Here is a 288,358-nt window from a genome sequence, read left to right as displayed (position 1 = left end):
ACACTGGTATAAAACAGCTTTACACCAGGCTAATATCTTCCATTCTGCCTTTTTAAATGGTTAAAGCAATCAACTTCTATGCACAGGCAAGGCTTGACTTTCTTTTTCATGCTTGGAAGGTTTTATTCACAGCTGTGAAGGCCAGACATTTTATCTTTTTTCCCCTCTTTGTTTAATGAAAGTCTGAGTCTCAGAGAAGAACCTCAGCTTCTATAGAACTGTTCTGTGCACAGGGACCTGAGAAATGGAAACATTTCATGTTATGGATCAGCTAGGAATTATATGAAAGGAATCTTTTCCTCATTAAAACTGTTTTTTCTTGTCCCCACAGCTCCCAGTGGCTGGCAGTTGACTGTGCATGGCATTTTTTTTATTCATGAGCTAATACCAGGAACTGCCTCTGAGCAAGATCTAACATTAGGCACCGCCTCAAGGCACATCTCAGAGTTCTTCCACCCATTCTGATTTTCCCAGTATCACCATCACTCACTCATCCAGATTTGCAGCCAGAACTAAGACAGACACAAATCTGGTTAGAATACATCCAGCTGCAGGCTAGACCTAGTGGAGAGAATGAGACTGGCCAGCTGCAGCTGATGAGGTTGTGGTATTTTTTGTCACTAACAATTGTTGTGCCCATCAGTTTGGATCAATTCCCTCCCCTTCCTTTTTGATTTTTGAGAATCTGCAGTGTCTACATTAGCTGTCACAGCTTTGCTCTGAAACCTCATCAGGCTGAAAGAATGAGGCAAGAAACAATATTTTTGACTGACTAAACTTCAACTACATTTCTGGTTTTTTGGGACAAGAAAAATGAGCCTTTCAGAGAGCTGGGCTGCCTGAAACCAGAGGGACATCTTGGATGAGGAGGGTTGGAAAGAGCACCACTGGAGCTGCCAGCACAGGTGAGCATGGCAGAGGGGACGTGGTCCCCTGTGGTAGAAGGTGGGTTAAAATCACTAAATCACAGAATCAGAGAATAACAGAAAGGAAAAGGTTGGAAGGGAGCACGGATGGATCATCTGGTCCAACTGCCCTGCTCAGGCAAGGTCATCCCAGGGCACATGGCACAGGATTGTGTCCAGATGGTCCTTGAATATTTCCAGTAAGGGTGACCCCACACCCCCTCTGTGCAGTCTGTGCCAGTGCTCAGACTAGTAAAGAAGTTCTTCCTCATATTCATGTGAAACTTCTTGTGCATTGATTTCTGCCCACTGCCTCTTGTTCTATCATTCCTAAAAGAGCCTGGCTCCACCCTTTTGGCATTCTCCCTTCAGATACTTACATATGAATGATGAAAGTGGGACAGCCAGCAGTGGAAAGGGAAAGCCAGAAGGAGCAGCAAGAAGGAAATGTCCAGCAGCCTTGGCTAGAGGAGTGACCCCTGAGTGGGTGGCTCTAGGAAAGGCCAGTGGCATTGGTGAGGCATCTCTGTCCCACCCTGGGATGGGTGGGGAAGCCTGGAAAGCCTCAGTTCTTTTGAGGTAACAAAGTCAATTCACTGCTCGTCCATTACAGTGAGGGGCTGCTGTGTTGGAGGCAAATCTTTGTTTATGTGAAGGAGCCAAAGGAGCAGGATTGGGGAACTTGGAGGCTGAAGGCAGCCCAGGTATTTCTGATCTGGTAACTTACAAAGGCACCATCCCTGTTGATTAGCTCCTAATTTGGTGAGAGGTTACACGTGAGCCCAGGATACTGTGATGTGTGAATGTGTTCACAAGTTTGTGCCTTTTAAATTATTATAGTTGCTTCCTAAAACAAAGTAGAATTAAGCGACAAATACAGAAGGTCAGCTATTTTAGACACTGTTAAAACTTGCTCTGTGTTTATGTGCAGTCAATGGAGTTGTTTATACTCAGAAAAGATTTGAAATTATCTACCAAGTCTAAACTGGCCAGTCTAAGTAGAAGTTCTGACAGCTCCTTAAGGAAATTTAACCACACAATGATACCACAAAACCATGGAAGTCCATTTGAAAGGGATGACTGCTGAAGACCAGCAGCAGAACACAGCACTTACAAAATGTGCTGTCACTCTCTCACAGAACTAACCAGCAAAACTTTATAAAAGCCTGCTAATGTATAAGATGAAAGGAGACACAGAAGAAAGTTCAGACTACAGTGGACATGCTAAATATAGAAGGGGAAAAAAAGAGATGTTCCTAGACCACACTAGGTAGCTAAGCAACTAAACTACAAAATGCCAAGCTCAATTCCCCCCAAAATTCCTCCAAGAACTGAAATGAACTCTAATAGCTGATACAAATCTGAGCCACTGAGCAAAATCTCTGATAAAAAGAAGAGATGGAAAGATAAAATAGCCATTAGCAAATTTTGCATAAGGAACTCAAACCCATACCCTATAATGAACCAGGGAAGGAGGAAAATCCATTCAAGGATACAGAGATGAACTTTAAAACAAATTGTGTCAAAGCCTAGGTGAATGAAGTTTCAATTCATATGATCATGCTCCAGAGAAGAAAGGAACAGAAGTATAAAAGCCCTTTTGGAAAAGCAGATCATTACCTCAGGAGATTACTTAAAACAGTCTGTTTGTTTTGTTGTAGAAAGAGAGAAAAACAGTCATGAGAAATAATTGCAAGTTTTCCTTATTTCTTCAGACTCTGAGGTATCATCTTCAAATGGCAGATTTTAGCACATTTTTAGCATGTTTTTCCCTGCCAGAGCTCCTCTTCCTCAGAGCAAGCACCGACTGCAGCTCACCGTTTCTCCTCATGTCCCAGCACACGCAGGCTGTGTGTGAATCCAGCTCTTTGCCCCGGGAACTGGGAAGAGCAGGACACAAGAGCAAGGCTGAGTCACCATTTTTAAGGCTCAAATTTGGCAGTCTTAGCTAGAGCACTGCCAGCATCTCCTGTGCTGACTAAATGTGATGCTGGCTGGAAATTTTTTCTTAAAAGATGCTGCTCTAGGCAGGTTTAAGCTACTACTTGCCATGCCATTGCACAGCTCTGCAGGAGGTTTTTGCAGGCAAACCAAGCTCATTTAAGGAGGTGTGTGCATTGCACTACAGAGCCAGAGGAAAATTCTTGCCTCAACTTGAAGCAAGTATTACATTCCTTGAGACCAGCAAATGTTCTGTTGCCTGCAAAGAGATACTTAAAATGTGGCATTTTACTCAAAAGTACAGACACAGTGAAGGTGAATTTTCAAAAGCAAAGCTCTGTAATTTCTCACGTATGTGATGACAACTTTGTGTTTATTTAACATTTTAGGAAGAAGCCAAATTCCAGATGTATGAACACTTTGGCCAAACCACAAAAGCACAAAGGAGGTCAAAGATACATCATTAACTGCATTAAATATTCCAGGCATAAGCCCCTGAATTTAATATTTCATGAACAGTTAGCAATCTATTTTATGAGGATCTGTAAAATACCTTCATTTCTATCCTGCTGCCAGTAGTGAATTTGTTAGCAAACTGTGTCTACTAACTTTGGTTAATATAAATAAGGATACAGATATGCTGGAAAAGTCAGATTTATAGCTGCTGCCAACTGGTATAGCTCTGATGGTTTGCTTCCACTGTTGACATTCAGCTCACAGAATGACACCCACATTTAGGCATTTATGGGTGTGCATCAAAGTCCCCATTTCAGCCTGTAGAGATGTAATTTCCCTCTCAGCTGACAGATGGTTGAAATGGTGCTTTGAACTCCACTCACCAATGGAGCAGAGTTCCACTAATGTACCCCTGGATGCCTAAATCAAGTTATCTTCACAGACCCCACCTGAGGGTCTGATCCACAGTGTGAGGAATACAAAAACAATCCTGGTGGGACAGATCTGTGCCTACTGCCCTTCATTGTCATGGCTAGTGCCTCACTTTGGAAAGAAATGGGCATAACTCCTCTAAGGACAGGAAGGTGTTGTCCCTCTCTCTGGATCACAAATTTCCATCTCCCATCCTGCTCCTTTTCTCCAGATACTCCTATCAATTATTTAAACAGCCTCTCCTGCCAACAGTCACAATATTCTGGGTTTAGCATTATTTTTAACTCTTCTTTGCAGAGTTTACTGGATGCTGAGTGCTTGGGAATGTGCTTTTCCTAAAAATGACTCAGTGAGCAAGGTAAATCAGACCTTTTGCTGGAGCTAGTAAAGTATTAAATAAAAACTCCCATGTGATTTGAAATCTTATGTTCACAATGATTACAATCAACTGGACATGGCAGTACCAAAGTGCTGCCAGAGTGTCTTTCTGCCTGTTTGTGGTAACCTGAAGAAAGATATTTTCTTCTTCCACAGAAATGCAGCACTTACTAAAGGTTTATACTGCTCTGAGTTCTTTTTTTTCTCACTTTGCTTATTTATCTTCTTGCCCTCAACTGGCCTGATGCTCCTTGAAAGTACCTGTTAGATTCATCCTTTTCTTTTACAGGTTTTTCCCCTTCTAAGTAATTTTTGAAGATGGCCTTTTCCTCTAAAGGAGTGGGGTTTGTGCCACATTTCTTTCTTTTTCTGGCACAACGACAGCTTTGCTCCCAGGTTCCTGGTCTGTTCTCACTCCCTGCATGCTCAGTGGCAGCAGTGAGCAGGATTACTGCTGCTTCTTATCACCATCAAAGCTGCTTTTCTAGGTGTGATGGGCATGAACTTGAGTAAGCAACAGAGGGGATAGGCAAGCAGAGGAAGTTACCAGTGGGGCTCCTGTTCTTTCAATTAAAGTCACCTTTCCTTCAGACTTCTGGGTTGGCTAGAGCAAAGAAGGAGAAGAATGCACTATGCACTGAAGCTCTATTTTTAATCTCATAGCACAGGGTAGTTCTACAACAAAATAAAAATAAAAGACATAAAGGAAAAAAAAAAAACCATAAAGAAAAAAAAGAAAATACGTAAGATCCACATATTTTTCCATTTCTAAATTTTTTCCATTTCTACCCTCATGGCTGTATACAGAAATAAGGTACAGGTCCCCAGATGACTTCTGTATCCTCTGGTACTGCTGATGCACAAACCCATGTCATCTGAGGAAGTATCCAGATACCTGCTCAGACTGTACAATTGCTGGAGAAACAGATTCTTCAAAACTTGTGTGAAATATCTGTCAGACTGGTGGCATTATTAAGATGAAATTATTTTCATTTTACCTAGGAATCTGCACAAGCTGGACCTGAGACCAAAATATTTTGAATCAAGCAGAAAACAATCCAAATATTAGGTGGCAGAAGTTGGTTTTGGAACACATTCATTTAAAAGGAAAAAATGGGAGGAACTACTAAACTAGTAGTACTAGTAAACAAGGAAGTCCCTGAATAAATCTTTTGAGGCATGGGGCTTTAGGCTGACAAAAGTTCAGCTGCAAACACAATATCTCATTTCCACTTAAGTATTCTGCATTTGAGACTTTTGGCTCATCCAAGGTCCACTGAAGCCAGCAAAAACAGTCCCATCTTTTTCCATGTGTTTTAGGTCAGGAACTTTCTGAGGAAGATGTGTAACAAATCCAGCACATCGAGAGCAACTGACAAGTTTTCCAGCTTTGCAGAAAATCTAGATAAGGAGGGAAAACAGGCAAGAAAGTCAACAGTTTTTGTGATTATTTTTGCAACAATATCTGACTGTGGATCAATTCTTTTTCCCACTTAATAGTACTGGTCCCTTGTTCCCTTACCCTGCCACTGTGTGTAATAGCCATTCGTTGTCTCTTGTCTCACTGTGAGCTCCTTTGGGTCAAGGACTGTCCTTCTATTCTGATTCTGTATGGCCCCTGGCCTAAGGGTTCCCGTCCAAGATGCTACAGCAACATAAAAAAAAACAATCAATAAATAATGACAATATCTCTTCTAAAGACAGTAAGCAAAAATGCCAGACTTTCACAGGTTTTGGCTGGGCTAAACAGTCCCCAGAGTCCTCTTCTGTGCCCTTCGGGGCTGCACAGTGCCAAAGGACTCCATGACTTTGTCCCAGCCCTTGCTAAAATGCTGGTGGGAAGTGCTGAGCCTTTTTGTCTACTCTTAATGACAAGGGTAGAGCCAAAGGCACTCAGCATCTTTCAAAAGATACTCAGTCCATTGCAGGATGTGCCCCTGATGCATTGCAACTGTATCATAATCAAGGAGGATGAAACCTGTTACCAAGGCATGGGTACTAAATCATCCCTGTAGAAAGAAAAATGGGAAATTATACATACCACGCCATGAAGCAGTTCATTTTGGGAGGGCTTATTCTGACAGCTTGCACTTCTCCTGAATGCTTTGCACAGATTTTGCGGACAGTGAAAACAACTGTCTTTCTGGCATGATCTGGAGCTAATTCATCAAAAAGTAACAAGTTTTGCATTACTGGCTCCCCGTCCTCTTTCTGTAGGCAATCTGCCATTCTAGTTAGGTATCCTGGCATCTTGTGCTGGAGCATCCAAGTCTCTCCCCAAGAGCTGTCCGCAGGCTCCCACTCCTTGCTCTCCAGCTCTCTGTTGCCTGGACAACACGTTACAGCCCTCTGTGCAGGCATCAACATCCACACACCCAGACAAATGAGACTGTGCCACCCGGATCACCTTCCGTGGCTGAACAGCCAAGGCCCCAAACTGCTAATTAAAAATAGATCAGAAGAGAGAGGAGCCAGCAGGCTTCGAGCCTCATCTGAAATGTACGAAGCGAAGACTTCGCATGACATCAGGAAGCGCTGACTAAGTGATCCGGTCCCCAGGACTCTCCCTAACACGACAGCCGCAGCCTAGAGATGAGACTGACTGCTAGGACTAATTAAGCTGACTCGCCGCAAAACGGCCAAGAGATCAGAAATTCCACGCAAGGTCGATAATTGAAGGCCGGCAAAGCCTTTGCGGGGGGATGCGGCCGGGGCTCCCCGAGCAGCGCGGGCGGTGCCGGGCACTGCCGGCAGGCGGCGCCGCTGCTCCCGGCCCCGCCGCCAGCGGATCCCGGCCCTGACCCATGGGAACAGCCGGACGCGTCACGAGGGCAGGCGCTTCATTCTAGCTTCTGGCTTCATTTAAAAAATGAAAAACAACGAGACAGGTCCGTTTCTGATTCTCGCTCATCTCACTTTCAACCCCACATCCCAGCAGCCGGGCGTTGATTTGGAAAGTGTTTCCCCACTTTACCGTTAGCTGTGGAAATCATTATTATCATATAATAATATGATTACATATATATATATATATATATACATTTATTTATTTATTTATTTATTTATTTATTTATTTATTTATTTATTTATTTATTTATTTATTTAATTGTAATATCATTATAATCAAATACTTTTCAATGCAGGCGATGCTGTCCTTTTGGAGGCAAGCAGCAGTGCTGAAACACTGAAAATGGTTTCCCTTTTCAAAGGTGGCAAAGAGGAGAGGGAAGCGACAAGCAAGGATTGCAGGCTGGCTGCACTAAGTACAAATTGTGTCAAAAGAGAAGTTTAAAATGGATATTGATGCATAAACTACAAGGTGTCCTTGAACCTCTGAGCTATAAGAGGCAGTGGAAAGAATAAAACCCCACTCAGAAGATGCTTGAATTTAATTATGTTTGTATTAGTGGTGTACTTACACTGGGAGCTTCAGAGACTCCATGCAACTTTCTCAGGGATGAGAAAGGAATGGGAACCCTCAGGTCTAGGGAAGAGGGATGCTCAGAGGAGAAAGTGCTGCTCTCACTCTTGCTCCATGCACAGAATATTTCTTTCATAAGTACAAGTAAAACACTCAGAACTCCAGCCACAGAAAAAAAAAAAATCAGACTTCTCAGTGACTTTGTGGATTTAAAGTCTGAGGTCTTTATGCTTTGATTTTCTAACTGCAAAAAGAGACAAACAATGCAATTTGCCTGCTGGAAGCAGAAAAATGTTGACAGATAACACAGGGTCAGGGGCCATACTTGCAAAGGAAGTCCACAAAGTAGGTTTATCACCAGGGGGTTGATTTATCTGTCATCAGTCAGATAAGTAAAAGTGTTCTCAGTCTGACAAAATCCATCTTGTTCAGCAGGTGGGTGCTAACACACAGGCAGCTCTTTAGTTTTCCTGGATGGCACCAAAACCTCATGTTTTCCTCACTGAAAAACTGAATTTCACTCTAGAAGTTGCTTGTCACCTGTGACCAGCTGTGTCCACCACAGCACTCTCAGCAGTGAAAATGACAAATACCCTGACACAAAGACAGAAATCTTTATCTCAAATATCTCTTTCTTCCCATAATCAGAGCAGCTATTTTTCTCAGAACAGTGGCAGCTGGATCAGGTCTCACCACCAAATTGCTATTACTTCTGCAAAACAGATAGAGAATACTTTGGATGGAGTTGTCAGCAGTAACCCTGGGAACAATCATGTTTACAAGTCAGGAGCAAATTTCCTATGTAAAAACCCTGTGGGCTCAAAGGATGCCAACCTCTGCCATGTGAGTGGGACAGCAAGTTTTATCCAGTATGAAACACTAGAAATACCTTTTTTCTCCCACACCACAGCTTCACTTGCTTGCTGCAGCTCACTCCTTCCTATATCCCAGCAAGCTGTAATATAAAAATCAAACCAACCCTGCTTAAATTTTGCACTGAAAATCATGTGAGGGGAAAGGCCCAAAGCATCAACTGAGAAGTTCAACATCATGAACTGCCTCAGTTTACCCCCGTACACACAAAGCAGGAGAGAAAGGAAAACCACCTCAGCTACATCCCACCACGAGAATGGAGAGTGTCAGTGGATGCAGGGATATAAAGAGGGGTTTGAGTACAAGCAACTGGCAGCACACACAAGTCAAGTTGTTTAAGGAAATAAAAAAGCGGGATGTGCTAAAAGCCAGCCATTGTTTCCTCCTGGAGAGTCGCCCACTCTGCAGGCACTTACTGCTTCTGTCAGCTTTTAGGCTGAATTTTGTATTTACACAACTCTGGAGATGACCCTATCTGGATTGTGTGACAAACAGCATGAATATAAAATCCTCCTTCTCCAGAGGCACCTGGTTGGAGCTCTATTTTATTTGCCAAAACATCATCTTCTGCCTAATCTGAAGGAACTTGGCCCACCAATGCAGCCTGATGTTCTTTGGAGCATCATCAGAGATTTCAAGACCTACATTAGCTGAGTATCCGGCAAGCTTCCAGTCCCCCTAAATATTTTCTAAGCACTCAGCTCCCTGAGGGAAGAGATTTAAGAAGAAATTGGCATGCAGTAAAGCTACTTGTATTTGTTCTGCCACTGTCAGAGAAATGGCTGTGGGCTTCTTTTGGAAAGCTGCAGGTTTCTACTAACATTTTGACATCTGTGCTGTTTTGTTTACAGCTGACAGGACCCAAAATGATGAAAAATCAATTCACCTGGTCTCCAGCTGGGTGCTGAAGAGGGTTAGCATCTCTGTACACTGCTATTTATCCTTTACTCATGGTAGTCTGTGCCCTTGGGAACTGAAATCCCTGCCCAATCCCTCCCTCCTTTTCTGCAGTGAATTCTGTAGTGCAGAGCTCATCCCCACTGCCATGAAAATGAGATCTTTTGGCATCTTCCCTTTTGGTATAATAGGCTGGGAATTTGCAGAAGATTCCTTAGCTGAACTTACAACACTGGTAAAACTGCCTGGTTCTGCAGCAGTTATCCAGGTGTGGTCATGGAGACTGCAGTGAAAATCCCATGGAGGGAAAAGATGGCCAGAAGGGCGAGCACCTCCAGGGTAAGCAGCCCCCAGACCCAGGAGAGGGAAGAGATTCTTGGTTCCATTTCCCTGCCATCTCTTTTGATCCATTCCCACCACAACTTCTGCCAAGGAGGATGAAGCACTGCTGGAGATGCTGTGGTTCAGAGTTCTGCCCTGCACATGGCACCTCCAGCTGAAAGACAGAAACTGCAGCTTCTCTTATGTTGGATCTGCAGTTATGGAGTTTTCCTACATTTATCGGAGCAGCTGAAGCTCAGCAATACCACAATGCAAACCCAGTGCAAACAGCCTGACCCAGACTTGTCCCTGTGTCAGCCAATTCCGCTCTCATGGATGCTCCTCCCGGTTTTGGCAGTGCTGTTGTAGAATGTAAATCCATAGGATTCACCACAACTGCCCCAGTCTCTCTGTAGGGAAGATTTTAGCCCAGTGGTTACAGGCAGAACACCCAGCCCCACAGAAGTGCAGGTGCACTTCAGACAATTCACCAGTGGAAAAAAAAAAAGTGGATTTAGATGGTGGCATCACTGGGAATTTGTGACACACATTGAGCAGGCAAACAGAAGTAAAATAAATACAGACTGAGGACGTGTGGGGCTGTCTTGAAAACAACTCCTATGACTCAACATGACACTCTATCAGGCCATGTTTGCTCTGAGGTTACCAGCACAAATCTAAAAACTTATGTTACTATGACTGGATGATAAAACAAAGAAGAGCTAAAAAAATCAGATTTTTTTTCATTTCCACCCAAGTTTTCTAGCATCTGTAGAGGGATTCCTGCTGGGGCAGATGCAAATGTCTCCTGCTGCACTGATGTAACACAGAGAAGAATTGGGTTTTCCAAGGCTGTGCAGTAGTGCTGCCCAAGTGCTGTGTTTAACAGCCCTTACAGGCTTGTACCTCACTATTAAATGTAGCAGCCTTGTCAAGTATCTTATCTTAGCATAGCCTCTTCCCATAGGATTTTGCTCTAAGCATTTAGATTGACTCTCTAACAACCAAAGAACAGAGTGACCCTCCTCTTCAGGCTGCAAAACAGTTCTGGGGCTATCTAAGTGACCAGGGCTGGGATTTAGTGTTGGGCAAATTCTTACAGATATTCCTCCATCAACCCCTTCCTGTACAGAGCATGACTAGAGAGAGGATATTCTAGTTTCTCATTGTGGGTTTTAGGTTTAACACTGAATTACAAGAAGGTAAAACTGCCAACAGCCCACACCTCTGTTTATTGACCAATAATAGAAACAAAGAGAAATACTATGAGCAAACCCTTTTCATGAAGTGCTCCTGTAACTTGTTTTGTAAAACTGTTTTCTATGTTTCTATGCATGTTCAAGATTTACACTGCCACAGTTTGGCTGTGTTAATCTTTAACTAGCCTACACAGCACATGGGCTGATCAGACAGGCAGCTCTCGGAGGGAAGAGGACAGAAAATACAGCCATAAGGAAGGAAAAATGCGTAGGAGTTCAGTTTACAAACCAGTGAAACCAGCCCCATGGGCTATAAATCAGGATGAAGTTAATGTGTCTTACTTCAAGAAGACCCCATGCATTGAAAAAAACAGAAGTCTGACTGAACTAATGAGACGGATTCAAACATAATGGAAAAGATATTTGGTGCTGGTGTGACAGCAGAGCATTGCCAAGAGCAGTCTTTGTTAGATGTGTTTTATTGCAGACATGCTGGTTTGATTCTTGGCATCACTGAGACAGGGATGCTCACACTAGGAAGCTGAACCCAAATCATCTTAAATTTCTGGAGCTGTCTAAAGCTGGATACTTGGAGCCACCTCTGAAGCAAAGCAGCTGTTTTTTGTTTTTACTTTGAATTATAGAAAGAAGAGAGAGTGTCTGTGCTGCACTGAGCACCATGCATGGGTGTACTAGCTTGGCAATTTTCAGCCATAAGGAGAAAGTGATCCCTAATATTGTGAGGGCATGGCAGCTCAGAGGGATCCTGGTGATCATAAGCTCCCTGTGGAATTCTGGTTGAGATTTTAGGCTTTCAGAGAGGATGGCATGAAAATACACATAACACTCAGACTGCTCAGAGATCACTCATTATTGTAGGAAGGATACTGCCATACCATCAGAAGATTGTCAAGATCCAGTGACTGCCAAATTCTGGCACTGTGTCCTGCCCTCTGGACACTATTTTGTCCTATAAAGAGATGTAAAGAGACAGAAAAGTAAGATCTGCTCTACATTCAAAAGAGAGCTTGTAATTCAAGCAACATATAGCAAGTCCTCAAACAGAATTTGTGAGTTGTACAGACAGATTTCCCAGACACTGCCAGGCTGGCTGTCAGTAATGATGTGCAGTTGCTGCTGAACAGCACACACAGTGTAGGGAAGTTCCAGAACTGGGAGGCAGGAGCTGTGAGCTGGGATGTTTTCAGAGGTCTTGGACCATTACAAGTGAGAATCATTTTAAGGCTCCACTGAACACGAAGGCTTGGCAGACATAAGGAGTTTGGCTTTGCTCTGGGTCATCAAATGGGAAATAGCAGGGTGAAATTTATTGAAACAGATACAGATACAGCATTTGGATGTTGCTGATTTTTTTCTAAATGTCCTCTTTTATTTTACATTATTATTAGGTACTGTCTCTGCCAATTTTATCTTACTGCAATCCTTTCTCCCTAAGGCAGATCAATTTTCATTCTATTGAACACCTGGAGCAAGGGGGAAAGGTTTTATACAATGTCCATTGTTCCTTTTGTTTTCTTTCTTAGTTTTATGGAATTTCTCCACATCAAAAAGATGGTGGTATTTTGTCTGTGATTGAAATTACACAATGTTAAGAACTGTGTATTCACTTAAGTTTTAATTTTCAAATAAGCAGTTTCTTAAAGTGACAGGAGTTTAGATGTAACTTTGTCCTTACTGTATATCTGATGTTCCAGTCCCCAAAATATGTTGAATTAATAGGCTTTGTTCCTTATATAATGAAAGCCAAAAGAAAATAAATACCTGTAAAGATGTTTACAATTTGATATTCTGAGCTTTCTGAAACTCTGAGTTTTTAAAATTCCCAGTGAATTCAATGGAATTGCAAATGTAAAAAACCAGATCATTAATGACTAGGGATGAGTTTATGGCTATTAAATAAATTTGCTTCAGGCTGATGATAAAATTAATAGGGTTTTGGATGTATTAATAAAGAGATGAAAAACTTGCTTAAAAAGATGATTTCTATTGCTTTGACATTCCATTTCTATCTTATTCCTAAAATGTCATTGGCACATGAGCACTACAGACAAGTAAATATTGTATAATTGTATTTACATTCCAGATTAATTTTAAAGGTCTGTGAGGATGAATGTGATGATGAAGACAGAAAGCTGGGACTATGATCACTTTCCAGGTCTCCTGTCAGCCACTTTTGATGAATCTCCTCACGTAAGTGCCAGCTCTCCCCCCACTGCCCGTGTTTGAGGAGGGGGATCAGCAGGTGGCTGGGGGAGCTGTGTGATGGGGGTGGCAAGGGCCACTCACTGAAAACCAGCAGCTGATCACCTTCATCTACCCCCAAGATGTTTTTTTTGTCCAAATGACACATGAGGGTGCGGGGGGGGTCACATTTCCTGCTTCTCAGGGGAGCACGGTTCCCCTTGCTTGTGCTGTCCCTGACCCGTGTGGGGACAGTCACTCATTCTGGTGACACTGCAGAGAAGGGACAGCCCTGCTAACCCTCACAGGCTGCAGGGGGGAGCTGCCTGGCTGGACACAACTCGCTCCAGGTCTCCCAGCTCCTCTGATCCACTGCACTTCTCCTGAGGGCTGAGGTCTGAGGAGCCGTGCAGAGAGTGGTAATGGATCAGTTTGGATGATAATGAACCATGGAGTGTGTCTGACACTGCAAGGTAGAGAGCAGTTAAAACCCTGAGGTAGTACAATTTTACTTGTCTCCCCTAATATCAGCACAACTGACATGAGCAAAGAGCAAAGCCACTGAGTAAGAAAATGCCATCCTAACATCCCTTTTTCAGGGTAAAACTGTCCTTTATCTCACCCAAACAAAAGCGTGTGTAGTGTTTTTCACAGTCCCCAAATGAGCATAATAGCTGCTGGCAGCGAATCTACTTTCATCATTATCAAGGGCCTTGTGATTACCTGTGTTATTGGTTCCCGTTGAGATTGTTACAGTGAAAACCATTTGTGGAAAATTAAAATGAATAAAACCTTAAAAATCTAGTGCCATGGTTCACTGTTGTCTTCTAAGGAGTGAAATTATACTACCTATGTAGGGGAGAAAGCCAAGAGCCCTTGTAAGCAGGAACATCTATTTGCATGGAGTGTTTACATCTAACAAATATGCTTTATCCTTGATAATTTACCCTGTTTGGGTCCAGGAGAGCTCAGACAATATTTAAGCATGGAGTGAGGAACAAACACTTCCACTGTGCTGGATTGAAGTGTGTGCACAGGTACAAGCCTGCCTGCAGAGTGTACTGACCTTTGGCAGGCTTTGACACAGATTTGAAAAGCGCCAGCTGAACTAGGAAAAAAAAATCATAGGTGTGACATTAGATGGGGATTAGTTGTCTGGACCAACTTTCCTGACTTTGGCTTTAACTAGTATGGAGATAAGTGAGATGAAGGACCAGCATCATGGAGCCTGGAGAAGATGCAATGCCACTGAAATTCCTGCCACTGCTAAAATTCCACAAGGGAGCCCTGAGATCAGGAAAGTCTTTACATTCACTTCTTGCACATGATAAATCAGAAGATGGCTTAAGAGATGACAGGATATTTAAAGAGGGTCTTTCCAGAAGGAAGAGGAAAGGAGGAGGCCACAAAGTTACAGAGACATTTATTCTCTCTCAATATTTATTTCTTCTAATCTTGACATCACTTGTCTCATGGAGGATAATGCCAGTTACATGTTCTTTTTTCCTTGAACCCTTGCATTACCACTTCTAGCAGTGCTAGAAGGTTCTCCTGTGCTAAGCACACACCTGTGATATTTTTGAGGAGCCCTTTCTCACAGTGCCCACAATTCTACCTCTCCATTTTCTCTGGCCTCCCTGGCTTGGCTCAGGACAGCAGAGCCTGATCAGAGAAGGCAAGGTGCCTGAGATGGCACTGGATAAGAGTGGAGTGGTGCTGACTGGCTAGGAAAAGCATCCAGAAGATGCATTTGGGGTGATTTTTAGCTCATATGCTTATAGTTCAAAGATTTCTTCAGACAAGTCTCAAGACAGAAGTTATCAGTAGATAAAAGAAGGCTTATCTGCAGATTTAATTGCAGATAACGAAGTACAGGGAAAAGTGAGTGTTTTGCTACACAAAACCCAGTTAATATCTAGGAGAGATATCTCCAGCAGGACATGGCAAAACAGTATGAAGAACTGTGAAACTTGTGCTTTACTGGAACTGTCAACAGTGGCCAAAGTGAAGAAAAAGTAAGAAAGGAAAAAAAGAAAGGCACAGCCAAGTAAGGTGACAGAGAGATGACTCTACAGAACTACAAATCAAAAAAGGCAGCACAAATATGTAACATCAACATCCATTTTCTAGAGTAGGCAGGATGATGCAGGGCCCTGCTGGTAGCTGTGAGAGCTGTGGTAGCTGTGAGCTGCTGCTACTCTGTTCTGCTGGGTGTGAGCTCTTCTCCTGGCATTTAGGCAGAGGAAACTGGTCTATACTGGGTTTTGCAGCAGAGTGATTTTTAGTGTTATTACTGAAAAACAGAAGTTATGGCTACCACCTGAAATCTGGTGCCCTTCTACGGGCCACTGCAAATCGATAGGGCAGCTATTAACCCAAATTGCTTCCAAGAGAAACTGGGCAGGCATTAGAAAAAGGGAATCTGAGTTTCAGTCAACTGATTGGGAAGTGGGGCACACAGGGATTACAGGTGTTGCCAAAACTGCTCTGGAGGCTGAGATGAGCCCAGAAGCTGTATCTGTGAGCCCTACATAAGTGAAGAACACCACATTGTGCTCCCCGGTGAACTATAATGGTGTTTTTAATGTAGAGAGAAAATTCCTCTTTCCTGACAATTGCTGCAGAAGAACAGGTATTTTCTGGCCTTTTTCTCTCTATTGCTTTTATGCAAGAACTAGCTTCAACTCTAATTTTTCCTCCAATAGATTTTGTGAGGCTGCAGGCTGACCCAAAAGTCCGCAGCAAGCAGAAGAAAAATGCTGGTGCCAACAGCTCTGCCGTAGCCTGCGGCAGCTCAGCAGTGCACTGAGCAGCCAGAGTATCAGAAGGGCAGTTTGGGAGCCCATTGCTGCTCATCTCCACTGCCTAATTGGCAGAAAACTCTGTAATTGCTAAAAGTCAACAACACCGAGAGTTCAACACAGAAATCAAACAGGGGGGCAAATTAAATGACTGTACATAGCAGGTACATGCTTCTAGGAGAGCCAAAGGCTGTTCATCTCACAGCAAGTGAGCTGCAAAGCAAGTCCCTAACAGCACAGGCACAGAACCTCCAGCAGGAAACAGACTGACCTCAGTGAAAGTGCTGATGAGCAGGGAGTTTGGCAGGGGTTGAACTCATGGCACAGAAAGCAAGCCTTACATAGTTGAGTTAAGAAGTGAGAAGCCTTTGCTTTCTTGTGTAAAGAATTTATAGACACACCTACCCCATGAGACCAGGCATAGCTCCTTCCTGCTTGAAGAGAAATGTATCTCTCCAACTCTGATGCATTTCCATGTGCAGGGACCAGATTTTTAACTAACCTCAGGTAAAACTTGAGAAATGGCACTCAGTGACATGCACAGGAAACATCCAGGGTTTATTCCTTTTGATCCATGTAACCTATCTAAATGGCCTTCTGCCCAGACTCTCACATGTCCCCCCTGCTGCATCATCTTGTCTCCCACTCCTCTGCAGGCTTATAGAAGAGCAGCCAAAACACGAGGGCAGAGTGATTTCAAAGAAGCAGTGCCAGCCTGCCCTATAAATAATACATACAGAACTTTTGTAGTGGTGAATTTTGCTTCTGAATCATCAACTGTGTTATCTTTCCCATTCCTGTCTTCTGCTGCAGCCTTCCTGTAACCCTCTTAGAATTAATGTAAACACAGACTTGAGGAGTGGTTTTTACTGTGGGTTCAGTAACCCATTGAATGGATCTTTCTACTGATCTTCTGCTTTCACTGACTTCACAGATGAGCAGGACTCCTTATCCAGGGAACAGGAAGGTGTGGAGCTGGTGCTCAAAGGCAGCAGTAGAGAAAAGGCCTTGAATTATAAACAGCATTGCAGCGCTCAGTAAGAAAGGACATTAAATACAGATTATGAGAAAGGACATTAAATACAGTTTTTGTAAAGCAAACAGGACTGTATCCATGACAATCCTGACCTTGACCATCCATTTTACCACTTCAGGGAGAAAAACTCTAAAGGTTTCAGATACTGGTGAGCCAGAAATTCAAAGACCTAATCAAACATTTGCCTGTAAGCCAAAATCTACTTACAAGTTATGGCTGACTTTGAGATAGCACACTATATCAGTACAGTGGGGTGTGAGCAATTGGCTGAGATACATGTTTGTGCAGTTTTCTTCCTTAAAACAAATGCAAAAGTTTGAGATTTGCAAATTGAAGAGCTATTGACCTAATAATTTGTTTGTTTTACTTGAAGAGACACAGATCCTGCTGAAAGTGTCATTCCAGCCAGGAAAATAAAAAAAGGGTGATCACTTCAGGAGCTCAGATGTGGGACTGAATATTGTACTTTCATGTCTGAAAGGTTGCCAGAGTGAAAGAAATAAACATCATAAGGGCTGAACTGTGGCTCAGTGCATTAAAAATTATACCAAGTGTGCCAATGGCTCTGAAGCAGAGACTAAGTGCATGACACAGCCCCCCATTTCTTCTGCAGGAAATCAAACAGATCCTAAAAGCAAAGGAGATAATACCATCAGAAATAATGCCCTGCAAGCCTCCACCAGATAAATTATATTTATATAAAGATGCTTGCAGGTCCAAAAGCTCAGATGTACTGACTGTCATTCCCTCCTATCCATCACTTTGGTCTTGTTGGCTTTCTGAGGCTAAGCACTGAGGACAAACAATGCACTTGGCTTCCCAAATGTCCACAGAGGTCACTGCTGGCACTTTTTTCTCTTCCTACCACTTATTCTTCTTTGAGAGGCTGAACCTGTTTGTTGAGCACACTTGCCTCAGAGGAACAGACACACCAAGATCTGAACTGAGCCTTGCAGTTGTGCCTAATGTGTCTGTAAGGCCCCATATTTTTGGATGCCAGTGTCATAAAATCAGTTCAATCCTCTCATGGCAATAGATGGAGTAGCTCCTAAAAGACATGCATTTTCTGCAATGGTAATAAGTAGTGGGGAAGCAATGTAACAAACCAACCCATCAGCACATAAAATACTGTCCCTCCCCACCATCAAGGGGGACAACTCCCCCTTCTAAAACTATAGAAGCTGGTCCCTTCCTTTTCTCAAGGTACTGCAAAGCTCAGGGACAGAGATGGACAGGATTGCTGAGCTCTTCCTTTTCCTTTCTTCAGCTTTTGTACAGTCAGTGTTGGCCATTCAGGGGACAGGATGGAGAGCCCAGAATGGCACTGACTGGCTGCTGTACCCTGGTGGAAGCCTGACAGGATTTGGGGTGTTCCCTTGCCTCCTCAACCTCCCAGCATAGGGAGCACTGGCAGCGTGGGGACAATGCACTGCTGATCTCTGTATCCTTTCTTTTCTACCTCCATGCCCCTGGATTTTAGTATGTTCCAGGCTGCCCCTCTTGTGTGGGTATCCCAGTTTAGCTGAAGCCTCTAAGACAGCACCATTCATACACAGTGCAGCTGATGAGTCATGCCCACTTAATGTCTTGAAGGACTGGGCTCCACTTGTCCCACTGCTGCTGTTCTGTTCCTCAGCAACAGCACAGGTTCTCAGGAATTTCTATCGTTTCCACTGCCTCCTGGTATTCTGTTCCCTGAACACTGAGTTCTCCCCATCTATTCCAGGAGCAGGTGGGCAGCTGGGTTACTTGGATGCAATTGCTTGCAGCACATTCCTCCACTGGCATTTCTGCTTCCCCTCAGCCACAATGGTTCATTAATGATCTGTAACTTGGATCATTAACTATTATTTATGCAGAAACTCAACAGAACATTGTCAACTTGAAAAATCACATTCCTCAATGAAAATGTAAGTTGTTGCTAAAGCTAAAAATATTGACCAAATTTTCTTTTTCAACTTATTGATGCCCTTGCCAGCAAGCTAAGCAAACCTATGCCATTTTCTTTTTGCACTTCCATTTGTTTTCCAGTTCAGTCCTCACTACCACTGTTAGGTTTTATTGGGTTTTGTTGTTTCTGCCCAAGAAGAGTCTAATTATTAGAACACTATTTAAGAGAAGCTTCCCTTTCTAAATACATAAACCTTCTTTATCTCATATAGCTGTGCTTTCCTCAGGCATTTTCTAGCAGTGACTCTTTCAGCACAAAAGAATAAAGCTCCAAAGCCCTGTGATTGAAAGCATGCCAACCTTTATTGACAAGGAAGCGCCAAGGCTTTGGAGAACTGTGAAATAGAAGCCTATGGAGAAAGAGATGCATTATGTATAAGAAGATATTCTAGAAAATACCCAAAGGGAAAAACGAGCCAGCCTTGAACAACTGTGACAGACTTCCAGCCTCAGCACTCACATTTCTGTTGAAATCTGGTGATGAGAGATGATCAAGAAGCTGAAATCAATGGAGAACAGAGATTCACAGGTTCCACACAGTGATGAGCCTCTGTATAAAGTCAGATGACTCAGAAAAGGAAAGACGGGTGAAAGATTTGGTCACCCATTTCCCATTAGAAAGTTGTAAGAATGGGGTTTTCAAACTCTCAAAGAGGCAAATTCTAACTTAAATGTCAGGAGGCAATGAGAAATTGCATCAAGCTAACAAATGCATGGAAACAAAATAATCATCAGCAACTGTTTCAGCCTGTTTGTCTACACAAACGTGGCAGCCAAAGTGCCAGCAGGCACAGGAAGGACTCAGAGGTCCAAATGTAGTCAAGACATTGACAAAACAAATCACTCTTAAAAAAAAAGAAACCAGACTATGACTGACAACCAGAATTATACATTGACAGCCTCCAGCCCCTCTCACACAGTTCAAATTCTTGAATGATCTTGCTTTATTGTGGGGCAGTCACAGGTCTTTGCCTGGAATTTCCTAATATTTCAGATATCTGGTTCCAATAAGGAGCTTATTCCTTTACAGTTATCTTATAAACATGGTGAAGGAACTGATTCATAGTACAGGTTAATCCATTCCAGAGCCACTCCAAGCACCCCAAAACAGAGCCTAAAATGGAAATAGCCTAGTTATGCCTTTCCAGACAAGAAAATAAATGGTTTATATTCTAGCTAAGATGTGCAAATGCCAGCATTTTAACTTACAATGATACAAGGAGCGCTTATTTTCCAAGAAAATGTATCAACACAGCTTAAATCCCACTGTGATCTGCCTAGACCCTTTTTGCCTTGTCCACAATATTTTCAGACCCTAGAAGAAGACCCTTTTAAGGACACCCTAAGGAATGCCCTCTCTGTCTACGAAATCTGGTGGCTGAGGAAGCTGCTGGTTTGTTCAACACCTATCCACAACTTTCCCAACCCTAGTTTCCAGCACTTCATGCCAGGTCTGACAGGAGTCAGCCTGAAGCCTTGCCTCTTCCCACTTCCTCAGAGATTCCTGATGGATAGACCTGGGCTGCTGAGCATAGCAGCACCTGCTTACCTCTTCATTCCTTAAAATGCACTTTTAAGTGTTTCACCCCCAAAGTTCTTCAAACCCTCAACTTGCTTTTCTAAATATCTTTTTGAAATAATTGTTGTCAAGGAATGGGATGGACAGAATAGGCTCCTTCAGCCTATACCAGCCAGAGTGTCACTTTTTCAGCAAGGCCTATTGTAAAGTCACAAACAATTGTTCTGCAAATTCCATTTCCAAAAATAGCATTTGGGTAGTTTGCACACTACATTTCCATCTGGAGATCTTTTCTCAGTGGCTCCAAACCCATGAATTCATAATGGAAAATACTGTCATAGTTTGAATAATGCCTGCATTGAGCAGAGAGCAAAACTCACTAAGCAATGAATCCCAAAGCATGCTGAGCCCTCCAGGTCCAATTTCTAAAGCTGTTAAGCATGGATGTATTTTGTTTTAAGCAAGCTGCTATTGTAGCACCTTGCAAGATTTACTGTTTGTACTGTGGTGGCACATATTGATTCCTGGGATGTGCAGAGCTGAAACAGTTGTTGCAGAAATAACCTCTAGAGCATTGGATCTGGAGTATTGTATCTTGGCTCACTGCTCCAGCCAGTTCACCCACTCAGTCTCTCCCCCTGCTCATCTCTAGGTATCCTTACACATCTCTCCTGCCTTGCTTTCCAAGCAAAACCTCACAGAACATCTCAGACTTGATTTGATTCTGACATCACGCCTAGGGCCCTTGAGCTCCACAGTCACATCCTCGGAAGTGTTTGAGATGCCATCTGTGTATGTGAGCCCAGTATCTAATTTGCTTAATGAGGCACATCAAACCCACCCAAAACTACATCAAAATGTAATGAATGGTGTGATGTAGGAGCAACCTTTGATTCACCAGAGTAAATTAATCAGTAGCTGAACTCTGAGGAAGTTGGTGGAGTTCTTTGACTACTGACTGCTGGGGTCTTTGCAGTAGGGCTCTTCATGTTTTATCTACTGAAACAATGAAAGCCAACTCATTAAAAACATCAGCTCTCTGGAGTTATCAGATTTCAGATTTAATACAATTTCTGCACTATTTCCTGCTGTAATCTCCAGCTAGCATGACTTGAAGCGTGAAAATTGGCACAAAATTAAGAGAACCAATTTGGATGTATTAATTTCATCTTATGCTTTCTGTGTAAATCCCATGATTTCTTCTTCTGGACTGCTGGATTTTTCGGCACAACCAACCTGGAAGATTCTGTGGCTTTCACACAGTGGTTCCCACCTAGTTTCACCACAGTGGTGGTATTGAGGTAGCACAGTAGCATTTTAGATCTGCTTCTTCCTTGCAAGCAAACAATAGACCAAGATTATGCTGGGATCATCCCAAATCCTGCAGTTTGGCTGTCTCAAGGTGAAGGGGTGGCTGTGAGCAATGAATATCAGACAGTACAAGGCTGGGGTTTTATTAAAGGCTGTTGGGAGCCAGTTCAGGGCAGGGGAACACCCTTCCCAAGTGGCCAAACCCAAATGTTTCAGGCAAAACTAAATTTGGGGTCTCCATTCCTACAGAATATGAACTTTTTTCCCCATTAACCTTTGGCTCACAGACCCAGCAGAAAGGCAGAGGTGTTTCTGTACCTTTCTATTTTGGAAAGATGGGCCCAAGAGCAGTTTTAGTCCCTAGAGAACATGCCAGGGAAGTGACAAGTCCAGGGAAATGGCTCATCCTCCCAGGCTCCATGTGCCAGAACACTTTTCCAGGAGGACTGTCCCCCACAGAGTCAGTCAGTGACCCGGGAGAAGGGCAGGCTCTCTCCAGGCTGTCAGTGACTGACAGGAGTATATGGGCATCCAAATGACCAACTCAGCCAGAAAACCTCACACTGGCCAAGTGCAGACTGAATTTGATGATAAAGTTCCTGTCCTGATGTACATGAGCCATCAGGTGACCTTAAATAAAAAAACTGTGAGCTTAAATGGCAACTGATTATAGCAGGTTGCTTTGGCTGTGTGGGGTTAAAACAGCTGGAAAATGGGCTTCTATAAAATCCCTCTTTTTAAGGGCATGGACTTCTAACAAACCTTTTCTAAGAGCATTTGTGAGATTCTCCCATGAAAGGGGATGTTGTATGTTGGTATGGGAGAGTAACATCCAGTCTCTATAATTATTTTACTGTCTTTAACATCATTGCTTCAATATTGCTTCAGAAAATAGTGCACTGTGAGAGCAACAATAGCTATCTATAATGTGCAGTAAATCATTCTGATTAGGGTCATTTATTCTAATGATTATCATTAGAATCATCAATAAAATAAATAATTAATCTTATTAATATATCTGGGTTGCCATCCTTAATTCCATGGAACAAAGTCATACAAAGATCCAATTGCATCTATAAAAGCCTTTGACTAAGTCTGGGACTAGGATTGGACCTAGCCACATCCATACTCCTCTCTGAGAAGGAGTTTAGAAGGACAGGGAGTTCTTTCTGCACCTTGTGACCCAGCAGGAGAGCTTCTCTAATAAACTTAGTCCAAAGCTTCTTTCTGCTCACAGCATTGATCTTGAGGAGGCAATACAAAAAACTTGCTCACATGCCATGTACAATTAAAGTTTCAAATGGACATGGTGTGAATCAGACCTCATGTCAAATGGAAAGTGATTAAATGAATTTTCTCAAGTTGATCATATTTGTCTTCCCAAACTTTTGCTATGATTTTGTTTGGGTTTGTTTTTTCCCTCAAGTGTTGCATCTTTGCATTTGCTATTAGAGAACTGACCAAGGTCCAACACTTATTAAATCCAATGAGGGAATTAATTTACATCCAGATCCAACTCAGACTACATCACAATGAAGTTGTTTGCTTCTGTTATATAACTGTATGTATGGGAAATAGTTGATTATTTGCAATGAAGAAGGTTTTAAATTTTGCCACTTTTACTTGGCTTTTGTTGCATGTTTTTTTGGCAGAACAATGAAGTATTCTGCAGTCCTTACAATTCATTCTTCAGAATTGCTTCAAAATTCAAAATCACAAATATTCAATGCTTTATTTAGCATGGACTACTTTTCTTTTGCAGGCAATGTATAGCAGTCTATTTAGAGAGAGAAGGTCGTGTTATGACGGGCCTTGCACATCACATCTTACCTCAAGTCTCTGAACAGAAATTTATAACCTTCTCCTTTGTCCTCCTTCATGAATGCTCAGAAAATAACCTTGGTATTTCCTTGCTGTTGCACATCGTGGTATTGAAAATTACTGATGTGATTGTTTGGGGGAAGGAAATATAAAAAGCACAGCTCAGGAAGAGACATTAGAAATATGGACCAGAGTGTGAAATAAAGTTTTTCATTAGTTTCCAAGTAGGAAAATCAGTGATTTGATAAATGGCTTAAATGTATAACACTTATCTCTTTATTGCCTGTATATATTACCCAAGTGTTAGGTAAACATCCAGTAGTTAGACAGACAATAATCTTCTGTATCTTTAATGCCAGAAGTCAGACAGAGTTATGATGTCTCCTGATTTCACCTTAAAACAATTGCAGCTTGAAGAATTTTCGATTTTCATACACAATAAAGTTTGCCTTTAATACATCCACAACTGACTTGCAACAGTGACTTGCATTCTTCTTATGGAAAGAATATTTCTCCTTTGATGAGTTTGGAGGCCAAAGATGGCAAAAAAAACATGGGCAGTACCTGAAAGCAGTCAAGTGGCAAAGTTGTATCACAGCTAAGAATTCCTGGCTTCCAAATTCCTCTTCAGGCTTGTACTAAACTGCTCCTGATGAGTTTTACATGCTTTACAGTCTGCTATACATTCAACTCCCACACACACCTTGAGCAGTGAGGTACAGGCACATTTTCTTATGCAATTAAAAAGAAAAGGAATTAAACATCAGGGAAGATGGACTCATTATTATTGTGTTTCTGTAGGGAAAAATAAATTGTAGGTCCATAGTTTTACCTCTCCTTTAAAATCTATTTATATAGAATGAAATCTGATCTGAAGAGGATCTGTCCCCTTGAGATGGGTCATTCTGTCCCCATCTATAATGTACAAACTGGTAAAAGCAGGTTGGTGTACCAACAGTAAGAAAAAACATAGTCAGTAATCCATGCTGCAGGCACCATCTATCTTTAGTATCTTAACGCTTTTAAGATGATGAAATACCTTCTGCACCACTATAAAAAGGCTGGGCTTCTGTTTGCTATTTCACATGGTCAGTACTTGAACTATGGATAATATTTAGCCTTGTGCTTGTGATCAGCTTGAGAAACACAATTTATAGGATCAAACTCCTTTAGCCCTCAGCCCCCTGTTCTGTATTTCTACGGATGGGGCACAGGAGCTTTGCTCTGTCCAGGAAAACCTTTGACAGCACTGTAAGGGAACTGTAGGAGATCCAAAAGGCAGCTGTTTTAGGCACACAGAGGAAACAAAGCACTGTGTTCTGTGAAACAGGCCTGGGTCACCTCATTGGTTTCCAGTGTGATCATGGAGACTCCCATGTGGGCATATAAGGGTAGACTTTGGGCCACAGTGTTGAGAAAACAGCTCTGATGATTTCAGCATGAACAGAACCATGATATGGAGTCCAAAAATGCACTGGGAGAAGCCAGGCTGAACAAATAGTCCATTGTTTACTGGAGACTTCTCTGAAAGGAGCCATTGCATGGGAAAGGTAATGGTGGATGCAGCGAACTGGGGATTTAATAATGGACATTTATGAATGTCATCAATGTGAATTCTTTTTTGTCTGCTAGGGACACAGACAGGGCAAGCAGATACCTCAGTGTATAAAACTCCATCATGGGTGGCTGCACTGTGCTGCCACTGGGCCTTTTGCTTTTCCTCTCCAACATCTTTGAGCTCAATGGCCAACTGGAGTGACATGATTCAAGGGTCCACTTGTCTCTCCTTTGCCACCCAGCTCAGGGTTGGAGGGAATGACACAGGTCTGAGGCAAGTGGACTCCTGCAAAGTCCACCATGTGCTTCAGTCTCCTCAAGAACCATGAGAATGATTAAGTGATATTTTTAAGAGCCTCCTGGTGTTTTTCATTCCTCCCCTCTGGAATTCAGCAAGTTAATAACTTCAGCTTGTTTCTAGCCACAAACACAGAAAACACAGCAAGGGCACAGAAGCTTGTCCACATTGGACCAAAGGCCTCTCTATTGTGGGATCCTTCTTCAGCAGTCAACAAATTATCATGAGCATATGGGGTAAAATTAATTCCTTCCTCTGCCTATGTGGAGGTGCATCTTCTGAACAGAACCCCAAGGCCAGTTCAAGGCAGAAAGAGAATCAGACATTGGAAAATCCTGGTGACTTTTCAGAAGTTTGGCAGACCCATCTGCTTCATCCACTGCAGCCAGGGATTATTTATTCAAGATGTTTAATACAGCAAGAGCGAGGCTAAATATTTTATATGTATTATACACACATATATTTGCAATTGATATTAGTTTTCCACCTCTTTTTAATGTTTGCTGCAAAGAACACTCTTTAAGTGAGTGTTGCCTTTCTCCTCAGATGGTAAAAGCACCTGCAAACTAATTTTCCCTTAATCTTTAAATCAGCAAGTACCAGTTTGAAAATGATGCTTCCATCTCTTTCATATCTTCTTTGGGAACAAGCACAGCACACAGCCTCTCTGAGACTTCCCATCTTCTGCACAGCTTCAGCTGAGGAACACAGGGGTTATTCACAACCACCCCTTCCATCTGCAATTCATTGCACAGCTCTCAAAAGCAGGTTCTGGGAAGTTTGGAAATTTCACTTTCCATGCTTGATGAGAGTGTAGAGAATGATCCCTTCTTTTGCACCAGTGCACACAACATCTCTGGGCTCCCCTTTTCAAATCCTGCCTCTGACACCGCTGTGACTCTTTGCAACATTGCCCTCAGCCAGAGCCATTGCAGCCCCTGCTTACCATGCTCAGCACATAAATCCCTGGGAGGCTGCAGCTCTGCTTTCTCCATCAGGGGCTCTCATTTGTCAGAAACTCAGCCAGGCTGCAGAGGGCAGGTGTCTTTTCCCCTCCACACTTGCTCCTCTCTGCTCTCACGCCCTGGGTCCTGGCCAGGGAAGGACTGAGCAGAGCACTGTTTTAGGTAAGGGTGTCTCTATCTGCAGGCCAAGGTGAGCACAGGCAAATTTCCTGCCTTTCTCCAGTTCCAAAGAGAAAACATCCTTTGTGCTTCTCTGCCTCACAAAAGGCTCAACAGCCTCAGAGCCTTTTTGCTTATAAATTACCTTTGAACTAAACTTTGAATGAGCTGGGATTCCTGTTAGCCTCCTTCAGCTCAGCAAGGGCTTTGTGTCATCAGGGGGAGATCTGTGTGTGAACCATGAGTCCCACTGCTCCAGGAGGAGCTCTTGTCTTTGGGTTCCAGCCTGGGGCAGGTGCAGAGGAGGGCACAGAAACCACAGGATCACTCTTAAAGGAACTGCTTCAACACTTTATTTCTCTGAAAATGAGGAATGTATATTGGATGCTCAAATCATCCAGGAGTTACCTGCAGATTAGTTCTGGGTACAGGTATAACTGTACCCACACGTAACTGGTTTCTAAATAAGAGATGTCCATCTGGAGAGGGCATTCCACAGGATTTTCAAAGTATTCCAGAGTCCATACACCAGCTAGGTTCAGCTAGCAATAATACTACTGAGGTCTGATGTTACCTAACAGGATTCTACATTACAAACAAAGTAAACTGTGTTTTCATTTCCAGAATGAAATCTAGACATGTCTTCAGACATGTTCTGTGACTCAGTTCAAAACTACTGACTTAGAATATACACAGAATTACACCCAAAGAAGGCACTGGCTCAGGTATGAGAAGCTCTGGGGATGTGGGGATCATTACCAGGATTTCTCTGTCAACTTGTCTGTCCACAAACAGCACCACACTAATGTGATTATACCATTTTTCTTCCAGGGAGGACTTGGCTGTGAATTTCATGGGCTACCACCTGCATTCCACCCTGTGTACAAACACCACGTGCCCAGGGCTATGAGCAGCAGCACTGCACCAAGACACAGCTTGGCTTCAAAAGGTCACGAGAACTGCCTTGGCTCTGCAGCAAAAAAAGTACTGAAAGTGTTGGGTGGGAGAAAAGAACTTTCTGCTTTAAGCACTCCTGCAATTAAGTCCTTCTGCAAAATACATGGTTTCTTCTAGCAAGTGGAGACTCAAGGGGTTCTGAATTTAAATTAACTTCCTGTGCAAAAAGACATTAAAACTATCTAGCTCCTATTTTTTTTCTTCATGCCATCCTGCAATTATAAGGAACTTTATCAAAACCACCAAGTATGGAGTAAGGAGGGCTTAAAGAAGCTCACAAAATCATTTCTGTACTATTATTTTAAATAAGAGTGAGTTGGATTTTATACTTCAGCAAATAAGAATATGTTAATACATTTAGCCCAAATACAAGGTATTTTTATTTTTGTATTAAAAATATAATTTTTTTCCTGTGTATTTTCCACCTAATTAAAGAACAGACATTAATTAATGCATAAGCACCATCAATTTCTTAAAGCAGAAACAAAGCACACCAAATACTATAATGCATCTTGCCCTTTTATTGTGTTGTATTATAGACAAAGTACAGAATAATCACTCATACAGCCATAAAGTTGCAGTGTCACTCTGATCCCTTTGGGAGTCAAACAACATCCACTTGTCATTCATTCCACCTTTCTATCGTAACAAGCTGCATATATCAAAACTCTGAGCAACCATTTTTCTAAATGAAAAAATGAATAAAAAACCCCAGTTCTTGTAACAGGACTTTGCAAGATTCTTTAGGCTACCAGCAGAATAAACATGCACAATAGCAATATCAAACCATAGACATGCTGCCCCCTGGAAAGGGGAGCTGTGCTGGAAAATTCACAGCTTCAGTGCTGGGACTCCATCTCCTGCAAAGAGCTGGCTCAAAAGCTGTGCATGACTTTGGTCCAAATAAAAGTGGGAGTAAAGAAGCCAAAGGCTGGCATTTTGCAAGGAAGCTGTGTTAATCCTGGTGTTTTCTTTGTCCAATAAAATGTGGTCTATGAGGAAAAGCTCCACTGCTCTAGTGATCGGTGCCACAGTGCAGAGTGATGCTACCAGAAGGGAGCTGTTGCTGTGTCATGCTGCTTGTCTTGCACACAAAACAGGTCCCAAGGACCTCTAAAGGGATTTGCTGGAATACTACAAAGGACAAAGCAGAATTCTTATTTGAAATGCAGGTGCAAGGAAGCTTTTCCTTGCTGAGAACCACACGCCTTTCAAACAACTTTGGCAAAATATATGGTAAGACACTCCTTTGTGTTACTGAGTATGACTGCACATGAAATAGAAAGTTGGCAGTGGGTCAAAGTTCCCTATTTCCTTGTGTTTGATGTTGTAGACAAAATGGGAGAGAAGCAGTTTGGAAACATACAGATAGCTTCCATTCTAATTCACTGAGCAGGCTGAGAGCAAAATATCAAAAATACCAGCCACTTATGGAAAGACAGACATACTGATAAGAATTAGTAAAATTACTTTGAAAACCACTTTTTTTTGTTGATCCTGCTCCAATATTCCAGTTTGCATAAAAGTTTCTAGCTTGTACAGCAATGCTTGAGCTGATACACAAACCTCTACTTTGGGGATGATGTTTTAAGCCAGATGAAAAATCTATTATTATCAACAGGAACTTTCCACTTCCACGAACAGGGCCGTTTTCTGTTTTCCTTCCCAAAATAAAAAATGCAAACAATGAGAAAGGATTTGCTATTCTCTTACGAAGAGTAACAAGGCACAATCTTGTTGTCTATTACTATTACACTGCTCAAATTGTTTTGTTCTCTCTTGTCTCACACTGCAGCAGGAATACGAATAGCATCAGCACTGTAACCCACCCTGAGTGCAGAGTCCATGCAAGAGCTAAGGACCATTCTGGTAGAATTTAAGTATTTCCCAAAATACAGTTTACAAGAGACTCCTGGGCAGGCAGGCATTGTGTGGGCTCTCTGCCAAAACTCTCTGTAGAGGCCAGTTTGAGTGGTTCAACCCAGCATGTGATTTGCTTAATGAAAGACACTTCTCCAGAAGATTTTGGCAGATGCAATCAGTTCAACTGCCAGGCAGTATTCATGTGATTACAAATGTTACTGATCACATTAGATACTTAATAAATCTCTCCAAAAAGATCACAGCTACTGTGTGACTCTGAAGAAATTGAAATTGTGAAACAGATTACTGTGTTTGCTGTGCACTGGACTATTGATACAATTGGGGAACAAATCTCTTCTTCGGACTGCCAAGCAGTCTGTGATAACTATTAATTTCTATATAATGCCAAGTCTTCCTGTTTGTAAATGTTTATCTATGCATCATGGCAAAGTAGCTTCCTTATCATGTTAGTCTTCTACAAATACATTAAAAATTTTGACTTCACTGACTTTCACAGATCTATGGCAATTCACATAATCCACATAATAGAGTCTAAGGACAATTTTTGGCTTGAAATACCAAAAAAGCAGGATGCCATCCTTGTATAAAACCCTTAAGCAAGACTTTGGCACTGTTTCTTCTCTTGACATATCAGCGGATGCAATATCACACAGAGTAATGATAAACCACAACAAAGCAAACATAATCGAACTGAGCTATACCTGTTTCTATAAAAATGCTTTTCCTTATGGTGGGGCACAACTTGCACTCTGTATCTTCCTGTAATTTACTGAACAGCATTTTAAAAATGAATAAATGTCCATTGGCCAAATCCCAGTGCTCATTTCAGTGTATTGCACGAAAGCAATCACACAGGCCTCTCTTTTCTGCTCTCAGGAGGAGGGTTTCTGTCTGGAAAAAAAAACCAACAAAACAAACAAAAAACCATGAAATCAAAGAACAGAATATATTGCTTTAAAAGAGTATATAATTGATTAGATCTAATCCCTCTGCACAGCTGTAGCCAAGGTGCTCTGCTGAGTGGAAAATCATAGTTATTAGTGCTGGTTTTCATCCAGAAAAAGTGATGAAATGAGTATATTCAGAACTGAGAGCGTTTTTATAGTTTGAATGTTTTCATTTTCATGGTTAACTTCTAGGGAGTAGAAATGTTATGTCAAAATTATTAAAGTGTCCTTTATAAGCGCTGCAACAAATTCCACTTTCAACTGCACTGCTCTGAACTCCTTGGAGGTGATTGATGGCTTCCTGTTGACGATGCCTTCAGTCCTGCATGGTTTAATTGCACCAGATAGCAAGTGCTGAAGAGCCAGTTGTGCTCTCAGTTACACTGCTGTGTCTCCAGAACAACTCTGAGTTGAATCCCGCTGTCAGTCTAACCCCATTGTCTGAAACTCATAACCTATCAGGGCAGATCTAGGTCTGAGTGTGTGGTTCCTATTTCAATCTGAGTTAAATTACTGACAGTTGTTTTATTATCAGTACTCGAGCAAAAGCTTAAAAACCATTCCCAATATATATAGTTTAAAATTACTTGCTGTTGTAGTTGGAGCTTCTTAGTGGAAAAACCTTTCCAAGCTTTTTTTCTCTGTATACAGGGGGGAAAATTAATGGTAGATATTTAAAGATATTCAAGTATAATTTATTTAATTGTGATCAGATAACTTAAATATTTTGTGTATTCTTGTCACCCTTTCAGAGAAACAAAGGCTAAATCTTTTACTTGCCACCATCACTTCAGACGCAAATTTCTTGTGAGATGCAAAATTATTGGTGCAAGGAATTCACATTAGCAAGTGCAATTGTGACTGAAGAGAAACTTGTTCCTGAGCAAATATCTTGTGGTTTTCACCCTGTGGTCTGTGGTCCCTCAAGCAGTTTGCAGATTGACTTTGAAAAGCTTCTTGAGGGGAGAAAAAAAGGAATTTAGCTGTCTTAAATTCAGTGTGGATAAGTTTCCCATTTGTGCTGCAAATGCAAACTGCAAAGAGGTCGAAACCCACTTGCTAAGAAATTATCTCAAAGCTCTGTGAAACAACAAGCTCTTCAGCCTGCAGTGTTCCTCTGACCTGATGCCTCCTGACACATCAGGAACAGCAAAGGGCTAATTAGCAAAAGCAGTTTCCAAGGGAGTATCTGGGCCCTCCTGGGTGGGTCCTGCTGCCCTCCTGCCTTGCTTGGGCAGCAGCACCTCTGTCCCCCAGCGGTGCCCACTCTCTGATACTCATTTCTTGTTCTCAGACTGCAAGCTTGTGCAGGACAGGCTGTTTCAGAACGGCTTTTCCTCCCCTCCCCAGCCCTGTATCCTCCTCAGCTCAAACCTCTGACATCCACCTTTGCATTAAGGAGGGCTTGTTCACATTCCTTGCCTGCTTTCGCTGATCAGCTTAGCGCAATGGCAGCGCTGTTCAACGCTGCTCCCCGCTTGCACAATGAAATCTTGGATGAGTGAATGCTCCCATTGTTGGGAGCCCAGGAGAAGTCATAGAATCATCTTAACATCAAACAGGCTTATTGGATTTCACAGTAATGCCAACAAGCTGTCACTGCCACCACAAACTCTGCCTGGGCGTCACTCAGGACTATTTACAGGCAGGAAGAGCAGCTCTGAGAACACTCAAATGCAAACTGAAAGACTGTGAAAGAGAGGTATCAATTACAAAAATTAATTGTGGCCTTGATGGCATTGGCTTAGAAAGTCCCTGATATGCAGGGGCAATTCTGCGTGGGGCTTGCCCTTGTAGCAACAAGGACTCTTGACTTTCTTCTGAGACTGAGGAGTTACTCAGTGAAGTTATTTGTGTGTCAGACTTGAGAAATTATAGCTGGTCAGCATGAGCCAAGCATTAGCAGTGGAGTAAGGATATGCAAGCTCCACCTCTCAGAGTTTAGAAGGCCATGGTGTGCCATTTGTAGGGCTTTGGGTGCTGTATTTCACTTTAGTATCTCTGCATCACTCAATAACTTGTGTTTAACCAAAGCATCTCTGATAGAAAGCTCTTTGGAGAATCAATCCAAAGGACAGTAATACAGCCTTTATTCCAAAGGACAGTAATACAGCCTTTATTTGATAATAGAATTAAGCTCAGTTGTCTAAGGGTGGGTGATCTTACAAACAACTGGTTCTATTCAGTGATATTCCTGTGCCCCTTGCTCTGTAACACTGGGAGCTGTCTCAGTCAATGCCTTGGCTTGTCAGGCCTGTCCAGGTCCTCACAGAAACAGAAATTCATCTTGTGGCACCCTGGGACAGCTTCTCCCTTTATATTCTGCCTCACCTCTTCCAAGGCAGCGCTGCTCTCTGGTGGGCTGCATCCTCAGTCCACTCTCCAGACAGAACAGACATCACAGACACATCTGAATATCTCTGTGGGTGGGATTAAGGAATTGTGCTGCCTCCACTGCGCTCAAAAAAAATCTTTAACTTCCAACATAAAGCCTGTTGACAGTATAAGAACCAGCACAGCTGCAATTGCACCTGGTCTTGACATGTCATGTGTAGGTACAAAACATTTCAGCTGACCCTAATCCAAACAGGTGGAGCTCTGCTATGCACCAGAAGAGCCCAGCACAGCTGCTGGAGGTACAGCCCCTCCACTGACACTTTACCACTTAAGAGTTATTTATTATTACTCCAGTGCATGGGAAACTTTGGGTATGTAACCCATACTCAGAACTTTGTCCTAATCAGTTTGCTACTGATAGCTCAAGAAAGCAGAAGTCACTCCAGCTCTATTGTGTCAGGTCTGACATAGCTGCCCAAGGTCACAAGAAACCAAAGGCAAAGCTGCATAATTGCCTTATGTTTTGAGACACATAATTGATTTATGTCCCTTTGGCTGGCTTTGCTGGGAATGACAATTTGAGTTGAGTGTGACTGTAAAGGAGCAAGGAGCCCTTCTCATGTGCCAAGAGAGATGGCCCTGCTCAAAGGGAGGAGAGGAAGGACAAGGCATGCATGGAGGAGCTTTATTAGAGGAGAGAGACCACTTCAGCCTCCTGCAAACTTCTGACAGCAGCAGAACCACTGTGGTAAATACTACCCCAGCCAGTTTGCACATATTTACAAACCCACACATGTATGAATTACTAAAATCGGGGCATTTAATACACCTTCATTTTGTTCACTGAGACCTTTAGAGACTGGCACGTGAAGTGACAGAATCCCCTGTATGCTGTGATAAATGCATGAAAAAATGTGCTTCTCCCTTTTTCACAAAGTTTCAATCCATGAGCAAAGGGGGGGTGTGTGTGCTTCCCTTTCTCTGCCAGCCCTGCCTGCCACCTTCTCGCTCTCCTGCTCATTTCTGCTCCTGCCCAGTGAATAGTCAGTCCACAGCTTGGAAGCAATGTTGTGAGGCAGAGAGAAAATAATCTGTCTTGTTCTCCTCTCCTTCGTACACCTTCTTTCCTTCTCCGTTTGGTGCAGGGAGTGTCTGAGCAATTCCTTAGGCTGTTATGCAAGAAGTCAGACTAGATGATCATTAATGAACCTCTGCAGACTGTGAAAAATAATCTGTGCTTGGCATAAACCTATTTGCTGGGATGGGAGTGAGTCAGCAGAGATGTCATGTCTGCTGTAGCCAGACAGGCAATCCTGGCCGCTGGGAGATAAAGGCAAAGGGGAATCATTCCTGCAGAAACACATACCCTCGTGTCCAGGTTATACGCCGTCTTCTTTAGATCCTGCAACGCCCTCTGCATGAACTCGAACGCGTGGCAGTCAACGCAGGGACGGCCTGCGGAGAGAGCACAAGGCATCACTGGCACAGCAGGAAACTCCGAGCTCAGCAGCACAGAGGAGGAATCCTCAGAGACCTTGCCAGGGGAAAGTCCATCTTACCGGGCACCCACACCTGCACGTGTGTAAAATTAGGGCTGCCGGTTATCCATCTTTGTGCAAATGTGAGAGGATCAGCAAAACCCACAAAGAGTACTTTGCTGTGTGTGCCTTTCTGAACATGGCCCAGACTTGACTCTGCCTGCTGCTTCTGCCCCCAGTCTCTCCCCTTAAAACTGAAATCCTTACCCCTTCTCAGACATAGGTTAGTTCTCAGTAGATACACTGAAAATAGCAGTTTGCAGTGGCTCAGGAACCAGACAGGCAGGTCTGCTTTTACAGGAGCTCTTACAGAGCAGCTTGGCAAGGGACAGTGCCAGATCTGTATTTGCTTCCTTTCACCTGCTGCTGTATTTTCTCTCTGCCAGGAATGCAAAGCATCCCACTGGCTCTGCAGCTGCTGCCAGTGTGTGCACAGAGGGGCAGGGCAGCGAAAACGCAGAGAGTGGAGGAGGAGGGGACTTAACAACTGAAATGGCTCACTTCTGAACCTGGCCACTTCTGCTCTGCCAGGATTCACCATCTCTGGCTGCTTGAAATTAATGATGTGTGCGTTTGCAGAAGAAGAAATTGCAGACACTGGAAGAGGTGAGGGGGGAATGGGGAAAGACAACATTTCACACTGATCACAGAGCCCCCATGTTGGGGGGAGTGCCAAAATCCTTGTCCACATGCAGCTGCCTGTGCTGCTCTAGCAAAGCAAAGAGGGTGCAAAGCTGCTGCTGAGATGGCTGAGGAGCTGCCTGGAGCCAGGGACCTGCTGAGCAGCACTGCAGCACCCATCTGTGCCTGGCACCCTGCTGCCAGCACTGCCTCTGAGCTGTACCTGAAGGGAGGGAGCAGCCAGAGTGTTTGTCACTCCTCATCAGGCCTTTCAGGGGTTTTGAGGGAGTTTCTCTCCCACCTGTCCTTCTCCATCTCCCCTCCATGCAAGTGACACCTCGGATCTGGGGATCAAGCTAGGGATTTAATTCCCAAGCTGTGAGGAGATGCAAATTCCCCACCTCGATCAGAACAGCATTCCTCACAAAGGCTCTGCCTCTCCAGGCACAGGAGTAGTGACAGGATGGTTTTGAGCACACTTTAAAGACACTCAACCCCCTTCTACTTTCAGTATTTCAGTAATTTAATTGTTTCTACTCCAGATCATGAAACAGAGCCCTTAGAAAAACCTCCATGCTCAGACCGCTGTCAGCAATCCATCATTTGCTCAGTGTCATGCCCTGCTCCTTCCCCTCACTCTGGTCTGCTCAGAAACACCCTGTCCTAGCTCCACCTCAGGGAGGTGCTGCATGCCCTCAAGTGCTGACAAGCACCAAAGTGTTCTCAAAATCAGAACCTGAAGGAGAAAAAAAATTTTAAAAAAAATTTAAAAAATAAATAAAATAAAAAAATCGAGCCGATAAATGAATGTCTCCTGCTTCTGCAGTGGGGAGAAAGCACTTTTGAGAAGAGCCATGTATTCCATAATCTGCCACTGCTTGTCACAGAGAAAGTCTTCCCAGACCTTGGTGAAAGCTGTGATGGGATGGTTGTGTGGGATCATTCACTGGTATTTATGACAGCCAAGTGTTCCTTTATGGACAGGTAGGTACTAGGGTATGGCACAAGCATGCCAAGTGGTAATTTCACTTCTTCCAGCCCTGGGAAAGCAGGTGCCCTGGTATCAAAGCATCTTCTGCAGGAGAAGGGGGGTGGCACAGAGCACACCTGCCTGTGCAGCTCTGGGTGTCCTGAATCAGCACCTGCAAAGCTCCTAACACAGCACTGCCCTCCAGAGTCAGAGTGCACATGCAGCCAGTTTCACCACATAACAGGATATTCACTCCTTAATGTCATTTCTTGGCCTGTGCTCTGAGCTGGAGGGTTCTTCTCCAGACACTGCTGTCTCTGGGTCAGGTCAGCATCCCTGCCAGCTGGGAGCCAGTAGCCAATGGCAGATACTTGAGGAAGATAGAAGAATAAGTGTCTAGCAATGTTCTTCTAGCCTGCCAGGGGGCTGGAGGATATCCTGTGTCTGGCTGGTGTTTCTACATCTGATAAACCCTCCATGATTTTTTCTCACATTATTTTACACTGTTGCTTCCTGAATCCATGTAAACTTTTGTCATCTGCAACATCCTGTGGCAATGAGTTCCACAGCTCAGCTATTCTCTGAGTGAACAAAATACCATTCCTGTCTCCTCTGAAGTTGACATCTGCTGCTTTCATTTCCTGCCTCTAATTTTTGCAATGGAAGAAATGGTTATTAAATAATGACCAACTTTGTCCCACTTATGACTCTGATGCTCTCCATCACTCTCTGCCTTGGTCTGCTTTCCAGAATGAAGAGCTGAGCTGCTAAGCTGGCCTGTCTAGGTGGATTTGATCTCTCTTCATGCCCACAATATTTTCAGCAAGGTGCCCATGGACATCTTCCCAACAGAAATATGTCTAAACATCTGTTTTGCCAAACAAATCTAAATATGTGCTGCTGCTGCAAATAGGAGCAATCCCACTGTGCTTTCTGACCTTGGCTATGGCATCTCACACTTCCACTTGCTCACAGCAGGAGTGACAAGGCAGCTCCTCCATCACTGGATCTGATGCAGCTGGATCACTGATTTTTTTCCCCCAGAGCAGATCCTGAATACCCAAATTCTGGGGCCAGGACAAGAAACAGTGCAAGGAGAGGAGGCCAGGTTGTGGAGAAAAGGGCAGAGGCAGCACAGGCTTATATCGGCTTAAAGCAGTCATGAAACCAAATCTTAAGTCACATCATAGCAAAGTGTAGCAGAGTGCTATTAATTCCTTGCTGACAGCTGGAAACAGACTATCATTCATAGGGAGACTTAACAGGTCTGTGGATTAACATAATGAGAATTATCAAGAGACAGCTATAACTCTTTAAATGAGTCCTGTCAGCAGAAAGACTGTATGTGTCCTTGTGAGTTTTGGGAGAAGTAGGGGAAGAGAAAAAATGTTTCTTGGCTTCTTCTTGGTAAAAAACTGGAACTGAAAGCACTGCGTAATTCTAATTTACTTTTCCTTGCATACACTTTGTGTTTTTCTTTGTATTTCATGCACCTTGGCTAATGAAAACAGACTGACCACTTCTGGTCTTCAGATTCCATATTTTAGTTTTCATAGTGGGTGATCTGGGCTATAAATGCAGTGGGAGGTTGGGGAAATAATTTTTTTTCTGGTGGATTGCAGAGGACTTTAAAGAAAATAATCTGTGAATATTAGTAGCACCACTTCAAACTTGAAGAGTCTTTTGCATATGCTAAGTGCTGTGAATAAAGTATAAGGACACAATTAATCACTGCTAATTGGAATTATGCATAAAAAGCTGTGCCTGGCTGTGTGACTGGCAGGGAGCAGGGGATGGTGCCCTGAGCCAGATCTCAGTGCCACACACAGGACAGGATCTCACTGCAGTGCTAAAGAGATCTGTGACTCACTCTCATGCTCCTCTCCTGTGACTCCTGCACCTCCCACACTTGTACGGAGCATTTCTGCCCCTGTCCTGCTGATGATGCTGCAGGAGGGACACATTCCTCCCACCAGGTGGGAGAGAGAGACGGTGTGGTCCTTGTGGGAATGTTCTTGCTAAGGGCGTGCTGCCAGCGCCGTGTCACACACCTGGGAACTGAGAAAAGCATTGAGCACCACACTGCTCTGCCCTGCAGGAGGACACTACATATGGTCCATGGCCATCCTATAGCCCTGTTAAGAAAATGCACTAGAGACCCCTTTCCCCTCTGGGTCATCCAGGGTCCCACAGCCAGCAGCTTGCCTGGGCTGACAGGAAGGACTTAAGTGCCAGCAATAGGGAAAGCGTGTGCTCGTGCTGCAGAGGCAGTGCCCCCTAAATGGGTCTGTGCCCCCTAAATGGGTCTGTGCCCCCTAAATGGGTCTGTGCCCCCTAAATGGGTCTGTGCCCTCTAAATGGGTCTGTGCCCCCTAAATGGGTCTGTGCCCCCTAAATGGGTCTGTGCCCCCTAAATGGGTCTGTGCCCATGGGGATCAGCTCCTTGATGAGACACAGCCAGTGCAGCATCAGGAAGGAAAAGATCCAGGAGTGTCTGTACTAGACCACATCAAAGTGAGTGCCCCCCCCAGTGTCCAGTCTCCCACGATCTACGTCTCTTGAGGAATACTGGAAGTCTGGGAGCATTCCCAAGCCTCAAGAGTATGGGATAGCTCCACTCTGGAACCAGATAGACAGCTGGCCTCCTATCATGGACAAAAGTGTTCCAGGGTCCATCCCAGCAGGTTACTGGTAGAGTCATGTCCCCATGCCAGGGTGCATCCCTGGGCACTGTTACTGATGAGGCCCTCATGGCCAGCAATGAAGAGCATCAGAACAGGGCAAGTCTGGAGGGATGCATTCCCAAAGGCCCTCCCAGGTCTCAGGAACATGCTAAGGCAGCTCCTGAGCCAGAAGAAATACTACTGTATCTAACAGCCCTTTCTAGGATTTTTTTTCCCTTTAATTTAACCAATCAGTTCTGCAATCTCAGGTGAACATTTAGCATTCACAAAGTCCCAAGGGAAGAGTTTCACAGGTTAACCATCAGGAAGAGCCCTAACAGGCAAAGGAGGTGTCTGGAGCATTTAGCTGCTATGCAGCACTTCTTGTTGTCCCAACAAGTGGCTGAGGAGCATCAGGAGTTCCTTGTGGCTTTAAAACTCTGTCCCTGCAGCAGCCCAAAACAATTTACAATTCAAAATCAGCTGACAGCCCTGGCTTCTTACTCCTGGCCTGGTCTCAGACAGAAATAGCATTATACTTTTGTAGCAGTGCTTACAGCCTCTGTTCCTTGGGATGGGGCAGTGTGTCTCTGCAGGAACACTGCCACAGAAACACTCTGACCTGCCCTTCATTCCACACTCCTACATTCAGGAGTAAGAAAAGACAAGGAATCTCCCTCAAAGGCTATTCAAGGGACTCCACAGCCTGGCTAGAGGATGGCAACAAGATGGTAAAAAGACTCCTTGTTACTGTAAGAAGGATGGGACAGACTGTTTTTGCAGGGCCTGTTGTGATAGGTCAAGGGGTAATGGTTTTGAAATAAAAGAGGATCAATTAAAATTAGTTAAGGAAGAAGTTTTTTACTGTGAGAGTGGTGAGGCACTGCATAGGTTGCCCAGGGAGGTGCTAGATGTCCCATCCCAGGAAATGTTCAAGGTCAGGTTGAACTTGACTCTGAGCAAGCTGATCAAATTGAAGATGTCCCTGCCCATGGCAGAGGGTTGGACGAGATGAGCTCTAAAGGGCCCTTCCCACCTTTCTAAGGTTTTATAATTCTGTGAGACTTGGGTCAGAAGCCCTGGCCAAGATTTTTGTTCTACAGTTCAAATGGGAGCTTTCACTACACAAGTAGAACAAGAGAGCACTGTATACATTTTCCCAAAGGTGTTGACTTGCCTCTGCTAACATAGACACACAAAGTGTACATCCAATTTATTTTCCAAGCCTGATTTTCTCTTTGAGGATATAAAATGGACTACTCATCACAAAATTTATGAGAATTAATGAATTCCTAGGAAACAGACACACAAAATAGCAATGAGGTCTGGTTTAGAACAGACCAAAATTTAGTCCTAATAAAAGAGAATGGAAAAAGAGGGAAACTCAATTAGTTCCATCTAATGGAATTAATTGAAAATAAAATGCAGTGAGAAAATCAGACCTTACATTAAATATTTTGATAGCTATATAAAAAGATAGCTGTGATACCAAGTAAGCATGACTAAGAACGAGATTTTTTTTTATGCAATTATCTTTCTTTGTTTTTTGGGTTTTTTTCCCCAGAGGATATTTTATGTTTCTAATGAATGGCTACTTCCCACTTGCTGTCACCAAAACACCCTGAGAACATTGGCTCCACCCCCTAATAACTTTGAACGATGGCCTCATTTTGGAGCTGAGAAAGTTTACTCAAACTGACAGAGGAAGCTCAGATACAGCTGTGATCCAAATTCAAGAGCTCCCAGCTCCATGGTGTGCTCAAACCAGTCTGTCATATTTATTTATTTAAGGTTTGCAGGATTTCAGAAATTTATATTTGCTTTACAAATGCACTGTTTGGGTAAACATCCCCTGTGCTGATTTGTAATAGCTATGAGAAAGTTGAACTTGACCTATTGTTCCAACCAAATACTAAAATAAGCAAGATGCAGTGCCCCAGCAGAAATAAACACAAATTTTCTTCTAACAATGCTCAAACTAGTAAGGACACCATATGTATTGTGGCAAATCTGTGTGTATCAATTAAAACTGCCTAGAGAAACCAAACTCTCAAGGAGAACATCAGAAAGACCTACAAGCAAAGAGCTCGAGCACAAGTTCAAATGAAAATTAAGAGTACGCAGCTAGCATTTTTTTTATTTTTTTTTTTCCCCCAAATAACTACTAATCCTTTGCTTGCTTGCTGTTCCTCTGACTGTTGTTTTCATGTGGTTCGCTGACACAAACTCATCCTTTCTCCCTGGTTAAGCAGGCACCACCCAGTTTCCCGGAGCGGCTGCAGCAGGTACCTACTTTGGGCAGGAATGGCATTCCCGGCGTCCTGGGCAGCCGCCACCAGCCCGGCGCTGAGCAGGCTGAGCACCGAGAGCAGCAGGATCCCCGCACGCACCTCACCCCAGGCGGACGGCATTGCTCCCATCAATATTCAAGCTGTGGTCCCTGCCTGGAACGAGGAGAAGCAGTGGAAAATCAGCGGGTGCTCCCTGCACGCTGCTGACAAAGAAGTGGATGGGATAAGGCAGAGCCCGCTCGCACACGGCGCTGCCGGACACGGCCTGGGCTCCAGGGGTGCCCCAAGGACCAGGCTGCCCAGTACCTGATCTTCCTCCTCCTCCTCCTGCCCTGCGGGCCGGGCCCCTGGAGCAGCAGTGGCGAGCAGGCGAGGCTCCAGCAGCCGCTCCGAGCATGCGTTCCTCCTGCATCCCCCCTTCCCTGATTGGGGTCATTGCCATGGAGACTCGCTATGGCAACACCGAAAAACTGGAGCTGCCAGGGGAGCAGGAGAATTAAAGGGACCACGATGCGAGGGATGGCCACTGCTGCTCTCCTCCTCTGCTCCCAAAGGCTGTACCCTCCCCTTGGCAGACACTGCTGCTGCCCCCCACCTGAGACGGTCTGGGGCAATTTTTGTGTTTGTTGCTGTTATTCCTGAAGGGACTGTGCTGAAATACACAGCTCCCATCCCTTGCTTTGCTGTAACACAGTTAGGGTGAGATTTCATTCTGCGAGGTATCAAATGAGAGGAAAATTCAGAAGTTTGCTTGGAGAAATGAAGTTGCAGGGCCTGCTGATGGTACCCTGTACTTTGGGGAAGAATCCATTATGGTCTTTATTTAACTACACTGAAAATGAGGCCCTGTGGACAACAGCACCCCTGGCAGCATGGAAACATATGAAACCATGAAAACAGATCCTGCACAGCATCACGTCAGGGTAACCATGATAAGAGCCCAGCCAAAACCTACACACTGCAAGAGTTTAAGGATGCTCTCTTCAAGCTCACCTTTTGATCTGGGATCAGCCCATCTGCTAACAGGTTGTGTCCTGACAAAGTTGAAGCAGGAAGCTTCCTGGACAGGGAATTCTGTGCAAGCACCTGGCTGAAACCAAGCATTCAGACAGGGGAGGTGATACCTTGTGGGAAAGACAAAGAGATGCTCTAACACCTGCCTGCTTTCCCCAGAGCACGATTAAAGGCTCATTTTGCAACACAACTTCTTGATCCACGGCTTTGCTGTTCTCTCACAGAAGGACATTCCATCTCCTTTCACCAAAGAGAGGCTCCAGCCTTCCTGGTCTGTACAGAATAGCCACCCTGCCAGGCTGTGGAGTATCAGTCTTCCCAGACATAGACATAGTTCATTCTTGGCTTTCTTCAGCCCTAGAGACTCCCACCAGCACTGCACCCTGCTGCTACTTCACTTGTTCCCATGGCTTCCTCAGAATTACCTCTTTCAGCCCTCCCTTCAATGCTTGTGCTTTTGGATCAGGTTAGTTTAAAAGTCCTCTCACAGGACTTCCTGGCACAGTGGACGTGCCTCTCTTGCAAGAGAGGATGTTGCAGGGGGCAGCCCAGAGTTATGGAAGCAATTCCTACAAGAATGACATACTGCCAAATTTTTAGCCCACAGTGCCACTGGAATTCAAATTCCCTTGTGTGGAAGGTCCAGCTGAAGGTCTCAGCCACTGGGATCTTCATGAGGTGAGCCTGGGCACACATATGCACCAAAATGTCTCCACTGGCTTTATGAGAAGCTGAGACTCCTAATCCAAGCTTTGATGCTGGATGCCTGAAGCGAGGCTGTGTGAGATGCACCAGTTTTACATTGTTTGTCTCATCCCAGGCCTCAGATAACAGGCTGCAGAGGAGCCAGGATATAAACAAACATTATATAGCTTGACTGTACACTCAGCTAGAGCTGGTCACACAGTCTAACCCTGATCTTCGGTTTTAAATAATAGCAAATGGAAATTCTGGTACAAAATCCAAAATCCTCACATTTCCATCTATCCTGGTATATGAGTTTCTTGCCCTTACCCTCATTATGGTCCCATAGCTATAACCTACTTTTTATACATAAGTTTCAAGAAAGGGACAGGAAGGAATTACCTACAGGTGTAATAACCTTTGATAAGATAGAAAGCACTGTTTGTTTTAATATTTTTTCAAGGTATCAATGTAGTTTTCCCTAAAATTCTAAGTATTGTGATATCTGCAGTAGGGCATTCTGTATCCACCACCTAAATGGGTACAAGGTGTTATTTTAGAGTCACTTATACTACTAAGCTTAAAATACTGTATTTTTTTCTTTTTTCTTTTTTTTTTTTTTTTCCTCAGTTCCAACATAAAACAACCAGACATCACACTTACAGGGTCTGGCCACTTTTTGTGTCAAATGCCAGGGTCCTTAAGAAACATGAAAAAATTTCCAACTCCTCCTGCTGACAGAACCATGTGGTCCAAGATGTGGTTCTCAATTCACAGAGAACAGGAGCCAGTCTGCATGGAAAAGTTCCAGAAATCTGTGCTATTTTCTCACCTCCAACAAAGCTGAAGAGGAGAGACACATGAAAACATTTGCATGACTTGCTTAGCTATTACATCCACTATGGGCTACCACCATAGCTAAGGGATACCAGCCCTAAATTAACTTTGGAAGATGAGAAAATTCCAAGAGATTCACAGAAGTTCATTTAGTGTCTGAAGAACATCATAGTGAATCCCAGAGAGCTGTCAGAAATATTTTTACTTAATTTCCTTTTTCTACAGAGAATACACACCTAATAATTGTTTGCTAAAAGAGAAACAGTTTCCTCCAAAGCAATCAGAGTGTTCAGGCATTTAAAGGGAAGATGATTAGTAAGGATAGATATCTGGTCACTTCCTTGGAAAATTTCATATTGATTCCTAAGTGTTACAGGTGTTGAAAGTTACATCATTGAAGTGGGGGAAGAAAATTTATATATCCAGTTAAAATGGTTTACATTAAAGGCCTGAATTGAATATGTGTGCATAAAAGGAAGATGCAAGCAAAGGTTCTGGTTATTATTACAGTCATGGGCACACATGGCAAACAGGGCAGTTAATCCCAGCCTAACATGAAGTTCTACATCGTTGCCTACTCACATGGCCATCTGCCCTTTGCTGGACTCAAACAGAAAAAAAACCACAGGCACAGAAGAATCTGCATCTGGTGACTTTTACAACAGAATGGCAGAAGAATAACACCAGGCACAACCCCAGAGAGGGCAAGACACAAAAACAGATACAAGCAGTATGAAACATGAATAACAGCAAGAAAGCACCCTTTAAACACAAGGGGAGTAAAATAAGGGAGACAAAACCTAAGGGAAGAGTTTATTCTCTGTTCAGCAGAAGGGGAAATTTAATCAAGTTGATGCCTTGAAAAGTGATACAGAACTAAGCATCTCTTTTATCTACCAGTGAAAATAAAGCGAGCTAGCGAGCGGAAGGCTCACACAACTAATACCAGTGAACATATTTTAGGTAAAAACATGTAGCAGAAATTTCCTCTGGTTACTAATGCTTGTAGGTTTGTGATAGGTCCCTTTTCTATGTTTTGATCTACCTGGAGCTCTCTTTTTACTCAGGGCTATCACCAGACCTACCACAGGAGAGTGAAAGAACATACGGCAGCCACCATCAGTAATTACTGCTGAGGGCTCAAGGAAGATGTGACTTATGCCAGTCTTGGAAAAGGGTAAGTGCAGTGGCTGTGTTTAAAATGAGGAAGAGAACTGGAAAACAAAACACAAGCCAATTTGCCATCCATGCCTGAGAATGTTTTGGAAGCAATAATCCACCAAAATTTTGTAAGAGTTTGAAAAACAAGAACTGGAATTGCAAACAAGAGCTATTTGTCAAGAATCAAGTCAAACTAGTTTGGTATCCTTCTGTGGCAGGGTAACAGGCTTTGCAGATAAGGAAAGACAAACTTAATTTCAGGGCAAGCTCTACTGCTGTGTAACACAGCATTGTCAGAAACAAAGTAAATAAACATCTCTGAGGCCAGCAAGACTGGCTGGGTCACTGCTGAGAGTCAGCAGTGGGTCACTGCCCCCAAGGGAAGATGTATCACATCAGGACTGCAATGATTCCGTTCAGGGGTTATCTAGCATTTCATTAGACAACTGGATAATGAGAAAGCAAAGTGGTTATTTCAGATGTAACTTCAGCCTAGAGCTTATAAACAATGCTGGGGGAGAGGACTAGAATTCTAAATGAGGCAGACAAGCTGGAATAAAGGGTCTAAAAACCAAAAGAAATTTTATAAAAATGAGAACAAGGTGTTGCCCTTCATCAGGATTAATCAACAGCTCATATTTGGAACAGGGAACAGCCTATTGAGTGCCACTTCTATGGTGAAGCTAGGGAGTCAGAAGCTGAAAAGGGTTTATAATATTCTGTCATTCTCCCCAAAAATGCAATTATACTGGGACATACAAAAAAGAAGTGCAAGAGCTTAAGCTGCCTTCAGCACAGGGCCTGAGCTGCCGTGCTGTGCCTGGTTTGGTCACTGCAGTTCTAGGAACTATCAGAGACACCACCAGCAGCAGAAACAACCACAGGTTTAAATGGCATCCAGAAGGCACAACCAAAGTCCCTAGAAAACTTCTTAATAATGAGGATGGCACTGGGGTGGATTTCCTCCAGTAGGAAGGGGAATATTTAAGCCTGCAGGTATAAATTAGACATTGTTTGGGAATGGCATTGGGATAGTGGCCCTGCATAAAGACAAGGGAATAACTGAGAGATTTCTTATTGATACCTTTCCCTTCCTGTCTCTCCTAATTTTGTGATTAAGAATAATTTTGTTCCCCAGGCAGTCATTCCAGCTCTCTGTGTTGTAGTTCCTGCACAAACACAGATACCCCTGGGAGAAATTCATTGCCCTTGTGCAGCATACGAAATTCAGACTAATTATTTCTTCTCCCTCAATTATCAGGGCAAAGGAAATGTTTTTTCTGGTTTAAACAAGTACGATTTCAGAATATTCCCATTCTGGGATGGGTCAGTGATAAGGCAATTCAGAGACATTTGGCTGTAGGGCAGTTGGTAGGGCCCACAGTTTCTTAACCTGCCTTTAAACAAGTAAACCACAACCTTGCCAATGAATTAAGAGGTGAGAGGCTGGTGCACTATTTGACATTTTAGCCCACAAACAGAATAAATTGTATTTATTTTTTCTGACAGCCATCTCAGGCCTGAGAAGGACTGAAAATAAAATCACCATATACTTACCTTGTCCCTCATGCTATGAGATAATGATTCATCTTTGCTTGATGGCTCAGGATTTTCTTCAAACACTAAGTCAGAGGTTTGGCGAGGGGAAAAATCTCCCTCGTGAAATGACCAATTTGTTCTTGGCATCATTGCTTGACAAGTTCCCTGTCTTAGAGCTTCCTGGAAAACCCTTCAAGAGTCTGACCACAAACTGAACCTTGGTCAGACTGCAAGGCTTTGAGATGCTGAAGCTGTCCCAACAAAGTCCATGTGGCATTGCAAAAGAGGGATGTGGCTGCAAATGAAGTACAGTAGAAATTTAGCATTAAGATCCTTTAGTGTAGGAACAAGTCAACTCCAAGAGGCCTCATTGACCACAGTCTAAGATGTAGGAAAGCACCCAGGCTTGATCAGTTCTCCAGAAATCAACTGAAGCCAAGTGTCACAAGCATCTTTAAACACTTTCAGAGGCTTAGAATGCTTTCAGCTATGCAGGAGGGGCTATGTCAAGCTGTTGTGAAATGAAGATCAGTTCAGACTTTTGGTTCCAAGAAAAAATATGAACCACTGGCAAAATACCAGTTTTCCTAGTTTATTTATGAGGTTTGCACTGGGCTGCTGGAAATCCAGCAATCATTGCTGCTCTGGACATGTGGTCAATTTACAGTGCAGGCAAGGGTTGTGTGCTGTTTGTGTGCTCTGAATGCCACTGGGGATGAAGCTGAGCTATTTGCCTCGTTACTGCCAAACTTACCCCTGTCTAGGAAGACATAGGCATGACATTTTCTTGCTTGTGTGTAAAAATCCTTTACTGAATTTTTGTGTTTGGGAAGAAACTGTTGGTTGATACTTTAAGTGCTGGCATTTGGGGAGGTTATTCCATGACTACCAAAACCAGAGTGACTAAAGACACAGGCAGCTCTCTGCACAGCCTGTCTGTGCTTACAGGAAGGGCAGCTGGGGAGATCTCGTTCTGGTTTAGTAAAGCTATTGACTTCCAGGAGGTGGTTCAACCTTCCATGTGTAAAATTGTATACAAAACGAATGTGCAGCATACCAGCTGTAAAAAGGCATTTAAACATTGTTCAGGTCCTGCTTCAGTGCAAGCCCAAATTGTGCGTTAGTTATATTTAGTGCTGTTGGCTGAAACCAGACACGGTTCACAGGCTGGATGCTGTGGTACAGTGTATATATAGTCCAGGATGAATGCAAGAGCTGCTTAGGCAAGAAGCCTTGTGTAACAAATTTAGTGCATGGATGAAGTTCTGCTCTTTAACCGAGGAAAAAAAATAGCCCATGATGCCCAGAACTTTAAGAGACAAGCACTGCAGGTGGCCTCCATGAAAGCCTGGACTTTAAGCAGACACAAACATTGGTAACTCTTTGTTACCAATGGGCTTTGTGCAGAAGTTTGTGTCCTCCCCAGACCCCACATTAAACTGAAAAGTTGCCAGGTGAAACTGCATGGTCAGCTTCATAGGTTGCAGTCAAAAGATCAAGATACAACCTCAAAAACCTATGGATTTTAAAGGCTGTTGGAATTTATGTAAAGGAAGTTTCATCTGGTTCAGTGCAGAAGCCACACAAAACAACAGATTTTGTCAGCATTGGTTGACTAAATTAACTTAACAAAACTTAGTGCAGATTTAGTATTAAAAGTATTTCTGTTAGCAGCTCTTTCCATTAATTTGGACAAGATGAAACTCTCTTATAAAGAAAAGCTCCTACGCTTTCTATTTTGTAGAAAACTCTCATAGATGAATATCCTTATACACATCAAAATGTCATGTTATAAACACTTTTAGCACTTAAAGCTAAATAGAAGCTGTGTTATTCTCTTTCTCTAACAACTCACATGGGTCTCTAACTGCACAAAAATCCCAGTGATGGGACTCCTTCACTTTTCTCTCTGTTGCCTACTTTTTCTGCCTGTGTTGCTTTTGCATAGCCAAATACTTTATGGACTTTAGGAATAAAATAAAAGTACTGGATAAAAATAAAGTTTTAAAAGAAAAGCATCAATTCTTAGAAAACATCTAAGAATTAGAAGTAGCTTGGGGCTGAGGCTACCATTTTGTTTGTCTGAGCATGAACATTAAGTGCAGCTGTTAATGCATACTCAGAGAATATTCACATCCAGACAAATAATTGAACATTGCTGTCCCTTGAAATCTGCATCCTACTTACTCTGTGGAAGGGTCTAACTTGCATCAGCAGTCAGAAGTCTTTCCAGCTGATCTGGACTCACAAAGAAAAGTGAAAATATGAGGAATAATGGGAGGGTTGCCAGTCCTGCCCCATTTTCAGACTGTCTCGACAAAGAGAACAATCTATAGTTTTGTCACTTGAATTACCAGAAAAGTGCAGTGTCACTTACTTTGATTTAAACAGCAAAAGGTGCTCAAGGCTAATGAAGACAAGCTGATGTGTTAGCAGGTTTTCAGAAAGTTCATGGTTCAGAGCAAGAATCAAATGATGACAGCCCTGATTGTGAGGAAGGAAAAGTGTAGGCAGATCAATGTAAAAATAGAATATCTGCAGATATTTGCATTTCCTTTTTCATGGCACCCATGCCTGGAACTCTTCTTCTTATGCTTTAAGTCACTTTTTAAGCTTCAGGTGTTTAGAGGTCTTGAAAATATAATCTCTGCCACTCCTCAGCTCTACAAAGTCACAGCTGGAGCAGCAAGATGGAGTTGGAAGGTTAAGGAATATCTACATGGACATTAACCTGCAAACCCATGTAAATTAATGGTATGCCTGAAACTGGAGGAACAGGCCAAAATATTTTAAACTGTGATTTTTATTTAAGAAGCTGACAATTACCTAAAGGTGTGATGGCCACCTGACAGTGCATTTGACATAACTTCTATGCCCCAAACAGCAAGAGGCACCACATAATGTAGAACAGGGAATAAAACAGGACAAGGTGGACAGCGAGAAGGATGAATGAGTGTTCTGATGACCCCATTATATTTGTGTGTAACAACAGTTTGGATTTAAGAGGAACCTTTGGATTTTGAGGAGAAAAAATGCACATCTTGTAGGGGGCACAGCTGGAGATTCCCAGCACCTGGAACACACTGTAGGTCAAGAGCATCATCCTCATGTTTGCTCTGACCCTGCACCCATTAGGTTTTGTTTAATGCATCCCACTGCTTGAAAGGGACAGCAAACAGCTGTTCTAGGGTCACTTATGGTTTCATAAACTTCTGTCATCCTCTTCAGCCATCTCTTGTCTAGACTGAAGGTTCCCAGCCTGTACATTGCTTCTGTTTCTCCTAGCCCCTTTGTCAGCACTTTATATGGTTCTGCTGTATTTTTGTTCTCTATGAAAATGGTCTTGAGTCTTGTCACTCTGTCACACTAAACCTGATTTTACATATTCAAATTCTTCAAAAATTTCTTTTCACTTGCCCAGAACAGATATTCTAGTTGCTGGGTGCAGTTCCTATACCTCCCTGCCAATCCTTTCTCAGAGCTGGTGGCATATTAGCTGTGCTCCTGTCATTTGGGAGGTTTTGAACAAGCGTTAACACAGAACAGTAATTGAATGAAAAGGGAATCGGTAAGGTGGACTTTAAAAGAGCAGCAAAAATCTGCTAGGAAAATCCTGGTCCTATTAGAGCTTCTGCAGGCTGAAAGGAATCTTATTTTTTTCAGATTCTGAAGATGAGAATGAGAAAGCTATTTCTTTCCCCATCTCTCCCCATCCTGGCTCCTTTCTCTTGGGGCAACAGCCCAGTTCTGTCCTGTTTCACTTCCCCAGTTCTGACAGGGTGGATCATAAAATAGCAGCAAAACAACTGAAGGAATTCCAAATGGTCAGATTTTCTCTTGTTCAAGCCAGTGTCTGTGCAATCACCAAGGGAAAAATTCATGAAGGTCTATAGGTGTTTCATTCTTGCAAACAAGGCTGGGTTCCTGTCCACACCTGTAACAAGCCAGTGAGCTTACACCAGCCTGGGGGACAGACCACAGAATAATTCAGCTTCAGGAGCAGAGCTTTCATCTGAAAATGAGCTGTTCTGGGACTTCCTCCAAGTCCTGCAATAAGAATGTTCATTTTTAGGTAAAAAGAGGTACTTCCACACAATGTCTTCCCCGAACAGGTGAATTCCTCTTCTCTGGGAATGAAATGCTGATGTTGATTAGCACTATAAGTCTCTCACTCCTTGGTAAATTGGAGTGCCACTCATTGCTCTGGCAGTGCTGCCATCTGGACTAAAGGGGCTGCTGACCTGAGGAGTATCAGCCCCACCACTGCACCCCTGCAGTGACTACAGGGTCACCAGGGGCCTGGTGGCAGTCACTGAGGGGCCTGGAGTGCACTGAGAAACCCCTGGGACTACAGGAGGGCAGTGCCAGAATGGGAGGGGGAATGGAGGTTGAAACGGAGAAAAGACAGGTTCAGAGCAAAGCAGGGGAACAAAGCCAAGCTAGAAACAGGATGGGGACAAGCCAAGTGCAGCAAAAGCCAAGGAGCTCTGAGAAGCCATTGTGCTGCAGCCAGAAACAGCTGAAGCCCTCCAAAGGAGGCTTTTCTCCCAGAAATCCTGAGAGTGTTCTGCCATGGATAAGGACTGCTGCCCCTTCCCACTGTCTGGGAATGGAGCTGCAGGCGAGGCTTGCACTGACTGACTTTGCCAAGCAGCCCGAAATGAGCAGTGCCAGTTCTCCCCTGCTGTGTGAATGGACTCTGTGAGAAACACACAGCACAGCTGCTCCTTAAGGGACTTTGGAAAAATAACATCAGAATCCTTTCTCCCATTCACACTGGGCTTCTGTGCTGGCCTGTGTCCTGGTCACACACAGCAGGGCATGCTGTGCTTCTCCATGTACAGGGATTGGTTTTACCAGCTTTGGACAGGTTTGGGAATCCACTCAGGCTCCCTAGAGTGTTCCCCTGCTCCCACAGCTGTTGTTAGCATACCTACAGCTGCAGTGGCAGAGGTTGTGTTTCTTCTCTTATCCACTTCCAGCAAAGTCACACCAATTTATTTTCAGAAGCAAGGCCACAGGCAGGAACTTTCTTCCAAATTCAGCTGAAGAGATGTTTACCTTGAGATGTCCCATCCACTTTACAAGCCAAGTCTCAACGTTGGAATTATTTGAGACAGCTCTAAATCACATCAGGCAAACTCCAAGCACCTACTCAGAGAGCTCAGCCCATTTCAGACTTGTGAGTGGACACAGTATCTTACAATAAACGGGGACAGGTGAGGATGAAACAATCTCAGCTTTCAGGTACAAAGGTCTTTCTTCATGCCTGAAACAGAGGGAACCAGTTTTCAAAGGCAGCTATGGGGGAAAACCAAAATATTTGGAGTTCAGTCCATCACAGGATGGACCAAACATGTGTGACCTAATCATTGTGTTTCACTTGAAGCAAAATAAGGCACAGTCTCGCAAAGAAACTTCTTGGCACTGCATGGAGATGCCCCTCAATGTGATGCTGAGCAGTTTCTGGTGGCAGCATTTGGTACAGCTGGGTCTGGCCAGGTTTCCTAATTGTAGCCTGATTCTCCTTTTTACTCTATCCATTTGACCTGCTAAAATAAAGCTACTCAGAAATTCACTGGGTTAAGAATGGGGTGTCCAGGTAAGGAGGGGAAGGAACCAAACATTTGAATTAAAGAAAACAATACTCTTCTGCAGGATAACAGAAGGCTCAGCACTGAGATATGAACTGATTTGGTCCAAAACCAGCAGACCTGTAATTCCTCATGACACACACCCCATTACAGCTGACAGAACTACAACATGCCTGAAGGTGGTCACAGCACAGACAACAAACAGAAAGGACTTCATCATTTTTAATACACAGGCAAAGCCTACAGAGACCACAATGTCATGTCTCAATGTAACTGGGTAAGTTGCCACAGACATACGTTCATATTAGAGACAAAAACCAGCTGCACATGTCTCTAGGGCACTGATCTCCAATATTATCTTGGGGGGTTACACTCGGCAAGTTCTGATTTAAAAATCAAAGCAGGTACATTTCCCCCCCCACCCTAATATCCAGTAACAGATTTTAGTGAATTGAGCCTTCACTGGCAATCCAGCAGATGGGAGAAGAGGGTACTTTTTAAAAAAGATACAGAACAGACAAATACATCAGAGACAGGGCCCCAATCTCACTGGTACATTGGGGCATACATGCTTGCAATGTGAGCTCCATAAAGCTGTATTTTATACAGCTGCATTTTAAAAACCGCTGGACCGCTGACTCTCCTCAGGTGTCTCCAGGATTCAGTTCAGTAGATTGGCAGATACACAGTCACACAGATTTCTCTTTTCCACCTGAAGAAGCAGAGTTTCTGTCTGTAAGAGGGAGGAACAACATCATCAAAAAACAAGTGTCAGCAACTAATTAGCTCCCAAAGAAAAGTTAATTTTCTTTTTATTCTACAATTTGGAACCAGTGGTATGAAGTGAATTTTGGGGTAAAAAATCAGACTTATTGTTTACTGCTCTGCAAAATCACTTCCCTTTTGTGAGATTAATTGGCATACCAACACAGAAAAATAACTTTGTCCATGTCCCAGGAAGTAGTGCTTTCTTACAATCTTATTTCAATAGCACAAACTGGAGCATAAGCTCAGAAGTTCATTTGAGGCTTAACTGCCCTCCCCACCCTTTCCAAATCATGGCAGAAATTTTATTTTACTTAAAAACAGACTCAGAATTTAAATTTAGACTATTACAGCCTCAACCCGCTCTCATTGAAGAAATTAACTTCTTCAACTTCTCCTGTTTCACTAATAGGAAGATTCAGTAGTTCCTGACAATATGTTTTGGAGCCTAAAACAGAGGAGAGGTGCCCAGCTGGCATGGAGCCATCACAGTTCCAACACATGATGGGATTCCTGGCTTCTTTAAGGAAAGGGGTCCCAAACTGGTGAAAGCAGAGGTCTCTGGGTTGAGCAGAGGTTCATCAACATCAGGAGATGTCTGTTGCCCACAGATCCCTGTTTCTGAAGCAATGAGGGTGGATTGGGAACTTACAAGAGCTGGAGCTGGGCATGATCAGAAAGGCCTGCATCCTCTTACAGCCTACCTGTGTGAGAAAGGGCTGAGGACCAGGGAGGGGGAACTGCAGGGCTACATAAGGAAATTGGGGAATCCTTCCTCTCTTGCACACACACAAATGCACATTTGGGTTTTCCTGCCTGTCTGGAACACTTGTTGCTTCAGTACATGCATGATGCAGCAGAGCTGTTTGACATCAACATCATATCTTCACCTCAGTTTGTCAGCTGAAGCTGTGCCTGAAAATCAGCCTGATCCAAGAGAGAAGTCCCCCCTTGCTGCAATAGCTGTGGGAAGAACACTCACCAAATTAATCCCTACTGGTGTAACCAGCTACACATAAAAAAAAAGGCATTATGAAGACTACCAGCTCCAAATGCCAACCAAACCCATCCTTAATCTGCCTGACTTGGATTTTTGTAAGAGATGGAGTTGCCATGTGATTAAAGGCTGTGTTTTAAAAGCTGTGTTATCCATTGACCCACATCTAAAGGCACTTAGAGCAGAGCTGGGCTGAAGCATCCTGCTCTCCACTTGCCTTCTTAGTGCAGGAAAAGACATCTGCTGCTCAGGCTTTTTTCCCTAGATGATAAATCTCAGGAAAAAACACAGCCCTGTGGCTTTATATTAAATCAGGTATAATTTTTGATTGTTTCAGCTGCCCTGCAAAACTGAAAAGATCTGATCAGACTTTGCTAATCATTGAAAAGACACTCAATCGCCACCTTCTCACCACCTCACTGACATCATTTACAATGGTTTGAATAAGGAAGCTTGACAGCATTCCAACATCTTTGGAGCTGAGCCCCAAGGCTGCATACCATCTTCTATATCTTTAATAACTTTTTCAAGCCTTTCTTTTTTATTTTCAGGAGCACATCTAGCTTACTGTGCTTTAAATTTTCTAAATAACCACTGGCAGTTTATAAAACAATAAAGAACAAAATGAATGTCAGTAAATACAGCTTTGCTGACTGTTCTGTGGGCATGATCACAAAACTATTTGCACACAGATTTGTTATTATTTCCTGGTAGGTTAAAACCTGTTTTTATAAAAAGAAAACCAAACCAAACCAGCAACACCCAACCAACCAAACCAGACCTAGGGGAAAAAAAACAACAAACCCAAGCAAAAACCAAAAAAAGAAATCAGACTTTTAACCTACAAAAAGAGATGTTAAGTTCCAGATAAAAATGCAGTTACTGATCTCTTTAAAGTTGTGATGCAGTGTGCACTGTTTAACTCTGAAAAATGGGTTGGAGTTCTGAAAACAAGTGAAGACGCAGAGTGAACTGTGTAGCCCATGGACTGGATTTCTTTTCCAGTTTGTTTTATAGCTGACTCCCTGCTGGGCTATGTCTTGAGGGGCTTTTAGATGCCACAGGGAGCTGGCTGTGAACTGGCTCAGTGGTTGTGGTGGGAGCAGCTCCCTCCCAGCAGCACAAGACCCCCCTCCCCTGCTCATGATCACATGCAGGATTTTGGCTGAGTGCTGAACCACAGAGATCTCCACAAAATATTGCCCAGAGTTAGTTCTCACTGCCAAAACAGCTACTCCAGCCTGCTCTGAGGGGCCAGCAGCAACAAAAAAATGTACAGAGAGGGATAAACATATCTGATAAGAGTAGAAATCAGCCTGTCAGAAGTGGTCTGTGACACTTCCCATGCAGCCAGCCTGACAACTCGTGAGGGATCATCACACCAGTGCAGGTCACAAACACAGCTAGAACTGGAAAAGGAAGGAGGAGATCCAGTCTATGGCCTTCATAAAAGGGTCTGTGACTTATCTTAGGGTCAGTTTGCTTTGAGACACCATATAGATCAACCCAGGGCCAAAGGAAGTGTGGGAGCTCTTGAGCAACATTCTTGTGCAATAAAATGATATACAGGCTTCCCCTGTACAGAAGTGCAGGGTGAGATGTGCAGGAGGAATTAAATGAGACTTTCCTCTCTAAGCTTTTGGGAATCCCTCCCCCTCCAACACAGTTAGGAGCTGCTTAGTCATCATCTAACAATCTTGCCTGCAAACAAAGGAGAGTTTTTCAAGGAAATTAATATCTCCACTGGGAATATTAACAAAGGGAATTGTATTTTCAGGGACAGGAATATTTGCCCCACAAAGCAGCAAAACAGACTAAAATAGTCAAATGTGAAATATATATGTGGCTGAAAGCAGTGATCCTAAAACCCTCCTTTTGCATTAAATTGTGCCACAGCTGAATAATAAAAGTAAGAATTAAAATTCCCTAGAAGTCAGTTCCAAGAAGTCCTCAACTATTAAATATTTCCATGTCTTTTGAGGGTGTAGGCAGAATTCCTAGCTTAATGACTGCAGTAGGCCTATTCTAGTCATGGAGAACTGAAGGATTTCAATATGAATTCAATTATTTACATTTTAAAGTGATAAGGAAGTGGTAGGTTTGTTTTCATGGGAATATATCACATTTTCAGGCTTGCTATCAAATCTACAAGTGTGAAAGCCAATAATAGGACATTCATCTCAACTGGATTTTTTTTCTATCCTCATTTTATCTCTTTGGCTGTCTTTTATTTTTATTTTTTTTTAAAGTATTGAAACACAGTTGCTATATTTGGGGTTCTTATTGCTACTTCTACTTTGGACATATGTGTATTATAAAGTTTTTCACTTGGTCTGCAAGCTGAAGGTTTCATAAAGGTCACTGCCATAGCCAGACACTCAGAGAAAACATTAAGAGATTTTGCATCAAAATGTAGAAATTCTGATGAAAAGTTCAAAGGTTTGTAGAAGGAAGAGGCGTGCTAGGACCACTTTATAGCACAATCTGAACATCTTGTTTGGGCTGTATAAAGTGCTTAGCAGATTCATTAGCAAGATTTCTTCATGAAGCCCAAAATATATTTGACCTGTAATTATTGAACAGATTTTGTTTGGCTGAAAATGTGCTACACACCAATCTGGTTCTGCTGGAATATTTGTTTATTTTTTTGTAGTATGTCAAAATTCAAGGCATCTCCGTTCATGCACTTGTCTTTTCACTTAAACATCAAGGACCCTGCTTGAAGTAACCTCAAACCATTCCTCAAAGACAATAGTTCACTCTGAGCTGTGAACAACCTTGACCACAGATTACAGAAGCAGAAAAGTTTCGATGCCTTCTGTTGAACAATCTGTGCAGGAGTGTATCTATAGCACTTCAGCTAAAGGGGACACAGGAGGTGGGGACAAAGCCACCCTCCTGGGACACCACCATCTGACAGCAGCTGGGACACAGGTAGGCACAGATTGCAGGCTGCAGCAGCAGGAGGCAGATTCAACATCCCCCACAGAAGGGAGGTTCCAAAGCTGGCAGATTCTGCACACTGACTGCAAGCCAAACAAGTCCCATTCCCTGTGCTCTTCTACTTTGTGGCATTTTTCATCATTATGAAATCAGAGAAATGTAAAAAGTCTCTACAGATGATGTTTCTTCCCTTGGCTTCTCCCCAGGGATAAAAGCATGTGCAGGGGAGTATTTAATTTCAGTAGGCTTTTTGTTTGAGCTGGCTCTTTCCTTTTGGGTAATAAATATAAATGTTACTCTCACCTCACTCCCCCTGACATAAAAACAAATGCGTGTGCTCAGCATTTGGAGTGAAAAGAGCAGTACTAATGGTTATAATTTGGCAAGGGAAAGATAATCAGTTCACACTTTCCTTGACTTCCTAGTGTCCCTGATACCCCAAAGCAGAAGAATTCCACAGATTACTGCATAGAGAGGTGAAATGTAATTAACCAGCCTCCCCTTAGAACACAGGACAGTACAGTTCACCAAGTGTGCAAAATCCATCCACCTTATCTACTTTTATCCACAGAATTTTCTTTTACATTAAAAAAAAAAAAAGAAAAATACATTTAATGTTTCCTTACCCTCGTGTCTAGATTATATGCTGTCTTCTTTAAATCCTGCAGAGCTCTCTGCATGAACTCAAAGGCATGGCAATCGACACAGGGGCGGCCTAGGAGAGCATTTAGTAGAGAATCATGACTACATGGCATGAAGAATTAATTAGAAGGATTAAGCAGTGATTTTAAGTATCAGAAAGAGCTAAAGAAAAGAGTCCAAGTGAGTACTGACATAAGTACTCCTGGGCAACCCCGGTTATTGTAATTGATTCACTATGATTGGCCACTCAGTCTCTCAATTATAAAGGAATTACTTCAAATTTACGTTAATATTTTCATTCCTGCTATATTGCTGTTCCACTTTACCTTCCACAGCTCATTGTACGGAAACAATAAACCTTTAACTTGAGCCTTTGATTTTGCTCCACTAACCCTGGGCACATTTTCAAACTTATTTTCAGATTTTTCAGAAATTATGTCTGAAAACAAGAACCTGTTCCCTAGAAAAATCTCATCTCCTAATCTAACAAATGTGAGCTCTAAATAGAAAACTAATGGAATAAAACTGACTACAGTATCATAAAGATGGACCATTTCAGCCTCAAACTTTGAATATAATACAGCTTTGCCCAAACAAATGCCCTGGGCATTGCTGATAAGCAGAAGTGCTGCAATCTGGATTTACTGGGGTGTTTAAGAGAGCGTTCCCAGATCAAGACACTCAGACTGAAGACCACAAGGTCTGTTTTGCCTTGATCACCATGTAATGCAGATCTGTGCCCTAAGAGACAGCAGTACTGAGACAGAGCAAACAGACAGGACAAAACATCTTTATCTCATCAGGCCCTGCATCTGCTCTCATTTGCCTCTCGGTGCCTGTGCCTGGCTGACAACTGCACCAGAAATACTGCACAAGTGAGAAATTCTGAACCAGGTTTCATTTGCTCTTTGGGGTCTGATATGAATGAAAGGTTGAAATCTAGACTAAGGTTGGAAAATCCTGCTGTGTCTGTGTCTTGTCTGTAAGCCCATTTTGCAAGCACTTGATGTTGGACTGTAGATGCCTCTGACATGCTGGAGAATGAGCTTCCAGCTCATGGTCTGAGTGCTAACCAGCAACCAGGAATTCTGCCTGCTGGAGAAAGGGAGCCTGCCAAATTCTTTTACTGGCTAAGAAAAAAAAAAAAAGAGATAAAACCCCCACATTAAACAGTATTAAAGACCTGCTCCATCATCTATCACCCAGCTTCAGTGTTACTATATTTACACTGAACAAAAGGAGAGGACAGCAGTTTTTCACATAACAACTTGATGCAAGGACCTGTCATGTTTATAAAGTAAAATAAACTAACACAGGTCAGCAAAGGAGAATTAGGTGGTTGAAGGCCCCAAGACCAGGTGTTGACAAAATCCTTTCTTGGCATCTTCATTGTGATTTTTTTAAATAAAAATTCATGACTTTAAAACAGCAATCATTCTCCAAACCAAAATATAATGAACAGTCAATGTCGTTTGAAAAAGAACAAGACTCAGTAATATCTCTGGAAAGCAAACATGGTGATTGCTGGCATAGAAAGGGCTAACACAATGGACAAAAGAAAAGGTGCAGAACAGTGACAGGTTTCAGCTACAAGGCAGGAGACAAGGATAAGAGAGCGAAGAGCTTTGGATGCAGGAGCAAAACAGCACCGGTAGGTTATCAGGTTGTGGTTTTAAAACAATGTAGGCAAGACATATCCAAAATAGTCTGAGTTATTTGGGCAACCTTCAGAGTCCTGTAACATGAGAACTGCAGTAGGGGCTGTAGGAAAGGGCTGCAGGGTGGTACCTACTTTCAGCTGGAATGGCTGTTCCTGCTTCTTGGTCAGCTCTAACAGGCTCCACCACCAGCAGGGCAACCACAAAAACTAAAGGAGCTGTAAGGACGGCTCTTCTCAGAAGGCAGGATGCCAGCATCTTGGGAATGGCTGCTTCCCTGCTTGTCAAGAGACATAAACAAGTTACTGAGGGGCTCTACAGGTACACAAGGGTTTTGTTACAAAGTAGTTAATGTTCCTGATGGCTAAAGCATTGTCAGTCTTCCTCTGAAAGAAAGCAAAATACCCGGAGGTCTAGAGCATGGAGAAAAGTTCTCTGTACCTTTCCAGAGCATACATAAAACTCAACTGGGAGAGAACATCCCTACACAAGAGAAGAAGTCACTAAAGTGTCCTTGCTTTCATTTCAAAGCCAGGATGCCAGCAGCTTTGCCTGGTCTGTGACTTTTTTCTAACTACGCAGTCACAGATTTGTGGAGAGCTGGATCACTGTTAGACTTTGAGATCAAAACTGCAGGGATTACAGAGCTGGATGAAACAGAAACTGGAAACAAGGTCTTTGGCCTCTGGCTTGCTTTACTGCATCATCTTTTCACAAGTATAATAATTAAAGATAGCCACTAGCATTAGACAGCACGCTAATTATAAAAACTCCTTTATGAAAGTATTTGAAGGAAAAGACTTCTGCTAAACCTCCACAAATTCATAGGTAGAATTTCTAATGGTAAATGCATCAAAACTCTTTGACCTTCTGTTTCCCCTCCTAATCTGGGTTTCAGGCCATTATTTGCAGCCATCCATTTGTTCCTGAACACCACAGCCAGGCCACACCATGCCCTGAGGTTGGTACAACCTGGTCCAGCAACAGTTTCCCTTCACACAGAGGCAAGTTTTTTTATAAATTTCAGATTAAGTATTTTCTTGACCCAACACAAACTGTTCAGAGCAAAAGGGACTGGCTCAAGTGTCAATTGCTTGTTAGAGATCTCAATCCAAGCCTCAAGGATTCTGACACACTGCTAGAGAGGTCCTTAACTCAGCCAAGTTTATCTTTCATTCCTGTACATCAAAATGGAAGAAAGAAATACTTAAATAAGGCTAAGTTATGGCACTACAATAAAATCCACATAAAAAAATCCATTCAGCTGTGGGAAAGCAGGACAATATTCTGCCTCTTTCTGTTTTTCAAGTTGGTGCTTACTGAGCAAAAGATGTTGCATAAGAGCATTAGATCTGCATGTACTGAATGCAAGAGTACAGCACTCCCCAGAACAGATTGTATTTCACATTTAGAAAGGCAGCAGAGGGAGGCAGGAGAGGGAAGGGTTTTCCCCATTGTGCCACAAACACAGAACAGAACAAAACTGCTCTTCAATATGTGCAGTCCACCTTTTCAGACACAGCCAAAGTGAAGCTGCAAATTCTGCACGAACACTTGCAGCATGTGCAAACCAGCAGTTCACCCAGGGAAGGAGCAGCATTGTACACAGCCCTTCCTGGGCACCTCCACCTAAACACAGGAGTAGGGAAGGGTTCAGAAGCAAAACACAAACATGTAGGAGCAGAGTCACAGACATACTTGAGCCCATGGCAACAAAAAGATAGGGTAATGTAATTTCTATACATTTCTATACCCTCGTTGTGTTTCCTACCTCACCCACTATTTAGATCTGACATGATCCTTTTTCTTATCTCTACAATCCTTAAAATAAAGGGACTAAAATCACTACAAGTGGATTGGGTTTTCTGTTTTAATTAATGGTGATCTGCAATCAAAATAAGCAGAATCAAAAATACGAGTCTTTGCAATAGGATGCAGCAGAGTGTCTCCAAGTAATAGTAAATCAGGACAACATCAGCCTCTTTTGGAAGTACCTGATGAAGAAGCCTCCTGGTCAGTAGGAGCAGAGGCTATTCTCATAGTTGACTATGAGTACTACAAAGGTTCAGCAAAACAAAACAGACATGCTGTTAAACTTTTTTGGGGTATCTTACCCATCACCCACCCCAGAGTCAGCTCAGCTTTGTATGTGAGCCCCACTGCAAAACAACTGCTTCTCTAGTGCAGCAATCATCTTTAATCACACATAACTCCTGCCTCTCAGTTATTGCATGGGAATTTGCAAGGAATAATCATGACAGGCTTCAAGGGTGGTCTCTCTCTGCAATGCAACTGGGAACAGAGACAGATCTGTGCATGGACTTCTATGAAAGAGAAAAGTCACCCCCTTTAACAAATGAAAAAATATCAGTACCTGGTCTTTCTCTTGTCTTTGTGATGGTTTCTTTGAAATGGCCGCTGCAAACTGCTAAGAGAACAAGTGCAGCATTTCTGAGCATGTGCACTGTCTCTTTTTAACCTTCTCTGAAAGAGGTTATTACTATGGGGAGATTTCTGCCATGGCAACAATGCAGAGCACTGCAGCACGCAGCGCAGATTTAAAGAGGCACAGGCTGTGTCTCCCAGGTCTGGGGAAGGATGTTTCTGCTCTGACAGGCAAGATCCAGCAGTGACTTACCTACTCTGGGTAAGGTTTTTACAGCCAGGCCATTTGATTAATCTCTCTTGAAGTCTGCTGAATGGTTTTCCTGAAGTCTGAGCAGCTGGATGCGGTACCTGGTTGAACTAACTTGCTTCCCTAGAGCCTGAGAATACCCATGACAAACTACAGCTGCTTTATGGGAAATGAGGACAGAGCAGGGATTGCACTCAGGAACTGTTCAGTGCACTGCCTGCCATTTGAATGGCTCTGAGTTATAGGGGTCATAAGTACTCCTGCCTGCTTTCCCAGGTGTTCCTGTAATTCCAGTCCCAGGGCTGCCAGGAGCAGCTGCAGCCACTAAAACTCTTGAGCCCAAACTCAGAACCCCTCTTTTCCAGCCTGCACTTCTATCCCCCTTTCAGTGCCCTGTGAGCTGCACTCCAGGACAACACTGACTGCACTGGTTCTGCACACAACATTACAGTGGAATGCAGATGATAAAAGTGATTTTATCAAATCAAAGCTAAGTTCAGGGATTACATCACCCCCCAAAATCACATTTCCATCACAAATTAGACACTAGCTGTGCTTGTTTCAGAGAGAATGAGCCCAGCTGAGGGCAGGCACAGCACAGAGGAGCGTGCACAGACCTTCAAAAGGGCTGTGCACGGTGTTTGCTTTAGCTGGTTCAGAGGAGACTCAATCTTCAATGATTTCATGGTGAAAGCTGGGGGCATTCTGTGCCCAGGAAGGTCAAGCACTTTTTTTTTTTTTTTTTTTTTTTTTTTTCCATGAGCAGAAACTCCTTCTCAGAATTATGACTGAATTGCTGGCTAACATTTTTCTTTTCAGCATGCTCTATAACCTGTCTCTCCTCTACAGCCCTAGAGGAATGGTTTGCTCCCATTAATTCAAGTAAGTAAGAAGCTAAAATTACAGTTTGTTCAGTGTGTAACTATGTTGCTGTATGAAGTTACAGCATCCATGAGCGGAGTCAAAAGGGGATTAATTATAATACTGCCATCCTTACAGATCACAAAAACAGAAAGCAGGGGAAATTATTTTTAAGAGACTGCTCTTTTGGGAAAACAAGATTTAGCATTGCAGAGATAACCATTTGGTCTGATTTAGTACCTGCCTATACATAAATTACAAATGCAAAACTTTATTCATGATCACTCTCACTCTCTAATCTCACACCTTGGCCTGTCTTCCTGATAAATAACATAGGCATTCATATAGACACACACACACTCCCCCCTCTCTCTATATATGCCTTTTGTTAGCCTGATCATTCCCAGTAAAGCTGTTCTCCTGAATTCTCTCCTTTCTCTATCACAACAGTAACACCAAGTCCTGGTACCTTGGGTGTTATCACTGATTCTTTCTTCTAGACCCATGCAGTCAGACTCCAATTCCACTAAATAAACTTTCAAAAATCTATTTCTGCTGTTCAGATGCTAAATTGCTTGCTCTAAGTATCCCATTCCAAGTATTGCAATGTCTCTTCTTTAGCCTTGTCTTAGATCTATTTATCTTTCAAGGAACAACTTCCATTTCAGTGTTTTAAACACATTTCCTCTTTATCCACTTCTCTCCACTCTGCACTCTGTTAAGTACCAGTTTTTCTCTTCACTGAAGCTAAGATTTTCTCACGTGGAATATATCAGTTCATCAAGAAAGGAGTCTTCTGTATAGGAGGTGGACATTCCATTTCAGGGTATTTTTCACAGAATCATAGAATGTCCTGAGTTGAAAGGGACCCACAATGATCATCAAAGATGAACTCCTGGGCCTGCACAGGACCATCCCCTAGAGCCACACCATGGGCCTGAAAGCATTGTCCAAACACTTCTGGAACTCGGTCAGGCTGGTGACCATTTCCACAGGGAGCCTGTTCCAGTGCCCAATCACCCTCTGGGTGAAAAACCTTTTTCTAATATCCAACCTAAACCTCTCCTGACTCAGCTTCAGGCCATTCCCTCAGATCCTGACACTCACCAAAGAACAGAGATCAGTGTCTGTCCCTCCTCTTCACAAAGAAGCTGTAACTTCAATGAGATCTCTCCTCAGTCTCCTTTGCTCCAGGATAAACAGTCCCAGTGCCCTCACCCATTCCCTGTATGCCCCCTCCAGACCTTCACCATCCTCGTGGCACCCTTTGGACACTCTCTAATTGTTTAATCTCTTATATTGTGGTGCCCAAAGCTGCCCCCAGCACTCGAGGTGAGGCTGCATCAGCCCAGAGCAGAGCAGGAAAATCCCTCACTCACCCAGCTGGTGATGCTGGGCCTGATGCCCGCAGGACAAGGTTGGCTTTCCTGGATGCCAGGGCACATTGACAAATTTTGAATTTTTGAAAGTATTGAAATTTTTATTAGGAAAATATTTTGAAAAGTATTATTTTGACAATTTTCATATTTTGATAATTTCTGGTTTTCTGATTCAGAATTGTTTGGTTTTTTAAAACAAAGCTTAACACAATAAAAACCCATTGCATAGTCTGTTCATGGAATTGCAGAGTGGGAACAGCTCTCATGTTAAAGACACTCAGGCACAACCCTAACAGAACATTTTAACCCAAACAAAAAATTTCCTTCTCTCATATCCCTGATGCACAAAGCACAGGTCACAGAGATGCTACCTCAAGGGCACCTGAAAATTGGAAGTACAGCCAAGGACTGGAACTATACAGCAGCTGCACAACAGCCTTAGTGGTGATTTCAGTGGTGTGCCCAAAGTTGCAGTGGTGCTCATTAGGTTCCATGGGCTGAGTGTGAAAAGTGACATTTGCATGAAAGCTGGAACAACTTGACTCCCCAGCTGCCCTTGGGGATCATTCATGAGGAAAGCAGAGAGAATTTATAGCTTCTTTTCTATAATGAAGTCAGACACAATGGATTTTTTTTTTCAAGATCCCCACCAGCTAAGAAACATCAAAGCACTGTTACTGAGATTTCATTTTTTCATCTTGATAGCACATGTCTTGACACTATAAATATTTCTGTGGGATTGGAAGAAAAGCTCAAGCCTTTACCTCGAAGCCTCTTCACTGCTTGGTCTCTCCTTGGCTCTTAAATCTAATATCTTGTCACTACAGAAAACTTTCTTCCCTCACTAAAGATAACAGATTCTGTCATTTCTCCTGGAGACACTTTTATGTTTTCTTATAGCCTACCCTCTAAATCATGGTAAAAACCTCCCCACAAGGTGCCATCTTGTCTTCTATCAACTATACTTTTATGCCTTACCTCTGCCACAAATGCCACAGAGCAGAGCCTGGGGATGAATCTGGCTGAGGCTGTGGATGCCATGCAAATGTGTTTGTCATACCAGTATGTCCCTGCCTCACAGCTCTGGCTGTCACCCCTGTCACCCCTGTAATCCTGGGCTGTGTTTGCTCTTGTTGGCACAGCACCACAAGGCTGCAGTGCTGATAGAGGGCTCCAGGCACATGTGAAGTACAATAAAGTCAGACTACATAAAGCTGGTCTCATTCTCCCACACTCTGATACAGGAGCTATTCATAGAGCAAGCCTCTTATTCTTTTCCTTCCAATGTAAAGCTCTTGGGATGTGTCAGAGTGACCGGATTAAGAAGCGAAGCCTGCTTTTGTTCCCTGAACAGGTCTCCCCAATCTTGGTAGCAGCAAATAATTGCAATTGTCCCTCCTTCCATTTTCCCCACCAGTAATTTTAGGAACAATTTCCTTGTCACTAGCTCTGAATCCCACAGTCGCTATTTGTCAGAATATGGATTGCCTGAAGTCATGCTAGGACCCAAAAAACTTGAGTTTCAGCACAAGGCTAAGGCTGGGCTCACATCCAAGTCTGACTTTTCCACACAGATCTTAGGGAGACCTGCACTGTCAGAACTACTTACTGCTTTTTGGATGAGATGCTAAATTGGGGTCATATCTTCCTGTATCTCTCTGGGAGCTGAGAAGCATCTAAAAATGCCATGGCAATATTCAGGAAGGGTTATCATTAACTGAGACATCTTTGGCTTGCACTCTCCCCATGCACCCTCCTGCACACACATCTCTGGGGAATAAAGCTGTGCCTGAGCTATTTCAGGGAACATAAGAGCTGCAACTTTAACTTGTTTGCGAATTCCACAGGGATGTCTAGTCTCTGCAGCAATTAAATATGTAGGCACTTGAATGGGCATTGAACTAGAGGGGAACAAACCTCTTAATTCCCAAGCTTCCCAGTCTGGAACCAGATTTCAGAGTCCAGGGGCCTCTTTTAACACTGAGATTTCTCAGCTGAAAAACATTTCACTGTTAGCCAGTTTCCTTGCAAAGGCTGCTTGGAGGAAAAGCAATTGAGGAAACTAAAGACAGTGAGACTACTAAAAATAGAAGTTTATTGGTGACCTTTATTTTCCTTTTAAAAAATGTTTATTATCCAAAGTCTGCATCAGGGCTCTCAAAGTACAGAAATCAGAAGAAGAGGGCTCCAGATCCATTCTCTGCTTTACAAACCAGCCCTTTCACAGCCAAGAAACTAATCCAGGACGATTTTTATGACACCAATACTTGGATCTCATTGAGAATCAATAATTCTGACATTATAATCTCTATGATTTAATAGCTTAAAGATGGATGTACATTCACATATTTGTGTTTGAAAACTGCATCTCTGACTTGATTTCATGTTTACAAGGTATTTTCAAGCTGATAAATGTAGTTTCTCTTTTATGCTTTTTTTTTTCTCCTTTCTACAATGACACTGCTACAAATTGCAAGCTGGATAGTGCAGTACTATCCTGATGCTGCACTAGCTGTGACTGCACAGTTTTCAGCTAAAAGCTTACTCATGTCTGCCTATAAAATACCTTGTAAATTAATTCATCATTTGTGATCCTGGGATGTTTTTAGACTGAAGCCAAGGCAAATAAGCAATTAAAATTTCATAAGTATCACTATAGTGGCCATAATGTTGGCTGAAATCCAGGAAAACAGACCAGAACCACCACTTTTAAAAGATTGGCTAGTTGGAGGCTAAGTAACTGAGTCAAGAATCAATGATCAGAGCTGGGACAAATTCCCATCCTTAGGAGGTCCAGAACTTGATCTAGGCAGGGATCAAGTTCTAACACACACCCAATAACAGATTAAAATCCCCAAATCCTCAAACTCATCTGGCTGTCATTCTAGGGGGATATACAGTGACCACCATGGGTTACTTGTTCCTTGGAGCAACTAGCTCCTAACTATAGGTCTACAATCCTTAAAACAACAGATTTTGTTCAGATTATAAAGAATGCTATGTCAGTCTTCTGATTTACTAAGCTGCAGTTTGTAGTAGCAGCTACTGTCGACCTGTATTAGCACTCCCAATGCTGTCCAAATGGCCTGGAGGGCATGTCCCACACAGCAGCTGAATGCTTTCCTGTGCTCTGACATCCAGTCTCAGTTTCTAAGCAATATGTCATTTCATTCCTATCACCCAGGGAATAGGGATTTCAGCTTTCTTCCACATTCATGCTCTCGGTTTTGTTATTATTGGTTTTCACTGCATGTGGCTGTAATCCACATGAGTGTATGCAGACAGAGTGACACTTAAATATCTCATGTCCCAGCAGTATCAAACTCATCTTATAGAACACAATCCTGCAGCTCTGAGATTATGCAGAATGTACTTTAAGAAAGCTAAGAACAAATCAATCTTGTTCAGGACATTTGTCTGCATGAGTAGCTTCAGAAGAAATACAGTGAACGCAGAGTCTGACCAGAATTAGAAAATGCTGCAAAATCTTCCTCTCAATAGAAGCCTTTCAATATTTGGCAACCTCCTGGGAGGTTGAAATGCTGAAATTTTCCACTAAAATGCTTCCTTTTCTCTTGAATTTCTCATCTTCACCTCTGCCCACTTAAAAAGCATAAGTCCCTCCCATGGAAAAAAAAGTGTATCGTAAGGAGTTGAGTATGTAGAAGGAAAACAAACAAATATGCCATGGTAAGAGGTGTGTTAAAAAACTCTAAAACAGATGGCATTTCAGAACATAAAGTGGCTTACAAGAAAGAGGAAGACAAACATTTTAGCAGGGCCTGTTGTGATAGGACAAGGGGTAATGGTTTAAAACTAAAAAAGGTAGATTTCACCTATATATAAAGTAGAAATTTTTCTATGTGGATAGTGAAACACTGGATAAAGTTATCCAGGGAAATGGTAGATGTCTCATCCCTGGAAACATTCAAGGTCAGGTTGGACAGAGCTCTGAGCAGACGGATCTAGTGGAAAATGTCCCTGCTCATTGCAGGGGGGTTGAGCTAGATGGCCTTTAAAGTACCTTTCAACCCTTTGATTCTATGATTCCATGAACTACAGAGTCTTGCTCACTTTGTCATGTCCCATTACCATTATTTTTGTGGATTACTTGTTTTAGAAATTTAGACCTTGGCAAATCAAGAAAAAGGTGATTTTCACTGTTGCAGTGGAACCCAGAGCTGTCAGGACACTGTGAGCAGGTCTGTCTGATAGGTGAATCTGCCTGCCCAAGCAGCCAAACACCTCTTCCAAAATTCAGCGCTGCCAGTGTGGGAGTTGGACAGGAGCTTATACAATTTTAATAGTTTGAAACGGTGCTTATGCTTAAAATCAGGAATGGGTTATTTACAGTGCAGCCAAGTTTTCAGGGAGAGGAGGAAGAGAAGTCACAGAAGATATTTTACCAGGTGCTTAGAGATGTGCACAAGACAGTGTGGCCTTTGAGAGAAAAGGAAAGAGGTGTCTCAGCTAAGCACTTCCTTTTCTTACTTAGCCTCTGCTCCCTTCATAAGCTGCTCTTGTCTCTTAGATAACTTCTGTGATTACTCATTCTCTCTACCTTTTAGTTCTTTGTCCGCATTTGATGTCTTTTGTCTCAGCCCCTGAGATTCTCCAGTGCTCAGCTGCAGTGTTTGAAAGCTGACCCTTGTTTGGAAACTCAGCTCTCTGAGTGCATTTCATCAACCCTCCAAAGAAATAGTTGCTTCTGCACATCTGCCCTGCCTTATCCCTCTGCCAAAATGCTACTGTTCTGTAGAGAGATGGCTGGGAGAAGCACACTGGCTCCTTATCCCCTTGCAGTTGATAGTCTGGCATAGCAGACCACAGAGTGCATTGTAAAGGGCACCATGGAGCGTCACTGAGTGACCCCTCCCTTGAACCAGCACCATCAGCTCGGCTGCCTCGCTGCTCCCAGCACAGCTACAGCCAAACAGGGACTGGTGCACACAGAGCAAAGACAGGCTCCTGCTCTTAAAAGTCACATAACCACCCTGAGAACTCCAAACACACCTGGGAACCTCTCTAGATACCGTGGAGCTAGTGTGTGGCACAGGTTCCCTGAGATCAGTCAGCAATTCAGTATGGGTGCTGGGCCTGTGCTGAGTCAGTGTGCATCAGCTATTTGGGTACAGCAAGATACAAACATGCATTTTTTTTAAAGAATAATGTTATAGGCAGGGGAGGGCTGAGAGAAAAAGCTGCTCAATCCATCTCCCCAAAAATAACAGCTGGCTCGAAGGTGAACAGGAGGCTGTACAAGTGCTGGAAAGGCCCTCTCTAGAGGTTCTCCATCTTTTTCACACTGATTCCCAGCTTGCCTTCTCTAGAACTTTCCACTTAATTTTAGGGATATAGGAAAGACCACCTGGCTATTTCTCTTCATTTCCTCTGGGTGAGGAGTCTGCAACAGGGAAGACCATCCTTTCCCCAGGAATGTGGGCAGTCCACAGTACCCTCCAACATTATTTTAGGTGCTATTTGAATTTGTGATAATGTACAAGCTACTTCTCATGCCCACATCCCAAAAATGGAAAGAACAAGGGAGAGCCCTTGGTTCCATAAATATTTTTATCCTTGAGAGCAGTGTTCTCTCCTCAGAAAACAGGTATCTTTAACTTCATTTCCCACTACATTCTGGAAATTGCAACAGGAGGAAGAAAAAGGGCATTAGGTGAGAGTTAAAAGAGTAAATTTTTCAAAGCATAAATTCCTGCAATGTCTGTGCTAACAGTGCACTTGTGATAGGCTGATGCTGCTAACATGAGCAGCCACCTCTCCAGAGTTACTGACCCTGAATCACTGTGGGGCAATGGGTTCACATCTAGGGAATGGGGCTGTCATACGAGGAGATTTTTTAATAAGCAATTTGAAATAAATAGTTTCTCAAGATTAAAAACGAAAAAGTTCTCATGGATTTGTATTATCTTTACAATGTAGCTGAGGCAAAGAAAGTTTTTCTGGTAACGTTAGATGACGTATCCTTTTGACAAAGAGGTACTAAGGTTTTTTAGGGTGTTTTAAAAAGCATGCACTATGCAGACAGACAAACGTGGCTGCAGCATCCTGGGCTGTTAAAACTGAATTACAACTTTCATTGGAATCTTCACTTAATTTCTCCAACTCCTTATTTTTTTCATACACTGTCCTGGAACAAAAATAAATCCAGAGAAAGCACTTGAAACAATTTATGTACTGGTGTGAGAACAAAACAAGCCTACCATCCCCTGTTGGTTCCAGTGGGTTTTTAGAGCCTGAAATGCTCCCACTTGGCTCAGCTGCTTTTGTATTTAAACTTGAATGGTTCTGAGTCAAAACCAAAGAACATCTGTTTGGCAGTTTTAAAGCTAGAAGCATTTAACATTTTTCCCTTGATGTGCACAATTTGATTCACTGCCCCGTTGCACTGAGGCTACAGGAGGGGTTTAATGCATGGTTTAGAAGACAGATTGGTGGTGTGGGACACCCGGGATGGCCCATGGCAGCCAACAGTGGCAGGGCCAGGAGCCACAGCCCCTTACAGAGACATTTGTGAGAGGCTGTAGCTGTCAGCTCCTGGCTCAAACTGAGTTCTGAGCTCAGCAAGAGCTGCTGCCTTCCAGAGAGGCAAAGTCTCCCATCAGCTAACCAGCTGCAGGACCTTGCTTCCTTGGGAGGCAGGATTGCCTGGTTCCAGACAGGTTTCCTTTCTGAGGAGAGAAAAACTAGTCACTTCCAGACCAGCAGTATAGCCCTCCTTATCCTGAACCTCAGGAGTGTGTCTCCTCATTATTCTCCTTATTCCCCTCACTTAGACCCGCCAAGCTGCTTTTCTGCTCCAGGTCTAATAAAAATAAAAATAGAAATAGAAATAAAAATAAAAATAGAAATAAAAATAAAAATAGCACTAGAAATAGAAATAAAAATAATTAAAGCCTGTGCATATTCTGGAATTTTAAAATTTGGGGAGAGAAGAAATTATTTAGCAATAAATAATTAGCAATTATTTAGCAATAAATTTAATAATAAATTTAGAATAAATTTATTTAGCAATAAATTTAATTAGCAATTATTTTTTTAGTTTGACTGTTTCTACTTAGTCAATTATTTTATTTATTGCAGAAAATGTCAGACGTATGTTTTTTTAAAGGCTGTAATTAAGCACAGTCAGGAGTTATTAGATTATTCAAAAAGCCTGCTGCTTCTCATTAACTAATAGCAACTACCAAAACAAAGTGGATTTTTATAGACCAGGTCTAGATATAGGTGTAAAAGTATATTGGAGAGCAGAGGCACACACTGTACTTAGACATCTCATCTTCATGCTATAGAATGCCCTATAATTGCCAATTGGCAATTAATTTCTGCCAAGATGGAGCTGAAAATTGCCACTTTCCAAACACTGAACTTACCAGAGGATTAAACTGTTACCTTTTCCACAAGAATGGCCTTTGAAGATTGATTATACCATGAGTCATTTCAAGTCATTTTGTATCTTGAGATCAGCTATTTAAATTTGATGCAGGTTGTGCTTTTTTTTGCTTGCATTTTCTATCTAGGCAAAAAAGAGGCTGGATATTGTGGTAGGGAATGTTTCTCAATTCATGAATTACGGCTCTTCTACACAGTGTTATATTGTAAATATTATTGGAGAAAAGGAGAAGGGTATAAAGGCAGCAGAAATAGTAACTTTCCAGAATAAAGAAAATACCATTTAAAGACCACGTTTTCTGAGACAGACAAATGTTAAAAAATACCTTTATTACACCAGCAAAAATAAAAGCCATTAGAAAATGTTTGGATGCTGTTCATGTCACACCATACTATGTTGACATTTCCATTTGACATGTAGACTTGTCAGTTTTGATCATAGCTGTGAACTACAGATGTTTTTTAAAATACAGGCCAGAGGAAAGTAGATTCCCATTCAAAACAGAACCAGTGCTGAATGTCTGTTCCAGGTCTAAAAAGGACTGAGATTTACAGTCATATGGACAATTTTCCAGCTGTGCTAATGAGGGAGTGAGAGAACATACTGAGGTGCTCTCTGTTCTTTGTCTTTCAAGCTGGTTTTGAAACCTCCAAACAGAAATAATTCCTCTGTTTCTATAGACCAGCTGTTCAACAAGAGGTGGAAAATGAAGGGAGCAAAGGACAAGCAGCTTTGAAATCTGCTCATATTGGCATGGCTGAATTATATTAACATATCACCTGGCTGACAGCATGAAAAATATAAGATAATTCACAGAGGATTTTCCCACCTGTCCATTTCTAAGTACATACAAGAATATTAATTATACTACCCTTTTTCTATCTCCCCGATGATAGACATAAAACCAAGTGTAGCTGGTGGGATGCATCCTTCATCTGAGTAAGAGACTTGCAGTGGCTGGGGCTCACCACAAAGTCACAGAATGGGTTGTGCTGGAAGGGACCTTAGAGATGATTTAGTTCCAATCTCCCTGTGTACTATATAACTCCATAGAAGCTTCTGGGCTCAGACTGAATGGCTGCTGAGGCTTGGATTTATGTGAGTTTTTTTATAGGCATCTACAGAGTTGGAGATTAAAAGTGAACCTGAAGTTTTCTGTAATTACCAGATATTTTCTTATCCTTCCTGCACACCTGTTCTCCAGCTGATCAGAACTTCTACATCCTCTCAAACTGAAGGGCTTTGTTGACCCTTGTGGTAAAAACTCCCCAGCGCCTCAGGAACAGCACTGTTAACTCCACCCAACACCCCAGAGAGTGTCCCTGACAGTGCTCAGGTCACAGAGCAGCAGGGAAAACCAGTGCAGAGAGCAGGAATGAGTTTGACATGCACATGGACATTTGAGTTGTTAAGGACACACACTGCAGTGCTCTGTAGCACTTGTGTTTCCTGAGGACTTGGGGCATTGTGCCAAGTACCCAACACCCCTGTAGATATGAGAGCAGCTTGTGTTTCAGAATGCTTTCCTCCACCTACAGATCTCTTTAACAGCCAAATGGGAAATGGGTGTCTCTGGGCATCTTTCCAGAAGCCTCTGAACTGGTGCCTTCATGCAGCAAAACTCAATGGGTACATTCACATACTTTTCACCTTGGTATCTGCACTACATGAGATATTTGCCTCACCTTTGCTGCTCCTTTGGATGCCCACTGGCCTTCTGTCTATTTACCAAAGCAGGATGTACTTGAGTAGGAACGAAACTGAGTTAAAGTCTGACACAGCATTAGTATCTGGCAGGTACCACCATTATTTGCCTCAGGCTTTTTAACAATCATTAATGTTAGCAAACGCATTAAGCTCTATAGGTAGATGTCCCTTCTGAAGTTTGGCCACTGAGCTGAAATTTAACCTTTCTTCACATTTCCAAAAGCCAGTTGGGCTGTGATTGAAACAATGGAGTAAAATCACCCGACCTGGATCTATTCATGTTTCTATTTAAAGGAGATAAGGAGTTGATTTTACATAAGATCTCATCAGTGCTCCTGAGTCAGCATGATTGTTCTGGACTTCCTGGCATTCTGACAAACTGAGCAAGTAAGGTTATTCAGGAGCTTATAGCTGGTATGGATAGAAAGGGAAAGGAGACAATATGCTGCCACCTTTTGGTTACAGAAATGAGAACAGATCTGAGCAGATCTCTCAGTTGGAAATTAAGACATCTATGCTTATCTTCTCTAATAAAACAGTCTGAAAGCCCACATGCTGCAAGATGCATCCCTTCATGTTCTAAATTGTTGCTATAAGCTTAGCTCACTTATTTCACATTTTTTTCAGTCTTACTTGAACTAATTAATAATTATCAAGCAATAATTAATAATTTATCTGATTTATAACATAAAGGCTTGAGTTCTCTCACCTAAAACTAACCCTTTGCATCACTAAACTGATTTGAGGAACACAGCTGCAAGAAATAGAAGGTAAAAGATCTCATGAATTAGTAGCTTGTAAAAGTAAGTGACTGCATGTCATGACTTCTGACACTTTCATTACTAGGTTTGTCATCAGTACTTATGTACAAATTATGTACAGTACAAATGCAGCCTTAACTGTCTGAATGAGATTTTTGGTACTGGCTGACTGCTGAGGACCTGAAGGGTATTTTGTTTGTCTTTTTATTAAAAGATTGGTTCAGCTGTTATGAGAATAAAAGATTGAAGAATGGCCATCTTTAATAAAAGGAATGCAAGGCTGCTCTGTTAAAATGTTTGTGCACCTCCTAGTTTGATGCAGAGCCTCAAACTTTAACAGGGAAACTCTCTGTATCAGGGATGCACTTCTCACTGCTCCTGTGAGTCATTGCACAAGTTTGGGCCAAGTGACGGGCCTGTGAAAGCCTCAGTTTAAAAATGCTCTGTAAAAACTAATGGGAGCTTGTGAGTTCAAGCCCATGAATGTTCTGTTACTTTCAGCTCCCGTGAGCCAGAGGCTCTTTACATTTACTGCACGTATAGATTCACCGAGCATGCCGCAGCCTCATGCACAAAAATCCATCAAACACTTGACTTCTTCCTCAGTGCTGGCACTGACTTCTCAATCTCTTCCCCTGACATAAGGGTAATGTAAAGGGAGATCCTGTCTGCCTGTACTGCAGAAGGAACAGGAATTCTCTAACCACTACCAAAGCTGTGTTGGCAGGCCTGCAATGCCCACCTGGAGCAGCCACAGCTGCTCAAGCAGAGCAGAGTTGTGCAGCAGACCCAAACCTGGCCCTGCTGTCACCTCAGGCCGTTGTTACACGTCACACAGGGGTGCTCAAGCGAGATGTCCCTGTCGCAGGAAAGGCCTGCAGACCTGTAATGCACTAACAGTGCCACCTTACCCTGTCTGCTGTACACCCCCCACTGTTCTGCTGCACCTTGACGAGCTCCAGGCTCGTCTTGAGGAGTTCTAGGCTCTCCTGCCATTTGGAAAAGTATCCAGAGGACTACAGACATGAGAAAAGCACCAGGAATTATCTTGTTTATGCACTCATCACTCACTGACAGTCCCAGCTAAAACACTCAACAGCTTCCAGACCCTGTTATATAGAGATCAAGAAGCTGAAGGAGACCTGTAAGAAGGCTGTTGGTAGAAATTTTAAGGCAAAAAAATCCCTTACCTATGTGTTATAACTTCTTCAAGCGGTTTAACTCTATTACCATCAGGAAAAGAACGAGAGAAACCAATTTCATCTTGCTCTTTTTAAGAAGGGAAGTGATACAAAGAATACAGTGCTTAATCTCTCAGGGTGAGGGGCATCCTGTTATCTTTCACAGGTCAGGATCACATTAACCTTCAAATTAACCATTAATTAACTGAGTGGTGGGAAACAGCAAGACACAAGCTTTTAGAGCTAAATGAGGCCTCCTTTTCCTACCAGCAAATTCCCCTAAGCCTCTTAGCAACCAGAATTCCTCCTCACCATCTCAACACTTGTCTTTCACACATCTTATGAGATATTTTTCACCCATCTTTCAAATAAAGGGTTTTTTATACATTTAACCTACATGCTCAACGCCAGCATGAACACACACTGAAGCCACATCAGGGTAGAGAGGCAGAGGAATACCAGGACCACTGGACCTGCTAGAAATATTTCAAGAAATTATCTGTTTTTCTGTTGGTTTGGGTTTTTATTTTCCACCACTTTTCCATCATTTTTAGGGAAGCATGTCTAGCTTGTTGGCACAGAGCTGTATATAGCAACTCAGTGAACAGAATGGACCATGGTATGGAGATGAGTCAGGACTGTGTGATGAATCAGATCTTGTCCAGAAAATCCTGGACTCATTTGTTGCAGACAGTGAACACAATGACTGCAGGAGGAAAAAAGTGGTTCCAGGCTAAGGCATTTGTATACAGCTCAGAAGGACTGGATTCTATTTTTGTCCTCACAGACTACTAAATTAGCCACTTTAAAACCCATTTTTCATGGCTGGCCATGAACTGGGTACAGGGTTTTACTGAAAGCCTAAATTCTAATCTTGTGCTTTTATGGATAAAAATGTTGATGCAATGTAATGTAATTAGCTGTAATGCTATTTTCTCCTAAATTTATGAGGATGTTATGAAAATACCCTGAATTCTGTTTGTGAAGCTCTCAGCTCCTATCCTATTGTATATCACTGACAAATGCATAACAAAACTGGTAACTGCCTTCACAGCAGAATTTGAACAGTAACTAGTAAGGCATGGAGTCTCCTATCAAGCACCAAAAAGAGAACAAAATATTGAAGAGTGGCTCATTAAGTGACTACTGTCCTCTCTGGCTACTAATGAGCTGCCGTCATTAATGACTGCTTTGCAATCAAATACAACAGAATGCAAATCAAAGTTTTAAAAACTTTGATTTCCACAAATCCTGGAATTTTTAACTGCAGAATGATTGACTTTGCATCCTTAAAAGCTTTTATATTATTTTTGTCACTGTATGACACTCTCAGTGCCAGTGAGTCTGCTGTATCTGATGATTAGATTGCTCCCTGTTTAGTGTCTCCCTACCATGCCTGACCTCTAATGATGGCCTCCTAGATAGGATTTTAAGCTACTTTAAGAAATAATATGAAAAATTGATATCATTACTTTTTCCAAAGCATTTACTGATTTTTTTTAAAAAATTACTAAGGATTTAATTTTTTCTCATTTTCTCTTTTCACTTTGGCTCTCCTCACTCCCCTCCTCCATAGTTTGAAAAGCTAAGTCCATGATGCTGCCTTTGAAAAGGGTGCTGAGAGCTGTAGATCAAAAACTCTTCTGTGTGTCAATTCAATCCATTCCAGAACATTTTCCTGCAAGCTGCTTCACATCACCCAACACTAAAAAATGGATTAACAGACTAAGCTGGATTTAAACATCCTCCTCATTAACGCAACAATAAATTGGGAAGAGTGCAACATTATTTTTGTCTCCAGCTTTCTCCTCCTTTGTTTACCCAGTTTATCTTTCCCTTTCAGAACAGTTAAATTCCAGGGAGTGACGAGGCACTGGGACAGGTTTTCCAGGGAATCTGGGGATGTCCTGTCCCTGGCAGTGTTCAAGGCCAGGCTGGATGGGGCTGTGAGCACCCTGGTCTAGTGGAAGGCTGCCCACAACAGGAGGTTAGAACAAGATGATCTGGAACGTCCCTTCCAACCCAAACCATTCTATCATTCTGTGATTCTACAAGGGGAAAAATATCCACTAAAAACCACCAATGAGATGCTGTAGAATTGAAGACCTGCCTCATCTAGTTTTCTTACCTGGCCCTAAGCATTTAATTTTGTCTATCCTAGTCTTTTACTGCCTCTTTGTTAAAAAGGGTAACACATGTACAAATCTCATAAAATGATAAAAATCTTTTTTAGCAGGGATTGAGTCAATACAATCCACTTGCAAGCAGAACCACACCAACAGATACCAATAGTACATGTAAACCAAATTTATGCCAGTTGAAGTTCCCTGTAAATGTGTTCATCAGGATATCACCTCAGTTACTAGAATACAACTAAAGTCTTGCTGAAAACATTATAATAACTTCTTTTAAAAACAAAGAAAATTCTCAGAACTTCATACTAATCTGAGTTAATTTACTGGTTCTGTAATGGATATGCAATATCAGTTTGTTCCGAGAGCAGAAATGTCTCAATAATTCATGAACAATCACATACAAATATTCTAAGTCTGCCTGCAAAAGCTGCAACTTCGTAATTTATTATTATAGTTCTGGAGGAAATCCAGCCATGCTGAGAAAATCTGTGCTGGAAAAGAGAGTTTGAAAGGAGGTAATATGTTTTACTAGATTAAATCAGACCAAATACAAAGACTGTAGGCCTGAAATACTGTTTATTTTTCAAATTATATCAGATAAAATATGATTATGTTTTACTGCAAGCCTAACCTTTCTGACAGATTACAGAAGTATTACTTTAAAAGTAAAGCATTTGCAAGAAACACTTGTACAATGAAACCAATAAAGCTCAAGATAATTTACAAGTGAGAAAAGATTAGAAGATTTATAATAATTTACATTGTTCTCTACATAGCTCTAAAGTTGTGGAGTCAGCTAGTAATCTTTCCCTGCTTATTTGGATTTTTCTCATAGCAACGAAAAGAGCAAAAATAAAACACTTTTAAGTGTTATTTCAAAACCAAAAATAGGTAGAGAGAATTCACTGGCATAAAAAACCTTGAAAGGCTTTCAGTTCATTTTATCTTTAAGGGATTATAGTTCAAGTTCATAGCATCCTTTAAACTATGAAAGATGTTTTGATTTCAGCCAGATTCCTCAAATATATTCACCTTGTCATGGTATTTAGATGTGTCTGCATGTTTTCCCCTACTGTAATCTGCGTTTTTCAAATTAGACTCCACTTCTCATAGCAGAATCTGAACTAACACAAGAGATCTTAACTGTCAGGCAATGACTGGTATTTATGGTTTATTCAGACAAGCTGGAAAGATTGGTGGATTTTTTTATAATTTTTTGATTAATGATTTGAATCAAATTTTGTGTGTGTGTGCACGTGTGTGAGAAGAGAGAGAGAAAGGGGGAGAATCCTTTGACTTTATGCTTGGAACTCAAGCAAATACTGCCTTAAGGAATCTTTATTTTAATTATAAGAGTAAAATATACATCAGCAGTAACTGTGTCAAGCTCACTGGGTCAGAAGCTACCACTAAAAGCAGGAAATTTTGTCTGTGACAGTTATCAGCTTCTAAATTTGAGTACTCCTATCTTGTGTTGCTACCACTGTTGACAAGGATTCAGAGCAGGCAGAGATGGGCTGGGAAATCCAAGTTCTCCACTGACTCATAGAGTTTCAGGCCCAGATACCTACATCTCCCAATTCACACCTGGAACATCCAGCTGTACCCCACATGGAGTACCTCAAACAGTGGAAAAGGGCATGTAACATGGAACAAGGGAAAATGTAATATGATGCTGTCTGGTTAGATACTGTAACTCCTACACAGATATTTTAATGCATCCTTTCTGTGCCCCCTGGGCTTTTTAACTCTCTACAAGTGTTCAGGGTGGGATCTATGACAAAAACAAAACAAAACAAAAAAAACCAGAAACAAACAAACAAACAAAAACCCCTCAAAAAGCCAACAAGAAAACAAAACCTGTTATCCTCTACCTTAATTTATATAGTGGCACCAAAAAATGGTCTTTTTTGAGAAAGCAAGGGCTGGGTGGCCAGTCTGCCTGATGGTTTGTTTGGCCAGGCTCAAGGAAGAGCTGACATGCAGCTAGTGGAGAACACAGTGTGTCAGAGGATGACACAGAATGCACCGTGAGCAAATTTATGAATGCCAAATTAAGGAGTGCTGGCATGAGGACTGGCATGAGGACTTAATCCAGAGAGATCTTGATAAATGTGAGGACTAGGCCAACAGACACCTGAGGCTTGATGGAAAACCCCAGGCATGAGGACAGGTGGGAAACTGGCTGAGCATCAGCCCCAGAGAAGGACCAAGGAATCATAACAATGTCAGGCTGAGCACAAGCCCTTTTAGGCCAAGAGTGCATTCTCACTGTAAATAATGCAAACTGCACCCTGGACTCCATTGAGTGGTGTGGCAAGGAAAGTATTACCCCACAGTCATTATAACAGAGAAATGAGGAACAAAAAATTGTTACAGAGACCGAAAAGTTCTACTTTCATTCAAAGTTCATCCGCTTTGCAAAGAAAGAAGAGAGGAAGTTGTTCATAAAAATGGGTGTAATCTAGCTGGGAAACTAGAAAGTAGCAATCCTTGCTAGAGCAGTGAGTTTCTGGAATACTCTTCTGCCTTCAGCAGCAGAATAAAACAGTCAAGCCAGTTGCAACATGGAGTTTAATAGCTTATAAAAGGACTGATGTAATAATGTGGCACATGACAGCAAGTGGTCATGTAGGACATCTCATCCAGTCCTACATTCCTGAATTCTATGTGCATAAAGAGTGATGAAAAATTAAATAGGATAAAGAATAATTTCTGAAACATAATAAAGAGGGAGAGAAAAAAGAAAAGAAATGTAAGGGTGTTGGCAAACAAAGTCCCAGGGGATAATGAAGGGAGAAGCATTCTTCCTTGAAAACTTTGTGACTTCCCTGTGGAAGATCTCAACATTGTCTCAACGTGCCCTGATGTCACAACCTTTAATACCTCTCATTTCACAGTGTAATTTCATTGTGACAGCTGCTGAAAGCATTATGCCTCCAGCAAAATAACAATAGGATGTTTTATACACTGTATGCCATGAGAAACCAAGTAACACATGATCCAATGCAAGGCCTTTCTACCATTTGGCCATAGCAACATAACACAGACAATTTGAAGCACAGTGCATTAGCAAACATAAGACTTTAAAACAAATTTATTTGTGTGCAACACAAATGTGTTTTAGGTCCTAGAGTGTTTTCAAAAATTCTAATGGTCTTTAATTTCACACATTGTTAGGTCTGATTAATGGTATTTGGATTGCTCATAGTAATGGTGTTCTTATTTATTAGAAGTAATTGAGAAGATAATTGAGCTCTGCACCATAGTTTCATGTTTTAAATAACAATTTTAATTCTTCCTTTTGTTATATTAGCATATTAAAAATCTTACTAAAATCAAGAGTAAATGAAAGACAATGGAAGAGGTGGCAAAGGCAACCAAAAAGATCTGCTTCCAAACAGATGGGTGTTACCTCAAGAACGGGACCTCTTAGGTAGGCGTGCTGCTCTACAGAGACCTCAACAAAATTGTTTCATCACTGCTGAACTTCAGTGTTCAGGCCTCACCAGCCACAGATCAGAGCCCAGAGTGGGCTCAAATTAAACTGCTTTAGAGCAAGACAGAAGGGAAATTACCATCTTGAGATCAACCTCTCCCTCTTCATGGGCCTTTTCCATTGTACATCTTAAGTTACTACACCATTTTGAAGTTTATTTGAGAGGGAAATGACAAAATTGTGCAGCTGAAGTTGCAAGAGGGTATGACAGCAATGTAAGCATAATCCTGGGCACAGGCAGCTGGATGGAGCACCATTGAAACCATTATTGCCCATCATGCCATGCCAATTCACAGGACAAGATGTACCAGGACATTTTTCATAGATTTAATCTTTATTTATATTTATTTCTGTCAGAGGCTTTTCCTGCCAGAGAAGGGAGCTGGCTGTGTCACAGCCACAGAACACAGGAGGTTCCCATGAGGAAGCTTTGCCTTAGACTTGAGGAAGTCAGATAATCTGGTTTTATTTGAGTAAATTCTCAGCCAGTGTTTCCTTTCAGATCACATTGCTACAGCAGTCTTTAAATGGGTCAAAAAAACTCCCACATAAAATGATGCACCCACACAATTGCATTAACCCATAATAAGCAACATTTTACAAACTAAATTACTATAAAAATGTGTAATGTATTTACAGGTCTTCAAACTGACATTAAATATCATTTTATAAAATCAACTACTGCTTAATAACAATGATCTGTGTACCTTAGATCCACCGACAAACCCCTGTTGTCAGTTACCATAAAGGATATTAGAGTTCCACTACTACCAGTTACTCCATTAGTGCCCCTGATAGCTCTAAACACCTCATCTCACAGTAAACTTATATGCCAGCCTGATATCAAAGGATAAAATTTATCTTCTTTTTCTACCTTGAAAACGTTTGACACTGTGCTTTAAAAGCATATTGTGAAGATGTGGTTTTTAGAACTCAAGATACAAACATAAAAGTTTGCAGAAAAGCTGTAACTCAGTCCTGATGGTGATGTTGGGGCAGCAGGAGGATAAATTATATAATACTCAATATACTGCTTTGTCTGCTTTCCTGGGCTGGCCCCTGTCAGCATGGAATGAATCACAGCCTAAAGCCTTATTGGCTGAGACACTGCCATTCTTACCATGCAGGATAAGATGCCAGTGGGAACTGCTCATATCAACACCGTGTTTATTGCACATGCCTCAGAGCTTCCTTAAAATCAGTAAAGCAGCTTCTTGTTCACTGAGAGATCAATGCCAACACCAAACTGAAACCTCTGCCTATGAATGGACCAGATGCTGTGCTGCTTTCCCTTGAACCCTGGTAACTCCAGGCTCTACCCCTGGAATGTCCTGCTGGGTACAATTACCTTGAATCTGACAGGAAACACAGCACTTTGCTCTGTGTAGTGCAGGACTAGATAGATAGATAGATAGATAGATAGATAGACAGACAGATAGATAATATTTCAACAGGTAACAAGCTAAAACTGCAGGTTGAGAAATTCACAGAGCACTGGTACTGTTTTTGGTGTGAGACAAAGTTGTACCTTTCTTAAAACAATTAATAATTAATTATTAATTAACAATAAAGCAGATTCGAAGAAATGAACCCTTGACTGTGTCTGGCTCTTATTTGAATACTATCATGACTGGGTGAGTGAATCCAGTGTGTCTCCCTCTAGTCAATTTTTTAGCACACTCCAACTCTTCTCAACAATTTCATATTCAATATCATCACCTTTGAAATAGGGACCTGCAACTTAGAGGAGAAAAACATCTGCAGACAGTTATCTGTGCAATGCAACATCTTGAGGGATATAAAGCATTCCAGAGAAATCAAATATGCCCTTCCCAGCTCCAGAAATCCCTGAGGAATGAGCCTTTTTATATCTGCCATACCACTCTGGAAATCATTACCCAAGCTAAACAAAATTTAGCTTAAAAAAATAATAATTAAAAAAAGCACTTTTTTCCAACAGAAATTTAAGATGCAGGTAACTGGCAGGACAAAAGCTCTTACAGCTGGCTGGCACTTTGTCTTAATCTCCAGAGTGTCTGATGCCTCTTCAGTTAAGAGGGACAAATTAGCAGGTGGTAGACTGGAGCCAAACTGACTATGCAAATCCTTACATTCCAGATATGTATCACAGAATAGGCTCCCTTCTCAAGTCACACTTCAGATAAAAGCACAGAAGTGATCACAGCAGCTCAGTGCTTTAACAGTAGCAGTGCCCAAAAGATAAATGTCTTGAGGAAAGCACAGAAACAGAGTGTGTGTAATAAGCCTTCCTTAGCTGCTGTCAGCCTGCATTTCTGCTCTCCCAAGAAAGCCAGCACCAAATCCCACAATAACTTTACTGAAACAGAGCTACCCTTTCAAAGGACAGCCAGTCCAGCCACCTGAGCTGGTGCTGTTTGTGCCATCTCACAGAACCGGGTTAACTCTGTTACAGCAACTGCTTGAAGACAACCAGCTTTGCAAACATGTTCTGATTTTCCTCCCCCAACACAACTTTAAAAGGAGTTGGGTACTTTTCTGCACAATTAGAAGGTGAGAACACCACTAGTTTTCCTTGCTTAATTAGATTTTTTTACACTATCTCACAGATTTTACCTGATAGATAAACATGTACCAGACTTACCAATTTTTTGCCCTCCATTAATTATATCCAGCTGTTAAAGGTTGGCACCAGTATTAGTTGGTTTGCCAGACTTACCAATACTTTAACAGCTGGATATAATTAATGGAGGGCAAAGGTTAATAGTAATAATTACATGACTAAAGTAAATCAATTCCTTTACAGCTATTTTTAAAACTTTTGCTTTTATTAATTTCCTATTCTGTTTCCAATATAATAATTTACCTCAGTGTCTTAGTTACAATTTTTTTTTTTCTGTACAAACTAACAGATACATAGTTACTCATGGAAAAGTAATTCCCCCCCAGATACATACTGAACTCGCATACCAAGATAGAGGTCAAGAGAAATGCTGGATATTTATGTGCTACACAAACTGCCTCAACTTTAATTTTGCTGTTCTAAAATATCAGCTCACTCACTGCATACAAAAGGTCTGTCTTAAATCAGATTTGAGTATACACTTTGATGGTGCCAACTAAATGCATGATTAGGTACAGAAAAAAAACCACTATCTACTAATATATCGTTTAGTCAGACAGAAACTCTTTGCCTCATATAGAAGTCATAGCACCCAAGAGCTGCAGACACTATTTTGGTTATTAGTAACATGAACAAAATAATAGACTCTACAATGCCATATTTGGATTTCATAATAATATAAACATTTTCACTGAAAAGGGTAGTTAAGCATTGGAATAGGCTGCCCAGGGAAGTAGTTGAATCACCATTCCTGGTAGTACTCAAAAGATGTGGAGATGTGGCATTTGGTGACATGGTTTAGCCGTGGCCTAGACGGTGCTGAGTTGATGTTTGGACTCGATGACCTTTGAGAACTTTTCCAGCCTGAAGGATTCTGTGATTCTATATTGAAGAACTAATAGAGCACCTCGACAACAATTGCTCTGCTCTCCCAGAGAAATCAGGTTATAAACAACGTCTTTTAAAGGCGGGATGTTGTAAAGAAAACGTTTTCATTCAAAAACTTAGGAGAAAGAGATCAGCAGAATCTGCTCCTCACTCCTACAACTCCTGTACTTCAATTTCAACCAGAGACGCGCTAAAATGAACCGTTTATGCTGCACTTGAAAGGCCCCCTGAATCTTCCGGGATTTAGGCAATTAATTTTTCGTATTTAAGTAACAACGAGCCGAATCGCTAGGGAGCAGGAATGTATACGCTGCGGGTTTCTGAGTGCCTACCCCCTGTGCCACGGCCACCGCGGTCACCTCCTACATGGCTGAAGCACCCAGCACGCCAATCTCCGGGGAAAAACATGGAGGAGATATCGGGCCCTGTCAGAGGAAGCACCTCGGCCGGCTTCCCCGCCTCGCCCGAGCTGCTCTGGGCTGGCAGCTCTCGAGGGAGCCGCGGCGCTGGGTTAAAGCATTTGAAGGGGGCATTAGCGGCAGGGAGCGGAGCTGGGTGGGAACAGGGGCCGGCCGCGGCCAGGGCAGGAGAGGCGCGGAGGGAACGGCTCGGGGGCTGCGCGGGGAGCAGACGTGCTGCTCCGGCAAGCGCAGCGCCGGGAGGCGCGGGGAACAACCCTCGTCAGGCAGGAAGCCCTGCCTCCCAGCCCTGCCGCGGCTCGGCGGCCCGCTCGAGGTTCTCCTCCCATTTCTGCCCAGGAGGAGTCAGGGCGGACTCTGAGGGACAATGAGTTGGGGCTGAGAGAGGAGCTTCGCTGCAGCGAAGCGGCGCCATCTTGCAATACGGACGAAAAGCTATGGCGGGCGCCATTTTGCATTTGGCCGAGAGATGAGAAGCGCCTTACTGCATTTCCCCTCCTGGGCGCCGCCATTTTACGTTACGGCAGAGCCTCCGCCTTCCAAGCGCAATCTCATTGGGCGCCGCCATTTTGGCTTACGAACAAGACAGCGACCCGCAGGGGTCCTCACCCCCTCCCTCCCTTTAGGTGCCTTCATAAAATGCCCGTCGAGAATCCCCTCTTTTTTCGCCCCGCTCCCAAGATGGCGTCGATGCGGGAGAGCGACACCGGCCTGTGGCTGCACAACAAACTGGGCTCCACGGACGAGCTGTGGGCACCGCCGAGCATCGCCTCGCTGCTCACGGCCTCGGTCATCGACAACATCCGCCTCTGTTTCCACGGCCTTTCCTCGGCCGTCAAGCTCAAGCTGCTCCTGGGGATGCTGCACCTGCCCCGCCGGGCGGTGGATGAGGTGAGAGCCGGGTGGGAGTCGCAGCGAAGCGGGGCGCGCGCGTGTGTGTGAGGGGGAGAGGTCGGAGATGGCGTGAGGGGAGAAGGGGGGGGCAGTGCCAGCACCACCTCCCCCGCCCTCCCTTTTTTTTTCCATACGGAGGCTGCGGGGAGGGGGGACCCCGGGCTGCCCGCTGCCCGGGCGAAGCCGAACGGACGCAGCCCCTTTGGGTAGGGGCATGTGGTAGGGCTGGTCCCCACAGCCATCCCCGCCTCTCCCTCGCAGCCTTCCTCCAGCAGGAATAAGTGAAGAAAAGTCTCCCAACTCGCTTCTCGGTGTAAGGAAAAGCGCCGAGATTTCCCGTGATAAGGGAGTGAGTGGAGTGGGAGCTTTGCTGCTGCTCCTCCTCTTCCTGCTCTTCGGGAATTCCCTGGTTGACACTAGCTTTTGGAAAGCAGTTTGGACTGAAACCCATTGTGTGGCCCACAGGGACTCTGTAGGGCTGTGTTTTGGGTGCCTTTCAAGGGAAGAGGGCTTTTCTGAGGCAGTGGTTGTGCCACGGCTAAGACAGAGGCAAGATCGTTTAGGAGCAGCCGTGTGTGTGTTCAGCTTCCTCCACTCCTTCCTTAGTACTGGCAGCTGTGTAGGTGTCACAAGTCGAGCATCTCGGCTTTAGGAAGGACAGCAGCAAGTGCTGAAACCTTGGGAGTGGAAGATCTGGGGTCTGCTGAGCAGTGCTTTTCCCCACCTGCCTGCAGTCAGGTCTTGATAGGGGAAAATGTCCATGCTTTTTTGTTTGCCTCTCTTTACCTTTCTGGGAACAGCTGGTGCTTTCCTCTGTCTTCCTGCCCCAGCTAATAAACTGGTTGGCTCGAGTCTGAGCTGGCTCTGCAGGCTTTTTCATTTGGCCCTGGACCATACCTCATCTGCCTGGCTTATTCTTACCAGTAGGCAGCTATAGATACTTGGGGCAATAGCTGGAGAATGTCTGGAAATCTTAAGTTTCTTCAGCCAGATTAGAGGAATTCCTTTCCTACTTCCATCATGTAAAGTAGTAGTTCCTGGTAACAATCATGGAAGTGGTATGTAGTTAGTTTTCACCTTCCTGTGTTGAGTATCCTCAGCTGTGCTTTCACCAGTCTTTTACTTGGCTAACACACAGCTGCTTCTTAAGCTTAATATACATATATACCAGGCTGGGTGTGATATATTACTTGGATTGTTGTATGCCCAGCTTTTGTTCACTTCTAGGCTGAAAATGGGAAAGCATTGCCTTTAAGCAATAATTTAGTGTATGTCAGTGTTTGTCTTGACACATGCATCTGTATGATTCTTCAGTGGTGTCACTTTAGAAAAAATAATTCTTGTTCAGCATGTTTATGCTAAATTTTAAAACATATTTGTGTTTAGTGCCTGTTCAGTGAACAAGCTGTCATCCTTGTGTGTGATAGATGGGGTCGTGTTCTGGACAAACAAAATAATCAAGGCCAGAAAGGGGGATGGGTGCTCATGTGAACTTGTGAGTTTGCAAAATTCTTGTGAACTTAATGTGAAAATCCAAGTAGCCTGGAAGAAATTAGTATTGCAGTGTTTAGAAAAATCAGTGCTATTTTTAGATTGAAAAGAGCTTCAAAAAGCTTAGGGACCTTCATGGCAACTCTTTGACGGAGCAGCATTCAAGCAAACTGAAATAATTTGTTGAAATGCTTCAAGAGTGTTCACTGGGTGAACATTTTAAACCAAACCCAAGGAAGGTGGCAGCCAGCAGCTTTCCTGAATCTGTGCTTGTGTTAGCTGTGGAGGTGAAGTGTATGTAGAGAAAAGCAAGTCAGTCAGTGTGCCTTTTACTGTGTACTTAAAGTGATCAGTTGTGTTCCAAATGTAAAGCTCTTGTTACTGCTGTAACAAAATATTGTGCAATTTTTCTGTTAAGTAGAGTTCATTAATTCAATCATAAGTTTAATCTTTCATTATAAACCGATGATGCTTGATTGAGCAACATCAGCTTACGATGAAATATTAAACTTTAGCATCTTTAATTGTGCCAGGAACATGTGTTTTTGTTGGTGGTTTTTTTTTTTCCTTAAGCTGGGAGAAGTGCCTTAAAAAAAGGTTAAAAATAGGAAAACTCGTGGGGCAGAAACCCTTAACATTGCTGGTAGGCCTGCTATTATCATTACAGGCTTCCTTCTATAAATAGTAAAAGTAGCTGATGTAACCAAACTGCTGACCGAAAGGACTGTTGTCTTACTGGATGCTCATCATTTGTAGTTAGTTTGCTAACATAGTTTTATTTGTGTAGATTTGTCACCTAACTTACTATCAAGAATTTTGATGTTTTAATTGGCATGTAGTACTTTGCACACAGTACCCAGAAAATAGATAAATATGTCTGTGTCCAGAATGGCTGTTCACATCTCTGCAGCAGCCTTTGCTTGTGTGGTGGGGAGTGCTGGAAGTGGTGCCTACCTGCCAGGACAGGGTAGCTATAGCTTTCTGAAAGTGAATTTGTCAATTTTCATGGGGAAATCACTCCCATGTCTGAAAGTTATTAAACTGTGAGAGTACTTAATTTTTCTCTTTGGAAAGTCACGTCTTTCCCATGCCATGTGCCAGTCTGTATTGATCATGTACGAGAGGCACCGAGCTGGCATTTGGAAGCTTAATTGTATTGGAAAATGTACTGCATCAGCTTTGTAAAGCTTTGGGAATCTCAATAGCAGTTATAGGATATGTTAAATGTTTAAAGATACTCCCTTCTCTAAATATCAGATTCAATTTCATTATTTTCTCTTCAATTTTTTTTTTCTGCTTTCTATATACTAGCATTTTCATGAAAGCTTAGAATAACATGGAAATCATTTGGGAGCAGACATTTGAGTAAAAAGCTATGTGGGAATCAAGGAGCCCAGTGGTATTTGGTTTAGAATGGATTTAATTGCTCCTGGTCCTTTCTAAATCTCTGTGAAAGCTTCAGTCTAGCCAAGTGAATCTTCAGTGAGCTCTCTTGAAAGATCAGTCCTTCACTTAAGTGGTTTTATCCTCATATGTAATATCTTTCAATTTTCATAATGTTTTCATTCAACACTCCAAATGCTATATAGATATAAATTACTTAATCCTCATAATACTCTTGTGGGACAGGTAATAAACCTAATTTTTTTTATCATGCTGTGAACCTCATTACTGCATGTTTGTTCCTGCTGACTAATAAGAATAATTTGCTTTCATTTTAAGTTGTGTTTTGTAGGCAGTTATCAAAAATTCCTTTCCCACTGTAAATCTCTGGGCAGAACTTGCAAACTCTTGAATCTTACGGCTTTTCATCTGCTATTTTTTTTCTAGATAATTGCACTTATTTGAAATGATTCCTAAAGCTCAGTGTAGTGCTGACTAGAGTTTCAGTTGTGAATTTGGCAGAACTGTTATTTCTGTTTATTTTGCATATTATGTTCTTGTTAATCTGATTCACAATGGCAAGTTCAAGCTTTCTTTTTATGCCAAGGTTTAATTTATTTGTTCAGGATTAGACTGTGGTGTTACAACCAAGTCTGGAACAAGGACTGTGCTTCTGTGCTCTCTGAATTATCTTGAGAGAAAGATCCCTATCCCAGCAGGGACCTGCCCATTTAGTACAGTAGGAATCAAAACTGTTTCTTTATACTGGCTTATGTGGACCAGGAGCCATCTGTGCAGGGAAATGGGAATTGTGGAGTATGGGTGCAAAGGAATAAGAGGGGACGTTGCATTTCTCTCTGTATTGAGAAAACACAGGCTGCCGTGCACCTTTCAGTCCTGCACTTAGCATTCATCATTATTCTGTAAAATGGTATATTTTAATCCAATATTTCTCTTGGCCACTTCAGCTCTTTTTCATGATTAAAATGCAAACCACATACTATAGTGGTGTTGACCCATCCTGGGTTTGTATTGTGTAAACATTAATACTGTGTTTTCAATATAATGCTTTTAGTTTAATGAAAATTCTCTATAATGATAATACAGCTACCTATTAAATACCATCTTTCCTATAGCCTCAGAAAGATTAAAGCTTCATTTGGTTTGCTAGCCAACTGTTGATGCAGTTGTCTAAAAGTATCATCATACACATTAATTTAGGCAGAATATAAAGTAAATAAATGAATTCTTTGCAAGTAGTCATCTTGGAGCTGTCACGTTGTGTGTTACTATTAACACTTCCTTTTTTATACCTTCCCAAGTCCTGTTTGTCCTTCCTGCACAGCCATTAATCTGCCTTTGTCTCTGTTCCCAGACACTTCCCATCCTGCCTGATCCCTACTTGCTAGATGTTTCTAGTCATGGCCTATGCTTTTTCTTGTGCTTGCAGGCTGAGAAAAATACTTAAGATACTTAGGTTTTAGATGAGAAACTGGAAAACGTTACATCAGATCTTGCCATTCATGCTTAATAAGATGCTGGTTGGAGCTGATGGGAGTCTTATTGACCCAGTGTTGCAATCATAGACATTTAAGAATTTGGGATTATGGCTGTGCCCTGTAAAGTAAAAGGAAAACTGCATGTAGGATTCCCTGTTGAGTTGCATTTCATGCATTCTCAAACCAGAAATGAAATGTTTCTTTTCAGCTGCCAGTTGAATGCTGAAGGGGGAACATGTATTTAAATTGCCATTTGAAGACAAACCTGACTCAAAACTTGGATCCAGGCTTGTTAAATGCAAAGCTATATTCAGGCAAGGTCCCTGGTTAGCTCACAGTACCTGTTATTTGCTTTGCTTCCCTGTGTGTGGTAGTGACTGTTCTTCCACCATGTTCTTTCTGTCATGAGGCCTTGTGATAACATTATTTGCCCACTGCTAGGCAAACAGATTGTTTCTGGGCTCCTTTCTTGAAGGAACCAAAAGCTTGTAAAGCAGTGGGTTTTGGCATAAATAGGCTGCCTGAACTTTAGCCATGAGAGCAGAGGGGATGCAACATGCCCAGACCAGAGCTCTACAGGAACTTTATGGGCGTGTAGCTCTGTGAATTTTTTATATAAATGTGAGCTCTGTGAAGTAGATATGAAGAGTAAATTGTGAGGATGCAAGAGAAATTTTTCCTCTAGCTATTGCCTGGCTTTGCTTTGATGAGGGAAATGACATTCTGTACATTTAGCTGCATTTGTGGTGTCCACAGAAAAGCTTGTAAAAGCTATGAATTCATCAGCTCTTCTGGGATGTTTTAGGTTTCCAGGTGTTTCATGTAAATCAGTACCTTGATTGCTTTAGGATAGATAAGAGAACAAAAGACTTTGCTTTGATAGTGTTCACAGTCATCCTCATCCACTGGTAGAAGTGACATTTGTTAAGGAGTTTAGGGTTAGAATAGAGAGGTGGACAAGTGTATGGAGGTTCTGGTGGGGTTACATTTACTGAGGAAGAAATGAGCAATAGAGAACAGCAAAGACTAGAGCCTCAGAAATTGATTTTTTCCACTGGGTAAGTGTTGGTTAAATTTGACAGCACATTAAACAGTGTTTGGTCCTGGTTATGTGCTCAGTTTAACCCAAAGCAAATCCATGTCACTGCTGAAGATGGGAACTGGCCTATGTAGTGTCTTCTTCCTTCTCCCCTCTTTGTGGTTCTGGTGTTCGTGTGACTGCAGTCAGTCACTTCAAGGAGCTGGTTGAGCTTAAACTACAGAGATGCTCATTTTGGGCAAGATGGACTGATGCAGTTTGTTTCACAAGCACATAATGTGTGAGCCCTCAAACACGCAGGGGGTAAAGGACAAAGTGGCTCTGTAGTGGATTTGTAAACTCTTCCAAAGTGAGAGGGCAATAACATTGTGTGGATGAAAGGACTTGAGAAATGTCAATGTTTGTTTTCCTCTGAGCTTTAAAAGTGGATGGGAGAGGAATAGGGAGCAGAAATTTAACTTCTATAACTTTTATTTAGAGTTGTATGCATAGAGTAAGCTTATTTTATTAAACCTTTTCAAATAAGAGTGCTTTAACTAAAGGGAAAGAAATACAGCCTAAAGGTTAAGATGAGTCTCTTGCTTGTCTTCCTGTGTTCAGAAACGTGATGACTGTAACTAAGCTGTATGTGCCACAATGGGTGGTGAAATATCAAAATTCATGTATTTGAATATCCTTGCTTGTACATTCTTCAGTGTTAATACCATGCAGATAGAGTTTGGTAAACTACTTTATGTAATTATACTGTTGTGTTTTGTGGCTTGTTATACACACAGAATATCTTGAACATCTTAGTTCTCTGAAGCTAATGTTGTCACGGTTATGTGTAAATCTACTTAGAAAAAAAAGAAAGTGTTCAGTCTTTGGGGGTTTATACTTACTTGTGAATGATGTAAACCTCTGACTGTAGTCACCTTGATTTTAATGTCATAGTGCCAATAGATATGTTGGTCAATAATTAAAAAAATACTGTTACAATGAGACTCAGAATTTACCTTATGTATTATGTTGCATTTTTCAAAACAGAAAAATAACTTTTTTCTGACTATGGAAAGTTTGGGTAGATGGAAAATGTTGTTACTTGTGGCATGTTAGAGGGCTGTGTTTACTTCCATAATACATAATTTTTTGTTAGATACAGTATTGATTAGCTTATTTTGGCCTACACTTAAGTAATATTTTGAAGACAATTATGATGCAGATATAATCTGTGTAATTATGCTGTAGGCTGGCAAGGGGCACATCTTCATTTAGACGCCTGTTCTAAATAACTTGTAATCTATTTGCATATTCCTATCACTGAATAGATGTGGGTCCACAGGGGGTGTGACTGTAAAACAGAAGTAATGTAAAAATTTGCCTGCTGCTTTTAGTAAAAATGCCCAGTGCTAAACAAAACTTTGAGCTGCCAAAAGCTCAAAACAAACTTGGGTTAGATTAGTTGAAAGCACTATAAAAATTACCTTGGTTCATTCTTTGCTTGGTTCTAGAGTTAATGTGTAACTGTGTGGAAACAGTCTCCCTCTTCCCTCCCCCAGTAGTGAAACATTTTGCATGTTTGTGTCTTTTAAAGTAAATCCAACTATAACCTGTTTAAAACTGTTTCCAATTGGTTGATTTTCTTTTTCTTTTTTTGTTAGATGAAAGGGGCACTGACTGAAATTATCCAGCTCGCTACCTTGGATTCAGACCCCTGGGTCTTAATGGTAGCTGATATTTTAAAATCCTTTCCAGATACTGGCTCCCTTAACCTTGATCTTGAAGAGCAGAATCCCAATGTTCAAGATATTTTAGGAGAACTTAGAGAAAAAGGTAAGACTTTTCTGTTGGTGAAAATTGCACGAATGTGGTGCCTTTTTTTAGGAATAACCTGTCATTTCACAGGCAGCCTTGCTGTCTTAACAGTAGAGGTATGAGAAGAAGCACTGTCTTGTCTCTGAACTACCACAGTTCATGACCTGGAATGGTACTGGACTGAGAATTGTGGCATTTGAGGAATGGTAGCTTCTTAAATTATATTTTCATTTATCATTAGAATTTAACGTCAGTTATTGCCAGGAGTGTGAAAGGCACACGAAAGTTTGTGTGGATTCATTAGTATCGCAGACAGGCTGTGCTGCAGCTTAGTCAGTAGAGGCTTTTTCTGTGTTGCTCTGTCTCCCATTTGTGGTACCAAGACAACAGCAGGTTTCTGTCTTGTGTGGCAGCACCAGCACTGTCCTGGGCAGGGGCTGCCTCTGCTGGAAGTGTCTGGACAGCAGGTGAGAAGTGCTGAAGGGAGACTGATCTTGTGAAGAGTTGTGCTGCTGAGGGCCAGGTAGCTACAGATTGCACAGCAGCTGAAAATACAGGGTCAGGCACTTGCACAGTTGCTGCTTCAGACAGTAAATGGTGACACAAAGCTACTCCTACTTCAGTGGGTTTTATTTAACACATTGTCTAGAGAAAGCCTTCAGGCATCCATGGATGGACACTATCTCAGGGCTGGAGATTGCAGCAAAACAATAATTAAATGACTCGGAGGTGGAAACGCTTTGTTTTCTTTCTGTAAACAAATGATCATTTGTCTGTCCACACTTGTATTTGGATTTTCATTCAGTAGTTTGGTTTACATGTGTGATTTTTAAGGAATCTGAGAATTTAATAACTTCTATCTTTTTTTGACAATAGTAGCTTATTTAAGATACCTATAATTTGACTAGGTATAATTAAAATGGAAGCTTTTATGAAGCTAATGGGAAAAACAAACATACTAATAACTGGTTATATATTGTGTAATAATTGGAACTAAAGTATTCTTGGTGTTTATACAAGTTATCTAAAATTTAAAACCACCTGTACAGTCTAGATGTAAACTGTTTTGCCATTAGCTGTCAGAGAGGTGCTAATACCCCTGTGTACTGTGTTGACTCTTTATGCAGTAAGTGAATGTGAAACTTCAGCTATGTTGCCGCTGGAATGCCAATACTTAAACAAAAATGCCTTGACAACACTAGCTGGGCCACTTACTCCCCCAGTGAAACATTTCCAGCTGAAAAGGAAACCTAAAAGTGCCACTCTCAGAGCTGAACTCTTGCAGAAGTGTAAGTAGTATTAAGATTGGGTACAAATTAAATGGTGAAAGGAAGATTTATATTTGGTATAGTCAGTCTTATTCTCCAGAATGGTGATACACATTAAAATTTTCTGTTATAAGTGCTTTCCTGGATGAGGATGGATTGATGTGTGGAAGAGCCAGGTGCAAGTCATTCCAGCCAGGATTGCATTAAAATGCTAATCTTGATTTAAATGCTGTTAAGATTTCAGGGCATACAAAGAGCTGTTACTCTATAGAGCACAGAGAGGTCCTCTCCTGGGTATATGTAACAGTCAGTTGGGAGGACTTCTGAGGGACAGCTTTGGTTAAAGCTTATCAAACAAAAGTAAAATGAGAACCCTTTTATTTTGCCATGTGCTTCTGGAGCAGGGAGCAAGAGCTGCTAATTAATGCTTTCTTTCACTCTGTATGGATGTACAGGCTGTAAAAACCAGGAGGGTTTTCCCTTAACAAAAGGCAGCATATGTGTACATGTATGGATTGGTAGCTGGTTGAACTAAGTGACCTTAAAATAGTTTACTGCAGCTGCTGTTCTGTTGCAGCAGCTTGCTGCTTTCCTGCATACCACTTGAGTTTGTCTGGTTAAATACAAAATTTGTAACTTTTCATAATGTGTCATATAACTTTTAAAAATTATTTAAATTTCTATTGAGTAAATACCCTATTCTGGTAATTTCTTTTAGCTTAGGCCATCTTGTCCATTGGTCATATTGATTTTTTCATTTTCTCCTAATACTATGCTTACTTCACATAAATGACCTGGGCTTTAATTAAAATATAATTCTTTCTTTGTTGCTATTCCTATCTCTTCATGTATCAGTTAATAACATTTTATGTAAGAAGCAATATATTGTATATTTTCAGCACAGGTTCTGTAATAACTAAAGCCATTTTTCTTTTTAGCAACAGAAACTGCTCAACAGCTCAAGAAGACTGCAGGAGTGCCTTTCCATGCCAAAGGCAGGGGACTGGTCAAGAAGATAGATACAACAAGTATGGCTCACTTTCATCAGTTCTCAGAAAGAAAACCTGATAAAGTGGCCTTGATGAAGAAGAAAATTACCATCTGGTTTTTTACAAAAGCTTAATTTTTTTTTTTAGCAAAAAGCATTTTTCGCTTTCTGCCTCCCTCTCTCCTGATTCTTAAATATTTCTGATATGTCTTGTTGGAAAGAACAACAGTGTGTGGGGTTTTTTAAATGGCAAGTATATCTGCCATGCTTCTAAACTGTATTCAGCTAGATCATGCCTGTAGACTTTGATAGGAATTTAATTTGCATCACTCCAGGAATAACTCCTGACTAAGCCATGTTGCTCCAAAAGGGAGAACAGTGGATCACAGTAGTCTGCTGTGCTCTTTGAAATGCTGTGAAGTAGGCTGAAGCTATCTTGTATTTGTATAATTTTGTCTGGAGTAAGAGGTGGGGAGAGTGTTTTCTGCAGTCAAGGCTGAGCAGTGAATTCTACATGGCAAACCTGTAGAATGATCCTTCTGCTTTGTATTAATGCATTTCAGCTATTTGCTGAAGTTCTTGAACTGCTTGAATTTTTCAAATAAGGTATGAGAAGAGGGTTTATTAATTACATATTCTTAAGTCACTGCACAGGTATAACTTTCCTGGCCACCAGTGATGCTGAGGTGTGAACCTTTGAGTGATTTTTTTGGTGTTGTGGCTGGAAGCTATGAAGTACTTTGTGTTAATGCTGTTTAGGATGTGGCTTTGAGGGCTGAAGTTTGGCCTCATGTCCATGCAGAAAATGCAAAAGGTCTAGTTGTAATTTGAACTAAAGATTGTTCCATTACAGAAAAGTTAGTTCTTTGCATTCTGTGTAGCTGTTGAATTAATAAAGCGAGTTCTTAGACCTGGCCTTTAGAGCCAGTTGGCCTCTAGAAACAGGAGTTGGGGACCCGCTGCGGTTTGCTCTGCTCACATGGGTCAGAGCATTGTCCTATGGTGGAAACATTTTCAGTACAACATTTAGAGGAATACAGTCTCTAAGCTCAAGCTGAAGTTCTCTGTTTATCTTCAGCTTGCAGGGCATGATGAGATTGTCAGGAAGCTCAAAGACCTGATAGATCTGTATATGTATCCCGTATATTTCAATAGTTAAATATTTATATATATTTATATAAATGTATATATTTATAATAATAGTTTAATAGTTAAAAGGTTGCTGGGTTTAGTGGTACCATTGAGTGTGGTGTAGAAGGGCAGCATCATAGAGCTGGGAGAAAAGAGGTGCTTGTAGGTATAGCTGAGTATTGAGACTGCAGATGCTCTGTACTGTAGACCCAGACTGGATCCTCCTGCCTGTGCAAACAGCAGCTCTAGAATTTCACACCCCTTTGTGAAGGCAGTACCTTGCCTTAGATCATGAGCCCTTAGCCCTGCAGAAGCTTGGCTAAGATTTTTGGTTAAATACAGTTTTACCAAGTAATTAGATGGTGAAAATCAAAGAGCAACTTTGGCAATAGTTGGATTCAAAAGATGTATGTTCTATACTGTTTTACATGTTCAGAGTTTATTTTTTAGAAGTAAGGAAAGCATCTGTGTGTATAGGAAGAGTAAATTTCATTAGCAGTGCACCTGTTTGATTACTTCATGTAGAGTGGGATTGCAGGCATTGATCAGCGATTGGCTCTTTCTCCTCCTTTGAAGAGTAAAACCTAATCCGACTGACCTTTGAGGGATATGTAGTGTTATATCCAATTCCACATTATAAACATTTTAATTTAAAGGGCAGATAGTGTGTGCATTAAGAAGGGGAAGAGCTGAAGAACTTGTTAAAGCATTTTTCATAACCAGTTAAGCACATGTTTCAGTTGTCGCTTTCTTTGCTCTTCCCTAAGCACCACTCAAAGGAATACCAAAACAAGCTCCGTTCAGGAGTACTTCAGCACCCAGTGTTTTTAGTCCTTCTGGAAATAGAACTCCTATTCCTCCTTCAAGAACACCTTTGCGCAAAGAAAGAGGAGTAAAGGTAGGTGCACTCCTTGTTTTTCTGCTCAGTTCTCTTCTCTCACCTGAGTGAATTTCTGCTGCTGTTTTGAATCAATATATTAAGGAAAAAAACTGAGGATGATATTTAGAGATAAACTACATGCATTTAACAATGATTATTAAGTTCTCTGTGGTCTTTCTTTTTAGCTTCTAGATATCTCTGAGCTGGATATGGTGGGTGCTGGCCGTGAAGCAAAGAGAAGAAGAAAGACATTAGGTTGGTACAGCAGTCTACTTACAAAGGTTATCAGTACACCTGCAAATAGGATCAAGATTTGTAGTACCATTTTGTTCTTAATTTGCTAAATCTTAGCCTGAGCTAAACTTTAAAAAATGAGGGGATGTGATACCAACCAACCCAAACAGGTTTTAAGGGGGGATTTTCACTTGTTTCAGTGCTCCTACTTATATTGCCTTGGCCTAAGTAATGTAACTCAATCACGTGAAAGGGTTAAGCTAATCAGATGTGCTTTGGGCAGCTCATAGGTGTGTGAGTGGCTTCAGTGCTGGACATTTTTCTGAGTTATTTTCATATGCTCACTTCTGCTGGCTGTATGGCCATGTAAATTGTGTGAAAGTAATGTTGAAAAAAATTGTAGCACTCTCCAAAATTTTGACTGGGAGATCTTAACAAGGGAATAATATCTGATACACTGCTTTTAAAGCAAGTGACAGGGTGGTACCTTATGAAGAAGATATACTATGCAGCAAATTTGTCCCAAAGCAACTTTTTTGTATGTTTCACAAAAAAAAGAATACCACCTCAGAACAAAACCAGAATGACAATTAAAATGTTACTTGGGCTTTCATGCCTTCTAGTATCAAATTACTCAGTTACTATATCGTGTACATGGTGGTTCAGTTGTTAACGGGTTCATTATAAAACTGTGTTTGGAGATTACTGTATCTATTTCAGCATATATCTCTTCAAGCATGCTTTTAGCATACTTTGAGAAATGCATTTTTATCTCTTTGTTTAAAAAGTATATTCAATGTTTCTGAAAAAAAAAATTTTGACTCGCTTCTGGTTTTATGCAATAGATACAGAAGTTGTGGAAAAGCAAGCCAAAGAGGAAACAGTAGTAGAAAATGCTACCCCAGATTATGCTGCTGGCCTTGTATCTACACAGGTAAAACTAAGCAAGATCATTTGAACAAAAACCAACCTGTCAAAAAAAAATATATAATCTTCACATGTACTATCTAAACCATTTAGACACTGTAATGATATTCTACTCACTTGCTGAAATATGTTTCTTTATATAAAAACTTTTACATATTTTTTTCAAAATTCCATTGTATTTTCACCAAAGAAAAATCAAACCTCTTGCTAGAAGTTGTTCAGTCAGGGAGAGGGAGAATAAGTCATGTGTAGGCTTTTTTCTTCCCATTTCAGATACAGCACATTAGAAACCATGGTGTAGCTTTGTTTTCTCAGTCAGGATGTAGGTTTTACAAGAATGTTATGTCCTACCCTTGCTTTTGAGTGAGAAACTGACTGTTGGGCATGTGTGAGAAGCCAAGGCCAACATACAGACAGATCTTGGTAGGCCAGAATCAGGAGTGAAGGTTGTCTTCTCTTTCTGCTAGGATAAGAGTGCTAAGATAATCTTTGTTTTAGCAAGTTCCACATGTTAGAGAGTGTCCATATTTTATATAGTAGGGCTACCTTAAATGGTTTGTCTATTTAACTTATTCTCTGCAAAACTTCTTTCCTTTCTCACCCCCTTATGTTCACAAGGCTGGATCAGGCAGTGAAATTGTCAACGATGCTGCTGTCATTATTCTGTGTATGCAGTGTAAATACAAAATGAGGCTTTTTCTGTAGCCTTATCATCCTAGAAGGCATCAGTCATATGTTGGTGTTGACTGCCTGTATCAGTGGAAATGGCATTTTTGCCTGTGGTATTACTGCTGCCTTCTGCTTGCCTATGTCCCTGAGGGCTTTGTGTTCTCCTGGGTGATACCCCAGTAAGCCTTATGCCTGTGGATGAACATCGTTCTGCTTGCTAGTGGTGAAGAGCATGTTTCCTCAGGCAAATCACTTAATCCTTGAGCATAATTCTTCATAGAGTGCCATCTACACAAAATTCTAATGTTTGAAATAGAAAGTTAATAGAAAGTTAAACAGGTTGTTAGGTAGAACTAGCGGAGTCGTCTGCAGTTAAGTTCCCAAAAGGAAAATCTTAGTAAAACTTAGTAAAAATGTTGAAGTTCTATTTAAAATGCAGAAACAGCCCATGAATACTTGCAGTGTGGCTTTAATGCTTTCTTTTCTGTTCTATAGAAACTTGGCTCGTTGAACAATGAGCCTGCACTACCTTCTACAAGTTACTTACCTGCTACCCCCAGTGTGGTGCCGTCGTCCTCCTATATCCCAAGCTCTGAAACACAGCCAGGTAACAGACACTTCTTTACTCTTGGGACCTGATAACTCCAACTCTGTACAGTTTCATTGTCTGGCTGCTCTTCTATTTACAAACCTACTGTCCCTCAACTTGAGTGAAACTCCACATTAACAATATAAAATCCATTGCAAGACTCCAGCCTTTGAGTCTGGGGAAACCAGACATATTATTTAACCTAGGTAAAGAAAATACTTGTTGTCTCTAATTTTTTAGAGTGACTGCTAGGTAGGTCAAGTAAGTGAAACAATTTCCTGATTTGTTTTTTTTTTCTTGCACAGTAATAGAAAATCCAGCTTTTGTAATCCCCAAAGAGTAATCAGTATAAGTCTGAAGTATATATTCCATGCTCACACATGCTAGCAGGTACAAACCGTTGCTTTCAGAAGTCAGTTTTATTTCTAGAGGCAAGTGCATATTACCTTTCACACAGTTTGGGATTAACACATCCATTTTTCTTACATCTTTGTATAACAAAGATAATAGCTGACCTGCATATTTTGAGAAGTGCTGTTATTTTCAGTTCTAGAAAATTGCCAATAGTAAAAAATAGTTTGTACAAGTCCTTTTTTCCTACACTTTTATTTTAATCCACTTGATTTTATTTTTCCTTCCCTGCTGTGTGTGAAATCTTCAACGGAATGTATCAGTTTGTGCTAACAGATGTGTGTGACTGGGATTCATTACCAGGCCTGTCTGTTAACAGAGAACCAACATTTCCCTTTAATACATTAGTTTTACTTTTGCTTGTGAGCTGTGGCATTTTGGGCACTATAGAAAGCTGCATATGCAAAACGCAATCATTTCATTTGGCCTCAAAACAGTTCAGAATCTCTCTGAAGGTCTATGAGTATCTTTCTCTGGCAGAAAATTGGCATCTCCAGAAGGAATGCAGCCAAGAACACATCACTGTGTCAGCAGCTGTAGTACTATTTTCCAGAGTGTTGGCATTGTGTTCAACAGCAGGAAAAGTCTAGTTTAAAATTCTCTGTTCTCTACTCTCTCCTTTAGGACTATGGAGCGTTTAGCTTTTCTTATGAACCAGGAACATAAACTGTTTGCTTGATATAAGATGCACACAGAAGATCCACAGATTTGGCCTCATAAAATCTGAGGTTGCATAATTAAGACATTACTTTATAAAAGTCAGTTATTCTGACAAGAAACAAAGCCAGTAGTGAAACTTGTATAAGAATAGCTCATAGTTGCAAATGTTTATCCTCTCAACTGTTCCACACCTACTGAAAAATACCAGTATTGCTGAAACCATTGTCTGTGCCAAGGTTTTGACATCTCATTTCCTAAAATCTGATCAGAAGGGTATCAGTGTAGCTCTGATCCATATCTGTCTTTACCCTTCTGTGAACACAGTGTAAACAGGTTTGTGAAGGGTGTTTAAGCAGCTGTGCCTGTGTCCAAGTCCTGCAAAAAAACGTAGGTAGTGTCCACTGGGTAATTTCCACTGTCTGGACAGATGGTAACTTGTGTGGTCAGGCTGCTGTGATTTCATGAGTTGCCTCCAACTGCAGCCAGTTTTGGAATAGTATGATGTCCTTATTGCAGGTGAATGGATCAGCTTTGAGAAAGAACAGTTAAACCCTATCAAAGTCGTGGGGTTTTAACTTCTAGCAGTTAGTGTTTAAATAACAAGTGATTTGTGAAGACTGCATTTAATTCAGACATCTGTTAAAGTACATTTGTATTTTCAGTATATTCATGTATATTCATCTGCTTCCTTTGAAAGCTGCCACTACATTAGGTAAAAACTGATGAAATATTTTTGGACTTGCTCTATGTAATAGTGCAGCAACAATCCTGGTAGGATCAGAGTACAGTTGTTATAATTATATAAACTGAAAAGTAAGTATAGCAGTTTCAATTTAATAAGTTAGATATTGATTAAGCATCAAATTTGGTGCTAAGTATGGTGTATCCATATTGAACAGCTAGTTACTCTGTTGTCTAATTATTTCTAAAGATAACTGAGTGGAAAGAGCATTAGCTCTTTACTTTTTCATATGGATATTAGATGTCATATTGAATTGTGGTGCTAAAATGGAATCATCAGAGATTTTAGTTTCCTTTAAAGGCCACTGGTGATGCTAATCCCTATTTGTGGATAATAATGTTTTTAATTATCCTGACTGGTTTTTGCAGCTGGCTCTGCACGAGAGGCCTTGCAGACCAACAGACAGACTGAAGAGCCTGCAGCTCCAAATGCTACTACAACTCTCCCTGCACAGTTCAAACAAAGAACACCCATGTACAACAGTAACTCTAATCCCCCTGCAGCTACACCTACCTCACCCCTAACACCCACCACACCTCCTGCCATCTCCCCTGCGGCACAGGCACCACAAGTGGCCCCCCAAACTCAGCAACAGCCACCACCGAAAAAAAGCCTCTCTCTCACAGTAAGTAAAAACAGGTTCTTTTTGACTAATGATTTTGATGTGGATTGAATCTCATTTGTATGTTGGCATTTCTTGGCCTTTGGATCATGGAGTGGTTGAGGCTTTTTAGATGAGGCTTTGTTTTTTTATAACCGAAGATTACAAAAATACTTTGTGGTTTAGCATTGCTGTCTTAATGTTATTCACAACATTTTTAGTTGTGCAGTGTTAACGTTGCAGTAAGATGTCGTTACTTAATGCTGTATGTTATGTAAAATAATGTGTTGCTCATTATAAGGAATTTCGGGAGAAAGGTATATTTCCAGCAGAAATTGCCCAGCCAATTGCATATAATATAAATTGCTTAAAATTGTCCTGACATTGCTGTAGTAGAAGAAAATACATCAATAGATTATTTAAAGGTAAAAGATTGCTGATCACCTCATCCTCCCATTGCATGTTTTTCAAAGACCAAGAGTGAGGATGTATCTTGAAGCTTCTTATTCCTGGTATTTTGGTATGTTTTATGTGCATGCTTGCAGTTCAGTTCAAGATGCAACTGATCAGAAAACTTTGCTAAACACATTGGTAAGCCTGGCTTGCAAGATCTGAACTTAAACAAGCTGGGTGACTTCTTTTCAGTACCTCTACTGCATTAATTAAAGGAAAAGAAATCCTCTGAAATTACTGCAAGCCTGGGTTTGTTGGATTGTAGAGAAAGCATTGGATTTTCTTTTCTTCCCTAATGTCATAAAGGATACAAAATGGATAACATAAACATTAAGCCTCTCATGTGTTTCTGTAGCTATTTGAAGGTGGGGTGTCTTTTCAATGTCCAGAGTTCAGTTGTCACTTTGTGTGTTAGGTATAAGTATTGCAGAGGGGAAGCCTTGAGGTTAAGATGTCTTTTTTGTTAATTTTTTTGTGGGTCCTACAAACTTTCACATTATTCTTTTATGCTCATCTGTGGGTATTAATGTGATTCCTGTTGGCAGAGTTTTTCTCAACTGAATTGACGTTTGTTCTGTCCATTACAGAGGGAGCAAATGTATGCTGCCCAGGAAATGTTCAAGACTGCAAACAAAGTTACAAGGCCAGAAAAGGCTCTTATACTTGGATTCATGGCTGGATCCAGAGGCATGTATTGATACTAATGTAGCTAATTTCTGAATACACAAATCTGAAATACAGCTCAGCATTTCTAAATGTGCATATGAGAGTGCATTGCTTTAGCTTTGTCTGTATGTGTTGTACTCTTTGCTTTATACTGGACTCTACATAATTTTATGAATTGTAGTTCAAACTACCTGGAAATGGGTCTTTAGGTCCATTTCCACCAAGTCAGCTGGGTCTGTTAGAACAGCTGCTGACCGCAATATAACAGAACTCACTGTAGAATTATGGCTTAGGGTTGAAGAGAAACAAGGCAGCTGGTAAGCAGTGAACAAAGTGGTTGGGTGCTACTTCTCTGCCTAGAGACCAGTGAATGTAAATTCTTTTGTGGCCAGTTGATGTACCAGTTGAGTAGTACACAGTCCCTTTGCTAATTCCTTGCTTTAGAAACTGGCAACTGTTGTCTCAGAGACTTTAGATAACTACTGGTGCTGTGAATCACAGGGAGATAAGCTGTCTCATAGCTGGATCCTGTTATGTGTTGGCCTTGATAGACCAAAGCTGTTTTGCCTAGAAGATTATCGGATGTAAGATGAGAAGGGGCTTAAAAGTCCTTAAGTGAACTCCATCATCTGCACACTAGCTCTGGTTTCTAATTTGGTATTTGGGGGCTCTTACCACCAGAATCCCACAGCCTAAGTGTGGCTTATGCATTTGGAGTAATGCAGTACACTAGTGAGGATGACCAGAGCAGAGTTACTGTGGTGATCCCTGAGCTTTGGGTTTGGTGCATCTTTCATTAATGACGGTGTTTTCAGTACTCCATGCTACTTCAAATTGCAGTAGGAGGCTGTACTTTAATATCTACAGGGACAGCTTTTTCTACCACAAGGTAGAATACTATTTTGGAAGTGTGTGTGATACAGATTCACATATGCATGTATAGTAAAGTATGAATTCCTTCAGTAATAATGTTAGCACCTTCTGAAGGTTTGATAAATAACTGTCAACTGATATTCTTGAGCATCATTCCAGTATCTTGAAGTGTAACATTTAAAACTTCTACTGGAATGGAACTGAGTCTGGGACAAGTGGTTTCAGTGAAGCTTTTTGGGCTTCCTTAACAGCTAAAAATTCTTGAAGCGTTTAGCTACAAAATGTCTCCCAAGTAAAGTAACTCTGGTAGTTCAAGTTCACCAACTCCATTTAAATATAAACTTCTCTTCTGACCCTTGAGGCAGAGGGACATGACACTGGCAGGCTTTACTCCCTCTTTTATTGTTCTTCCAATTACTTTAGCCTTGAGCTTCATCTTTTGGGGTCTGGTTTCGTTATTTTTAAAACTTGGTCTCAGGATTATGGAGGGAGAAAAATCTTTGTCTGTGGTTTGCTCAGCTTTGTGTTTGAGACTTGTTGTTTGGGCTTTTTTTAAGCATAAAAACTGCCTATCTTGTCTAATCTACTGTTGAAATGTATAACGTGTTTCTCACCTTGTTTCCACAGAGAATCCTTGCCAAGAGCAAGGTGACATCATCCAAATTAAACTTAGTGAACATACAGAAGATTTACCAAAGGCAGATGGCACAGGCAGCACCACTATGTTGGTTGACACAGTCTTTGAAATGAACTACGCTACTGGTGAATGGACCAGATTCAAGAAGTACAAACCTATAACTAATGTTTCCTAAGAGATGAAGCAGCAGCAGACTGGACCAAATCAAGCTTAGAGTCAACCAGCTCATAAAGTATGTCAACTGTACAAAATGGCATTCATGTGTACATTTCTAATTACCCTTCAGAGTAGAGGCTGTGCTCTTCAACCAAACTGAGCTCAATGAACAGAAAAGATGGTGGTGTCAAACTTGCTTTTTTTTTTTTGTATTTTTTGTTATTAATCTTGGGAGAGGGAAAGATAATCTTGGGGGAGGGGGGTAGAAAATTTTGGTGTGTTTTTGTTTTCCTGCAGTTCAGGATGCTGAAAAAGGAGATCAGTTTACTGCTGAATACATGAAAAGGAGACTACTGCACAGTCATTCATGGTTAACTGAGGGCACAGATCTTTATTGTAAAATCATTTTCTTTGGCAACATTAGTTCTGTCGTGAGAATGGATGTTTGAAGTACCACAGGTCGGTGCTTGATAACTGTATTTCAGCTGCAGTAAAACTATTGCAGATGGTAGATGTCAGTGTCCAAAGGTACCCACTGTATGTTTATTTATGTTTGGGTCATAGGATGAGATTGAGCAGCTTTGTTAACTCTCTATATTGTCAATGTACATGCCCAGCATGAGTTAATCTATATTTGGCATTATTTGAGATATACAGAAACTGAGTATCATAACTTTCTGAAGAAAAAAACCCATCAAAATTATGAAAGTAACTGTGGCTGGTCACTGCCCAGAAGTGATGGTTTCTTGTCATAGGAATCTTGGGGTAGAAGTTGGCCTGTGGCTCTTGCATAACAAGTCATTTGCACAGTGGAACTTAAGTGGAGGAAGGGAAACAACTACATCTCAAAACCAATTGGAGCTTGATTTAAAAATGGCCCTAGAAATGATTGAGACACATCTGAGTAGAAGTTTTGTTGTCTTAAGGCACTGTTAATGTATGTTTGGTTGAGCAGTCATAAATTTTGGGTCAAGCCCTGACCGAAAAAGTTTTGAATGACTGTAGCTGTGGTTCTTACCAGTGTAGTATTATCAGTATAATTGCTAATGTGATCACAATTATACTGGCATATAAATGTGCCTTGTACTTGTCCCCTGCTAGTAGAAGCACATTTTTATCTTTATAACTGTGTTCATACCACTGGTGTAATCTGGCTTTAACAGTACAAACAAAGCTGGCATTTACTGAGAGGATTCATATACATAAGTCAGGATTCCTTCTTGGGAGACCTGGCTTCATCATTTGAAGAAGTCTTGGATTCAGTGTCTGGTTTCTTGCCAGTACTTGTGTGTGGAGCTGTGCTTGGTTGGGAATGCTGCTTAGAAGGCAGAAATACAAAGATGAGTAGCAGAGTGGTGATGTGTTCAGGAGGTACCTTGGGCTGACTTAAAGGTTCATGTTGAAGTAGAACTTTTAGGACAAAATGAGGCTTCTTTTTTTCTTGTTCCTTTTTTCTGAAAAAAAAGCAGACCAAATCCCATAGTACACTTGTATACTAAGAAAGACATTTAGATGTTTGGTTAGAGTCGTTTTTTTATCGGGGAATTTTCATTGCATTTTAATCTTAGTTTTTCAATCAAACTACCCAACAAGACAGGGCAAGTATAAATAATATTTTAAAAAACTCCCTGTATTCTACAGTTTTTTAAGATGTGACCAAAAGTGTAGATTTCTTAACTTTATTTAAGCAAATACACAGAATATTCTAGCTCCTGTAACAGGCAGAGTGTTTGATGGTAACTGCTGATGTTACAGTGTTGTGCATGTTTTACTGTGGAAGTTACATTTAGCTGTCACATCAGGCTATCCTCCCCAGAATTGCCCATTTCAGAAGCAACGTAGATTGTAATTTTGATTCCAACTTTTCTTTTTAAACAGCTAGAAAACAGCTTTACAAGTGAGGGTGAGTAGTGAGTTTTAGTTTTTAGGAATTTAGTAGAATGTGTTATGGTTATAACTTATTTGGTTTTAGAGTGTTACACAGTGAGGGCTAATGATAGGATATGAAAGTATTCATCTTTTAGAAGAAAGGCTTAAAGAAAAGTGACATTCCTTTTGTTGTCTGCATTCAGATTTTAAAATTTCCTTGTGATGACCAGTTTTCTGTAAATGTGTGTGATACTTCTGTCTTAGCTGCTCCTGCTTGCTAGATGAGCTGCAAGTATCAGATACAGTTGCTAACAATGAGCATTTAGAAATTGTCTGGCTTGAAGGTCATGTACTGTGATTCCAGGATTCTTGATGCAAGACCTGTGCAGTTCAGTCGTGCTCAGGAGCTGCTGTGTGGTGGCTCTTTTGCCTTGCTGGAGATTAATGGTGGTCCCTCACTAAGCCTTCTGGGTCCACAGAAGCCTGCATTTCAGACCTGTGCTTTGGGTGGAGATAGCAGTCCCTCTGCTCTTCAAGAAGCCCTTCTAGAATGCAGTGGAGTCATTTGAGTGCAGTAGTATGTAGGAAGCTTAACCATGCTGCTATTTGTAATTGTTGCATAATGCAGTTGGTCTCCACGCCTGTTAGTCTAAAGTCAGTCATAGGCAATAAATGGAAATTTTAAGTAGAACTATAGTGTATTTTTAATTCCGTTAACTCATTAGGATGAGACAATTTAACACTGCAAAATTTAATTACTTTTTAAAGTCACTCTATGACCCTCAATACCAGAGCATTACTTCAACTTGATCTGTGAATCTAGAAAGTGCTTAAATGCCTCAAGCAAGGGAAGTTTCTGTAACATTGTTAGAATGATACAGTAAGAAGTAAAGCTACATGGAGTTCTTTGGTTCAGCGAATGAAATCATCAAATCTGTGTTCTGAAAGTAGGAATAATGCCAGACAAATCAGAAAGGGCAACTTCAATATTGAAATTCCAATATATTGGAATTGTTACATACAGAACAAAATATGGTCTTGGAACTTGACGTTTTTTTTCTTAAATACTCAGTCACTTGGATGTGAAGCTATTCAGTGAGGCTCAGTGTGTGCTGTAAGGTTAAATGAAAGCATTTCTTTACTCTAGAATGACTTGCAGATGTACTGAGTTGACCAGAGAAGTAATTCAGAGTTTTCCTAAAGCTTTGCTTTTGTCCTTTCCTCGTCCCTTTATCTAAGCATTAAGTTTTAGGAAATAGCAAGCCCAAACTTTAGAAAACTTTGAGCTTGAACTGCACCTCATCAAAGGGCATGTCCCAGTCGCTCTTGCTTGTGGAGATGCCCCTGTCTGTGAAAGCCTAGGCATGACATGCATTGGCTTCTTTGATTTGAGTATGAAATACTGGAGAAAGAAGCAGTGAAAGTGGCTTGTGTTTTCCCTGTCCTGTCCAAACTTTTCTTTAGGGGAGAAAGAGCACATTCATCTTACCCAGAGTTCTTCAACAACTTGTCCTATAGTGAAGTGCTAGGTTTCTGAAGGCTCCATTTTCTTTCATGTGTGCTATGAGGACCAGAAAGAGTGAAATGAATGTAATGAAGAAAGGGATCCCAAGAAGGATGCTGAGCAAGAGTTCTGATCACAAATTCCATCCTTTTGTTCATTCTTTTGCTACTCCAGTGCTTTGTAGTTACCTCCATACAAGCCAGTCTAGGCTTAGTACAGTTAACACTCTAGTACTGGGCTGGTATTTTGTGGGTTAACCTGGTTTTCAGTGCTGGCTTTGCCATTTAATCTTTCAGTTCAATACCATGGGATCCTGGATACAGTGGGAGCCTTTAGTAGTTGCTTGACATCTCCATGTGGAATTAGTCACTTCTCTCACTAAGTTGTGTCAAAGTGCAGACCACTTGTCTAGATAAAAGAATCTTGAGACTTTGACATCACATGGTTTAAGAATGAATCACATTTTCATAGTAAGATCTGACTGGAAAAAAAAAGACAAAAAAATGTTAAGCCAGAGCCCTCTGGGAATCTGGTGCCTTTAACAAAAACTGTCATTTTGTAAAATGTCACATCTATAACATAGCCTGTATGTTTTCTATTGGTTTTTGTTTGTTTTGGTTTTTTTATGTACAGATGTAAATTCAAAATATTCTGTCTTTGGGTACGTATTTTCAGTGTAATACAGTATGTATAATAAAAAATTTAGATTTTCTAAGGATGTGGACTGCTGCTCTTCTTAATAACCAAGTTGTTTATTGTACTAACAGTTGAGTTGATGTACCACCAGCCTGAGACCAAATGGCCAAATCACCTGATAATGTGTATCTTTTCAGTTTTGTGGCATTGTTTCTGTACATGCATTTCAGAATTGGCATTTCAAAGCTGACAAGTGCTGGTTTTGCTGTTTTAGGATATTTGTGAGTGGATTTACTGAAATAGTTGCTCTTGCTCCGTGTGTGGGTTCACTGAAAGTGGGTGAGCCCTGGGTGCTGTGTCTGCAGTGTGAAGCTGTGCTGAAGCACTGGAGCCACAGCCGAGATCTGATGGAAGATCTGCCATGCCCAGGTTCTGTGGATGGGGTATGGAAGTGTGGAATAAACCCTGTTGTTCTTCAATGCTGCCTTTATCTGAATTGGTGCAATGGTGGCTTCTCTCAGTTTGGGTGCTGCAGAAGGTGAGTTTGTTTTAGGAATGGTGGCTTTTAGGGTGGGGATTGTGGGTTTTTAGAAACTTGTGCTCATATACTGTTCCTAGGGTCTGGTCCTGTGATAAGCATGAAGGTTTGTCTTACAGTGTTGCGTAGAGATGTGTGGCTGGCCTTATCCCAATTTCTCTGTGTGCAGCTGTGTGAAATGGCTCTGTTCCACTTGCCTGTCCTGGGGTGGTGCCAGACATACTCAGAAGTTTTTCTTTTCTGTGTCAGGTTGACCTTATCAAATAGCCAGGAAGGGAATTAAATTCCAGGTCAGCTGCTCTGCTAGAATGCTTGGGACAAAAGCTTTGGGAGAGGTTGGGATACACACTTAATTTGTTATTTCACAGAGGACTTGCTTTCTGAGATTTCCTGGTGCCCAGACCCTGATACACTCTGCATGAACAGGGATGTGCCAATTCACCTGCCTGCTGAGCTGGCCTGGGCAGAATCACACCCAGCTGTTTTTAGCGGTCTCTGTGCCACTGGACACTTTGGAGAGGCTTAGCTGGTACCACGCTGTAGGGGATTTAATATTGAGGATGTTGATCTAATGCTAACCCTTAAGACTGTTGCTGGACCAAGCATTGTCTTCCAGACATGAGCAAACCCCTGCCAGGTGCTGTCCTGTGTTCCAAGTGCCTTTAGACAGTGCTTGAACGTCGCAGACTCCACTCCTCTCCCTGCCATGCAGGTGTGCGTGTAAAGGCTCTCCTGAGAACAGGGAAAATTAGGCAAGAAGCAAAACCTGGCTGTTCTAAAGTAAATGAGGTGTCTGTTTCCAGAGCCTGCTGTGTTTCAAGATACTTGCATTGTACCATCCCTGGAATTGCTCTCAAGGCTGAGTTGGATGGGCCTTGGAACAGCCTGGTCTAGTGGAAGGTGCTCCTGCCCATGGCAGGGGGTTGGGACTGAGTGATCTTTAAGGTCCCTTCCAACTGAAAACATTCTGGGATTCTGGGACCTTTTCCTGAGGAATTTGGGGAGAGGCCTTTACTTGCTTCACAAAATGTGCTTCCTGTGTAGCATTTGGTTTTATAATATACTTATTCCTTCCTGGTAGAAATTTAATGAAAATGGAAACCAGTTGGTTTCTCTGAATGGTTGATTGAACCCCTCACAAGCACATAAGCTTGTTTCTAGTGCCTGCCCCATAATTTGGTGTCACTGAAGTCCATCTTCTCTCTCCTTTTTGCTTTTCATCTTTCATTAGAATTATTTTTTTTAATTGGCTGTTTCCTGACATAGGAGAGTTGGCAAGACAAGCTGATCTTGTACTAAAATTTTGTGATCATCTGCATGGATCCAGAGCAAGGGAACCCAAGCTGTGCCTCAATGGAAGGTGTTTCCTCCTTCCCATCCCCAAATGCTGCAGCCATGAACAGCACAGGCAGCACCCCCTGTACTTGTTCTGCCTAAAGCACCAGCTGGGTTTGACCTCCAGCCTTAGAGCTGACACCCAAGACCACCTTTTTAACTGATGGGAGGATTAAATAAGAATTAAATGTTCTGTGCTACTTGTGAAAAAATAAACTTCTAGCCTCTGTATATGATTATGGTTGGCTAAACCATCAGATCCCTGCTGCAGTGCACCATCTTTCCTTTGGCTAGAGTGTTTAGAAGTGACTGTAATAGTATGTAACTTTTACTTAAATTCCCCCAGCTCCCTTTTGCGGGTTTTGTTGTTCCACCTCCACAACAGCCGTCGCTGCCGGAGGTTTCTGCTGGCGCAGTTCGGGAAGAGCGGCTCCCCAAGGCCGATTTTGGGTGGGGTGGTTTTGGTGCGGGCCCGGGTGTGGCGGTGTCCCCTGCCCAGCGCTGTGGTGCCATCGCGTGGCCGTTCTCTCGCCAAGAGATTTCACCGTCCGGAGCACAGAACCCCTCGTGTTCTCTGGGAACAGTGCTGCTGCTTTTTTTTTTTTTTTTTTTCTTTTCTCCTTCACCTCTGTGGGAGTGTCTTGGGCACAAAGCTGTTAACTGCTTGTTACACCTGCATCCCTAAAGCCCAGACACTTGTTGTGTTTTATGGGAGTCAGTGGATATACCTTGGAATAACCTTGCATCTTAAAGAGGGGTCTGGATTGGCTGTTGCTTCCCAGCACAGCCCGTGGGGTGGTGCATCCCAGGGGGGTCAGGAGTGCTTCTGCTTTTTTGTCTGTGGAGGAGCAAGTACTTGCAGCTGGTACCTCTTCTACACACAGCCAGGTTTGGGTAGGAATCACAACTTAAATTGCTTGAAGAAAATCTTTTCCAAGAAAAAGCCCATCAGAATCCTGATTGCAGTTTGAATATGTTGCTCTTTGCCAGCCACAGCAGCAGCCCAGCCCACCCTCAGCTGCTAGCTCAGCAGTAGAGTGAGGGTCAGCAATGCTGCCAAAGGACCACAGTCCTGTCAAATAGCTGGACACAGCACACCAAGCGGCATCACTTCTCCTGGAGTCATGGGAACAGGACAGCTTTGTAGCACCTTGCCTGCCTTGGAGCATGACAGTCATTTGCCACTCCAACAGGGGTCTGTTAAGCCTAGGACACCAACAGTGTGGTGGAGTGGTGGGTAAACATGGGAAGAGCCCAAGAATGCAAGGATAAATTATCTGAGTCCAGAGGAGGGCCAGTAAGATCCTCAGAGGCCTGGAGCACTTCTGCTATGAGGACAGGCTGAGAGAATTTGGGTTGTTTAGCCTGGAAAAGGGAGGGCTCCAGGAAGATTTCACAGCACCTTCTGCTACCTCAAGGGGCTATGAGAGAGCTGGAAAGGGACACAAGGACATGTGGTGATAGGACAAAGGGGAATGACTTTGAACTGAAAGGGTACAGGATTAGATTAGTTATTAAGGAAAAAAAAAAAAAAACTCCACTGTGAAGATGGTGAGGCACTGGATGTGATTTAGAGAAGCTGGGTCTGTCCCATCCCTGGAAGTGTTCAAGGCCAGATTGGATCAGTCTTGAAGCAATCTGGTCTAGTGGAAGGTGTCCCTATACATGGCAGAGAGGGTTGAAACAAGATGATATTTAGCTTTCAAGTCAACCATTCTGCTCTCTTTTGCTTGTAGTTAACACTTTCCTTAAAGAGTCACCTGGTGACCTACAGGCTGATGGATGTGACAATCCACTGTCAGCTCACATGATCCTCTCCTTTGCACTGTCCCCGCTGCAGGTGGGAGCTCAGCTGGGGATTTTCACCCCCACAGCACTTACAGTCACATCCCAGCTGACAAAAGCCGAGGCAGTGACAGGTCACAGGTGACTGTGAAGAAGGCTGGTGTTTGAGAGAGTCTTCTTGCTTGATGTTTCTTATTAAGCAGGTAGCTCTCCTTGTAAACAGGTCACTTGGGTATCTAACACCCAGGTGACTTGCAGGCAGTTAATGCAGAGCCTCCAAAGGTGGTCCTTGAGTTTGTAAAGCCTGGGAAGCTCAGAAATCCAAGTCTGCCCTCAGCAGATGAAACCTCTAATGGCACATTCTTTACTTGCTCATCTTGGATGAATCAGGACAGCCTTGGACAAGAGCTGTCCTTTCCAGGCTGGGCAAAGCCAGGGAGTTGGCACAAACTGCTGGAGTGTTTGGACAGGATGTTGTGTTCTTCAGAGAAGTGTCATTGCTCCTGTCTCTGCCCTGTGATCTCTGAGGGTGGAGAGCACTGTCTGGTTTGTTTGGGGACACAAGGTCTGCCAACTATGGAAGAGAAACAGAACTGACAAGAACAAGGCCCTGTGCCAGCCTACGGCATCACTTTTGATAAAGCATGACACTGCTTTTTCTTCTTTGTGAAACAACTAGCAAAAGCATTTAATCTCAATGGAGACAGGCCCAGGCACATCAGGAGTTCATGAATTTGTCTGTTTGTATTTTTCTGCCCTGAAGTGGCATTAGATTTTCCCCATCAGAAGTGTATTTCCAGCTTGTCCAGTTGCTAAAACAGTTGAGAAGAAAGCAGCCTGTCTCACCTCTTACCTGGGCTCTGCTAGCTCACCCAGAAAGGGGGCTCTGAGGGCACAGAAAGGGCTTTAATGCAAAATTTCCCTTTCTCTTCCATGTGTTAGGCTGAAACTCACTGTGAAAGTGCTGCCACATCCAGTGTGCACGTGAGTGCTGTAGCTGCTCAGCAAATGGTGACTTGGTTCTGGGACTGGGGAGTGTGGGAAAGCTCCCCACTAACCAGGGGTGTGCAGCTTGTGGGATGGAGGGGACTGGTCTGCTGCCAGCTTCCCTAGCAGGATAAATCTCACTAGGTAATTGCAGTGCACAGAGCTGCTCCATCCTCCAAATGCTGCTCCTGCAGATGTTGTCTCTCACTGCAGAAATCTCAGCCTGCTGGTGAGTGGATGGCCCTGCACAGGTCTGGGTGGAACAGGTTCTTTACACAGACTAAGATCAAACATCCTGTGGAGATACTTGTAAAACCTGTAGAGCCAAGCAGAGAATGTCATGCTGAGAGTTCTGATGCCTGCAGGGAAGGGGCAGCCCTCCAGCCACCCCTGCCTTGTCCAGAGCCACTGTGACTGTCACAGCGTCTCTGTGAGGGGCTGCCAGGGCCCAGTCCTTGAGCCTGATGTCGTGCTTGTGATCAGTCATCAGCTCAGGGAAGCCAGCTGGTCCCAGTTTGACCTACACCCACCCAAACTGGTGTTACCAGAGTGGAGGAGGCTGCCCTGTCCCCCTGCAGCTGCCATGAAGCAGGAGAGTTAGGCAGACTTTCACTGCCAGAGACAGGAGGACAGGAAAGCATCCCTGGCCCCAAACTGCCCCCACCTGGGCCACTGTGAGGAAAGCCTGAGGGTTTGTGTTAGAGCAGGCTAGTTCTGGCTCATCATGTTGGGTCCTATTGAGGGTCCTGGAGCACAAAGGACACAATGCATGACAGTGCCTGATCTCACTGAATGTGCAGCTCTGGGGGCTGCATGTGGAGCATCCACGATCCTGTATGAGGAGCCCTCTGTTCCCTCAGTTTGGGCAAAGATGTGACATGTGAGATGTGTCATTCAGCTGAATGCTAAAGGAAATCCTCTCACAGCAGCGGCCTGGCAATGCTGATTGCTGAACAGTGGGGGCAGAGGGAAAGGGGGGATCTTTCAAAGCAGGGCTGCAAGGTAAGGAAAACATGGGGACATCTGTGTCCTCAGGTGGCCCAGCAGGCGGTGCAGACACTGGAACACATGGAAAATGGGGTGGGGCCTCATTAAACTTAATGCTCTCATCTCAAAATCACCATCATCAGGATCTATGAGCTTGATCCTGATAACAAGTTGATGCATCAAGCTGGACACCATGGGGGCAACGGGGAAGGGAGAGGAATGAAATGCTGGTTGGGAAAGCTCAGTGCTCACCAGAGGCTGCGTTCTGGCTACAGCATGGTTGGCACCGGTTAAAATAGGAACTCTTCTGGGGTTGTTTTTCTCGTTTCTCTTCTCTCAGGAAATCTTGTGTGTCTAAAAATTGAGATCCTCTCACTTGACGAGGTCACGGGGGGCTGGCCCGCAGCCAGGCTGGGTTCCCAGGCTGCTCTGCCCATCCCTCCCCGAAGCCACCACTTCCTCCAGAGCGCTGCTCTCGCACGGATTTCTGCAGTTCTGTGAGGGGAGATCTGCTCCTCTGGGTGCCTGCTGCGTGCTCTGCTCTCAGGAGGCCGTATCGTCTCAAGACCTGTTGCAGTCTCCGAATATAAACCCCCCTTTGTTGGGGAGAGGTTGACTTGACTGAGCCGCATGATCAGTCAGGTGACAAAATTGGGCACAAAAGCGGAGCAGAATGAGCAGCTGGGTGAGGGCATTAGCTGCTGATCCTGCCTCTTGACAGGCTGTGTTACTCCTCAGGGAAAAATGAGTGCCTGGCCCTGTCTTCTGCTGTGGAGCTTAACCATGGTGTGTTTAACAGGTAAGTCCTGACACGGGGAGAGCTGTGCTCACGGCTGGCTGAAGCCACCATGGGCCTGTGGGAGCCCTGGGCAGGGCTGGGGCAAGGCAGGGCAGGAAGGAAGGAAGTGTTGGTACACTGGCAGTGTTGGAAATGGGGTGCATGCAGTATATACAGAAATCTGCTCATACAAGAGGAAAAGAAAAAAAGGAGGATTAGAGCTGTATTACTCTGCGTATTGAGGATTTGCAGAGGCTTTATCTTAAACCCCAAGGAGCAGGATGCCTGTTGGTAGCTGGGAAAGATCAGCTCTCTGATCTTTCAGAGATCAGCCTGACATCCTCAAGGCTCTTGTTCATACCAAGGTTCCACATGCAAAATAACACATCCTTCAATTTTCCCTGGAGATACTTTGGATGATTCACAGTGCTCCTTAACAAAATACTACTACTACTACTACTACTACTACTACTACTACTAAAGTCTAGAAAGTAAAATCGCTGTTCCATGATGTAGACAGTGTAAATGCAGGAGAGAAAATGGTTTGTCTGATGAAGCTGAGGTTGTTTGAGTACTGGTTTTTCACACCTGTGACCGACTATAACTGATAAAATACACAAACACTTTACTAGTGCTCAAAACTATTTTTTTCAGCCTGCTGAAAACTTCTTTTTTTCCTCCAGAAATTGTTAAATTACTAAGAAGTACTGGCTACCAAAAGATTATTGATGGATACTGAAGTTTTGCAAACAAGTGTATTACTTCCAGTAACATATTGTAGAAATCTACTTTCCATTTTAAAAAAATTCCTCTTAAGAGCACCACCATTTGACATTAAAACCAAACAACCAATGAAACAAATTCAACTAAAAAACCCCAACAACAACAAAATTCATCCAGCTGTGGGCAGTCCAAGTTGTTGAAACCTCTGCAGTGTCTCTGGCTGGCAGAGTTGAGCTGTTGGGGACAGGAGGGAGCTGTGGCAGATCAGTCTCTGATCTCAGAGGTCATCCTGAAAGTTTTTCCCTGGGAATTTGACAGCACTCTTAACTTAGTGTTTATGTTGGGATCAGTTTAATGGATCTCAGGACTGACTCAGTTTGTTGCCAGAGGTGAGGAAAAATCAAGCAGACTGGCTTCAGCCCCTGAGGCAGGGGAGTCAGATGAGGGGAATTGTGCATCTTGGTTCTGGGTGGTGGCATGGCCACAGTGGCAGTGCCCTGTGTGGGCACTGTGGAGCTGCTCTCCCTCCCTTGGACCAGTGCTGGCACCTCTGTCCCTTGGATTTGAGCCTCGGGCAAACCAGCATGTTACAAACTGATCACTGCAAGATTTGGTGTCTCTGTTTTAGGGCTACAGATAGAAAATGAGATTTAGTTCAGTTGGTGCTGAACATTATTGGCACAGTGCTAATAATGCCAAGGTTGTGGGTTTGATCTACATATGGGCCATTCACTTAAGAGCTGAAGTCCATGATCCTCTAGGTCCCTTCCAACTCAGACTATTCCATAAATTCTTTAAAACCTGGGCAGTGGCTCATATGGCTGGGAGCTCCTCTGCTCTACTCAGTAATTACACCAAGATGGATTTTGGCACAAAGCAGGCAATCATCAATAGGAGGGAGCACTCCCAGCAAACTGTCTCCATGTGATCACAACCTTATAAAGACTCTTTTATCCATTGGCCTGATCCTGGTGCAGAACTTTAACTGGAGCTGCCATCAGCTTGGCCTGTTGATGTTGATGTCCATACCATGGTACTGAGCACTGGTGCCCACCGTGCCTGGCCTTGCATGGTGGGTACAAAATTGAAAGAGAAGTTAAAGGCTGGGGGTGAATCAGGGCTGGGGAAGAGTCTGCAGGGATGTGGGTCTGACACCTGACAGCTTGTGCTGTCACCCATCTTGTCACCTTTCCCATGATCTTGCCCTCACCTAGATCCTGCTGTCGGGTGTCAGCTGCACTCTTTGACCTCCTTGAAAACCACAAACCAACTTCTTAGGGGTCCTTGTGTTTTCTGTGCCACGGGGCCTGGATTGCCAAGGGGGCTTAGCAGGTTTGTGCTGCTTGGGAGAGCATTTACACCCCACAGTATCAGCTCCAGCTGCCTATTGGTGCTGTATAAGGTTGAGTGTTTTCAGAAGCTGCAGTAAGTACTGAGTAAATCTGCCCTGAGTTCCTGAACCCAGCTGGTGGCACAGCTGCTGTGGCATAAGCTGCCTGTTTTGGCTTTGCTTTTCTTCCTTTTATTAGTACCACACTGCTAAATTAACAATTACCTGCTGTTTTCCATGCTCAGTTCCATGGGTCTCTCCTCTGTTAGACACTGGTGGACATTACCCATGTCTGTGCCCAGGGATGTCTTCCATCACCAGATGATGTTCCAGTCTACCATGTACACAGCAAAACAACCTGAGCTACAGGAACACCTCCTTTCTCTACAGATTGCGGCAATCCTCACTCTGAGGAGGGATTACAGAATTAAAGCAACTCTTGGCCTGCAGGTTCCCTTCTGGTTACTGGATGTAGCACCAGACAGCTTAAAAAACCCCTGAGCCCATCTTTTCTTGGCAGATCTGTTTAAGAGAGATGGGATAAAGCAGTCAGCTATTTGATAATCATCTTAAATCAGATTGTCATGAGATCTCAGCATAAACAGTCTCAAGGAGCTAACAAAACTGACTGTTTCAGACAATTCTCACACCATCTCAGACCTCCATTGGCATCTACTTACTTGTGGCCTCATGGACCCACTCATTTCTTTCCTTGGTAAGTCTCTGATGTGCCAGACATGCTCAGATGCTGCCTCAGATCCTTGCTCTGAACACAGCAGCGGGGAGTTTTCTGGACATCAAACAAGCCTATGTGGTTTATGCAGTTGATAAAGACCAGAATGAGAAGCCATCATTAAAGGGAGAGCAACAATTCAGCCACTAATTATGTTTTTTCTTCTCTTAGGTATTGCTTTAGGCCAGATAACCAGCACTGAGGTTCCCATTGCATCAACCCCAGCACCTCCCAGTACAGCCAGCACTGAGGTTCCCATTGCATCAACCCCAGCACCTCCCAGTACAGCCAGCACTGAGGTTCCCATTTCATCAACCCCAGCACCTCCCAATACAGCCAGCACTGAGGTTCCCATTGCATCAACCCCAGCACCTCCCAGTGCAACCACTGCTGCAGCCTCTGCTCCCCCAGCTGCTCCTGCAACACTCTCAGCTGGACTGACCCCAACCACTGCAAACCCTACTGCATCCACAGCAGCTCCATCTGCTGATGCAAGCACAAAATCCCCTTCCCAGACTCTGCCCATCACCACGGGGACCAGCCCCACCTCTGGCAGCAGGGCTGCCTCTCAAGGGTCTGCAGCACTGACAGTCACATCCAGCAGTGTCCCAGCGTCCCCTCCAGGAGTGACCACATCCCCTGGGGTCCCAGCATCAGCTCTGCTCCCCACCACCCCCCAGCCCTCCAGCTGCAGCACAGTGAATGTGACAGCCTGTGCCCGCTGCCCCCCTGGGACAGTCCCCACCCAAGGTAAGGGTCCCTGCTCCCACCTTCTGTGTCAGAGGGAAAAGGGATTTGTCAGGGGAGGTGAAGCCAAAACTTGCTCTTGTTGGAAGCTTGGACAGGCAGCAGGAGAGGGACTTAATTCATTTCACCCTTCTGAAATCAAAAATGTGGTATTTCCTGGCCTTGTGCTGTGTTTTGGTCTTCCTGAGGCTTTCCCAGTGGGATGACAAAGTAGTGGGATTGTGGCACAAAGTGTATCACAATTACAGTTTGATTTATTGGCAGAAGAACGTAATTTTGGGGTCCAGGGCCAAATACAAGGTCAATTTCCAGCTGTCTTGAATGTTTGAAAGAGAATCTGCTGTAGAGGCAGCCTTTTACGGTGGCCTTGAGAAAATCCTTGATCAAGTTCTGCTGTGGGCAGCAGTGCATAATATAACCTTTCCCAGAAGTTATTTGTTGTAATGTGGTTGAGTTTTGATTTCAAACACCACCACCCCATCCCACAAAAAAAAAAAAAATCTCAAAAAAAGAAAATAATTCTCCAAAATACAAGCCATGTACTTTTTGCTTGTTCCCTGCACTGCAGGGCACTTTTAAAAGCAGCTCTGATGCTTTAGGGTGAATCTGCAGAAGGCGGGAGTTCTCTGACCTCCCTTTTATGCAGGACCTTCTTTGACAGGGCCTTCTCTTGCCTGTGTTGGGGTGCAGCTGCAGTAAATCCCACCCAGTTCCTCTGTGTGGCTGGGATTGGTTTTGTGGAGCAGAGAGGGGCAGAACTTGCCTGCTGGGAATGCATGCCATGTACCTGTGCTCAAAGAAAAGCTGCTGCTGCTTAAGGCAGATCCTCGACTCTGGGGCTTTACTTAACAGTTCTTTTTAATTTAAATTAATTTAAGCTTCCTACAAGCTTAAATCATCAGTAGTCTAAAGAAGTATACTGGTTTATTTTTGTTTTGTTTTGTTTTTGGGGGTTTTTTTAATATTTTTGTGTGTTGGAGGGAAAACAAGGAAAATTTTCCTGGACCCTCAAATTAAAGAAGGAAAAAGCAGTCAGCTTAATTACTGGAGATCCACACGGACAGCCTTGGCTCCTTAGATCATCTTTTGGCTGTTCTGCAGCTTGCTAACAGTGGACAGCAGCATAATTAGCATGAACATTACAATTTCTACCCTCTAAGAGTGCCTTGCCAGAGAACTGCATCCCAAAAAGCTTCTGCCTTTGTGGCAGTGACCTGTCCTGGCAGACACAGAGGTTTCAGTCAAGTCTGATCCTGATCCTGACTTTTTGTTCCAATTTAGGCACCTTGAGCTGCTCGTGCTGCACAGGGGGCTCGTGTGTAGATCCCAGTGCCTGCAGCCCCTGCCCACCTGGCCACTACCAGCCCCAAAGTGGGCAACCATCCTGCCTGCCCTGCCCACAGGGGTATTACACCAGGTGAGTGACTGTGATACACCACAAACACTTCCCAGCTGTAAAAATCTCTTCCTTTGGGCTGTTGGAAAAGCGCTGCCAGGGCTGTTTCTCAGAGGCTGAATTCTCCTCATCAGGAAACCTTGGTGTGGATGTCCCTGTGCTGGGGGCTGCTCCTCTCTGGGCTCTCCTTTTGTACCACCCTGTCTTTTGTCTGCACTGAGGGAACATGTTGCTTTGTGCTGGGGAGACAGGAGTGAGCTGTGGGTTCACCTCCTCAGCTTTTCTGAAGGATGTGTCTGACCAACAGGCTCCATCTCCCTGCTTTTCCCAATGACTTTCTCAGGCCCTGTTTTCTTGCCCCCGAGGCACCTCACTACATTTGAGTCCCTGACATCTAAAGCAATACCCTCAGCTGATGGAGTGTGGAAAAGCTGACAAGACATCCCAGCCAGGAGCCCAGTCCTGCAATTCCAGGGCTCACCCAGGGCTGCCCCACCCAGGGATGCTGTTCAAGTGTCCTCTGGCTGCGGGACGTGTGCATGTGCTGCTCTCTCCATTTTATCGGATTTTCTCTTGCTGTATCCGTGTCTGCAGTGAGCTGTGCCCTTTCTGTGGTGGCAAGGACAGGAGTAGGGGCAAGAGCCTCCCCAGGACTGTGTCCATTGCAGGGCAGCTCCATTTGGATCGGTCCTGGGGACTGGCAACAAAATCTGGCTGTAGGAAGGGTGACCTGACTGTGCAGATTGTTTGCAGCAGCCCCTGAGTTTGAGGTGCCAGCAGGATCTTCCTCCGTGCTCCCCCCTTGCAGTTTGTGCTGTGAGAACCTGCCTTAAAAATGTACCCCCATATTGTTTTAAAAACCAGTCAGGAGCAGTCTCCAGGGCACACAGAGCTGCTGTGCTGGGATGTGGGAGAGGGTCAGGCAGCAGTGCTGGGTTGGTGTGTGCCAGAGCAGGGACCAAAGGTGGGGGGTTCTGGAGGGCACCTGGGGGTGCAGTGTGTGCATGGCCATCTCCTGGTGGCTGCCTGGGCCTCAGGGCTTCAAAGGTGCCATTAAACATTTCTGTGGTATTTGGAGAACTCGGCCTCCCCGCAGCTTTGAGTGGCTCTGGCAGGCCAGTTTTTTGTTGTTTGTTTGTTTCCAGTTGGTTTGGGGGTTGCTGGTTTGGTTTCTTTCTGCAAATCTCATGCAGCCCTGAAGTTTCTGAAGGAATCAAAAAGCATGTCCTTGTTTTCCTCCAAAGCATCTCTGAGTATGTTATCAAATTCCCATGCCCACATACTTGAGGGGATTTGGCTCTGTTAGTGATGAGTGTAAAAGCTTTCTCTTCCCCTGACTTTGCCTCATTTCCTCCCCCTCCTCCTGGACATTTTGCTTCCCTTTTCCCACAGTCCCTGCTATTTAAGGTCGGGGCTCTCTCATGTCACTGTCTGTGGTTTAGGTCCTTTTTTCAGCTCCTGATTCCCAGCAATGGAGCAGCTCCTTTTGAAATCACTGATGGATGCTGCACAGCAAACACCTTCCCTATTCCATTTCCAAGAGTGGATTTAAGAGTCTGACTTTAAGCCAAGGGTTTTAAGCCTGACCACAGCGTATTTTTCAAGACCTTCAATTCAGATGGTCCCTTTCCATATTGCTCACAGGCAGAGGGCATCTCTAGTGTTACTAATACAGAAAACTTTATTTTTTTAGTGGACCTTTAACATTCAGGTGAGTTCAAACTGATGTTTTTCTGCCTGAACTCTTTTTTCATAACTGCTCCATTTCTAGACTTGTCAGTGTCATGTTCTGCCCTATCTTCTCCAAGTGGATAGAGGCTTGGGTGACCTAAAATTGTGTCCCACTCTGCTCCCTTCCCTCCCAGCTTCCCAAGGAGCACTGTGTGTCTTCCCTGCCCACCAGGACATTTTGCTAATGAGTCTGGGACTGCAGCCTGCAGAGCCTGTGAGCAAGGTAGGCCTTGATTTGTGTTCAACCCAAATGCATTTTCATCACATGATGCTTTTTCCCAGGGCCAGATGTAATTACCAGGTAACTTAAAAGTACTGAAGGGTAACCAGGTTAAAAATAGCCCAGATCTCTTACCTATTCTGTTGTTATTAAAATAAAAAGAGCAGATCTCAGCCATGCTTCCATGCTTGTTTTTGCAACAAGTTAATGCTAACTCTGCAATGAAAGTCTGGAAAAATGTTTTATGAAATTCAGTTTTAGGACAAGGGGGGAGCATTGTCAGGAAAATAAAATATTCTCTATTTCTGATAGCAAAAATTAGTCTAAACCATCTTTGTTTTCATTTAGACAATTTTCTGCAGTCTGAATATTAAGTGTAATACTCTCTTTATTTTCCACACGTTCAAACTGGGGTTTCAAAAAGGAGCTGCTTTGCACCTGGCTAATGCCACTCAGGCTGGTACAATGTGTTTGCAGACAGGGTAACAGCATGTGCAGAACAGAACAGCACTTACTTATGCAGAACTCTAATTAACACATGCAGTGCAGCAGCTCCTCTGCACCCAAAATGGGGTCCTGCTTGAACATGCACAACTGTTCCTTTGAAAATCCACCCACCGAGCTGCTGGGCTGTACCCAAACCTTGGCTGTCACTTGCTGAGTCTGGGAGGAACAAAATCTGACTGGTGACAGCGATGGGGTCTGTCACTGCCTTTACTCAGCAGATCTGAACACTGTGTTAGACAACAGGGGAGTCTGTGGGGGTGGCCCCTAAATCCTGCAAGTATAAATGTAAAAAAATCCTTTGCCTTGCAGGGAGAGGGGAGATGGGTTTGGTTTCATCCTGCTCTGCCACAGCCTCTGCTGCCAGGTTTGAGGCAGATCTTACCCACACCATGTCCAACTCCTCTCTGAAGCTTAATTCTGTCCCATGTGGGCAGTGACCATGCTGTGCATCATCAGGCACCTCCAAACCCACCTGAACTCCCAAGTGCTGCTCTCTCAGCTTTCCTGTTGGTGTGGTGAGACTCACAAATTGGGTCCTGCTGGCCCCTGGGCACTTTGGGACAATTCACTCCTTTTTGTGCCTTGGGAAGGGTCTGTACATGTCCTCCTGGTCCTGGTGGTGCAGGGATGGAGGCTCTGCACCAGCAGAGCCACCTTGGCTGGAGGGTCTTGTGTCCTTCCTTTTGCAGGGAGGAAGATGCACCCCAGACTTCCTGGGGTGGGGGAAGGCCTGGAAGGGTGGGGTGACTGGAGAGGTTTCCCCTGGTCAGAAACTTGTTCCAGCTGAATACCTTGGGAGCTGGCACTGGGATCACCTATTCCAGCTTCATTCCAGTTCAGCCTGTGGTGCTGGGAAGGGTGAGAGGTTTCTCTGTCTCCTTGGTGTGGTTTTGAGCGATGTGAGATGTGCCACCGGGGCATCTGCCAGAGCCCCCCATGCATCCCTCAGCATGGCACTATGCACCCCAAAAATCCTAAATTAACCCCTGAAATGCCACCTGAAGTGTGCTGTGGGGAGTTGTTTGGTTACTTGTAAAATGGGCACAATCAAATACAGAGCAGTGTGGGGCAGAGAAGTGGAGGCAGGACCCTGAAGCCTTACTCTTCTCCTTTTCAGGCTATTTTAGCTCCAAGCAAAATGCAGCTTTTTGTCTGCCTTGCCAGCCGGGATCATTTTGCAAGTAAGGAGCCTCCTGGGGTGTGGGAGCTCAGGTGGGCAGGGAGGGGGGTTTGTTTTAGCCACTGAGCTGGAACCAGCAGTGTGGTGCTCAAAGACAGGTCACCAGCCATTTCAGCTGCAGGATGGGGCTTCAAGCAAACCAGTCAGGTATCCCTGACCATGGCATGGCAGTTGGAATGAGATGATCTTTAAGGTCCCTTCCCACCCAGACCATTCTGTGATTCTATGAGAATCTCACTGGAGACAGACACCCACAAAACAGCAAAGGTTCCTGGCTGGTGTGGTTGACTGAAGGCTCCAGTTTATAAGAGCTGGTTTTGGTGGGCTGGTTTGGTCTTGGAAGTGCTCATTCTACAGTGTGTCCTGCCTCCTCTCCCCTCCCAGCACCAGCAGCTGCTCGGCCTGTCAGTCGTGCCCCGGCGGGCAGGAGGCTCCTCGGGAGGCGTCGGAGCGCTGCGAGCCCTGCCCGGCAGGTAACTGCAGCCAGAGGAGAGGCTGTGCCCGGCTGGGAACACACAGCTCCAGTGGCTCACTCCACTCATCTCATCCAGCCCAGGGCTGCAGGTCCCTGCAGAGCAGAGCTGTGCCCTGGCAGTGAGGGATGGTGCTGGGATGGTTTGACTGGGTGCTGTGCCACACCTTCCCACCAGGATGGTTAAAGGCTTGGAGCTGTGCTGGGCCCTGGCGTGCCAGAGAGCCCAAATCCACAGCTGGGTAACAGCTCCAGCAAAGAGCAGCTCTGTGGTGGTGGCTTTGCTGAGGAAAGCACAGCCTTGCTCTCAGAGATGGATGTTCTGCAGGGGCAGAGGGACGTGGCCGTGCTCCTTCCTGTGCTGTCTGAAGCACCAGGCAGAGCAGGTGAGCCAGCAGGGCTGGGCAGAGCTCTGGCAGAGCCCGTGGCAGTGGGCAGCCTCCAGTGTGGACACAGCACCAGGGGTGTCTCACAGCCAAGCTGCATTTTAAACATGCAGGAAAGCATTTTACCACTCTGAGACTTGGAACTTCTGTGACCCGTCTCTCCCACAAAGCCTGGGAAACTGAGCTGTGCTTTGAAGTCTGCTCAGCAAGTTTCAAACAGCTGGAAAAGGTGTTTGAATCCAGAATTGGAGAGGATGAAACACTGCTGACCTTCAGCTCCTATCTTCCCTCTACATTAAAGCCAGAGCTCACTACTAAACCCCTCTCCCACTACTCCTACTCACACTGCTCTGTTTGCTGAGGTCTGACCCCAAATATTCTTTAGTCCCTGTTTGTTCTGTTCTGACCCTTTGCCCCCAAACCAGGACCAAAGTCCAGGCTCAGCTTTTGTTACGCACGTGAGAACTTAATGCTCTTTCTCCCTTTGGCTTTGAAAGCTGATTCATCCATAAGCAATTGCAAAGGTCCTGGGGTTTAGTCTCAGGCCTTAATATTCTGCTTATTTGCTGTTTAGGTACATTCAAGGGTCCCGGTGATGACAGATGCAAGGCCTGCAGGACAGGAGAGTACCAATTACAGCGGGGCAAGGAGAGCTGTGACCTGTGCCCAGAAAACCACTACTGCCCTGTGAGTCCCCATCAGCTGGGGGCAGCCTGTGTTAACCAGAGCGTTCCCATGACAAGCTAAATACACTGCAATTAACACTTTTTTTTCTTTTTTTTTGTAATCTGAGCTTCCTTTATCTTAAACATAGACAGGGCTCTGATGCAGGGAGATGATTAAAACTGTGGTTCCAGGAGTGTGGCTTTGTGCCTGAGCTGCCTCCTCTGACTGGGCCATGAGGGGATGGTGTGTGCATTAATGAGGGGGTTTGATGTATTAATGACACCCTCTGCCCTTCCCCATACTCTAACACTGCAGGGGCAGGCAAGACTGAATAATGATGACAGGTTCATTCCTTTATTTATTTTTTTTCCTCCTAATGCTAAAATGTTATGTTCCTTTGCCCTGGTTGCCTTCTGCAGTTTGTTGGTGCTGAGTTACTTCTTCTCTTGGGCAGAGCCCAGATGTGAACCCAGTCAAGTGCCCTCCTGATGCCTTCTGCCCCAGGGGCAGCGTGGAGCCCACCTACTGCATGGAACTTTTCCTGTACAAGGCAGGGGACTCCTGCCAGCTGACCCCTGCCACTGTCATTGTGCTGGCCACCTTCTCAGCAGGTGAGTCTGGGTCCTCTCTGTCCTCTGGTGAAACCAGGCACCCCTCTGCAGCTCTGTGTTGAACCAGGCTTTCTCTGGGTGGTGTATTTTGTGTTTCTGGAAGGCTGGATTTCTGATGAAAGCCCTTGTGGCTGCTCTCAATGCCAGTGAGTCCTTTCCCTTGCTCTGAAGGAAGGTGGCACAGTGCTGAATGCTTGTTGTTTGTCCCTGGGAAGCACTGGTGTGTGTGCACCCTCAAACAGGGATTCCCTGGCTGCACAAAAGTAGGAAAAAGGAGAATTTCCTTTTGGTATGAGACTGTTTCCTGAAAGCATTCCTGCCTAAAGTCATGCCACAGCATCCAGCAGCATGGGGAGCTGCTGGCTCAGTGTTGGTTGTACTGATGCCAAATGTACCCTGTACCCAACAGTCAGGACCTGCTGAGTGTGGGGAGCATCCCTTCAGATGCCACCTGCTGTAAATCAGCTCACTAGGGCAAGCTAATGAGTGTGTGAGTTTTGCAACTGGGAAACTGCACCAGGAATTATTGTTCCAAAACAATAAATATGCATTTTTAGTCTCAGGAAAGGGAAAAGCAGAGTTCTCTTGTTTTTAATCAAAGGTGGGGGGAGGTTTAATCAGAGTTATGATGAAAATGAGCAACTTCTACTGGTGTGGATTGCAGAAAGGGCAGATGAGGAAGGAGGGAGGAGGAATCTGTTTCCTGTGCCCAGAGAGATGAAGAGCAATCCCAAAGTGCCCCTTACACTACCAGAGATGAAAATGTTGTGTCAAGAGAGCAAAGTCAGAGATGAGTACGCCATCAGAGGATAAAGAATATCCAACAAGCCTCTTATTCAGTTTCTGTGTTTCAAGTGTATTTTATGTACTTCCTGAAGATCCATTCTCCACTTGGCTCGCTGTTGTTAAAAGGAGAGAGGGGAGATTAAATGCATGTGTTACTCCCCACTGTGAAAAAGACACAGCTTCTCCAACACCAAAGCAGAGCTCCCATCACACTGATCTCTTGGCAGCTGAGGAGGAGACAAGGACAGCAGGGTCTGGAGGAGCTCTAGCAGCACCCTCTGACTGTCTCCATGGGGCTGGAATGCCTGGTGGGAGCAGATGAGGGTTACTCTCACAAGCTGTGGCTTGGCGCCATGAGAAAGCTCCTCCACTGACCCCTATCCCCTCACACCAGGCTCTTGTCCAAAAATCTGCCAAAACAGATGCCATCTGAAGCAATTATTAATTTGAAAAAGTAGATTAAACTCAAGTATATGAAAAGACTGCCCAGAGAGGGACAATGGCCCATTAACCAGCATTTGTGATAAACAAGTCTGAGGGTCAGGGAACAGCATTCCTGCCTCTCCCAAAGCTTGCTGCAAAGAGGGGGAAAGGAACCAGCCCACGCAGGAACCCGCGGGTATTTCACGGCTGGTCTCACAGATCAAGTGTTTACCATGAGACTTGTCTGCTCACACAACCGAAATTTGGGCGTATTTGTCTGGCCATATTGCATCACAGCGACAGATTTGTGCTCTTCTGTTCAGAGCAATTTTCTCTGTTGATGCTTCTGCCAGAAACAAACGAACAGAATGTCGCAGTACTTGAGATTTGCCAATTACTTCCATGTCTATGCCCAATCCAAAAGTAATTTTTCCTGACAGCCCTGATTTCAGTCTAGACTCAGAGTTAATCTAGGTTAGTTACTTCTTGTGCTTCAGTGTAAGCACCGCACAGGGCAAACTCATTTCTCAACAAGATCCTTTTGGTGGGGTCTGCAGTGAATAAGACGCCAAGTGGAAAACAGTTCCAGAGAGCAGTGAGTAAACGGGAGTAGGAAATCGAGTTACTGAATTACTTCAATAAAACTTGTTGTTATCCCTTGCAGCTTCCAGAGTTAAGCTGAACTGCTGAAGCTGAGTGTTACTTTTGCCAGTGGAACCTTTTTTCTTCCCTCTCTTTGGAGAATATGTAGGAGAAAAAACTCCCTTATTTTATCAGAAGGGAATACCTGAGCTGAGAAGCCTTGGAGCAAACATCACCTGTGTGAGATTCAACTTCCCATCTGTGAATAACTACCCTTCCTTTCTTTCATTCTTTCTAGGTGGAATCATTGTTGTATTTCTAATAATTCTGAGACAGCGGCAAGAGCACAGCAAGAAATCCTTGAGGTCTCTGTTGCTGCCCCGGGGCTCGGGAGGACACCCCACGTACGGGGGCATGGAACACACAGAGCCAGTCTATGCTGGCTGGTAGCACAGGCCACCAGCAGCAGCCACCTGCCTCTCCCTGCCCTGGGGCAACACAGATGTGGTTCTGGGCAAGATGTTTAACCACAAGCAACCTAGTTCTGTATAGCTAAAATCCGTGCTGGGAAATAAAACTCAAGGTTTTGAGTTGTGGCTACTTGTGCAAACCAACCCAGCTCCCTGCTCTGCTGCACTAGGCTAATGGGAAAAGTCTTCCCCTTCCAATTCCTGGCTTTATGCACAAGTAAATACTTTTCTTGTTTCCTCAGGGGGAAACCCCCCCCAAACAGCAATCAATCATACCTGTTTCTCCATTTTAATAGCTCAACAGAGTAAGGATTGACTCCTCCAGTTACTGAGGTTCCTTTGCACTAACATGAATATGCCTCCTTTTAATAATATCCAATTTTTTATTCTGTTCCCCATTCTCAACATTTTCACATAAGCACAAGTCAAGGAAAGGGATCCTAAGGCTCTCCCTTTCAGCTGTGGGCAAACATGCACAAGTAAAGTAATGGCTGATTCCTGGACAAATAAGTCCCTTTTGTTTCCTGCTGTCAGGTGCTTCAGAGTGGAGCTATGAAGGAGCAGCATGCTGCAGGCACATACCCTGCACCTTTCTGCATGCTGAGGAGAGGGGCCTGTAGCAGACCCAGTGCCTAAATGCCTGGGCAAAGTTCTGTCCCTGACCCTGGACACCCCACTCATCCAGGAGAGCAGCACAAGTGGTTTTTACCTGTTTGCTGTGGCACTGTGAGCCTTCTTCTGTGCACCCAGCCCAGTTTAACCATCTGGTTAAACTAATGTGATTTGTATTTTCCAGAGCTAATTTCTGTGTGTGGCTGGTTGACTCTTGTCTGCTCTACGTCCCCTATCATATTTTTATCCAGGCATTCAGAAATGCCCATCACCTGGACTGGAGCCAGTGTCAACTGCTCCACAAAACCAGTCCCTGTGGCCTCTTAACCTTCCCACCTTGTTTTCCTTTTCCTCCTGCAGACATTCCTGCACAGGTGCTGTGTAAACCCAGCCCAGCCAGCTGTGACCCTTTGCGTCAGTGCTGTGCTTCCCCAGCCCTCCATGGCCAGCAAAAACAATATCACTATCAAAAGATCCACTGCAGAGGTGGTAGCAGGTGTTACTTCTCACTTGATCTTGCAGAAGGAGAGATGGCTGAAGGAACCATGGCTGTGGGGGGTTAAGTGGTTCCTGCCCTCAGCTGCTCATTCTCCTCTGCCCAGGGAAGGTGTTAGAAGTGCTTTAAAGAATTTACACTATATATCACCTCTGTGATGTCTCTCAACTCTTGTCAGGTGAGTAGCTGGGTGGAAGACTGATACATCAGCTGTTGTGGGCAGCCAGGTTACCCAGAGAAGCTGTGGCTGCCTCATCCCTGGAAGTGTTCAAGGCCAGGCTGGATGGGGCTTGGGGAAGGTGTCCCTGCCCATGGGACCTATTTGTCTTCTTTCAGAAGCTGCTGCTCTTCTGGCTTGAACTCAAAGGGCTTTATGCATTTCTTAGATATAATCAACTTTCCTGTGGCAAGGCCACGGTGCTCCTACCAGGTGATGTGCTCAATTTGTATAACAAATACCTCATTTTGCCAAAGAGGCAGGAGGAGATCACCATTTTGTCTTCAAATCCAAAAGGAGCTGCTCCCACATGATGCACATGATGGCAGGGGGTTGGAAGTGGATGGTCTTTAAGGTCCCTTCCACTTCAAACCATTCTGTGATTTTAACCTGGATCAGCAGCAACAGGGATGGTACCTACACACCCTCCCCACTGCCCAGCAGGGGCAGAGCTCCATGCAGCCTCTCTCACTGATGATTTAGGAAACATGAAGTTTCTCTCTGGCCCAAGGCTGTGGTTTTCCTCAGAGCAGCACAGACACAATCCTGATTCAGAGCACCAGGTGATCTCAGCAGAACTATCAGCCACCAGTGTCAAAGCAGATCTCTGAAATGCTTTTTTTAAAAATGTGGCTGCTGTCACACGCTGGACACTCCACACGTGAAGCCAAACCAGAGCCAAAAAAACCCTGTCTGAAAAAGCCACAGTCAGAGTCAGACCTGACCAAGCAGGACCAGCATTTTTGACAGCAGAAGGACCCTGAGGAAGGTGTGCTGGCTGGGCTGGGGAGCTCCAGCTGTCACAAAAACCTGTAAAATTACGAGCAACAGACAGCAGCACTGGAAAACTGGACTGCAAGAAATGTCAGCATTTCTCTGATAAGCACCAGTGTGAAAACAGCCACAGCACAGTCATTATCACCTCCTGGAAGTGTAAAACAGTATTTCCAGGGTCTCTTAGGAAGACCTGGAGTGTAAGTTTTCCCTAAGAGAACAAAGCCCTGTTCCCTCACTGCCAAACCGTGCTTTCTTAGGATGTATCAATTCCAGATTTTTCTTTAAAGGAAAAAAAAAAGGTGCCAAAGTAAGTATACAGACCTGTTTTACAAAAGAGACTTAGCAACTTCTTAAATAACTAGGAATAAAATTCAACATTTAATAAGACATTGAAGTTTCTCAAGCAGTCAGACATGGAATAATGAGACTCAACAATGTGGAAAAATCCCATTAATACGTCTTTCAAGGTATTTTGCTTTTCCAAGTAATTCAAATAAAAAACCTCCTAAAACCTGACCATGAACACAAAGCTATTGAAAAAAACAGACATTTACTCTGATTATTTTTCCTAGGTTGTATGAAAATACATCTAACATACTCAACTGAAAATTGTTTCCATGCTTGCTCATGTGACAAAAGAACAACAAATTCTGAAATTGGCTGTCATGTATCTAGCTTTTTTGCTAGAAAAGGAAAGACATTTTGCTACTTTGACGGGCAAGACACAAAGAACATCATTTAAGGCCACATAATATGCCACAGTTAATGTTGTTTAGATTAATTTATAATAGAAAATCCTTCAAGTAGCTGAATGCTAAAAAATATCGAGTTGCATCAGGAGAAAGCTCAAGTCTTAAGGGTTGTTTTGCCTTGTATTTGAACAGTGGGAGAAGGAAAACAATGTCACAACTTTTCTTTCAGCTTTTTTTTTTTGAAACAAAACTTCAGCCTGTTTTCCCAGGCTGCAGAGCAAGGTACAGAAACCTTCATTACAACGCACCTAAACCTCACCTGTCCTAGGACAGAAACCAGAATTCTCCCGGATCACCACCTGAGTGCCTGAGCTGAGCTCACAGGGTTCCGTGGCCAGTATGTAGCAAGGGAGAGTTTGATCCACCTTCCTCCCCAAGATCAGCCTACAGGAGGTGCCCAGCAGCAGGAAGGAACTCCCAGCAACTCACAAGCGAACTCCTGCTCTGCGGTCCCGGCGATGCAGAACTCTGTGGGCCAGAGGGTCGAGCAGTAAAAAGCAAGGAGAGGTAGAGGAAGCAGAAGGTCAAACAGCCCCTGGCTCAGAGCTGTTTGTGTGAACAGTCTCTCTGTTCCCACAGACAGACACAAGGGTGGCTGTCCTGCATCCTGCTGTGCTGAATGTGCTTGTGAGCCCCTCGGGAGGCTGTGGGCACCGTGCCCCAGCCCAAAGCAGGGGGGCTGTGACTGCAGCAGTCCCTGTCAGGAACAGGCTGTGGCTTCTGGAAGTGAGGATCTGCCTCCTAGGACCTGGGGCATCACTGCTCCAGAGTGATAGAGCTGTTACACCTACACATGAAGAGGAAAAAGCAACAAAACTAAAAAAAAAATTAACAAATTATGAAAGCAATGGAATGTAAAGGAAAAATTTTATAATAACTTATTTAAAGGTATTCTTACAAAGCCTACCTTACATTGTATAGTATTCAAATAATGGTCCCAATGACATCAAATTCCTTCATTTTGTTTTAAAGCAATGAGGAAAATATTTCTGCTTTACTACCTGACCTCATTTTCCTTCCCTTGAAACCCAATATTAAAGAAACATCGATAATATCGTTTCTTGGTTTTGATTTTATGCACGGGACTGTTCTTCAGCCCCATGGCAGAGAAAAAGTTTCCCTCAAAATCAATTAAAGAATATTGACTTTTAACTTAAGTGCAAGGCTTGGCATACCATTTAAAAAAAATGCAAACATGTAACGCTTCCCCTGAATTAGAACTGTGCTATTTCTTAAAAAATATTCACAAAAAAAAAAAAATAAACCTTCCAACAGTGTTTATAAAAACTGATTCAAAAAAGCATTTTGGTCACAAAACAGAAACCAAAGTGTTCAGCAGAGGGCAATGCAACATTTATAACCTCTTTCAATTAATATCTTCTAATAAAGCCAAAGTTTTTACATATTGGGAATAAATGGGGGTTTTGGTAATTCCAAGAACTATATCAAATCTGAAGAAATGCCTTGGAAAAAAACCAAAAAAACATACACTTCCATGATATAGCAAGGCTTCATTTTCAAAAGGGCTACACAGAGTTCCTGCACTATTTACTAAGCTAGAACATACACAAATGGCTCAGTGGACATGGAGGTGCACGTGGTGCTTATGGAGGGTGGGTCACAATGGCACAACTCAAAACGTGCTTGGAATGCTGCCTGGTCCTGCCAGGGAGAAAACTGGCAAAGATGTTTTTCTTTACCGTTTTTTCCTAGTTCTACTATTACTTCCATTGATACTAAGTCTTGTATATTCATCTCACTGTGAGTTAGTCAGGACCTAATGCTAATGGGAGCGAGGAATTCAAAACAGCTTTGCTGACACAACACAGTGGTGACAGGACAGTCAAGAGCAGAGCTCCTAAAAAACTAAAAAAAAATTTCAGTCTGTCAAGAAGCCTAAATTTCACATCAAAATTCTTACATGCTTCTTCAAAAATCTATTTCACTTTTACTTAATTGTTTTTAATTTAGTTTGTGCACTTTCTGTTTCATTCATGGGTGTGGTTTTGTTCCTTGTTGGGTATTTCTTGCATTATCACAAAGTTGAAATGCTTGGACTCCAAGCATTCCAAAGAAAAGTTTGCCTCTGCATTTTACCTGCCACTGAGGAAAAAAAAAAAATCACGTAATTTTTTCTAACCAATAACTTTTGTAAGATTTATTTTTATTAAAACACAAAAATCCTAGAGTATTGGGCCTAGATTGCAAGACAATATCCCTTTAAGTCCAGACCTGTACAGCTCTGCAAGATGAAGTAAATTCTGTTTTGCTGGGATGAAATATAGGAAAAAAACAGTATAGAAAAAAATCTCTAAGGAAGATTCCTCCTCTCTGGTACAGGGTGTGCCTTTCCCACCACGCACCACATTTCTTGGTGGAAGGATATTTATGATCATGATTGCTTAAGAATCATTTTTGAAGAGCACAAACCAATTGCTGTGTGTGGTTGTAGTGAGAGACACACCTGGGTCATGGCTGGCATTCAAGCACTTGCTCAAAAACACACAAGGCAAGCAAATCTCATTGGGACCACAGACCAAGCCATTTCTTACTCAAAAGGACTTGAGAACTAACAACTTCTTTCAAGGATATACTATTTTAAACATCTGTTGGTTGACAAATACTATCTCAGAAAACTATGTTTACGCCTACCTGGTTTGATTTAACCTACCTCCAACCTGCAAGTATTTTGGAGGGAACATTTTACATTCGTAACAATTCAAGTGTAACTGTAATGCTGAGTAACAAGTTTGGTTTGTCCTGAAGTTTGATGAACTATGCAGTTCGTAATCAGTGCAGAAGCAGCAGAAGACTGCTGTGGCTGGCTCAGTGGATTTATAAAAACAAAACAAAAAAATCCCCCCCCATTGTAACCTTTACAGAATATACGTAAAATTGTGTCCTTCCCTGGTCATATTCACAACTTATCTACAAGATAGTGTTAGCAGTAGAAACTGCAGTCCATGACTATTTGCATTCAGCTCTCATCCATCTGTTCCTCCTTCTCCTGGGCTTGAACTTGTTCAGTTTTTTGCGGGGTTTTTCAGTCTTCTGAGTTTCAACAGAATCCACCCCGAGAACATGTTCAGAGCAGCATAACTGTCCATTCAACATGGAATTTAGTACTGTCCTGTCTTGGTGCTCCTTGCAGAAAGAGTTTGGGCAGAAGTGGCAGAAAGAAACAGAAGGTTTGCCACAAACATCACAGTGGTGCCAAGGACACTCCCATTTCCCTGCAATCAGAACCAAAGCAGCCATTAGTGCAGACTGAAACACAGCATCATCTCCTGAAGAAGTTTTGTGTTGTAGCAGCTGAACCAGGCACAACTTTCCTGACAAAACAAATGACAGCAACTACCAGGGCTGATCTCAACACTCAAAATGCTGCATCATACTTCTAAAGCTCAGCTGGCAGCTGCAAGGAGCAGACTTGACACACTCATTTAAATACAGCAGTCAGCTCCAGCTAGAAGAAATGACTCAGCTTTTGCTCAATAGCATTTTACAGAACTCACAGGCTGGTAGAGCATCCAAACACCCAGTCAGCTGCTGCCTACTCTTAGAGCAGTCCCCTGCCTGTTGCCAGTCTTCCTCAAGAAGGTTTGTGCTTCACTTACAGCTGCTCTTTTGTCCCAGCCTACTTTACTAGACCTTGTTTTACTTGTTCCTGGGATAACAGGCTTTGCCTACTTCCCTTCTTCGTATCCCACCTGACATGGCTGACTGAAACCAGGTAACTCCTGTGATATCTGGAACTGCAACCTGATGTCTGCTGCTCTTGATTTCCCTACTTGCCTTCTTTCAGAAGCTGCTGTTGTTCTGGCTCGAAATCAAAGGGCTTCATGCATTTCTTAGATATAATCAACTTTCCTGTGGCAGGGCCACGGTGCTTCTACCAGGTGATGTGCTCAATTACCTACATTTGTAAAACAAATGCCTCATTTTGACAGAGAGGCAGGAGGAGGTCACAATTTTGTCTTCAAATCCAAGAGGAGCTGCTCCCACATGATGCACAAATGAAATTCCTGCCACACAAACCAAATGTTTTCAGGATGACACCCCTGACAAGGTTTCAGTGCAATAACTGAGGTACCTGCACAAGTTATTTATACAAGTGTAACAAATGGGCTGACTCACCAAAAGGACGTTTCACCAAACCAAGGCAGGAGAGATGATAAGCTTTAGTACAAGATTTCCTGTCACACAATACCAGCTGGCCTCCATCACCACAACGGAAACAATCATCTTCAGATTCTTTCTTCCCTTCATTTTTCGTTCTGCGTCTCCGTGTTCTCTTTTTGGTCTTTTTGCCTTTTTCTTCTGAGGCATTAGTGGAAGAATTCTAAAAGAGTAACACATAAATTTGTAAATGCCAGTTTTGCAAAGGAAAAACATGACACAACCTAGCCAAGCTGTTGGTGCACCCAGCAGACTGTGCACACAGCCAAAAGCTTGACTTGGGGCAGACCTGCCCAGTGCTTCACTGTACTGATCTGTGCTGACAAAAAACCTACACTGACCCTTGTGAAAACTCATCCTGAAAACAGATCTTCTCCTTACAGGACCTTCCTACTGAAAAAACCCCCTTCATTTTCTTGTCACTTGACAAAAGGTCTTCCAATTTCTGGTCTAATCTACCTGTGGCTAATTTACCCTCATTATGTACTTGCACCACCAATCTGTTCAATATCCATTTTTCTCTTCCAGTTGTGAATACTCATGCTGGAATTACTAAAACCTGCCCCCTTTTTTTTTTGAGGGACAGCAGAACTTCAGGAACTGCAGTTAACGACAGAAAGAATATACCAAACCATATCCCTATTTCAATCTGACTTCAGTTCCGCTCTTTGCACTTGCGTAACTCTCCTTCATCAAATCATATAAAATTTTGGATGATTTTTCAACATCCCTACCATCATTCCCTCCCTCTCACCCCAATAATCACTATCTACTTTCTTTAAAATTAACCCATCCTATCTACCAATGCAGACAGCTCCATAAAACTAAACTGTAACACTTAATTTCTTCATGGTTGTCTGTGTAAATGTTCACAGGCTTATGTGAAACCTCATTCAAGTCCATCTCTTTAACAAAAACTAGCTGTGTGGGTTTTGAAGATTCCCAGTCCACCCTCTGAAGTGGTTGGTACTGAGCAGGGTGAAGGACCACAGGAAAGTGCAGCTTTTCAACATCCACAGGTGGTACTTGTGCCTTCCCTCACACTCTTATGCCAGCCCTTCAGGAAGCTCCAACTTCTGCTGGGTTACAGGCTTCAAACTAACCTGGACAGGAATCATACAGATCATTTCTTGATATACTTTGGTAACTTTTTTCCACATTCAAAACTCACATTTTTTATTCTTTGGTTCAATACATTTTTTTTTTAATGAATCTTAGCAAAATAATCATACTGTAAGATCAAATGCAGAAATAATAAACTAGCATGTGAGAATAATCTCACTGACAACAGCTGGGCACATTCTTAGTCAGTTTGAAGCCTCCACAACCTTTCTCCTGACAAGACTGTCAAAATCTCTTGATGTATTACTTGATATATTACTTGCCTTTGGTCTGTCCCCAAGAAATCCACTGCAGTTTGGGGCACCACATTTGCAGACTGTTTTTTCATTGCCCAGACAGTCAAGGTTGTAATTAAAAGTCAGCTCTGTCCCTGAGTGTGAAAAGGACAAGATAACAAATTCTATCAAAATTATTGCAAACAAATACAGCTGTTTCTGTGTGTCTGCTGGTTTGGGACGTGCTTGTTGATGTATTGTCATAGGATTTTCCCTCTTTTTACTGCTTATAAGCACTGACAATGTTTTACTACATTTACAGTGATTAACTAGATACCCAGATATCATGTCTCATGCAATTACATTTTAAAATAAATTTGTTTGACTTCACAAAACAGTGCTTGTGTCTGGTTTTCACACGTTTTATATCCACCCATCTATCCAGCTAGATATAGCTACAGATAGATAGGTATGTGTGTGAGCATGTATGTACACAAACCAGAACATTTTAACAGCCTACTACATCCTCTCCTTAAGCTTATTATATTCTTGGGAAAGATGTATTTGAGAGGTCCAAACCAAAAATTTAAAAAGGATACTTGTCCCAGAAGCAAGCAACAAAATGTGCCATGGGACTCACAATTAAGAAACACTAAAGTAAAAGGCAGATCACAAAGCATTTCCTCTGATGCCGAGTTCTCTACAAAAATATTTGCACTGAATCAGTTAAACATGACTGCCCTACCAAGAAATGCACAAAAAGTTTAACTTAGAGGATGAAACCAAAGGCAACCCGAGCTGATGTACCTGCAGGAATGTCACACACAGCAAAGAGCCCGACACGAGTGTCCCCATTCACTGTCCACTTTAGAGTTTCACAATTTGGTTGGCAGCTGTGATTCATAAACCGAGAATAGTTTCCTTTGGGGCCAGCATCAATAATACGGTCCTGGAGAGCAAAGCAGCAACAGGATGAAAGTTTTTTGTCTCCCCCTCACAAAAAATAAAAATCATCCATAACTGATTTGAATAGTTGCATTCAGAACTGACACACTGCTACCCAGAGCACACAAGCCAACTGCTGGTACATGTTGTATTGGCAACTGTAGTGTCCCATGAGGCCTGGAATGTGACACTCCCAAAGCAATACTCATGCTCTAGCTCACGTTTTCCCAGCACCCATCACAGCCACATGGCAGGATAAGTGTTCTTGTGAGCATTATGGTGGGCATGTTAAGGAACCCCCTTCCCCAGGAACCTTCAAAACTCACAGTCCTTTACCATTTACTTTGCATTCACGAAGCTGTGAGGCATTTACAAGTACTGTGGTTCATGGCATTTACCAAATCACTGCATGATTACTTCCAGAGATTACCAGTTTCTCAATAGATTTCTTTCCCCAAATCAGCCTAGTTTAAACAAAAACAAGCTCTTGGTAAGCTAAAAACATCCCATTCCTATTAAAAAATTGCTCTAAAATTTCTATATCCACCAAATATACCAGACATTAACAAAATAAAATAAAGCTCAAAATTGCCAGAACTGTGTTTCTCTGCAGAGCACATGTGACTGTCATGCCTATGTTTACACACTTCACTGCATGGCCAGCTCAGCCTCGTAATGGCACTGCACTTTTGGTAAGGCAGACCCACAATGAGCATTTATTAATTACAGTAAGAGACAAATACATGTTCAGTCCAGATATTAAGCACACTTATGTTGTATGTCAATCCAGTAGAGGAGTGAGAAACTTTCAAGTGCTCAGAGAAATGTGGTTTCATCATTCTGTGGCAGTAACTCCTGCAGGAACTCCTCAGTTACAGGACTAATGAAAACAGTAGCTGTGGAAATGCAGAGCAAGAGCCTTGGGAAAAAGAATGGTGGTTGAGACTGAAAAAAATGTAGGACTGGCAGCCAGCTCTTGTTTTTCTCCTAACAAGTTGTCTGGGGACTGAAGCAATATAATATAGATAATCTGTAACTCCTGCTGTCCAAGTTCTTCACTTTCTCCTCCTCCTGAGGAAGAAAATACTCAGAGGTGTGCACAGAAACACAGGTGCTGAATTATTTTGGTGTGTTAATTAATCTGCTGCAATAATCTGCTGTGAATCAATTTGTGGAGGGCTGGCTGGCTACTAAGAGAGAGTACTTTTAGAAAAGAGTTTCTACAAAAGCACAAGCCTAGTTTTGCCTAAACCAATGCTGCAACAGACAGATGGCTGCAAAAAAGATTAAATGACCTATATAGGACACAGCCTCACAGTTCTATTCCACATTCTCTCAAGTGAGAATTTTATTTTCTATTGTTGAAATTTTAGTAGGTTTGCTAACAGCAATTCCTTCCACTGTATCACTGCTATTTCCCTCAAACCTCATTTTAAGACTAGGCAGGTAAGTACTTTGTACTTACAAGTACAGGTAAGTACTGTACTTCATTTCAAGCAACAAAGCACAACCTATAGACCTTAAAATGTAATTTAGTAAATAACACAGAACTAAGGAGATTCATTATGTACATAAAGAATGGAGAAAGCAGGCATAGAAGATGCAACACTGTGAATATGTGAAACTGCAGAATGTCAAAGGAAGCAGAGCATCCTGCCAAGGTGATCAACAGAACAAGAGATCAAAATAAGGTTGTAAGTAAATAATGGCAAAACCCATCAAATACCCTACCTTATCAATAGTAAGCATATAGAAGTGGGTGATGTCATTTTCATGTGCATATTTGATTCTTGCCATACATTCCTCTTCATCAATCAGCTCTCCCACATATTCATTCACAAACTCCCCCTGAAAGACACCAAGTATCACTAGTGAAGTATATCCCAAACCCACAAACAGCATCGCAGGCCACGGATTCTGTGCTGGGCAAGAACAATTCCTACCTTTTTAATGTCCCTCTTGGCAACCAGACCCCAGCCTTTGCCATCAGTTTTGATGATCTTTGTCTCGGGGTACTGGCGCTTCGTAAAGCACTGGTTCTGGCACCGCTCTCCCGCCGGACAAACTTGTGGGTGGCACTCGTACATCAGCATCCGATTGAGGCACTCGGAATCAAAGCCACAAGGGTTTTCATCCGTGGGTTTGCAGTTGCACTTGGGAATCTCAGATATGTCAGCAGTGTATATCTGCACTTTACCACAAGGTTTATTCACCTGAAAAATTCATTATAATACAGAAAATATGATTTTAGGAAAGTTAATTTTATCGCCAGAGTTACACAGTGGTTGCTAATTTGGTTTTGCACCACTAGATGCTCCAATGAAAGCAAAATTTTACCATCTCATGACTGTAAAAGCACAGTTACCATCATTACAACCTGACCCCATCTTGCTGCTTAGCTCAAATCTTCGAGAACCCAGGTGTCATTTCCTCAAACTTTACCTTAATATGTTTGTATGGTGGAGGTTTACGTTCACTCTCCTGGGTTTCTTTGGCTTCTCGCTGCAGCTTTATTTCTCGAAATCGAGTTTCAGCTTCTTGCAAAGCTGAAAAAGATTGCAGCATCAACAGAAATGCTAGAAAGAGGATTACTCTCCCAAAACTGACTTGCTCATTCCCATGTGTGTTAAAACAGAGCATTGTTTACTTTCTAGTCCCATCATTCAACTTTCTTGCAAACAAGGCTTCTGGAGTGTTAATGTTTTTAACAGATTTATAAACTCTGCTCTTTCAGTCTCCCAGTCTGGGAGAGCCTGAAAGAGTCTACTCTCTTAGTCTTTATTTTAGCTTTCCAGAGAGTAAAAATCATCAGATATAATTTCAGTTAGATGCCAATCTTTTACGAGACATTAAAATAACATTTTCATGCAAAGACAGCAATAACTGCTGCCCAAGACACCACGAATTTCTTTAATTCAATATTGTAAAACAAATGTTCAAAACCCAAGGAAATGTGTGAAGAAAGCAAAGCGTGCATATCCCAAGATTATTTTTGTTTACTTTTAGCTATGTACCATTTTTGAAGACTTTTCCAATTCCTTTGATCCCTTGGTATCTACTCCCTCTGTCTCCCTCCATGTAAGGGAACACCCGTGCTTGGTGCGTCCAATAGTAATCCTTAGAACCAAAGAAAAACACAGGAAATTCTCCGATTTCATGCTTCATTTTCTGGATATTTGGGGGAACGTTTTTCGGATGGCAAACTTCTGCAGGCCACCATCTAGCACAGAAGTACAAATAAAAAAATGCAGCATTTTAGTCAAGCTCTTTCTTGCAAGAGACAGTTTAACAAAATTATTTGAAACAGCAGTAACTGGATATTATCTCCAAGATCCAAGAGGATTTAAAATCCTTTCCTCGCCTCTCTTAGTAGAGAGTGAGAGAAGACTAGGAAAGGAAAGCCTGACACTCAGATCTGTGGGAATTCACCTGCCTGCAAGGTAAGCACACACACAGGACTCCCCGTGTCTGGGTAGCAAAACCATCATCTTTACAAGACCTGCACATACTGTAATTATCAAAGATCAAGAGAAGGTCAATAACACCTATTAATGTTCCAAGGATAACCCTCAGCTACCTCTACCTCACTCAAATCTCATCCAAGTGTGAAACACCAACAACCTGAGTGACTGATGTCCCAGCCTATGAGGGAGTAATTCAGTCAATTACACCAGTTTATTGGCAGATATCTCTGACACAGAGGTTGAAAGCTCATACACTGGAGGCAGGAGTCAGAAGACTCGAGGAGTCCTGTATGGGTAATGCCTTGGCCAAGAGCAACAGCAAGGCTGCAAGTCTTAGAACATGAAGCTTGCAAGGAGGTGAGGTCCCGACTTCAGAGAGGAGTCAGAAATCAGTGTGCAGCAAGGCTGGCCTACAGGAGTAACCAGCTGTATAATCCTTAGTAAAACATGCCAGTACTGTAAAACAACACAAATTCCTTCATCAGACCTGTAATTTCCCAGTTTAACCCAAATAATATCCTGGAAATGGAGCTTCTTGCCCGCCCTGCAGTCATTGCAGTACCAGCTCCCATCTGGCATTTCGATGTTTAAGCAGTCAGGGTGAAAGGCTGCTGGGCAGGACTCACAGCACAGCAAACTTCCACCTGCAGAGACACAGAAAAAGGAAAAAGGTTGGAAAACATCAAGATCTAAGTATAAGTTTTGCATTCCAGACAGGCTAGAAATGATGCACATGTGGTAAGTTCAATTAGAAAATAAATGGTTAAAACATGCTGTCCCTCAGCAACAAACACACACATCACTTAGCTGGGTACAGCAGACAAAAGGTCCTGACTAACCTGAATGCCTGGCAGACTTGGGTTAGTAACGCATTCAAAATAACAGGCAAGTTGGCGATAAAAACACCAAAATAACGCACAATTATAATTATTTTGCTGTACTTTAATGACTACAGTATGTTTAATATAGTTTTAGTATATATTAACATTTCTATGTAAGAAAAATTATAACCACAACAGATTTATCTTATGATTTTGGGGTTTTTTTCTCCCCTTTGAGGGGCAGAAGGAACAAGGCTGTTAGTTTGTTCCATCAATTATCAAGTGGAAAGTTGGCTGCAGCTTAAAAGCTGCTATACTGCATGTTAATTTGTTAACAAATCAGGTAAAATTTCACTGCTACAAGTTTAATCAGCACGATGCATTTTGTGGTTCTCAATAAGGAACAGCTTTATTGTACAAGATAAAACAAAACACCCTTAATTAGTGACAAACCCAGCAACAACTAATACTGGTTCAATTTGCAGTCTGCTGCTAAACTAAAAGAAACTCTTAAAATATTTATGGTGTAATATTACATATTAGCAATAAAGAAACATAAAAAGCTTTTGTACACTGAACGGAGGGGAAAGAACAGAAAAATACTCATTAGGTGTCTCTTGTAAAGAATTAAATTGGACTTCTGGTTATTGGATAAAGCCCAAGTAAAAACACACTTTAATAAACTATTTCTGAAAAAAAAAAGGTATTTGAAACCCTGAAGCAGCATAAGCCAACCTGACATTATAACAAAACCTAACTTAATATGCCACATTTCTACCAATTTGCTACGAACAGATTAGAAAAACAATGCTTAGGCTGAAGAATGAAACGTTTTGACAGGGCATTTCTGAAGGTGTTCCCTCCCCAGGCATTTACCTTTGGAGCACACAAAGCACCAGCTGACATTGACATGGGCGTGGTGGCTTTTCCCCTTCATGGCAGTGAAGTGGTTGGTGCAGACGATGCTGTTGGAGGCGATGACGGCGCATCCCGCGGCAATGCAGACGTCCCCGGCGTGGTACGCAACGGGGCAGCGCACGCAGCGCATCATCTTCCCTGCACAGCACAACACTCACAGGTCACTCTGGGGCAAAACTGACTCGTGGCAAAGCACAACACTCTGAGTGACTCTGGCACAAAACTGACTCGTTATTTCGGCAAACAAGATGGTAGTGCTGAGACACCCTACACACACACACACAAAACCCCAGCCATTGCGTTTTCAACGCTTGTGTATTTGCAACAATACTGAATTAATAAAGGTTTTTAGAGAACACCACACCAAATTTAAAGCACTCTAAGACTTTAATTATGCACACCAGGGTAGACCAGCTCTTTTTGAGTTGTAATTTTGTCTGCAAATGTTGCCGAAAGCTAAAAACCTGCATAGGATCAAAATGTCTCCATGTTCATCGAGCCTTGCTGCAGTGTTTGTACATTCTCAGGTCCTGCCCTCACTGCTTTGCCTCTCTCCTCATTATCTATACATTCTGGATTTCATTCTCTCTTGAGAAGAAAACATGGTTAACCATGGTTAACTGAAATCTAGTTTAAAAAAGAGCACGAACAAAGCAAATACTAAATCTGACTAAAATTTACTCTATTACTTCTTTTTAAAAAATGCTGGATCCATTGATAGTCCATTTATGCCTAACAAAACTGCACTGCAGTTAGCAGCTCTCAAATGGACACATTCCTTACCTTAACATACCATAAATAAAATTAATTCATCAGTCATAAAAATGTAAAATGAAACTACCTTTTGAAATTCGTGGATGTGAGGGGTTACTAACATGACAACTGAGGCAGCTGTGGAGAGGACATCGAAACCCCCTGTTCTCAAACACAGTGAGATGAAATTTTTTCACACAAGCTTCATGGTAGAATTTTCCACAGTGAGACACCACACAGCGTTTTACATCTGCCTTTCTCTCCTTACACACGAAACAGGTGTGCACACCTAGTGGCAAAATAATAAACAGAATGTAATATCCAAACATACGAAATTAAAACACTTCTCTCATGCCTTTATGTTATGCATGAGGGAGTTGCTTTTGTGGTGTGGAGGAGGTTTTTTTCAACAAATCAAATTGCATTACTTGATGCAGCAATCTATTTACTTTAGCTCTTTAGTATTAAATACTGATCAGCTCAGAGACAAATAAAATAAAGTTACAAAGCAAACCCGTTTGCAGTTGAAGTGTACACAACAATACCCAAAGCCTCACCTATATGATTTTATGTTCTTATTTATAAGACTCAGTACGCCAGGACAAGCATGAATTTTTAGTTTTCAAATTTTTTTAAACCAATTAAATAGGATGATGTCTGTGGTCCTCTGAAAACTGAAGCAGGATCACAAACCAAAGACAAGCATCCTCTAATCCTTTTTCTGGACTAGATGGAACAGCTTTATTTTGAAGCAGCAGCTCCAACAAGGTTTACTGCATGTACTGAAATGAGCTTATGAGCAAGAACACAAATCTTATGTAAAGTTTTGCGATTAAGAACTTCCAAGCAGTTATTACAGGATTAGAAGCAAATTAAATTAATAGCAATAAGGTAGTCTTTTAACAGGAAAAGCAAAAGGCTGATACAGACACACAAAGGACTTGAAAAGAACTTCAAATATTTCACTCGCTGCTCTTTTGTTTAGGATTTCTTAAGTCTTTGTGACAGACTTTAAACCTCATCTGTAATTGTACTCAGAAAGCAAATAAGTTATTAAGGCAATAGAATTCTGATTAGATTAGCCATGTTGCAAGAGAGTTCTCACTGAAAACAGGATGAACTTTGTAAAACAAGGCACACTTAGTGGTACTCTAGGAACTCCCACCCTGTCAGGTCCCAAAGGATAAATAAGAGTTCTCTCAGGATACAAACTCTGTCCAGGAGGATGTCCTAGAACAATATATGGAAAAACTATATTTTTTCAAATGTTTTTTTTTAATTAATAGAAAGGGACAAACTTGCCTGATGTACATTCACTACAAATGAATTTTCCTGCTGGTCTTCCAGAGAGCCCAAGGCAGCTTACATGAAAAGCTCGATAGCAAAGTCCTTCACACAGCAGGAGATCACCTGTTTTTTCACACAGCTTTTACAACACAAAGGCATTGAATGTTAAAGAAAAATTCATATGTGGAAAAAACCTGTTTTCTTTATTCCTTTTCATACTCTGCTCCTCAAAATATCTTTTCCCATTGTTGAAATAGAATTTAACAAGTGAAAGATAACTTTACAAGCATCGTCACATTTCCACCTGGCTTCAAGTTGAAACAGGTAACAGAATCATTAAACCACTAGAAATATCCCTCTCAGACCATGGTTCAGGAGTAAATACAACCCAACAGAAAAAAAGGAATAGAAAAAAAAGCTGTAAGAAATATTCCCTGAGCACACTGATGCATCGGAGTAGGGTTAAAAAGCATCCTTCCTTTCCTTTTCCTTGGCAAAAGGAAATCAGTCCAGTTGGCACAATGATACTTCTATGTCTGAGTGGTTAGCAGTGACACATGCATAACTAAAAATGAACTGAACAACAGTGCTGGCAGAATTTAAGGATTACCCAACATTTATAGACAGATACAACCTCATTCCTACTATGTACAAAAAATGGAAATGTAACTGCTTGCCCAGTCTCACAGAAACAAATTTGATCTGTCCACTTGGATTGTGTTATCATTTCATAGCCTAAGAGTCCCTCTAGAACAGTTGAGGAAAGGCCTTTGCTTTCAGCTGCTCCCTGCCTGCACACCACAGCAGGGCAGTGCTGCCATCTCTGCTGCATGCTGAGCACAAACCCCACTGGGCTGGCTTCCTCCTCTGTGCTAACAGAGAAACCAGCAGCTCTTCTGCATCATCTGACCAGTCACCTGGCAACACTCATGGGCTTCTTCTGACCTACAAATTATGCTTATCTTACAGATCTGGAAACTCAAGCAGAAAGGCTAAGTCACTTACTGGAGGTCAAGAAAAAAATAATGAAGTATTAAGAATCCAATTTACTGCCATGGCAACCTCATCACTAACAGACATCTCAGACACACATGCTAAACCTGTTTCTGGCCTAATATTGTAATTTTCCCATTTTATTCATATTTATAATTTTCTAGGAAAGCTCAGGAAACACAGCCCAGCTAACGTCTCTCACCTGACACACATATTCTTTTTTTGTTCCCGCTCCTCGCTCAGATTTTTTGGATGATATAGACACTTCAGTCTGAGTCTCATCAGCACTTTCATAGGGGGACTCTGAGCGCTCATCTCCTTGGCCATCAGAGATCTGAAGATTAAACACAGGTGTTAGAGAAAGTAGACACAGATGGTCAGTTTTGCACAGCATCAGAACTGATGAAAGCAAACACACTGCAATTCACACTAGCAGACTTAGGAATGCTCTTCTGGTTTGGTTTCCCCCACCTTCAAAAAAACACCTTGATTAAAACCACAATTTGCATTTATGGAAGTCTCATTAAAAGGATGATATAACAATGCCCCTCACCAGCAGCCAAAACAGAACACCAAAACTTTGTAATATGGCATTTTATTTATACTCAGTTCTATAATACAGTTAGCAAGAAGTGCCTAGCCATAACACAGGGACATCTTCAAATCCCTAGATTAAAGTCTGAGCATGTGATTTATGAGAGAGCAACACTCAATTTTTAAAAACAAACTTGGTGAACTCCAAGCTGCATATAAAAAGTCTACAACACAAATATTCTCCAAGAAAGTGTGAACAGCATATAGAAGAAAGGAAGAAAATAACAAGCAGCTCTCAATATGCTTAAGGAACATTACAGTCAACAATAAACTCAAAATACTACAGAAAATAGCCTTGTTATGGATAAATATATAATGGATCTAGATGTAATAAATATGGGGTATTTTTAAAAATAATTGTCATTTACTTTAAGAAAACTCATCCTAAATAACATATTTGAAAGAAAACACAGAGAAGTTTTCATTTCAATAGAATTTTAAGGAGGTTAATGGACAAACAAGTCATTTGTCTCATGTTACACCAGAAGATGCAGAATTTCATGTCCCCAGATGATACTCAGTGAGTTGTGCCTCACTAGGTACATTCTCCGAGAGAGGATCACAATTTGGAATTGCAAAAGGAAGCCTTCATTTCTCTTTGAGCTCGTTCTAATGGTTATTCACACATACCATCAAAAGTACTGTCTCCTGTCCCTTCTGGGCTGTCTAACTGGAGCTCAAAGTTGATGATGCCTTCTCCAGGCATTTCAGCTATATTAAAAGTCCCTTGGAAGCAGACATTATCCTCCTGTGGAAGCATGCTGCAATTAAGCCCGTTTCAATCCTTTTTGTTCCGCCCTCTAATTTTCTCCCTAGGGGACTTTTTCCAGCATCTTAGAGCATTTTAGTGGGGTTTCTCTAAACCTTTTCTGTGCTTTAAAAAGGTTGTTGAAAAATCAAGCATGAGAACTGGATGCAATAACCCATTACAATTCTTGCAAGTACCATATCCAAAGCAAGCCAACATGATACCACTCTTCTCCACTTCTGTTCTGCTGTGCAAGAATCTCTCCAAATCTCTTCAATACAGCACTGAAAGTCACTCTAAATTGCTGTGCTATTTAAGAGATAATTTTTGCCAATAGCCATTTGTCAGGACACAGACACATCACTTTATATGGAGAATTTACTCTCTGTTTTCAGACACAGAATCTCATATTTATCTACAGTAAACCACCTTTTTCTAAAAATGGCACAGCTACATGCTGCAGACAGCTACATGCAACCTATTCCCTATCAAACAACCCATGTAATGTGCAAATTTATTAGAGATGATTTATTTTGAAAACAGAAAGAAAAATGTAAGACCAAACCAAGACTAGATTTAGTCTTGATAAAATCTCTTTAGAAACACTGGTTTTGAGTGATTAAGTCTCACTGCTGCTGCCAGCTAACCTGCATAAACTTCATTTAACATTTGCTTTCCTTGGTCATATATAAAACTATTTTATAAACTGGATCAGACTGACAGTTGTTGGTTGGTGGGTTTTTATCCCCACTTTACTTGCAAGGGTATTAATTAATTTCCTGTGTGAAAATTCATACCTCCACCTCATCTATGAAAATTTCTACAGCTGGAGTGATTTGGAGATTCTGCCTAACCATTTCATAAGTGATTAAAAGAAACTGTAGGTAAAATCCTTGCTTTGTTCAGACACCAGGAAATCTCTGTCCCCTGGAAGGAGCTGTGAAATAGTGAACTGCAAAGTTCTTGCTGGGAAGGGGCCAATAAAGGAAGGCAGCGTGGAAGCCCAGCAAAAACACAAACCAGTTTCCCTTATGGTTTAAGTAAACTTACACACATGATCATTTCTGTTTAAACTATTCCCACAGAAACATTAATTACTGGAAGTGGCACACTGCTCTAACATTTTTAGTACCTCATCATGTTCTTGTCTGAACTAGTCAGAATTAGTCATGGTTAGAAAAGGAAAAATAAGCTGGAAGGTCTTAGATCCACATTTCTTCTCCACTTAAAAACAAAACAGAACGAAACAGAACGAAACAGAACAAAACAAAGCAAAGCAAAGCAAAACAAGCAGTCTCACTGTAACCTGACACTAGGCTTCCCCCCTTTTCCCCACACCACAAAACACCTAAACCCAGAGAAGACCCGTTTGTGCAGCACTGCTCGAATTAACGCGCTCTTCCCAGCAGCAAAAGCCAAAGAGCCCTGCCCTTGAGGAAGGTGCTCCTCTTCCCCCAGCTCACTGCTTTTGAAAACAGAGCAGAGAAACAGAACACACCCAGTGATAAATGTATTTAGTTAAGAGAATGAGTCAAAGCAATGTTTTCCAGGATTTTCCTGGGTTTATACACTCTGTTAGAACGAAGGATGCAGACCTCTATATGGAAAGGGAACCCTATTGGCAGAAGACAGCTTTTCAGAATCCCCCTAGCTATGGGTGACAAAAATCCCAGCCACTTGTGAACCTCAGGCTGACATCAATTTTTTCTACAGAAATGAGATTTTACCACCTCAGAATTAATGCACCAGCTCTTAATTTAAATTAAATTGCTACCGTGCCAAAAAAAGGAGCAGTGCTGGCAAGAATCAAATGCGACATCAGAGATGCGACCACAAAAGCCAAATTCTATCAGCCCATTTCACAAGAAAACTTGGCAATTTACATCCACCTATATATCACTGCCAGGTTTCAAGCACAAATACCAACACACAGAGCATGAACAAAATACCCTCAGTTCATCAGCTCAATGGCTACCAGCCTGAGAGTATCTTTACAGCTGCCAGGAGTCTCACACACTTTACAAATCAAATGCTCTACTAAGCACCAGTTTTGCATTACACAGACAAGACCGGATACCTGCTCAACTCCTAAGAGTCACCACATTCACAAGCAGCTCAGTGATACACTCCTGTGGGCTGTGCAGGCTGCAGAATGCACCTCTTCATCCCTGCCACTATGACCAAAGGTCTAACCATCCTCTCCAACAGCCAGAATCCATGCACAGCTCACGCACACTTCACTACCAGATTTCATAGTTTAGGGCTCTAATAAAGGGGAATCTCAGCAGATTTCCTGTTGTAAGAAAGGGAAGCATTTCTTTAGGATAATTTAAAGAAATGTGTCCCTTTCTTACAATGTTAAATTGTAAGAAGCAATAGATTATTGAAGAAAATATTGATTCAATATTCAATTCAATACTGAAAAATGCTGAAGAAACAATACCCTTATTTGTATCTTGCAAAAGGTAAAACACTGTCTACCAGACATCTCTGAGAAAAGCTCCCTCTGTAGAGAAAGAGAACTGGAATTCAACACGTCAGCTCCTGAAGTTATCCCACAATAGCCAATGGAAATATCAGGGAAGTAAAAGAGCATCTGTTCCTTGAGGCTTGCAGAGAAGGGGCTGAGACAACCACCCTCACCTTCATCCAGTGTTTCTCAGAGACAACTTGCAACCTAAGAGAGGTACAGCATGAGGTGGCTGGGAAAACTGTATTTCTACCCCCAGCAAGCTGTAGCAGCCCTAAGAGGTTCCAATTCACCCAGGGGACACTGAGTTTTGCAATTAAAATATGTGTAGATGGAACAGTCACTAAGTAAAGATGGTTTACAAGAAGATTGCTAGAAATCAGTTCATGCTAATGTGACACAGTCACCTCTGCAATGAAACATAACACTTCTGTGGAAGATTTTAACAGTTCACATACCAGAGCCCAAAACACAGCCCTCAGTGCAAATTTAGACAGGTTTTGGGGAGCTTGTTGCTTTACTTGTTCAAGTTACAAAAATAAATGTTTCCCTTGTAATCATACCAGAGCTTGCCTTGTCCTTATTTTTGTAATATAATTCTTGTAGCAAAGAAAACTGTATATAATTTACTCTTCTGAAATTCAGGCCAAGGTTCAAAGTAATCAACATTTAGATTAGTGGCAAAATGTGTTAATGGGCAATTTGTAGCTATTTTATTCTGCTTTACATTCGGAGTAATTTCTTATTTCTCAGAAAGGCAGACTGTTTTAAAGAGCAAAAATTTAGGGGGAAAAAAGCCAAGGCTGTTGTTCACTTCAGATTTTTAGCAAGTGCCAAGTTTCTGCACTGAAATTGTACCTGAACTCTATCATCACCTCCACTTCTCTTTAGCAATTACTGCTGCTGTGACATGGAAGACACCTTTCCTCTGCTGAAGTAAGGATCACTGCAAGCACCATCAGCCTTCACATCCTGCACATCAGTCAGGCTTTCCTTCCCACTTCCTTCAATTACTGAACATCAACGTTATTTTGTGAGGACTCGCCTGTAGAGGCTTTCACACTTCACTGCCTCAACACTGAGCAAGGGTGGGATTTCAGAAATCCAATGCAGCCCTTTCTACTAGGAACTGTGCACCTGCATACACAAGTGAGAAAAAGGAGGAAAACAGCCTATAAAAGCAATTCATGTCCTTCACGTGAGGTGGGCCAGAACTTCAGGGGTTAGTGAGGTTCTGAATACCATTGCCACTCACAGAAATGACCAATTTCCCGCCAGGCTCCCAAGGCAATCCTTCCCACGTGTCTCAGTCATTATTCACTACTTACACACGTAAGATTCAAAAGAGAACATGTAAGGACACATTACTGCATTTTTTTTTAAATTCCTCATAGCTTTATTACTGAAAAAATACTTCACTACTGAGTCAAACTGGGACAAAATTTTGGCATCTCTTTGAATTCCTTCTGTTTATTATTGTATTTTTACACCTTAAAAGACAGAAATTGTAGCAATGTGTCATTAAAAATTTGGTTTACTCATCTCAAGATATTTTGAGCATACATTTTATACTACTATTGTATTTTTGGAACAGTTACTCAGGCCCACTGCAGTACAGGGATCAGCATATTAAAGACTTCAAACGCCCCAAAGTATTTTTCTTTTGAACAATATGCTAGAATTCCCTGTTAACAATAGCCAAAAGAAGTCCTTAAGGGATTCTTTCAGACAAACATCAGCCTATTTTTAGAAAGACTATATAACAAAGCTTGTAAAAGCCATCTTCAGCATTAATTCATAACTGAATGAAAATGTTTTGCATACTGCAATATTTGATGTACAAAGCCAGATTACATCAGCAAGTCTTGTTGAACACTGGGTAATTGTTTAATTGCTAAATATAAGGATGATATTTACTTTTTTTTCCTGCTGCTTTGACTACTTTTACCTGTTATGTGTAAAGGAGACCTACATGCGCATATGGATGCAAGGACTGTTGGTGGAATAATGGAGTTTCCTTGGCATGATTATATTGACTAAATAAGTGTTTGGTTTTTACAGAGGTTGCTGAACAGGTTTAGAGGAAGAAATGTGTGCAACTCTATACAACAGTTACAGTAAGAAAACACACGAGAACACTGAAAGAAATTAAACTGAATCAGCTATGTGCACTTTCTCAGTTTACTTGTTTATAGTCTTAATTTTGTCTGAAGCACTCTAAAATGATTAAAGGCAGGTGGGCAGGAAGTCAATCTGACAGAAGACTCAGTACACAGATTTTGTGTACAAAATCTCTTCTCAATGTTTTCCTCCTGCCAGACTTCCTCCAGCTGTAACACGAGTCCTGCAGCTGCAACACTGAGTCTGAGTTAACTGCACAGCTCATTGCACCACCAATTAAAGGTGAAAGAATAAGCACTAACACAGGGAGACATTTCTCACAGTACATCTACATACTGAATCCAGGTCTATTACAATTTTTAAAGCATTTTTTACAACCAGGTACCTGATTCCAGTCTCAGCCACACACACCTCAGCAGAAATGTAAGACAATTCTTCATTCCCTCTGGCTTTTTACAAAAAAGAGTTAAATGTGAGCTGGTATGTACACTCAGCTTGCATATTTCTAGAACCACGTGGGTGAGCTTTGCAAATGGTATTGTTCCTTCCACATCTGGGTGGTTGAAATGTCACTTATTAAAAAAAAAAAAAAAAATAAATAAAAGTAGTGACACATTCTCAGTTGGCATCCAATCATACTGATACATGATATAAGCTGTCAATCTGCAAAAGGATAGACTGGAATTTAAAAATTCAAATCATGCTGTGGGGTTCAAAGGAGCAGGTAAAGTCAAATACTGATGTAGACATTTGCTCCATCTACTTAAAGAAAAAAATATTTTTCTCGACTTAAAATTGTCTCCTTCCTTTCAGACAGCTCCAAAATCAGAGTAAATACCAGAGCCAACAAAACCACTGCTCTGTAATTTCAAGAAAAAAAAGGTTCAGAAATTCTAGGTCCAAAAATAAAGTGTCTGTAGTCATGCAATTAGGAGCATGAGAATTTAAGTTAGGACAGTAAGAACAAAAAAATGCAAACATTCTGCTTGATCAGCTGGTGACCTGGCTATTTAATGTGTCTTTTGTTTTAGATTTAGGATTAAGTATTCATTTCAAACAGCTAGTCTAGGGAAGCATCCTTGCTGGTTCAGTGTTATCCTAGAAGTGGGGAGTGGGTCATGGTGCGTCTTTTTTCTTCCCTTGAAGTACTTCCTGGCTAAAGGCTGTCCTAAAGGACCAGCATCAGGATTTGTTAAAACAAAAACTTTTGTCTTGTGGAGCAGAATCAAGTCCCAAAACTATGCACCATGTGTTGGCAGTTGCAGACTGAACAATATTGACACTTCTGTGCTCATCAGCTTCCCCAGGACTTCCTCTCTCCTAGATCTAATTCAGACAAGGCTTTCCTGCCATGTTTGAAGGTTTAAAACAAATTTGAAAATTTAGACTTTAGAAGTTAACATTTGAGCATCTATGGTCCCCACTTTGGAAAAGGCTCCAACAGTTGCTATTCCATCAGTCACACACCTCTTTAGACTTTCCCAGCTACCAAAGTGAAATTTTTGTTCAAAAAATTTCTTCTTCAGAAAATGCACTTCATCAATTCATTCAGTCTAATAAAAGCATTTCTTGTATTACTCACATATGCTTGTGTAACAGCCTTCTTAAGCCTTAAGAATACAAGCTTTGGCCTTAGTCATTCAAGACAACGATGTTCTTCTGTCATGTTCTGTTTAAGCAGTAATAAAAACAACTAAAGGGCAAATTTTTCAAGAGCCAAAGAAGGCAAACCCTCCCACTCCCCATTGGTTTACTTGATCATCACGTTTTATAATGCAGGCTGTAGGACATCAAAAGGAAACACACCCCACTATGTACACTTATCTTAAAGCCAGGGGTATATAAAATGAAAACAAAGCATGGCAGGAAATTATTTCCTCCTGCTTGTTTGGCAGGCAAGTCTCCCCCACTGCAGGAGCAGCAGGATCCACAAAAAGAAAGGGCCCACAAGAAACGACCTGCACCTTTTACAGGGATGTCTAAAGCAACATCCTCTCTCAGGTCACCTGCCATTATATATATTATGATCATATGATACGAACATATCGTATGCAAAAGATAACACAGCATCTTTTCACAGGCAATTAAAAAGGCACATCTTCATGAGTTCTGAATGCTGTTGCCCACTAAGTTTCACTTTCATTACCACTCAGGACACTGCTACAATCTCAGACTTCCTGACAAGACTTCAGAGTCGGTGATTTCTAGACCACAGTCACCCAGGAGGAAGTGGGCTGGGCTGGCCAAGAGCTCTCTCTAGAAAGCTTGGAGCATGCATGTTCTGATAAACTCTTTGGCTTTCCAACAGATAAAACCCAATTGCATATTTTTTTCTTATTAAAAAAATCTGAGCAGTTAGAAGGTTGGGTTTTTGTTGTTTTTTTGTTAGTTTTTTTTTTAATCTAAGAACAACTTATGTAAGAGTCAGTCAGCAACATACAAACAGGTCAGGCTGTATTCAAAAGACAATGTGTGCTATCGTGCACCCACACAGAGACAGAAAAACTGACAGAGCCAATTGAGTTACAGTTAACATTTCCTTTATTTCATATAAGAATTCCTGAACTGAATGAAGAGTGATATTTTGGCCCATACTGCTAGACTAGATAAATCCTTTAAGTATGCGGTGCCACAAGTGTACACAGTACTATAATAGCAAAAAAAAAAAAAAAAGACAGCCTGGGACAAGTTTCATTTTTATTATTAGCAGGAGTTAGACGTTTCAGATAAGGATATTATGCATTTCTGAATTTGCCTGGAAAGTTAATTCAAACTATGAGAACATTTTAAAACAGTATAAAATTGCCTACAGATACTCATGATACTTTGGTAGGGGATGCGGAATAAAAACCTACATCATGTAACATTCAGTTAACAGATTCTCTGCACTCTGAAGCCTAAGTAACATACAAGAGGAGAATAAGTACATAAGAAACTTCGTTTTCTACACAGAATGTGCCGTCAAAGAACAAAAGTGAAGCTTAGAACTTTTTTCCACGTGAAAATAGAACCACTGTAACAAAACTGTATGGTCTGGTGGGTGATGCAGGTCATGTAAAATGTTACTGGCTTTAGCAGAGGTTCAAGCAAGGAACAAGTCCAACTACTTGCAGTGTTCCATAAAAATGTACCCTTGACTGCTTATTGGTGCTTTCAAATGGGAAAAAAAATTTCACAGGCATACAGAAACAAACACAGGAAACAACTGTCTGCTAAGTCACAGGATGTAAGGCTGCACTATATACTAACTTATTCTTAAGCAATGTTTAGAAGACAGAATTAAATTTGCAGGAAGCTTGAATAAAATGCTAGAAGCACAGTGATTTTGTTTAACAACCTGCAAGGTCAACTGCAACCGCTATTTCTTTAGGTCAGTAGTTTGTTTAAAATAACATGAATTCCCTTCTTCCTTCCTGTTCTTAGGATCAAAAAGTCAGTTATTTTCACCTTCAGTAAGAGTTTTTAGTTGCATACTCCAGGACTAGACTCATACTAGACTCCAGGGTTGATAAATGGAGCTGATGTACTTTTTGAGTTGCAAGCTGTGCATGTCTCATGACTGTCTCCTTAAACACCTTACCTTTTAAGAGCTCTATGTGTTTTCTCCTCTGTGTATACACGCTAATGCCCATTAAAAATGCAGATAAATGAAATCTGTCTCAAATCAGTAATGGGAAAAACCCACTGTTTAATATGCAGGAAAAGTGCATTAAGGCTTGAATTATTATAATTTGCATTGTTAGGCCTTGGAAACACAAGAATTTGTAGCTATAACGAGGAATTGAGCTTGTTTTGACACTGGGTGTGTTACATAAGGAAGAAAGAATTCCTCTAAGGAAGATGTTATGAAATTAAAATAAAAGCACCTCTTCAAATCTTTCCCAGGCTTCTTTAAGGTGCCATCTGCTGGTCAGCTCAGACTTGAGGCTGTGATGAATGACAGACTGGCTAACTTACAGATTATTACATATGCTTTATTTTGTCCTCTCTTAGGAAAAGATTACAGTTTCTTTGATAAAGTTTGTAAGTAGTACCTATGATCTGCATGATACTTTGACAATTATCTGCTGTCAACAAATTCATCCAGTTTAATGAAGCCAGACAATAATCACAAAAATTGATTGAAAAGCTAAAGCAGATATGCTTCATGCAAACACACCAAGTGTGCCAATAATCCAGCAGTAATGGTAAAGTCTTTTTTATTTATTAAAAAAATACTGATTACACTCTTACTGGCACCTACTACTTTATTGGGCGGTGGAGGGCCAAGGTAAAAAAAGAAATTAAAATACCTGCATCTCTTCTCACAAATATGTGCTTTTGGATGCTTACACCAAGTCTTACATAGCCAGCAAAAAACTACTCTGAGCTTCTGCAGACTCCAAAGTGTTGAATATCTTTTTCTCATCTGGCCCTACCAGTTGCTCAATAATAATTATATTTCAGCAAAATCATATTTCACATAAGCGACTTGTGTCAAGTGCCTAGAAGTAAAATTATTTTGTTTCAAAATTAAATGCAGGTATGAAATTAATTTATTCCTGTATAAACACTTTACTGCTTCTGTACACCCATCTTAAAACAACTTCAAAGCCCAATTTTTTGAAGGGAGTGAACCTTTAACCTCTAATATGTCACATCTATATATCTGTTTGAACAAATCCACACTCCCACTCTCATCTCCCTCCCAAAGTAATTTATCAATTGAAAACTTGGCCTTGCCCGATTTTATAGTATTTTGAATAAACCCCATTTAAAAACTATCCCCTAATAACAACAAAAAGCATTCAAAATATTTTTTAAAATGTGAAATAAGATGCATCTTTCAAACAAGAAAGAACTGAGCACATCTTTCCTAGAACCTGGTTGTAAAGGACAGACATTAAAGGGCTGTGTAACTAACAACAGTTCTTGACAAGTAACAGTCACATCCAGGTTCTATTCTGGAACAAACTGTTCACAAAGAGTATGGGAGAAAGAAAAAGGAGAGGGAGAAAAAAAAGACCAGAATCCTCATATATACACCTTGTGAAGATGTATGTGCTTGTAGAATACAGAGAATTTTTCCTATATTTGTTAAGAGAGCACCTAAACCAACACTTAGAAGTATTATAGTGAACACAGAAATGTGAAAGTTAATCATTAAATCTATTTCAAGTTGAGAAGAATTACATCCTACTCAATTAGCTGTGCAAGGCTTTCATCATTACCTGACAGTGTTTATTTTTAAAAAACTTTCCCTTAATACTGGAAAGTTTCTCTCCAGATGAATGCCCTCAGGACACACACATATTCAGCTGTTTAGACAAGTGCTAAAAAAAAATACAAAAGGCGAAAAAGTTTTTAAGAGCCACCCACACAATATAGAATTTCTGTCTTTCCTTGTTTTGCAGAGCAGGTCAGTATTAATTTCTGAAACACATGCCTGATATTTTTGTTTTATTTAAAGGCAAAAATATATCTAATATAGGAAACAAACTGGGCACAATCCTTAGTTGGCCCAAGTTCAGGTCAACATAGCTTTAACCAATCCAAGGATTTAGTCCATTAATCTACTTTCCCCTGCACCCAGTCTCCCAAAATTATTTAACAAGGTGTGTTTTCTGTTATGATGTTTGGGACTTTTTTCTATATCTTAACCCATTGAAAACAATTAATTCACTTTCTAGTTTCTGTATCTGTGTTCTGTGAGCAGTGTATGAAGTTAATTTTTCTCAGATCATTTACTGTTTAGAAGTAGCTGAGTAAATTAGTGCTAAGTTTTAGAATTTCCATCTCAACCATATGTAAGATACAACCATATCCTTTCTTAAATGTGAAGCATTTATGTTACAACCCAAAATCCTACCAAAAAGTGTCTTTTGTTAAGAAAGACTTCTGGATAATTAATTTTATAATCATAATCTCAAGAGAAGAATCTTTCTCCTGAGTGCACGATATTTAGAGATGCTTATTTTGAGTCAAAACCCTCCGGATTTTTCCTTAAACTAGTTGGCTGAATACAGGGTCCCAAATAGACCATTACACAGCATGCCCCATCAGCAAAGCATATCCAGAAGAAGCTGGTATGCCAAAAGATGGGAGTTTCTCAATACAGAAAACAAAGTATTACTTTACTTGGCTGCTGCTATGGACATTATTTCCCGTGGGACCTGCTTTGCTTGTTTTACTGGGGTACAGGAGGGAGCATTTATTGAGGTTTTTTTTTAGTTAAAGTGTTTTTCCAGTTACAGTTAAAATATACAGCCATTAACATGCAATCTTTTTTCCCTACCCAAAGGTAAACTGTTTACTGAACATTGCCTAGATATTTAAACTGCATTCATTATAGCACCTCATGCATTTGTTAGGGGAGATGAAAGTCTCTAGGAGAGCTGGAAGCCCTGTTCCCTTGTGAGCAGGCAAGTATTTTCTCTACAGTTTTTGTAACACAAACTGGGTGAAGCTGTTTGTCTGTGGATATTTCACTAAATCCTACCAACTACAGATCCAAACCCACCTGCAAAACAGCATGCATACTTCACCCTCATGCTGCCACTCTTTGGCTAATTGGTTTTAACAGTGTAGATGACTTGGGGAATGGCTTAATGGATTGTATGAATACATTTCTGATACATACATTTCATTTATTGTATGTCAACTGAGAAGAATTACAGTTCCAAATATGCAGAGCTAAGACCATGATTAGCAAGTATCAAAAAAGATACATCCTTCACTGTCTGTTTAACTCTATTGGGGTTTGAGCTATTTGCATCACAGAGAAATAGCACTAAAACAGCCTGAAAACTAATTTGAGTTAAAAGGGACTCTGCTGAGAAGACTGTCCAGTTCTAGATCAAACAGAGGATTAGGCAATTTGCTTCGATATAAAAGCTATGGCAACATGACAATATTGAGTTACATAATGTAACTAATGTAGTACACTTACATAAAAGTCTGTAGAAGAAAATACAGAACACACTGGCATTTTACTTTGCCTCTAATAGAAGGTTACAATTCTAAAACGTTGTTGGTAAATACATTAAAAACCACAATAATATCTCGAAGTCCCCAAATCAGACGTTCGTGTTACAATAAATGATTTGCAATGCACACTTTAACAGGTTTCACAGAGGCCAAAACTGTAACTTGTCTAGAGCACCAACGTTAGAGAATTCGCCTTTGATTTTTGCTTTTCTTTAAAAACAAGATTCACACCTGATAATTTCTGTAATCAAATGGCTGTGTGCAAACACCACTTTTTTTTTACCTCATTCTCAGTTAAGGAAGCTGAAGGAGATGAACTCTTGCTAAAAGCAAGAGTTGAAGATTCTGCTGCTGAAGCCCGATTTCGCTTCTTCAGAGGTTTACATGCATCAGACAGATTTTTCGTTGCTGTAAAATAATTTTGGTTTACAAAGTGAAGTTTGGAACTTTAAAATGTTATCTCCCTGAAGCCATTTAAAATATTCCTTCAGATACAGGAAGGAATTATTTAGGTATGTCTTCTGGGCACCTACGTAGGACTGACTGAGCAAACACGAAGCTTCTGAAGCCATGTGTTCTGGCTTGATTTTAAAATTAAAGGTTTCCATTAATCAAACACGTGCTAAATAATGTTTTGCCAATTTTTTATCATCTCATTTCTATTAAAATCAAAGTATCTTGTGACTTAAGACCTCTTTAAAGCAGAGGTAACAGTTAGGCCTAGATGAGCTCATCACAATCTGAGTACCACTAACACTCTGTTAAGAGAAAATTTATATATAGGAGCCAAGTACCACATATTAGCTACGGCACATCACCACTTCTACACCGTGCAGGACTTGCTGAAGCTCGCTTCTCTTTGGCAAATCATTGTAACACCTGAAGAGACATGCTCTGACAGCAGTTACCTTAAACTTGAGCATCATCAACAAGCCTGACTTTGCCGTTTTGATCCAAGGCTCTACAGAATTCCCTCTCGTGCTCCACACTGCCTCCCATCAAGCACCATTTCAAAGGACTAAAACCCCAAGGTACCTGATGACACTGACAGCCACTGCACCTGTTTTACTGGGCCAGTGCAGTGGGCAAACAGTGGGGAGCAGCAGGGTTTGTTCCCTGCTCACCGACATCTCCAGCTTTAATCTGGTGCCATCACACGGGGAACTTGTGAACTGCTGCTCTCAATCAGCAAGGCACAATTTCAGTCCAGGATCGAGCTGCAGGAGGGCAGTGAAGGAACAGGGCTCCCCCCCAGCTGTGGCACAGTGCCTGCAACTGCTCACCGAGTCAGCAGAATTTAGCTGGCTGCCTCAGACAACCTGGGCATTTTAAAATTATTTAATTGAAAAAAGTTACATTAAAACTTATTCTGACCACATTACCTGACTGGTTCTTTTGTGAAGAGGAGGTTTCTGTGACCTTAGAAGAGTTTGTTTTTGCTGTTTTGTCATTGCTTGTCTCCCTCTGTCACAAAAAAAAATATGAAAAAATAAAAAAACTCCTAATTTATGAGTGGTTGGATACAACTGGCAATTAGTTCTGGATTTATGTTATTAAAAAGAAAGTGTCTTTATAAATATTTGAATGGTACTGTAGTTAAACTAGCCCCACTTAAGTGATTTTTAAAACTCATTTACATCACAGGGTACAAACCCAAAAACAAATGAGAAATATTAAGGAACACAGTACTTCAGCATCCCACTTATCCATCCCAAATTCAGCGTATCAAAAGGGGAAGTGCTAAATGAACACCAAACTTGTCAATTATCCTTACTACTCTTTGTACAAACTGGTCAAATTAAAACCTTTAATTATCAAAGGTGAATTGCAAAATTAGCATAGAAATTTGAGAGTAAACCCTGTGCAGAACTCTAAGTCTCAGAGAGGCTTGCTTCCAACTCCACAACTTATAGCAGTGCCATTTTTTAAATTACTATGGTTAAGATTGTTTCAGCATTTCCAAAATAAAATCACTATTTTCAAGGGAGAATAAACAGCACCTAAATTTATTCCATATTGAGAATTCCTGATCAAAAGTTTAGGCCAAAAACTGGGTACAGTTTTGTCAAATCTTGGTCAAAATTAAGATTCTGTTCCTTACACATGCCATTATTTTTTTCCATGTTACAAATTCATTCAAATTACTAAAACTGTAGCCTAGAATACTTAACCCTGACACATGCTCACCTGATTAATAAGCACAACTCTACTGAACAGAAAGCTTTATGCACATTTCCAATGCTTTACATGCTTTTTCAGTCCTCACCTGACAAGTTTTCCTGAAGAAAGATGTGCAGGTGAACACCTCAAATCAGAGAACTGATTTCCTCTGTAAAAACACAGGAATGGCTGCAGATGTGCCACGCTGTGCTTTTACTGAGCTCTAAGCAGCCTAAGCTGCCCTACCACCAATGCCACCAGAGGCTCTCAGTATCCATTTTCTAAGATTACTGTTACACTGCTGGGCAAAAATGAAAGAAAAGAGGGTCTCAAGAGGATGGTGCCAGACTCTTTTCCATGGTGCCCAATGACAAGACATTGAGTAATGGCCATAAACTAAAACACACAAAGTTCCACCTCAACGTGAGGAAGATTTCTTTACTTCGGGGTGGCAGAGAATTGGAAGAGCTGCCCACAGAGGTCGTGGAGTCTCCATCTCTGGAGACATTCCAAACCCACCTGGACACATTCCTGTGTAACCTGCTCTAGATGACCCTGTCTTGGCAGGGGGATTGGACTGGATGATTTCCAGAGGCCCCTTCCAATCCTAAGGATTCTGTGATTCTGTAAAAATGTACAGGATAGTTCATTCTTAAATTTAAAGCACACTTCACAGAACCCCCGTTTTGTTAATGTGCATTTTATATACATCACCAAAGCAACAATGAACAAACTGGTTTTTTAAAACTTCCATATGGGTACTTATGGCTTGGTTACTTTATATGAAAACATTGATTTTGTTATTGTATATAGTAAGAATTAAGGACAAAGGGAGAGTATAACCCACAACTCTTGTACAAGAAATAAAATGTCATGAAATTAAAGCTCCTCCTATCCAAAATGATTGCAATTAAAGCCTGCAGGTAAACTTGGGAATAGCAGAAAGGAGGTGTATGGTTAGTGATTGCTTTTTTGAATCATTACATAGATGTTTTCACTGTCTTTCACTGAAACGTTCTACCAAGCAGCAGAACATACAGCTGGAAGTGCCTTGGGATTGTGAAGACAGGAAAAAGACTAAGACAGAATTTCTAAAACAAATTGCAAACCATATCTGACCTTTCTGTGGAGCACAAACCCTGCTATATGCATTTAGAGTTTCCGAACTACCTAATATTTAGATACATCAAACCTCTTGTAAGCAGTTCTGATAAACTGACTAGAGAGAGAACGTTTTTAAAATGCACATTATAAAGTCAGTGCCATTAGTGCTATAAATATTATGGGAATCATTCACCTCATTTAGTTATTTATTTTCCTGCTGGTATATTCACATGTGTGTCACAGCACAAAAGATACCAGAACCTCCCATGCATGAACTATACTGCAACCACCTTTCATCCTGCTTCTGAGAATGTAGGCTAATTGTAGTGTACAAATGCTGGTGGGACAGGAAAGTACCTTTAGAACCGTCAAAACAAGGACTTTACAGAAGGAATTAATTATATTAAGTAAACCTCATTATTCCATGTATCTAGTGTATTATAAAGTATTATTAGACAAGTTAAAAAGGTTTGAAAAACTGCTCCTAGAAAGACGCATGAATATGCAATAACTAACCCATTCCAGCAAGTAGTGCAAAAACCAGGTTTGGCCCTTCTTTTTGCAAAGATAACAGCATTAAGAATTATCTGTCCCTTGTTAACTGGCTCATTAAGCCTATTTCAAAATTATATATTTTTTATATATATATTAAACTCTAAAACAAGTTGTCTTAATATCTACAATATCAACAGAAGTAGCAAAATAACCAGCCCATCAAATAAATGACACCTGACACCTACAAATAAGACCTCCACAATTCAATTAAAAAAATAAGTCTACCACTTTTCCTTCTATTAGGTTGTTTCATTTGATTGCAGTACCACTGAAGTTCTGAGCTTAAGTCTACGGTGCTCACACTACAGTATGATACTGCAATAACATACCTGAACACATGTGTGAGCTAAGCTTTCCACACAAGTAAAACCCATGAAATTCACATGCTCTAAAACTGTGCCTCAGTCTCCACAAGATCTCTGCTGTGTCCACAGACATAGTGACCTATGTAAGGAAAATTCTCATTCTCACAAGTAAACTAACCAGAAAAGGAGCCTATGATTTGTGTGATAAATATACTTTTACTGTGTAAATATAAATTTACTGCAGTCTCCTAACCCAAGAAAAGGGTCAGCATGCCACTCAAAAATGTCCTGTAGCCTTCCAGTTCATGAAAAGTAGTTTTCCTGTTTTGCTTTACTTGCTTTCCTCTCTTCTGACTTCTGTCTAAAGTAACTATTGACTAAAGGTTATTTCTTTTACATCCTGGTAAAACTAACTCCAAATCAGGAGGAAATAAAAAGAACTACAGAGCATAACACAGAGAGGTCATGCCTCCCTCTGCACACTCCTTTGGGAAACAGTTTAAGTAGCAAGTGGGACTGGTCATACCTCCATCCTCCAAACCAAAGGAAAAAATCCCACAGTGGTAAGGTCACATGTATCTCTGAATATTGACAACAGTATGATATATGGACATTTCTTTTTTAATCCTGAAAATGGAAATGCTGACAAACTTAACTACAGCAATGTGACTGGTGCTGCTATAAATCAACCCCAACAAACCAACAACATAATTACCTTCCGATTATTCTGTTTATCCATCCTGAGTCTTTTCCTAGGTGCTTCCTGAACTTCAAAATCTTCTGTAGGCTCCTTTGTCCTCTTTTTTTGGTTTCTTTTATTTCCATGTAAATTACCTTGGGATGGGGGGATGGGGGAAACTCACATGAAAAATAATCTAAAACCCACTTTGAAATTATTTGAACTGATCTAGTTATTTAAGGTACTTTTCTTTCAGTCATTATTTTTAAAACATGGTTAAACATTAACACAGTTTGATGACCTCCTTTTAGGGACTGGTTTCTGGTGCTGAAGACTTACTCTAGAACAAATGCAAATCAACTGCTTAAAACTAAAGTTATTTTACAAAGATGAGGCTACCTATACAAGCACTAGTTTAAGATCAGAATGTTACCCAGCATTTATTTCATATCATCAGACTGCATCTGGTTATCTATGCAGATTTTAACTCTCCTGCCACTTTGTAACTGTGTCTTACCACTAGAATTACTTTCTAACTCTCCTCCTTAAGCCTACTTTAAGTTCTCCAAACAATACAGATGAAGATACCGGTGACATCTATTAAGGGGCCTCTGAAAAAGACAAGATATCACCAACTGTAGAGATTAATTCTCTTCCTGGTATGGCAATTCCAGACTGTAACAAGCTGACTGTATTTTACATGAGACCATAAGATCCCTTGCCTTTATGAACCAGAATCCTATGAACAGAACCACGCTGGCCATTTTAGACCAGAAAGTTATTCATGTATTTAGATGGTTGTTCACTGTAAAGTTCAAGCAGGTGCTAAATACAAAAGGTCAGCGAGTAATCTACATACCCCTGCCACAGGTTCCACTATTGTCTGCACCTCAAAAAGGAAAGATGAGGGTTTGGGAAGTGGTCTGTTTCATCAAGATGAAATGACAACATAATTACACTCTCCAGTACTCTCTAGTTTATGAAGCTACAGAGTATTATTCCTATGAAAATTGCAAGCTCCAGGGACACAAATATGTAAACTGAAAATTGCCCTACAGCTACAAGCATTCTATTCCAGTGGGAACAAATATCTGTAAATATTAAAAATATAGCAGCTTGAAAAAAGGGATAATTTTCAAATTAATGTTCTTATCTAAACAATCTAGGACATATTCTATGATCAAACCGAATCCACAAAGCAGACTGAAATGGCTCCAGGAGAACCTGCTACTTACAAAAAGCCAGCAAAAGAAATCCCACAACATTCTTCCAAGTTTAAGATAAGAGGATTTAAGATGGGGAACAAGTGAACTGACATATTTTCATCTGCAGATAACTATAAATGTACACAATATATGTACTAGAAACACCTGGTACAGGTACAACTTCAATTACATTTCTTGCAATATGACACTGAGGAAGGTGAACAAAATTCAGCACTACAGTGTTAAGATATTTAATTTGGGATCCATTAAAGTTCTAACGTCAAGGAAGACAACATCTGAGATAAAATAAAGAGATTATGATACGTGGGCAATTACATAAAAAAAATACACTCAATAGCTACTTATAATGATGAGCTATTTGCACACAACACAAATTTCAATTACTTCTGGATCTTGATCTCCTTTTAGGTGAGTCTTGAAACACTTTACGTTTGGCCTCTCCAATATTCTTCAATGATGAACCTTGAGAGATACAGAATGTGGTTTTTTTTTAAACTGATATCCAAATATTTAACACTTAAAATTTAAATTTAAAAACTTTTCAATTTTCCACAAAATGATGTTATTCCACACACACACACAGATAGTTAACAAAACTGACTGCCATTTTTATACAAGTTTTTCCAAGTCTCACAAACTTTCAAACACTCCCTCTCATTCTTGTCATTGCCCAAAGCAGCACCTGTTGGCTTCTAATACTTCCATAGTAAGTCTTCTTACAGTGCTGTAAAGCTATTTAAATTTGAAAAATGATAGCTAGTTAAATTTGATAAAGTTCATGCAAATGGCAAACTATCTTCTTCTTTCTCCTTTCTCAAACAAGTGACTCCAAACCCCCTCAAATATTTTAGAAAACAATCGAGACTGTTCATCAAAAACAAACACCAGGAAACAGCAACAAAAAATAAAAGGAGAAAAAAAAAAAAAAGTATTCACAAACTTGCACAAAGTCCTAAAATCTTTGAATAGCACAATAAAATGCCAAATGGGTGAAGGGTTCAGAATAAAGTTTGGAATAGTTCTTCCTGAGTTGCTGATGATGTGAAATAATACACTTCAGGTATATATGAAGAAAAGGTGTAGCACTGATTAAATTTTTAAAACCATTTCTAACTGTTCTATGAAACATCTCAAATTTTACTAGCAGTAGCACTTCATCTTCCCACCATCCACTTGTAACAAGCAGTGGATGCAATGGCAGCTGCTTATGGGCAGAAGAAGAATGAGAAATCAGCAATGTCTAAACAGCAGAAGGTTTACATAGAACAACTTTTCAGAACAATGAGCAAGAAATGTAGACTTCATGGGTTGCGTTTATTGTAACCATTGGCATTCCTTTGCTATTGGCACAAACACCAAGAATTAAAACTGGAAAACAGTGAAAGCTGCTTTCCCTACAGGGTCTCAAATATGTGCTTAGTTTAACGCCACTATGTATATCAAATTTAGTTAGAGTACACTAGCACAGTTTTACGTTTACCAGAGTCTTCTTCAGATTTGGGAGAGGTCACTATGGCAAACTTTGTGTTATAGCGAGCTTTCTGTTTTTCACTAAGCATGTTCCACTGCGATTCGAGCAGTTCTTCAATCTCCTCACTTGAAGCATCTGGATGTTCAGCAACCACCTATACATGCAGAAATAGGGTTGAATTAAAAAAAAAGGTGACCATTGGAAAGAATGGTGTACACACTTCTGTCGCGTTGGAAAACTGGATACAAACGAGTTACTTAATATTTCTGCTGCAGACAGAACTATAATAAAACCTACTGTACTGTATCCAGTTTTGTTTTGAATAACCACTTCTCTCTCTGTATCTTAAAAAAATAATTGACTAGCTTATTCAGAAGTATTAAGACTAGTTTTGGAAGTATCTACTTGCTTTTTACCATTCAAAAAATGGAGCAAGTATAAATCTTGTCCTGTGGTCATTCAAAAAAATGTGTACTGTTTCTCAATGAAGTTTAAAGATATATCCACAAATGACAGGCAAGCAATACTGGAATATATGCTTGCCTAGAAAGAAATCCATCAATTCACAGCAAAACTCATTAATCATAGAACTCAGTACACCTAATTCAGCAGAGAGATTTATACAAGTGAGCATCTGATGCAACATTTTCCTTTATTGATTCATCATTTTTTTTGTATTATGCATATGAACACTGGAACTCACAAGCTGTGCATCTTTTTTTATGTTATAAGCAGTACACATAATAACCAGAAATATGGAGTTCAATAGTTTCTAGAAGTTTATTCAACACCCCCGCACTCCCCTCAGTATTAAAAAGAAGGAAAAAATCCTCCCAAACTCCTTCAGTATACCCCTACTTCTACTTAAGGAAAATCAGATTTGACTAATCAAAAAAACTCTAAGCTACTCTACAGAAATGAAACAGTATGTTTAAAAGCAATCTTTCTCATCTCATTACCCAGCATTCACCAAAATCCTATTTGAGTGATGCAACTGATACCCCAAAAACAGAGAGCAAATTAAAAACTAGGTCAAGAAAGCAAATCATTCAAAGAGTAACACTATTCAGTAGAACAGCAATACAATTTTTCTGGTAAGGTGAAATGATTAAACCTATTTTTTTTTATAATTTAGGGTTTAAAACTACATTTTCTGTTATCAAACAAGATGCAAGTGTGACTGTTGGTTTTCCAGGTGTTAAAATAGTTGCAGTACCTTCCTTTCATCTAGTACGGAAATCCATGCTTTAATTTTTCTCCTGGTAGAGTACTAAGAATTGTCTTGTTTCTATCTGGCATGATCCTTCTGCATAAGGCTTGAGGAATACAACTACCTTCGAAAGCCTCTACTCAAAGTTTGATTAAAATCCAACAGCTATTCACATTATTGAAAGGGAGGAACATAAGCACACAAGGACACCCCCTTCCACAAATCTCACTTCTTCAGGACATGCATGAAATTAGCATCAATTTTGACTGTTATAAATGTACAGGTCATTGTGCTCAATGAGGGCACAGAGGCATTTAATTCTCAAAAAAACTCTAGATTTATTAGGACAAATGAGACAGACATTACCTCTAGTCTCAACAGAATAAGAATAAAAATAACTTTCAGCTGACTAGCAGTACTATGAAATGACAAGGAAAAGACACTCAGAATTCTTAAGGGTGAAGGACCCTTGCAAATAAGGCCTCCAAGGAATATGCTCAGTAGTCTTCTCCAAAGTCTCCCTGTTAGTGAAATTATTCCTTAATTTTCCTCACAACAGACTCCAGGCCCAAATCAATTAATGTAAGCAGTGTCACTGTCTTCCTCTCACTTCAATGACACCTTTATCTCCAGTCAGATACTTCCTTCCAATGCCTACTAGGCTTGTATGTTTCACAGGGGAAGCACATAATACAATAGTACAAAATACATCTTTACTCCTTTGGTAACAGCACAAAATACTTAATGTGTCACTACAACCACAAAAGTGCTCTAAGCTTTCAGCACCTCCCTCAGGGATGTGGGAAGTATGTCTCTTAAATCATTAAAAACATTCTCCAGCAGTTAAATAATAATAAAATCAAACCAAGATATGAATCTCACTACCACACAAAGCCAGACTCCAAGCAAGACACTGCAGAAATGGCTCTGCTTTTAAGAGAGCTCGGTATTATTAGAAGCTCCGTAAGAGTAGTCTTCAGTCATCCCTTTTGCTTCTGTCCCTTCTCAAGACTGGGGACAGAGAACCTCTTGTGGGTCTGTAATGTTGCCTTTTTCTAAGTTTCTACATGCAAATACTAAGAAAGCCATACACTACACTTTCCAATGCCACCAGTACAAGTAGCTCAAAACCAGGTTTCTTTTTTAGCGAACATTATCACTCTTTCTAAAGCATCAGAACATCAACAACACAACAAAACAAACTCTTGGTAAAAGTCATGTTAAGTTGAAACAGATAAGCCTAAGGAAAAGGGACACTCCAAATACTGGACTGGATACAATCTCCACTTTTCACCAATGGCATGAATCTGCCATTTTCAAAGCAACATTCAAGGCAAAAAGAATAAATATCTAAATTGGTGTTTTCTCACTTTGCCAGTCAAATTCAAACCAAGACAAAGGGAAGACAGGTTCTTTGGATGATCAGTTAGAGGTATCTGCAGCTTTCACAACCTAGTTCTTTTCTACCCACAGAAGTGTTTCTGTACCTGTTAGAATGGATCACACATTCAGGCAGATTTGGGTTTTCATGACAGATCTTATTAAAAGGTACTCTAGGCAGAAACAGTAGGATGCCCTGTCTCTAAAAATATGCAGTATTTTTAAACTCACTTCATTAAACTTTTTGCAACGTTAGCCACTATCATAAGTGAGAATTTCAAGTTTAAGAAAGTTTCTGTTTCCTGAAATGACACTGAAGACAAAGCATTTCCTCAATTTCATATATTCTAATAGTCTTCATATTTTCCATCTATTAATTTGAGAATGACAGTATAACCAGAGTAGGGAACAGAGCCTGATAACTGGCAAAGAAAACAGGAATATCAGAGACTCAGCACATCTCTTCTCTGCAAGGTATGTTTGGCTAAGAGTCCATAAAGCCAGCCATCATAACCTCATTTCTTACAGAGAAGCAATTTTATGTCCCTCAATATTGCAAAAGACTTCTTGCTACATACACTGAAGGCCAAGGTAATTCCCTCTTGCAATGTCACTGACAGAAGAACTGTGAATAGAACTCATGTGTCTCCAACATGAGATAGATGATTTACCCATAAAGCTTTTCAAAATCAGTATGTCAAAATCGGTATTTAATGGTCTGGCTACAAAACCATTTTCTTTCCAGAGCCAGCAGACTTTAATGCCAATGTTTTTCTCAATTTAACCAAAGACACTAAAAGCTTTATGTAACACTCTTCTCATTTTCATTCTCAGTATTAGCTTAAGTTTCAATGATCTAATAAGATCCCAAGTTGAACCACAACTAACTGACTTCCATACAACAGAATTTGCTTTCCAATATTTCTTTATGAAGTTTACATCTCTTAATTATTTTCTACAAATATGCTAAAATGAAGTCAACCACTCGGTAGCTAAAGAGTATGACCAAGTCACCACTAATTTCCTGATCCTTTTGTGAACAATATGTAATAGTACAAGAAAATGTGATATCACACTAGCTTCAGATCATGGAAAAGAAGTGCAAATGGAGCAAAAGGTTTTAAGGAAGAAAAAATTATAGTCCTGATTTTAAAGTAATGAGCTACACCAGAAGTAGTGCTTCTACACTTTAAACAGTCTTTCTAAAAATTGTTGGTAATAAGGTATTTATTTATTCTACCTTGTATTGGAGTATAAGTGCCTCAAGAGGACCTAGTTTCTGTCCCAGCAGATTGCACACACTGAATGATTTTTACAAGCTTTGGTAAGCAGCTTCTTTTGAAGCTCAGCAAAAGATTCTGGGTAAGTAAATGAGGTTTTGAGGTGTTCCAAGATAAGGGAACACACAGAAGCAACTGATCCATGTCCTCAGAAAGAATGCAGAAGCTATCTACAAACAGATTGTCATAAACAGCATAATCTTTGTTATATTTGCCTGAGCATGTATGTATGCATATCTATGATAATGTAAATACATTAAAGACAAAATATGGCTAATACAAAGGACTGTTAGTTTGTGTGGGAAGATACTAACACAACTTTTGCTTCAAACAAGCAAGTTATCACCACCTTGTTTATATTGCCTCCTTTCCTTTCCCCTTCCCTTCCTCTATTTCTGTCTAGAATAAGATTCGATGCAGGCATACTTTGTCAAACCCAGAGTATTATGGATTGTACAATAATAACTAATTTTTGTTTACTAAAGGTGTTTCTTTAAGTACAGAAATGAGAAAAGGCAATCAACAATAGTAACAGCTAAAAGAGACTAACCTCATCTCTGTACTTCTGACAAAAGACCAAAAACTGAGATACTGCATCGCCCTTTCTGCTTCGCGGAGTAGATGCTGGAGTTTTCTTTCTATTGAGAGGAGAGCCTATCCCTCTTTTGGATTCTGCCTGTTCAGATGACTTTTGAGGAGTAGTATTCTTATCCTCCAACTGACTGTTCTCTTGTGTATCATCAGTGGCAGACAGTTTTGATGTCCTTCTCCTCCTCTTGCTGGGAATGCCAGACTCCTTCATGGATTTCAGGTTTGGAGTGGTTTCTTCATTTGAGTAGGATGACTCATCCATCTCCTCCAAGGGTTCCACAGCAATGCCAACCTCCTTTGCCACTCGAGGATTAAGATGAGGTCTGTCCCTGATATAGATGAAGGTGTACTTGGCCTTGCGCTCCTCCACTGTCATGGCCACGGCTTCACTGGCTTGCTTCACACCCATCTCCCACTGCGGCCGCAGCTTCCCTGACACGGGCTTTAGCATCTGCAAGAGGAGACAACCATGAGAGGAATCTGCCTGCTTGTGATTTCAAAATGCTGACACTAACATAAAACAATCCCAAGAGAGTAATTGTCATGCAGATCTGTAATTCAGAGCTCAAATGGAGCTGTATTTAGTAGTACTAATACCACACATGAATCCATGACAAGACAGAAGAGTACTAATTTTTACTGAGTAACAGTGGTAAATCACCCCATCCTTTGCAGCTGTAAATGAAATGTAAGACTCCAAGTTTCTGTGAAACAAGCAGTCTTTAAATTTTTTATAATACCTACTTATATCTGTTATATCTGTACATACCTGTAATGTTTAAATAAAAAACTCTGAGTCTTGCCTGATTTGGTAACCTCTTACCTTTATTTTCTCTGCTTTAGTGAGGGCTTGTCTTGCGCTCTCTTGGCATAATTGTTCAAACTGATCTTTTTCTTTGAAGGGCACCAAGCTCTTCTCAAATATCCAGGCTCTCTCTGGGGCATCTCCAAAAAACTGAACATGATATTGACGAAAACTCTTTTTCTGTCCTGAAAATTAAAAAAGCACATGTATTTAAAATACAGGTTCTGGGAAGTCTCTGCACTTTAAGACCTGAAGTCTTGTAAGCGGCTACAGTTGCCATAACAAAAGCACAATAAAACTGGATAACCTTTCAAAAAAACCACTTAAACCAGCCTGAAAGTCTCTGAGATATAATGTATGAAGTCTGACCCAAAAGCTCAATAGCTTAATTCCCAGGAAGAACATGCTTGGCTAAAGGCAATTAACCTTTTTAAATAATCACCTGTCAGTTTTCCATGTATATTAACTTTACATGTAGGTCTGGGTATTCCTGAAAATGAATTCAGCATTCATTTCTCAATGAACACTGAGAAAGTTCCATAGCTTGGAGAGCTTGTGCACTCAGCCTCCTCTCTGAGTCTCCTAAACTTTATCTTTTAATATTCTTAAACATACTTCAGACACATACTTCATCTGGTTTTAACCCTTGCAATCAAAATTTCCAAGAAATCAATCAAGATTTTTTAGGAATCTAAATAATCAAATAAGGGTGGTGGAAGGGAGAGTGGAGCGATAAGAGTACAATTTTGAAACCTAAATACGAAACTTTTTTTTTCCTCTAAAACGAAAAATATTCCCCTTTTTCTCCTAGAAAAACAAGAGGAATATTGTCTTGCTGTGGTACAATACAGGAGTACAACCTCTCCCTTTGGAAGGTCTCAGCTATTCCACAGGGAAGGGGGAATAAGCCACTTTCAAAATTCATCAAAGGGTTCATAGTTAGTTAATAATGAATTTCTAAAAGGCCAAGGTAAGAGATCACAGATTAAGATGTCCTCTAACACCTTGCTCATTAGAACTTGTAGATTTGCTAAGTGTTCAAATTATGGTCTTGTTTAAAAATAGAAAATGTTTTAACCCCCATTTCTGTGCTTGCAATTCAATCCTGCTAGATCCTGCTCCCTACAGTATCTGTGGTTTCCCCAGTGTCACCACACCAGTTTGTCCAACACACAGACTGGACAGCAGAGGAACTCAAGTAAGGATGGACACCCAGTAGGTACAAATAACAGCCACAATTCTCTGTTACAGATGACTTCAAACTAGGTCTAGATACCATCAGGAAGACACCGCACGTTTTCAGGCTTAGTCACCAAACAGATCTATGAAATTGCTTCATACACTATGTTTGGGATTTCCAGAGCTAGAAAGAACTTTCTTTTCATGGTGATTCAGCTGATGGTTATTTTAATAGGGGAATAATCTTATTGTACAATGTGACATCTGGAAGGGTAATATGAAATCAATCTAATTAATGGTACAGGCAAAAATTTTAATATATCCATGTTATGTTTTACAACAATTACAAACTTATACTATATATAAAAACATCTATGAGAACTACAAGAACAGTAATGACTCGTCTGAGACCAGATAGGAGAATCTAGAGGAAGGGCATAGGCAAAGTCTTGGGATTGTAAACATCACACACCAAATCAGTAGTCTAACATATGTTCCTGTGTTGCGCAGTCAGGAACAATTCTCTTGCACAGTAACTACTTTGTGCTCACCAAGAAAATGTTTAAGGAGTGACTACAGAGCTCTTATGTGTTAATCTATGACTTAATCTGTCTATTTTACCAGGATGCCCTGGCATCTGCATGCCCTGTGATGCCACAGAGATGCCACAGGCCATCTTTCCAACCACCTGTAAAGAGCTGCCATGAGCCCATTTTCCAAGCAGCTTTGTGTCTGTGCTCCTTTTGCACTGTAAAGTTGGACAGCTGTAAGGAGACTAAATTACAGTGCCTGCCACTGGAGTCACTGAACCCAGTGGGGAATCTTCAGGTATCCTCTCAGACTTAAATCTGTAGCAATATTCCTGGATAAAATAATGCATTCATTAATGGTTGTTACATAGGGAAACTTAATTTTTGGCCCACAGAATCCTGAAACAACTGGTTGTTGGCAGTTTGGGAGTGTTCTGGGAACCCACCACTTCCCTGGTGCTTCTCTGTATCTGAGCATCTGTGGTTGACCACAGCCAGAGACAGAATATTCAATGAGATGGAGCTTTAGCCAGACTCAGTACAGACTTGCTTACACAAAAATGTACTTCCCACAAGTTGAAAGTTATTAATTTTTATCAAGCCTAATCAGCTGGAATGATCAAATCAAGTATCAACACACAAAAATTCAGACTGCTTATAAACACTTGATCCTAAGTCTAGAAATGAGAAATACAGAGATGTAGCTCAGTATTTCTACAACTCCCTGATGAAAGACCTTTCCTTTTTGCAAGAAGAGACTTATGATAGTGCCTAAATAATAAAGAGTAGGTGGAAGGTAAGACACACATCAGAGTGCACTTAATAGTCAGGATGGCTGCCCAGACCCTGACTAAACTCCTCAAGGAAAAGGCAGGCCCAAACCAACTCCAGAGCAAATATGAGAAATCACCATCATTCCCATTACTTCAAATAGAGTGAAATTAACATTACAAAGTACATGGGCTCTTCTTTCTGTTAGTGCTTCACAGGCTGCATTCAGACATTTGGTATTGGGTTTTGCTGGGTATGTATCCATAATTTCTGATAAAGATGTACCATGAAGATTCTTGACAATGAACATAAACCTTGCTTCTTTCAAGGAAGAGAGTAATTGTAAAGAACAAATAAACAGCTCTACTACTCTCAAAATCCATCTCTTTATGTCATAATAGACCTAGTAATCCAGAGACTAATAATGACAGGGATTGCCTAATCCAAACTCTGAAATCAGACTGCTACAAGGAAAATTTGTCTGAGGAGTCTATAAAAATCTTTCCAAAACTGTATTATGAATGCTTGAAAAGGTTGTCAAGAAGCCATTTAGTTTACTACCGATTTTGAATCTAGCTATAATCCTAGAGACAGTAATTCAATTTGTTCCTAAAAACCTCCTATGAATGAGATCAGACTATTTCTCTGGTCAATCCACCCCAATGCTTCACTGCCTTCAGCCCTTCCAGCTCTTTCCTGATGTGTAGTCTAAACATTTATTGATACTAAGCCTCAAAAGTTTCAGGTATCAGAACAGACAACAAAGGTGAAAATGAGATTAATAAATTTTACAGATTCATACCTAAAAATTTCATTAACACTTGGTAGTTCCTGCATTTAAAATCAACCAATAATTGTCTGTAGATATCAGTATTGACTATGAATCAGAGAAAATTTGGTCACCTGAATTATGGACTGCTTTTTGTAAACTGGAATCATCAGGAATATTTAATTCCCATCAGCTTAAATAAAACTTTTAGCCTGTATCAATTCACCAAGCATCTCCACAGAAACAATGAAAAACACCAACAGGTTTGTTTTTTTCCTTTTTTTTAACAAGACTCCACACAGTTTGACAGATCACAATTTTGGTATCTTTCAGAGAACACTTGAGTTAAAAGACACACTGCTATATGCCCACAAACAGCATTTACATGATTTTAACATTCCTGTTCACAAAGTTGCCGATCAACTGCATATATGAAGAACAGAATTTTCCCAAAGGAATCATTTTGTATACCTGAAGGAATCTGAATGACTTACCTTTTAGTTTAGTGTAGGCATGGAGAACAGGATCAGCAGAAACCATACATGGCCACCAGGGGAAACCAGACACTTTTGACCACACTAGATCTCCTATATTATACTTCAACAGATGGATTTTTTCCTCTTTGATGGTACTTTGAGTTGCATCTCTCTTAGCAGGAGCCTTAAATGATTAAAAAAAAAAAAAAAAAAAAAGCCAAACTGATCATCATCTTTTTTTAGATATGCACCAGTGGTAATAGAAAGAGGAAAATAAGAAACAGTTCATAAGAATAAAGAGCTGTCATGTTTGCTGGTAAACAACTATTGCATTTCATGTGTAATGAAAACTTTAAGCTTTAAGGCATAGCCTTTGCTCTCTAACAGTGAAAAAATTCCACATTCCAGTTATGGATTTGTTTTTAATTAGAAATATTGGCGAGTAAGCCGTGGTTTCCCTTTATCTTTTCAAGTAACTGCTGAGAGACCATCAGGAAGGCTTACTTTGATTCCAAATACATTATTTAAGCACTGGATGTAAATGTGGAAGAGTCAACCTCCCTCTGTATTGAATATTATGAATCAATTTAAGTGCCATGCACACAAATGTACTATTAGAATTTAAAATAACCTCAAAAAACCAAAACCAAACAAAAACCTCAGATGAGAACAGACTGAAATACTGCCTTTATGTCTGAATAGAAACTACATAAATAACCAGTTCTAAAGCCCCAAGCCCCCCATCTTTCAGCTGTTTTTTTCACACACTCAGAACTTGTAACATGAACCATTCCCCATATACTTCTGTGAGATTTTTTTTCTGTTCCAGTTCTAGCAGTAAAAGTTTGTGAGTGCTCCATTGATGCTCTAAAGCTATTTTAGCTATTGGAAAACAATTACAGAACTATTTCCACTTCAAGGGATAGGTACACTGGTGTTTCATGTTCCCCTATGACAGACATATTTTTACTACATCATAACAAAATTCAGCAACACAGACATCTATTCACCAACTAAAATTCATTTCACAGAGTTAGTTGCATTTTGTCTTTTTAGATTCATCTATTTGATATAAATACACCTTTACCTAGGTAAGCACAGAAGGTGTCTCATTACAGACATATCACATATTTTATAAAATCACGTATTTTGAATCTCATTTTTAATTTTCTAGTACTAAATTTATATGCAACATTCATCATTCATCTTGTATACTACCAGCTTATCATTCAGAAGGCAGCTAAAATTAATTAAAAGTGGCAAGAGGAAAGAAAGAAGATAGTTAAGAAAGTAGAAATTAAGAATTTAGAAACAAGTACTTGGAGCATTACACTGAATCAGAGTAGGTCACTTTACTTTGTACAGATTTTCAAATCCAGAAAATACTTCCATAAATAATTACACATTATTTTCCAAACACAGACAACTGAAATCTCTGATGTGCTGCAACTGCATAGAGATTAATTTGCAGCTCAAACACAGAGGTACATGCAGTCAAAATCCCTAAAACTCAACATACTCAGAAATCCATTTCTCAAAGCTTTTAAAGCTCTGCTTGGTAAACATACATGAAGCCACGTCCTCTGATTGCCAGGGACAATTACTCATCCAGTGATTCAGCTTTTCTGATGAATTCAGACCTGGTTCATGTGACTCCAGTTAGAGCTATGTTCCCATGTCTCAAGGTTTTTGGCTCTCTGAGGATTCTCTAAGACTGTCAGAAAATCCCTCCTGTGAATTTGCTTCAAGTCCAGCACTCTCAACAGATCTAAAAGATTCTGAGCAGATGTGAAAAATCAAATGCTCTTTCTAGCAGTTAAACATGATATGTTATGATTAAAAGCTTAAAATTAAGAAACCCATATGACAGGGGCAGGTCTAGAAAAACATTCATCCTAACAAACACAAACCAACTTCAGCATTCCAACTGAAAAGGTAGGATTAAATTTTTTTCCAATGAGTCAACTCTTCAGAAATGTGAAAGTTACTGAGGAGTCTGAAACTCATTTTTAATTTATGACTCCCTGTATTCTTCAGAAAGTGCAACTAAGCTACAAAGATTTATGACTCCAGTCTGAGTGGGAGCTGGCTGGAATAATGAAAAGGCTCAAGTACTGCTTCTAACTGCAGCATAATATAAAATGGGTGGCAGAACAGGGGTGAATATCACATTCCAATCTGTCTGCAAGCACTCCACAAAATTTTAGAAATGCCCAGAATTCTTTTACCATACTAACTGGATGACAATAAAAAACTTGAAAATGACAGGCTCTGACAAAACCTGCAAGGTTTATCTATGGCATACTTACATTTTTTTTCTATTGATAAAACATTCATACTTTAAAAGAATTGCAAAATACAGCACAGCATTCTATATCCATGGAGCTCTCATATGAAATTTTTAAAAAGTCTATAGAAAATATCACCATTTGCTCACTTCCATCTTACTTTCCCACACCATTCTGGTTGAATTTGATTTTCTCATTCCAGGAATTGCTCTGATGTATTCAATAGGTATCTCAATAGTAAACAATGAGGTGCAATTTCTGGCACACACTTTGGACATGCAGCTGTAGGACATCAACAGTTTCTTCAATACTTCCTCTCAGAAACATTTTGCAAACCAAATGCAGTCATATGTATAGATTTTACTTCAGCATCCAGGTAGGATTATTTTAATTATTAATGCAAGGGGAGAAAGAAATAATTTCTGAACAAATCTGCCACCCACTCCCCTCATGGTTATCTCTCTTCTCATACACTGAGGACTGAAGCTTCTTTATGAGATACTTGTATTCTCTGCATTTTTGAAGAATAAGAGATCACTGTCAAGTTACAAATTGGTATAGAAAAAAATGTAATTCAGCTTGCAGTTTCCTTTTTCCTCCCAAAGGAAACAGAAATTGCTGTTTAGGGAAGTCTGAACTCATAACAATATGGGGTCAGACAGCACAGGGCATCTGACTGCACCGATGGAAGATGGAGAGGCAGGACTAGAGGCACAGTCCTGTGGGCTGTGTGAATGCATCAGAGGACAGGGAGCACCTCCTCCTCCTGCAAGGCCTGACCAATTCTTCCTGCAATGATACTTAAGCAGACACATTAAGATGGGAGACTCCTGGTTTAGATCACAACAGTAAAGAATGGGAATTTCACAAAAAATCAAACTATTTTAAAATACCTTCCCCTCGAATTTTGTCTCCTTTGCGTCTTTTTCATGACTTTTCATTTCTTGAAACTGTTCTCATTTATAATTAGATCTCCTAGCCACTAATGTCAATAGGCTTCCTGTGCTGCAGAGGAGCACATAACACTCTGGTTCTGTCACTGCTAAGTCTGTATACTTATGCATACACATATACGTACTACCCTGCATATGCCCCATCCCATTACCTTTTACTGCAGTTTTGCCAGAATTAAAACCATTTAATTGCAGAATTTCCTCCAGCTCTCCTTCCTTAATTACAGTCAAGCTCTGTAGCCTGAGGAACTCCCACTTCAGCCACTGCAGTGTCACCTTAGCCCCAAACTTTAAACCAGTTATGCTAAACTACAGAAGGAAACAGCTTGGGAATCAGATTACTGTTCTACTCTAAGGAATTTGAGGATTTTGTTCCCCTTTCAAACATGAGACTGCAGAGAATTTACATACATGTGCAATACTGAGGTGAGGACTCCCACGCAGACTAATTCTAACATTGAATACAAAAGCCATTCCACAGGCTTTGCACTACTCAGTATGGCAGACACAGAAATTCCTGACTTTCTAGTTTATTTTGTTCAGGAGGATGTGGAACAGGAAAATTGAGTAATTCCTTTATAGCAACTGAGTTTTTCTTTGTGAAATTACAACTTGAAGAGAAGCAGCATACTCAAAAACTCATCTGGGCCAGAAGCTGCAATAGGCTGAGAAGGACTGAAAAACAAAACAAAATTTAGCATGCCTTTCCTCTTTCCTTAACATATGACAGATTTGTTTGTCATTCCCTCAGCACTTTCATGGGCAATGAGTGACAAGCAGATTGACAGGAATTTACAACACTGCTGACAGCATTCTACCAACCCGAAGAAGTGGCTTGGCCATAAAAAACACTGGTATTTAATTAACTTTGGCTACATTTGCTCAAAAGAATCCAATCAACTTCCATTTAGTTCTAACCTGCCTAAGGAATATGATGAGAGAAGAACAGACCATGAGTAATAGGACATTTCTAAGCATAAAAGTATCTTAAAATGACCAAAACCAAACTCATTTAAGGACAGCATCTTTACTCTATGGAGAGCCTTAGGTCTGTTTGTAGACTCTGATATGAAAACATCATGATGAGTGTTTGGTAAACAAGGGAGAAAGGTAATTTATTATAAAGCACCTAGAAGGCTTATTAGGTTGTGTCAGATTGAGATTACTTTATCCCTTTTAAAAGTACTCGGTGTTTTGTGTGTCTTTCAGCTATTTTGTGTGCATACTCTCATGTGCACACATATGCAAGGAATTACTGTAACCCTTCAAAATTATTGTAAATTACCTTGAGCATCAAAGAACTACTACTTCACTACATAAACTTGAAAAGCTACAGAAATCATGAAAAAACTTTCCTCTGCTAATTATCACAAAGGGATTATACAAAGAACAATGCTGAGAACTGGTCAAGTGTACATCACAAGAATTTAATATGGACAAAAAAGTATGAACAATTAAGACAAGTGAAGACAGCAAATGTTCTTTTCTGTGTAATGTAACTAGGAAGTACATATTGAACAGTTTAAGCTGCAGATACCAGGTATTTTCATTTTCATTTTCAATTCAGTTTCACTCTGTACCAAACAACTTCCACTTTCACTATATCAGAAGGCCCTGCTACAAACACAGACTGCTGGAGGCCCAGTTACAGGCCAGGATAAAAACAAAGCTCCTCACACTACAAAGAAACTAAACCAAAATAATCAAGGCCCCTAAACAGAATATATACAATTAAAATGAATTTTGAATTGAAGTTAGAACACACAAACTTAGTCAAACCTGTTTCTTTCCTATGGAAAAAGATATGATTTATTATGGAAAAATCTAAGATTGGTTGCTGACCAAACCCACATTATTTTTCTCTTCCTGCTATCTACTTGTGCTGTGCTTTGTCAACTAAAGCTCCTATTGTCTCTCATGGACCTGTGCAATGAAAATAAAAGTGAAAATGTTTTGTCTTGTCTTGCCTATCTGCACAGATAAAGAACTAAGGAAATGGTTGTAGAAAAAACTCCATTATTTTCAGAGTTCAGGAGAGGTGGTTGGTGTCTGGAGAAGGGAGCAACAGAAGAGAACAGATGGTTTTTGTAATATTTTGCCACTTGAATTCCCCAATGACTAAGGACATTATAACCTAAAAGACAAAAAAAATCAAAGTAACAGATCAACAATCCCATGCCTTCCTTCCTCAAAAAAACACCATAACAATTATGTTCTTAGAAAAGCTCTTGTTTTGTGAAAAATGCAGGGATTTTGCGTGACAAAAGACAAACCAGCATTCATTCTTCAGCCAAAGGAACCCAGGGATGCATCCATGGTCCCCAGGAGTGACACCCTATCATTCCCACTGAGAAATGGCTGCTTCTCTGTGACTGATGACAAAAAATCTCATTAACTCAAATCACTTCAAACCTCAAAATTACAACTACAGCTGATCAAAGCCAATGCGAACTCCTCAATATGTACTATTGCTTCAAATGAAAAATGTGGCACCTTAAGTCTGTTAAGCAATGGCCAGTGCTCATACTAAGTGATTCTGTCAATAAAAATACAGTATCCTCACAAACCTAACTGCCTAACTGGTGTTTAAATTTTTTTTCAAGATTATAATTCACACATTATAGTAAATCTGTTTATCCCCAAAGGGCCTGAGAAGCCCTATGTTTATACAGATAGCTCCCACCTTCTGGGATGTGGGGGAGTATATTTAGATAGTAAATGACAAGTAACTGAACACATTAAGAATAAAACTAAAGATTTTTCGCTTGTTCTATTCCATTCACTATGTAATGGAAGAATGCTGTGCAATTACATACTTGGCAAACCACTGCCTACAGAGAATGTTTCCAGCAGAAGAGTAAAGAGTAAACCAGAACCTCACAAGATTAAGGAAAAATGTGGAATTATTACTACAAAATGGAGAAGGATCAGGAAACAAAGAAAGAAGCAGTGAACTGGCAAAGTTTTACACTCTGTCTTCAAGAAAACAGAAGAGGACACTTCAACAGTTCATTCAAAAGACTTCAGCTCCCAAAAGGCCATTGCATCCATAGCTGCACAATTAAATCTGCGACAACTTCATAAAATATACAGTGAGCTAAAGACTACTGAGGGGGAAGAGGACATGAAATGTCTGCATCAAAACAGAAAAGCAAACAAACTCTATTCTGAACTGGCTTATTATAACAAACTAGAGATTTACCTAAAATCCTCCAATTCAATTTTGAGAGCAATTACATTAAATGTATTTCATCAAGTTATCTTTCATTTTCTTCTACTAACTACTTAATTTGTTGTATCACTAAAAAGGGGGTCAAATCAGACAGTGTGAAAAATTGTTTCCAGAAGACAATATATTTCCATCTTCCGGCCACAATCCAGATTATTTTTTCCCCTCAACATGCTCACATGGTAGAGCCATAAAGTAATGTCAAAAAATGCTCAAGAAAATCACTGCAGATCTGAAAACTCTCCTTTGCTGGCTGAGGCTGTTTGAAACCACTTAAGTTTTATGATGGGTTTGTTTCCTCCGTTTCTTCCCACAAACTCTTCTAAAGCAGTCAGTGGACAGCAGGTTGAGTATCACCATGTGGGACCCTTCTCTCCAAAAGGGAAAGCAAACAAAAGACAATAAAATTAATTTAAGTTTAGACAGGGTTTCAGAATATAGGTTGTGGATTTTAAAACAAGACAGAAGTTCAAATTTGTCTTTCAAATCAAGCAGCAAACTCCTGGTTCCATTTCAATGATTTTTTTTTTTTCTGGCTTTGGTTCTCTCATTAGCAAGTCTCTAGCAGATGAGAAAATTTAATTTAAAAGCAAATCTGTCTACTCAAATCAGCAGCCCTCCTTTACCCAAACACCATATAAGCCAGAATTTCAGACATAAACTTAACATGATATTTTAGTAACTAGGACACAACTCTTCTTTCAGAGTAAAGAGTTGAAGAGAAACAGATTCAATCACTCACAGATTCAGTAAAATATAAGTTCTGGAGCAGTTCTCAATCCTCAGTCTTTCTTAAAATGTGGAGATTAGTTTCTTTCAGCTGTTTTACTGAATTTCTGCATTTTCATTTAGATGACCTCCTAAATTTTAAGTTACTGGCTTATTAATGAAAGGTTCTACTTTTCAGAAATTTAAACTAGATAATGTTTGATCAGAATGAGTAAGCCCACCTTTTATACTGAGAAACAGAGAAAGATTTCTGCCTATATCCTGTGTATCTAACCTTCATCCACCCTCAGTGGTTTAAACTTTTGATGTGGTATCTGGGTATATAAGACAGTGTGGATACAACATGCTACAGAAGTCTGTAAAAACATAACTTTAGAGCCATGAGGAACACTGGCATGAGAAATTATTGTTTCTGAACAATTTCCATATGAACTTCACACAGGATAGCAGAATGAAAGCTAAATCATCTCAGCATACCTACAGATTTTCAGAATGCCATATCCATATGTAGCTTGTTATCTGCATGTACCACAGTTTCACATTCTTCAAGATCAGAATCCGTAACAGGACCTTATCTTTAGCACTCTTCTACACCCTTACAGAGCTTTCCCAAGACACTTTCTGAACAGGTATCCTCCTCTTGTCAGCTCACAAAAGTCCAGGACAGCATGGGTACATGTTCTGAATCCTAGTATTGTTAGAAAACTGAAAAACCCAAGTCCAGACAGCACTGCCAAAAGGACACTAGATGTATAGGACACTGTTTTCTGATGAAGGCAGAGACTTATCTCTATCATTTTTTTTTTAAATAACAAGAACACTTCTGAGGGCAGCTGACTAAGCTTAAACAGAACAAATGCTGATTTAGCATAAAAGGGCTCTGTTAGTTAACTAATATTTCGACATAGTTCAAGTACTACTTTGCTTTGGAGGTCAGACTTTTAAAATTAATTCCTATACCAAAAGGCAGGTACAAGAAGTTTCACAGGTTCTGCTCTTACATATACCTAGCAGGTCCTCTCCTCTTGTACAGATGAAATGCCAAATCAGTGGTTAATAAGCCTGAGACAAGTGGGGGGAAGACAACCAAGAAAATCCTGAACAGATAGACATTATCTTAACTTGGCAATGCTGAACTTATTTCTGAAACATTTCTTATTTCCAGCAATAAAAATATACAGAAAACCTGGGAAACTCCAGTCCCGTATGAATATTAAAAAAAGGCAGTCTTTGCAGTGCAAACGCACTAAAAGTAAACAAAGTGCTGTCAATTCCAGCAGAACTAAGATTCCAAATTGTTTCACTTCATCACAAGCATCCACAACATACACTCAAGTTGACATCTATTTACCAAACAAACAAAACAGCAAAAGTAAACAAAATCAAGCTTTTCTAGCATTAATTGCTGCTATGAGGTCACAAATTGACTTCCCTTCCTCATGCAAGCACATCGGGGCTTGTTTAACAAAGATATAAGCAAGATTCTGTTCTCCCTCTGCCAGTGAGCTTCCAAAATAGTAATGTTTAAAAATGGTCCTTCTGAGAAGGGAATTAATTTCTGATTATAGACAACCTACAGTTTTAGCTACTGCCATTTTATGTTGCATAGGAGCACAACTCCTGTAGGTACTTTAGGCATCCACAAAAAGCAAAAACATGTTAACCCACTTGAATCTCTTTCTTTATAATAGAAAGATGATGAAATATGGTAATAGACAAACATAAAATTAGTGTCTGTGGACAAAGACCTCTTTTGGAGAACCTAAAATTCATCTACCCTACATGAAATCCACCATAAAACAAGAAAACTTGTAAAGGAGGCTGAACCCACTGCTCCAAGACAGATCAAAATATTTTGCTTTTGCTATTTTGCCGAAGGATTAATACAAAGTATCTTTCTTTCTTGACAGAAGGGGACTATAAGGGCCAGAAATTGTATCTGGTACAGATCACTTATGTTTCCCAAAGATCTGCCTGTAAATCCAAGCAACAACCCTGAACTGCAGATCTAACTCCTTGCTACATGTGAGACTTTGACATGCGTTAGTTATTTTGGATAAGCAGAACAATGAGCAGAGTGACAGAAAGGCTTTGCCATATCTTGGACAAAAAAACAAAACAGTGAAACCAGCAGAAAATTCCTTGCCAAAGCAACCTAAAGTGGTCAATACAGGAGGAAAGTGAAAAGCTGAGATTTAAAATCATTTAAATCATGGCATTACCTGTGCAACAACTGAAAATAAATCTAGTCAACTTATAAAACCAGAAACTGCCATTAATCTCTCAACACCATCTGCTGCTGACATGTAAAGGGAAGTTAGTTCTTCCAAAGATGGCTTACTCACCACTTTACTTCATCTGTCATGTCCACCATAATGCCCAAAAGACCAAAATAAAATAGATAAAATAGAAGAAGCTCTAGAATACACAAATCAATGATAAATATGAAAAAAATGCAAGAGATGCTGACATTCCTTGAATTTTACTCAGCTACATCTGGTCAGCTCTTTTCTACAGAAACCTGGCTCAGTGTTCAGAAGCGGTCAAGAACCAATCATATGCAAAATATTATTTATAATGAAAAATAATGAAATTGAGAACAGTCTAGAAACTCATTAACATGCCACTGTATGTGTTCACAAGACATTTGTATTTTGAATGTCCTCTACTATTCTGGTTCCTTATTCTCAAACAAATCAGACAGCAGAACCCTAAGGACAGCACAGTTCAGAAACAGGGTAACATGAAGTAGCATTCTGGAATTGCTTCTGTAATACCTGGAACAACACACTAGGACTGGTCAAGCTGAAATTAAAAACAGAGCAGGTTTGTGACAAATCTATACAACAATCAGTAACAGAAGTCCATGATCTCTGTTTCAATTATTATGAGAGAATCTAGCAAAACAAGTAGGTAGCAAATTGAAAAGGTGAAAGAGCTGCTCTAGTGCCCTGTTACTTAATGTACTGGGTGTAAAAAGCTCAAACAGGCTCAAAAAGAACCCAAGGTCTCCTTCCACTAATTTAGCCATCTACAGCCATTAAATACAAAGTAGCCAGCTCCAGAAACCTGAGTCACAAACTGCTGGAGGCTGAATATATTTTAAAGGAGCATCACTCTATGATTTGTGATATCTGTACTCTCCATTATGCCACCTCCACTGAACCCTACCCCAAGCTGAGGTGCTGAATTAAATGACTCCTTGATGCAACTTGGTAATGCTATTTTTAGATAGCATTTTTTTCAACACTTCAAGATATTATTTTGTACTTGATTTGGATTCCCCCGCTAATGTGTTATGAAGAGAAAGGGCAAAAGTTGTATTTAGATAACACTTACTGAGACAACAGTTTTACGTAAAAAGTGTACTTAATTCAGCCACTTTTACATACAAGAACACAACGTCTGGTATGAAAGCCTGAACAAATACTCAGGCTTTCTGCAATTAATTTTGTACCCACTCTGAGAGTGCTCATAGCTTCTAATCTCCCCTCAAACCAGTATGCCGTATGTTTTTTGGTGCTTCTTAAAGAACAAGTAGTTCTTTAAGATACTTTTCCAATGAGGCATTAAGAAAAAACAATTTAAAGTTCTGAAGTAACAATTACTGCTGCACATCATGAGCTGCTTAGCACTAACAAGTTCTCAAGGCTTAGCTAAACTTAATTCGTTACTAAGGGCTAATGCAAAACAGTAGTTCAGAAACTCTTCCAAAAAGGCTGAGACATTATTTCTGTTGCTCCTGAAAGGATCACCCAGAAGAGATTTTTAGGATTACTCCTCCTTTGGGATCCTGGTGACATCAGCCAGACAGGCTGTGTTATCACTCACCTGAAGACAGGAGCTGATACCACACAACAGTCTATTAAAAAGGAAAGCATAACTGAGTTTATTTTATCCTACAGCTACAGATCTTGACTCCTGTGGTAGCTTAGCTGCACATTTTGTGCAACTGATGATAAGAAACAATAAAGTCCTTCCCCTGAAAACACATACTTATTTTACTTTTTTTTTTATTTTTGAAATGAAGACAAAATGAGCAATCTCAGGATCTGGCTGTACCATCTGCAATGAGATTAAAAAAAATAAAAATTGATGAACTCAATTCTCAATATTACAAAGGGAACATGTTGCTTTGTGCTGGCCTCTACCAATTAGATGCAAACATCAGAGAAGTATCATCGCCTTCAGTGGTCCCCAGGTTCCTGTATTTATTTACCACAGACACAATTAGAAGATCATCCTCAGACTGTTTCAGTTCTACCCCTACTGGGTTTTTAAATCTTTGCCAGTATGCAGATATTGGATATAATGGAGCTAGCCAGAAAGTTTTTCTCTGTGAAGATTAAACTGCAACATAAACATATGACAAGGACTAGTGGAATTTCTCCAGCAATTTGCAATTGCCCCCCACGTAGCTACTGCAAGGTCATTATAGGCCATATCCTGCAGAGACAGAGTAAAAACCTGCCAAGTTTCTGGTATAATACTAGAATTACAAGAACAGTAGATAGAAAGCTATGTGGAAGGTACAGTTTTTGGATCATGTAGATATATTACGCAGCTGGAAACCTTAAACTAGCAAGTAGAGCAGAGTGTGGACTTCCAGGTTTGTTCTGGACACAGTGCTGCTGCTTTTGTGAGCTACTGCACCCGTGCTGGGAAGGCAGGCCAGGAAGCCCAGCCAAAAGGGCAAATTGCCATTTGCAGGCCCTCCCAGCTTCTGCAGACCCAGCTCAGATGTGCCAGGATCACAATACTGAGCTGCTCCCACGGTCAGAGTGTGCAGACCTACCCTGGGACCCACAGCTTGAGAGCCGTGGATGTATGTACTCTGTTTCCTGTACAGAAACTCTGGATTCCTCTAGGGATCATACTTGGATTACTTCATATTAATATATGAAATAAACCTCTGGCATTCTCCTCCAAACAGGACTGCTTCACTTCTAACACAAGCAATGAGTAAGAAAATCTCATTCCTCACTGGTAGTGAAAACAGTGACACGAAAAGCAGTCGGGACAAAACCCAGCCCCAGAACACCCAGGCACATGAGCAGCGACTGGAGCCCAGGAGTCTGGTGTTCATTCAAACCTCTAACACGTGATATACCCACCACCCTTAACACAGAACTTCCAGGGGTGCACTGCCTTGGCATTGAAGTTGCTAAACCAAGCCTTATCATGAGAGGCCTGGATTTTAAAATAAACTCCTCAGGTAGAGAGATACTGGGGTGGACAGAAGAACGATGAAAAGAGGGAGGGAGGGAGGAGGAAAGAGCCAAAGGTTGTACCACTTTATCTCCTTTACCCTGGGAAAATGAAAGCATTACAGCTGTTTCTCAGAGGCCTGGAAAAGCTGGTGGTTATCAACAGAAATCTCACTCACGTCAGAGCTGGGTAGATCACATTTATTCCCAGCTGAAAACTAACTCACAGACAAGTTTTAAACAGCCTTCATTTCTGTTCACAAAAAATGCCCAAACAACAAGAACACCCAACAGCAGAGCACTGGAACATTTGTTATGTGATACGCCTCTCACCTCAGTGCAATAGTAATCTGCTGTGTCCATCACACAGAGATATAATTACCCTACACAAAAGGCAGCATTTGAACCATGGTGATTTTTGCTAAATCAAAAGACTAAGAGGCTGGACAACAAGAAATTGAGAGAGAAACCAGCTGAAAAATAAAACCAGACAAACAGGTTCTGCATTAACTTGTGACCTACAATAAACAGGTATCTGAGCGCAAAATTAATCAGCTTTTACTCTAAGGATATTTACCTAATTTCCACTTTGCAGCCACAATCAGCTATATAAAACCACAGTATGATGCACTAACAGTAAGTCTTTGGATGCTGGCCATGAAGTAACAGCTAGAGCCTGAAACCAAAGAACACTGATACTAAGATATTACCGTTACCATCAAAGAAAACACATATATGTCACAAGCCTGACAAGTACTTGTGGAAAAATGTTGGAAAAATCTCCATTACACATTCCCTCAAGTTTGTTTTTCCTTATTTTAAACCTCACAGTTGCAAACCCTACCTATGAGAGAAAGAAAAGCCCCAGGACTTTTACAATCAAGGAGTTACATCATGAAGTAACATCTTGCAACCTTTAAATGCTTCTCCTTTTGACCTTTGTGATTTAAAGTGCACTATGCTAGGAAAAAAAAGAAGCCAAAAGCGTGACCCTCTGTTTCAAACTCTCTGAAAAGAACAGGGTTGCAATATTGCAAGGTCTGAGATCAAGCAGGTGGTTCCCTTGATTCGGTAGTCTGGTAGCTCTGGGGTTTGGCACAGGAGCAAATAACGCTATCACTCAGCAGCCACTGAGTCCCACTCCGGGAAACCGCGCTGCCGTGGTTTTCTCCCGACCATTTCTGCCCAAAAGACAACTCCAAGAAGCCAGACAAATCTTTCTTTTCATTTTAAATTAACTGCACACCAGGAAAAATTAAAGGTCACTCTTAATGGACAAAGAAAAAGGCTTCAGAGCAAACTACATAGGTGAATATATTAAATATCAACTCCTCTTTCTGAAAAAAACAAACAAATCCACATAAATATGCTCTGGTTGTCAATGCTATTAAACATACCATCTTTTAGTCCAATTTATCCTCATTAACAATGAACTGGAGAAAGAATTACTCAGAATATTGATTCTGCCCATACCTTTTACCTCTGAGTAATGTTTCAAAAAGTCTGAACCAGTTAGTGTTAAAACACTCTCCTTAATAAAATCAAGGAAAACAAACTCTTGAACAACATTCCTGAAAACATGAGTAGTGATAATTTTAGGATAAATTATACATTCAAACCATAAACAAATGATAAATATTTTTGGTACCCAGAAACACATTTACACAATTCTGTGAACTCATTTATTATTTAGTTTTATTGAAAAGAACTGTAAATAAAATCAGCAGTACAGCAGCTGTGTTTCTTCTCTGTATGTGTGACCTTGGAAGAAAGAATCAACAGGGCTGTGTTAATGCTAGGACTGGATGATCTTAGAAGTATTTTCCAACCCACAATTCCACATATAACTGCAGCTGACAGAAAACTGTAATGTACGTTCAGTTAAGGTGTGCAAAAACAGGACCTTTAAACAATCTAAAGCATTCATTAACATTTACCATTGTTATACAATACCTTTCTGAACTACTCAATGAGAAACTTAATATACATAGAAGTATCCCTGCTATACAGGGTTTTTTCTCTGAGATAAAATTACTGCAAACCACATTCCTTAAAATGGAGTCTAGCAACAAAAGCTAAATAAAGGGGAAAAAGGGCTCCCCGCAGCATTCTTATTTAACAGCTTTGTATGGCAAATTTAAAAAAGTGAAATATCCATTTCTGCCAATTTTTAAAAGAAGCAAAAACCCAAAAGCTTGACCACAAAATTAATGACACCAAATATAAGATCTAGACATTTTCAATTAAAATAAGTCACTGGGTTATAGTAAGCAAAACAAGCTCTTTTTAGATGACAAATAGGCATAGGAACTACATTCCAATTGCCAAAATCTGATGGCAGAGAGGCTGGTTGATTAGCCAACTGACTGCTGAGTACATTTTTCTTTTAATTCAGAACCAGATATAGAGAAAAAGGTAGGGTTTTTTTCTGAAACCTCTGCTTATTAAGAAGCCAGAATACCTCATTCTCCAGGAGTTAAAGACCATCTCTATATGTAGAGGCCTCCTCAGCTCCCTTGCTCTGGTGCACATCCTGACTAGGTCTTGGCTACATGTCTAGAGGATGTTTCTGTTTCATGTATCACGTTCTTTCACACGCCCTGATTAGCTCTGGAGACTTACTTTACTGATATGGAAACAGAATTTATGGGGTATTCCTATCCTGGGGAAGAAACAGGTACCAGAACTAGAGCTCATCTGTCCTTTGTTGAGACAAATCAAGGCATAGAAAATGACTCCGTGTTTGTGGGAAGCACCTACTAAATGCCTGAGGATGAGCATACAAACACTGAAATTCCTGTATGATTAACAAACCTCACAGAAGACAGAAAACATAAAAAAGTACTACCTTCTTTTCAGTGGTGCTTGAAGTCTTTGATACTAATGCTGTTTCAACAAGACCCTGCTCAAGTAAGGAGTCATATTTTATGCTTCTTTTTCTGCTTCTCCTCTCTTTGTTTGCTGGCTTTTGTTCGTTTTCCTCCGACTGAGACACATCTGCACCATTGTCTCCACAAATGGAGGATTCGAAAAGAGGCTTCCCATTCATGTAGGTTTTAGTGATTTTCAGCTTTATTTCTGGAGAGCCATTCTTGATAGGAGTAGTGCTGGGGGGTGTTCCAACTCCCTTTATTTCCTGAGGTTCAAAGCGCAGCTTGGCATCTTGGGCCCCGGACTCGCCATTAAACACCCGAGAGGTCAGATCTTTCAATTTATCTGCTGGAATAAATGGAAGAGTCTCATGGCCATTATATTTTTGCATGACACCTTCCTGTAGAGTGGCAGAAAGTTGTGCTTTGCCCAAGTAGACAGAACATTCACGATTCACTTCACAATTCTGAGGTTTCCCATTGGTATTTCCAAGGATCTCTGGTACCTGCTTCATTTTGATGTAGTTAATTTTTTGAGTTAACAGTTGAGAACTTCTTTTGATGCTAAAGTCCATTCAGCCCAGATGTTTCCAGTCTTACACTGCTATATTAAGACAAAAAGACAGAAAATATGTTTAATAAGAAATGTCAAAAGCTATTAAGTATTCAGATAGACATCAGCACTAATATAAAACTCAATGTACTTCACTAGAGTTTTACTAAAAAAGCTTTGTTTACAATCTTAAGAGGCAAAATGCCTTAATATCTGTTAATATGCATTACAAAAAAAGTCCAAGGAAAACAGCTCTATGAATCATCAATTTTATTAAATCAAAAGTGGAAAGCAAAATCACAGTTTGCATTTTAACCATTTGTTAACCACCTACAGCATGGGTGTTACCTACAATAATTACACAAAGGTACTGCACTATATCAAACAAGTAAGAGGTTAGACCTACGATAGTATCACTAGTAACAACATAAACCAGATGAGTTTTTCTCCAAGAGGTTGTGCCAGCATAAAAACCCCACAGGCTGTGTTCCTGTAGCACCTACACTATGGACAGCAGCATTACAAGCTTCCCTTCCTCACTCCACAAACAGACCTTCAACCTCCCATCAAAACACACCCCTGGCAGCAACACTGCGGCTCAGTCTCCAGACATTTCCCGAAGCATTCTGCTCACCAGAACGAATAAAGGGTCAGCCTTTTGGGCCAGGCCCACTGGGAAATAGCAAATCCTTCAGTCTAGTGATCATACTGGGCAAAATTTAAATGATCAAAGCAACTGCTGGAACTTCAGACTTTTCATGGCAACAATATTACCTAACACCCACTTTTCATACAGAAATGTGCAAACAAGCAAGCTAAAACTGCACTATTTTCTGCCCTAAACCAGTTCTCTAAGGGTTCTAAAAGCTAATCTTGCCTATTTCAACATTATAACATCACAGCAAACAAATCAAACTGGCAGAATCACTCCTTTGTGCTCCTAAACCAGGCAAGATGATGGTTTCAATTTTTGAAATTCACATGCATAGATTCTTCGTATTACTGGGTCCAGTATATACATCATATAGAAAAAATAAATATTATTAAAGCTCAGCATAATAATAATAATCATATCCATGCTCAAGGTAACCAATTTCATATATGATTAAGTCCAAGGACTGTCACATCGAATCAAAATTTCATCAAATCTAGTCTCATGTGCTTCCAAAAAAGTGCAGCAAAACCCATGATGAATAACTATTGAATTGTCAGTTGCTATGGAAGAAATCACTTCTGAATCTCACCTTGTTTATTAATGCACACAGTTCTAATGCTTACAACTGCCATATTCCTCCAACTTGCATTTCTGATAGCTCTACATCAGGAGTAGCAACGTAAACATGTTCATAACTGAGCACTGCTGTAGCCTGGCAAAGCTTCTTAAGGATGTCAAGCCTGAATTCAAAACAGCTGATGAGCATGAAACCTTTTCATTTACAAAAATGCAGAAAAAAAATTAAAAATCATAACTCCATCACTCCTTAGCAAATGCTCCCATCTCCCTAACATGCTGCTCTAAAATATCTACAAGATAAAAGTGTATCTTTCCACCCAAGCTGTATAGACTCATTTGAGAGATGAAAACCCTTCTCTTGCCAGGCACAAACAGCAGTCTGAAAATCTGGCATTAAACAAGGAAAGAGCAGCAAAAGTGTGCCTGAACTCCAAGTGAACCTGCAAGAAAAAAAGTTCTATTCTTTCTTTAGTCAGATGAAGTCTGAATTACCAATAAAATCTCTGACAAAATGAGTAGAAAGCAGCCAGCTATATTAACTCTCCTTAAGAGGAATCAGAGATAAATGGAAACTCAAAACTCAACCAGAACAGAATAAATTACTAAACTGAAAGAGAATTCATGGCCTTTCACAACATCTTCCCTGAAAACATGGACATGAGACAAACTCTCGTGTCATGTAACATGACAGTGTTTCAAGCTGTGATTCAGCAGGCTTAAATGAAATCATATTTCTCTTAAGAAACAACTAATGACAAATTCTGTAAATCTCTGGGCAAAAGGCAAACCTGCTGGGAAGCGCGTCACGCGGTTACGGAATGCAAAACTCCTTATAAAACCGCCAAAACCAAGAAGAAAACAGCCAAAACGCCGAACTGTTGCTAAATCTGTACTTCATTCCCAGGGATTCTTAACGGAGTAAACCAGAGGTCTGATTTGGGCATTTCAGCTCCCAATTCCCTCGGAGGCAGCGGAGCGGCTTCGTGCGGCCGCGGCGCCCTCCAGTGGGCGCGGGGCTCGGCGAGCAGCGGCTCCGGGACGGCCCCGGGACGGCTCCGGGACGGCTCCGGGACGGCTCCGGGACGGCTCCGGGACGGCTCCGGGACGGCTCCGGGACGGCCCCGGGACGGCTCCGGGACGGCCCCGGGACGGCTCCGGGACGGCCCCGGGACGGCTCCGGGACGGCCCCGGGACCCGCTCATCGTGGATCCCTGCATCGGGCCATCCGCCTTTTGGAACCCACGGCTTCTTCCGTGCTGCTCGATCCTAACTTTTGTTCTCATCACGTACGTTTTGCAGCTACAAAGCCATCAAGCTGGAGGTGCGCCTCCAAAAAAAGCCGTAAATAATCCAGTCAGACTGTGTTACTGGTGCACTCGACTGGATGAAATAAAATGGGTATCTTAAGAATGTCAAATCATAAAAATCGTCATAGTCACAGAATAAGGCTGGAAGGGTTCCTCAGATCATCTATTCCAACCCCTTGCTTAAGCCAGATCAAACTTTTCAAGGCCTTTTCTGAACAATCACCCGTAGATAACCAAGTTAAAAGCTATGGCTTAAAAAAATTAAGTTATTCTCTTTCTAGCTAAAAAAAAACAAAACAAAAACAAACCAACAAGGCCACGCAGTGAAAGACTCAGAACATTTAGGATTCAGCTTGATTTTCCCAATCTATATGAAGATAAACAGACTTCAAGAATTTCAGTGAGTGAAGGTTTAGTTAATGATTCTCACTAATACAGATCACTAAAAACAGCTGAAAGCAATGAGAAAGGCTCCTCAAACCACTGGATTCTAGTGACAACAAATCCAGGAGTAACACTGGTAAAAGGAAGTTAATGTATCCACAACAATAGTAAATGGGAAAATGAAGACAAACACAGTAATTTGAAACTGTAAGATATCAGAACCAGGAGCTACAGATTATAAAACATGGAAAACAGACTGTGTTTGTACAAAGATTTAATAGAACCAAATGAGTAGAGGCTTAAAGTAAGAAGTAGAATAATGGGCTAAGATAACAGATGTGAGTACCTGACAGAAAATAAAATCCCATGGGGAGATGAGACATGTAGACAGCAATTTGCAGGTTAGTCACCATCTCTAGGACAACCAGTGGGATCGAAATCAGTGACACAAATCTCAGTCCTCCTTGCAAAAAAATAAACTACATTGTGGGGTCAGCTTAAATGAAAGAAGTTAGAAAATCTACACATGGGAATAACAAAGGGTTTCAGGAAGAAGATAAAAATTGAAGCCAGGTACATTTTGCACCACCTTTACTATATACTATTTCACTTCACTATAAGGAAGAAGAAAAAGGACCAGGCCCTTTGTGAGAAGAGAACAGAGCAGAAAAGAAGGGGCAAGGAGAAAACAACCACTAACCAAGCAGTGCTGTTGTGAATTTGGAATTAATGCAAGGAGATCTAGAAGACAAGAATACAAGACATGAAAGAATGAAGTAAGATAGATCACAGACAAGATCTGGTTGGTTCAAATTTTAAGAGTAAGGTCCTGAAGCAGCTGAGCATACAGTTCGATTTGGTAGCTAAAATCAAGTGCACTCATGCTGGACCATGGTATCAGAGAAGCAAAAGCAATCTCTTATCTTTTTCTAGATGACTCTGTATCTATTGAAAAGGAAAGTGGGGGGAGGGCAGGGAAAAGAAGGGGACAAAAGCACCACACGCTAGTAGCAGCTAATGAGCTTAAGCCAGTATCGTCCCATATTGAATGTCTGGTGACCCAACAAGTACCATTTTCACTAACAAAGGAGAAAAAAACATTATAACCAGGAGTCTGATGAATAAACATGATAGTTTGGCTTGTGAACAAATAGCTTTCAGAATGCAAAAGCAGATTTCTTATCAGACAAAAGTCTCTAGAATTTTTAATCAGACAATGACAACTGGACAATCCTTGCAGTGGCTTTGCACATATTTTCATACTAAAAAAACAGGTTCTATATAAGGCATACTGTCTTGCAGACATTTTAATTCACATATTAATTACTTGAAAGTTCATCATCTGACAGGAGTCATGAGCCAAATACAGTTACTGTTCATGTCAGATTCCTCCTTCACTGCCCAGGCCACTATCATTTATGTGATATTTATTAGTCATTTATTCCACATCTGCTGTAATTTCAGAGATGCTTTTCTGGTGTGTCAGAAATAATGGAGTACTCCATTCCTTTCAATTCTGCCAAAGGGAGGGAACTGAGTAAGTAACTACCAACAAGCATCTCTATTACATATCACTTTTGTTTTGTCTAAGGGTTTTCTTACTCTGGTAAGAATTACTCAGGGCAGGCATAGGGAGGTGGGGGAAAGAAGAAGATGAGGATGACACATCTCAATACAAATTCACAGTAAGAGAACTTTATCCACAAAAGCTATTTTTATTACCTACAGATCAGGCTTTCAGTTGGCACAAAAAAGCTAATAGGTGGCTGCTGGTTTTTTGTGTTAAGATTGCTTTCTGATAAGTGTCTCATCAATTTTAAGACAAATGTTATTCCTATTTTCAGATCAGAATGAGAGAAAACACTTAATGATATTAAGGTTACAACACCTTTTTGTTAATACATTTGAAAACTTGAGTATGGTTACTCATATTATCTTGTGTAAAACCCCTAAAATATCAAACAAGAGTAGATAAGTAGATAAGATTCAGTGTAGTGTAGTACACTGTAACTGTTCTTCACTACATTAGAACAATGAAAAATTACTACAGGATCTAAACAGAATTTTATTTTAGAAGAAAATACAACTAAAAATTGCATTGCACATTTGGCCAAAAGTTGTCACAAACCAGTTCTAGCCAGAAAATTCAAAAGCATTAGCTCCCCTAAAGAAAACCTTTACTATAGTAGTTGAGATAGAATTGAAAATAAATATACCAAACCTTTCTAAAAATTTAAAACAAGTTTTAGGAAAATTAAAAAAAATAATTTGTCCAAAGGAGCCAAATTTTAATGTAAAAACACCTGAAGTAGACTTCATTAATCTTGCAGTTTTGAACCAAGTGCATTTTGAAAACTGTGAAAAAAGTGTACTTACAGTTACATTTACTACCCAATATTACTTGCCACCAAAAAAAACAAAAAAACCCCACTGTCCATCTTTTAAAATTTGTTTTGGATTTGCTTTTTTTTCTCCTGATGGATAAAATTTGTGAACTTTAATGTCACAGCCTATTTTCATGAACCGAAACAAGTATTTACTGCCTTCTTATCAAGACAATAGGTAATTCCAACTTGTACATTTAAGAACTGTAGAATGGAAAGCAATTTCTTCCCTTTAAATGCCATGAGTTACTGCAGAAAGCAGGCTTACAAAATGGATGGACTTGCTTTCTTTTTCTTCCCCGGGAAAAGCTTTTGCAACTGACCCTTTTCTGTGGACAAGGCTAGAAGATTCTGTAAGAGGATTCCTCCCCATGAGTTTCTATTCTTAAAATCACAGGCATTTTTTTCCCCACTGCTCCAGAAATTTTATGTTGTCAGTTCCACTCCTGCTGCTGGAGATGGGTGAAGCAACGAGATACATTTTAGTAAAATAAAATTCTTCTAAGATTTAATTCTGTCTGATGAGAGACTACACATATCACTGTGGTGGGACCACAGATCCAACAGAAAATAGCTTCTCCTCTGCACACAAACAGGGAGGAACACTAATGCCTAAAATGGTAGGAACTAGTGAATATACCAGCAATATTTAATAAATACAAAAAGGCAGCCCCCAAACCTGAGGCTTTTCTGTGTCCTGGAAAGCTCCAAAGGGAACGGTTCCTCTGTAGCAAAATAGGACTCAACAATTCAGTACTTCCTCAGTTTAGGTCTTTGCTCACCAATGAAATGTCTCTCCCTATCTTTCAGGTGGGCCAGAGTTGTGTACCTGGCATCTACGTAGCTTGGGAGCAAAGAACCAAACACAATCACACAATCTCAAATAGCACGACACTTCAGTGCAGAGTTCCTTATTTATACTGCTTTTTCACCTGGTCTAACACTACTTTAATTTCCCACACGTTTTTTAATCCGGTTGCCTTTTTTTGTCAGCATCCCACCTCTATCCTCTGCATCCTTGCACCACACTTTCAGGATCTGGATCCTCTGGCTTACATAATATTCACTGCGGCAGATAAACACACTATGATCTGTTTCCTATTCCCTGTGGCCAATGATTCTGCCCTTATTCCCATATGTAGTTGTGACAACAGCAATTGCCTGAAGCTTCACCAAGAGAATCATCATGAAAATTTCTGATCATGCAAATTCTGAGGAAGTTCAAGTAAGGTAAGATCAAACTGGGATGTCACCACAAAATATTATAGGTAATGATCAAACTGCAGTGTTAACAAAATGTTATTTGCTACACCTCTAAAGAAATCAGTGTTTCCCAGATCTGACTAGACAACAACTAACTCTAATCCAGAGGCTACAATCATTTTGCCTAGACCCTGACAAGTCTGCTATCTTTGTCTATCACAGCATTGAAATAAAACCTGCTCATCCAAGTGGGTGCATTCAAATGCCAGAAGCACACTTGGTGCACTGGAATGGTTCTAGGAAGTGGCAGTGACACTGGTGATATGTGAGGCTTTGCCAACACTACGAAGGCCCAGCTATATGTACACAGGGCAGAGTAATTCTAGAGCAGTGTTTGGCCACATCTTCTGTTGTTTACAGCAGCAGCAACACATTGCACTCATAATATACCTCTCTAATGTGGACAGGTAATGTGTACAAATAGCTGATTTCTTTCACCCAGTACATTCAGCTTCACATCTCCTATCATTAGGTAAAGATCAGAAGGGTAAAGTTCACAGGTAATTAATCCTGACTCCATGGCACTACAAAACTTTACTTACGGATATACACCATTCACTAAGAACTGCACATATCCACATCTGAACATAACTGACAATAATGTGATCCTAGCCATACTGTGCTAATCCTGATCTACTTCACACACCGTAACCATTTACATGCAACTTAATTCTACCAATGTATTACCTTGAGGCAAAACACACACACACAGAGGGAACTGGCAGATGTATGCCAGGAACACTCAAACAAGGCCTGAGACTTCAGTCATTAGACACTCTTCAAACAAATCCAAATACTAGCTATGAAGTGGCCTTTTGGGCTTGGTTTGGACATTACTTGGAAATATTTCCCTGCACTGGAGCTTTACCATGCTCCTGCCAAAATGCATTACCATCATTCTCAGGGTTCTTAATTACTTTCTCATTTCTTTTGCTACATCTACATCAAAAATCTCCCAGAAAGTGTTTAGTGTAACTGTTAGAGGTAAAAGGTCTGGAATTTGAGTTGTAAGTTTCTGTAGACAGTGTACCTTACCCATTCCACTTGAAGACAGAAAGATAAAATACTTCCCTGTCTAACAAACCAATTCCTTCCTGTTCACTTTCCAAAACTTCTGTGTAGAGAGGTTTGCAGTAGGTATCTCTTGCAATTTTTTTCTTTCCTTCCAGCACAGTACTAGCTTTGTGCATTACTTCATTGTCTTATCAAATTTAGTTCTTTGGACAAATTCTGTACATACTTCTCATGGGAAAATATAGTTCTGACTGTAGAAATAAGTAGTATTAAGCAATTGTAGTTGCTCTCCTTACTTGCAGAGTTTATGAAAGCTCAGCTATCACTACCATTTTGAGCCAGGCTTTCACCTGATGAATAGATATTGCACATGCACTTTCAGCTACATGTTTTATGACTGGAACTTGTTTTTTGCACTACTGATGAATTTCAGTCACATTCCACATTTAATCCCAGCATTTGTTTCTAGTTTGTTCAGGAGTGCTACTATAAACCAACTTCTGATAGCCTGCGTTTTGCACTCACAGAAAAATCCCAACAGTAATTTCATTTTGAAGTATTTGATTGAAAGTTGTTGGCAACCACTCCATATAGGGAAATGATCCATCTTCACATCTTGCACCCTGCACTATTCTACAAGGTTCATACTTTGGCTTAAATTTCCTCTGGCTTTATTATCAGACTAGAATCTAGGCATTCTTTACTACAGAGGTAACTCCCCAGTTTAGATGTTTGAGTGCCAGTGCAGTCAGGATCTTTGCTCCAATGGGATCCCACCAAGGCTGGCAAGTTCCACAATTGATTTATCTAGTGTGTGATCTTGGGAACCTCAGCTCCAGAGACTAACCCATGCCACAGCAGGAACATTTACACTTCTGTTTATTAGAATGAATAAATAAGTGAAATGGGTCCCAAACCCCATGACAGAAGGCTGCATTACTGCATGTTCTTTCTAATGTTTCTTTTGTTTTTTAATCAGTAGCTTTTCAAAATATTTCAAATTACATTTAAGTCACATTTCTGTGATCTTCCCAAACCTCAGCCTTTTTTCTTAAAGATATTTTTGTCACAGAATATCTCGTCTTCTGCTCCTTTGTGTATCTCGTTTATTTCTTGTGGCAGAACTCAGAGAACAGAACAGAACTCACTCCTATTATGTTCTTTGGCAAAAAAAACATGGAATTCTGATCTTAGCTCTCAAGGCCAAATACATTTGAAGATTATTTGTATACCCTGAGTTTGGCTCAGCTGGTAGGAGCATGGTGCTAATAACCCAAACACTGTGAGTTCCGTCCCTGTACAGGCCATTCATTCAGTGTTGGACTCAATGGTCTTTGGGGTCCCTTCCAACTCAGAATATCCTGTGATTCTGTATAAAACATATTTTTAATGTATATTTTAGCATGAATGTGAGATGCTAATATTTTAGTATTTTGTGTAAGGCACAAGCCAAAGAGATTTCACAAAGACAGTTAAATCATCATCTCTGTCAGCCAACAGAACAAGATATCCCTGTGCTCCTCCAAAGAGACACAGAAAACCAACAACAAACTTCAGACAGTAGTGGGAAAATGGTAAAGCATTTATGAAAATCAAGTTCAATAGCATATCATGCTGCAGTTTTCCAGTCATTTGCCACCTATGTATTCTTACCCCTAAAAGGAATATGATAGAGTTCCGATTTGTGCTGGAGAGCTGAATACTGAAGTTCAAAATAAGATCAAATTGCTATCTTGCACCAAGATAAAAATAGGACAAGTTAAAAGGATGGGAACAAAACTAGAAACAGAGCCATCACCTCTTGAGCAATCCTTGCAATTTAAAACATGCTTTAAGTCTCTTATATACTTTACTAGTTTCACAGTAAGTCATATATGAGAACCTGCATCTGTGGTGCCCCAGGGCAAAGTCATTTTGCCCAATGTATGAAAACTCTGAAGCACATTAGGTTAGTACATCACTTTTTCATACTCACTAAGTACAATCTGACTGCTGTGTAACATTCAAATACATTTTCAAACATCTACTTTCCACACGTATCTCATCACACTATGGCACCGTAAGAACAACTTCCATGCAATGGTATTATTTCTTGACATTAGCAAGGATACAAATCTTGCTTTTGGTTCAACCATGATTCACAGGTGTTTGTTTATTGCACACAACATGCATTTTAAAAAATTTGGCTTATGTTACAATCTACTGTATGCTTAAGACAGAAGTTGCTTAATTAATGTACCAAAGAGTCAACAGATTATCTGATGCTAAAGTTTAGAGCTGCTTGTCAGGAAGGTTAATACGTAGTTCACCATGCACTACTTATCATCACAAGGTATTAATATTTATTAGTATATATTCCTCTTCACCATGAACTTTGAGTATTTTTGTAGCTTGCTATTCAACCAAAAGGGCAGCAGAACAGAGTATGGTCTACATTTTTCTTCCACATATTCCAAAAACTTCCTTTCTTGCTGATGCTACAAAATATAAATTAACTATTATAGGTGTTGCCAAACTTGATAAAAACATTAAAAATAACACCTGGTGTATAACTAGTAATTTCTGTCAGTGTAAAATGATACAAAAAAGGCCAATATATTTATACAGCTACCTCCAGTGACTACAGGTCATAAAGAAGCTAATTTGAAGGTGCAATAAAGGGAGAAAATTTAGGTAGTTTCTCTAATTTCCTTCAAAAATGTTCTCAGAATCAAAACCTTCCAAGTAACCATTAACTGTATAAAACAGCTGACCATTCAAACTACATGAATTTACAACCAGCAGTGTGACAATTAGCACATGAACAAGGCTGTCCTTCCCAGCCCTCTTTCTCCCAAGTTCACTGCAATCATGCACCAAAGGAAATTTGGACTTCACATGTCAAGCTCTGATGAGAAATGATTTTCTCTCTTCACTTCACCACCTGAGCACTTATCCTGGTGCCATGTTCCATCTCCATTTCTCACTTACACCACCAAGATCCCAGTACATGCTTGGTGAAGACATTTCTCAAACCTACAGCCTAACTGTTGGAAAGTGATGTTCCCTAGAAACGTGGGACTTCCTGATCCATTTAGATCCACTTGAGATGGGGCTCGGAGCAACCTGGTCTAGTGAAAGGTGTCCTTGCCCACGCCAGCGGCATGGAACTAGATGATCTTTAAGGTCTTTTCCAACCCTAACCATTCTCTGATTCTATGATCTCTGTTCTTTCTTCATCCCAAGTCTGGATTTGAGAATTATACCAGATCTCTCACATCTACTCAACCATAAGGCCATTTCCATTCTCTCTGCAGTAAAGTAATGAAAGAGCTCAAATAGTATAGCCACAAACACAGTACTGAAGATGATGCAGTCATCATCTATGGTATTATTATTAGTCCCACCCAAGCAGTTCTTTACTCGTGCCTGATTACTGATTTAGGAAATCTGTTGTTTTCAGCAGTTTTCACTTAGCGGATGCTTCTCATTGTGCAGCACACTACTCCCAAAGAGAGGTTTAATTTTTTCTCCCAGAAAAGGCTTGACCCTTCACCTTGCTCTATTGTGCAATTTTCATGCATTAAACCATCTTCTGGGCTTAAAACATTAGAAATGTCGTGTAGTTATATATGCAGAATGACCAGCAGTGACCAAATTGCTGCAAGAATTCTGTTTGTATCTTCTACTCATCACATGCCAGACCCCTGATAGAGGAATCTGAGCAGAGCAGGTGAACATTTATGCACATGGAGCCCCAATGCACCCAATAGGCTTTGACTGACCACAAGGAAACACATTTACCAGGCTAGAGAAACAAGACCTCGCTTGGGAAATGTATTGATATCGGTGGAACAAAAAGCAGGCTCAGTGCAAAAGTGAGAGGTGAAAGGGCCACAAACAACAGGACACTGAAAAACAATTTTTTTGCCTTTCCTTTGCTATTAAATTAGTGCAGTGTTTTGGACACAGACTCACCAGTATGTGTATATTCACCACTCAAATACTAGACAGCCACCCATGAACAGTCCTTTTTGCTTCCAGTCTAAACCCAAGCAGGGTCGGTTTTGCTGTAATATCCAGTCTATTGCAGCATAGGCAGTAATTTAACTGCAATAATCTCACATGCAAAACTACCAATGGCTTCAGAAAAGGCATGTAGCCCTACAAAAAGTAAACCATATTTTTTACTCTTACTAGCCATTTGTTGGATTCATACTGAACTAAAAAGAAATACAATTTTTTTCCATCTACTAAACTACTTTAGATCTAGACCCTTAAAGTATAATGACCTAGTTTTTTCTGACATTTTCAAATATTTGATAAAGTAGTAGGTTTTACTGTACTTTTAATACCTGGATTTTTCCAAGCATGTATGGGGGTGGATAGTCCTATAACCTTCACAAGAGCTAGTCATAGTCTCCAGCAATATTTAGAGCATTTATATTCACATACTGAAAAATCCTGTCAGATTTTCTGATGGGTGCAGACTAGAAAAAAATCCCTGTATGATTTAATATATAGGATATAGTTACTGAAGCAACCAAAAATTGCATATACTCTAAGTACTGAGCCCTGAGTAGCCCTGCAAAACAGTGGTTTAATTCAATTACTTCATCCAGCACTCAAATAATCCACAGTCAGATTCACCACACTGTGAAACTGAGGAGTTTATTAACGTTGATATGCTGCATTTCCCAACTGAAACTCCCACAGCAAAAAAGCAAATAATAGCTTCAGCAATAAGTTTACAGATATTCTACTAACAAACAAACATTTTGGTAAAGAACCAATTTATTCTCGCAGTTGAAGCCACACTTTCCATGTGTAAGGGATTTTAGCAACCTTATACATATATATATATATATATATATACATATATAGGTCCACTCAAGTCACCAGCAAGGACTCTTTGCAGAATCTATTACAAACTTCACTGCCACCCTAGTGTTTACCTTCCCTGGATGTATGCAAAGGCTGAAAGCCAAACATACCTTCCTTTTTCTTTTTTTTTTTTTTTAAAGCAGATATATTTAGATTACTCAGTGTGGGGTGCACTAGCTCCTAAATTTAAGGATCATTATAAACCAAATTTAATGCAAATACCAATAAGGAAATATTCATGCACACAAAATACACGGGCAGTGACTGATATCAGCCTCTTGCCTGTCTTATGCCTATTAGCAAGAAGCCCATTTTCTCTGAAATCCGTTTAAATATGATGTTTACTGTCTCTGTAATTCTACTAGTGTTTACTCCTCCTTTCAGCCGACATATTTAAAAAAAAAAAAAAAAAAAAGCCAAAACCAAAAGGCAACTATAAATACGTTCAAGAAGTATGGCAAATTCCCTTCTCCACCCCCAGAGCGGTAAAGCCACAGCAGATGAGCTGTAACTATGGCCTTGGGAATACAAGTTCCCCAGGCTCTTTTACCACACAAATATCAATTCAACTTACAAGAGCCCTGTCGTCTTACACTTAATGAATATTGAGCCAACGAGCCCGCACGCCTTCGCAGGAATGTTTTCTTTCCATTTTCCTAACAAGGCTCTTCTCCCATACCGGTCCAGGATGGACTGCAGAAGGGTCTAAGTCGAAGGATCATCACACCAGTGTTTGGTGGAGGAATAAATCAAACATGGCTTCCCCCTCCATACATTTCCAGAGTTACATTCACTCCTGCTGCCGTACAATCTCAGTCCTACCCGGCGGGAAGGGGCAGGAGCAGCCTCCACCTCCCCACACCCTCACAGCCACGGAGGGGACATTTGCAGCCTCACTACCCCTTAAGGGGGCGGTTTAAAGCCTGGGGAGGGGTTTTTTCCCCCTTCCCATGGGTCGTGTCCCCCCGCTCCGGTTTTCTTTCTGATTTGCACTGATTGATCCCCCATTCCCTGGGGAGGGAGGTGGGAAGGGTGGGCACCTCTCCTTTACCCCTTTATGCTGCCCCCGACCTCCCGCAGCGGCGAGGAGGAGGAGGAGGCGGTCGGGGGGAAAGGATGAAGCTGCAACAGCCGGGACTCCGGCTCGGCATCGCTCCTTTCCGCTCCTCCGCCACCCAAGAGTCAGGCCCAGCCAGAGGCACAGATCCTGCGGCAGCCTCCGGGGGGGGACGAGGGTCAGGCGTGGGGACCCGCGGCCCCGCAGCGAGGGCCAGGTAGCGGGGGGAGGAGGGGGGAGCGAACAAAAAAGCCCTCCTCCGGGGGAAACGGGAGCTGCGGGCTGCCCGGGCAGATGGAGACGGTAAGTTTGAGGGGAGCGGAGCCTCGGCGGAGGGGGAGTCCCCGGGGGAAGCGCCGGGGCGGGAGTGGGGCGCGGATACCCCGCCACGGAACCCCCCGTCCCCCCACGCCGCCTCCGCTGCGCTTTTGCCGGCCAGGGCCCGAGGTCCCGGCCCGGGAGGGGACTCCCGGTGCCCGCGGCGAGGCGCGGGGCCGGACGGCAGCATCCCCGCGGGCGGGCGAGCCTCGCCGCCGCCGCTCCCGCCGCTCCCGCCTCCCGCCCGGGGCCTGCGGGAACGTGCCCCGGGTGCCTCCTCCCTTCCCGCGGGGGAGAGCCAGCCGCGCTCCCGGCCTACCGACCTGTGCCCTAGCGCATCCTTTTCCCCGGGGAGCCGGGCGAGGCGGCGGCGGTATCTCGGTGCCGGGGAGCGGCGGGAGCCGAGGCGACACAGCGGCAACAGCGGCGGCGGCGGCTCCGGCGGGTCCTGCGCGGCGGCCCCGCCCCCTCCTCCGGCCAGAACCAGCGCGAAAAATCGGCGGCGCTGATTGGCCGCCGCCGCCGCGCGGCCCCCGGAGCGGCCGTTTCAAATCCCCCCGCGCGGAGCCGCCCGCACGCGCGGCCGCCGGGAGCGGCGCCCGCCGGGAGCGGGACCGGGAGCGCGGCCGGGACCGCCCGGCGGAGAGGGGAGCCCGGGCCCGCTGCCAGGGGAGGGAAGGCACGGGGCGAGGTGGGGCCAGGCCCGCTCGGGAGAGCCTGGCTCACCGCCCCCAGGTGGGCGAGAGCGCGTCCAGGGCCCGCCCACCCCGGTGGGAAACGCTTTTTTTAAAACATCTTTATGTTGTTGTTATTATTTATCTCCCCTGGGGTACGGGGATGCTGGCCGTGAGCCGCCCCCGGGCGTGCAAGAACGCGTTAAGCCACCCTCCCCCCCGAAAGGCAATATAAGAGGTCGGCGAAAAACGTTTAGTTTTAAATATCTTTACATTATTATTTATCTTCTGGCCGGCTGAAAAGTGCTGTCCTCACCGCTGGCCTCAGCCACCGTACACGTGCGCTTTCTGAAAATCCTGATTTAAGCCAAATGTTTTGACTTTCCGTACAACTGCACACAATTTGGAGGCTGTCGAATGGTTGTAAGAACTGAAGTGTGCCTGGCTGCGAATTATCCGGGCTGTCTCTTCTGGAAGTATGGCCTGGGTTATATTTTATTTTTTTTTAAGCTTGCATCAAAATAAGTACATGTGCTTGCAATTTGCCAATTGAAAACACAACTTTTTTTTTCTTTTTTTATTTTGCTTTTTTTTTAGGTCAAATCGTTAAACAGCCGTCATGTTACAATAGGAACAAATATTCTCATGAACCGTTGCACCAGATAATGAAATGCAGGTAATGGCCAGGTTTTTCAAGCTTTCAATGGTTTAATAAAGGATTTATGGAGCACTGAGAACCTGTGTTTGTGTCCAAGGCAGAGAATAGAGTTCCTCGGTGCTATGGATACTGTATTAACCTGGTAGCTAAGGACCTGTCGCAACTCCTGCCAAAGGTAAACAGATGATAATTGAGGGAGGGGAACACGCCAGCATCATACTTCGTGGATAATGGTGAAATTAGGCCATCTGTTGCAGAAAGACTCAGATTGTTTATTTTTTTACGTGATCCTTAATTTACTTTCATGTGTTAAAATTTGTTGATGGGTTTAGGTGAGTATTTAATGGTGGCTGCATGGCAGTTAGCAGCTGAACAGTGCAAATTTAGTGCTAAGTACTTAGTAGTGAAAATCTTAATCATTAGCTGATTAAAACTTTAAGCTGAAGGTGGCTGGAGGAGATCTGTCTGCATTGATAAAGATACCTTAACTTGTTTTACAGCCTTCCCGTGGGGGAAAAAAAAAATACACTATCTTTAAGGTGTTAGACAAACAAGATTTAGTTTTGGAATGTCAGTGTTTACAGCACTAAAGAGAAAGATAAAGTGCCATTGCATTTTAAAATAGCTAATTTGGATTAGAATCGAGACAGTTTTATACAGCTTCCTTTCTAAAGTTCAGTTAAGTGCAGACACAGAAAAACTGAAGGTCCTTTCTAATTAAGAGTAGACACACTAATATCAATACAAATAAATAGACGTACAAGTATGTGAATCCTGTTGTTTATGTAAGGGAATATACAGGCTTGCTTTCCACAGTTGAACAATAAATCTAACATACTGGAAGTACAAAGCATGCCATGCCATGTATGCCAGGGGTATTTTCAACTTCAATAAGAAACATTAATTATCAATAATTTGTGTGATACAATTACTTTATCTGTGTTCTCTTGGGAATAAATTCTTTGTACAGGCCAAATTATATAAATTCATCTTTATGTATGACTTACAAAAGAGAAAACACTAATTGCTTATCACTAATGCATAATATCCTACAGATAACACATTTCCTGTGTTTGCCTTCTGTGTCAGTTCTTTAAGACGTAAGTGGAAGGATTTTGTTATCATGGTCAAGGTGACAAATCTTCCTTAGTCCTTACAATTCCTGTAGATCATTGGCCTTGTTGTGAGACCAAGATTAGCAGCTGCATAATTACCTCCTGATAAACCCACCATACAGCTTTCCAGGAAAGTTTATGCTGGGAGTTACACCTTTAACTGGAATACTACCATTTTATATTTTAGATAAACACTGGTGCAAACTTGTCCAATGTTTTGTTCCTTTAAATAAAAATTGTGCTTGCATGTTTTCTAAATTTCAAAACAATTGGCTGTTTCCTTGAGCTCTTAATGTGGTAATAAAGATACCTCATTTTTCCACTGCAGTACATAAAGAGGCTGGTCCTTTGCAAGGGGGTATAGAACTGAGTTCAAAAAAGCTTTAACTTCTCAAGGTGTAAATGCATATGGAGGGCAGAATAAGCTTGTGCTGCCAAATCACAAGCATGCTGCATTACACTTGAGCGATAGCTTTGAAGGAGTTGAAGGAAACGTCCTCTTAATGTTTCTTGTAGTCACAACTTCCCAAGTTCCCTGAACCTCTTAGAGATTTTGTTCATTTTGTTTCTTTGTTATTTTAAATTAACTAGAATTTTTTAGCAGTTTTGGTTTCTATGGCCTATCCAAGAATTATCAGATGCACAACTAGAGCAAATAAAAGTATTAATTTATTAATGACTCCTGTTTCATTTGGTGTCTAGTATTTTATTGCTTCTTACTGTCAACTTTTATGGATATATTGTGTTAAACAATATCATAATTAATATCCCTCTTTCAACTCCAAGGCATTTAAATAAATGTAGTGGTAGCATGCTGTCCTAGAAATATTTAAATATTTTGGAGATTGTCAATTAGTTACCAGGCCGAAAGATAATTTGCCATTCAAGCACTTTTTCCAAGATCACTTACTCAGCAATAACAGAAGTCAGTGCCCCTGGCTTTAGGCATGTGCTGGAATTCTGAAGGTGAAGGAAGTTTTGTTTTGTTGCCACCACAGGGACAGTGAGTGCAGGACAAGCCAAGGCCTTGTGCTGCACTTGCTGTAGTTCCACTGTGTTAGACAGAGGTCAGGAACAAGCAGAATGTATGGCATTACTCTGTGAACAGCTCTCCCTCCTTGGAAAGCTTGGTCAGTGCTACTGACAAGGGAAGGGGGCACATTTTGGGGTTCTTGTTGCTATTGAAGCAGTGGGGACCAGCAGTCCCTGTGCTGAAGCTTTGCCATTCCCCTGGCAAAGGCAATTAGCAAGGACAGTGCATTCATGAGCACATTTAATCTCATTGTAGATCTCTGTGGCAGGAGCCTTGTGTCTACATTTCTCTCCTGCATGGATGCTAAGGATTGATTGCTTTCTAAATTCATTTCTTGTACCCATTTTTATTTTTAGGATTTTATAAAATAATCTGTCTAGTATGTATTTTCTTGCATGCAGATTATCTTGGTGGCAATGTTAACTCAAAGTAATGCTAAACTGAAGTTATGAGTGCAGTCCAGATGTTAATCAGATATTCCCAAATTAGAAGAGCAGCACAGCATGTTTGCAGAGTTTATTGTACTGAGATGTTGAATGAGATAAGTACTGTATTAGGCCATATAGAACCTACAGATGTAGTTTTTTCTTGTTTCACAGACTTTTCCCTGTATTAGGGGTGAACACTGAAGACATTACAGTTCAAACCATGAATACACCAGTAATGTTAATAAAGTTAATGCTGCCCATTGTCCTGTTTTGATGTAGCACTGATGCAGAGATACCAATGCTCATTGTTATCCCCTACTATCACCGTGACACTTTCATGCTGGCAGCCCATGTTTTTCTTTAGATTAACAGAGAGTAAATGTTTTCAACCTTTCTGAACCTATCCTTAGCTATGTTAAGTATAGCTAGATATGGACACTGATCTTCAGTGTGTCAGTCTGTGTATCATCACAACTGTTAATAAAAATCTTTATCAGCATGTATGTGTTTGTCTTTGACCATGCAGCAGATTGCATGCTATTTAACATGGACATAGGAAGCTGCTGATCTAGAATTAAGAAATAATGAAATAAGAATTTTAAAATCAGTGTTTCAATGTATTTTATATCAATTGCAGCACATTCATTGTAAAATGATAGTAAATGTGTTCCAGAGAACATGGACATATATTTGCTAATGAATTTGAATGAAAATTGAATGAAAAAGATTACTTGAAAAATTTGACATGTATTAGAATCACTTTTAAATGACCTTGAAAATGAGAACAGGCTTTTTAGACTTTGTGTAACCCCATATAAAAATGGAGTAATGGTGTTTTCTAATAGAAAGTTGATTCCTTTGGAAAAAGAAAATAATCTACTTTGAATTACTTAGAATTAGTCTCTGTCCAAATGAGGGACATCTAAGTGCAGCTACAGTTTATGGCTTAAATACTGATCAGAGTAAAATATGATTACCTGATGAAAAAACACAGTTAAATGTGAATCTTCTTCCTACTATGAGTTACACCAGCCTGTTTACCAGGTAAGTTATCAAATAGGGAAAAGACTGGAGTAAATGTCACGTTTGTTGCAAATACCTATTTGTGTTTGTGTCATTTGTACTGAGCAGAAGGAAGGGAAGTGTAATTGAGGGAGCAAAAGGAAGAGGAAAGTTGAACATATGAGGGAGTGGAATACATCTTCAGGGCAAGACAGAGGCCACGAGAAAGGGAAAATTGAGGAGCATGTCCCTGCTGTTTTCCAGTGTTGGGATGATAAAAACCAGCTGTATACCAGTTTGCAGCAGCTAACGTGCTTCAGCTTGGTATAAGTAACTTCAGTGAATCAATAAATTTATCTATAGAAGTTATATGTCTCTAATTATCTATGACTTAATTTAAACATTGCTGACATTCAGAATAAAATAAATCTAATCTATGTAGAAACACACAGCTTGAGGATTCAAAACGTATTAACTCTGCTATCCAATGATAGCATAGTGTTACTGTGTTTCTAAATATAAACTTAATCTCACTTAGAAGTATAAATTTCAAAAAACATCTATAATCAGACAATGTTTAGCACAACAGAGCAAAAATATAGTTTTTTCAATATGTTTGGCATGTGTTTCTAGATCTTACAGAGTTAAGCTTTAGCCTTAACAAGCCAAGTCTTAGCTTTTGAGGAGCTGTAATGTAGGTTTGAATGTTAAATTCTTCTGAATTTCAAATTGCTGACTTATGTTTAATCTTCATGTAATTACTGGTCAGCAATAATCAAAATGTGGTAAGTTATATAGCAATGGAAGTCTTGAAGAGTGGGGTTTTTTTTTCATTTTGGCAGAGAAATGACTATTGATATTTCCACTCACTGTTGGGGCCAAAGAATAAAGTTTGTTAAGGGTTGAATAGGCCAGATAGATAATGCTACTACTGTTTTCAGCAGATGCTAATGCAGTGTTTTATTTTGCACATGTATTAATCTTTGCTGCCTCAGTACAGAGTGGTGGGGGTAACTATGTTGGTCCTAAAGGTTAATTTCATTCTTTTTTAAGGCATGCCATTATTCTGTTAACAGTAATTGCTCTTTTTTGAATGATTAATTTGATCACGTGAACTGTTTCTAATTATGTTGGTGACTGGCAATTTCCTGTACTGAGAAATTGTAGTTGTGATCATATCCTATTTACTCAATGTATATGCCTTGAGAAAAATGCTCAATGACAGGCATTTTCAGAAATTGCCACTAATTTCAAGAACTGTTTGGAGACTTTATATAAGATGCTTAGCACTTGTTTTACATTGGTGTTGAGTATGTGCAATGTACTTGACAAATGAGGGCTGAAACAACTGGATGTGAGGGGCAGGATGAGCAGGTTTGCAAATGCAGGCCTATCTGCTAAATTATCACCTGTGCTGTCACTGCTGTGAAAACTGAAAGGAGTGGGACGTGTTTCATGCGCATTTTACAGCGTTCTTGCACTCGAGCTGGATGTGCTCACTGTAAGCTCTGTTTGCTCGCCTCAGTTACTGTTAATGAGCAGAGCGTGCGCGGTGCCAGCCGCTGCCGCACTGAGGCTGCTGCTGGGTGAGGCAGCCCTGGCAGCAGCGAGGGCTGCTGGGCTGCCTGCAGCAGGCACACTGCGCTCCGCTGCCAGCAGCGCGGCCCTGCACACAGCTCCAGTGCCAAGGCTGCGTCCAGTTTACAAATACCAGAAAAACATCGGGCTGTCTCAGCTGCATGTACAGCAGCTTAATTAAACTGGGATTCAGATGAAGACTGTAGCCAGCAGAGAAGAAAGGTGGTGGGTTTGGCCAGAGGTGCAGGACAGTGCCTGCATGAAGATTCACCCACTCTCTGCCGTCTCACGCTGAATGGTTGTAGTAGCACTGTGCTAAGAATAGCATCATTCCCATGGACACAAGCCACTGGAGTTGAACACTCCTCCTTTTGCAATTGCTGCAGCAACTGGGCATGTAGTGTTTGTGAAGGGTTGACATTATGTGCATCTTCTGGGTGTGAAGCTGTTTGCACTGGTTCCACAGGATGTGATAGGCATTTAAATGGCATTCAGAATCAAGGGGGCTGTGATTCAAAGCCCCAACTTCTATCTCAGCCCAGAAGAGCTTCAGAGTGCCCAGAAGAGGTAATTTTACATCTTAGTACAAGTACACCAGTGATAACATCACCAAGAGCTGCAGTACCAGGATCCTGAAACTAAGCACTCTCTCTGGCAATCTGGCATTCAAAGCCTTTCAAAGGAAAGCATTCAAGGCCTTTAAAGTGCAACCGAGTGCTTTGCCACAACATACCACTTTAAAGGCACATTCTACATGTGTTCCTTACTTCACCTACACTTGTAAAACCGTTACATTTGACTTTTATTTGGAATGACTCTGACAAATAGATGTACTTATCAATAACTAGTCTCTGCAGCCCCAAACATTCATGCTCTAATACAGCTGTAATGCCCAGTGCTTGTGGGGACTCTGGTCTAGTCACTGTAGGTCTGCAGGAGCAAAGAACTGCAAGCCTTTTTTATGTGCTCCCTGATTTGCCTGTAACTGTCCTCAAGGTTTTTTACAGGCAGGCAGCGTGTAGGCCTGATATGAATATGTCCCTCACAGTAAATTAAAGAACTTCATCAGATGTTCACTGGTTCATTAGAGCGGGACCTGTGATCCCTGCCCATTACACACAGGCTGCCTCTCCAGCTTCATATTGCCCTTCCTGAGTACCTCTGCCACCTCTAAGCCTGGGGCATTTGTCTGTCTGTGAATCAGCTCAGGCATTCCTGCAGTTCTCAGTTAGGTGTGCAAAGGTAAACCAGCTCCCTTCATGAGTGGATCACAAGTTCTGCTTTAGTGTTTTGTGCCAGAGAGCCTCTGCTGCCCAGCTATGATCCAGTCTGTCTTCATCCACCTGGTGTCATCCTAATAAATTATGACATGTGTGCTCAGAATTTATCACTTTGCTGACTGAACGAACAGCAAACAGAAATCTGAAGGATGCTCTGGAGATGTTTTTTACAATGCAATATAAACATAGCGAGTCGCCCTCCTCAGAAGTCTGTGGATATGTGCACACTGGGATAGTTGCTGGGCCTAGCTAATTCAGGAAAGAACATAAAGAAGTCATTGATTCAATGGGAAACATTTACCCAAGAGTTACGTTCGAACAGCTTAGGTCTCAGAATGGAATTCCACTTTGATAATTGTCAATATTCATTAAAAAACTTACTTTGGCTTCTGAGAATTAACTTCTAGGTTGGTTTAAATAACCAGTTATCATATGCTTTCATTTTCTTTCCATGGCATTGTTAATTAATTATATGTTAAGTCTTGAATAATTTTAAAGATTTAATTTATGACCTAACTATACTGGCCCTTTAAAAAGTCCAAAGGGCAAAGACTTGCAAGCCTTACACGTTCATACCAGCAGAGGAGCCCTTAGCATGTGAGTGTCCTGTAAGCAATATTTAAATATAAACATTAAATAATGATGTGTTCTGAAGGTAAGAGCTGTGGTTTTTGCAAACCTTTTGCACACTTGTGTGTGCCAGGCAGACAAGCACTCTGGATTTTGAAAGATAACCCCCTTTTGAACTGTAAGCATCCCATCTCACTATGATTCCTGGGGAGAAAATCTTGTTCCAAGTGCTTGGATTTATATAGGCCCTGTGGAGTTCACTGGTGGGTTTATTTGGCAGGTGGGCCTTATTAACTTGCCAGCAAGGGACTGTTTGACCTGCTTAGGTTTGTAGAGCTTGTAAATAAAGATTCTGTCAGGGAAGAGAGATTCTCTTGTGCTTCAGACTATTTATATCTCTTCTAACTGTGGCTGTTAAAGCTTATAAAGAAACAGAAGGTCTGGGATGTGAGACAGAAAACCCTGAGGGAGTTTTACGTGTTGTATTTGGATTCCTGTGTTAATATCCTAAAATAAACACAGCATGCCAGAAAATGGGGAATATTTTTATTGTAATTATTATTAACTCAAAGACATAAATTATTGGTTATTGAATGGCTGAGCTTGGCTGTAGAGGACAATAAAATAACCTCTTAATTTAACACTAGCAGCTATTGGCAATCAATGGGAACCAGACATTTAATCAGTTTCATTTCCCTCTTTTTTTGCTATCTTTTTTTGCATTGTTTTCAAGTTTAATAATTACTAGTATTTACATTTTTTACAGCTCAGGTTAATAATGAATACAATAAGTTTCAATAAATTGTAATAATAATAAAACTATGATAGACTCTCCATCAATAGAATAATTTTAATTAGACAGAAATATATTGAAAGGTCTGTTGTATTACAGAATGAAAAAAAAACTCCCTTTAAGAAGTTTTTTTGTCTGTCTAGCATAGGTCTGATTATAGGGTCCTTTCTAACTCTGCAATATGTAATTTTTCATAGGTGTATCTTATTCAAATAACACCAAGTTCAGCATCTACCAGAGTTGAGATTTTGAGTCTGTATTCCTTGTTCATTTGAAAGTCAGTTTTGGAATATTTTTGCTTTCTGTCCTGAATGACCTCGACAAATGTTTTTTGACCTTAGTCAGGTTGGACTAATCTGGTATTTAAGCATTTTGTTTTAAAATATTTTATATTAACAGTCACTAGTTCATAGAGAATCTGTTGAATTTACAATTGCAACAATACTGCAAAAGTATTTCACTCTAGAGCTACTGCAGTTGCCCAGGAGAACTTGCTATTAAGGAAGGACCAGTAAGGTATTACTGCTGATGCACAGAGTAGAGAAAGGCTTCCAAATTTTTCAAGTCACCAAAATTTAACACATGGAAGCCACCTGGGAGAAACATGAAGACAGGCTCTTTCTTCTTTTGTTCCACCTCCTTTCCAGTGGACATCACTTTTGTGAGCTGGATGCCCTGGCTCCCAGCACTGCTGTGAAGTGGGACTGGCAAACTACTGTGCACCTGTTCCAGGGGGATTAGCCACTGGTGACAGCCCATACCCAGAATTTCCTCCACACATAGTATTACCCTTCAACAAGTGAGTCAGAACCATTTGACTTGGAGCTTTTTATAGTTGTTGAGGGTAATGATAATCATCCCAATAAAGTAGTTCTTAACCTCATACTGAATAGTTTGCCTTTGGTTGAAGAAGATACCAAGCTCTCCTTCACTCCCATCCCTATCAGCTTTACCAGCACTGGCAAAACACTGTTAAGCTTTTACAATAATCTGTCATTACAATGGGAAGTGAGTGCTGTCTGGTGGATGAGATACCAGTCTGAGGCCAGAATTGACTCCCCTAATTAATTCACCATTGGGAAATCTAAGACTGTATTACTTCCTCTGCTGTTTTGATCTTCCTAATGATAAATACATTCATTTGAGAATTCAATAAACAGCTCATGCTGAAAATCAAGTATGCCAGGATTGGTTTGCAGAACTAAACTTTAAGTTTTCTACTCCAAAGAATCAAATATTATCTGTATTGTATTCCTACATGTTGATATGCTAATTGATTACAGAAATAATATTCATGGGTTTTTTTTCTCTTTTGTCTGCTGCTTACAAGCCTTTGTGTCATTCTAGTAGAACACAGTTTTTAATATAAATACTTTTATTTTCTTACTTTGAAAACTGTCCATGTATAGTTCAGGGAATAAATGTCCTAAATATAATTCCACCCAAGTCTCTCTTTTTTCTTTTTATCATTTTATCTTCTCTTTTTTATCTCCTCCTTTTCCCCCCCTTTTTTATTTCTTTTTCTTTTTCATTTTTCCCCTCCCTTTCTGCAAGTACATAAAAAGAATTAGGCACTTCCTGCTATCCCTAAGCACAAATTTAGTTCCTGGTATATCCACTCCAACGTATTCAAGAAAGGAATAATCTTTCCGAGGCTGTAGTGCTTTTACAGTGGCTGCAGTAGCTATAGCTCAGACTGTAGCTCCATACTGGAGGGATTGTGTAATGTTTGATCTTTGGAAGTAATAAGGAATAGGCCCATTCATAGGTGAGAATAATATGCATTGTGCAGTACAGTGAAGCAGACAAATGTTCCTGCATAGAGAAGACCACTGTGTGCTAGAATAAAACAATTCATACCAGCCACAAAATTCACTGAATAAAAATATTTTTTTTTTTCTAAAATAAACCCCTCAATTTTCTGGCTAAGATAAAGTAAGACTGATGAGCTACCACTTGTAAAAGGTGGATTTTATGAAAGAAGAGGATGTTAAGTGCTCTAGAGGTGAAGGATTTGCAGGAGAAGCATGATAAGATAAAGATTTGTCTAAAATAGGACTGGGAAATGGCTAAGTGGGAACTGTGAGCTGAGTGTGTGGGAGGAAAGGAGGTAAGCATTCATTTCACCAAACATTAAGAACAGAAAAAAGGCATGGGTGGAGGGCAGATCTCTTTTTGTTAATCTGCTTTAAGCTGACCTGTTGATTTCAGTTCCTGCAGGGCATTAAGGCTGTGTTCAGTGGGCTTTTAATGTACATTTATCAACCAGTTTGCTGTGAATAGTTTCTGTCTGCTCTTTCTTCCAATTACTCCCTTTACCTCACAAAAAAAATCCAAGAAGTGACAACCAGCCTGATTCACCTTTCAATTTAAGAAGATTCTACTTTATTTAGATCCAGCTGCTTTGCTTTAAAGATACCAGCTGTTAATTTTGAGCAGCACACTGTAGGGCTGCTCTAGCTTTTACCTATGAGTAGTCAGGTCCAATGTGCCCTCACACCCTTACAAGCCTTCTCCTGGCTCCCCTGGCAGCAGATGTGAGGACAGAATAGCACAGAGTAGGTTACACTGTCGGTGTGGGAGGGAAACAGCTGCCTAGTAAAGCAGCCTTTTGTGGACTATATCGAGTTCTGGCCCTGTTTTGTCATAAATTAACTGGTTTAATAAACATTTCCTGCAGCCTTTAGTAAACAGACTGTTTCATGCTTGAACTTACTACCATGCTCTTATCTTTGCTATAAAATGCATATAATCACGAGAGATTTCCGAGTGACAGAGTGGATTTGTGAAAACATCCACATAATGTTTTTCCACTTGCTTTCATCTCTGTTCATGGATTTGCTGGCTGAGACAATGTTTGGAGTAAGGTCACATGATCAATCTGCATTTTCTTGCAGTCTTCCTGAGCTTTTGCACCATTCTTTTTCATGCCAGGTGTTCTGTTGATCTATAGATCCAGGCTCCTTCTTTTAAGGGTAATAAATCAAAATTATACAGTGTTTAGGATTTCAGTCAGAGAGATTATGTCAGAATTAGAACATTCCTGAGTGAAGGTCATATAAATCAATCCTTCAGTTATTCCATTTTCAGTTTCATTGTAATGAACAGTCCCCTGCTTGCAGTGAGAAAGCTTATGGTGCTAGAATACTGATAAGATGATACTGCATTGAGAGTATATTTTCGACTATTGGATGAAATCTGCAATGCGATATATGACATATATGCAAAGGTCTGAGTTGAAAAGCCTTGAAATTGTCAAATTATGGCATTCTAGGGATGAGGTTGGTTTGCAAAATTATTGAATCCTCTTTACAGCAGAAAAAATTTTAATGTGCAAAGTAATAACAGAGGACTTCCAGTAGAAATGTAATAGAAAAGCACACCACTCTTTCAAGTTATCATGTTAAACAGGTTAATGGTATACTGTTGTAATGTAAACTGCATGTTTAACATGGGGGTGTGATTTTTACCTGGGTTGTAATGCACAACAACTAACATCACTTTTCCTACTTAAAATACTTGACAAGTGGTGGCGCTCGTAATAACATAATGTAGCTAAGCAGTCATTTTAATTGCTTGCAAAATTTGTAATACTGAGAAGGAACTTGGCATTGGGGTCAGACTGATATCAGGGATTTGGTGTATGCTGCCAATTACTCAGGTTATTGTATAAATTCCTTGATCAAACATACATCCTATATGTACTTCCTAATGTATATATTGAACCTATGCTCACAGGACAGTATAAAGCAAATACTACTCTTTGAACACACTCCTACTCACTTTACCCTGAGGAAATTGCTAAAACATGCATATCTCTATTTATTTACTACACACAACCCTACTGACATGCCAATATTCCAGGGCCTACATGTTCCAGTCTATTTGCTCCCTTCCCTTTGATTAGCTCTGCACTCTCACCAGATTCCCCCTGGGTTAGACATATTTGGTTACCACTTAGCCCTGATTTGCATGTGGCTTCCTTCAGTTCCTGTGCACCCCAGCCTTGCACAAAAGCGCAGCTGGAGGCCGAAGGGAGAAGGAGGAGGAGCTCTCCAGGGTTCTGCTCAACCTGAGGTGCAAGGATCTGGGGAGAAGTGCCTCAAATCTGGCCTTCAACCCAGCCAGCTTGAGTCAGCTTGTAGAAGTCCCCAGTGGTATCACACTGGTAAAGGCTCTGCATTGCAAGGTTAAAAACAGAAAATGGAATTCTGACAACTCCTTATTTACCTGCCTGCACTGTGATGTTCTGAGTACTGCCCTGAGTTTGGAGCTTGCAGTCCTCCTCCACTTGGTGCTTCTGAAAGGATGGTAGATCAATGGAGGTGGGAACAATGGTTATGGAGGAGGAGGTGACAGATTTCCAGAAGCAATGATGAAACTGTGAACTCACCAGAAGTGGGCCTGCAGCCGATGGATTCAGTTTCTGAGGATCCATTCAGGAGCAAACTCATCATGCTGGGAATTGCAGGTAGCCCTGAAGCAATATGAAACATAGCTTTTAAACAAAATTTTTAACATGAATTTTTAAGAAAGTGCCTTCAATGTTATCTTTCTGGTTTTACTGGAAATTTAACAGCACCACGTTTCTGATTTTGACTGGAAGTTTCAGCAGGGCCATTTGAAAGAGTCAGCCTCTCTGTTCTACCTGATGAATTGACCTGGACTTGGGCTACACAGGAAAAATATTTGCTCAGTTTTTACCATGCACCAAGCCTGCTGTTCCTGATTGTAGGAACTGAGGGATGACAAGCTTAGGACAAAGCACAAGGACCACAAAGGCCAGTGATGATAATCATGTGAAAAACAGAGGAGATGGAAGGAATTGGAAAGAGATAAAGGGGCACAATAAGAAGTGCACTGGGATATTATGCAGCTCTTCAGGAAACAATCACAGATGTTAAGCAGCTCATTAGAGAGGAACAAATCTCTCTATAATACCAGACTTGATCAAAAACAGCCTGAGTGTGAGTGTGGCTATGTGAGCAGGGGTTGTGTGTGCCTCTGCAGTGCAGAAGCTTGAAGGCAGGTTTGCCACCAGCACACATGATCTGGGACACAGTGATGTACAAGTAACCTTGGTGACAGAGGCAGGACTGAAACAGTGGATTCATAGCTCCCAGCTCTGTGCTCAGACCACCAGACTCTGTTCTGTGTGTGTTTATCAGCAGTGATGAAATACAAGTCACAGCTGCAGGCAGCAGTGCTCTATGCTCGCCCTATTTCTCATACTCCTTCCTTAAGCACTCATTTCTGACTATGACCAGAGATTGGATAAAGGGACTCACAGGCCTTTGGTTTAGCCTAATATAGTCATTCTAGTTCCCATTATGCCAAATGAAGCCTTCGTCCAACCTAAATAAAGAACAGGATGTGGCACTGTAAGTTTCTTTGTTCACAGTGTCTTAATAAATTCTAGAACAAATGTACTCAATTTGGATGCAAAAGGACATTTTCTTACTGTCAGCTCTACAAGCTGGTCTTGAAAGCTGATAGTCATTGAATTCTTTTTGTCCTGTACATCAGTGCAAGGAAAGCTGTGGTGACAAACCCTGTAAATTTCTTCTGCAGTACCTCTTCCCTGCCTCCACATCCTGTCTCAGCACTGTCTGCAATTCTTACCTTCAGCAGGTTTATGAAATGTCTCAGCTGAATAACATTATATTGTAACTGACATAGGAGCAGGATTGGAATTCATCTCATCTTTATTACAGTGAAATGAAATTAGTTATATTGAAAACTCAGTTATGAAGGGAGTAAAAGCTACAATATTTTTTATGCCCATGTTAGTAAAAAAACTTGATAATCTTGATATGCTGCATAGAAAAATTATTTTTGTATGATGCCATTTCACAAAATAATGTAAATATATGGATTGCATAGGTGTTTCTAGGAGCAAAATTTGCTCACAATAAATAATTTCTGATCTTACTTTGCTTCAGTAAAATTCCAGTTTATCTTAATTTTATTAATTTGCTTTGTGATACCTAAGTTTGCTGTAATAAAGACTCTTGGGGTTCTAATTAGTGACTTTCGTGGAACACTTTATCACAGTGATTTGAGATAAAGGTCAGTGTTTCCAGGTACCTGGAAAATACTTGGATTGGAGCACGATGTCTTTCATGTTGGTTTATTTAGATAATTCAAAGTTGTAAACAGAAAGGTAACATATAATGATTAATATGATGCCTACTATCATTATACTTCTGAAGAAATATATTATCAAAGCCTGTCCTAAAAATTTCTTTCAACCAGATCTGTCATTTTTCATTTGGACAATATTGACTTGTTCATCTTTTTGTTTGAAATGTGCTTTACGCCGCCCCCCCCACCCCCCCCCCCCCACACAAACAAGAAACCCCAAAGTAGTCAGAGAAAGGAGATACCTTTGAGAATCATCCCTAATATATTCCCATTAATCTAAATGGAGTAACAACCCTAGTATCCCGCCTATATGCTCTTCAAGGAGGGAAATGCAGCTCCATACACAAAAGGCATGGTCTGTTTAAATCAATTTCTATAGCATCTTGTCTCCACATATTTCAGAGCACTATCCTTCTCAATTAATGTCAGCTCTGCTCTGGGAATACTCTTTGGTAGTTAACTGTTGCTGTTAGAGAGCTAACTTCAGATTGAACACAGCTGGCTTATATACTTTGCTGTTAATAGTTTTGCTAATGGAACAACAAATGGAAGGGGAACAAACTACTAAGCAGAATGCAGGAGAATTTCAACCCAAATAAATAAACTTTAAGGATAAGAAAACCCAAATGTAAATTTTCTTTGACTGACTCCTGATAAAAAAAAAAAACAAATTACAAACTTGAGGTAGTTTTCTTTTTCCCAGATATCTAAGCCTTCAGCATATTGGGGGTTGCACTCGTGCCTCTGTGCAAACAGCACTAATCTCTAGAATATTTAATTTTAAATTCATTCTTTGGCATCTCTTTACTTTCATTTCCACTTACATCAAAGTCAAACAGAAACCCCTCAAATAGCCCAACTCCTCACAGAGCAAAGAATGGAAGAAAGAGCAGCTACAAGGTTCAGGGAGGGTATGAAGAAAACACGTAATGTATGTGTGAGAAGCATCGCAGATGAAAGAAGAAAGCCAGCTGAAGAAAGGAGCTGAAGGTAAGCAAGTGCAAGGTAGATTTTTAACACATCTCAGTCTTGCTGTGGCTTTTATGGGTAATTAATTACCCACTAGAGGGAGATCGACTGTAACTTGTTGCCAGGTGGATTATGGCAGAAGTTGGACTTTGCAAAGAGGAAAGGTTACGGTAAGAAAGCAAGAGAGGATGCAAGTTCCTTTCCTTGGTAGAGTTTCGTTCTGTGTAAGTTACCAAGCGGACTGAGATCTCTTCCCTTTCTGACCTGGCTTTCATTATATTTCTACACAAAAAATCCCCACCTAACCTGTTTCATTAACCTGTTTGTTCTGTTGGTGAGAAAAACACATGGAGTTTAAAGGCAGCAGAAACAGTGTAGTGCTTGTCTAGGACTAACCAAACTGCCATAGGCCCCCAGCTTGGGGTGAGCCATGCATGACTCAGTCAAGTGCCTTGAGATCCCCTGACAGTGACCCTTTGGTCCACCTCAAACACCTCCTCGGTTCCAGGTTAGGACTTGCATCTCACAGTTTTTATTAGCTGCCCATGGGTAATCATTTATGGTCTCTTACTCTCACCTCTGTTTGTGCAGAACAGAGAAAGATTTTAACATTCAAAGCAGGCTTAGGCATGTCCTTTCCTCATGGGAAACCACAAAAGGAAGTAGTAATGGATGCTTAGAATTGGAAACAGATTATAGGAAAAGCAGCTTCTACCCATTTGTGTCAGTCTAGTTTCTGAAAATCAGTAGTTTAGGGATTTCCTAATTTCCAAAAAGGACATTGCATCTAGATAAGCATGTGTCAGGGACTTCATTAAGCCTAGCTCCTTTGAGTGTGTCTATTTTCTTGTTGAGCCTATTTATTTGTATTTTAGAACATCCTCATTCTGGCAATGAGTTTATATGAAAATATATTTCCTTCTGTTCTTTTTTTAAACCCTGCTCCCAGATAAATTGGTTTAATTAATATGGCATTATGAGCAGCAATAATAACCATTTTTTATTCACTTTCCTCCCATCTTCATTATTTTCCAGACCTCTGTATGTCCCCTTCCTGTTGCAGTACAGAATTCTAACCCCACTCTGGCTCCACTTATACTAGGATTTTTGAATAATATGAAGGCTTTTCAGAGACAAGCTATTAGCAGCGAAAATGGTCTTAACTCTAACCTTGCCCTTCTGCATAAGAACTGTTTGATACAGAACATAATGCAAACTTGGAAGAGATGCATAATTATTTCCACACAGGAAGTTTGCAGTTGATAGTTTGGTGTCACAGATAGAAATGACTAGTCTAACATGCCATGAACTAAGTCAGAGCCAAAAAAAAATTATCTAATGCCTGTGAACCCTCAGGGTCAAATATTCTCTGCTACCACGTGCAATGCCAGAAAAGTTTGCTGACAAACACCAGCCACCAAAAACACTTCTGCCTCACAAACTCCTTGTCATAGTTTCCAAAGTGGCCTGTGGTTACATCTTGCTTACCTTCAAATTCCCTCAAAAATTCTTCAGGGGTTTTGGGACACTACTGGTTCAGTAACTGGGATTTAATAACTATTAAAAACATGGCATGACTTCATTTATCAGTGGCCTGATATGATCCTTAAACAAATTAGGTTAAGGTAAACATAGAACAATGAATTTGCAAAAATCCAAATATAAGCAACATATTCGCATTGCTTATCCAAAGCAATCCACAGAAGAGAAATAGGGTATACAGGACATTTGCAGACCTAGAAGAGCAGCTGGCTGTGCTCTGTGAGAAAACTAGGCACAGGTGCTGGGATTGTGCCCAGGGCCTTGATTCCCAGCTGGCACGCTGAAAGAGGCTTCCCGCTCAGGGAGAGTTAGATGTCTGTTCCTTGGGAGGAGAGGCCTCGCAGAGGGGAGGAGGTTGTTCCCTTGGCACAACAGGGAAGCACTGCTGGCTGAGCCAGCTTTTTGTTGGTATCTGTTTGGCATATTTCCTTTTTCAGCTGTTGGATTAGTGATTAGAAAAGGAAATGATTGATATGTGTCATACTGGAATCGGTGTGGAGCCTGCCACCCTGGCTGACGATCAGGCTGGATGGCTCACTTTTACCTGCTTCACAGATTAGTCCCAATGAGCTCCTCTCACTTGATCCAGCTGATGAATTGCTAGATATTCACAGACTCCAGCTAAGCCTTCAGTTGGTACACAAAATTCCCTCTTGAAATTGCTTTCAGAGAAGAGCACCTGCTTTGGGGCACTTTACTTCCCCTGGATACTGATCAAATCCAATGGTAAAGCTCTTGTATCTCAACTTTGTATTTTCTTACATACATGAGTTGCTAGCCATGCTTAATACACACATGCAACCAGGATTAAAGCATATAATGTGTTACTGAGAAAATACCTAATTGCATGAAGGTAACAGGATGTTTGGGGGTGAATGGCTTCTAAGTCTGTCTCTAGGGGATACTATAATAGTAATAAAGTGAACAGAGGCCTAAGACAGGCAGGAGAGGTTGCTGATTACATGGGAAAGCCCTAACAAAGCGTCTTCTGTTTCTGGGGCCTGAAATTCAGCCGCACAAGAAAAAGGCAGGATACTGGCAAAGCACCACTGGGATGTACTTGTGCTGATGGCTCTTTGTTGTTTTTCTATAGCTTCACATCACATTTTAACAGGTATTTCCCCTCAAGATTCTCATGTATCTACAAATCAAGTGTTGTCAACAGAGCTGCCACTTCACCTGCCTTGGAGGTTACCACTCCTTCTGTCTTACAAAAGCAAAGATTAAAATGTTAATTTTTATCTCTGTCCAGGACTTTTATGATGCTATCTGGAAAGCAACAGGATTTGATTTTACAAATACATAACTGCACTGTTCCTTTACCAATCTGTGTGTACATCTCTGATAGCAAAGGGACATGGCATGCATATGCATATGTAGGATTGGGGCCCAACAGCTTAGGTCCTGCTGAGGTCAAGGCACAGACATCCAGACAAACACTGATTTGGAGAATTTACAGTATAGAGGATGGTTGTAGAAAGGGAAAGTGCACTGACCATTCCAAAGGAACCAACTCCTTTTTTAAATCTCTTAATCTGCTTTTCATTATCTCCGTGGGGAGGCCTCTTGATAAAAGCAGCTCTTTGACTTGAATAAAGGAGGGGCTGTGGGCTTGCATGCTGGAATGGGGAGGTCATTGTACGGCAATGCAGAAGATGGGAGTGTTAGTCAGGTCAAGGAGAACAGGATGAAAAAGTGTAAGATCTGTGTTACAGGCTTGGTCTGGATTATGAAAGGTAGAAAGTTTAAAGCTGAAAGGTAAGTAAGAGAGAGTGAATTCAAAGGTTGGAAAGACACATTCTGGTAAGGTTATTCAGGCTGACTGTAAGGGGAAAGTATGAGCCAGGACTGATAAGATCATCAACAAAACCAACAAGAAAGAAGTAATGACAGCAGAGGCCCAAGAGGGCTAAATTCTACACAGGAATTTTAAGCATCAGGCTTCATCAAATGAACATATCCATCTTCAATATTTTTCATTTGTTCTTTTAACAGAAATGCTTAGCTCTGCTTAGCTCTAAGGCAGAGAAAGCAGGAATATGCCTGGGGGATAATGAGACAATGCTGCATTTTACCTGCACCAAGTCATATGCAGCTGTGTGCATGTGCGGGCTGTAACCTGCTCCCCTCCAAACCAGTCCTTACCATAAGCAGCCTCAGCCTTGCAAAATTGCTAAAGAAATTTACATTGCTGCCATTAAAACGGCCCTAGGAAGTAGCACATTTTTCTCCTTTTTAGAATACAAAGGTAAAAATTCTCCTAAAATGGTGTGCTCATCTTCTGCTCTTTCTTTAATGGACACTAACTGAAAGGCCTACCTGTTTTACAGGGACTTCCTGTCTTTCCAGCGCTCATATAACACTGCCTGACTTCACCAGGAATTTTGTGATATACAAGAAGTGGAGGAATGGGCCTACAAAATCTGGGACGAGGTAGAGGAGAGCCTCCCCAGTCACATGCATTTCTTGTCTTGTGTCTTGATGGGTGCGTAAAAGCAGCGGTGGCAGATTTAGGGCTTTTCTTGACAGAAACACAACATTTGGTGTTTTCTTAAAGACCTAACTCTGAGAGGCAGATAATGACATAAGACTGTTGGCTTTCTGTGTTTCTAATTACAGACAGGAACTTGCAAACCATACAGCCTAAAAAATCTTGGAAGCAAAATGCAAAACTAAATGCATAATTTTAAAGCCTGTCATTCATAAAATCAAACTGATTCATTTGGGAGCACAAGAGGTTACTTAAATATAGCAGTGGTGATTTTTGCAGTAAAATCTCAGTCTTTCTCATATCAGCTGAAGCTAACAAGTGAGTTTGTAACACTAGAGAATCCTTTTTTCCCTCCCTCTGTACTCCTAAAAATCTAAATCAATTTGCTTTTTACAGCTGCACTCACCCTTTTTTTGTTACGCACATAGCCTGAACACTGCCTGTCCTCCCTCTGCTTGATCCTGCCTTGGCCAGAACCTTGTGGCTTTCTCCTCCAGTGCCCCAGTCTCGCTTTGTGCAGTGGTTCCACAGCTTCTCCTCCTGTTTGTTTCACGTAAGCTCCATCTGCTGGGAAAAGGGAGAACCTCGGTGGTTTTCATTCTGAACTGCAAACGCTTTTCCCTCAATTTGGAAAGATTTTCAAAATTACCTGTTTCTGCTCCCCCAGCTGTGCTCTTGCCTGCCTGCATGCCAAATTTAACTAATGACAACCTAATATGTTATTTGTATGACATTTTGTGTTGCTAATTTGGGTCAAGCCTAAGCAATCTTTTAAAATACCACTTTTTGACTTGAATTTGAGAAGATAATTATCCTTGGATGGGGAATGACTGTTTGCAGCACGTCATTGCCATCAATGTACTCTGCATAGCATTTCAGGGTAGTGTTTGAAGAGGCACCCAGGGCAGCCTGTTTCTGTGCTAATGCGTAGCCAGTGCTGCTTGTTTTTGGCACATTTACAGACAGAAGTGAACATGTGACCTGGACATACATACAGCAAATCTGCAATCCAGCCACCACTTGAACTTTTACCTTTGGGTGTAACACTGACAAATCAACAGGCTTTTTAGAATCTCTTCTAAAAATCCCTATTAATGAACGGTAGTAATTTTTTTAGAAACTACTAATAATCTGTTGTCTTTCTCCCTGGAGTAGAAACTTAATACAACTTGCTACACAGTAATGTCTTTTTTTCCCCCCTTTTCTTTACATTTACGCTGAACACTGGTGAATAAAGATGAGGTTAATCCCGTATTGTTAAACCTATTCAAGGAGACAACCTGGGGGTTGTCATGGAAACAGATTCTACAGCCTAAAAGCGTAATTCTACTTTTAAGGACTGTCTATGGACCTGTACTGATATGTAGCTTATTGAGTCACACTGTGTACACAAACATGATGTTGCAGCAGTGAAATGGCAAAGGTGCCTCCCAACTCATCAGATTCTAATTATGCCCCCACCTCCTCCCACTCACAGCCCAGAGCATCAAACATGGCACCTCCTCTCCTTCCACGCCCTGCATCCCATTTCCCCGGCCTTTCCTGCCAGCTCGTTTGTCATCAGGGTGTACTGGGGAACCGAGGCCGTGCCTGTGTCTCTGGCAGGAGTGTCACAGATTTGGTACCATCACACAGCCACTGTCACTACAGGGCACCTCAAGCTGGGAGTGGGGGAAGCTGCTATCAATCCTCAAAAACGTCAACAGGACCTCAGAGTGCTTCCTGGGCCATGTCTTCAAGGAAGGGGTGACAAACTTACAGTTCTCCTCCTTGTTCATATAAACATTTGCCCCCCCAATTTCTATACAGATTTCTAAACTTCCTCAGAAAGAATTATAGATTCATCTCCTCCTTTGTCATGTCTGTGCAAGTAATGCACAGCCCTAGGCTTGTTCTGTGCTTTTATAGGTCTTATGCACCATAGCTCTTTCAGACAAGTGGAATAGTCATGCTTTCATGATATCACTGGGCTCTGCTCATACAGCAATAAATACATATTTCAGTATTTACACAGCCTATAACAACAATCAAAATTTCCTTTTATTTGGAGGTTGTTTTGAATTGGTGTAGACAACTCCTACCTTGCTTTTGCTTTAATTTAATATCCAGGAGGAAAATTATATTTAACATAAAATAGTAATCTTAGTTTTGTGTTCAAGTATTATTTAAATAAAAATATTTATTGTAATTATTCTCAGATCATTATTATATCCATCTAGAAAGAAGGCTTTGTATTACTTCCTTTTAGTCTCTCTCATCCTATTCTTGCTGGAAAGCAGATTTTTCAGCAAGATGGCTGACAACTTTTCCAAACAACACGGTTGCTTTAAGAACCAGGTCTAAAATGGCTGTGTAGCAGTTGATTTTTTTTTTTTTTTTTTTCTAAACAAAACTCAAGTAACTATGAGGTATCATGCTTTATTCTGGGGATAAGTGTTTTCTCTGTGAGCTCTGGGCTGTTGATCTGGCTGGAGCAGAAGATGTTTTTCTTTAAAACAAAAACAGTCCTGTGGAAGGCTCATGTGTCACCTACAGTCACCCGACCTTTTCATGTGGGAGCAATTCATACAAATACATGAAAATTTTTAATTCTTACTCTTAATCATTACTTCACAATGCTTGGTAAATGAACACAATCAATTAGTATTTATAAACTGCATCTATCTGGGAAATTTTCACAGAGTGTATTATCAATCCTTTTCATATACAGTAGCAAACCCTGTAACTTCCAGGTATAAACAAATCTGGAACAAAAGACAGTACAAAAACATAACGAATTCAGCTCTGAAAAGGCCCATGCATCTACATTGTCTGCCACCCTGAATACTAATGAATTTAATGAAACTATTGAAAGGCTGGTTACTTGTCTGCATAAATGTATTGAGACCTCTATAATCATCTGTTTGCTGTCTAAAATCTCTTGTCAATAGTTTAATGACTTCAGAGCATATTATTCTTCTTGTATAGGCTTCATATAATGTTTCTACATAATTAAGCAGCTTTGTTAGAGAAACTGCCATTAGTTGCCCCATTTCATTTGGTTTTGTTATCAGCCAACCAGAAAGAAAAAAAAGAATAACAAGAGAAAGATACAAATGAAGTCTAGTGAGAGATGTGTAGATTGGGAAGATGTTGTTTGCTTGGGGTTTTTTTTAGGACTACCATTAACATAAAGCACTGTTGTCAAGTTGCACATTTTAAATAATTTTAACCATTTAAGTGCGGTACATATTTAAATACTTGTAAAGCAAAAACAGCTGGTTAAAAATCTTGCACTGCATTTGGGAGCCTAATGTTTTAAAAGTAGCTCTAATAAGTAATAGTAATACTCATTAATTTGTTAATTATCACTAAATGTAAATGTTAATTATCACTAAATGTAAACACTAGCATTTCTGTAGCCATAGTGAGAAATGTGTTGTGATTTTTCCTAATATTCAGACAATTGCATACTCGATCTTCACTAATACTTTTGAATTAAAAATATAAGTAATATAAATTTCACCAGAATTTTTTTGTACTTTGGAGAAAGCCTGAGCATTTTCTTTATATATATAAAGGAAACCAATAAAATTACCAACTAATTTTCTGCATTTGCCTAGTCCTAAGTATGAACAGATAAACTGCAAACTCACTTGCTTTTTATTGCTAGGAGATGCTGGTTTTTTCATCACGTTTTGGGTCAGACCTCAACACTTGTGCTACCCCTTATGTATAAGGTTAAGTATCGTGTATTTTCCTTGGTGTTGAGGCAGGTGTAGAGGTGACCAAGTCCCTGGTGTTGTGAGTTACCTGTGAGGCAGGAGAGGTCTGATCCCACAGCTCCCTTGTTCCCTTGTTCCCCTGGAGCCCTGGCCTTGGGGCAGCCATCTTGTTCGCAGGGCTGGCAGCCATCTTGTCCACAGACAGCCCCAGCAGCTTTCCCCCCATTATTTTCTGGAACAAGGAAGGCATTAACACCCAAAGCTCACGTACACAGTTTGTAAAATGTCACTGTTCTCGGATTAAATTATAATTTCTGTAGCTTGATTTGTGTTATTCACTCCATTTGCCAAGACAGTTAAAAATAAAGTAAGTAGCACATAATACTGCATTAACTGAGTACTGAAATATTTAGTGAAGAGATCTTACTGCTGGTCGCGATTCGACTAGCATCTGAAGAATAACATGCTACTTGTAGTCCAACTATTAACCAGCACTAGTGCGGCACATTTGTCAACTAATTCATGTGCTATTTCCTATCAAAACCGTAACAGCTCCACCAGGAAGACACTTTTTACTGTCACACCCCGAAATCCACAAGCAACACACCGTGTGTGCAGCGGAACTGCTACTGCCAACCTTGGGCCGCAGGCATGCGGGAACACGGCCGCACACACCGCAGGATCACAGGGTCGTCAGGCCTGGAAGGGACCTCTGAGCATCATCCAATCCAACCTCTGCCAAAGAGGAAAGCACCGCGCCGTGCCGGAGCGCTGTACTTTGCGCTGGGGTGTGTGGGCACGGCGCTCTGGGCGTGAGGCACCGGCGCCCGCCCTTCACAGCGGGCACGGCCTGTGACCTTCCCCGCATGGCAAGGACCGTGCGCTGCGAGTGAGGCACATTCGGGGAGAGAAGCCCCTACACCGAGACGGTCCCCGGTGCCCACCGCAGGTCCCGCCGCTCCCCTCGGGCAGCTGCGGTGAAGAACGGCAGCCTCGCCCGCCCCTCGGTGACGCCATCCCCGCCGCCCGGCGCCACCGCTACGGCGCACCGGACTACGGCTCCCGGCGTGCCCGGCGCCGCGGGGCGGTGCCGGGCGAACGCGGCTCCCGGGCGTGTGGGGATCGCCGCGGCCCGGGCGGCGGGACAGGAGCGGGGCCGGAGCCGCCCGCCCGCCCACCGAGCGCCGCCATGGCGTCCATGCTGCTGCAGAGCTGCGGGCGGCGCGCCTGCCGCCTGCCCCGAGCGCTGCGCCGCCCGCCACAGCCCGGTGAGGCTCCCCGCGGGCCGCCCGCCGGCTCCGGCCCGCCGGGCCTGGCCGGGAGGGCACAGGGAGGGAGAGCGGCCGGAGGCGTCTGGGGGCTCCGGGCGTGGGCGGAGAGGCCGCTGCGGGAGGGAAGGGCCGCGGCCGAGTCCCCGCCGCTCTGTCTCCCGGGGCTGGCGCTGCTCCCCGGTCCGGCCCACGCTCGGCGGCTGCCGCGGCCTCTTCGCCTGTGCTTCCGCGGCAACGTGTTTGGAGGGGATGATTAACTCTAAGGGCAATGGGACACGCGTGTCTCCTAAATGCCGGCTGGTTGGGGAAGGGAAGAACACGTGCTTTTTGTTAAGGTGAAGGAACGCGTTACTACGTTTCGGTCCTGCCGGCCTTGCCCTCAACGTGGCTTGGGTGTGAAGTGGGCTTGTCACTATTCGTGCGCTTCTTCTCTTTAAAAAAGCACAAGAGGATGTTTTCTTATTCTGTGTTAGGGACGAAACACGAATTTGCCTTTTTCTAAGTGTCTTTGAAAGCTTAGGAAAATAAAAAGGAAGCGTATCGTGTGCTACTGATTAATAATGAAGATAATTTGGCAGTTTAAATATCTCTGGTTGGTGAAACTTAGTGGCATGAAACAGCTGATAACTTGTGACATACGCAAGGCCTGTGGCTGCTCTTTATATCCTGAGCTGGAATGGCAGGGGCTGAGCGAGGAGCTGCTTGTCACTGACACTGAGCCCCAGCTTGTCATGGGAGTGCTGTCACTGAGAGCAGGGCAGCTGCACACTCACATCCAGGCAGACCTGATGAGCCGTAGGGATGCTTGTTCATTGCAAAGAACAGCTGTCCTCTTGGTTACCAATAGTCGCTCCAATGTGCTATCTTCCTCTAACTGATGGGTTTTGTGAGCTACTGTTGTAAAGTCATTTATTGAAGTTAAACATGGACAGTGTCCTGAACAAAAACCTGGGGTATCCTAACCACCCAGTTCATTTAAAACTGGGAAAAAAGCATATACATCCATGTACCTTCAAATTAGATGGGAACTTTGATTATTCTTGTGGCATATCATAAAATGTAGTGCTAATGATTGCTGCAATTTGGATTGTTATAAATCCTAGGCAACCTAAGCTGTAATGCTGTGGTAGAAACAAGTAATTAGTGTGCTGTGGTATACTGCGGTTATGATACAGCCAATACTTTACTTTGGGGTGTTAATCTAGTATTAATGCATTCTTGTATGGTGTATTTTTTTTCTGTAGTGTTTTGCTTTACTTAGCTCATCTTCTTTGCTTTACGTGTAAGTAGTCTAAGATTAAGTTAAAGCTTAGTGCTTCTAAGAATCCTAAATGTTATTCCTGTGAAGATCAGACTGTTAAGTACTGAAAGCTTACACTTCTCAAGGGACTTACTTCATGATAGCATTTTATTTTTAAAAATTCTAAACATAGTAACAGTATGGCTATTCTATGTTAAAAACTTTGGGTTTGATGCTTCATTAAATTAAAGTATAAAGTTTTCCATGACTACTTGTCCATGAGGAACATGTTAACATACAGCTTCTCTGGCACTACTGCCCTCCTTTCTTACTAAGCCAGTGCAGGTTTCTTAAATGAACAGTGCTATGGTTAAGCAACACTGACCTTGTTCAGACAGTTTTGGATGTCTGTATTATCCCAGAAGCAAGGATTATGGACTTTGCCCTTTCTGAAGGAAGTATATCTTTTATTTTAGGGCTTCTCCTAGGTACTCCTTACTCCTTAGGTACACGGTTATAAGAGACACTGCAAAACCTAAAGAGCTCTTGTCAGAACTGGCAAAGTTGGAATTAATGTTTTCTGTGGGCCTGTTCACACTCTGAACATGCTGTAAAACAAGAAGCTTAGTCAGCATGTTTTCTTATGGTAACCTTGGAATTTTGTTCTTTGACCTGTTCCTTAACATTTAATGAGCCTGGTTGGAAAGAAGGTAAGTGATGTGAAAGTGTTGTGCTGCTATGGAGTTTTATCTGAGAAACTCCAAACCAGTTTTGAGCTCCAGATCATCCCTCTTAGTTCTAGGGGCACCTGTCCATAGCAGGCAATGTCTTCTCCTAGTAGGAGTCTTGCTTTAGGCACATAAGGCTTTGTGGGCTTCCTGGCACTCAGGCGAGACAGATTACTGTGCTGTGACTTATCCCTGCAGACACTGAGTACTTCTCTGCTTTGCTCAGCTGCTCCTTGAGGTCAGGGATGTCCTTCTGGATTGGCCTCTTGGGTTAAGTAATTTAGCTACTCTTCTTTCTGTAAATATTGGAGAGTATCAGAATACCTTCGCAGATTCTCAGGGCCTGCTTTTTGAGCCAGAAAGCGACAGTTTTTCCCTCACTCTACTTGCAGTGGCATTGTGTTAGAGTTTGATACAACTTGACATGGGGAAATCCATTGACTTGATAGTGCCACAGTTTTTGCTGTAATTACTTCAGAGCCCACTTAGCATGGGACATCCCTTGATTATCTAGATTTTATTCAGATAAGTTAACTTACCCTTCTATACCTTCCGATTGTCCCACCTGATTTTGTCATCATCTTTTTTTCCCCTAATAATCGGCATATTTTATTGGGGAAGGCTTTTGGTCATCAGCATTGGGTGCTGTGTTTTCTCAGATACAGGTGTCTAGTTTAAGTTCTGTCATAGGCTGTATCTGGGCTTTGATGGTGGGAAAGGGTACCACAGACCTCTTGAATGACCCTTGTATCCTGCTTTCTCTTAGGCTTGACCAGAAATGCTAGGTTTCAGATGGGAGAAACAAACCACAGTATGCCTACTCTATCCAGCCTTCCAATTTTATTTTGCTTACAGTGAATTCTGAAAAGATTGGCCAAAAAGAGTCAACATGTTTGAAGTCTTGCTTGTGTGATTTTTTAATTATCTGTCCAGAAGTCTTTTTGCTCTTGGTAGTAGCTACCTATTGAGTTACTGTAGCAAAGTGTTGATACAAGATTTATTTTTTTAAAGTTGCTATAGAAAGATGAATTCCGTTCTACTGGAATCAGAGATGACTCAGTGGTTGTAGATTGTGTGCAGCCACTAGGTAGCATTTTATGTTGTTTATGCTTCTTCCATGGTTGGAAGACTTTTAAATATGGCCCTTTATTGAAGCACGTGACTTAGATGATTTATGATTTGATGATCTCAATTTACTTCCAGAATGGATGCTGCCTGTCTGTGTACCTGGATAGAGGGTGCTTGTATATAAGTGTCAGCCCTTCTTTTGGACTTTATTAGCTACTATTAGGACTGATTCTGAGGTAGTGTTTCAAAGGTTTTCTGGAAAGCCAACTTTTCATATGCTCTGGGTCAGGCTCTCACCCCTCCCTTCAAGACAATTTGTATCCTTGGCTGAGAGATCATGGGGTAGAGCTATTTTTAGAAAGTGCTAAGCAGAATGGACAGCAATGTATTGAAATGGTGTTGTGGTTCCACCTCTCTAGTGAAGTGTCTTTAGTTTTATGCTTGTGTTTTATTTGTTTTGCTTAAAACAAAACAAAAAGCTGGTTTAATCCTAAACCCTTGGCAAGGGCTCCGTTTGGATCACCTGATACTATGTTGTCATAGAGCTGTTAAAAATTTACATTTGCTTTCAGTGAAGTTCCTCTGCAATATAGTTTCTTGCCTGAAGGACTTGGAAACCTGTCTTCAGACAATTGAAGGAGAGCAAACCAACCTCACACATCCAGAGTTTGACTCTGCATGTTAAGCAACATCATTTTTGTGCTTTCAGTAGTAGCCATTTCTACTTAAAGATCAGTCTTCTCACTGGTGTATTTGTGTGCAGTTCACTACATGGATAAATGTCCTCCCGAATTTCAGAATTGATGCTAATTATTGGTATTTTTCTAGGTAACTTGGGAGATCGGGCATGTCTTAGCTGTACATCCCTGAGGCTGGCAAAAAAAATGTGAGTAAATATGAACATTTTTCTGAACTATCAGTTGATATACTGTCATGGAATGTAGGTTTAAATCTAGACTAAATGTTAGCTTCAGCCTGTGTTAATGAGAGATTAAAGGAAGTCTGAGTGTTGCTTGCTTCACCTGGTTGGTTGTATGGGAGAAAGAAAATGAAATCTTCCCCTTTTTGCCCACTTCCTCCCTTTTTGTTTCACTTCTGATGTGAAAGAAGTGGAATATTAATCTCTGTCTTGGGTGATTCCAGGTGTCTTAACAGGATCTGATAAATTTCTTGCATACTTTCTTCATGGAGTTCCATAGAGTAAACATTCAGTCACAGCTTGTTGAAAATCACAGTGACAGATAAGAGTGTAGAGCATCTGAGTGGGATCTCTGTTAAACCAAGGAAAAGAGTTTATTGTATGTTGCAGCCTTGGGTGATGGTGTCCTCTTCTGAAAACAAATCCAGCTGTTGTGTGCCCTTATGGAACTGAAGGAGTGGAATGTTGGCAGAATCCCTCCCTGTTCCTGACTTGGCTCACAAGGCATACTTGTAGATAAGAATTTCCTAATGCCTTTCCTTGGAATGTTAAAATATGGGTTCGTTCTGTAGTTCATTAATAAACTAACTGCTCAGGATACAGGGACTATTCTTTGATTTCCTGAGTTTTCATTTTAACATAAGGATGTGTCTCTAGACACAACCCTCTAATACAAAACAAACCAGTTGTTTTTTAGACATGTTAGTTCTATATCACTTACTGTAGAATTAATTAGGATTCATTTTTTTTAATATATAAAGCATTTTCAAATACCTATTTTGAGTATGTTAGTATATAAGACCTCTCTCGGGAAGCTGGAAAATTATGGTTTTAAACCTGGAGTAGCTCTCCTATGAAGACAGACTGAGAAAGTTGGGGTTCTTCAGCATGGAGAAGTCTCCAGAGAAGTCTTACAGAGTACCTGAAGGGTACAAGGGAGCTGGAGAGGGACTTTTGTCAATGGAGCAGAGTGACAAGGTGAGGTGGGATAGCTTTAAAATGAAAGAAAGGTTTAGATTAAATATGAGGAAGAAATTCTTTGTTCTGGTGAGGCCACTGGAGTAGGTTGCCCAGAGAATTTGTGGATGCTCCATGCCTGGAAGTGTTCAAGGCCAGGCTAGAGGAGGCTCTGAGTAATCTGGTATAGTGGAAAATATCCCTGCCTGTGACAGGGGGGGTTGGAACTGTGTGGTCTTTAGGTCCCTTCCAACCCAAACCATTCTATGATTCTGTGATGAAATGAGCAGCAGAATACTGGAACACAAAACCTTATTCTATTGGGAAGGTTTGGAGTGAGGTTTTTTGTTGGTTTTTTTTTGTTGGTTTGGTTTGGTTTTTGTTTTGTTTTTTCTAATGAAAGCTGCTATTAAGATAATGTTGCCACTTTAAATAAAACAAACTAATGTCCGCACCCCACGTGACCCAGATCTGAATGCAGGGGACTCTAGTCATAAGTACTGAGGACAGATAGGATAGAAATTGTGTGTCTGACATTCTTCTTGTGGAAGTGTTTTTAGAGAGGCACATTTCATGCAAAATTTTTATTCCCTGCAGGCTCAGAACCAGTTCTGCTGTCAGAGCTTTCTTCCTCTCTGCATGCAGGAGAGTGTCAATGTATGTAGGTGGAACTTGGCTTGCAGGCCTGGAGCTCTGCTTTTGGGAAATGCCTTAGAGTCAGGGTGGATTGATTTATGCAAGTGTTTTGATCTGGTTTTGAAGTTAATTTTCTTAAAGTAATTAAACTGTCATTCTTATTAGTTAGTATCTGTGCAAATGTGTAGTTTTCTAGATAGCCAAGAGATTGTTTTGTGTAACTGCATATGCTCCAGCAGTTGTCTGACCACTGAATGGTCAGATGCTAATATTTCAGTTTAAACTAGAAAATAGTGTGTCCTTAAAAGTTAATAATTTAGTCTTTTTTTTTTTTTTTTTTTTTTTCCCAAAGCTCTATTTGAGGGTAGGCAGAACCATTAAAGTAAATTAAAACTCTTTTATGCATGTAATAATTAAAAAATGTTTCTGTCTGTAAATTGAGTGAGGCTAACACTTTTAAGTGTATGATAAACCTTTTTTTCCTTAAAATGTTACTAAGACCTATAAAGCCACTTGCACCTGTTTTCTGTTTATTGACTGAAGACAAAAACACATTCTGATTTTGTTTTGGTTGTAAAAGGGCTCTGTGAAGAATACACCCCAGTCATTTCTGTCCTGTTGATGTCTTAATGCTGGTATTTCAGTTTGAGGGACACTAATGGAACACATTTATATGAAATATTTCATCTATTTTTTTTGTCCCCTCTCTTTTTAAAAGCATATACAATCCTACTTGCATATACCGAGTGGTTCTTCTGTGTATATAGGGAGTGTTAGTGGTGTTTGAGCAGTGCTTCCCTGCTAACTAATTAAAGAAAAGATAAAAGTTCTGAACAAGGTACAAGAGCTGGTTGAGAGAGAGTTGCTTCTCTCTGTCCCAGCTCAGTACCATGATAGAAGTTTTTACAAAAGGTTCTGCTGAATACGGAAAACTGGCTGCACGGAGATAGTAAGAGAGAGATAGTAAGAGTGGAACTCTAATGAAATCGGATTCCTCTGGTACCAATTCTCTGACTCAGCACCTATCCCAAGTATTCAACTTCTATTTGTTTTCTCTCAAGTGTTTTGCACAAACAGGAGAATATGAGAGACTTTATGTTACTTATGAATTTACATATTAGTTTTCAAATGTAGCTTTTTAAATGGAAAGCACATGTGGTGGCTGCTCTTTATTTAAATTGGAGTAAAATAAACTACCTTTTCAAAGTCATACAATGGAAAATTCCCTGCAGGTTAATTTTTTTTTTTTTGTCATGAAGTAAAGCCAAGAGTTCTTTTCATGTATAGACATTTGTTTTAAGAGTCAAAAATTATTTTTTCCCTTAAATATGCAGTAGATATTTCTCAAATTTTGTGTTTTATAAATACATAAATATATATATATCTGTGCAAATATACATACAGAAATAGCTGATGATCTGTTGCTAATTCTTGAATGCTTTTTTCTTTTGAAGGACTGTACACTTTAAATATTGCACTAGTGTCCCTTCTGTTTACGCCTACTCCAAAAAAGCTCACTATTGTTGTTGGACTAAAGGATCTGAGCAAATACACTTCACTCTTACGAGCTCTTCTGGCTCATGGACGCCACTAGCAACCGTGGGTGTTTTAGGTCCCCAGTATCTTCCAGTTAGATGGTGGCATTCTTCACGTCCCCTTCAAGATGACTCCATAGTTGAAAAGTCACTGAAGTCCTTAAAGGACAAAAACAAGAAGCTGGAAGAAGGAGGTCCTGTATATAGTCCAACAGAAGTGGAAGTTGTAAAAAAATCTATTGGGCAGAGGATTGTGGATGAACTGAAGCACTATTACCATGGGTTTCGATTGCTGTGGATTGACACAAAAATAGCTGCGAGGATGCTCTGGAGAATCCTGCACGGAAACACTTTGTCTCGTCGGGAACGGAGACAGGTACTGAGTAAAGACCAATTTCCTTTGGGTGTCTTTGGTGATTGCTCTGTTTTATTAGAACCGAGTTAGTTCTTTCTGTTGTCTTTGTTCCTAGAATTAAAATTCCTCGGTGCGTTTCCTTCCTCCTCACTATGTGGACACTAAAATGTTTGGGTATTACCCCTAAACTTTTTTGCTGTGTTCCCCATTATTGAAGACAAATTTGTTGTTTTCTTGTTGGAACAGCAGAGGATTCTTCTGTTTTGTAATGTGGGCAGGAATTGTGGTTTGTTCTCAAGCTCCCAGCCATGTGCCATATACGGCTAATTTCTCTGCTTTTTTACTCTAGCTGGAAAAAAAATAGTGGGAAAACACTGCTAGTAAAGATGGTATCTGTGCCAGTTCTGTTCCTGTTTGTTGCTTCATGGGATTCTTTTGAACAGGATAAAAGCTACAAGCTGAAATGCATGATTGATAATGTACTATCTCTGTTATAAAATATATAATATATATCTAAAATAATTTCAGCCCAGATATATTTCCTTTGTTTATGGCATGTTGCTTACATTTATGAAACTGTAAAAGTGCAACTGATAATTTTAAAGAAAAGGGAGATGAAATCTGGACTGCAAAATGTGGGTGCTTTCAAATTTCGCGTAATATATGTGTATTTAAGTAGTAATTTCAGGTTTTGGATGAAATAAGCATATTTAATAAGAATAGATAATTATGTGGATATTTAAAAACATTAGATGCGAGTTCATATATGAAAAGACTGCAAAATATTAAACTGGTATAGTTAATTTCTTTTTTGGTAAGGAATGTATTGATATTGAACTTCATTGGCAAAATATCAAACATGCTGATTTGTAGTTCTCATTTTACTGTTTTTAAGGACAAGCTGTTTAAGCAGTTTATAGAGATTAAAAATTCAAGTCTGTCTTCCTGCCTTTATAAAAAAACCATTTCAGCTGTTGCTGGAAAGATGTTCTAGAAGAAAAGCTGGAGAGCAGAAGGTGTGTGTGCTTTGGGGCAGGAGTGCACAGTGCTGCCTGTGGGCACAGCGTGGCTCTCTGTGGTTTGTACACCTGCACACACAGTGTGCTGGGTTCACATCCCTGCCCTCAAAACTTCTGGGAAATGATCAAAAATACGAGTATCTGCTCATTGTTTTTATCATTTCCTGATAAAAGTTAGTCACATTTGAACAATTTGATGTGTAGTTAAAACCCATCACATCTTAAATGCAGTGTGCAAAAGTTCTTCCTAAATTCGCAAGGTTAGACAAGTAGCAAAAATTGTTACAAGCACGTGTAGCAGTTTCTGTCCGTGGGTGGGTGTGGTTTCCTCTCCGATTGCGCTGCTTGATGGTCTCACCATCCTCATGCTCCTTTAGTTTTGCCGTCTTCCTTGGCTGGTACAAGAGAATGCTTGGCAGCTGATCCAGCTGAGACGTTGCTCAGCAATAAATAAAACAGTCTGTGCTGACATGAGAGGGGATTATGTAGTACCAGAAGGAGTAACTGAGGATAGGGGAAGGTGAGGACTGCAGGACTTCTTGAAGTACCAGTTCTGGCTTGTGCTGGCTTATTGAGAGCTTGGAAAGCCAAGCGAGACAAATTAATTCATGGTTTAAAACAGAATCAGAAATTCTCTGAGGGAAGATTGGAACCATTGATTTTCCTCCCTCTTTCATGTTTACTGAGCCATACTTCTGAGAAATTATATAAACAGCAATAATATTCCATCAATAGATGGATTTGTTCATTTGATTACCCTTTGATTTTGTTATATAGTGATAATAGAGCTGTCTTCTTAATGTTTATGTAGTGATCTGGCATTTGGCCTTACTGGATTTGTTTTTTTGTGCAAATGTTCACTTTCGATATTAATTCTCTTTTTAAATGAAATGGACATTTATTTGTCTGCAGATATAAATTAGTGTTTACACTGGTGTAGCCTGTCTCTTATCTAATGATGTACATATATGTTTATATGCATGAAAATCCAGTGTAGGAAATGTAGAGAAAATAGTTTTAATAACTATAGTAATGTTAGTTTCTCAATCTAGGATTTGTGTTTTCTGTATTTGGAGGAAGAGGATGTCCTATCTCTGGATTTGAGGGCATGGTAGGCTCAGAACCCATGGTCACTGAAAACCTAACCAGCCTGCAGATAAACAAAACCCTTTTAGGGTTTTTTTGAATCTTTTTTCAAGTTTGTTTCAACACTGCTCATTTTTTTATGAGTTCAACCTTAAAATGTAGTATACCGACTGATTTAAAGTAGTCTTAACATTTCGGTGTTGAATTACCTCCTGAACTTCAAAAAATATAAAATAAAAATTGAAGTATATACTGCTTTAAAAGTATTAAGCTGCACATGAGCTGACAGTCCTAGAGAAATCTTATCTTCCTGCAGACTGACAAATGAGTTATTTCTGCCTGCCCTTTCATTCCTCTTTGGAGGCAATAATGGAAAGATATCCAAGTAATCTAACCACATGAACAAGCAATTGCAGCATGCCTAATGCAAAGGGACCTATTGCTTATGTAAACTAAAAATCAATTCCAATATTCTGCTTGTACAATTGCTGGCAGGGTTTGGATTCAGCACGGTCACATACCTACACTTAGGAGAGAAGAAGTAAAGGAAATAAGGAAGAAGTAAAACATGATACTGACTTTTCAAAAACCAACTGCTCTAGTGCTGGCTCCTGGAGCAGGGTGGTTCAGGATATGGCAGTAAGGTGGCAAACACAATGGAGTTTGTGGCAAGTCCTCCAGCTTTACAAACTTCCCTGCAGTGGAGGGAAGAGTGGAATACACGAGCTGTGGCAGCACATACAGAGTAGTCACAAGGTTCTCGTGCTGTACTGCCAAATACTGTGTGTGTAATCATACACCATTGTATTAGGTTCCTGCATAAAAGCTGTTTTCCTTGAGTTAGCCGAGGGTGCAGTTCCATGATTTGTGAAAGCCGATCCAGGACAGGGCTGCTGTGAAAAGCTTGGTGCTTAAATCAAGTTTTCCTGCCCCACCCCTGCTTGGTTTATACTGACACTTTTTCCCTTGTCCTTGTATGTATTTATGTATTTATTATCCAGTTTTAGCTGGAACAGTGGTGTGACTGCCAGTGCACCTTCATGGCTTTTTATACCTTGTCTTAGGTTAGCATTAGGTTGGCTTAATCTGGTGATAAAACTGCTTCCTTGGATATGGATTTTGTAGAAATACTTGCATGCACTCTCTGAGAATAGAGACTGGGGAAAAATAGGAACTCTGTACTCTATAGAAATTTTGAGTTGGGTTGTTTTTGTTTTGTTGGTGTTTTTAGGGAAAATGTACCTTTCTGAGTCCTTCCTGAGTTTTAAAATTTTCTTCCAAACTTTCTTACTTTTTTTTTTTTTTTAAACTCCATGGTAGTCATTTGCCTTCTGCTGTTGGAATGAATGGAAAAATCCTTGAGCCTGTGAACAATGGACCAAAGCATCCCTTCTGGGAAACTGAATTTTTTATATACAAACAAAAATGCCAAACTTCGAATCTGTAGAACATGTGCATTTCACATACAGTAGTGCTTAAGATTTTGGTGGGTTTTATGGTAAAAAAATTATGATTGAAGTTTTACAGGTTTTGTATTCTAGCAAATCAGTCCTCAAGACATAGGATCTGTGCTGGCTGTTGTTGCTGTTCCCCTTGATTGCCATGGACTGTGGGGAGGGGCTGGAGTGGGGAGCATGGTTTACTTTTTAATAGCATTTATGTTGCCAGTTTTTGCCACTCACAGCTGTGTTTATCAAATTTTGATGTGGAATGCCAGTGCTGTGGCAGTAGAGTACCAGCGTGTACCTCTGACTTAGAAACTGGTTGGATTCCAAACAACCAGTTTTTTCCTTTGTAAAACAAGGTAGAGTCAAGCAAGATCTTCACTCCCCAATATAAACCGAGTTTTTAAGCTTTCAACAATTACTGAAATATTTGATAATAGACTGTACAGCCTAATGTATATATTTGTGAGTGTACAGAAATCACAAGGATAGCATTTATTTCATGCAGTTCAAGATTCAGTAACGAACACTGCCTGCTTTAGAGGATTACTGCTCTGGAAAAGCAGTGGTTTTAAAAAAAAATACCTACCGAGCTGGGCTCATTACCCTGGATTTAAATGTACATTACAATTGTTATAAGGCAGAGGGGGAGGGATCTTTCATTTTATTCTTGATTACTTAGTCCATAGTAGCTCATGCATGTAAGAAGTGGTGGAGCACAAATAAAGATGCATAAAAGAAGTTAAGCAGCTTTAATGACAACAAATGACCACCTCCTGTTTTCAGGTGCTTTTAAGAGGTTTAAATGAGATACTTGTTCAATAATCCTATTGAGACACAGTGAGGCTTTTGAAATACTTTCTATAGTGTTGAAAACTGGTGAAACTCCAGCACTCTCTAGTATATAGCAACTTAAAAAAAACCATGAAAAACTGACTTTGTTACATCCTTTTATTGTGTTATTTTAAAATTTCTTAATAGCAAATATATATGTATGTGTGTGAGCCTAAGTGATAATTGGATGATCAAATCAAGTATTTTTAAAATATGTATTTAAATTTTAGCTTATCAGTATATTTTTTTCTCTTTCAGTTTCTTCGAATATGTGCTGATCTTTTCCGCCTGGTCCCTTTCTTGGTTTTTCTTGTTGTCCCATTTATGGAATTTTTACTTCCAGTAGCTCTCAAGTTGTTCCCTAATATGCTTCCCTCTACATTTGAGACAAAGTCTAAAAAGGTAAGCAGGTCTGAATTTATAATCCAGTGATATTTTTTAAAAAATTAGAAATTTCTTGGTAAAGAAATTAGAAAAAGTCTAAAAACGTTGGATTTTTTTTCAGAATTGGGGTAATGCTTTTAATCTTCCTTATCTTAGTTTGAAGATAGTTTTTAGTTTTTAACATATAATTAAGAACTAGTGCTATCCTGGTTTTTATATGTGCAGGCACCAAGCTATCAGAGTTCAAAGCCTCTCTTGTCTTTTCTGCTATCCTCATTTCCATTTTCTATGACTCCTATAAAGAAGAAATAAAGCTATTTTATTTTTCTGGTTGTATTAAAATAGACATTGTAATAATTATAGTCTTAAACCTTGATACAAAGTTTTCCATATGTATACTTAATATTTTAAATAGCTTCTTACAATTTTTTTTTTTTTGTTTAAGCTTTATTTCTTCTATTTAGGTTTTCTCAGAATTGTTAGAGCTTTGTAAAAACCCACCAAAAGAGCCCCTCAGGTTTTCACTTCCAGAGCACATAGTGAGCTCTTCATCTTGTTTGGTGTGATTTGGGGATCTTTGGGAAGAGTGAATGCCCCCTTGGAATGTGTGTATTATAGCAGAAATCCAGAATTACTGCACATAACTTGTCTGGGGGCAGAAGTGGTATTTAGTCCATGTGTTTCTGGCAGGAACTTTTAAAAACAAATATTTTTTTAACAGGAGGAAAGATTGAAGAAAGAATTGAGAGTAAAGCTTGAATTGGCTAAATTCCTTCAAGACACCATTGAGGAGATGGCCTTAAAAAATAAAGCAGCAAAGGGAAATGTTACAAAAGATTTTTCAACATTCTTTCAAAAGGTAAAAAATTTGGAAAATGTATTTCCTCTTCCTACAAAAAAATAAGTGTTTATTTTTTTGCCTGTTGTAATTATCACATAGTTTTATTTTGTTGGACTTGAAGAAACAGGATGTAATAGTTTTTTTTAGGATAAATTTCTTTTTTGTCAGTGTGATGAAGTTTTTCCTATTATTAACTTTGGTGTTCTAGCTGGTGTTTTTACTCCATAATTCTAAAAGCACTATATTTCTGTTCATTTGCTTCTTGTTCACATGTTAATAAGTTAACTCTAACATGAAACATGGTGTGCTCAGTGGTTACTCATGTAGGTTTTGACCTCTTTTTTTTAACATGGGGTATGAAAACTAGGAGAGGACTTCTTTCCTGATTAACTGATTGAAACTTAGTGGGGGAAAGGTAAATTTTTTGTCAAATTTAATTCTGCTTGTAAAAACAGTTTTTAAGTGCACAGTTGCTATATTGACTAGAATGTGGTATAACCTGAGGTTTAGCTAGAATGTAGTTGCTGTGCTTGGTGCAAAATTTTTCTAAGTTTGGCTGGTGACAACCAAAGATTGTTTGCTGACAGAGAGACTTAAGTGTCAGACATCTGCCTCTTACATTAATGGCCTTTAGGTTTCACAGCATTTCCTTTCACCAAACTGTAGATGAGAGTAAAGTACTCCCGGGAGAGATGAAAAATGCCTTAAGTCTTCTCAGGACAGTATTTATGTCTGATTTCTCGTAATTGTGGGGCTGTTGAATAAGAGGTGGAGCCAACAGCATCACCAGGTGCTTTGAAAGAAAGGCAGTGGTCCCCTCCTTTGGAGAGAGTGTGTATTTGTACAGAAAAAGGCACATAAGCCCAGGGGTTTCAGATATGATCTTTATAAGCCCTGTCAGATAGCTTAAGGTTTTCCTGCATGTCAGAGCTAAGATTAAAATGTGGGGTGCAAAGATGATGTTGATAGTGCCACGTAGATCACCTCACATAATCATAGTGGCAAATTTTGCCAGTCAGTAACTTCTTGCAAAGTCTGTGTACTTTGAAGCCTCTATGCAGTCATCTGTTTCTGTTCATTTGAATGTGCAGAACATTGTAAGTGGTTAGTTACAGCAGTTAGTGGCTGAGGCACTGCCCTGCAGGCTCTGGGAACTTGCCACTGCCATGCTTCATGTTCGGAACATTTCATTTTCTTCTGAAAGAGCTGCTACTGAGAATTTACATTTGGCCGTTAATTTCCATGGAAATAAATGATGTTTCACTCTACATTTGCTGGAGGAAGTTCCAAGTTCCTCTGATGACTAAAAAAGAAGTTTCAAGCCTGCATGTCAGATGTGTGGGTGTGCTTTTTACAGCTTTATATTTCTCATTTGTGCCATAGAGACAAACTTCATTGATCTCATTTCACTGTACCGGTTAATAAATGTCAGAGCAAGAAGCAGCTTGAGTGTTTCCCACCTTTTTGCTATTCTTTTACAGCAGCTTCTGTAAAGATTCTGTACAGAAGCTGATTTGATGCTGCCAGAACCATTGATTACAGGCTTAACATGTCTGCTGCGTAATTCCAGAATTTGTCTCTTGCTTTGTAGCTGGTCATGTACTAGAAAGCTTCAGTTTGGACTTTCATTAAACACACGCTTGACTCTGTCAAAATTCATATTTAAACAAGGGAGAAAATACTTCCTGTGTTTTTGAGGTGCCTTTTTGGCTCCTGTGGTGAAGGCACTGGCAAAGTGGAACAACAAGGTGTTTGACCTTTCTTTCTTCAAGATGGTTTCTTTGCTACAAAAGTATCCTGGAGGTTAATGGGCTCAGGGCCATCAGGTCTCCTGATTTTTACCTTTTCCTTTACTCAGTCCACTAAAATATTTGAGTTTGCAGGTAAAACAGGTAGGCATGCTGAATCAGGCAGTACAAGTAATGTTAGGATTTCAAGCTGTACTTGATGTCACCTAGTTTTATGTTTTCTTTACAGGATTTTAAAAAAAGTAGAGGTATCCAAAAAAGTGTGGGTTTTTTTTAGTATCTATGATTATACCTAAGTTGTTAAGGGACTGGGAGTACTTAATTGTAAGTTCTGGAGATTTTTGATGCAGTGATGTCATTAGTAAGCTTTTGGTGCCATACTTAAAATAAAAAAATCAACATCTATACAGATGATAATACTTTACTGTGACCTGATGAGACTCCTACTTCTTTGAACTGTTATTTCGGTTTCCAGTAATTGGATTTAATGACTGGGAATTCATTGGCAGGACATCACTGAAAAACATAACTTTGCATTTGTACAAGCAGTTACATAGAACCTGCCATCACAAGGATGCAGAGTCCTTTCCCAAACAGTGCTTTATACATTGGAATTACTTCAAGTACAAAACATTTGCACTGAGGTGCTGTAGAACATTTAGAAATTGAAAGCAAAAGAGTATTGTAATAGATGTGGTCATGGAGAGAAGTAGGTAGTTAAGTGTCCTAATCTGCATTTCGGGGGGGACACAAATGTTGCAAAATTTTTGCTGTTGGGTGAACTTCTTACTTTATCTTCCTATCTTTATCTTCCGTGTTTCTGTGTTTAGTAATTACAGTACCAGAACAAATAACTGCCAGCGTGACTCCTGTAGCAACTATTTACGAACACAAAGGTGTATATATATATTTCTTGAAGTATCTCATGGCAGTGCAATTCAGCTAGACCTGCTTACTCCTTAGTGCATCTAATTTTTGTTTTGTTACTTTGATCTTAAGTTATTGGAAATTGTCAGCACCATCAATTCTCTTGCCTAAGTAAGTTGTTTGTTGTTTTAAAAACTTCTTTCATTTTTCCTTGTGTGCTCTTTCTTATCCCAACATTATTGCAAAGTGCTTGACAAACAAGGAGAGTGCTTTTATTCAAAATAATGCCCAACCATAACATTTGCTTTGAAAAGCTTTGTGTCTGTTTGTTTCTTTTCTACAGATCAGGGAAACTGGTGAAAGACCCAGTAATGAGGAGATCTTAAGGTTCTCTAAACTATTTGAAGATGAGTTGACGCTGGACAATCTGACCAGGCCTCAGCTGGTGGCACTTTGTAAATTGTTGGAACTTCAGTCAATTGGGACAAATAACTTCCTCCGCTTCCAGCTGACAATGAGGTTGAGGAGCATAAAAGCAGATGACAAAGTAAGTCATTCTGAATAGGCACTGGTTAATAATTTTGATACATAACAGAAATGTGTGTGTGGATATATGTACATTTGTTTTTCTAGGCATTTTCCATTTTTGTTTTAATTGTCTTGTTTTTGAGAACTTTGAACAAAAAGGCTTGAAGAGCTTAAAATCTGAAGTGTCCTTATTTGTTAAGAAAAAACTGACCTTTTTTTTAATCTATCATTAATTGAAATTAAAATAATTATATCACAAAGAAAAACATTTCTATGAAATTATAATTTGCAAGGGAGATGATAGAAATATCAGCTTGGAGGTTGGCTGGCTGTGGGAGCAGCTGAGGCTGTTTTGTGTTAGCGCAGCAGCCTCTAGTGGCTGTTGTAACACGTGGCTGTGCAGTGCTGGTGGTGCCTCTCTTTTGAGCTCTAACACGGTCAAATTTCCTTTCCATTGTGCAGATGATTGCTGAAGAGGGAGTTGATACCCTGACTGTTAAAGAGCTCCAGGCAGCTTGTCGTGCCCGTGGGATGAGAGCTCTTGGTGTGACAGAGGAGCGTCTCAAGGAACAACTTAAACAGGTATGGTTTTGCAAGACTGAATACACAGACCTAATTCCAGTTGTTAGCTCTGATGCTCTGATTTTTGTCCTGATTCCAAGAAGTCATTTTGATTCTGTTCTCACTGAAGGCTTGGTTAGAATAGTTTTTCTTCTTTTTTTTGTCACATGTACTTTGTAAGTATGTACTAGCTATGAGTTGCTGCCTTTTGACCATGATGTTTTGATGATGCAGATAGATACTTAAATTTAACATATCTGAAATATGTTAGCAATTTTGAAAATTTGTCTTGTTAGTTATCATCTTGCTCTAAGGAAGTTTTCACCAAGTAGATCAGTTGTCTCTTGGTGTTGCCTGGTTTAGAGGAAGGTCTGTTGGAAACATGTCTAGAGGAGGCCACAATAGATTGGAGGGGACTGGAGCATCTTTATTATGAAGATGGGCTGAGACAGTTGGGGTTGTTCAGCCTGGAAAAGAGAAGGCTCCAGGGACACCTTATAGCACCTTCAGTACCTAAAGAGGGCTTACAGGAAAGCTGGAGAGGGACTTTTCACAAGGATATGTAGTAATAGGACATGGGGAAATGGCCTTAAGGTGAAGGAGGGGTTTAGGTATAGATTAGATATTAGGAAGAAATTATTTTCTGTGAGGGTGGTGGGACTGGCACAGGTTCCCCAGAGGTGGGGACTCCCCACCCCTGGAGATGTGGAAGGCCAGGCTGAATGGAGCTCTGAATAACAGTTTAGTGTAATGTATCCCTGCCTGTGGCAGGGGGTTGGAGCTAGATGGATGATCTTTAACCCAACACAAATAGTTCTGTGATTTTAAGATGCATGTGAAACAAACCACTTGTTCAAATATCCATTCCATACTTCTTGAAATACTTCTTCAAACAAAATACATCTTCCTATATTTCATTGGAATGACTGTAATTCTTAGCTGGTTATAGTCTGTAGTTCCTGTCCCAAGATATTGACTGGTAAGTACTGGTAAAAAATTGTATTTACTTTTGCTTGATTTTATCTCTAAAAAAGAATAAAATATCCTGAAATCGAAGATTTGTTTTTTTGTATTGCACTTACAGTGGTTAGATCTGCACCTGAACCAGGAAATTCCTACTTCGTTGCTTATTTTATCCAGAGCCATGTATCTTCCAGATACCCTTTCTCCAGCTGATCAGCTCAAAACAACCCTTCAGACACTACCAGACAGTGCTGTAAGTATTGATGGACATAGTGGGTAATTAACTTTCAGTGTCACGACTGAAAATCCATCCAGACAAGTAGATGTTCTTCTCAGTTCCTTGCTATTCCTTGAACAACTAAATCATAGATAGGTTTATTTGAGTGACCTTCAAACACAGAAGTTGTGTTGTATATGGAGAGGTATAAGGATAAAGCAAATACAGGGCAGTATTGGATTACATGACAGCAGACAGTAATAGTATAAGAAGATTTAGAATACACCTTTCACTTACACAAAAAACCAATGAATTCTTTGGGCCATATAAAGACATTAATACTTGAAAATACATGATGTTATGTAGGAAGAGAAATTGTCAGAGTAGGTTGTTGGTAGTCTTGAGAGGAAGAGAATGAAGAACATGTATGATTTCAGGGTGAAAAGTTCATGTTTCCACCAAAACCCCTGAAAACTTTCCCAAGAGAGTCATCTTTTTCTGAGAAATGCAAAAATGGGGTAACATTTGGAGGCTTTGACTTTATTCAGTAGCAATCTAGTGAGTGTCTCAATCAGGATATCTAAGCTTAAATTATGCAGCCATATCTCTATGTATATATACACACTTCTGTTAGACTACTTTTGTTATTTTTAGGCCAAAGAGGCTCAAGTGAAAGTGGCAGAAGTTGAAGGTGAAAAAATAGATAACAAAGTACGGCTGGAAGCAACACTTCAGGAAGAGGAAGCCATCAGAAAAGAAAATGAGGAAAAGAAAATGTCTGAAGCTGCAGAGAAAGCCAAAGAAACCCTTGAAGTTGCAGCCATGGTAAGTTCTGCTGAGAACTATTGAGAAGTAAATGTCAAGTGATGTGAAAACTAGTGTGTCACGAGTTATTGCCTCTGCTCTGTTGTTGTTTCCAAGAAACTGGACTTTAAATCCACGTATGGAAGATGAAGGAGTATATTTAAACTTACTGCAACACAAGAGTTTAATATAAAATGTTTAGTCTCAGTCTTACCTATCTTTGATTTCTCTTCCTTCTTAATTAATGCAGTAAGAGAAGACTTCTATTTCTGTCATGAAGGTAGTGGCTTTGTTTAATTTATTTTTTTTTTATTTTCTGCACCCCATATTTTAAATGTTCTTACCTTTGGCTCATTATATTTGTCATTAACTTGATAATGTTGTGGTATAATATTTGACTATAAGAGCTGCTAGCCTGCTTTTTTAGTGAATTAAGCCTCAGGAGCTCACAGAAGTAGTTCTTTAAATACAAGTATGTTAATGTAAAACCACTCAATACATTGCAGTTTTTTAATATTTTCTCATAAAAATGTGTGTGTCTACTTCAGCAACTATTTCTATTTTGACAAGTCATTCTTTACTGATGCTAATACAGCTAATGTTTTGGATTTTAAATGAAACCTAATGAGGTGTTTTAAATTTAGAAAGCGGTGGAACCAGCAGCAGATCTTGAAGCAACTGTTCTGCAAGCTAAAAAAAGCCAGGTGGTGATGGATACTGAACCAGAACTGGCACGGGCAGGTGCAGCAGTGCAGTCAGAGGCACTGATAGATACAGCACCAGTGCTGGAAGGCATTAAGGTAATCTGGATAACCACATGTTTTCATACTTTTGAATGTAAAGATTCAGAGCATTTATGTGAGAACCATGATAAATTGCTTGTCTGCCCCTTAACTTTTACACTTCTCATCACATTCTCAGTTAAAAACAACTACTTAGTGGATTGAAAATTCACCAATGCAGAAGCTGAAGTCAGCACAAAACGTCTCAGAGCATCTTCTTTATCTATCTGCATTTTTGAAATTAATATGCCTGTTTTGGGGGGCCCTTGCACTGTCTGTAGATAGAATGGGCCTGTGTGTATTTTATTCTCAGCTTTTCAAGAGACAAGTGTACTTCACAAACTATGGATGTTCATACTCATTCTCATATATGTTATTGACAATAACTTTTCTACAGCCCAACTTTCCAAACTAACATTTTTTTGGTGTAATTTATCTTTTTCCTTACATTGGTCCTCAGTTGTTTTAATTACCTAACCCAAGAATGAAGTTAAACATTCTTAAATGAGATGATCAGTTATGGAATTTCAAATTCACATAATCAATCACATTAACTGAACTTACTACTGGCACACTTCAAAAAACTATTTACCATAGCAAATCAACTCCCTTACTATTTAAAATCTTTGCATTAGCCTCAAAATCACTATGTGATAATAGTGATTCCAAACATGTGAAAAGAATCTTGAGTTTCTCTTTTCTGCTAGAAGACTGAAAATCTTGCAGTAAGATCACAAATATGCCTTTCACTAATTTGTGTATATTTTCTGTACAGGGTGAGGAAATCACCAAAGAGGAGATTGATGTGCTGAGTGATGCTTGCAACAAGCTACAGGAACAGAAAAAATCACTAACAAAGGAAAAGGAGGAGCTTGAGGAATTGAAGGATGATATCCAGGAGTATAATGAGGTGAAGAATGGGGCACAGAATTTCATTTTCTGTTCATGTTTATTTTTAGCAGAAATGATCCACAAATTTAAAGATTACCTTTCTTGATCATCTGTTATTCTGAAGTTGGAAGCTGAGTGAATGAACTTTGTATGTGACATTGCAGAGCCTCATTTGTGTAACATGTTCAAAGCCTAATTTTTATCACTGGAGCAGTTCTTAGCAGATGAGATTCCTGCTGCTGCTCTTGTTCAAGGGTGACTGAGGTACCAGGATCTGACTGACTGCTGCATGCTGCAGTTCTGTCTTAGCAAGTGTAGATGTCAGTATTACTGACACTGATTACTGAAACTTCCAAGATAAGTAAAATGAACCTTATCCAGTCTTATGAAAGGTGTGGAAAACAACATTTAAGGGGTGTACAAAAAAGGCAGCAGTGTTAGAATTCATTGTTCTAATTCCATCTGGCTTTGTAGGCCTCTACACTTGTATTTCATCTATAAATGGCTCCTGTCTTGAAATGCTGGTTGAGGTCAGTAGTGTCTGTTGTTGTGAATTCACACCAGCAAAAGCTTTTCTCTTTCTTGACCATTTCTTTTAGGATTTGCAAGAGATAAAGGAGCTTTCTAAAACTGGTGAGGAAGAGGCAGTGGAAGAGTCAAAGGCGAGCAAGCGACTGACAAAGAGAGTGAACCGAATGATTGGTCAGATAGACAAAATTATTGTGGAATTAGAAACAAGTCAAAAGACAGCAGATGCAAAGCTGGATGGTGAAGATACTCCTGCTGGGTAAGTGACCTGGGAGCACTGGATGTGTCTCTGGCTGTTCACCTTCACTCTTGCTTTTATCTGATGTGTGGTTAAAAAAAGAATTGGTGAATAACTTGTTGTTTAGAATATTGAGATAATTGATTTAAAAAAATGAAGTTAACAAAATTGTGCTGCAGATTTTCTCTCTTCTAAGGCTAAATATGTTTGAACTGATAGAGGAAAAAAGGATGTATAATTCCCCAGGTTGTGAGGGTGTTCTGAAAGTCAGTGTTGATTAGAGTCTTACCATGCCTCTGACGTCCCCTTAGTCGTGCTCCTCACATAGTAATTTTGCTCAGTGCCATTGACTGAAAAGGTGTACAACAGTGTGTGAGCATGCCCATATTTGTTGTTATTTAGTAATAAAGGTCTCAGGAAAGAAATTGCAAGGGTCTATAGTGTCTGGTGCCAGATGGGGAAATGTGTCTAATGGAAGTGAGGAGATCATTTTACATGCTCCCTTTCCAAAAGATTTACTTCATTTCAATTTTTTAACACAGAGATTTTCCAAGAAAGATCTTTCCTCATAGTTTCATTAAAAAATTCATTTATCAATGCTTATCCAGGTCTTAATATTATTGGAGAGTCTTTCAGGCAATGTTATGTTAAATGGTCATATAATGCTTGTTACACACACTGAAATACCTGGAAACTGTGACACAGACTCTCATGGTTTGTGATCATGAATGCTGTATTAATCTGGTTTATACTTGCACCATTTTGTGTGATTTATTAACAGAGTATCCCAGCTCCCAAAGAGCATAACTAAACAGAAATAGGGATTCTGCTTTTGTTGCTTCTGAGCTCTGTGTTTTCCAGTCCCCAGGGCAAACAGTCATTTGTTGCAGATTTTGAGTAATGGCATTAAGGCAGCCATATGAATGGTGCTACAGAGAAGTTGTTGATCAAAACCATCTGAATTTGTAAACTAACAATACAATTTAGAATCTGCTTATACTGAATGTAATTATACTTTGTAATGGATGGCTTTCTGGATAATTTTGTAGGTGATTGTGAATGACTGAAAATTATTAGTTTAAATATTGCTTAATTGTCAAAGGCTTGTCTTTTAACCTTCAGGATAGTGCAGTCATTATCAAGCCATGTCCAGGACATTTAGTGGCGGCTTGAGAAATGCTCCTTGCATAAAAGTCTGTCTGCACCCAGAGGAGCTGGGACTATACTGATAAAGCCCTTCTGTTTAGTATTTATTGGCTTCACTGTCTCCTGCATTTCAGCTGGATCTGTTCTGGAAGATGTTTCTTCAAACAAGCAAAATACATAGGCAAGCAAGAGCTTTAGGTTGCAGCAGACAGACAGCTTGAACTTCATGAGATCAGTGTGCAGAAAGCAACATCTGAAACCTGCTAGTCCTTCCTTCCTTAGAGTCTGGTCCTTGACAGGAGCAAATGAAGCTGATTTAACAAAACAGCTCAACTGCTCAAGTGATTAGTTCTCAGCTTTTGTTTTCCTGTGACTCATTGGTTTTCTGTCAGCCAGCCTCTAAATATAAAAGGATGCCAGAAACGTGGCACTATATCTTTGGTAAATGGGGAGTGAGGGGACAAAGGGCATTAGATACACAGTCTGGGAAGCATAGAAAACTGTATTTCAAATGCTTCTGGGTACTTGTATTCTTTCAATAAAACATACAGAAACTGAAGCACTACATTTGATGGTAAGATAAAAATCTGCTTACTGATCAGTAACTCCTTTTTGTATTTTTTGCATTCTGTTCAGGATTATAAATAATTAATAATTTTACAAGCATCCTGCAGTGTAGTAACTTCCAGTACTGCCTTTTGTCAACTTTATTCCTTTGGAGTAACTGCTTGTTATGTAGAGTTTGTGCTTTCTCTTCAGGAAGAATCTCATCAGCATTGCTGAGCTAATTAATGCAATGAAACAAATTCAGAAGATTCCAGAGGAGAAGCTAACAAGGATTGCAGAGGCACTAGATGAAAACAAGGATGGCCAAGTTGATATAGATAATGTTGTTAAGGTAAGTGTCTGGACTTCTTAAAGAAAGTAAGGCTAACTGTTCTTCAAACATGGAACCTGTTTGAGCATAAATTCTTAGTGCAGTCTTTTGCAAGAATCTACTTGATGCCAGTGAGGTTTTTGGTAAGTGTTGTAAATAGATCTTAAAGAACAGCATCTTGAGAATCTATATGACTGTTTTTGGGGGGGTGGGGGTGGAAATCCATGTCCATTACATTACCTTTAAAGCTGTAGGTTTTCCTGGAGGTCTCTCTGAAGTTCTGTAAAATACAGTAATTTTGTTATTACTTACAAATGGGAGGGAGTAGAACTACTACTGTTAGTCAAAGTGTTGACATAACATCCATAGATATATTTCATATCAGTAGAAGATAGTAGCTTCTCTTGCCTACTTGTATGCTTTAGATGTTTCATTGAGATCTGTGTTTCCTGTGCTTGAAAGATAACAGACCACCAGTTGGTGGTCTTTAAGTCCACCGTAAATGAGTTGTGTTTGTTGCCTGGTTTGTCCTGTTGTCTCATATTGCTGGACATTCTCAGGTTTTCTATGCCTTTCACCTTCATTTTCTTTCTTTTTTACTTGGCAAATTTAGATTTGTCCTGAAACTTACTTCCCACAAGTCATTCTGCTACTCGATACAGAAATAGCATTTAAACTATGGCCAGCTAGAAAATACAGTATCTGTCTTTTGAAACACGTTTTTCCTTTCTACTGCCCCAGTGGTGATTATCTTCCCTCTTGCTCTAAACAGCCGTTGCACATTTAGCAACACAGATAAAATGTACTTGTAAATTCTGCATATATTGCAGAATAATTCTAGGAACTTGAGGAGATATGCCAAGAATACATTTGTACAAAAAGCTATTTAAAGGAAGTTGGAATCATTTACTAGATTATTTTTTTCATTTGCTATCTGAAAGGCCCACCCCCTCTACTTTCAAGTTTTTCTAAATTTATGTCTGTCTAGTACAGTAGGTCTTTTTAAATAAAATGAAAATAAAATTAAGGCTATAAATTACTGTCTTAAATACTTTTTCAACAGGTACTGAATCTCAGTTTTCCATTGAAACAGATAAAGTAAATGGATCTGTTTTATTAATGCTTTAAAATGTCTTTGTGTGTTGCACACACAAAACTCAAAAATTCTAAGTATTTTAGTTTACATTTTAGCTTTTTTGTAATACTCTGGATGTGTCTGAGGTACTGGTTGTACTTTGAATTAGTCTTCCATGTGAGAAAAAAAATGCTGTTTTCTTGAATATGAGAACTGAATGCTTTTCTTGTCTTAACAAAATTTATTATGGGAAAATGCTTCCATCATGTAAAAACTAAATGCACTCTCAATTTCATTTTATGTTCATGTAGGTTGTAGAATTGATTGACAAAGAAGATATTGATATTGGCACCAGCCAGGTTGCTGAGATTATGTCACTGCTTCAAAAAGAAGAAAAACTGGAGGAAAAAGAGAAAGCAAAGGAAAAGCAAGATAAGGAAGCTGCAGAAGCAAAGAATTAAGCTTCAGAATCTGAAGCTAATTGCAGTTGTAATCAAAATCTTGTATATCTTTCTGTGTCTAATGGCTACATATTACTTGAGCTTTGTGATTATGGGAAGTGTTTTGAGCTGATTCTGGTAATAAATCTTAGACATGTTTTCTGACATATGGAATGAAATTTCCGTTCGTCAAAGAAGTGATTTAGTGTCATTCCATACTGATGAAAACAGAATATGCTTCTTTAGCAGTGCTCCTGCCCACAAAAACATGTATTTGCACTCATTGTTGTGGTACAGTGATCCATTAAACTTGGAATTTTGCTGTATAAATTAAGTGTATCTATCATGGAGAAATGTTTCCCATTTATTTTCTTCCATTGTTAAACGGGGCCCAACCTTGCTCTGCTTCTACCTTTTGGCTTTTTCAGAATTTAATACAAGCTTTCTGTTCCATCACAATATTACACGTTTTCTAATCTGCTAGTGTATATTCCATGGCTTTAGTAGTAGCTGTATAGATTTAAGGGGTTTTAGGCTAAATATCACTAAGCTGTTGCCTCACTGACAGAGAATGTGGCATTCTGATCACTTCTATGAATTCATGGTTATTACTATTTTCTGTTGAAGGGAAAAATCAGATTTATTTTTCCCTAGAATGGAAACTTGGCATGAAGTTTGCTACTTATGGGTGCCTTAAATTTCATAGGACTAGAGAGTAGAGTATGTTGCTTCTACTCAAAACTCCATGAATTATTAAAGCGTTGGAATCACAGGAGCCTTTAAAATAGTTCAGAACACAATCTGTCACATGGTAAAGTAAGTTGAAGTGTTTGTCTGAATAGCAGAATGAAAATAATCAAAAGGGGGAAATGTCAGTTGTGATCTTTTTGCATATATTTAAAAAAATGTAGCTATCTTTGTGTTCTTGTTTTTCATTGGATAATTACTTATACCATAACTAGTTCTCTTACCTCTCAATTTTCATCTCAGGTATAAAGTCATTAACCAAGTATAGTCAGAGTACATAAATGTGTTCATCTCATGGCTTTGCTTACTGTGCAGTCTACAAGTCATTTCTGGTATTGCCAGTGCTTTGATTATATTATTGGTTTTCTAATTGCTTATAGTCAATATCTTTATATGTGTGACTACATACTGGCAGTAGGTCAAAGTTTTCTCATATTTCTTCTTAGGAGTAAATTTTAAAGTTTTAAAATACTAACTCTGGGATGTTCCATAATTCATGGTACCCTAAATTTTACACTTCTCTTAAAATTTATTATAAAACACATGTAGTGCAGCTTGAACCAACAGGGTTGAGGTTTGGGGTTTTTATTCTGTTTTTATTTTACACCCAGTATTATAAAATGTACGACCATTCTTGATTTTGTGTACATTATAGAGAGCACATCTGACGATGGCACTGTACATGGTGATATTGAGGTGGGCAGTTAGTACTTAATGCTTTTAGTCATAGTAGCATATTTTTGTAGAAAATCTCCCAAGCATATTTCAGCATAATTTCATGTGCAGTATTTATCTAGATTGGCTAAATTATTTGTACAAACTTATTTGAAGTTAGTGGAACAAAAGTTTTGACAGTCTCATGGCTTGCATGATATGGACCATTGTATTTAGTTGTTTCCAAAGCAATATGTACAGTGAGATGTACAGTTCTAGAAAAAGTCAGTGTGTAGTTCAACTATTGAGTTCATATTCTGTACAGTTTGCAAAGAAAGCTGATTACAGCAAGATCCTCCTGAGAATTACTGTAATTGCATCTGAAGTGTGAAATTGCTGTGGTGAAGCTGAAATTTCAGATCAGTACAATCTTTATGGTTCAGGTATCCCAAAACAAGGGGGCTGTTGTTTTCCTCATAAATCGAGATTACCTTGGAGATTTCAGCATGGAAGTCACTTTGTAGATTTTTGAAGATCCAACTTCAGTAGGTGCTTTTTTTTTTAGGCCAATGCTTGTGTTAGATAAAAATTCAAGGATAATACTGATATCAAAAAAATACTATCTAGAAACTAATTTTCCATTTTATAATTTACAGCTAGAATTTATGGGCTTTGAAGTATGCTAAATTTTTACAGTGGCATATTTTCAATTTTAAAACAATGTATAAGAATATTACTTGACATTCCTGAAACGTGGTAAAGATACTCTAAAATTGCCTGCTACCTTTCATGGAATATCAAAAACCTAAGAATTGTATTCACTTGAATGCATGCAGATTTAAACCAGGGAAGTAGCAGAAAAAGCTGTTTTCACATATTTATTGATTAAAGTTTTACAGAGCTTTAACTGTCCTGAAGGTAAATTGGCTGATGCAGTATTTGGGAGTTTAAAACACTTTGCTGCTGTTCTGTGTTTACTGTTCACTTACATTTTTTGTGGATTAAATAAGAAGGGAGCCAAAAATAGCTGGCTTTTTTATTTTATGAAGAATATTGTAATTAAAGTAATTGTGATACATTTGGACTTGCATGAAATTTGGCGTATTGTGAAATCTACAGATAACATAAAATTTATTTAAATGCCAGTCACAAATGCCAGCTTTCTGCTGTGACCTAAAGCGATCACAAAACATGCACACCAACCATGGAGAGGACTTTCATGGGGAATACCTTCCTTCTGTTGAAAGCCATGGCCAAACCCATGACACCAGACTTGAACAACACATGTTCTGCAAGCTTTAAAAGATTAGGAAGCCCTCGGTGATTCACTTTTACCGAGCTTTGAACCTCCCAAGCAGCTCTGTCCTGGTGATACAGGCATCTGCAGCAGAACAGAATAGCTCCAGATAATGTGCTTGGTTACCTTTGGTGTTGACCAAAAAAACAGAAGCTGTTTTGAAATTCAGAGAAAGGATGACTTCCAAGTGTACATTAACTGGACAGAACTTATTCCTGAGTGAATATTTAATCAGGAGATGTAAATATTTCTTTAAATAATTTAAAGGATATGTGAGATTTCAATGACTTTGTGACTTACACAGGCAAAGCCTCTGAGCTCAGACTTAGGTGATTGGTAAGACCATTGATGGGGTTGTTGCAGATTCAAATAAGATTTTGACTATAAACTATTCAGGGGGAAAATGTAAAACACAAAAAAGCTTTTTTAAAAATCCATTTAGCACAGGGAAGAGAAGTAGAGTAGGATGTGATTTATTTTCCCCCTTCAAAACAAGTGTGTTCTAGGACCTATTTTATTGAAAAACTTGTTTCTGTTTCATCTTTGCTCAAAAGATGGTTTTCACAGAGATTTTCATCACTGACTACATGCTGTGAGAATCAATCTGCCTGCAGGTTAAGTGCCAGAAAGCTGGTTCACATGGAGTTTGTCAGCAGGACTGCATGCAGGTAGAGAACAGTCTCTTGCCAGGATAGTACCTTACACTTAAGTAGGCTTTGTCTGGGGGAAAAAGTTACATCTTTTATACAACTCCAAAATACTTCTTGCAACTTTATATCTGCATACATTGCTAATGATTTTAACTTTAGCTACTTCAGCATGTATTTAAATACTTTTAAATTGTTACTATCAAATAATTGGGTATACTTAATCAAAAGAATAATCCCATATTCTGTTTTTCATATGTATTCCAAGTTTTGCTTTTCAGTTGATGAATTTCAGCCTGTATTATAAATTTAAGTTGAAAATCATTTGTCTGTGCTCTGAGCATACTGGTCCTGTGTTTGCCATAACTCAGTATAAAATTTTTATTTTAATTGGAGCTTGTGTCCTTTGTTTAGTTACAATAAAAATATAATTTTGAAACCTAATCTCTCCATTATTTTTCTGTTGGTTTTGATAATTTAGTGTTAATTTATTGTTTTTCAGATGAGATGCCAGGCACAGGGCTGGATGCTGATGAGCTGTGTCCATGGAAGTAATCTCCTGTCTGTTTTAAAACAGAATTTGGGAACAGGCAAATGCTGAATCTGCACTCCAGTGTAAAGTGTTTCAACAGGTGGCTGAAGCCAACCTTCTGCCCTGACATGTTTTTAAGATAATAATAAATAAGCAAGGTTGGGTTGTAAATTTTTTCCTTATTTTGCATAAAGCCAAATAGCAAATAAAAAGGTTTAAATGTGGCGGAACTTGTTCCTTTTAAGCTTTTGCTTTAAGAATATCCTTGAATGACCCTTTAATTAGGATGAATAGAAGTGGTGGGCAGCAGTGGTCAAACTGACTAGCAGAGGAATTGGGGTTTGAGTTTGTGAATTAAATGTAGACATTGGCAAGTGTCCTTGATCATATTTACTGAACTGCCAAAAAAGAGACTGACTTCTGGATCCATTGTTCTCTTTGCTGAGACATATTAGTTACTACACTCTTGAATGAATCTCTATTACATGTTTATAACAATTGTTATTGTTAAAAGCTAAGGGGAAAATGGGGACAACTTGTAGATTGAGATAAAGCAGTTTACTGAGGCAGCAGCAAAAGTTTGTGCACGCACAAGCAAAGAGGAAAAAGAAAGGTTTATTCTCTACTCCCCATCATCGAGCGATGTTCAGCCACTTCCTGGGAAGCAGGGCTTCAGCAGGTGTGGAGGTTGCTCTGGAAGACAAACATTGTAAATAATGAATATACTTCCTCCTCCTTTCCTTGGCTTTATATCTGAGCTGACGTCATATGGTGTAGAATACACCTTTGGTAAGTTGTGTCCCCTCTCAGGATCTTGCCCACTCCCAGCCCATTGATGGGGGAATGTTGAGACAGCACTGACACTGTGCCAGCCCTGCTCAGCAGCAGCCGAAACATGGGTGTGTTATCAACACTTCTGCAGCTCCCAGGGCAAAGCACAGCACTGTGGGGGCTGCTGTGGGGGAATGGACTCCAGCTCAGCCAGACCCAATGCAATTACAGATGTGGATTTGTGCCTTGTCTGCAACTGTGCACAGAGGGAATGGCAACTGCCTGCTCTAATAGCAGATAATGAATATATTGCTGTGATTTCACTGGATGGAATCTTCTTTTGCATCAGGCTGGTGTTGCAGGCAGGCAGAAAACTGGGTGGGAAAACCTCGGACTTCATGACATCACAGACTGAAAAGAATTAATATGGAAATTTTATTGCAAACTATTTTGGTGAAATGTCATTTAGAGGGTGAACACATCTGCATAGTGGTGGTGAGAGATTGATAGCCTTGTGGTTGTTTCATCAACCTGAGGCCAGAGAAATCTGTGTTCAGTTAATGCCCAGTCTATCAGTAACACATCACTTGGCTCTTGTGCCACTGTAACATAAAACCTCCTTGACAGTGACTGGGCAGACAAGTTCCCCAGAGCAGAGTCTGTGCAAGGACCTAGTACAGCATTTTGTAGCAATAAGGCTTTTAAATACCAAATGCAGACAGTGACAGATCATACCAAGCAGTTTCTCTGGCTAAGGATTTTCACTTTTCTCACTGCTGATATATTTGGTATTTTCTTGAATTATTTCTCAATGCTGATGTGAGCAGGAGGATGTTTGCAGTATGTTTCTAGTTCCCCACACCCTGTGTTCGTTTCCACTTTTGTGTATTTTTGGATATAAATCTTTCTCAGTAGTTAAATATCCTTTACAGGTCAAAACTCTTTGGGGGCTCATTAGCATGTACAATTTTACCCTTGCCAAACCTTCTGTGGTTTGCAAACATCAGTTTCTCTCATCTAACTGGCGTAAAGGATTTCTGCTATGCTAGAGATGGATCTAATGCAGATTTGCTGCTTTCCGTCTAGTATTTCTTTCTATGTATATTGGCAGAGCAGCCCCTTCATGAACAGCCTGATTAATGTCTCAGGGAATGCTGCAGCCAGCAATTTGAGATGTCAGTTCTCCCGTGCATGTTGGGAGCGGCTGCGGATTCTCCATCCCTCCTTTTGTCCCAGCCCAAAGGCCATCCAAGCTTTTTCCTAGTATTTTCTAACTGCATTTTCAGGTCCTCGATTAAGCAAGATTTTCAGACTCTGTTGTAAGGAGAGCTTCAGCAAGGAGCTGAAGGGCAACTGGGAGATGAAAATAAAAAAAAACATAATTACAAAAAAAAAAAAAAAGGAGAGAGAAGTCTTAATAGTCTTACTAAATTAAGATGGGAAGTAGCAACCTGTTGTGCACAAAACATGGGCATCTTAGCAGCCTATTCTAGACTTGTAAAAGTGTTTTCTTTCACAAATGTAATCCCAAAGTAGTGAGCAAATCAGCAGGTGTTTCTTCTCCATTCTTTCCATCCCCCAACCTTTCCCTTTTCTCTTTTCTTAATGTGCAGGACCAATTTGGAAATATATATGGACTCCCTGTTGCACGTCTGTTCCTCAGAACCTTGCTTTGCCCTGGTGGAAGTGGAGTGGAAATATTAATGTTTCCAATGAACACCTCCTCACTGGATGGTGTTCAGCGCTTTTCTGTGAAACCTCCGGTAATCAGCAGCCTTCATCAGGCTCTGCTCTCACCTGCCTCAGTCATAACGACACCAGCTCCTCTCTGGGCTCTGTGCAGTCTCTGCTCCCAAGAGCAGGAGGCTTTCATCCTTCCCTTCAAATCCTGCATGCTCTTATCATCAGCAGCTGTACAAGCCACAACATTTCAGTGAAAAAGATGTTCCTAGGATGAGTCTTCAAAATCAAGAGTGACACTGAGAGAAAGTCATACACATGCCTACCTGCAGATCTACCTCCTGCAACCATTAAATTCTGTGATTAAACCAACCCTGCTGTCCCTAAGCAACTTAGTGTGATTTAATTTCAATTTTACCTAAGCCATTTGGGATCTTTTCCCCAGAAAATACTTTGTATTCTGAAAATGAGACCCTTTTGGCTATTTAGGTCTTGGACTTCCAAATTCAAGGATTGACTGGTGTCAACACAAAAGCCTTTTTCAAATAAATGACAAGGGGGAAAGCACTGACAGAAAGCCCCTTATTTGTACCTTTTTGTGCCTTTTTGGTACACAATTTGTAGCTTCGTGCTCAAGAGAAATCTGACGTGGAAAATAACACTCCTAGCCAGGCTCAAGGAAGATTTGTAACAGTGACTGGAAACAGGCAGGGAGAGCTGATAGTAGCATTTCAGTTGTTCATTCTTCTGTGTAATTTGCCTTAGAGTGAGTGGGAGGCTATAATATTAATTTGTTTTATTTTGTGAATAAAAACACTTCCTCAATCAAGAGAAATATAGTAGAAATATAGGATATAGAGAAATAGAGAATCAGAGATGTACTGATGTACTTACATATGTACTGCCAGGCGTGATACTCTTCCTGAAGCTGTTGCTGGAACATGGACGCTTGACAAAGCGGGGGAAAGGCTTTGGAACCTCCTTTTCGGCTTTGAATAGGCGATGCCGCGGTGGCGGGTGAAGCAGACACGACCCCTGCGTTTTTCAGGAGAGCAGAGGGAGAATAAATCCTCGTGTCCTTGCCCCGGGACAGCATCCCGCCGGGATCCCGCCGCGCCGCTGGGTGGCGCCCTCGGCCCGCGGGGAGCGCCGCGCCCGGAGCCGCTCGGATCTCGTCTGATCCCTCCCGGATCCCGCTCGGATCCCATGTGATCCCACACATACCCTCTCAGATCCCTTCCCTGATCCTGTCTGATCCCCCCCGGATCCCTGCCCAGATCCCATGTGATCCCACACATACCCTCTCAGATCCCTTCCCTGATCCTGTCTGATCCCTCCCGGATCCCTGCCCAGATCCCATGTGATCCCACACATACCCTCTCAGATCCCTTCCCTGATCCTGTCTGATCCCTCCCGGATCCCTGCCCAGATCCCATGTGATCCCACACATACCCTCTCAGATCCCTTCCCTGATCCTGTCTGATCCCTCCCGGATCCCTGCCCGGATCCCAGCCCGGATCCCATCTGATCCCCCCCAGATCCCACCCGCCTCTTGCCTGGAGTCCACCCAATCCTGCCCTCATCCCATCTGGATCCCGTCTGATCCTGGCCGGAGCCCGCCCGCATCCTGCCCGTCTGATCCCATCTGATACTGCCCATCATATCCCACCTGGACCCCCCTGAATTCTGCGTCACCTTCATCCCCAGGCTCCTGTCCGACGCCGACAGGCTCTGCTTCACACACTCACAGCGTGGTTTGGTTGGAAGGGACCCTGAAGATCACCTCGTTCCACCCCCCCACCAGAGGCAGGATCACTGTCACTACATCAGGTTGCCCCATCCAGGCTGGCCTTGAACGCTTCCAGGGATGGGGCATCCTGGACAACCTGTTCCAGTGCCTCACCACGCTCCTGGTATCACAGAATCTGAGTCATTTATGTAGGAAAAGACTTACAGGATCATCAAGTCCAACCTTCAGCCAATCATCACCTTCTCAATGAGACCATAGCACTAAGAGCTAAAAACCTACTCTATGTCTAACCAAAATCTACTCTCTTTTAATTGAAAACAATTACACCTTCTGGCATCACTGCAGGCCCTGCTGAAAAGTCTATCCCAGTCTTTCTAAGGTCTCCCTGGAACCTTCTCTTTTCCAGGCTGAACACCCCCAGCTCTCTGGTCAGTCTCCACAGGAGGGGTGCTCCAGCCCTCAGAGCATCTCTGTGGATGCATTCCAACAGGTCCATGTCCTTCCTGTGGCGAGGACCCTGGAGCTGGACACAGCAGTGCAGGTGGGGGCTCGTGAGAGCGGAGAGGAGGGGCAGAACCACCCCCCTTGCTCTGCTGGCCATGCTGCTTTTGATGCAGCCCAGCATATGATTTGCTTTCTGGGCTGTAAATGCACATGGCCAGGTCTTGTTTCTCAAATCTTTCATTCCTCCCCCTGAGGATTCTGTTTTCTCAAGGGGATTTGTGGCTGTTTCTGCCTCAGTGCTTGGTGCCCCCACACTCCCTCTTCCCATGTTTCATCTCTCTGTCAACAAGATAACCTTTTCTTGTGAACCAGAATAAATCTTTGCTATCTGATCAAATGACCTGGTATAATCAGACACTGGACTTCCCAGAATTAATCCCTCTTTAAAACACAGCATCACTTTTAAGTTCTCCAATCTCAGTTTAAAATTTGACAGTGAAAGAGAATCCACCACAAACCTTTGGTAAGCTCTTTTGCTTGTTTGTTGCTATTGCTATCACTCTGTGATTTGTGGAGGTTTTCTTGTGGAGGGGAAAAAGTCTTTAAAAATAGAAAAATAAATTAACTCCCCACTCTTAGAAAATGAAAAAACAAAAAGCCAAACTGTCTCTAGTGAATTTGTCTAACGCTGGTTTCTATTCATTTGGCTTCAGCTGGCTGGTGGAAAAGCCCCTGACAATGTTTTCTTTGTGGAGCTGTTATGGGCTGCATTACTGTGGGTAACTCCAGGGCTGCTCAGCTCTCCAAAAGTTTCCTGACTCTGTCATCAGTGACCTGTGTCCTGCCCTCCCAGAGCCCTTCTCACTGCGCTGGTGGAGCGTAGCATTTGCTTATTAACTCTTCAGTACTGAGAGCAAGGTGCTCAGTCATACCTGGTGGGGTTTTGTCTGCCCTGACTGCAGAGCAGTCGAGGTGACTCCACGTTGAGAGGTGACATCTAAACCCCCAGGAAGATATCCATTCAATTTGTGATGGATTAAAGTGTTAATCTGGGTTTGCATCTCCCCACAGAGCCCAGAACCTTCCCATTGCTGTAAAAGCAGCGGTGCCTGTGTGTTCTCCTGTGCAAAGGCCGATTCATCTTGTCTCGAGGGCTTAACAAATGTAGTACTCAGTGCTATAAACACATAGCAAAAACTGAAACTCCACACTCATTTCCTTGCTATGAGGCACTCTCAGGATCAAATGATAGGTCAGGTTAGAGTAGGTCACACAGATGTGATTCAGCAGCTTGGATGCCATGCTTCAAGTGACTTGGGTCTGTTATAAAAAAGCACAGCTTGGTGAGAAGGTGTGAATCAGAGAATCAGAATAATTCAGGCTGGAAGGGATCCCCAGGGTCATCCAACCTTCTCAGAGCAGGGCCAAATTTAGACCAGGTTTCTCCTGCCTTGTCCAGTCATGTTTTGCTTGTCTCTAGGGATGACAATTAACACAATTTCTTGGACCCTGTGTCTGACCACCTTCAGGATGATAATTTTGTCGTAAAATCTGGTTGGTGTGCCCTATGTTACAGCTTATGTCTGTTGCCTCTGGTCCTATTTCTGTGCAACTCAAGGAAGAGTTTGGCTCCATCTTCTCTCCAATTTCTCATTGCAGATTGCAGCAGGATCTCCCTGAAGCCTTCCCTTCTCCAGGCTGTTCCCCTGAATCTTTCCTGTCTCCAGGCTGGCAGGCCCACGTGTCTCAGCCTCCCTCCTGTGCTCCAGCCCCAGCCATCCTGGTGGCCTCGCTGGGCCCACCCTGGTGTGTTCACATCCATCTCGTGCTGAGAGCCCAGGACTGGAGTCAGCACTGTGTTACCAGTGCTGATCAGAGGGAAAGGACCATCCTCTGGTGGGCAATGTCCCTCCTAAGGCAGCTGTTGGCCTTCCTCGCTGCCAGAGCTCACTGCCAGCTCCTGGCCATTTGTGCCAGGATCTTTTCTGCAGAGATTTTGCCCAAAGGCTCAATGACCATCGTGTACTGGTGCATGGGGTTATTCCTCCCGTCTGGTGGGCTTTGCATTCACCTTTGCAGCACTTCATGATGTTCCCATTAGCCGGTTCTCCACCCTGTTGAGCTCTGCACACAGCTCTCCCTCCCCTCCCACACAAGGACTGCTCTGATCACAGTGCTGAACACTCCACTGAGCAAGAAGGGCTGAAAGGAAACAAGGAGGTCACACAGTTAATGCACAGTGTGCAATAACTGAGTCTCACTTGCTAAATCCAAGAGGTTATTTGGGGTAAATCCCATTTAATGACAGGCATGACAATTTACAAAATTATTATTAAGTGAATAAAGTACCATGTGGTGTTACAGAAGGCCTGAAAAAAATATTAATAAACTGTTGGTTCAAATGTGAAAGTGCTAAACTCATTGACTATGATGTGCTCTAAAAATAGACTTGAGCCTCTGCATCAAAAAAATAATGCTTCCCTTAGGAAGACTTAACCAGGTCCAAGCAGAGACCTTTCTGGCTGAAGTCCAAAAACTATTTTTTGGAACTCCTATGTTAACTTTCTTTTCATTACTTTCTGGTGGGAAATTTCTTTTTGTTCCCCCTATTTCTGTTAAGCAGTAGTGTGCTTTCTGTTGCTATGATGATAACAGCAGTGACGTTCCTACCACCATGAAATGTTTTAAGTTTAAAAGCTTATGTGATTTTTGTACATTCTGATCTTACAAGTTAAAAATTACCTGGTCCCTATTTATGCTACATGGAGTGAAACTTTAAAAAAAGAGTTGTTCTTTAATTCATTCTCCACTTGTGTTTTCTGTCCTACTTGTTTTCTAGATGTGTACTATAACGAGGTTTTTCAATTTATTTAACAGAGCTGGTAACTGCAGTTTGGAAAAGTGCAGAAGAGGTGGAACTTGACAAACCTTTGTCTAAAGTCAATAGGTTCCAGGGTTTTTGTTTGAATTATAGATACTTACACTGTTTGCCTCAGGTTTAAATTTTATTTAAATGCTGTCTCAATAGCTCAGAGCTGCAGTTTGCTGAAAAGGGCTCACAGCCATAGGGACTGTTGGGTTGTTTGCTTCCCTGTGATACCTAAAGGTTATTAAAAATTACTAAACCCTTGAACTAAGTCCAATACAAGCCTGGATCCTAGTGAGGATTTCTTTGGGATGAGAATCACAAGGCAATTGGGTGACTGCAGATCACAGTGAGAGCAGTGGGTTAAAAAGTATTTTCAGACTGTAATGAAACAGAATATAAAACTGAATATAAATATATATAAAATGAATATAAAGCATAATGATACCAACAAAAATTACAGTGATATCTTCCATACTGAGTTCCACACTCCCTGGCTCCCAGCTCCAGAAGACTCAGTTTATGAAATGATTTTGCCTATAGCTGCTGTCGAGCTACCAACTCTTTACATCATGCTGCAACCTCCTGGGTGTCAGTGTGAGCTGAAAAGTGGTTAGCTGGAAGTTGACTATTGAACTAACCTCCCAGGCAGTGGTGGAGTCTCCCTGCCTTGCTCTCTTCTTCCTGAGGTCTAGTTGTCATTCCTTGCATGGGGTGCACATCTCCCAGGGAAGGAAATGCTACTTTTCAGGAGTTAGCCACAAACCTGCCATCAGGAGGATGTGAACAAGAAGGTGTGATCCAGGAGACAAATTCCTGGAGGAGGCAGCAGCTGGTGAGGCTGCAGTGTGATGGAGAAACATCTGGAAGCTGTGGGAGACTCTAATCCAAGCAGGATGGCGTGACACCGTTTGTCTGCCCCAAAAGAGAGTTTGGGGCAGCGTCCTGGGAAGGCTGGATATGAGATAAGGGAGGAGGCTGCTCTGGGTGTTGATGAGGTCTGAAGTACAGTGTGTTGAAGCCGGGTTTGGGCGTTGCTCCCTAGACTCACTGAACTGGAGCAAGTGCGGATTAAAGAGAATCACAAATGGTTTGTTGCTGTGAGGGAGAGTTAAGAGCAATGAATGGCTTTAATCTGAAAAATACAGGACTGGGGGCAGGGAACGCCCACATTTGGAAATGTTTGCTGCACAGCGCCCAGTGCTCCATTCTCCTCAACAACTGCTGGGATGAGACAAGAGTGATCATCTTAACTTTCAGTGAAATTACCAGAACAGTGGGGTTTCCACAGACTCTCACTAGCACAACTTGAGGCGTTGCAGTTTCTGGTGCTGGCTGGAGGTTGCTGGGCCTGCAGCTCACAGCTGTGACAGCTGCTGCAACTCAGCAGTTGATGTGTTAATTTAAACCAACACCACTCATGCTTTAAGTTATTGCGCCAGACTACACTACAGAAGAATTTGGGATGAGGCCAAGGGACCTCTCTCATCCAGTGCCCTGCACAAAGCAGGTTCCAGCAAGAGCAGGCTGCTCAAGGCTTCATGCCTTGAGCTGAATTCAAGAACTCAGCTCCAAGATAAAAATGCCACAGGCTCTCTGGACAACTTATTTAACCACTTTTATAGAGACTTTAAAAACAATTTATATTTAATTGTAATTTCCCACACTGCAACTTGTATCCATTTTCTCTCTCCTCTCACTGGGAAGTCAATTCTGTTAGCTGTTACTTATTACACCCCTCAATATCTTGTTTCCAGGTAACCAGCTCCTGACTTTGGTTCCGTTTCATGCTGCACAATGGGAGGACATGTACCATTCCTGCTTTGGCAAGGTTTGAGCATCCAAACAGGATTTCTGTACCAGCTGAGCTGCAGAGGTGCTGCTCCTTGCTCTCATCAAAGCCTCTGTCTCACAGCATGTCAGGGCTGGCTGGAGCCCTGGGAACTCCACCTTTTCACAGGGCAGTGGATTCATCCCTGTCTGCAGCTGATGTGCAGTTGAAGTGCTCTGGGATGAGAAGCTCTGCAAAGACTGGAGTTGTTTATTGTGATGATTACCAAAATAAAACTTTAAAATGCCTTAATGTAAGGAGGTCATTGGAAGGTTTACGATTTGGGGTGTTTTATGAGGGTAGAAGTTATTTCCAAGAACTACATTAGAGTAAGTCCCCCTTAGGATGATGCAAAAGGAGAGTTCCAGTGTATTACAAAATTAGCATGGCTATAGCTTTTTAAGCTTTTAAGACCCCTTAGTATCAGGGGGAAAGGGGAAAGGAGAGTCAGGCAGCCAAAACAAGAATCTGTTTCTATTGGGAAACTATTAGAAAGATGCAATGTGATGGCTGGGACCCAGAGAGAATTTAAATGTCATCCCTTTCCTCTAAATAATGAATAAGCATCATTGTACTTTTTTAATGCAGAGCCCATAAGAAAATAATCTTTCTTGATTGAATTGGGATGTAACATTTTGGACTAGAATTCAGAGGTCTCAGGTTCAGGGGTCCTGGGTGGTGTGTCCCAGCTGGCTGGGTGCTCTCCACTCCCACTTGAGCATCTTGGGAACAAAGGGATGAGGATCCTGTGCCAGAACAGATCAGGGGATGCAGCCTGTCATTTTGAGGGTTGTCACAGATGCACTGCAACCCCCCCAGGAGAAAGGGATGTTTCCTGTCAATAGTTTTTCATCTCTGGAGCCTGAGCTTTACCACCTATATCCAGAGTCACAGAGTTGTAAAATCACTGCTGTAAAGCTTTGTTCTATTACAGTCTCACTGGTGGTAGAAAATATCAGAGCTTGTTTCTGCTAAACACTGAAATTGGATACATGCCCCTTGTTTGAAATTTATGATGTGAACAGACAAGGCATGAGCAAGAATTTGAGTTCAAGATACAGAGGCTAAAGCAACTTGGTGAGTCAAAAGACATGCAAAGGGGCGAATGACATGTCCCACATCCCTGTCAGGTGTCCCATCTTTTAAGAGGCACTGTCCTGCTCACTTCCTAGCTCAGGGCCTTTGAATTACTCTACATGCAACACATTTCTATGGGAACTGCCTTATTTACACAGCCTGCCCTCTCTGTGCCTGAGCTAGAGAAGAAAAATGATGGAAGGAAAATGAAGTGGTTACTAATTAGCAAATGTTTCATTAACAGAAGACATCTGCTTCATGTTAGGCGGAAGAGATGAAGGCTGAGTCTCACATCCCCAGTGAGTGGCTGGTAATGGAGTTGGCATTAAAATCAAAATCAAGCCCTTTTTAAGGTTGCTTTTTTCCCACCCTGGAGATGTCTGTAGAACTGAATGCTTTGAGTACCAGTGATGAGACAGGGCATCACACAGCACAGGGAACTTGGCTGTGAAGGATCCCTGCTCTCTGTGTGAGGGGTGATCCACCCTGCCCTGCATCCCAGCTCTGCCTCATCCAAATTTCTTACCTTGGTATTGAAGGGATGGGTAAGAGGCTTCTGGATTTGGAAGGAGAAACTGGAATTACTCCTGCACTGAATTCAAACAAGCTTAAACTCAGTCTTTGAAGCAGCAATGGGAGCAGTCCCCTGTACCAGGTGACCAAAACTCCTCCCAGGACACACAGCTCAGTCCCAGGAGATGATGGAGTTGAGAGTTTGTTTGTTTTTGTGAGCTTTGGATGCAGCACCAACAGCTCATTGGAAGAACACCAACAGCTGATTGACCAAACTACTTTTTAAACCGTTTGAACAATTGACTTCCTCAGCCAGCTGAGTGCTTTGGGAAGTGTCCATCACTGCATTGTGTGAATATTTCAGATCAGAATCAGGAAAAGTTACCAGCTCCTCCAGTGGTTTTCTCCTAAAACACAGGGAGGAGGAGGATGAAGAACTTCACATGGGATACTGTGAAACAGAAATACCACTAAGTCCAAAGCTGAGATTGTCGTACATGACCTGGAAAACAGTGGGAAAGACATGCCTGGGAAGTTCCTGTAGTATTATTTTCTGCTGGAGAATTTTATGCGAAGAACACATAAAAACATAAAAAACATAAGAATGTATAAGAAACCTTATTTCCCCTTGAAAACCAAGCAACTGTCCATAATCAAATCCTCCCCTATCAAAGCAGCAAAATTACCTAGATTTTAGGAGCATTGGAATGGGTCAAGAAGAGCAGACTACTGATTGTATCAGCTACAAAACTCCTTTCCCTTGTTCCCACATGGATTTTCTGCCTATGGATCAAGAGTATTTGAATTTTGGGTCTTGTCTACCAAGCAAAATTGCCCAGAATATTCTATTTTGTGAGAGGTGCTCTGGGGCTGCTGCTCCTCTGAAGCCTACTGAGGGAGTGTATTCCAGAGCAATTATTTCTCTCTGGAAGAGAGCAGTGATTATTCCACCCTAAAATGATTGTTACTGTGGAAGACAGGCAGCTGGGTGGCTGCAATGATATTAAAACTGCTGACTGCCCTATTTTATCCCTCTGTGACACTTACAAACTCTTCTATCCCAGCACAGGTATGCAAACCCTCCTCCCCTTCCCTTCCCATGGAAAAGCTGACTTGTTTTAGCATCGTTTCTTAACTCCCTTGCTCAGCTGGATGCAACCCCTTTTTATTTAAACTGCATCTGGGACTTTCTGTCAGTGCTCCTTGGAGTCTCCTTTCCTGGATGTCTGATGAGGCTGAAGTGCAGCAGGCAGCTCTCAGCCCTGTGGTACCACAGTGAGAGCATCTCTGCCTGTCACTACCCTCTGTTTACAGACATCTCAGGCAGCTTTTGGTCAGCATGACAGTGTTTTCCTGCCTGAGACAACTTGAATTAAATCGGAGCATAAGATTTCAGGAGACAGTATCGAGCCTTTCAGTGAAATCCAAATAAATTTCAGCTGCTCTGCGCTGTATTAACCCCATCATTTTGTAACTCTGTCCAAAAGAACCAGGGGGAAGGGCATAGAAAGCTGGAGTCTGGAAGGATTTTGATTCCACAAAATCAAAATGCAAGCTGGAGGGAGTGTAAGAAATATTTTCCTGGAGCAGGGCAGCAGGTCAGTGAGATGGATTTCTTTACCTCTGCATGCTCTTTTATCCATAATTAATGATTGGGGTATTCTTCACTGTGGAAATGTGTGTGTCCCTCAGAGGCAGTTTCTGAAGCATCTTGTGATTTTGGCTCTAAGGTTCTTAGCTCATACCAGCTTCCAGGGGGACTTCTGTTCCTCAGAGATGGGTTCTTCAAAGTAGTTACAAGAAAAAAATAATAATTTTAAATTCCCTCTCCTCCCATTCATTAACAAAATCTTCCCAAGACCAAATACTGACTAAATCATTGGATGTTGTTTAGGACTTTCAAAGCCCTTGACCTCAATAGTGCTGTGGCACACAAACCAAAGCAAGAATCTTTCCCAAAATGCTCTATGTTTGGTCTTGTTTTCTTGGTTTTTTTTGTTGGTTTTTGTTTTTTATTTTACATTATGTTGGCCCCCTGTTGGCCTCTTAATGGCTCCTGGCGCTGTTGTCCTCCAGGTGTTTAATGTTCTTTCTTCACTCACTTGTTGCCATATTTCTTCTTCCCCCATTTATGTGTCTTCTGTCCTTGCAATGATCATTGGTATTTGCTATTCACCACATGTAAGTGTGTCCTGGTCTTCAAGTGCTTGACAAGGAAACAAACCAGAAACAAACATCTTGGTGGTATAAAAACTAGCCAGTTATTGCCTCAGTGGGATAAGGGGAGAGGAGCTGAGCAAGCCCATTTGTGCATGTTCACTTTTTCCAGCAGAGATTTCTCCTCCCTAACTACCAAGCTGCCTGGCAGTTGCCCCTTCCTGCTAAAATATCCCAGCTTTGTCCTCCCTGCTGGAGAGACCTGCAGCCCAGTGTGGGTGTTTCCACTGTGGCTTGGCGGCAGCGAGGACATGAGAAAAGCCAGAGCCTGCCCAGATCCTGCAGGAAATGAGATGCTTCTGCTGAGTGGGGCTGGGATGTGGTTACACACTCTGGCATCAGCCAAAAGGCTGCTGTGCTGACCTCGGGATTTTCTCCATGGAGTCCATATCGCAGTATGGATGGAAAGAGATTAAAGATAAAACCTTGGGAGATTATTTCTGGGAAGAAGCTACATTCATTTTGCTTTCCTTCCAACCACATCATCTCACCAAAATATCACAAGGGAGTGCTGAGGCATCTTTGCCACCTACTGCTATGGGACACCCTTGACAGCCAAATCCCTCTCTGCTGCTCCTTCTCTTTTCCTCTAAACAAAAGAAAATGAAACAACAAGAAAAATCAAATCAAACCAACTCACCAACCAATGAAAAAAAAAACCAAAACCAAAAACAAACCATCAAAAAAGCAGATTTTCTCTTTATTTCACATACTCAATGTATTGTTTCAAGGTGGAAGAGCCCTTCTCTGTTACTTTCCAAGAAAGTAATTTCTCTTGGGACATTTCCTTATTAATATCTGTAATGCATCTGATTATAGACTTCTTCTTCTCTTCAAAAAGTACAACAGAAGCTCAAAAATAAGTTGTTCCTGTATAAATGCTTCTGATGTATTTGAATAGTAAAGGATGAAGTAAATTCCTGAGTCCAGAGAGGAAGATCTGGGATGCCTTTGAGCTGTCTCTAGCTCTGGTGCTAACTCTCTGTGGGAACCTGGCTCAGACAAGGCCCTGTAGGAGGACAGGCTGTGTCTCAGAGGTCTTGGGAACTCTTATTTCTCTGTGTCTCATTTTTCCTGTCCTCAAAGCACAGGTTGTACCTCAAACCCAGCCCAGCTCCAGACGTTCAACTGATGCCAACCAAAGCAGCTCCCGCACAGCTGGCGCTGGCCAGGAACTCATGTGCTTGTATTGCTTATAGCTCTTCTCCTTCCCCATGGCACCCCTCTCCTGGTGATTTATTTGTCCCTTCATGCTGCCACATCTTGATTAATTTCATTGCTGCTGATGGCAGGGCCCTGCCTGGATTCCCTGCTCCTGGTGTGTTCTACTCTGTGGCTAAGGTAATTACCAGTAGCAGAGAGCAAGAGGTTAATTCCAGGCTCCTTTCCTTTGCCTGGACCAGACATAAATTCTCAGTAGAATCAACTGTGCAAGCAGCTGCCACTCAGTACAGAAATAAATAATTTCATTTTTAAGAAAGCAAAGGGTTTTTTTGCAGTGCATAACTGGAGATGTAATATTTAAGGGTATTTTTGTGGGTTTGGAATTAAACCTTCTATGTAGAGGTTTAAATACTGATTGTCTCAGTACATTTTCATTCAAAACCCAGCATGGTCTGAAGGAAGCAAATATTTCTAAAAGCATCTAAACAATAAGTGATTTTCAGACTGATAGAGATACATTAAATATATGTTTTTGCTCTTTCATTACCCTTGTTTTAATTAGTATTGTGTTTCTAGTAAGGGCAATGAATATTTCCTGCTTTGGCACTCTGTTTCATTAAGCAAATTGCTTGCTATTAAATCAAACTTAGTTGGCTCCTTGTCTGATTTAAAGATTTTGCCTATAGCCCATGAAACAGGCTGGTGGTGATACCATCAGTAGGGGACAAAATCTGTGTGGTGGAGGGAGGTTTCTCCTTATACCCATTATAGTTTCAGTCCATCAGCAGCTGGCTGTGCATGCAGGCTCCCAGGTACCACATCAAATGCTTTTTGAATGTTTCCAAGGACAGTGATTCCAATGCTCCCTGGACAGCCTGTTCCAATGTTTGACAAGTCATCCAGTGAAGAAATTTTTCCTAATATCTGATCTAAACCTCCCCTCCCAGCCTGAGGCCATTTTCTCTCATCCTGAGGGAAGAGACCAAGACCCATCTCACTACAAACCCCCTTTCAGGTTTGTCTTACCTGGAAGTCACCACTTGCAGTAGCTCATCAATTAGTGAGATTTTTGCTTAACTTGGTGCAGCTGATTATTTTTGAGACCTCATGAAGGGAGCCAGAACACAGCCTGCATAATCCATGGCTTACATCTGATGGTCCAACACCAGGGTTAGGGGGAAAGAGTGACCCCAAGGATCTGATTCCTGCTGTAAAGCTGAAGAAAAGCCCAGAGTAATAGCCACAGGTCTCAGGAAGTGTTCACCAGAGCTGCAGATCTCAACAGCAGAGGGTGGGGAAATACCAAACTGAAATGTCTCATCCATCCAGTAATTGCCACTGGGTTCACCTGGAGAAAGCTCTGCTCCAAACCCCTGAGCCCCTGGGGTGTAGTCAGGATGGCTGTTTCTGCAGAGCAGCCCTATAGGGAAATGCCCTAAAGCAGCTGCAAATGTGGATCAAAAGCATTTGGGAGGTTCCTTGAGCATTAGGCACCTGGCCAGGCATGGTGTGGGCTGGCACTGCCAGGTTCTTGTAGGTGCAGGGATTGTGATGGTGATGTGGGAAGTTTGATGTGAAAGCTTTTGGTGGCAGAGCTGGGCAGCGGGTCAGGAGCAGCTGCTGGGGATGCAGAGGCCAGCAAGGGGCAGTGACTGGCTGAAGAGGCTCTGCAAAAGGATCTGATTTGAGGAACACATCTTTCATGGGTGGTTTCTTCAACGATCTTGGTATGAAAAGCTTTGGTTTGTTGCTGGGAATTCCTCCTGTGCATTCCCTCCTGCTATGACTGCCTTTTGTTTGGGCTGTAGTTAGCAGTGAGCTGCTTCAGGTTGGGGTATCACCAGAGCTGCAGAGGGATCAGAAGGTATCTGAACAAAGTTTGGGAGATATATGCCCTCAGGAGAGGACAAGAAGCTGTTTCTTGAGCCACAGGAAGCACTGTCCCAGTCAGGTCATCTCAGAGATAACAAGGAGATCTTTACTTCCCAATTTTAGGGTTGATGGTTTGTCTCAGTTGAACACACATGCCATTAATAAAGCCTTAGCTTCATGTTTGTGCTTATTTGCCATTAGGGCTGCAAGAAAAAGACAGTGAGATGTGCAGATAAAAATTTTAGTGTCTTTGGCTGAAACTTCAAGTTTGGGACTAATGTGGAAGGTGGCAGGAGGGGCTCAGGCCGAGAAAGCAGCAAGGCAAAGCCTGGTGGAGGAAAGGCACCTCTTCAGAAAGGAGCTGGGGTCTGAAGGAACACTAGGTAAAGGGCTAACAGGAGAATCCCTAAAAGTGATTTCTCTAAACAGTTTTATTCAGTGCATGTTTGCCCAGGCAAGTCAACTTGATCCTGAACAGTTTTTCTGACTTTAAAAACTGCAACAAATCGCAAGCAATTGCAGATGTGCTTCTCTTGAAACACTCATGTAGCTGCATGTCTGATTATAATTACACTCCTGTGAAAATTTTTGGTGGACCCAAGGACTTAATCCCACAAGCCTCACTGATCACATCGCTGTACGTGAGAATTTATGCTTGCAGGATTAAATGCTGCCTTCAGCAACGAAGCAATTAATTGTTATAAGCAGAAAACATGCAGGGGTGGGGAAGAAGGGACAGGCTAAAACACACTGTGGGAGAAAGGAGATCTTTCACTGCTGTGGGTACATACCCCTGTCACTAGGGCTCATTGCTGGGCTTACCAGGGAAGTGATGATTTACTCTGCCTGACCCAGAGAGGGAAATAAAACCTGATTTTAATTCCAGCTGCGTAAAGAGCGTGTGGGTGTGCCAGAATGCTTTCCCTGGAGAAGTCCTACAATTCATCACTCTGGCTTGCAAATTTCCTGATGGTCAGAGAGCTGCTGGGGCTGGGCATGGCTGCAGGCATGGGAGCAAAGCAGTGCCTCAGCCAGGGAGTGACCACCCACCTGAGACTGCCCTGAGCCACACCAGCTGGGCACACGGTGGGAGGTGGTGGAGAAAAAGAAGGGGAAGGGAGGTTTGAGTTGAGGACTGAAGAAAGAAAAGTTTGTTCAGACACAGAGCTCTGAGTACTGCTGCATGGGAGGTCTTTCTGATGATGCTGCATGGGAAGACCAGGGTGGTGTGTGAGTGCTTAGGGAAGGGATTGCACAGCCCAGAGAAGTGGCCCAGTTTCCTCCTGTGACCTCTACCAGCTCAGCTGCAGAGTTCAACACGCCTTTCTCTTACTTGGGGCTGTGTTCAAAGCCTTGCTCCAGTGGAATGGAACTTTATTCTTGTGGAAAGGAGAACTTCTTTTCTTACTTCTTCTCCCAAAAACCTTCAGGAGGCTTCACCCAATCCCCAGGTACAAGCCATATAGAGATGAGATTTTGCAGAAGAGGAGATCTCCTGTTACTCTGGTGTAAATGTGAGGTTCAGAAATAAATCACCCTGAAGTCACCTGGTTATTGAGGAGGCCACCTGCTGATAGTGAACCTCATTCCTGGTGTAAATCAGGAAAAACCTGAGTTCACTTGTTAGCATTATCCCCTCGTGTAAATGATCACTGTCCTGTTGAAATCAGCTGAACATCTAGACTGAACTCTTTATCCCTTTTCTCCTTCCTCCTCAGCAGGAGAAAAGTGACAGAGTAAACTGAAAACAGTGAAGGACTAAACTAGTATTTCCAAGATGCAAGAAAAGCAGTTTGGAGCTGACACTCAGCCTTTTCTGCTGAGCAGGAGATATCCTTTGCCTTCAACAGGTTTCAGGGAATTGGCATTGCAAATGGATGGAGCAGCATTAAACAGCTGCAGCCATGGTGGTCTGAGGTCACCAAGTAAAGTTGGATCTCTCCTCACTCATTGGATATTTGGGGTAGGGGTTAACAATGATCTCCTGTGCACCTGGGCTTTTCTTCCCATCTATGTATGCCTGTGTCTTCAGAAATAGTCTGAAAATAGTCTGTATTCCCCCTAGAAATGACAGGATGGAGCTGGAGCAATCCCAGTTCCTGGGACATGAGTGTGGGAATCTCTGATACCTTTTTTTCCTGAGCTATTTGTTACGGGATTTGTCCCATCTGTGTTCAGGGTCTCTGCCACAGCTGCCTTGGAGCACTGGAAGTTCACCTGCAAGGGCAGCAGGAGGCAGCTGCTGTCCTGTGGTCCTGTGTGACTGCTGACCTGCATGGGCTGTCTCCCTGGAGAAGTTTGATCCCACGTTTCAATAAGTAGATCCCAGACATTCAGGGTGTTCTGCCAGAAGCCCCAGTGGTTTGGCAGATTTTCCAGGCTCATGCCCCTTCTTGCTTTCATTGATGTCCGTCTTAATTATTTTATATATACTGTTCCTTGCTGCATGAAAGAGTGTTCTGAATGTGTGAGAAGGAGACTTTGTTGTCTCTTATTACTCATATAATTAGGCAGTACTGGTAACTTTATGTAAAGGAATACGAAAATATTTAGGTTGCTTTTGGCCAAATGCTTTGTAAGCTTCAGAATCCCCTGAATTTAGATGAATTTCATGTTTTTCTGGGGTTGCTGTAATCTCTAGAGGAGTTTAGCTCATTAGGTACAGCAGGTCTCTTTAGGGTTTTCTGTCTCTTTGTTGTCATATATCAACCACTTAAATCATGAATTAAGCCACTGCCATTAATAATTGCTGGGCAACATTCTCATGGTTAGACATGACCAGCTCACAGTCAGCAGTGAAAATGCTTGTCACCAGCTCTGCCAACAGTGGAGCATGTAAGTCTTAAATAGGAATGGCTCTATAGGACTAAGGAAACAAATGGAAGGCTTGCTGTTTTATTAGCTCAACAAACTACATTTCACTCCTGTCTCTGTTTCCCTTCCTGCGTAGCGATATATGCCCCACTCCCAAAACGCTCTTGTAAACAATGGGGAGGGAAGCCTTTTGTGTGGCTTTTGCTAAGATTGCAAGTTGTGTGGGCAATGCAACTCGACAGAATTTCAATGAGATTTGCAAGCCTGTGTGCTTATGCAAAGGGAAGTATTTCATAATGCCTATTCTCTCTTAATTGACTTATTTTTTTGCACACCGTAATTTATATGAAGGCAAAAAAGGGAAAGTGCTTTGGCAAAACAGTCAAGGCTGTCTTTGAAGAACTCAAAGAAGATTTGTCTGGATGGATTTATTCATTCTGTAATTAAAACACTCTGATGCAAACATGACATACTCCAGAAACTGTAAACTGCTCTGCTTAGTGTTCCAAAGGTCTCATATCTTTACATTAGTAAAAGTTCTGCTCTGAATTGTATATTATGCATTGGTTTGTTGACCACTTGAATTATTTTTAGTGGTTTTTGTTTGCTTTTTTGTTTTGTTGTTTTTTGGGGTTTTTTTTAATTAATTCTGAATCTAAGTCTATACCATTTGGCTTCACATGTTACTGAAGAAGTTCAAGTTCAAGAAGTTCCTGTAGTCTGTCCTGTATCCTCATTCATTATTGATATCTTCACAAACATCACTTAATTATAACAGTGAGGAGAGGTTTAGGCACCACTTGCAGCATCCAAACTGATGTTCATAACGAGCAATTGAAACTGATACCTGCTTTTAATTATACAAAGAGTGTGCTGGGCAGTGTGTGTGTGTGAAATAGTCTGAACTTAAGCACAGTAGTAGGGCTATGGTAGGCTTATGCTGGCTGCTCCAGCAGACTGAATGAAGCTTTCCACCCCAGTGGCTGCAGAAAGATACAACCACATTCTCCCTGCTCTGGATTCTACTCTACTGTGTTTGCTTATGAATACCAATTTTGTGCTACCGCTGTAGCAGCAGAACCAAGTCAGAGAAACCTCTCTGGAAGACCCGTGAGGTTGGGGTGGTCCTTAGCATTGGAGGATTTAGATATGTTGGAGAAGGTCATGGTCAGAGGAGGCATGTGGATTTCAGGGGGCTGAGAGTGAACTGAGATTCCCAGCATGGTGGTGGTGACTCATGGAAAATCCCTTGGGAAGGGCAACCAGTCTGTGGCAGGCAAAGTGGCTGTCCTGGATCTAGAGGGGCTTTGTTCTAACTTCATCTGCATTCCTGATGTGCTGGCAGTAGAGGGGCTGCTTCATGAGACCTGTTCTGGGAATGAGGGCTGTGCTTATTTGCATCCTTTTGAAAGAGGCAACAAGCATTTCTAGTTCAACAGTGAAGAACAGAGGCATGGAGCTTGAAATGTGGGATCTTTGGGGAGTTTCCTGCAGAGGAACCCAGACACCAAGCCTGGGGTGGGAACTCATTTTTCTTGGGAAGATACTTAGGAGTGATGGGAAAATGGGCTCTGGGCATCTGGACATAGAGACTTCTCTCTGTTCCTTGCCCTGTTGCAGAACAGCTCATGGGGCTTCATCCTCTCTCTGAAATCCCAGGTGTGAACTTCCTCAAGGACCATTAGCCAAAATGTTTGTGTCATAAAGTGGCACCCCTTCTCCTGTTGTACACAGAAGGAAGACTCAGAGAAGCTGCAGTGGGCAGAAAGGTGAGCAGCCCAGGAAACCCCACCAGCAATAGCAGAGGCACCACCAGTGCCCTTGGCATTAGCAGGGCCTTTTGTTTTGGCCTTGGCAAATGCCAGTGGCTCCGTTCTCCCGGATGAAAGGGTGGGAAGGGGAGCCCTACAAAGTGGCATATGGGGTTGGGGTCCCTTGATCTCAGGAGAATTCCTTCAGGACAGAACCTCTATGCCCTTGTTCTTATCCACACTACTGCAGCCACTGCTCCAGAGCATCGGGCAAAAATACAGCTTCCAGTCTTGTAATGTGCTGCCCAAGCAAATGTAAAATATTTAATCTGGCATTGCCAAAGGGGTGCTTTATGACTTCTGCCAAATTACATTATGTAAACATAATTAAAGGGTTAGCTTTGTTTGAATCTGTCATTCTAAGTAATAAAGATGTCAGATAATTTATTGTTGCATTTTGATACTTACTCTATTAAGCTAATAACTGTTTTTGTGTGTGCATGTATGTATATGAGAGCAGTGTTCATGGACTTTGTCTTTTTGAAAGGTGACTGAGTCTGAAGATGCTGCTGATGGAGTCCAGGAACATTCTCTGCTACAAAACCACCTTCCAGAGTTTCCTTTTGAGCCTGGATGCCTGCAGCTCCCAAACCTGCTTGTGAAGGCTGCGAGGAACAGGAATCTGTCCCTGTGCATCAGTGGCAGCAGGAATCTGGTGAGGGGAGCAGGGTGATGCTGGCACTGCTGCTGGGCAGAGCTGGGATTGTGCTGGGTGAGCTGATTGCATTAAAGGTGGGACATGACCCCTGCAAACAATGAGTGTCAAGCTGTGATGGGCAAGGATTCAACAACCTGAAACATTAAAAATACGATACATCACATGAAAAAAATGATTTTTAATAAGTGCTTTCTCTTGCACTGTGGACCCTTCATGCTCAAGAGGTTTCATTTTGCCTAGCAGCAGGTGCTTCACTGAGTAGTCAGCATTTTAGCCAGACTCTGTCCCTGTTTTAGGGTAGAGGAACAGAGGTGTGGCTGCCTGGTGTATTGAAGATGGGGGAGGATTTGGCTGGGCACGTGCCTGTGCTGTGGGTATCAGACAGGAGCAGCCCTGGCACAGGCACAGGATGGAACAGAACAGTGGCCAGAGCCCAGGGCATGTCCATCCTTATCTGGGAGGGAGCTGGGATGGTTTTGGCTCATGATGGCAGGAGCTCTGTACAATGGGGCTGATGTTCTGAGTACACACTCAGCTTCTGGAGCAAAACAACACCCTCCCTCCCCCTCTATTTTAAGACCTGTGTAACAACCACTAAATTGATAGAAAAACAAGTCCAAATTCTGTCGAATACTAGGACAAATATTTTTAAGGTTATTTTAAGATTTATAAAAATATTAAACTAGAGAGTAAAATACACTTTATTAAACTGTCCTATTTACAGTCACATACATGGACTTTCTGTTGGGATACAGAAAGTAAAGATGCTTCTAAGACTTGCATTATCAGATTCTGAGAGTACTTATAGATTAGTAGGTGCAATTATTCTCTTGAAATCTGCTGTTAAGATAGGCTTTCCTTAAAGTCAGCTTTTCTTATGGCTGCTGCTGAGTGCACACATGGAGCTGTAACATGCTGTTTGTTCACCTCTGCAGAACAGCAGGTTCACAGGGACCTGGGTTTGTCAGTCATTCATCAGTCCTATAGCATAAAGTATCCTATTTAATACTGAGATATTGCTGCTGCATGCCTGAAGAGCCCAGGAGTACTAGAAGATTTAAAAAAAAAAATAGTTCAATTAAAGACCAGGGCAAAAATAGTTTCATGGGTTTTCTGTTTCAAATTAAACTCTTAAAAGCCTCTTTCCCAAATTTCTTCCATTCAAGTTTTGGATCCAGTCCTAAACGCTGGGTCTGAAACCCCAAATTACACCGCAGCTTGTGCCCACGTCAGTGACAGGCTGGATCCAAACAGCAGAAATAACCACACTGAAATCCAGGGGTGCTTTGGGTCCCCTGGCCAGGTTCAGCAGAGCCCCTTTACCTTGTGGATCCTCTCTGCCACGCCAGACCCCCATCTGCCCCCAGCAGCCCATCCACCCCCATCATACCCACACAGGGCCAGCCTGGGTAAATATAATCTATGATATAAATATTAAAGGATCTGTGTCAGCTGTGAGGACTGGTAGGGGTTAACTCTTTTATAAGTCCAATTAGGAAATTAAACTCAGTGGGAGACCTGCAATGCTTTCCAGTTGTTCTCCAAGTATCACAGCAAACCTCCTCATTTTAGGCATGGTGTCTAGGGTATCTGGCTTTCTAATCTGGGGTTTGGTTTGGGCTCATCTCTACCCAAAATATTATTTTAACCACTCTTTGTATTTCATTTCCATACTTTTTCTTTGGTATGCTTTGAGAAAAGATTCTGCCAAAGACAGAAATGCTTTGAGCCTGAAAAACATTTTTTTGCAGTGTATATGCAAGGCGGTGTTTTGCTTGGCTTAACTTGTGAAATACATGGCACAACCTGCATGAAATATTTGAGGCTGAGGAGACATGAGCAACACTTGAAGGGAAAAAAAAGAGAAAAAAAAGTGAATTTTCAGTCAAGGGTCTCATTTGCTTAGAGCCACACCCAGACAGGAGGTGTGGGGCGGAGCAAGGAAGAAGAGCTGATTTATGAACTTGTAAAATTAAAATTATTGTAAGGTTAAAAAGAAACAAAACAACCCCCCAAAAAAGCTCAGACTCATGGCAAGGTTTCTATGAATGAGAGAAGGAATTAAACCATTAGCATTTGATAAAAATTCATGAGACTCTAGAAGTACCAGGGATTGAGAGGAAAGCTCTGCCTCATATGCCCAGACTGTGGAGAAAGGGCTGCCACGTGCCCCTGTCCTCATTGGGGTGGGCTTTTCCTGCCAAGGGTGGCAGTATGGGGTGGAAGACTGATGGGCAGTTATCAGAGTTGTAAGATAATTTAGGGGACCTGCTGGAAGGGATCTTTGGAGTTTTTAGAATGAAAACTGGACTTCCAGTGCCACGTAGGGTCAACAGCAAGTCTCTACCTCCATGGGCTCCTCTGCCCTAGGAGTGTCCGTGTGCCTCCCAAAAAATGTCTGGAGATGGCAGAAACAACTGAATCTGGCTCAATCTGCTCTTGAGCAGAACTCAAATTAGAGAAGGCCCTGGATTGCCCCATTTCAGACTGGTGCACCTTGGAGGTCACAGAATGAGGATGGGCTTGTGGGCAAAGCAGCGTTGTGGCCACTCAGGCTGCCCCCATGCCCGTTTCTCCATGGCATGCTGCCACAGTGTCTGGAATGTGTAAGCTTGATTTCCATCCATTGTCTCTGCCAGTGCTGAGATTTTGGTTCCAGGAAGAGTCTGTGATGGTGAGAGCTACTCCAGGTGACGTCTTGTCACATTGCCTGCCAGCCACAAGCTGGGTCAGAGCAAGGGCAACTGGTCATTGTTTGTGGCCAAATATTCCCAGGGGCCTTAGCACACCAGAGCAAACCAAGACAAAAATCCTGCCTCCTGGATTTCCAAATCCCAGCCACAGCCCCATGGAGGTGTAAGATGTGGGCAGAGGAGGAGCTGGGGTTACTGCAACACACAGCAGATGTAGGATATTAGCTGGCTTCTTGACACAGCTCCTGCTGCAGCTGGTGGGCATTTTGCACTCTTGTTTGCTTGTTGTTCATTGCTCAATGCCTTGGCTGGCAGTTTTCCTGACATGCCTCCACCTGCAAGTGTGCAGCTTCTCCTGCAGCCCCTGGCTGAGCAGACTGTGTCCCAGCTGGGGAAGTTTCTCAGTGAGATGCTGGAGGGCATGGGAGAGAGAACCAGGACATGGGGGACCATGGAACAACCTGCTCTCTCCATCCAGGCACCTTTCCACTTGCCAGAAGAGCTTATCCAGAGCAGACAAATTGTTAGGAAGGTAATAAAATAGAAAAGCTGAGGTTCTGAGGGCACCCTGTGGGATGCTACATGCTTGTTTTTAACAAGGAGCATTTTTTTCTTAAATTGGAAAGTGTTCTTTGAAGGTACCCTGGGGTGCTGCCCCTTAGCTCAGGGGAAAGAGTATGGATCTAATAATATCTGTGGGACAGATGGGATCAGCAAATTGACAAGCTGATGGTTTAGGGAAGTTTGCAAAGCTGGTGGTGGCATGGACATCCCATTCCAGTGGCCTCCATGACCACAGCGCAGGCTCCACACCAGCAGCTCGGTCGTGGTCTGTGTCTCTTCAACGCCTTTTCCTTTTGCTGGTTGCTTACAAGTGTTTAATAGGCAAATATGGTGCTTTGGAGGCAGAAGATTTATAGACTTCTAAATTTAAAAAAAAACTGACACTGATCAAAATTTCTTGACACCAGCAATCCTACCAGTCATCCATGCTGAGGTGGCAGATGAACCAGCCAAAGCTGATCCTTTAGCTGTTCATCCCGTGTGCCACCATGAGGAGTGCAAAACAAGGGGACTAATAGTGGCTCTGCAGACATACTGTGGTGGTCAGTCAACCTCCACAGTCTTTTGGGGAGCACCTTGTTATGCACCAAGGCCTCAATGACATAAGCTTACAGATTTTGAGGCAAGAGGCCATTGACCACATGCTCTCTTGCTCCCTGCTCTTCTGTCCTGGGGGAAGAAGAGGAAATAAAACTCTCTGAGACTGGGGAGAGGTTGCAAAGTGCAATGCAGAAATGCTGTGTGTGATGCTCAGCTGTCCCCAGGCTTTGGGTGGGATTTGGGTGGAGCAGGGCTGGAAATGGAGCATCAGGGAATGAGTTTTGAGGGCATGTCCCAAAACACAGACCACTCATTCAGAGGGATGTTTCCATCTTCCTTATCCTCACTGTGGTGACTTGTTCAGAGGGATGTTTCCACTTTTCTCATCCTCACTGTGGTGCAGTGTCCTTGCAAATGCTGTTTTTTTAGGTCATGGCCTAAACATAATTTGGAAGAACTGAAAATTGGTGGAAAAAGAGCAGTTCAAGTTCTTCAGCACAGTGAGCATATGAGTGAGCATGAATCCCAAACTGGTTCTTTTTAGCCAGGTAGGTTCTGCCATCCACTGGGTTTGATCTTCCAAAAAAACAGGGTGTGAACTTTGATATTTCCACGTTGTATGGCAAGAAATAACGTGCCTGTAACAGTTTTAATCCTGGGTATTACCTCTCCTCCAAACTTCAGAGATTTACTGATATACACACCCTGCCTTTCCGTATGCGGGCGGGTAATTAGGAAGAAAAAATCCTCTTTGTGTGTTGGTACACGTCCTTCTAAGCAATCCCAATTTCCATAGGGATCACATGTGGCTGAAATGCAGCCATTGCTGGTATCCTGTGTGCTTTGCAGTGCATTGTGCTCATAAATAAAAAGTGGGACAAATTTCAGTACTTAATCTTTTACACAAGAGAACTAAATGAGGGCTTCAGAGCCCTCTGCCAACACAGGAATGAATGTCTGAATATTCTTACAGAAAATTTCAGAATGGTATAAATTTAATAGATTGAATGGTCATGTGTATTATTACCTTTGATTTTTTAAAAGTATTTTTTCATTATAAAGGTCAAAACCAACAAATTAAAGCCTTTAATTAACATCCTCTTAGCTGGGAATATAACTATTATGGAAATGTTTCTATTTTATAGCTATGCTTTTAAAATGAGGATACAGAAATGTAGAACTTGCATCTCAAAAAGTAAATTTTCTTTCACTATCCTCCCATGACCCTGGCCCAGTTGCCTGCATCTCCCCACATCACACTGCCATGAGCTAGGAAATAAAGCTAAAATCTAAGGCTGTTTTAGAGAGTCTCATTTCTTGGTTTGTTTTGGTTTGGTTCTTTGGGATTTTTGTTGTTGTTGTGTGTTGTTTTTTTGGGTTTTTTTTTTGGGTTTTTTTTGTTTGGGTTTTTTAATGAATTAATGAATATCTCTTTTTAAATTAAAGAAAATTTTTAATTTAAAGAAAAGCCTTACACTTTCTTTCAGTGAATACCAGCTGTTAACTGAGACGAGGCAGAGCAGTGCCTTTGCTTCTTCTTCAAATTCTAGTATAACTGAGTTTTTTTGACATTAATTGGGCTAAGAGTACTGGCTGAAACTGAAATGTGAGCGCATAACAGGAATCCATGCAGTGGTTAAGGAGTATCAGGGAAAATTTATACTTGGAGTTATACTGAAATAATTCCAGTGTATCTTCACTAGAATTAATGAGTTTGTTTTGGATTCACTCTCTTGTAAGTAGGAGGTTGGCAGCAGCAGGGATAAGAAAATGGCTTTCTCTAAAATAGGAGAGAGAAAGAAAAGAATGCAATCTAGGAAATGACACAGCATTGGTCTCTTAAGAAAAACCTCTTTCTATTACTTTTTTTGCCTTATTTTGCAGAAGGAAAAAATTGTAAAAATTAAATGGAATGGTGGATGTGTGTGAGGGGGACAGGATGACTCCTGTTTAGAATTTGGTTTAATATTTGAGAATATTCATGTGATTATTCCTCAACAAGGCAGACCTTTCTCATGGGGGCAGGCAGCGAGTCAGATCCACTCCCCCTCCTCTGGTGGCACTGGGTTGTGTACAAATTAAAGACCAGCAGACCATGCTGTTCCCAGGCTGGCCTTGGGGTCACTCTTTCATTAAGAGCTCAAACCCCGGTGTGCAGCAAATCCTCCACTGCTATGGGGAATTACAGCAAGTGCAAGTGCAGTCACTTCATGTGAGTAAATCGGGACAAATTCCCAGGATTACTGTGATTACGTGATGTTTATCTCGTGTTACATCCTGGGCTTCAGGGCTGGATGCTCCCAGTGCCCCGGCACACGTGTACCTGTGCCCTGCTGGAGCCCCAGAGGTCTGGGATTCCTGGGGGCCATGATGCATTTGGGGTGAAACATCTCTTTTTGTGCCTCCCAGCACCAGGAGCTATAGGATTAAATGTGGAACACTATGTCTGGGCTTGTCCTCTGCCAGGTAACCTTCCACAGTTACTATAAAATGCTGGTTTTCAGTCCACAAATACAATGAACAGCCCAGTTTGATTCTTCCCCTCTACTCTGCTCAGCTGAGTTACAACCTGGATCTCAGGTGGGATCCAGCTCTGGCATGCCCCAACATAAGAAGGATGTGGAGCTGTTGGAGCAAGTCCTAGAAGAGCCCATAAAGATGCTCCAAGGGCTGGAGCACCTCTGCTATGGAGACAGGCTGAGAGAGCTGGGGTTGTTCAGCCTGGAGAAGGCTCTGGGGGGATGTTAAAGAACCTTCCAGTGCCTAGAGGGTCTTCAGGAGAGCTGGAGAGGGGCTTTTGACAAGGCCATGGCATTACAGGCCAAGGGGGAATGACTAAACTGATAGAAGGCAGGTTTAGATTAGATTTTGGGAAGAAATTCTTTACTGTGAGGGTGGTGAGGTACTAGAACAGGTTGCCTGGAGAAGCTGTGGATGGCCCATCCCTGAAAGTGTTCAAGGCCAGACTGGATGGAGCCTTGAGAAACCTGGTCTTGTGGAAGGTGTCCCTGCCCATGTCTGGGGCTGGGAATTAGATGATCTTTAAGGCCCTTTCCAACCCAAACTATTCTATGATTGTATGAAATTCAGCCCACTGTGGGCACAGCACATCCTCAATGGTAATGGGAATTGCAATGTTCTTGGGCTTGGCTGTGAAGTATTTGCAAGGTGAGAGTGTAGTAGAGAGTACAGTACTGTAATTTTTGTTCAAGTGGCTTTAAAGGAAGAAAAGGAAGCACCCAATCAGATATCAACTCTGAATTGGTCAGGTGCTTGAACTAGATGGTTGCTGTAGGTCCCTTCCAACTGAAATAGTCTATACTATTCAAAATATCTAGGGTTTGCTATCTTGTTGTTCAGTCCCAGACACACAGAGATACATGAGTGATTACAGCAGCGTGAAAAAAATTAGGTCAAATTTAAGTCTTCATTCTTTTAAGAAAGCTTTTAAGATGTGTGTAGTTCCAAATGCTGCCATTATTGTGGCATCATCACAGCCAAAGGTCATTTGGTGGTCCTGGGAAGGTTGTTGAAATGAGGGCAAATAAAACAACCCAACCCTTCATCTGGCATTGGGCATTGAGTACTGGGTGGGGAAACTTCATTTAAAGGTCTCTGATGGCTATCTGACAGACATGCTTTGGATGAACAGTAGCTGGCTCTCAGTTTGGCAGCACAACTCTTCAGGGGTAACCAGCAGCAAGAGTAATTGGCTGATGAGCCAGTTTGCACCAAGAGCTCATTGTGAAGGGCAGAAAAATGACTATGCTTTGTTTTAGGGAAGGGGGAGCAGCTGGAAGAAAAACTCAGCATAGAGACTACATGAGGTGTTGGCTGGAGCAATGCTGAGTGCATGTGAGCTGGATTTTGTGCATGTGGGTTTGCAAACAGATGGGGTCAGGCACCTGCTGAGAAAGCTGTGCATAGTGGGTAACTCATTTGTGTTCAACAGGTAGGAAAAAAGGGGAGGAAACGAGTTAAATTGCTTGCAAAATATCAATCCAGTGTTTATGTAACAGCCAGTGGTTATTTAAAGCCAGAGAGGGATGCCTGCATAGCAGAGAGCTGATGATGAGATAGAGTTAAATCTGAATATGTATAAAGTCCTGGACAGGACAGGATAATCTTTCAAAGTGATCATGAACAGCTGTTCACACTTGTTCACTAACCCTTCCAAAATGTGTCCTGTGGGAATTCCCACACAACACCAAGTAAATTTCAGATTCAGGAGGAAGCCACACTGTTGAGTAACAGATGTTCAAGTCACCATCACTCTCTGCCCCCTTGGATGGTGAGGCCCTGCTGTCTTGCTCCACACCTGCCCTTCTCTCCCCACTCCCAGTCCTCTCACTCACACCTTGCTCAATACAGACATTGTAATTTGTTTTCCATGAGTACAAATGTGTGCACATAAAGTGCACAGTGAGGAAAGAAAGAGATTAGAAACACCTGGTGGGAGCTTCTGGGGGAGAAATGCCTTCAAGAAGGTGAACCCAGAGCATTTTTGCCTCTGCTGGGTATCAGATGATGGGCAAAGGGCTGAGAGTGGGGCTGGGGGCTCTGCATCCCTGTTACACCCTCCACCTGGAGCAAATCACCTTCATCTTAGAGATGTAAAGTGCTGCTGCTGCCGGTGAGGGGAGGAACAGCGAGTGGGACAGGTCTTTGGTGGACAGGGAAAGAGGAGCCCAGAAGATGTGCATGGGAAAATTCCCTCAGGGGAGGGTGATATGGATTAGCCTTTAGGAGTGCACCAGCAGGGCTGTGATTTGCTTTTCTCCATGAACAGAGCACCTTGGGTAGATTTAGCCAGCTCCCTTTTTCCCCTCATTGCAGTTTATGTCACAAGATCTATTTGTTAAAATGTTAATATAAAGTATATAGTTGATCCATAACATGCTGTATACTTCTGAGTGGTGCAGCTTTCCTCTCTCTGTGCAGCTCCTCACACCTCAGTGTGCCTACACATCTATCCAAGGCTCGTGAATTCAGGGAAAGACAACTTTTATGCAGTGTCTGGTGGCTCTTGCTCTTCTAAACCCTGCTACAGGAAGAGGTGTTGAAGACAGAGAATTTCAAAATTGAACCAAAATTCACAGTATCGCTTTTGCATGATCTCTAAATACAAAAGACCACAGGAACCTCTTGTCCTGGGCAAAGACTGAGAAGAGACCAGAGTCTGGCATTCTGCTAGGCCTAAGGGAATAGTAGCTGTAAATTAACATAACAAAGATAAAGTTGTATAATGGGTTTTATTCCAACTTGGTTAGCAATTTGTTACAATTTTCAGCTTTTGGGATGAAATTTTCTGGGCTTGTTTTCAAACTGG

The 288,358-nt window shown here is 41.3% G+C and overlaps 7 protein-coding genes and 2 long non-coding RNA genes across 30 annotated transcripts in view; 3 read left to right on the top strand and 6 right to left on the bottom strand.

Moving 5' to 3' along the window:
- Positions 1-1,617, bottom strand: part of LOC111928258 (uncharacterized) — a 2,720-nt gene extending 1,103 nt beyond the window's left edge. Inside the window, exons 1-2 of the long non-coding RNA XR_002863988.2 lie at positions 1,286-1,617; positions 1-237 (exon numbers count right to left, since the gene is read on the bottom strand). The exon at positions 1-237 is cut by the window's left edge and continues 1,103 nt beyond it. This is a non-coding gene — a long non-coding RNA (uncharacterized LOC111928258). The remainder of the gene's footprint in view (positions 238-1,285) is intronic.
- Positions 1,618-27,897: 26,280 nt separating this feature from the next.
- Positions 27,898-41,208, bottom strand: LOC111928260 (NELL2-interacting cell ontogeny regulator 1-like). Of its 2 annotated transcripts, XM_023925643.2 has the most exons (4): positions 40,957-41,208; positions 40,653-40,803; positions 33,934-34,022; positions 27,898-30,174 (listed from the first exon to the last, which is right to left on the bottom strand). In XM_023925643.2, exons 2-4 carry the CDS (start codon positions 40,777-40,779, stop codon positions 30,109-30,111), a joined length of 282 nt encoding a protein of 93 aa, XP_023781411.1. In that variant the 5' UTR covers positions 40,780-40,803; positions 40,957-41,208; the 3' UTR covers positions 27,898-30,108. The 2 variants fall into 2 exon arrangements, with proteins under 2 accessions (XP_023781411.1, XP_086745089.1); XM_086888963.1 differs by lacking the exon at positions 40,957-41,208 and having other exon boundaries at positions 40,653-40,928.
- Positions 41,209-51,683: 10,475 nt separating this feature from the next.
- LOC111928259 (NELL2-interacting cell ontogeny regulator 1-like) lies at positions 51,684-61,346 on the bottom strand. Of its 4 annotated transcripts, XM_023925640.2 has the most exons (5): positions 61,123-61,345; positions 60,859-60,912; positions 58,619-58,761; positions 56,811-56,899; positions 51,684-52,212 (listed from the first exon to the last, which is right to left on the bottom strand). In XM_023925640.2, exons 3-5 carry the CDS (start codon positions 58,740-58,742, stop codon positions 52,141-52,143), a joined length of 285 nt encoding a protein of 94 aa, XP_023781408.1. In that variant the 5' UTR covers positions 58,743-58,761; positions 60,859-60,912; positions 61,123-61,345; the 3' UTR covers positions 51,684-52,140. The 4 variants fall into 4 exon arrangements, with proteins under 4 accessions (XP_023781408.1, XP_023781409.1, XP_023781406.1 ...); XM_023925641.2 differs by lacking the exon at positions 60,859-60,912 and having other exon boundaries at positions 61,123-61,346; XM_023925638.2 differs by lacking the exon at positions 61,123-61,345 and having other exon boundaries at positions 60,859-60,942.
- Positions 61,347-80,368: 19,022 nt separating this feature from the next.
- On the bottom strand, positions 80,369-84,981 carry LOC147652913 (uncharacterized). The gene is made up of 2 exons (XR_015286807.1): positions 82,810-84,981; positions 80,369-82,707 (listed from the first exon to the last, which is right to left on the bottom strand). It is a non-coding gene; the product is annotated as an uncharacterized LOC147652913 (long non-coding RNA).
- NELFA (negative elongation factor complex member A) lies at positions 84,084-108,035 on the top strand. Of its 2 annotated transcripts, none has more exons than XM_023925647.2 (11): positions 84,084-84,853; positions 91,909-92,080; positions 93,190-93,351; positions 94,269-94,358; positions 96,217-96,347; positions 96,515-96,584; positions 97,409-97,497; positions 98,655-98,766; positions 100,930-101,186; positions 102,203-102,302; positions 103,782-108,035. In XM_023925647.2, the coding sequence occupies exons 1-11, from the start codon at positions 84,602-84,604 to the stop codon at positions 103,964-103,966; spliced, it is 1,620 nt and encodes a 539-aa protein (XP_023781415.1). In that variant the 5' UTR covers positions 84,084-84,601; the 3' UTR covers positions 103,967-108,035. The 2 variants fall into 2 exon arrangements, with proteins under 2 accessions (XP_023781415.1, XP_086745088.1); XM_086888962.1 differs by lacking the exon at positions 84,084-84,853 and adding an exon at positions 84,870-85,169.
- Positions 108,036-114,036: 6,001 nt separating this feature from the next.
- Positions 114,037-127,449, top strand: LOC111928267 (uncharacterized). Of its 4 annotated transcripts, XM_086888955.1 has the most exons (11): positions 114,037-114,230; positions 114,327-114,387; positions 117,324-117,451; positions 117,500-117,902; positions 119,181-119,316; positions 121,161-121,249; positions 122,871-122,934; positions 123,318-123,406; positions 124,366-124,478; positions 124,912-125,068; positions 127,158-127,449. In XM_086888955.1, exons 1-11 carry the CDS (start codon positions 114,219-114,221, stop codon positions 127,307-127,309), a joined length of 1,404 nt encoding a protein of 467 aa, XP_086745081.1. In that variant the 5' UTR covers positions 114,037-114,218; the 3' UTR covers positions 127,310-127,449. The 4 variants fall into 4 exon arrangements, with proteins under 4 accessions (XP_086745081.1, XP_023781425.2, XP_086745082.1 ...); XM_023925657.2 differs by having other exon boundaries at positions 114,127-114,230; positions 117,324-117,902; XM_023925658.2 differs by lacking the exons at positions 114,037-114,230; positions 114,327-114,387 and adding an exon at positions 117,040-117,134 and having other exon boundaries at positions 117,324-117,902.
- Positions 127,450-129,786: 2,337 nt separating this feature from the next.
- On the bottom strand, positions 129,787-204,533 carry NSD2 (nuclear receptor binding SET domain protein 2). 8 transcript variants are annotated; one of them, XR_015286805.1, is made up of 25 exons: positions 204,247-204,533; positions 189,525-190,150; positions 174,289-174,454; positions 170,564-170,730; positions 169,700-170,191; positions 165,289-165,433; positions 164,193-164,270; positions 162,619-162,737; positions 160,459-160,563; positions 159,162-159,243; positions 158,063-158,187; positions 145,083-145,214; positions 143,903-144,026; positions 142,689-142,889; positions 141,806-141,985; positions 140,596-140,752; positions 139,659-139,864; positions 139,087-139,190; positions 138,588-138,857; positions 138,376-138,492; positions 136,507-136,648; positions 135,748-135,854; positions 134,321-134,525; positions 132,855-133,416; positions 129,787-130,970 (listed from the first exon to the last, which is right to left on the bottom strand). XR_015286805.1 is itself a non-coding variant. In XM_086888944.1 (24 exons), exons 2-24 carry the CDS (start codon positions 190,119-190,121, stop codon positions 133,151-133,153), a joined length of 4,287 nt encoding a protein of 1,428 aa, XP_086745070.1. In that variant the 5' UTR covers positions 190,122-190,150; positions 204,247-204,533; the 3' UTR covers positions 129,787-133,150. The 8 variants fall into 8 exon arrangements, 6 of the variants coding, with proteins under 6 accessions (XP_086745070.1, XP_086745072.1, XP_023781421.1 ...); XR_015286806.1 differs by lacking the exon at positions 160,459-160,563; XM_086888944.1 differs by having other exon boundaries at positions 129,787-133,416.
- Positions 204,534-212,785: 8,252 nt separating this feature from the next.
- LOC147652912 (uncharacterized) lies at positions 212,786-228,977 on the bottom strand. Of its 4 annotated transcripts, none has more exons than XM_086888957.1 (6): positions 228,542-228,977; positions 227,993-228,136; positions 224,607-224,767; positions 217,448-217,531; positions 217,285-217,354; positions 212,786-216,020 (listed from the first exon to the last, which is right to left on the bottom strand). In XM_086888957.1, exons 1-4 carry the CDS (start codon positions 228,555-228,557, stop codon positions 217,508-217,510), a joined length of 345 nt encoding a protein of 114 aa, XP_086745083.1. In that variant the 5' UTR covers positions 228,558-228,977; the 3' UTR covers positions 212,786-216,020; positions 217,285-217,354; positions 217,448-217,507. The 4 variants fall into 4 exon arrangements, with proteins under 4 accessions (XP_086745083.1, XP_086745085.1, XP_086745084.1 ...); XM_086888959.1 differs by having other exon boundaries at positions 224,607-224,764; positions 228,542-228,935; XM_086888958.1 differs by lacking the exon at positions 217,285-217,354 and having other exon boundaries at positions 228,542-228,935.
- Positions 228,102-257,676, top strand: LETM1 (leucine zipper and EF-hand containing transmembrane protein 1). Of its 4 annotated transcripts, XM_086888951.1 has the most exons (16): positions 229,531-229,767; positions 230,420-230,457; positions 230,892-231,125; positions 233,040-233,097; positions 236,178-236,634; positions 241,256-241,399; positions 242,103-242,240; positions 245,181-245,384; positions 245,828-245,947; positions 247,011-247,142; positions 247,761-247,931; positions 248,555-248,710; positions 249,468-249,602; positions 250,183-250,370; positions 252,255-252,393; positions 253,759-257,676. In XM_086888951.1, exons 3-16 carry the CDS (start codon positions 231,059-231,061, stop codon positions 253,906-253,908), a joined length of 2,259 nt encoding a protein of 752 aa, XP_086745077.1. In that variant the 5' UTR covers positions 229,531-229,767; positions 230,420-230,457; positions 230,892-231,058; the 3' UTR covers positions 253,909-257,676. The 4 variants fall into 4 exon arrangements, with proteins under 4 accessions (XP_086745079.1, XP_086745076.1, XP_086745078.1 ...); XM_086888953.1 differs by lacking the exons at positions 229,531-229,767; positions 230,420-230,457; positions 230,892-231,125 and adding an exon at positions 228,102-228,271; XM_086888950.1 differs by lacking the exons at positions 229,531-229,767; positions 230,420-230,457; positions 230,892-231,125 and adding an exon at positions 228,974-229,172.
- The last annotated feature ends 30,682 nt before the right edge of the window (positions 257,677-288,358 follow it).

The sequence above is a fragment of the Cyanistes caeruleus genome, chromosome 5 (genome assembly GCF_971803275.1).
Source record: "Cyanistes caeruleus chromosome 5, bCyaCae1.hap1.1, whole genome shotgun sequence".
Taxonomy (NCBI): domain Eukaryota; kingdom Metazoa; phylum Chordata; class Aves; order Passeriformes; family Paridae; genus Cyanistes; species Cyanistes caeruleus.
The sequence above is the reverse complement of the archived record's forward strand: the minus strand, read 5'-3'. Positions and strand labels throughout refer to the sequence as shown.

Bases quoted from the DNA above. Each gene is read 5' to 3' on its own strand.
- NELFA (XM_023925647.2), top strand. From the start codon at position 84,602: ATGCCCGTCGAGAATCCCCTCTTTTTTCGCCCCGCTCCCAAGATGGCG. The intron at 93,352-94,268 runs GTAAGTAGTATT...TTTTCTTTTTAG, and splicing joins AGCTGAACTCTTGCAGAAGT to CAACAGAAACTGCTCAACAG. The intron at 94,359-96,216 runs GTATGGCTCACT...CTCTTCCCTAAG, and splicing joins CAAGAAGATAGATACAACAA to CACCACTCAAAGGAATACCA.
- LETM1 (XM_086888950.1), top strand. From the start codon at position 229,094: ATGGCGTCCATGCTGCTGCAGAGCTGCGGGCGGCGCGCCTGCCGCCTG. The intron at 233,098-236,177 runs GTGAGTAAATAT...TTTCTTTTGAAG, and splicing joins CTGAGGCTGGCAAAAAAAAT to GACTGTACACTTTAAATATT. The intron at 241,400-242,102 runs GTAAGCAGGTCT...TTTTTTTAACAG, and splicing joins TTGAGACAAAGTCTAAAAAG to GAGGAAAGATTGAAGAAAGA.
- LOC147652912 (XM_086888957.1), bottom strand. The intron at 224,768-227,992 runs GTAACTCACAAC...CCCTTTTCCCAG, and splicing joins AGACCTCTCCTGCCTCACAG to CAGATGGAGCTTACGTGAAA. The intron at 217,532-224,606 runs GTGAGTGCAGCT...ATATTGCTTCAG, and splicing joins ATGTGCGTAACAAAAAAAGG to GGCTACCTGCAATTCCCAGC.
- LOC111928259 (XM_023925641.2), bottom strand. From the start codon at position 58,742: ATGCTGGCATCCTGCCTTCTGAGAAGAGCCGTCCTTACAGCTCCTTTA. The intron at 56,900-58,618 runs GTAGGTACCACC...ATGCTCTCCTAG, and splicing joins AACAGCCATTCCAGCTGAAA to GCCGCCCCTGTGTCGATTGC. The intron at 52,213-56,810 runs GTAAGGAAACAT...TCCCTCTTACAG, and splicing joins CATATAATCTAGACACGAGG to ACAGAAACTCTGCTTCTTCA.
- LOC111928267 (XM_023925657.2), top strand. The intron at 122,935-123,317 runs GTAAGGAGCCTC...CTCCCCTCCCAG, and splicing joins CAGCCGGGATCATTTTGCAA to CACCAGCAGCTGCTCGGCCT. The intron at 125,069-127,157 runs GTGAGTCTGGGT...CATTCTTTCTAG, and splicing joins GCTGGCCACCTTCTCAGCAG to GTGGAATCATTGTTGTATTT.
- NSD2 (XM_086888944.1), bottom strand. From the start codon at position 190,121: ATGGACTTTAGCATCAAAAGAAGTTCTCAACTGTTAACTCAAAAAATT. The intron at 170,731-174,288 runs GTAAGTCATTCA...TTTAATTTTCAG, and splicing joins TGCCTACACTAAACTAAAAG to GACAGAAAAAGAGTTTTCGT. The intron at 135,855-136,506 runs GTACATCAGCTC...TTTCACACTCAG, and splicing joins TGTGTGTGACATTCCTGCAG to GGACAGAGCTGACTTTTAAT.
- LOC111928260 (XM_023925643.2), bottom strand. From the start codon at position 40,779: ATGGGAGCAATGCCGTCCGCCTGGGGTGAGGTGCGTGCGGGGATCCTG. The intron at 34,023-40,652 runs GTAGGTACCTGC...CTCTCTCCGCAG, and splicing joins GAATGCCATTCCTGCCCAAA to GCCGTCCCTGCGTTGACTGC. The intron at 30,175-33,933 runs GTATGTGTTTCT...TTTTTTTTCCAG, and splicing joins CGTATAACCTGGACACGAGG to ACAGAAACCCTCCTCCTGAG.